This window comes from Mangifera indica, chromosome 4 (assembly GCF_011075055.1).
Source record: "Mangifera indica cultivar Alphonso chromosome 4, CATAS_Mindica_2.1, whole genome shotgun sequence".
In the NCBI taxonomy this organism is placed as follows: Eukaryota; Viridiplantae; Streptophyta; class Magnoliopsida; order Sapindales; family Anacardiaceae; genus Mangifera; species Mangifera indica.
Genome location: NC_058140.1, coordinates 12817929 through 13028275, shown reverse-complemented (window position 1 = coordinate 13028275; position 210347 = coordinate 12817929). Strand labels below are relative to the sequence as shown.

Sequence of the window (210347 nt, the reverse complement as noted above, 5' to 3'; positions counted from 1 at the left end):
AAAGATTTGTCCTTGAATTTTCACCTCCAAACCTTCACAATAAGCATCATAACTTAAATCCTGACCATTTGCCACTGTCACTCTCACTCTAGTGACCTTTTTCAGAGAACATCCTACCTTGCAAGCTGTGTAGGCACTCAAAAAATTATGAGTACTCCCTGAATCAATAAGGATATATAACAACCATTTGCCGTAAATTCCTTTCACTCACATAGTTTTAGATCCTCTAGACTCTTGTAAAGCTTGAAGACTTAACTACATTAACTTTAGGTCTTCAATGACAGCTCCAACATCCTCCACTTCCCCACTATCTTCATCCCCTGTTTGTACCTGCAATTGCAACACAAAAGACTGCTTCTTTTTACACTTGTGCCCCGGAAAATATCTATCATCACACCAAAAACAAAGGCCTTTGACCCTCCTTTTATAAAAAAATTTGCTAGTGGCTACCTTTTGGTTAATAGATGGATTAGGTGGAGGTAAACGAGAAATGTTTGGAGTAGGCAGTAGATCTGAGTTATTGCTTATTTTCGGTGGATAGACAGTATTATTTTGGTAGTAAATCGAAACCTTCGACACTGAAGGAACATAAGAAGTATGAGTTACAGGTTTCGGCTAGCCCTTAATTGCAACCACCGTTATTTCCTGTAATTTTGCTAGCACATAAGCCTCTGATAACATTTTCGGTCGAAACATTCTCACTGGCATTTGCAATGCATCAATTAATCTAGATAGAAACTTAAAGCTTAGTATTCTCTAATGCCAGCTCTAGGGTATAACTCATCAAATTCTTCTAAGTATTGTTGTAAAGAACTGACTTGCCTCAAGTTACGCAAATCGGCCAATGGATCATCACATATGTAATTGCCAAACCGTGCGTGCATTGCTGTCACGTTTTCCTCCTAAGTCACCATTGAATTATCCCTGGTTTTCATGAATCCTTGGTGCCACTGGATGGCGCGATCCTCTAGATGCAACACAACTACCTTTACTCGATCCTTACTCAAGGTTTTATCAACATCAAAATAATATTCGACCTTAGTAATCCAAGTGTCAAAGTTATCGCTAGACCTGGCCACGGGCCAGTTTGGCCTATGAACCGGACCGAAACCAACCCGGATAAAACCAGAATCGAAACCGGTAAACCCGAAATCGGACTGAATCGGAACAGAAACTGAGGTTCTGCAGTTCGATTCCGGTTTACATAAATTTGAACCGTGGAACCACCGGTTCACACCCGGTTTATGAACCGACATGTAAACCGGCGGTTTATTGTGTTGAACAGAAAAAATTTGAATTTTTTTTAATTTTTTTAATTTTTTTTAATTTTATTTAAATAGCCAACGGTTCCCTGCGTAGGGAACCGTTGGCGCTGAAGATTGAAGGGGAAGGGGACTGTTGGTCCCTTGCAATTTTTTAAATCTCAATTCACCCCCCCTATTTTTAATTTTTTTCAAAAAAGTTTTTTTTTCTATATATACCCCTTCAAATTTCATTCTCTCAAATTTCAATCTCTCCACTCTCTCACTCAATCCTTGAAACTCTCATTCTCATTCTTTCAACTCTTAATACTCTATCAATCTTTCAATTCAATCAAATTTTATTAAATTTAATTAAATTCTTTCTTAATTTTTTATTAATTTCAATTTCAATTTCAATTTTTATTATACAATTCATAATTAATTATAGAATTTATTTATATAATTAATTTTATTTATTATCTTTTATAATTAATCATATAATTTATTTATATAATTATTTTTATTTATTATCAAAAAATGACAATTAGTGGAAATTCTTCTGGTAATAGGAGATTTGATCAATATTCACATATATCAAATGTGAATGAAAATCAACTTATAGATGATTTTTCAACACAAGAAAGTGAAAGCCAATATGAAGAGGTGGAGCAACAACAACAACATCAACAACAAATGGAGATGGAACAACACTCTCAAAAAATTCCTACATCCGATATTTTCAAGATTCATTTTAAGAAAATACAAAAATAATATGGTAATTTTGATGTTGCTTGCAATTATTGTAGAAAAATTTATAAATTCAAACGAGGAGGTGGATACGGGACATTCAAAAGACACTTGGAGTCAAAGCATCCAAAAAAAAGGGGCAAAGCCGAGGCCAAACACAAATAACCGGGTATGGTTCTACACACAAATCTTTATTTATGTATAATGATAATAAAAGTAAAGAAGAATTTACAAAAATGGTAGCAATAGATCATTTAGCATTTAGTTTTTGTGAAAATTTAGGTTTTAATAATTATTGTAAAACTGCATTAAATCCTGCACATAAAACTATTCCAAAAAATACATTAAAAAGAATATTATTTAATTTATATAAAAAACAAAAAAAAAGAATTAATTCAATTTTTTACAAATTTTAGTAGGCGTGTATCTCTATGTAGTGATATATGTAGTGACCATTGACAAGTTTACTCTTATATGGGTATAACTTGTCATTGGATAAATGACAATTTTCTATTACAAAAAAGAATTTTATCATTTAGGGTGTTTGATGAACGACATACGACCGATAATATTTATAGAATAATTAAAGGTATATTAGAAGAATATAAATTATGTTATAAAATTTTTTCAATTTCATTTGATAATGCACGTTCAAATACTGCATCAATAAATGATTTAATTAATATTTGTAAACCTAATTTAGGTGGTAGATTTTTTCATATTAGATATGCATGTCATGTATTAAATTTATGTGTACAAGATGGTTTACATTGTCTTAATAATTTTATTAGTCCAATAAAAATAGCAATTTCATTTTTATGGACACATTCCCAAACTATGAAAGAATGAGGTAAATTTTGTAAACAACATAATAAAAGACCAAAAAGATTTTCTAAAGACGTGCCGACTCGTTGGAATTCAACATATGAATTACTTAACGAGTCTTTTGATTATAGAGATTTATTATGCTCATTTATTTCACAACATGTGTCACAAGTTACATTATATCCCCAACATTGGAATATTTGTAAAAAAGTTTTAAATGTATTAAGAAATTTTAATAATGCAACATATACTTTAAGTGGGGTTTATTATCCCACTTCTCATTTGTTTTTAAATGAAGCTGTTAATATTATTGGGGCTTTACAAGAAGCCGAACAAGATATTATTCTACAAGAAGCTATTTTTTAATGAAAACAAAATAGTTAAGTTATTATAAAACAATTCTAGAACTTTTTCTTGTTGCATGTTTTTTTGATCCTAGATTTAAATTAGATGGTGTTACAGATTATTTGATATTATATTATGAATGTTTGCAATTAGATGAAGTTAATATTCCATTAACTATAACTAATATTATGAATTTAATTAAAGAAATTTATGTTGAATATTCATTAATTTATGGTGGTTCTTCTTCCTCTCTACCACCTATTGCCCTATCATCAACTCAAAATATGAATTATGATGATCGTATTATGATGCAAAGGGGCAAAAGACCAAGAGGAACATCAAGCTCCACCTTGGAGCTTGATATTTATTTAACTACTATTTTTGAGTTTGGTGACAGTAATATAAGTAAAGACTTTCTAGTTTTAGAATGGTGGAGTCGACACGCATCAACTTTTCCAATATTAGCAGCTATTGCTAAACAAGTTCTAGTAGCACCAGTATCAACTGTCGCAGTAAAACAAACTTTTAGTCAAGGGGGTAATATATTGGATGAGAGGCGATCAAGTTTGGCTCCCGAATCTATTGAAGCCCAAGTATGCATGGACGATTGGACAAGAGCCGAATTACTCCAACAAGAAATAAAAGTGGACTTCAATGAAGAATTGCTTGATTTAACTACGGATAGTTCGATGACGGAAAATAATACTCAAGATAGTGGAGGTGAATGATAAGGTAAGGGGGTACTGCCAATTATTAGATATGCAAAGGTAAGAGAACTATGTAGGCTTTGATTCTTCTAAACCCCAAGAAGATACGTAGGAAGCTTAATTGAAAAATTAAGTCCAAGCATTTCTTTTAATTTTCAATTATTGTAATTAATAATTTAAAAATTAAATTAAGATCATGTATAAGAATTGACAGTTCAATATTGGTTTCGAACCAAAACTGTCGGTTCCAAACCGGGGCCATGAACCGGAACCGTCGGTTCTGAATCGTGGATGAACCGTCCTATTACGGTTTCGGTTCAGGGTCCTTATGTTTTCGAACCATGAACCGACGGTTTCGAACCGAAACCGGCTGTTCATGAACCGTCACCAGGTCTAGTTATCGCCATTAAACCTAGGAAACTCTAGTCGAGTTACCTTCTCCTATGACATTCTGGCTTCTAAGTTAGTTAACCTTTGAACTACTTCCTTCATCCTTTCTTTTAGATATGCAAAGATAAGAGAACTACGTAGACTTTGATTCTTCTAAACCCCAAGAAGATACGTAAGAAGCTTAATTGAAAAATTAAGTCTAAACCTTTCTTTTAATTTTCAATTATTGTAATTAATAATTTAAAAATTAAATTAAGATCATGCATTAGAATTGACGGTTTAATATCGGTTTCGAATCGAAACCGTCAGTTCCGAACCTGGGCCATGAATTGGAACCGTCGGTTCCGAACCGTCCTATTACGGTTTCGGTTCAGGGTCTTTATGTTTTCGAACCGTGAACCGGCGGTTCATGAACCGTGGCCAGGTCTAGTTATCGCCATTAAACCTAGGAAACTCTAGTCGAGTTACCTTCTCCCATGACATTTTGGCTTCTAAGTTAGTTAACCTTTGAACTACTTCCTTCATCCTTCCGATTAACCAACTGTGACATCACTTTTGTTTGCTGCAAACTTAGTCCTCCAATTATCTTTCTAATTTCCTCTATCGAATCCTTCACGAAATCTTGCTGCCTTTTCTCTTATTCAGATACCAAACCTGCTACCATCTGCATGAGTTCTCATCGTAGCTCCTGTAAACGCGTTCCGTCAGCCATCGCCAGGTCGTGCTCTGATATCAATGATGCAAGCTGTTCCGGAATTATAGTGACAGAGAAGAAAGAAACACACACACACACAAAGAATAAGAAGAACAAAGAGGGAATTCACACAAATATTGTGACTTATTCCTTCAAAGTTTTCCAGTGTTTACATATATCTCCCGCCTAATGAAAATGTTGCTGTATTGATTAATTGTCAAATTACAAAATAGCCATCAAGATTCTTTAAACGACGTCTCAGCTCTTGTTTATTTAACAACCTGATATCATATTGCATAAATTGGAAATCCAACACTACACTAAATTACATAACAGCTTCCATACCAACTCAAACAGTTTACTCTGCATCATTTATGTATTATTGTAATTCCAATAGAAATTAGGTAGATTTTATGAAAAGTATAATAAAAAATATGTTGAGAATTAATAAGAAAGTCATTTTAAAATCTAAATATTGTATGTGGTTTGTAAAATAAGTTTGGAGAATGTTTATGTGGATGCAAATAGCTGAAACCATTTGTTATCTGTTTTTTAGGCAATTTTAAGGATGTTGACTGTTGATGAAATCACAAGCAGAAATGTGACCTGTTAAAGACACTAATGTTAAGGGATATGCTATGATGTTACTTTCTTGCTTATATTATTAGCTGAAATGATCAAATGTTGCAAATATCAACAGTATAATGCCTATTTCACTTTGTGGAAAGATGTTTTCAGAAGAAAATATCTGACTTAACTGGACTTTTGATATGAAAAATGTTTGGTTGGATAGGTGAAAATATCACAGAAAATACATGTTGATGGGGAAGTGAATAGAATACGGTGTATGCCATAGAACCCCAATCTTGTCGGTGCCAAGACTAGCAGTTTTGAGGTGTACTTGTTTGATTATAACTAGCAAGTAGAAAAGAACCAAGATAGTTGTGACCCGGATCTATGGTTGCAGGGTCATGACAAGGAAGGTGATGGATGGTCTCGGAGTCCCTTTAAGGAAGGTCATCTTTGAGTGGTTCTCATGATCATAAGATATGCTTGTGGAATGCGTCCTCTTTTGCTCCAGATAAGGTGTTTGATGCTTTGTATGTTTATGAGATAATATCTGGATTTCCACTTTTGTTGTGCAAAGGAATAGGATTTTTTTTTTGACAATGCTTCATTTGATGTTTGATTACGATGCTTGGTATATTTTCTTTTCCAGGCCTATTAAAGTGTGGTAGAAGATGTTTCTTGACATTTGAAAAATGAAAATCTATTTGGGTCAGCAGGTGATGATTGTCATTTAATGATATGGGACTTGCATAGAAATCAAACCTAGCAGAGCATAAAAGCTCATGAGAAAGAGGTGAAACAATACTAAAGTTTTTGCACTTGTATATTTTTGTTATGTCCATAAATTGTTCAAAGTTTCCTCATTTCTAGAATTTGCTGATTGAAACTTATTTGGTGAATTTGTTTTGTTACCTGGTGCCATTATAAGCATGCCATTTTTCAGCTATGCGTTAAACATAACATTTGCCTCATGCTTCAAAGATGATAGAACACTTCATTATCATTGTTTCAACATCTATATGTAACTTAAAAGAAAAATGAGCATACTGATTAGATAAATTTATACTCAACATGGTTTTTCGCTTGTTTTGGAAGTAACTGACAGTATTAGTGTCTTGTTATTAGGTTTCATTTTGTTATGTAAAAATACAATGGTTGTTCACTACCCGTTTGTCCACATTTATATTATATTTTGTAAATATTTAGTGGTTTATTTCTAATAACAAATTTGACTTTTTGTTTTTCCCTCTTATGTCCCAGGTTAACCATCTCTCATTTAATCCGTACAATGAATGAGTCTTGCTGACAGCTTCTTCAGACATCATTATTTGTTTATTTGATATGCGGAAGCTGACTGTACCATTGCATGTACTTAGCAGCCATACTTATGTCCTTGCTTGTTTGATAGAATTCTATGTGGCCTCTACATGTGATAATGATGTTGATGTCATGACTTGACCTCGAGATTCTGATTTGCCCCAATTAACCCCCTTCTGGTTTTGGGTCAACACATATATATTGTTTAGTGGCCATTTCAGGCTGAATTGATTTACAGTTTTAGCAGCACCTTAAATTCATGCTTATGCTATTTGATTGAGTTACAATATAAATAAATAAATAAATAAATAAATAAATATATATATATATATATATATATATATATATATATATATATATATATATATATATATATATATATATATATATATATATAGGCAGACATGTCTGATAGATAAAATATTTTTGGTGATTAACCTGCTTCAAATACATGTCTAGATATTAGTCTCACCTTTTTGTCTTTTTGGCCTCATGAATTGTTAGTCTGTTATACTCCTGAAGCAATACTGATGTTAATAATTTGATTTTCATTGTCCTGAACAGTGTCTCAGTAAGCTTAGTTTCCCATTCATGGTGCTAATTGTTGAAAGAAAACATTCGCTTTGCTTCATTGATGTTGTAACAGTTAAAGGTTGAATGGTTACTGATTTTGATTTTGATGATATAACATGTATTTCTCACTGATTTTGATGCTACTAGTGTCTTCAATAACAGTTTTTCTTTTCTTCCTCTTACAGCATAAGTTTCTTTTAATGTAATTTTTTATTTCCACTTTATAAATGTTTTACTTGATTGCCATGGAGGTTGAAAAGAGAAAAGGAAATAATTTTTTGTTCAAGGTTGAATGGTTACTGTAAGATACAATATAATTTTTTTTTTTTTAAAATTGAAAAGAGGATTAAGGTTTGTTCTACAATCTGTAACAATACTAAAGATGGCTGAATGAACAATCATCAGAACTTGCGTAACTTGGATTCTTCAGCAGTTATCTCCTGATTGGACCATAAAATATAAAACATTTTGATTATAGCAACCCCTAACCCCATGATGTGGAAGGTGCAAAATTTATGATAGAACAAGTTGCATCAATGAAATTGATGGTTTCTTTTGTCATGGAAGTTAGTTAATGTTTTATTTTATGACTCATGCCTTGGTTACTTATTTGATTACCATTTCTACCAATGGTCTCATGCAATGTGAAGATCTTTAGAAGATTTATCCTTCTTCCTAATGCTGCCATAGCCCTCTGATTTACTTTGAATTCTATGTATGGAATATAAATATTTCCTTCCTGGGAAGTCGAAATTTATCTCATGTAATTGATGGTTCCAGATTGGGGATGAGCAGCTAGAGTTAGATGCTGAAGATGGTCCTCCTGGGCTACTACTTTCTCATGGAGAACACAAGGCGAAAATATCCGATTTCTCATGGAACAAAAATGAGCCATGAGTAATTTCAAGTGTAGCTGATGACAGTACTGTTCAGGTCTGGCAAATAACTGAGATACTTGCAAGCTGCTGAGAACTGGTCAAATATCAGGTCCATGTCTTAGTGGGCAATCTTTTCATATTGTTTATTTTTTACTGGATCAAAATAGTTATATCATTAAAGCAAAGTATATCACAACTTGTCACCTGGGTGCTATCATTTTCTGTGTTTGCTTTTCCATTTGGGAGGTAAGTAAATTAGTGAGCTGATGATTTTTTGGCACAAAAGTAGCGATGATGAGTTTGTGGGTAGGGCTATGTTAAAAGCAGTGACATATTTTGTGGTAGCCTTTTTGAACTTGTTAATCCAGGGAACTTCCATGATGGTCCCTTAGCATTTTTCTCTTCTTTTCATTGGCTCCTTGTATTGAAGTGCCATTTGTTAGCACGCGGAGAGGAATCCGACCATCTGAAATTTGATTGAAAGCAGTCGGTGTAGAATATTCATCCAAAATTTTGGCTTCTTTAGTGTGATGGACCCATATTTTATCAATCCATCATATATTACAAATAATTATGTGTCATAATTGAATGCATTTATATACGTAATACGTAATTGAACCGACATAAAAAAGGAAATTGCTAGTGGCATTCGAGGATTGACCTTATGAACCCAAAGTGGTTATTTTTCAAGATTGGCAACTGGGAAGCAACTTCAGCTGTAAGAGAAGAAAATTCATCTTTGAATTTTCTTTTGGTGGGAAGAGAATAACACAGAACTGAAGTGCTAAGAGTCATTTGCGTGCTCCAGGCAGTGTCAAGATGAGACAGTAACTCTTCAAACCAATGGCAAAGGTAAGCTAGGACATTGGCTGCACATCTATTTAAAAGCTTAGAATCAAATGAGATGGAAGAGGAAATAATCAAAAGCCTAATAAGATGGGATTGGATTGTTTTAACGTTTAAGAATTTAGTTATAACCGGATTAAGTCTTCAAAATTGAAAATCACTTTTTGTTTATCTAAGAAAAACTCTTCACTTAATATAACCACTAGAAAACAGAACTCAGATAAGAATTTTACCAAAAGGAGAAGTTCCCAAAAACAAATTCATGATTTATTCAGTAAGTTTTCCATCTGAAACATTTATTTTGGTTGTTAACCATAATGAAAACAATGGAATGGTATCACAAAATGTAACTCTCCCCCTTAGTGCCCCAATTATGTGAGAAGATCTCATGACTACACGTCAGTTGCAATTGTTCTTCCTTCCAGATAAAAAATGCAGGCATCCTCTAATAAGCAAAATTCTTGAGGGCAAGCTCTGGAGAAATATTTTTAACTTACCTCTTCATGGCTTACACAATGGAAAACATCATTAAAAGGCATCCACCTCCCCTAAGTTCTGTAATTCATCAATCAAGAACTGGTATAGCTTAGAAAGACTAGTAGAAAAGCCCATCCAAACTTGAATGAAGAAAAAGAAGGGAACTAAAAATTCTACATAAGCATCCATCAGAGTCTAAAAAGAATCAGCAGGGCAATACATGAAAAAAGCACATAAAATTGATATTTTACACAGGCTTAGAGAGTAATGAGGATTAGGCTTTATCGAGCCAAGTCTTGTAGAAAATAGAAAGCCAGGAAGTTGGTTTCTGCTGTCAGATTTTTCTACTCCAGATCCATTAGTTTCTCGCTTCACAAAACATTTCTAGACTTGGACCATAAACCAACTAAACAAACAGGAACAGCAGCAAAGCTAGCTAAAGCTGAGCACAATATAAAGAAGCCATGCCAGCTTGTAGAGCCCAACAGAGGGCAAATGAAAATAATAAAAAAAAAGCGTAAAAATAAAGAACACAAAGCAACCTGAGGGAAGCTGATGCTGCAACTTGACAAAATTACTTATTGTAAGAGATGTATCCTTGTGAAAGAGGATAATGCCATCTAACCAGCTCTTTAATCTGTTGCTGCCGCATGAGCCCCTCCTAAAAAGATAAATGCCATAATCATAAGAGATCAGAGCATCAAAAGGATAAAGCAAAGAGTTGAACAAGCCTTAAATCTATTAAAAATAGGGTTGCTTCAGTCAGTATAATATTATTCAATGCTATAGCACAACATAACAGCAACATAGAACAAGGTTTTCAGCCACTTTGCAAGAATCCTTTACAGCTATTATATCAAAATCTCAAGAATCATCTAGAATTACCACAATCTTCATACATGAAAGCTATCTAGTTGGTGAAATTTCAGATTCAAAAATTATGGCTGTCAAAAGTCCAGGACCCAATTACTAATATACAAGTCAACAGCGAGACAAACAAAATATACTAGATCATAAAATGGATAGAAAATGTTAAGCAAATCTTATGACAAAGGACCGTATTAACCAAGTAAGCCACTCTATAGTCATCCTATTAATGAATCAAAAAATGAAAAGGCAATCTAAGTATCACCTTTCCGCTTAGTTCTTCTGGAAGAATTGACATTGGAGGTTATGCTCCCAAGTCCACAAACTGGAAGCTCCTTGAATCCTGAATTCTGATTTGCCACACATTGCAGGCTCTCAAACTCACAACCATTAAAGCCTTGCCCATTCAAAGCCATGCCTTCTGCACTTTTATCCTCCATTCCTGGGTGAAGGCAGTAAACCTGATCATCACACTGCATATTACATGGATTCATCACATATGCACCATTCAAATTAGGATTAGTCATATTCATGTTATTGACTGATTTCTGATAAGGGAAAGATCCAATTTCCCCTTCAATCCTGCCACGAATGTCCACAAGCAAACACTTAAGCCTCGCAATCTCTGCCTCCATTGCAGCCTGACCCTGCAACCTCTTCACTAACTGCTGATTCACAGCCCTTAATCTCACTACCTCATCCTCCAATGATGCTGCTCGTGCCTTTTTCTTCTCCCTATACTTTCTAACAGCTTCACGATTACCCAAAGGACGTTTCTTCGATTTCTTTTCTGATGATTCAGCAGTGTCATCAGTGGACGTCTTGTCCTCACTAGGAGGAGCCACAATTTTAGTATGTACATGAAAACAAGTATGTGTATGGGAGGAATCAGGTCCCGGTGGGTTGCAAGTGTGTGTGTGAGTGCAAGCATGAGTATCCTTCAAAAGTTCATCAAAGAAACTGTCCATTGAGCAACTGCTTGGAAACTCACCCATGTTTGTACTTGGAAACATTTCTTGGTTTGAGAAATCAAGCTCCCCGTCATCCATTTCAGGAACAAAATAAACAAATCTAGCAAAATCACAATAAATTAACGCTCTTGAACTTCAACCACACAATAATTTGAAGCCAAACAGTGAAAAATCTATGATTCTGAAAGTGACCCAGACGATAATATGAGCTCAATTCACGTTGATGATGACTCTTAGCAAATCCCAACGTCAAAACTAGAAACACAAAAAAACGAACTTAAATAAAAAAATTTAAGCAATCAAAACAATAAATCAATCATCAAAACTCAGCTACTAAGCAACTAAACTACAAAACTATACAAAGAAATCAACCAATTCAGTCACAACCCAAGGACATTTCAAATATCGGATCCATTGGTTTCTATCCAACTAAAATTCAGTAAAAAGTACTCAATACTTACAGCAGAAAAGCGGAAATCTTGAAATGACTAGAACTACATGATGCAATTAAGGTCCAAGATAGATAAAAATAACAACGAAATGACCATGTTTGATCTGAAACTGAAGCCCTACACCCCGAGAGACGGGCTTTCACAAAATAATATTTTATATATTGCTATCAGTATAAAAAACCCTAAAAAACTAAAAAGAGTGAAAACAAATGGCAACATTTGATGCTTAAAAACAAAATGGACTTACCATTTGAGTCTGACAGAGCGATTGGATTGGTTCACAGAGATTCCACGGACTTTTCTGCGAAAAAAAAAAGAGTCTATCATTGCTTTCACATTTCAATTTATACGTATTTGAGGGGCTTAGAGTAAAATAAAAAATATTGTTGGAGAATTATAAGGTGCTTCTCATATCGTAGTAATATGGTGCGAATCACCTAAATTGTCGCATCACACATCATCATGATGTCAGTGTCAAGAATTGTATATTGATAAGAGTGATGATGAAGAGAAATGGAATGTAGGAATATTTCTATCCTGTACACGTGAGGTTCGAGTATTTTTTTAATCAAAAAATAAAATATTATTCAATATAAATATAATTAGTTAAAAGTCTTATATTACACTATTTATCTTATGTATTTTTTTAAACATTTTTCATATTAAAAATATACTGAGTTTTTCATAATGTAAAATTTTAAAATTAATTAATAAAAATAATTTTTAAATTGTTATCTTGTTATTAATATATTTTTAAAAATATTTTATATATTATTAAAAATGAGTTTTTTTTTGTTTTAAAAAAATTGAGGGTAAAATTTTTAAAAAATTAAAATTTTCTAATTAATCTTTTAATATCCAAGGTAGAGTCTTTTGCATTACTAACAACATGATCTTGGTAATAGAAGATTATTATATAATTTAAAAATATTTTTCATATTAAAAATATATTGAGAGTTTTTCATAATATCAAATTTTAAAATTAATTGATCAAGTTATTTTTTAAAATTGTTATCTTATTATTAATACATTTTTTAATATATTCTATATATTATTAAAAATGAGTATATTTTTGTTTTAAAAAATTATCGAAAATAAAATTATAATAAAATTAAAATTGTCTGATTAATATTTTAGTTTCTAAGGTGAAATATTTTATATTATCAATAATATCGTATTGTTAATGAAAGATTATTATATTTTATTATTTAACAAACTAAACAAGATAATATGTTTAACGAAAAATAGATTATTGAGTAATCAAATATTTCTTCTAATTAAATGATCCTAAAGGTTTTCAAAAATAGAGATTATAATATTAACCCAATTATGTAGAAGATAATGTGTTTATTTATTAACCTTTGAAATTTTGATCCCTTGTGTTATTAGATTTAAGTAAGGATATAAATATTAAGGGTGAGTAAAAGAATTGAACCGGAATCAGAATTATGAATACTCAGAACTAATCCATCACAAGTAAATTTTGATGTCAATTTTATGAAACCGATCGGTTTTGATTCTATCCTGTAAAAACTGGAGCCAAGATCTAGATATAAAATGAGTTGTAAAATTCAACTGAATAGACAAACCCAAGAAAATAGAATGGAAAAACAAAGAAATTGAAGAAAGCGTTTTCTTTGTTCATTTATATTTATAATTTTTGAAAATATTTGTTAAATTTAAAAGGGGTAAATTTTAATATTTTAAATATATGACCTAGATATATCCCACTAAAAACTTAAATGTATGGATAAATCAACTAATTTTATAAAATATATCATGCCGTTAAAAAGGCCAAAGGACTATTTCCCACCCAAACTATGCTGAAATCTCAAAGTTCCCTTATTATCTATGGAAATACTGTTTACCTACCCATGGTTGGTTAAATTTAATGGAACTCTAACTCCTGAAAATTTAATCTCATTTTCCCCCTAAAAGTTTAAAAACTAACATTTTTTCCCTAAGCTGAGTTTGAAAAGATCGCATTCCCCCCTAGGGTTTAGTTTCCAAACTCTTTCACTTTCTCTAGAGCCATCGCTGGCCATCTCTCCCTCCCGATGATTTCTCTTCCACGGACGACCCCCCTCAACTCCACCCCAACTCATCTGGCGTCGAGAGATGACGTATGGGAAGAGGAATCGTCTTCCCAAGTGAAGACGACTCATCTTCCCAAATGAAGACGATCGTCTTCCTAGATGAAGACGATCATTTTTCTAGATGAAGATGACTCATCTTCTCAAAGGATGACAAGTCGTCTCGTCTTTGTCTGAGAAGACAATCGTCTTCCCAGACGACGAAGACTAGATCGATCAATCTCGTCTTCGTCATTTGGAAAAAACAATTTCTCTTCCCAGACTTCGTCTCTCGGTGTCGGATGAGTTAGGGTGAAGTTGAAAGGGCCATCAGTGGAAGAGAAATTGTCGGGAGGGAGAGACGACCGACGATGGCACTGGAGAAAGTGAAAAAGTTTGGAAACTAAACCCTAGGGGAGAAATATGATCTTTTCAAACTTAGCTTAGAGGAGAAAAGTTAGTTTTTTAAATTTAGGGGGGGAAATGAAATCATATTTAAGTTTATTTTTAATATTAAATATAAAATAACGATTTTACCTTTATTACCGTTAATTTTAATTACTCATAAATGAGTAAACAATATTTCTATAATTAATGAGAAAAACTTTGAGAATTCAACATAGTTTGTGTGGGAAATAATGGTTTGGCCCATTAAAAATAATAATTCACTTCTCTTTATTATTATTCTTATCATAATAATTTATTTTTAATGGAAGCCGTAGCCTGTCAGTGGAGAGTCATAAAATAAATCAATTTTTGTGAGAAAGTATAAAATAAAGGAATTATTGTGAGAAGAATAAGTAGGAGAGAGGAACCGGGGACATGAAATGAAAGAGTTGGCAAGGTGCGTGGCAGGGGTGTTCAAAATTATCTGATAATCAAATTGAATCGATTTTTAAACCAAACCAATTAACCAAACTGAACCATTTTTAAAAAATCGAATAAAAATTTAATAAAATATTAATAGAATATTGAATAAATTTTCAAAAAATTAGAAAAAAAATAAAATATGATAATTTTTTAAAATTCGGTTTAAAAATCAGTTAACCAAAAATTTGATTCAGTTAATTAATATTTTTGGTTCGGTTCAAATCAATTAATCTTTAAATCGGTTCGGTTTTAGTTCATGATTTTTTTAAAACAAAAAATTCGGTTCGATTCAAAAAATACGCAAAACAGTTCAGTTAAATGATTTTGAATACCCTTAGTGCGTGGGTTGTGAACCGAAAAAGGCAAAGATATAAGCTTCTGGATAGGATCAGTTTTGGGTGAGAATCAAATCCTATCCGAAATTTATAAGATCGGTTTTGTATAGAAATTGAACTTATAAGTTTTAGGTTTTGATTTTAATTTTTAAGAATCGATTGATTTTACTTTTAGTTTTAATTTTATAAAATTTTACTGGATACTTAAACTCATACACTTTTAATAAATATATATTTGTTATTATATAATTAAATATTATTTTCTTTGTAATTCAAAATCTCGTTACAAAAAAAAAAAAATTGTTTCTTATATCAGCAAGAAAATTGTGAGCTTCTAAATTATTATACTAACTATTATTATGATCATGATTTTGTATTATAATATGGCAAGGTGCTTGCCATTTCCCTCACCCGAATACGTGCTGAATGGAGTCAGCGGCACCTTGGTTTTTGATTCCATGAAGGTACGTTTTGTGCCTCTTTATATCCTCATTGCTGTTGCTTTAGAGCTTTGCATGCAAATGCTTATGTGGGTATTTATTCTTCTGTCATTTAAAGGCCAGGAGAGAAGAAAGAGCAGCAACCGAGAAGAGAATATAAAAAAAAAAAGAGAAAAGGAGGAGTTCCCTAAACTCTTTTTTTAATCTTTGTAAGCGAGAAAACCTTAGAAAAGTTGGATTATTTCTTTCAGAAATTGATCATACTAAACAAGTAAAATGAGCCCATTTTTGACCTGTAACATTTAATAAAAACATAGCTATTGCATTTTTGTTAGGCCAAATTTTGTATTATTATAAACTTATTTATAGTGTTAACGATCTCCGTAATTATGAATTAGGTACCTCTTAACTTTTACTAGAACTACCGTGAGTCTGACGACTAAAAATGGCTCCTTAAGAGGATGTTTTTCAAGAGTAATAGGTGAAGTGAAATCTCTAGTGCTTCCAATGATGATTTGCCTCAAGTTTGCAAAATATTCACTAAATTCATTTATTTACAAAGGTATGCTCATTACATACTGTTACAACAACATCCTTTGGATCCCAAATTATCCCATTCTTAAATGGATTCCTCATTTTTGAGAGCATATGCCACAAAAATGAGCTCCTGTTGAACTTCAAATTTAATCCCTACATTGTTTCACTTTATTTTAGATTTTCTACCTAACTTTAATCTACAAACCACCTCAACACTGGGTGCTTTTTTATTTATTTTATTTATTTTGGGTCTTTTTCTTTTCTTCTCTATGTACAAAACTACCTATACAAACTTGTCTCACAATTGAAGTTTGGAGCTAAAGTTTGGCTGAAAACAAGTGAAACTTGTGCTTGAAATTGATGTTAATTGAAGCTTGATGATCTGCTCCACCTTCCTTTCAAGTAGTCCTCTAAGGACGGGGTGTTGCTTCTGTCGACACTGCTAAATGATGTTGAATCATAGTCAACATCAAGCAATGCTAGTCCCATATGTAACTCTGCACTTGACTGTGGATAGACTTCATCATCAATGACATTCTGGTTATCCAAATCTTCATTTTCTTCTATGATTGGAGAGTTCATCCACTTATCAGAATCTGCATCCCCTTTCAGCAGCTTTAGAACCTGGAGAAAATGAAAATGCTTAGAAAACGTTTTACCCTGACATTAACTCAAACATTTTCCAAAAGTTCAAGAACAATACACTATTGAGACTCCAATGGAATTACCTCTGTCATTTTGGGGCGGAGTCGAGCTGCCCTGGTGATACAACGAGTAGCTGCAAGAACCATTCTCTGCATTTGGACTTCATTAAATTTTCCTTTCAAATTGGGATCAAGTAGGCTTTTCACTTTCCCACTCTCTATTATTGGCTTAGCCTGAATCCAGAGTACTTGGTGTTAGTATTTCACATAATAAAAAGTTGAATATGATTTATGTTTAGAGAAGGGCACTTGCCCACATAACCAAGCTCTCTTGGCCCTTGGAAGCTTCAGAGCCAATAGGTTTTCTTCCTGACAACAGTTCAAGAAGAACTACACCAAAAGCATAGACATCAATCTTGTCACTGACTTTACCATACATGAAATATTCAGGAGCAAGATACCCAAATGTTCCAACCACGTCGACTTCAGTCAGATAAGATGAACTTGTTGGCCCCCAAATTGCAAGGCCAAAATCAGATAGCTGCCACATTGAAACCATAATAATCATGTAATAAATCTATGATTAAGCTTTCAAATAGAACAATTATAACTATCATCTGCAATGGTCTGGTGTAGTACCTGTGGCTGAAACCTGTCTGATAGAAGAATGTTTGAAGTCTTGACATCGCGATGAATTACGGGCCTTGAACATTCATTGTGCAGGTAATTCAAGGCTTCAGCTATTTCAACCGCTACTTTAAATCTCACTTCCCATGACAATACTTGTTTATCCTTGTTCTTACCTGTACATCAACTCAGATCATTGTGTTCTATAGCAATTTTTATGAACAAAAAAGAAATTATACACCTCATAGAAGCTGTACCGTGTAAATATTCTTCCAAGCTTCCTTTAGACAAGAACTCATAAACAGAAATTAGATCATTATCTTCAATGCAGACCCCCAGCAGAGGAGTGATATTTTGATGCTCCACTGATGAGATGATATCAACTTCATAGGCAAAATCCTTCCAGGCTTCCCTGGATGACTGCATAATCTTCACCGCCACATGCTTGCTATCTGGAAGAATTCCTTTATACACACGGTTACACCCTCCATTTCCAATCATGTTTTCTGTTATTTTTTAAGGAGAAATTAGAAAGAAAGTATGCATACAAGGCATAAAGGAAAAACTTGGAACTGTTAAAGGACAAAATTAGAGGTGGAGTGAAAACCTGAGGAGAACTGAGAAGTAGCAGATTTCAGAACCTCATAAGTGAACCATTTGAAACTAGATGAGCTTGTTTCAAGGAGAACCTTCAAGCCATCTCCTAGTTCATCTAATGAACTGTGCCTAATACTCTCATCCACAATGCAACTTATCTGTCTTTCCAATGGTGCCTTCTCTTCGATAGTCGGAAACCGAGGACTTAGCTGCGGGGAACGATCAGGCAAGTTCATAACCCATTGCACCACTGAGTTCCTCGCAAGCTTTGCCTCCGGTGTTCCTAAACTGGTTCTGGGTTGCAGAGGCCAACCAGGCATATGTTCCATAATATCCTCCGCTAAGAAAGAAGATCTCAAAGACATCCTCTTCCGTTCATGCCCAAAACTTATAATTCTGTACTTGGATTCTGTGTCACTGTCTCTTATTTCATCTTCTGAATTCAAACCCAGTGCAAAACTGGACTTCTCAGTTTCAGCTTCAGAATCACCAAATTCAAAATTGATTTCTCTAGGATTAATAATTCCAGATAAGCAAAGACTTGGTCTTGGATCTCCATTGACACCTGATATATCAGAAAAACAATCAGTGTTTCTGATCAATCTGATTCGTTTAATTATTTGTCACTATTGAGAAAGATACCAAACCTGGTAGTCGGTGATTGTTTTTGCACTTTCCAGACACAATTTTCCCATTGTGGATGACCAAAACATCAGTGGTTGGAGGCAATCTTTTAGTGCAATATCTAGCTGGAGAAGACCAATGACTGAAAATGAAATCTGTTTAGAGTGATCAGAAAAGAATAACAAAATAAGAAAACTATTACAAAACTTTGAGTCTCTATCTGCTCCTACCCAAGTTTACTTCTGGTCATCCCCACAACAATGGCTATAGCAGAATAGTTGTTTGCCTCTCTAACCAAAATTCTTCGAACTGAACTTCCCGACAAGATCTTACCTATAAGGTCTACCTGAAACTCAAATATTTGACACCACAATCAAAATTTTCATCTTTGTCAAACACTTTCAAATGATCATAAAAAGAAGCACAATCACAAACCTTTGTTGCAGAACATAGGCCTTCATATACATCTAAATAAGTATCCATTGACGGCTTCCTCTTCGAAGCTTCATCTGGTCGACACATAAAAATTCCAATAAAGGAACAAGAACCAATCAATCTTAAATGACAAACTACTAATAAAAAAGTTGTAATCACTTACCAGAATTTCGACAAACATGAATGGCAATCACACAATCTCCAGGTTCAGCAACTTTCACAAGTGCCCAACTGAGAAGATCTCTGCTATAGTTATCTATTCGAATGCCAACCAACACATTCCTCTTTTCATCTGCCCTTATCACCTCCTCAACCGGCATTGTTTTTATTCCTTTTTTTTTTTCTCTTCACAAATCACTCACATAACCAAATGTCTATCCTCCAATTTGCAGATAATCTGAACACTTTCCCTTACCAACAATCTCCCCAGTTCTCAAAACGATCATCTCATGCACTGCAACAAGAAGAATTACTAAGAAATCTAAAACTTCACCATTTAGTCCAATTGCCCAACACTTTCAGGCTCAGCCAGCATTTATAATCTTTAAATCAAACTTTAAAAAAAATCCCACAAAATCTTTCCTTTTTGAATTGAACAAAGAAAACAGAAACTCATCAAGAATATTTAATTTTACTTCCGGTCATCAAATACTTTGAATCAAGAAACTTGTGATATCTAGTCAGTTTTACCACCGCTTGTTGCGGGTCGGATGGGACAAGCACCAAGTAAATATTTAATTTAAAAAATAATTAGACTTTATAATTTCATAAATAAAAAAAAATCTTTTGATGGCATGCCTTAATTTTCTATAAAATTTTCATTGTTTGACATCTTTTAAAATTCATATTATATTTTAAATCTTTCTAAAAATAAATTATATATTATTAATTATGATTACATGAATCGAAGTAGGTTAATTAATACAACAGTTTTATAATTTAATTAATTCGATATAATTGATCCTCTCTGATAAACAATCAATTTAGGTAAAAATCTTTGTTATAAAAAAAAGTTAAACGTTAAAAGACAAGTAAATTGTACCAAAGTTCAGATATCATTGTTACTCTCCATTTTTTAAATGAAATTGCCGCCAAACCTCATCACCCTACCTACTGCAACTAATATTTAACAACTGAGAAATTGTATTAAAATTTAGAGAAGGTTAAAGAAATGAGCAATATCATATATTATATATAATTTATATTTGATATATTTATATGATTAAATATTATTTTATTTTTAATTTAAAATTATTTAATTATATAATGATGTATTTTTTATATATTTAAATTATGTATAAAAAATTTGTATATATAATTTTATTGAAAAGAAATTATTTAAAAAATAAAAACATTATGCTTTAATGACGAAAGAAGATTAAAAGGGCAAATGGGTTTACTTAAAAAAAGAAAGGGAATTAGTGGGAAGAAAGTGCCGGCAAAAAAAAAAAATTTTCCATTAAATGTAAGAAGATTTTCTAGTGGGCTGAGGCTTGAGCTTACTTTGTTTCAGACAGTTAAAACACCGGTAAATTTCGCGGGAAACTTGTGATATCCGGTCAGTTTTACTACCGGTTGTTGCGGGTCGGACGAGACAAGCACCAAGTAAATATTTAATTTAAAAAATAATTAGACTTTATAATTTCATAAATAAAAAAAACTTTTGATGCTACCGACTCCTGTATAGTTTGACTCCTTTACCCCACATGTAAACACGTCATCATATTAACAGGCAGTGACACGTGTAAATATCATATTTTGTCTTGTTCCTATTTTGAAAAATCGGTTTTATATGGATTTATTATGTTATTTTCTTTCGTTAATTAACCTAAATTCACGGGTTAATTTATTAAATAATATTATTTATATAAATAATTTATATAATTTTATATATAAATAATAATATATTAATATATGATTAAATAATTTTTAATTATATTATAATATATCTTAATTACGTGTAAAATTATGTAAGCAACCTTTTTATAATTTAATATCTTTGACTGTTTATTTCAAGAATTTTGCATTGAGAAAGTTTTTGATGTTTTGTAAATTGGATGAATGATTAGGATTGGATTTGAATTGAGTTTATTTGAGCTCGAAAATAAATTTGGTTTTAATGAATTTGAAATGAGTTCAAGCAAACTTGAATTTAAACTTAAGCTTGAAAATTAAATATTTTTTGAGTTCAAGTATGAGAGATGTTCAACTTGTCAGCCTAGAAAAATTCGTTAAAAATATATTAAAACAATATCGTTTTGATCAATACATATTAAAATAATTTTATTTTAGTGTATTTTTTTTAGTTATAGTATTAAATCAAACTCAAAACTCGACTTAATTTGAACTCAAGGAGAATTTGACTCCTATCAAGTAGTCTGAGCTCAAATAATTTTAAAGACAGTTTGATGAACTCGAGCTTAACATTTTTCAAACGTAGTTACGTTTGAATTCAGCTCAATTCGGGTCGACCCACAAAAAGCAATTATCTTGACAACTAAACAAGGTAAGAAAAAGCAGGCTGCTGCTGGTCCCAAACACCACCATGCACATGCGTGGCAGTTTAAGTGGTGCTATTCTACAATATGGCAACATGATTTACAAAAACAAAAACGAGAAGACAAAAATGGCAGAGTAATCATGAGGTAAAATGTAAGGCTTGCTGCCCACCTGCTCTTCATAAAATAAATATATCCAGGTGCATCAGCTAGCCTGGAACTATTTGATCAGAATATTTTCATCATATTGAATGATCAACATGGAGACCTGTAAAGTTTGCAGAACCATAAGTAATTAAGTCATTAGTTTGCTTTTCTTATTGCGGAAATCATATGCAATTTGGCTAAGCATATTTGATGTATCAACCACTGCGATTCGGTAGTTGAGCAACAGAGCTAACCGAAAGTGGCAGACTGATGGTGACTCCAGGAAAAATTTTCTGGGTTTTGGATAAGCTTTTTCAATTTCTTCAGTTTCTGGAAAATGAAAAAGGGTCTGCTCCCTGTAAACTCTGAGACGTCGCATAGTTGATATCAAAGAAAGAAAATCAAATAAGGGGTATAGGAGAAAATTTGTTGTTCTTTCCCAGCAAATCAAAGAAAGAACGTGACAGATTTTCTCTTGTTCTTTGATTAATCACGGGATATTATTAAGATATCAGGTTTGAACGATTATTTTTCTTGTATTGATCTATAATCACATAGAATTGTGAGGTTCTAATTAGAGAAATAAATTGGGTATTTCTTAATTATTGATCTCAATTCATAATTTATTTGAAAGTAAATACATCTGGTTTTTCTTGATAATGAATTTAATTCAGAATTTGATATGTTTGTTTTTTCCCTTTACACTAGCAGGTTTTCCACATAAATATTATATTTTTGTTTGCGGTTGCTTTGTCATTTTTTGTAATTGATTGACCTAATTAATTTATCGGAGGACATGATACATGTGTTATGAAGTCGATACTGTTAGATAATTAATTTTCAAGTCTCTAAGCTGAAGGGATTCAAAAGAAAAAGGAAAAGTCCCTGCAGATTTTAAAATATAAATTATGATGCAGAAACTGTGATTTTAGATGGATTTATTTCTATCTAAGTGGTCTGCAGCTTATAAAAATATTGTGGGGATGGCTGAAGCTGTTACACTGTCAAATACAAGATATTGTGGTTGGTATTGCAAAATCAACCTAAACCCAGAAGAAAGGGGCTATTTTGACCTGAAAAAGATAGATGGAATGTCAAAACAGAAGGCATGGAGTCCTGCCAAAGTAAAATGGATTTATTTCTATCTAAGTGGTCTGCAGCTTAGAAAAATATTGTGGGGATGGCTGAAGCTGTTACACTGTCAAATACAAGATATTGTGGTTGGTATTGCAAAATCAACCTAAACCCAGAAGAAAGGGGCTATTTGGACCTGAAAAAGATAGATGGAATGTCAAAACAGAAGGCATGGAGTCCTGCCAAAGTAAAATGGAGGAAGATGGAGTTCTGAATTTCTTGGATGATGGTATATTTTAATAAATTGATGACTTGAGGTGTCCTGAAAGGAATGTTTAGGAAGATTTAATACTTTCATTGACTTACTGATGGGCCACAATAACTAATACAATAATAAATTAACATTAACCTAATTAATAAATTACTTGTTTATAACATACAGGTTAAGAAGGATGTCAATTGCTTGGTTGAAGAGAAGTGCCTCAATTTGACTGAAACTTTTAGCTTAACATGTAGATATAAATTAGCTTACCAGTTTATCAGAATTTGTGAGTGCACAAGTTAAGGAAAATGGGTATTGAAAGATAACAATGAAAAAGTTATCATGATATTTTGAAAAGCAAAGACAAATTCAAGACTTGAATTGAAAAGTCTTGATAAAGAGGTAGGAGTAAATGACATTTTCCAGCCCAAGAATTGGCTTAAATTTTTTTTTTCTAATCCCTAGATAGTATCAATAATGTGTTCCCTCCTAAAATCAAACTTCGCTAAAAAAAAACACTAATGGTTTAAGGGCAAAATAGTAATTTTATTATCTATTAATTAAAAAAATAAAAGAAACAACAATTTTCTGTCATACTCAAATATGAGAATTTAATCTTTAAAATGTTTAAAAAATCACAAATTAATCTTTGAAATTTTTTTAAAATCTCATATATTTTGAAACTACTATATGGTCGCAATAGTTGTAATATAATATTCACATTTATAATTTGTTGCATTATGTTTAATTCTTTGATGATGTAATTGTTATTTTTGAAACAATTAAGAGTAGATTGATATTTCAAAATTTCCTAATAAACCCACAAACTTTTTTATAAATTTTCAATAACCCCCTAAAATTTTCAAAAACCATAATTTATCTTCTAATATACAATTTTATAACAAAGACACATTTATTTATCGGAATCGGAGAAGAAAGAATGAGAATGAAAGGAAATGAAAATAAAAAGATTCTTACATAATTTGAATATTTAAAAGTTTAGTTTGTATTTTTTTTTTAAGCTTTAAATTTAGAACCATATGATAATTTTGAAGAAAAAATAGAGGAGATAAAATAATAATTTTACTTTATAATATTGATGTTTTATTAAAAAAGTTTAATTTTGGGTGAAAATATTATTTATGTTTAATTTTAGATAGAAAAGTATTAATTATATCAATTAGGAATAGAAAAGTGTTTTAAGGCCAAACTTGAGATAGGATAATGTAAATTAGTCAAGAGGAATTTCAAGAGCGAGAGAATCGGGCTATGATTTTGGTTGTAATTTGGATTGAGCATCATCAGAAGCTCAATCTAGATGGGCTTGAGAGTAAATGGTGAAAAGTTAACTTGGAGAAAGCAAAGCACAAGCACAATTCCAGGAATTATCATGTACTGGTTATTTCAGTTAGATTTTCTATGCTTGTAAAAGAGATGTTCAAGATCGAATCTTGTTCAGATTAGAACGGTGATGGGTTTCACACAATTTTCATGCACTGCAGAAGATTTCTAGTCAATTGGAGCCTAAAAATTGCATTGTTTCAGTCATACATTGATCATGAAAACCTGTGAAATAATCAATGATTCCATGCAGGGGAAGACTTTGATGTGTTCTTAGCATATGCTTAGGCACCAAAATGTTAACAGAATCCCAAGTGCCAGAGCCAAGTTTTCTTTTATTTATTCATTCAAGTATCATATTTTTAATTTGAACATCAACATTCGAAGTTCTTAGAAAATGGATTCGATACACCTTTTCAAAATAAGATGATAAATAAATAAATAAGAAATTATTACAAGCGTTTCAGTAATATTATAGTTATTTAAATGCAAACCAAACTTGAAATTTATCAGGATTAAGTACAAAACCAAAGTGGTCAAGCATTTATTCTGAGATGAGACTTTCAGATTACACAAGTCCTGACCTCGGTATACTACTTCATGTAATATAGCAAACTTGAGTCCGATTAATAGCTGAGCAAAATGATGGAAAAACCTACAGACAGAGAAGGAAAGAGTAAAATCTTGGTATATGTCAGGGTTTAAGCTCTAGCCCATGGCATACTTTTGGGTCCAGCTCCGAGCAGCTGATTCATACTTGACTTTGTCACTCTTGCACAAATGAGCAATCTCGGGAACAAGTGGATCATCAGGATTTGGGTCTGTTAGTAGTGAACATATGGACAGCAAAACCTGCAGAAATCACTAGACCATATTTCAGATTTCTAGCAATTAAATACTTTAGTTAACAAGAGAGATGCCAGTATTATAATAAGAAAACATACTCAGGTTATGAGAAACATTAAACATGAATTTCACTTAAGTTTGAACATTGTATAGATTCCACTAACGGGACTAATATGTTAACAAGTGGTATCAGAGCTGGAATATTTCAGGGTTGTCACCTTAGATATGGTGAGTGCAGGGCTCCATTGCTCCTTGAGAATGTCCAAGCAAATGTTCCCATTGCTGTTAATATTTGGATGGAAAACTTTGGTTCTGAAAGCAACCTATAGGCATTCATTTAAGGGCTAAGTGAAAAATCAAAAGCGCTGAAAGAAGAAAGACTTGATTATGCACTCTTTATACCTTTGGGGGTTTGAAAGGATAATCAGGGGGGAAGTGAATTGTCACAAGGAAAACGCCTCCAGCATAGGGACTATCATTTGGACCAATGATGGTTGCTTGCCAGTGGAACATATCCTCAGCCACGGGACCTGAAATAAAGCATTTTAAACAATGTTTGGCCAGTTGTTATAATGAAGCTCAGTCCAAATTTCGCAAGTTTTCCTACCTGCACTGCATGAAGTTGGTGGATCTCTCTGCAGGTCTTTGAGTTCCTTCAAAATTCTCTTTGATGCCATCAAAGCAATAGCAGTGTTAAGATGATCTGAGACTCTAAATTTGGATTATCAAGAGGTAGAATGGCGTTGAAAGAAAGGAACCAAATCTATGCATGCACGGTGAGGCGCATGGAGGTGTATTTAATGGTGAAAATGCAGGTTATGAAGAAGATGAGTCTGAATTGCAGAGGTCCACCAATTCTTTTCAGGCAAGTGGGCATGGTATAAATTCCAGAGAAACAAAAAGGCAACAAGTAAAGAATCATGGAGTTTCATAAATGTTAAAAAAACTCGAAAATTATTTGCTACAGTGTCCGTTAGACCATAGAAACGAAGTCAATTCATTCCCATTCCTGTTCTCTTTTTCTGGGTCAGCCATTTCTTTCCAGGAATATGCATACCATTGAAAAGATGCAAATCAACAATAATAAATACTAAATAAAAATCATATGTAAAGTGATAGTTTGGTAATGAGACGTTAGTCATACGAACACTGGATTCTTAATTTTAATTCTGATTTTAATATCAAGGTTACTTTCATTGAATGGCTGAGGTTCCTGCAACATACCTTCCTGGAAGTCACCATATTGACAGCTGCTTGACAACCAACAATCCGAAAAAGAAAAATATTCGTGCTCAGCTAATTAGCTAGAACAGTTCATTTTTTGAGAATCTTGGAAAGGTATGAAACTGACGGATGTAGAAGGGCATCACAGATTTTTTATTTAAAAACCCTATAAAAAGTAAGTGAATACGATAATCTACCACCAAAAATATTCTACAGACCCATAATATCCTTCCGTCTTTATAATGGCTTTCTCTTTCTCATTCTCCTGCAGCCTCAAGGAAAGGCACATGATAAAAATGCCACTATTTAGCCAAGTAAATTCAACATTAAAGCTTCAAGCCAAAGATAATATATTTAAGTTTCTTAAATCGTACTCAATCAGAATCAGATACTAAAACATCATATTAGACCTAAAGAAGCAAAGAGGTATGCATGTTAACAAACACAATGTGAATTATTAATATACAAACTGAAACACAACCCAGAAAGTGGAAAATACAAGATATGATGCTTCTATGTAGCCCCCTAGTTCAGTCAGTTGAGACTATAAACCTCAGTCGGCTTCTTCCTTCAGGAGGGAAAAGACGAGAAAAACAACGAGGGTGAGAAGAAGGATAAAACAGCTAACTGGTTATGCTTCGTCCATAGAACAATTATTTTGAAGAATCACAATATAGAGCAGGCCTTATGTGCCTTTCTCTTCTTTTTCTTCTTCTGCTTTGGCGGCTGGAGAACCACCTTGATGGCCGCATCAAAGACAGCTTTCACATTCTGTAAACACAAAGGGTAATCAACATAAATCCGGTCAATTATAAGGCAGTCACAAATTATCTCATGATTTATTTTGACATGAATGAAGTGTCTATACCTGTTGTGTTTTTGAACTACACTCGATGTAAACAGGAGCTCCAATCAGCTTTCTCAATTCCTCTCCCTTCGAAATACAGATACAAACAAGATGACAAAAGTCATTATGAAGATTCCAAAAAAATATGGCTTTTAATAAAGGAAGCAACAGCCCATACCTGGGCTGTGGTAATGGGCACTGCACCAGGGTGATCTATAAAGAATTGATTATCTTCCCGAAGATCTACAAAAGAAGTAAATTTGTCTTTTAAGAAAATCGAAACCAATATATGTCATATGAAATGAAAATATAAGCACTATCAACTGCAGAGAAGACAATGAACTAGAAGAAAACATCGATTAGATCTAGTACAGTAACATGTTACTGATATTGATAATTTCCAAGATGATCATAACAGAGAATACGGTTTCCTTCAAAAAGTAAGCATGGAGCCATTATCCCAATAAAATAAAATTGATAATTAGCTAGTAAATCAAGCACATCAATGATTCAAAAGAGTATCTTAAGAAATGCTATGTCATAGATACATATGCAACTAGCATGAAATGCATAAGACAAAAATAAGCAAGCAAAGCTCCAACCTAGAAAAGGGATGTAAAGTCTATTGCTTTCTATGGCTATTAAAGCTACAGACAACTGATACTAGCAACCAGTAACATTATCTTAACATAGAGGAAATCGCAAGTAGTGGTATCTAACCAAGCTTTGTCCCAACAAGAATAACTGGAACACCAGGTGCATAGTGCCTCAATTCAGGAATCCACTACACATTCAAAGACAAAATATAAAGAATCTATCAGCACATCACATTCAGATATCATCATTAAAAGGAAAGGAAAGAAGTCTCTATGGATAAATCCAATCTCACTTTCTTGGCAACATTTTCATAGCTGGCCTTGCTAATGAGAGAAAATGCAAGCAGGAACACATCTGCCCCGCGATAGCTCAAAGGTCTTAATCTATTGTAATCTTCCTGGCCTGTAACACAAATTAAAAACATAAATCCATGATAAGCCATCTCTTATAAAGGAGAAAAACGAACTTACCTGCGGTATCCCATAACCCTAGATTAACAGTGCTTCCATCCACAACCACATTTGCACTAAAATTGTCAAAGACAGTTGGCACATAGTCCTGTTTCTCAACACAAAGAGGAGAGAATTTTCAATGTTATAATCATTATCTGTGATCATATTAAATGTTACAAAAGCAAGTCCAGGAAAGGAAGCAGCAGCAGAGAATCACATCCATAGGCCATAGCAGTCAAAGATAAAACATTAAATTAGTACATCAATAAAACCTTTGCACAGGGAAATCCGAAATCTAGCATTTCCAATTTTACCATATTCTGGGAAGCACTCACAAAATGTAATTATATCATCAGCTAAGAAACCCATCACTGGCAAATATCATGTAATGAGATATTTTCAGCATATCATTAGATAAAATGCACCTACGATAGCTACAAAAGGAACAAAAATATATTCACTTCTTATATAAGATTTTTCAATATATGAGCTTGACCACACAATTTGACTTGACAAAACAAGGCTTAACATTTACTCTTGAACAATAAACTAGACAGAGGGCCAAAAAACCAAACTGAAGAAAGCGCCAGAAAATTAACCCTGAGCAAGCATCATGCTTTCAGGTATGGCTAATCAATCTGCAATAACATGCTAAAGAAAAATAGGCATCACTTAGTTAATTTTAAACAGGAGGTTATCTTCAAAATATAAGCCAAAAATCAATATTCAAATTTCCACACTCGAGAAATCAGAGACCATAGACAGTGTTAATAGGAAAAAAGACTCGATATAATACCTCTTCACCAAAGCAAGATAATAAAAGTCAACACTTTCTGCAACCTAGGCTATAAAAACCCCTTTAATTAACCGATTTAAGAACTAATGAATAGAACTCCAAAAACCGAACTAATGAAAGTTATGATTTTTATGACAAAGGCTATAAAAACCTTCTTCTGCAACAAGGCTTTTAGCAAACCACAGTAAAAAACAAATTTCCCTGTTTGTTTCCCAATAGTATTATGAGTTATGATCAAACTAAAAACTCAAAGATATATATAAATTAAGTTTAAAAACCAAAACCACAACTGAAGCAAGCAAATTGGTCACACAAAGCAAACTTAAGCTAAAATTTTTCTTCCTCATCTTTTTTTCCTTCACATTTTCTCGGGAACCAAACAGAAGCTTTGAATTAGGCAACTAACCGTCGGAAAAGTGTTGCTGGTGTAGGAAATAAGCATGCAAGTCTTGCCAACGGCGCCGTCACCGACTGTCACGCACTTTATGAACCTCGACGCACTCATTTTACGCCACGTGTACAAAGCACAATATCTTTTCACTCTTCTTCCTCCTCCCTCAGTTTGTCTGTTTTGTAGCTTAAAAAACCCTAACAACAGTGCAACATTTTTCTCTACTAGCACACAAAGACAGAAAGGAGTGTTTTGCGTTTTGCTCAAATGTTTCAGCTCTTCTTGTTTTAACTGTTGAAGGTGGGTGGGTACTAGAGTCACAACTCTCGCTAGCTATCAACTGATATCTAACCATCACAGTCATGGCTCCCACAAATTTCTACTCTTTAAACTGGAATTTAAAATATATTATCAGAAATTAAATTAAAGTTTTTAATTATTTCAAGAAAAAATAAATATTTTTTAACATTGATATTTGGTAAGGTTTATGTCTCATTTGAAGGACAATTTCTGAATGCTGCGGATTGATTGGTACAACAGGTTGAATAATTTGCATGTGAACCATAAAAGTCATTTTGGGTCTATTTTCAAATTAGCATTTAGGCTTTTTGAATTTATTGACACAAAAAGACTTTAAGGTTAAAAGGGAAAGAGTCCAAATATTGTTGGGATATAATTGGGAATAGAGGTTTATCTTTGGTGAAACGTGAACATCATTCATGTATTTAACAGGCCGAAGGACTTACTCCTAATCAATGGCTAGTGTATTTTCAAATTTCTATATTTTAAGTTTCAAAAATTTAATTATTTATTCGTCATCCAATTTTTTATAATTTAGTTATTAATGTAAAAAGTAAAAATATTATTTAATAATTTTATGTAAAAATAAACAATTATCTCTTTTTTTTCATATTAATTTTGAAAACTGATAATGTTTTTCTCTAATTTAGTTTTAAAATGTTACTTTTTTCTCACCATTTAAGGTTTTCACCTTTTCTCATTTTAATTGCCCCCAAGACTTTTGAAAAATTCAATTTAACTCACTCTTCAACTTCAGATTACTCAAAAATATGATATTCTCTCCCTCTATCTTTGATATCCTCCTTTACTTGAGACCAAGCTGACGTCGACCTTGTCTTCTCTCTGACCTTCGAGCTATCATCTAGCGATAATGTGACATGATTTCTTTTCTCTCAGGTTCGTCGTGCATCTCCTCTGCACAAAGTCTAAGTTTTCCTCGCTGATTCTCCTATTCAGTGACAACATCTCCCTCTGTTGTCTATGTTTCCAACATCCCTTCCTATCATACTCGAAGTTAGAGAGAGGAGAAATCGTGTTGCGTTGTCACCAGTGGATAGCTTGAGCACCAGAGAGAAGGTAAGGCTGATGTTGGCTCAATCTCAGAAAAAGGAAGATATCAAAGACAAAAGGAGAGTACGCAAAATTTTTGAATAATTTGAAATTGAAGGGAGGTTAAACTAAACTTTTCAAAAGTCCAGAAGGTGACTGCAAATAGAAAAAAGATGGAAACCCTATATAATGGAGGAAAAAGTAACTTTTAAAACCAAGTTAAGAAAAAATTATCAGTTTTTTAAATTAGGGTAAAAAATTGAGATAATTTTTTATTTAAAAAAAAATTATTAAATAATATTTGTACACTTTACACTAATAATAAAATTTAATAAAAATTAGATAATAAATAAATATTTAAATTTTTAAAACTTAATAGATAAGAATTTGAAACAACACTAAACCACGGTTAAAATTGAGTCTCCTGCCTTATTTAACGCAAGAAGAGGAAATCCCACATGTGGGTATAAATTATTTTTTAGAACCCCAATGCCAATGTCCTGATATATTATTAACAATTTCATATATATAATATAAGCCTATTATTAATCTAGTAGATTAGGAGGAATAATCACCAACCAAAACAAAACACTGTTTAAAATTCTTCCAAATAGCGATTAAGCGGGTGATTTTAAAATTTTAAGTCAAGATGGAGTGAGTGACACCACAAACCTCACAACCTTAAAAAATGCATTAAAATTTTCTGTTGGGTAATAAAGAAGATGGGTCCTTTATCAGAAGAGCTGAAGGACATTGAAGCCTTAAATATGGCGAGAAATTGCATAGTAATTTGTGTCGATTTTGATGATGAGAAGGATGGTAATAAAATTTGCCAGAAATAGTGATTCCTACGAGCAGGAGGTGGGTGGGTGGGTGGGTCATGGGTGGGTGAGACAGCCTTCTTCATGAAGCAAAGATAAAGAAGAGTTAATATGTGGGGAGTCATTGGCTTTCAAATTGAGATAATTTAGTTAACATGATCTGGCTTTCTGAGTTATTGCTTGACCCATCACAGTCAAAGAGACTCTTGAACCAGCTATTTTTTATTCTTTGGAAAAAAAAAGTGGTTTGTTGAGTAGTTAAGGGTGGGTTAAATGGAGTCATCAACTTTAGAAATGGCAAATAATGGTTTTTAGGTCCACTACAGCAACAACCCAGATAGCAATTATTGTGAACCCTTCGACCCCTAATAAATAAGATAAAAGGCCTGTAATTACATTCATTCCATGCTTGCAGTAGCCTCAGAAGTCAAACAATTAGTATAACCATCAAAGTTGCTTTCTCAAAATGATCAGCCAATGACCAATCTCACAAACCAAACCAACTACCTAGACAAGACCTTAACAAGCTGCATATATGCAATTAGCCGATAAAAAAATAATGTTATTTGCAACTTTCCCTTCTAGGGAAACAAAGCCTCGGCCCCATATGTGTTTAGTTGAGGAACATGCTCTACTCAATTACTTCATGGACAAGCTGTTTAATTGTTTTTATAAAATAAAAAAAAAAACTCACCAGTGCACTAATTAGGCCAACTAAATACATAACAAAAATGGGATAAAATTTCTACAGCACATGGAGCAGCCTCAACTCCATGTGCATGGATCACCAACCTCACTACTGCTATCTTCTCAACATATCTATTCCTGATTCATTATAAGATGCCATGATCTCTTCCAATCTACCTATCAGCTGCTATGAATTTCAATTTTCAAACAATAATGTAATTCTAATCCGAATATAATAGGCACATAAAACAGATAAAATATTTGTACTCTGGATTCTTTTGCTCCAATGTAAGGTTAAACAATAACATGTTTAAAAATTGGTACCTGCAGAGAGTTAAGCTATACATCTCTATGCCCAGGTTCACATTACCATCATGTACAAGATAATTATCACGTAACTTTCCGAAGAAAAGTCAAATGTAGGTCATGGTATGACTATATCATCATCATTTTTCTCCGTTTTTTCTTTGGGGTTTATAAATCATAAGAGGAAAAGGAGAAGGGTGAGTTCCTGACATTCTTCACATTGTAAAACAGTTCCTGCATACAACACAAGAATGGGAAGACATGCTAAACCTTGTCATTTCTTTATTTTCTCTAAATGAATTTCTTGGGCTGGACAATCATTTGTTTTGAAGGGGTTAAATTAATCTTGAATGACTCTGCAGAGCGCAGTGTCTTCTTAAAAGAAATAGAATGACAGCCAGGATAATCTTCCTCTACTAATCCGTGCTGACCACTGCAGATTACCATCCATAATTTGACATCATAACTAACACCTCCAATCCTGAACTACATCTGCAGTCCTTAAAACTTTGACCAAGAGATTAGCCACCAGTAGATAATTCTTCAAAGTTTTATCTTGACAAGGCATGGTTTTGTACCATAAAAGACAAAAGTCAATTTGTCAAAATTTTACTTCTCTAAAAAAAGTTCATTGATGCAGCAAGGTGGCGAGGATTAACAGCAATGCTCAATTTTCTTCGTCTGAACTGACATAGTTTAATTCAATCATCTTTCCAGTTCCCTGCTTAGTTTTGTCCATCAATGCTTGGTCTACATCAGTTTTCTTTCTTTTGGTATCTGGCTTTTGGTCTACACCAGATGAACTTGTTTTCACGGTTGATGATTTCCTGAGTTATGATAGATAAGAATTCAATTCAATGGAAAGAAACCCACAACTGACAGTCATAACACAACTTTTGGCTAATGCTTAATCCAGTATACGATTTACCTTTTGTCTAAGCTAGTTTTTTGTAGACATGCCATTTTCCCTGAAGCTACAAAGTAATATACGTCAGCTCAAAACAAACACACCCAACTTAAAGCAGTGAGAATTGCATTCTTATACCTGCAACTTCATTAAGAAATCTTATTCCTTGTGAATGTGTATTTGTTGTCACTTTACCTGCATTGCTGATCATTCAACAACATTAATCAAACCCATTCACAATGATTGGAGACAAATTATTATCATTTAAGTGGATATACCCATGCTATCTATGCAAACCTTAAGGCGTTTCTGAGTGCTTCCACTGACAGCACCTTCACTGGCTGTTTGGACTTTGTTGAATTTGATCTGTCAGCTAGAGGGTCAACCATGTAAACACCTTCTGGTTTGTAAGGATCCTTAAATGCTGTTCTTAAGTTACTGCAGGCAAAACAATCACAAACTGAAGGCATTTAGGAGAATTAATTAGTGAGCACTAGTAAACACTAGACAACAAAAGACTCAGATGATGCCAATAATTGATCACCTACCCTCCCTTCAATTCAGTCCGCATGGTGGAGAATTGATCTGATATTTTCTGTTCAAAAATTAGCCATTAGTAAGTTTGCTCTAAAGATATATTGGTCAAACAAGAACAAGGATTTTGACAATAATTCTTACCACTTTATGGTATTTGCAATAGATCCCTTTACGTCTAAAACAACAAAATGACTCATAAGTCAAATCATCAAAAAGACATTTAAGCTAAAGTTACCAGAACAAAAAAAAAAAAAAAAAAACTAAAAGAATGCAGAACCATATGAATTAATTGATTATGAAAATTTGTATCAAGCTGCTTACAGAAAGGTAATTGGCCAACTAGCATTTAGATGACATTAGAGATGAAAGTAAAAAAAAATATAAGAATGTTAGGAAATACTTTCATATTCCTCAACAAATAAAGAACCAATAATTCAGTTGATGGTACATGCAGAGCATCAGTACTTAGATATTGTAAAAGGCCATGAGCTTTACTTGCCAGAACAAAAGACTCAACATCTTGACATCATCTCTCTACTCATCAATTCTTTTAAAGAGACATTGTATATATAGAGTATGCTGTTTTGCAGGCAGAAGCAACAAGTAAAATCTGTAAGAACTAATGGCACACTTATTTACTTAATAATGAGATGATTGTTCTGATGTCCATCAGCCTAACAAAATAATCAACTCAACCTCACTCTATTATAGTTCATTGGCTACATCAAGTTAATTCAGCCTCCATGTTCCATTCAACCAGAAAAGTAGTTAAAGAGCAATGTCATTAACAAGTCATGCCAAGATGGAACTTAGGGTATTGCACCAATCTGTTCAATTCTACTCTGGACAACACAGTGTCATGGACAATCAAATTGGAAGATTACTGAAAGTCATCCTAATTAGACAAAGTACATTGCGTCTGAATTGAAATTGCAAAATACTAACTCATCTCTGATAATCTTGCCCTAAAGATTGGAAATAAATAGATTGTTTTGGAAACATAAAGTCTGCATGACCAAAATCACTTCATACCAAAACAGTATGCAAAGCAACTGCTATGGCATGTCATTCTAAAACAAGATAACTCAAGGAGTGCTTGGAACATACTTATTTATGACAACTGTACATGCCATCCCATCCTTCCTTTTCCCCTTGCAAACTCCATGGTCCACTGAAGTACCCATCTTAAGGGTTTGACTTGGAGAGCTCACACTCAAAGAAAATCCTGGTCCCTGCAATATCAAACATAGATTTTCAATATTTTTGATGAAATATTAACCAACATAAATCATTAATATGAACAAGTTGATACCTTGGTATCTCGGCGTACAGTACAATTAAAGAGTGCAAAAACTGTTCCAGCCTGTGCTTTCAAGTTCTGCTGATAAGCATCACCAAACAAAAATATAGATATGGCATTCTCGTCTAAGCACCCAATTTTCCATATACAATAGTTCTTCCCGATAGAACTAGTCTTTGGATTGCCCCTCTCAATCAAAACTCCAACAGTTGCCCAACAACCTGAAAGAGTGTCTCCTTCCAACAAATTCCTACAAGAATCCAATTTATAAAATTACTATAACATTGAAATTTTAATACAATATTTTCATTCATTGACCAGTTTGGGAGCATTTTTTCATTACTAAAAGCAAAAACCAAAGCATATTCATTTTTGAAATAACAAGATAATAACTAAAAAGAATTTATTAATTAACCATGACAATATATATAAACATAGCAAACGGAAGAAGTACTTTATAGTTGATAATCGAACGAATCGGATATCTGAAAAGCGCTCACTAAGCTCTGCAGGGGTGAGAACTTGGTTCCTGAAATGAATTTAACCTGTTAGAAAATTTTCGGAATTGCTTCCATCTAGTCTTTACAAATTTTAGGTTGCATGGAAATGGACACCGAAAAACAGAAACAAGTTTTCATATTACATTTAGTTTTGCTTTCAACTACATAACTCAATTATTTTCTTTAAAAAAACCAAATCACTGGCAATATTATCAGCTACATACAACCTAAAACAATAAAAGTTCATTAACATTTTTTCTAATTTTTTTCCTCAGCAACAAAGAACAACATGAAACTTCATTGTAAAGAGAATTCTATGATTGTTTCAAGTTGAAGTTGCATCAAATTTACCTAATTCGCAGCCCAGAAAACTTCTCAACCTCGGGATTGTTTAAGTTCTTTGATTGGTTCAATTTTCCAGTTTTATCAACGGGTTTTGGTTCATAATCTAGGCAGTCCTTAACAACATTTCTAAAAGCAGACATGTCCACTTGACCTCTTTGCCTTGGAGATCCGTCATCAGATAGATATCCTACAAATTTAGATACACGTTAAGATGTTACCACATAAAATATATAGACTTCATTCATTGAGATTTAACTTCACTAGGTACAATTTTTTTCTGAAAAAAGGGAATCTATCCGTGACCAAGTCACACCTAGAATAAGATAGACACGATATTGATAAATTTTAAGAAAATAAAATAAAATTCATACATGAATTAAATGAAATAAAAATACTCATGTACACAATAATATTAGAAACAAAACTCCAATGCACTGCAAATTGGGAAGAACCAAGAACTACCCAGATCAAGTAACATGGAAACAAAGAGAAAATGAATTGAAAAATTATAAATTAGATTAAATCAATAAATACCCAGATAGATGCTGTAACATATGAGTAAATCAGATCAATACTACAGCTTAAATAGTACAAAAATGACGAATAAAAACTAAAAGCACAAAAAAACAAATGAAACTACCAGGTGAAGGAGAAGCAGGAGGAGTTTCTAAAACCCGGTCTTGAAGAGAGAGGAGGAGATCGAGATCTTCTTGGTGGCTTGACATGTTTACGAAATAAGGGAAGAACTGGTTTTGTGTTTTGTGTTTTGTTTTCACTTTCCCTCGAGTCTTAATAAAACAAAGATTTTTTGCTTGTGGCGGGAGGGTTTGACACTGCAGTTTGTTTTCGGAGGGAATTAACAAGATTGTCATTGGTATTTTTGGTAAAAATAAGTGGCCATTTTAAAAGATTTCAAAAAGTCCTAGGGTTCAAAGTAGCCCTATGTAATGGGCTCCCTGGTTGGGCCCAAGATCGAGCCCTTGGCTCAAATTACTTATTTAGTCATTTCCTGCTCATATACAACTTTTTTTATTTTCAATCTTAATATAAACTAATAAGGGTTTCTATCATTATTCATACCATCAAACATTTTTATTTTATATATTGCCTTAAACAATCTCTAGTAAGGGTATCACAATTTAATTCCTTCTTCCAACACATAGCATAGTGTGATTGTCTATACACACTTATTTATTATTCATACATATGCACGGACGATAGGCTCCCTAGTCACGACCATGCATTCCTCTTCTAGTTGATGTTCATGTGTCCGTAATGTTTGACAGTCGTGAATCCTTTCCATCCTTCATGACTGTGCACCCTTAATGTTTGCAATTTTTTACTATATAATTGTATGCATAGATATATATATTTTTATATATAATTGTACACCCTTATATATTACTTTATAGTCATGCACCCATACATGACCACATTGTCTTATACCTATCGAATGCACAATCGTTTACCACTAAGTTCTCTGAAAATTTGAAAATTTATCATGAATTTGAGTAAAAAAATATATAATATAAAATAAGCACTCTATAGGGAAATTTAATGAATTAGAGAGACTTGGGAGTAAAAATGTAGTATAAGAAATCACTGTTGGAATAAATTTTTTTTTTCAAATTACTAATAGAAAATAAATTTATAATTTTTATTCATTTTTTCTGTTGAATCTTTAGGACCAATGTAGGCCTGAGATCAACCCTCATACCACAAGGCTCTAGGACTAGATACAGTGGTGGGCATGACGAGCATGATCGCGACATGGCAAGGATTGATGCACGATATTTGGCACTTGAGTTATGTCTCCGTGACCTCTTTCTATAGGTCAATCTATTATATTATATATTTATATAATTTTTTCATTTTCTTTTTTTAATCTGTGGATTATGTTGGATTAGCCCGTGGGCTGGACCAGAAAGCACCTGCCATGATTTACAAAATTTTACCCATGTGTTTTTAATGGGTCAGGTCAACCCACATTTAGCCCAACACCTTATCTGTGATCAATCTCTAAGACCACTCCCAAGACTCGTCATCTATAGGGTTTTAGCCTGAGTCCCCTCCATTGGTCCAACCCGGCCAGGGCTTACCCCTCCAGGCTTTTTGTAGGCCTAGGTGTCATCTGTTATCACTTAACAACCCTTCCATAATATATGCGGTAAATAATACTGTATGCCATAACAGTATGATTTTCATTTAATTAATTCTTATGATCATATATTGGTTACTGTGATATCACATTTCTTGGTGCAATGAAATGAAAATGTGTTGTTACAACAAAAAAAATACAGTAAAATTGATTTGAAATTGAAAAAAAAAAATCTTCATATAAATGTACACCATTGCTAATAGTTTGGTTAAGATTCAACTGAGATTGGTTGAGTTTAAATTCGAATTCAGTCTAAATGAAAGCGAAACAAGTTCAGTTTAATAGAGTTTCGCTCGAGCAATTTGCTAAGGTAGGGATGCTGACGTAACATAGAGAAAGAGGTCTGTTAAGTTACCCGCCAGTTTCGAGCTGTTATTACACTTGTAGAAGCGCAAAAGCCGACTCTTAAGCAGGTCCAGTCCTAATTCAGACTTCCTCCAACTCATTTTTAACTTCCAAGGTTAGTATAAAGACAACCCGGGGTTTTCTCCAAGGCCTTATATTTGCCTTCATCTTCTCCGAAACTGTGTCTTATGAAAGCAAATATTGTTTCTCAGCTTCCGGGTACCTCCATATTCATGCAGGAGGGCCCAGTTTTGGCTCTTTAACTGCTGTCCGTCTGTCTTTATCATCTTATTAATATACTTCGAGGTTCTTCTTTCTAATTGTTTTACTTTGATAACAATGGCGGACGTGAGGTGGGTTGTTTTCTTTACCTTGCTTAGCCTGCTTGCTTCTGGCCATGGCAAGATCATTACAAAGGGTGTAACTTACGATCAAAGGTCATTGATCATTGATGGCAAAAGGGAGCTTCTTTTCTCCGGCTCTATTCATTACACCCGCAGCACCCCTGATGTATGTTAACGTGTGAATGTTAATAAAGCTAAAGACGGATCATAAAAATGGCTAATGATTGTGTTTGTGCTGTGTTTGAATTGTGGTTTCAGATGTGGCCGGATCTTATTCTAAAGGCCAAACGTGGAGGTTTGAATGTGATTCAGACTTACGTTTTCTGGAACATCCATGAGCCAATACAAGGCCAGGTGATATATAAATGACTGGCTAGTTATTTTTGTATAGGAGAAATTGTATTGGAAATGTGATTAATGTGGTAAAATGTTTTGGATTTGCAGTTTAATTTTGAAGGAAGATATGATATAGTGAAATTCATCAAGCTGATTCAGGAGCATGAGATGTATGTAACTCTCCGCGTGGGACCTTTCATCCAAGCTGAATGGAATCATGGGTATAATTCTGAAATTTTCCTTTTTCTTTTCCAGTTTGATTCCTGTTTACGTTTAAGCTTCAGTATGTCTATTCTCATATTTTTGGTTTGTCAATGTAAAACCTCAGCGGATTGCCTTTCTGGCTAAGAGAGGTCCCCAACATCACATTTCGGTCTGATAATGAACCATTCAAGGTAAATTTACCTTTACAATCCAAAACACAGATCCACTGATTCAAATTTTACTCCTGTGACCAAAAACTCTCCCATTTGCAGTTCCATATGCAAAATTATGTTACAATGATCATTGATAAGATGAAAAACGAGAAGTTATTTGCTTCACAAGGAGGTCCTATCATCCTGGCACAGGTTGGTTCCTCTCTATACTTCCAAGAATAACATGTAACATTACTCTTTTGCATAATATGTTCCTCTCTGATTTGAAATTGATTTGTTCATATTCCAGATCGAAAACGAGTATAATACAATTCAGCTTGCATATGGAAGGTTAGGAAATAGCTATGTTCAATGGGCAGGAAACTTAGCTTTGAGTTTGAACGTTGGAGTCCCGTGGGTTATGTGCAAGCAAATTGATGCTCCTGGTCCTGTGGTATGTAATTTTAGGAGGTGTTGAAAGATTATATACACACAGAGAGACAAGTTTGCAGTGTTTTCATGAACACATGGCTTTTCTGTGTAGATTAATACTTGCAATGGAAGGCATTGTGGAGATACTTTTGTTGGCCCCAATAGCCCCAACAAACCTTCTCTGTGGACTGAGAATTGGACTGCTCAGTGAGTTTTCTGTTAAGATGATGGTCAATGACCCAATTCTGAGAAGAGAATGCTGATGGCATTTGTTTTGTTGTTGCAACATATACAGGTTTAGAGTATTTGGAGACCCACCATCCCAAAGAGCAGCAGAAGATATAGCATTCTCAACTGCACGTTTCTTTTCGAAGAACGGAACACTAACTAATTACTACATGGTAGTAAGATACTTCATTCAAAATAGAAAGACTTAATTTCCCTGAAGGGCAATCAGTTTTCTTTATGAGTCACATATATGGTTGTGTTTGCAGTACCATGGTGGTACAAATTTTGGTAGAACCAGTGCCCACTTTGTAACAACACGCTACTATGATGAGGCACCTCTTGATGAATATGGTAACCTATCGAAATGTTTGTCTTCGATAGTTCAGAAAACGAGCTAAGGCTGTCCCATAAGCACCTAAATTTGCTTGCTTTTATGTGTTAACAGGTTTGCCTAGAGAGCCCAAATATGGTCACCTGAGGGACTTACACAGGGCTTTAAACCTAGGGAAGAGGGCTCTCCTTTGGGGAACTCCTAGTGTTGAAAAACCCAGTGAAGATACAGAGGTTAACATGCATAAAATCTAGCTTGAATACAGGTGAAAGAAATTTAACACAACTTCATATTGATTGTCAAGTTACTTAAATGTGCAGTTTCAAGTCTACGAGGGAGATGGATCATGTACTGCTTTCTTGGCAAACAATTCTACTATTAAGGGCGTGGATGTTACATTCAGAGGCAATTCATATTACTTACCAGCTAAATCAATCAGCATCCTTCCTGACTGCAAGACTGTGGTTTTCAACACTCAAAAGGCGAGTCCTAATTCTGTGTGTTACAATTGGTGCCGTGGAAGTTGATATGAAGAAACTAAAGAAGTTGATTATGTTGAACAGATTGTATCACAGCATAATGCCAGAAATTTCATCAAATCGGAGGTTGCAAACCAAAAGCTTGCTGCAAACTGGGAGATGACCAATGAAATTATTCCAACCTTTGAACAACTTCCACACAAGGCCGGGAGTCCATTGGAGCTCTTTGGCCTGACAAAGGATACCACAGATTATGTTTTTTATGCCACCACGTAAGTGTATCATAAACTGCCCAGAATCATAGCATAATTCACAAACTCCTGCCAGTAGATTCAATATGTTGTGTTACATCACTTGCAGCATAGATTTGGGATGGCGTGACCTGCCAATGAAACAAGATGCTTCCCCAGTTCTGTTGATTGCAAGTCTTGGCCATTCTTTACTTGCATTTGTAAATGGAGAATACGCAGGTGAGAACCACGGAATTGCAAATATATAATCTGTTTTATTGTTAGGAATGTTCCATCTTTTGATTGAGGCTATGCCATTTAGGAAGTGGACATGGGAGCCATATCGAAAAGAGCTTCGTCTTCCGCAGGCCAATAAACCTGAAGCCTGGAGTCAACAGTATAGTAATTGTTGGTGGTTTAGTTGGATTCCCAGTAAGGATTCAATAACTTTTATATTACATAATGTAGGCAATGATAAAAATGTTATGTTTGACCTCAAGGGTTGGCTTGAGTGGATGAGCCTTGGAAGTTTGAGACTTGGTGGCGATACCATGTCAAGCCAAACCTTGAATTAGCTGGAAAAAAAAATGATGAAAATGTTTTTGTTATACCAATTTAGGACAGTGGAGTCTATATGGAGAGGAGATATGCTGGCCCTCGTTCTGTTGAGATCCTTGGTTTGAACACAGGAACTCTTGATCTTACAAACAATCACTGGGCCCATCAGGTATATAAAACTCAGTGAAATTTTCTAACTAAAATGATAAACCGGTGCCTTGATGAATTGGTGGGTGTCTGCAGGTTGGTTTGGAAGGAGAAAGACTTAAAGTTTACAGTGAGGAAGGATTAAGCAAGATGACATGGAGAAAGCTTGAGGAAAAAAGACCAGCTCTTTCATGGTTCAAGGTATTGCATAAAATTCGCAAATCTGCTTCAAATCTCGCAATGGTGATCATATTTTCATTGTTGCAGACAACTTTTGATGCTCCTGAAGGTGATAAAACTGTGGCCATTAGGATGAACAAGATGGGCAAAGGCATGATTTGGATCAATGGAGAGAACATTGGCCGCTACTGGGTGTCTTTCTTGTCCCCTCTTGGCCAGCCCACTCAAATCGAGTAAGCATACTATAACCTGTTACCTCATAAGTATACTATGATGTACTTTTCTGTATAAGTGTGAATTTACATTGTTGTTAACCAGGTACCATGTTCCAAGAGCCTTTTTGAAGCCAACAGACAATCTAATGGTTATTCTCGAGGAGGAGGAAGGAGGTAAGCCTGAAGAGATCCTGATTCAATTGGTGGATAGAGATACAATTTGCAGTTACATAACAGAACACCATCCACCGCCTGTGAAGGCATGGGAATACAAGAACAAGCAGCTGCAGCCGGCGCATGGTGTTCCAATACCAGTGGCTGGCTTGCACTGTCCAACCAACAAAATCATCACCCAGGTGGAGTTTGCAAGCTATGGCACTCCAGTTGGTTTCTGTGGAGCCTACAACATCGGAAACTGCACTTCTCCTGTTACCAAGGAAGTCGTCGAAAGGGTAATAATCAAATCACATAATAACATATACCAGTTGTAATAGTTTATGAAGTTTTGATTGCTTCTTGTATTTGCAGCATTGCCTGGGGAAGAATAGGTGTGAAGTGCCATTTGACAAAGATCTATTGACAAATAAGTTGGATCCATGTCCAAATGAGACAAAGCATCTAGCAATCCAAGCGAGGTGCGATTACCAGAAGTGAAAAAAAGAGTTGCAAGGAGTTTGCTAATCATAGTAATGGACATGATTGCAAGCTTAAAGCATGCGAGTTTTGAAGGCCAAATCAAAATTAGAACGAGATCAAAATGACATTCTTGTACAGGAAAATGAAAATCAAGTGGTCAATCTTTTTTCTTCTCAACAATTGTACTCTCAATTTTCTAGTTTTCTTTGTTCATTTATTATATATTGTCAGCGCAATTACTATATAATCATTCATTAATTAGTTGTGAAAAAAAAACCAACAACCCACTTCATATACAAACACCTTATAAATGTTTCATTTTTCTTTCTTTTTCTATGTAGAATATAAATGGAAAATTACTTTGATTCCAACTCATGTTTCACTCTATATCACTCATACGCAAGCAGCCTCACATTCAAGTCAGAAATTTGGAAAACAAAACCAAAGGCCCCTAGTTGTTCGGTTTTCTACAAATCCTAATCATGTAAACTCGGATGAAAATTCAAAGTCATTAAAAGTATAATAATCTTCCTTTTCTAATTAATATAACAAACACTTCAGTCATAAGATAATAAAATTATTTGATAGGACAAATAATTTATAGTTTATCCGTCCAATCAATATAGGCAGAGCTTCTAGTCATCCAAAAAAAAAACAATTCACTTACAAATCAAACACAAAATCAGGATTGGGAACTAAAACACAACGTACTGCAAATTGAAAAAACTTTCGAACCTGAGAAAGGGTATGCAATGGTTTTAAGTCAATTTCACACTTTCCAACAAGGAAAGGTAAGATCGTTTACTCAAGCACAAAATGAGTATAGAAACATATTACCATATTATTCCATAATTTTAAATTAAAAATAAAATAATATTCAATCACATATAGTCATTTGTAAATCCATTTTACGTACATGATGCATTGGCCTAACTCAAAAATGGAATTTCTTATTCTTGAATTTTCTTGGCTCATCTAAACAAATCCCAGATGACAATGAATATCACCCTGTTACTATATATGCAATCAAATTTGCTCCTAACCCTAGCCTTTTACTCCTTTACTAGGAATGAAAAACCCATGTTCAACAAATTCTCACAACATCCACCTTCGAAATATTTACTTGCGTCATTCTGAAAATTTGATGCAATGCCAATGCCAGTATCAATATATGAAACACAAAAAATCAGAAATTGAAAAATATGAAAAATAGAATATCCACTTAAACAAGGCATAACAACATTCCAATTATTTATTTTTCCCTTACATGTATATATATTCTACCAGCCAATTAAAATGTTGAATTCGGACAAAAAGAATTCTAAGTTCCTATTTATATACAATAGCCTAACAGCCCCAAAACAAGAGTTCCACAACTGAGGATTCCCCCCTCTTCACAGCTCTCCTCACAATGTGGCAGCCTGAGGTCTCACCTGAACAAAAATTCCATGGGCACACAAGAATCTCTTTTTTAATCATCAAATATATACATGTATATATAAATATATAAATCCTATCAATCTGTGACCTGTACCAACAGAAGGAAAAATAGGAACTAACCGTTTTAATGATGCAAACATATTCGCAGTGAAGAGAAGCCATTGTTTGACCAAATAGGATTTCTACTTTCCAAGATGAATAATCCCCAGGAATGAAAATTGACCCTGACACTTTTGTGATGTTTATTATACACAACTCTCAATTTGTTAGTTTCAAAAACTCATGATAAATCAAAAGATCCCTGCCCTTCGCTGATTGCATAAAGCAGTTTGTTGTACATAATTTCCTGTTCCAGAGGAAAGCAATTAAAGAAGTTCAATTAGTAGATGGACAAGGTTGCCGTCTGATATGATGTAACTATTTTATTCATTCACCAAATGCTGTACCTTGCTAGAATACGGGGGAAGCTTCAGGTAATTGGCACAAGTCATTACACTAGGCAAATCATCATCTGCTGATTCTGATGCCCCAGTTGCATTTGTTGCTGCACTACTTGCAGTTGAAGAATGCTGCATCGATACATGCAAGGGGGTACATATTCAAGATAGGGTGGGCACGAAATGATTGAATAAGACATTATGTATAAACAAAATATTTAAACATCTAAAAGATGTGACTGTAAAACTAAAAAACCTACCTTTCTCACTATAGTCAGCTTTGGATTAAGCACCGCCAAGCCACCTGGTGGAAGCCTAGGTGCACCAGTAACAAACTGGCAGAAGGCCCGTTGCTGCTCCGGTGTAAACTCACCCATGATCTCTAGTAACTGAAGAAATAAAAAAAAACAGTACGTCATATGGCTGTATCAAAATCTGAGTTATTGTTTCAATAAACAAAATATTTACATGGGAAAGAAGCATACATTTACAATTGCAGGGCTCCTGGCAGTGTAACCATGATCAAATTTTATATGCTCAGCAAGTGTCTCGGCCTGCGCAATTTTAAAGTCAATTTATAACCATTATTTTTTCATAAAGATACACTCAAATATATGTAATTTGTGGCAGCATCATAATTTATAACAAGTACCTCCCACAACTCTCTGCGGCCACAAACCAGATGGTCCAACTCATGAGGCGTGAATATTTGCAGTGATGAGATGTCAAAGACCTGCTTGTTCCATGTAGCAGGTTAGTAAACTCTGTAGCTGGTACAGAGCATAACGAGACAAGTATATCATTTCAATTAAGAGAGAGATGATTCCTCACTTAATACAAACAAGAATTTGATACCGTGTTTTTGAGAATATCGATCAAGTAAAAAATGTCACAATATTGGCACATATCAATACCAAGACTAAAGATTTGAAATATTAAACAACGCTGATAGTTGTAGTTAGAAGTACATGAAGCAATAATAACTCATAAAGTACAATTGAAAAGTAGGAAGTTTCAAGAGAACAACAAATCAAGCAGCTTTAACATGATTACAAAATACATAAAAAAGGAAATCAAGGAGAGACCTGATTGAAGCCTGCTCTAAATGCTTCCATTTGCCGCATAATTCCAGTCTTCACAGTTGCATCAACCACCAGGGATATATACTCTTCTAAGTTATTGATGTCAACCTAAAGTATTTTTGCAAATGTCAGAAACAAATACAGAATTAAATGACAAAAATGGCATAAAAAAATAAAGATACAGTACGTTTTCATCTCCTGGTTTCAAAATGTAATCCGGGTAACCAGGAACAGTAAAATCAAAGCAGAGATCCTCAATTTGGGCCCCACGGAATCGTAAGTCAGAAATTGCATCACAATTATCACAACTGGCTGACTCTAAATACTGTTTCCGGCAAACAGTGAGATGCAGCTCTTGCAAAATCTTCCCAAATCCAGAATCAAAAGAAAGAATATCATGCAAATCAAGGTCCTGCGATGGATCAGAATTTGAAGTTTCATCAGAAAGAGACCTATGAATACATATAGCTTATCACTGAGACAGGTCAACAAAATCGCACACTGAGTCAGCTTCATGAAAACTTACTTGACCAAGAACAAGTTTATAGAATGCTGTTGACAATGGCAGATCTAAAAGCCTCCCGTCTTGAAGAGCTTTAGCCATCACACGCCCAACCAGTCGGAAGTACTCAATGACTTTAGAAAACTGGCTAGCTTCAGAAGTATCAGCATTTGGGGGCCAAGGTCGAGGGAACAACCCAAGTGGAGCTTGAATTAGATCTCCTGTTACATTATTTGATTTACCTTTTTCTTCTTCACCACCATTAGTTTCCATAGACGATTTCTCTGATGAAGAATTTGATCTCCACATTTCAAGTCCAACTTTCTGTAGGTCACGACTTAGAAGTGTATAAAATTCAAGGGTGGGACCCAAACCTGTGCCAACTTCGCCAAAATATTCTACTTCAAGGACAGCCTTCTGGCTAGAATACATCTCCATTACTTTTGCAGCAGAATCCAAAATACGGTTCCGAGAGACACGAACTTTCTGGCGCTCTAATCTCCCAACTCTCACCTCTCTTTCATTTACTGATCCATGACCATCAGCACCCTGCTGCTGCTGAAGACGATATAAAGCACGAGATAACCCAAAAGCAGTTGAATAAAAATACTGACGCCTGGTCTCAAAAGGAAACAAGAATGGGCATGCTTTCGTCAACTGATAACACCATGAGGGAAGACTACCACTGCACAAAGCCAGGGCATCTTGAATTTGTCGAGCTAATTTAGGAGTGAGTTTACTGTTTACAAAATCCTCTAAAGGTACCCTAGCACCCGTTGCACTCTGTTCATCTAGACTTGATATTTTCCCCTCAGCATAACTATCAGAAATCATCTCGGCTCTCAAGCGAGGTGCAAGCTGATTCAAACCCTCTAGTACACGCAACAGGGCTAGTATACTATATGTAGGATTAGATTTTTCCAAATCACAAGGAAGTTCCCCTTGCAAGATGCTGTCTAAAAGTGACATTCGATGGGATTGCGCATCAGAGTTGGAATTGGAAGCAGAACCAGATTTTGTAGATTTTGATGGACCTGTAGAACTTGATCCTCCAATGGGCACCCTATCAGCTTGGCTGTCTGCCCTCTGGTATGTTATAGTGTAAATATCACTCCACAGTCTGCTCCCATCACTCGATATGAAGTCACTGCCACCATACCTCTCATCATCGTCCTCATCCAGCACAAGCTGTCGTTGAATGGCCTGATAAATAGTCAAATGCCTGTTAAGCTGTTTACCACCAGCAGTGAATATCAACTTTGGAGGCTCATTGGAACTGCCAAACAGAGGCCGTCCATGTCGATCTCTGCCTCCCCTTACACCTCTTCCGTTAGCAGAACCAAGCCCAGCCATAGCAGCAGCAGCAAATGACATCGCTCCCCTTGAACCATAAGAATTGCCACTCCTAAAGTCAGCAGAATCAGAACCCCTGACTATAGCAGCTCTGCCACTAGATCCAGATGCTGGGTTAGTCTGACTATCACTAGCTGCTGAAGCAATTGCACTATCCTCAGCCGAATCACCCAATTTTACGTCATGTACTTTCTCAGGTATGCAAAGAGGAAGAGAATCATCTCTCAACACCTGAGATAAAACAATGTCCCCATTAGGAAATTAAATCATATACTTAAAACATGTGGAAATACATCCACCACAAACCCAAAATATACTACTGAATTTCAATTAATGTCAAATTCTATTCTCCTTTAGTTTCAATATTTCCACAAAGTTAGAGCAATCTCATGGATCATCATTTGGGTAACTTCTTCAGAAGATCTGAAAGGCTTTAATGCTGCAGCCACCTTCAGAGAAGTCCAAACTCACCATCCGAAAGACTTTGCTCATAATCCTCATTTTTCCCACTTCAAATGTATAATTAGACCCATTCCTGAGTCAGGATTAATTTAAAATAGGTGGAAAATTCACCCACAAATATGGATCTGCCTTGCTTTACCAATATCATTGCAGGTTTAATTACTTCTCTCTACTCCATCTATTCCTTTATAGGTCAATCATATCGAAAAATTGAAACACTTAAAAAATATAATAAAACAAAAATCACTAATCAGAAGGGAAAAGAAATTAACAGTTTCAAGAAGTCAAGGGAATAATGAAATCAAATTGCTTACTTCTTCATGATCTTCATCATCATCATCATCAGAGATATCATCATCTTCAATCACCAATGCTTCATCAATCTCCACTGGAGATATATCCAATTCCTCATCCTAGAAAGAAAATGTTATTCATAAGATTGGTGAAATTGAAAAGCAGCATAAAATAATAAAACAATGGTCGGATTAGAGAAGGACACATGCATATTTAATGCTTATTGCCCAATTAAAATGGATGTCCATTAACAACAGTAACAGGGGTTCAAATCTAGATAACAAAAATAACTCGCACTTACATTTAAGGATAACAGAATTTTTACCAGCACTTTATGAATCAATATAAGGAAAAGAAACATTAAGCTTTCAGCACCTTCTTATATGATAACACGAAAAAAAAATCACCACAAAATATATTACTGTTATAATGAAATGAAAACACAAACTATAGGTCACATTACAAGCTTGCCCCTTACACCAGGAGTGAAAATCACAACTATTATTATTATGCTTTTCTGGATTATGAGAATTAAACCACAAACACTGAAGTATACAGCTTACCTCAGAACTTGTATCTGCATTCACTTGCTTCATTTGTGCATCTTTGTCTAGAGCTGCTCTTCTACGAGCAGCATTTCTTGTTTGAGGTCCTCTTGCCTCCTCCTGAGCAGACTTCAAAACAGCTTTACCCTTCCCCTTGGATGAGCTTGAGCCCTTCTCTTGGGAAGGTTCCTTTTTAGTGGCATCTCCAATATTAACAGATAATCTGGATCTTGAAGAATGACGACGAGCTGCAGAAGTAGGAGTTGAGGTAGAAGGAGACGAAGCACCAGCTCCAGAGGGTGTGGTCCCAGACTCTGAATTCCCTACAGATGCCATAGGCTTTTGGCCAGACTCACCTCGCTGAACTCGAGGCCAAAGAAATTCTTCAACAGCTGCTAAACTTGCTAATGGATCAATCAGCACAACATTAGAAGAATAATCACGGAGAGATTTTTCCCCTTGAGCTCGACAGAGGCGCAACTTAAAAGGCTGAGATAATGCACTCAGTCCAGAAGAGAGACGAGCACTTCCACCAGATGACCTAGATGAATGGCTCAGCACGACAGGAAAACGCTCTAGTGAGGACAAAGCATTTTGAAGCTTCTGAACTAAGACGGTCAAAGGAGCCACATTTCCTGCATCCACACTTGATGGGAGTGAAATAGAAAGAAATGACTTATATCTTTTAAGAGCTTGTTGGCGAAGCTTGAGCAAATTGACTTCTGAAATTTTTTCCTTAGAGAAATAACCACAAGAAAAATAATTTAACAAAGCTGCAACAACACCACTGCCAATAAACTCAAAAGTGGATACACCGTCCCCTTTGCTTAGTTCAGTTAACATCTCAGATACCACACCAATCAAATACTCTTCCTTACTAGCAGATATATCAGCTATGTGAGACCCAGAGGCTTTAGATTTTCCCTTTGCTTTAGTCCTTTGGTCATCAACACCAACATTCAACTTCAAACAAAGATTCTTTAGAAGTAAAAGATGATCTGTAACTCCAGCTTCAGCAGCCCCAGGATCTGAAGGAAAGTACTTGTCCTTAAATGCTTTAGCACTTGCACTGACTGTGGTTCGGAGATTAGAATTCACTGTTGGAATTTCTACTGAACTTGGAGGTGAACCAACATTTAGTGAAACAGGATTCTTTGATTCTTCCGAATAATTTCCTTCAGGATTTGAGTTACCAGTGCGTCGTCTATAACGCCGCGAACGTAATGATGTACCAGATCCAGAATCATTGTCCTTATCACCAGGAGATGCTTGGGCAGGAACAGTATTTGGATTACCAACTAAAATAAGTTGATCTACAGCATGAACAACACCTTCTCTGACAAACATCTTAGAGAATGTAGCAGGAAGCTTTTCCATTAGAATCTCAGCAATTTGGAGAGCAGGAACCAAGACATGTGGATCTTTCCATGCCAAAACACCAGCTAAAAAGCTATAGGTTCATACAAATAAATAGATATGAGTTCACCTCAAGTGAGCATCTCAACCAATTGTATTGAAATGAACAGTTGATACCTCGATATGTTTGTCACACTTAATAGAGACTGAATCATCTCTGCACTGCTGAAGAACATCAACTTCCCAATAACAGAAAGACATTTGTGGCGAACTGGACTGTTGACACTGGAACCATAGATCTGCTCAACATGTAAACACGCATGCTGAATATACAAATCAAAATAAGTAAAAGACGTAGAGAGCAATTCCCACAGAATAAATTACCTGTATTAGAACAGGAAGAAGATCCATTCCGAACTGCTGCAGGAGTTCAGGCTGATCATTTAATAATTTCTCTCGAGCAGAAACCTCAGGAGCACTTACATCTGTATCAACCTGTTTCCCAGAACTACTGGCAGGAGACTTCCTCACCAGAGGACCTTTCATAAATATATTGGAGCTGGCTGGGAGGGTGATAGTTCCTTGTGGTAGTGGGGGGAGGAGCTCATTTGCCAGGTTGACTATCTCGAAAATCTACACAGTGAAATAGAAGTTCAACTTATTGAAAGTGCACATAAAAAGAAGTGCACACCATGGGGATTTACTAATGATGTCCGTCAGGTGCCCCCAACAGTGTATATGAGGTTCAGTGGCATTGGAATAAAATTGAAAAGCATGGCCACTGCACATGTTTGAGTGTCTTTCAATGGAAGCAGAGGCTATTGGAGTATATAAAACAAGAACATCGAATATATATCACGTTTTTTTAGATCTATACCAGTGCTGTGTTTGAATGGAATGCTTCTTCCATCCTTTCCTCATATTAATTATACAAAAGAATTAGAAAAGTGGGGGCATTTTGTTTTGTTTTCTAAGGGCATCCTGTCAATGAGGGTTGCATTCCCTGATCATTTTTAAAGCATGCTATGGCACATTTTGAAAAAAATAGTAATGCTCTTCAAATTCTTGACCATATCAAGTACCAGTTTCCATGAATACCGCAACCTAATTGTGTTTTAAAGATGAATTTATTACACATCCTGAAACCTATAAACAAGAAAATCTACTACTGTTTTCAAGCAACAAAACAAATTCAAATCTAGTTGTCTATGTACAGCCCAATCAAACAAGAAATAAACTGATATTTTTCATAAGCAACAAGAAAAAGAATCTCAACCAAGGCCCACATAACTACACAATAAATGAGACCTTGCTCCTGTGAGACCCACAACTTATATATTATGCAGCTACAAACTTACAGGTAAGAAAAACATACAGAAGAAGTTCATAATTTGGATTTTGTTGAAACTGAACATCTAGAAAATAAACAATAAACTGGCACAAAAATAAATTTTGACAATATAAATCAAATAAACGTGCAAAAAATTAGTATTCTGCTACAACTGCTTTCATCTTTTGGGGAAATCACATAACATACTCAGAAAAAATTAAAAACTCAGAAACTTGAAATAGTTACATCTACCAAGACAGAATAAGCATGCTATATTGTTCATATAGATAGGAACCGGTCAAAGAAATAGCAACTACCTGCTCTGATGGCCTACTCAACGAGGGTGGAACAGATGTATTAGCAGAAACACCAGACCCTGATAGTATATCTTTCAGAATTCCACTGATCCCAAGGAGGAGCAAAGTTTTGGCACAAAGAGGCGATCCACTAGCACAAGTGGACAGCAATCGAATTAAACCCTGTATTCCTAAAAATTAGAACCACATCTTTGATTTATTGCATAGAATCAAGATATCACATCAGAATTTGAATTTACCGTATAGGTAGGTGTGCTGAGAGATGCCTGCCCACCTCCAGGGTTACTGGTTGAAATGAGAGAGGCAGCCTGTGTAACCAGTCCATGATTACATAGTTCATCTAACTTGTCTGGAGATGATGCGAATGCTTCAGCAATTCGAGTCAAACAAACAGAAGCATGTTCCAGCACCTAAAAACACAACAAATCACACATGATGAATATGGGGAAACTGAAGTCTGAAATTGAATGGGAAATTGGTGGCTCTAAATGACTTTACCTTTGAATCATGGTACTGAAGAAGGTTTGTCAACAGAGGAACAGCTTCCATCACAAAGTCGGCAGCATCAGAAGGGAGTTTCTTGCACATATTTGCAGCAGTGGACAATGCTACCCTCTGAAATGTAAACATCATATAGAAAAAACTAAACTGTAGGTATCAAGGACAGTGTCACAGAATCCTCTCTCCATCAACAATTTAAAAGGCAAATCTCACTAACTTATTTACCTGAACTCCTGTGGAGAAAAAATCCAGATACGAAAGAACTGCCATTAGAGCACCAGCTCTCAAACAGGCAGTTGGGTGCTCCTGCGATATCTTCTTTAAAGCTTGCAGAGACTGCAAACACCACAACCACCATCAATAAATATCAAGATCCAACATTAAAACAAATGCTTAAAAACTTCAAAGTGGAAGGAGAAAAAAAAGAAACCAAAATACAATAATATCCAACAAACACAAGTTGACACAGCTACAAGTAAAACAACAACATCGCATAGTCAACATTTGTTCCCATTCCAAAAATTTGCTTATTTCTACTCATTGAATTACATAAAAATGCATAGCAATAAGTAAAACAAGAATAACAAAAGCAGCCCATTATCTAACGCAAGCAATATAACATTCTAATAAACTAACCTGTTCAGCCAGATCCATGTACTCAATTGTTAGCAACCGCGCTACAAAACAGGTAACCGCCCCATAGTGCACAACAGCAGCACAAGATGACGGCAAAACATCACACAAATGTGTGAGAGCCCTAGCCGCAAGCAACATAATATCGGGATTACTTTCATGATTCAGCAACCCAACCAGCACAGGCGCAAATGAATCTACTGAGAAAGTACTCAAACTCTCCTCTGTCCCAATGGACAACATCTCACAAAGCTGGGTCAACGCCTCTACTTGCTTCCCCTCCTCACCGTCTGCCCTCAGCCCAGCTAAAATCTTCTTCAATCTCCCGCTCTGATGAGATGACGAAGTCGACCCCATGGCTGGGGACGGTAAAAGATCATCCAATCCAGCGCCGAGCTTCCTCAATAGTCCTTGCAAGGCACTGCTAGCTGAGGTCAGATTCTGATGCAAAATTCCAACTCCACCCTCGCTGTCATTGTCATCGTCATCCATGCCCGTATCCATATTCAACCCAAGTGCCCGACCCGTGTTGGCCAAATCCGAATTGTTATTGTTGTTATTACTATTGTGTTCTTTTTCTTTACCTTTGTCGGCGGAATTGTCGGCGTTGGATGAGGAGATTTTGGCGCGGCGAGTGTGTCGAGAACTGGAGGATTCAGTGGTAGGGTCCATGGAGAGGGCGCGTGACTGACGTGAGCGTGTGGTGGCGGAAGAGGAGGAAGCGGGGGCGGTTGTTGTGTTCGAGGTGGCGGGAGCTACACGCGGTCGTTTATTGCCGTAAGAACGAGTGGTGGGCCCAGACGAAGATGATGAAATCGATGGGGCAGCTGAGGAGGCCTCCGCCCGCTTCCGGCTCCGAGTTTCCATACAAAAACTACTCCAAAATCGGAACGGCTTCGCTCGCTCGAAACCACGAGCGAAGCGATTAGACGATGTCCGATCCAATTCCCACCTGCATCTCACCGCACCAGATCAAAACCCTATATTCAGACTGAGAAAAAATTGTACAAAAATTGGCGAAATTGAGTGAAGGAACAGGGAATTGAAAAAGATTGATTAGAGAAATGATAGATTGGACTGTGAATTTTGCTGAAAGAGAGAAAGAAAGGAGAACAGAATAAAGAGAAACCCTAGAGAGTGAGGGGCGATGAAGGAAGGGAATAAAGAGGTGAAAGTGAATGAATTTTGATATTATAAGAAATAGCGGTGATGAAATAAAAAAGAGGGAGGAAAGAACATTAGAAAGTATGGTGAGCCTGCATGACGGTGAAATACTGCTCAGTTTGGGATATGACTCGGTGCCTCTCTCTCTCTCAAAAAAATATATTTTAATCTTGTTCTCATGCACGTTTTGAAAAGAAACCTTTAATTTTTAACGCAAGAGTAGCGTACGTAGGTCTAATAAATAAATAAATAAAAATGAGTACTAAATCAACTTGTTAATTCCATAATGTTATCATATTACTAACCAAAATTTCAAAAAAAAAATTTACGGATGGTAATTTGGTTTTTTTACAGCTACAAATTAATAAAAATAAAAAAATCTTTAAATATTTACCACAATCTTATTTTTTATTTTCTTTAACCATTCATTTCATTCTGTAGACCAATCTTTTTTGTCATATTTATGACCCTTTTTCATCTCAAATGGAGTTGTCATTGACAACTCCTCTCGATCAAATCATTAACAATAACTTTATTTGTAACAAGAGAGGGTGGTAAGAGCCTATATACATGATGAAGGTGAAATATAATAGTGGCAAAAGAGCCAGTGTCAACCGGAGAAAGGGTTGGGACTATTGGGTTGTGTTGTTGGAAAAAAGGAATGGTAGGGGCTAAAAGGTTTCTATTTGTTACAGAGACTAAAACATAAATTTACAAACCTGTGAAAATGAATAAACTATTATGTTTTAAATATTTAGATAAGATCTACGAAAATGTTTTTTTTGAAGAGTAAATTACATTTTTGAACCAAAGTTTTGCCCCAAAACACTTTTTCACCCTTTGACAATATAAATATTATTTTTCATCCAAAATCAAATTATATTAATAAAAAAAATAATAGTATAACAGTAAATTAGTTTTTTATATCTACAAAAATTTTGAAATAAAATTTTAAGAAAACCATTTTACATATCAAACCCACAGGATTCAAACACTATTTTACCCATTTAAGTTTGACAACTTGTATTTACACCCAAAGAATCTTAGCTATCATTTGATTGTAATTTTACCATCACTAGTGATAAAGTCGACGTCAAATGAAGTAAAAAATGTTGATATTGATGGGATAAATTATCAAAAATTACAATCAACACTGGAATGAATAGGAAAAGAGGAGATTGATGTATGAAGGAAATTGTCGAATTTCATTGATGTGAAATAAGGTGGAAACAATGATATCGCCACAGGAATGAACTAAAAATGGATAGATCATCGTCGAAAAAATTTATAAAAGTCAAATTAACATCGAAAATGAATCTTTAAAAGTGAGATTATCAATTAACTTCCAAGTAAGATAAGGTGTGGGGGAAAGAAAATGAGGAAAAGAGGGTATGAGTAAATTTAATATTTAAAAGGTTGTTTAATTTTTATAAATTTAAGGTGATGTGGTAATTTTGAAAATTAAATAATTAGTGATGATATGATAATTTTATATCTTAATAAAATTATTTTTTGTTAACAAATTTGGATTATAGATGGAAAAATATTATTTTGATCAAGAGAGAGAAAGTGTTTTTAGGCTAAACAATGGGAAATTTACTCTTTTTCAAATTAACTTGATAGTAAATTTACTATTTTATTCCTACAGTATTTAAAACAAAACTGTATTTTAGACAGAAAAATGTTATATATGTTATAAAAAAGTAGAAAAGTGTACTCAAACCAAACTTTGGGTGGAAATGTGTAATTTAGTTAAGAAGAAAGGTGGGGTTGAGAAAGTACATGGAAGGAGGGAGGGTGGATTGTATGTACTTTTGTTTTGGAAAGGCCCAATCTAATCCAATGTTATGTATCAACTCTATCGATGGAATTAGATTAGAAAATTGACATTTTAATACCTATTTTTATTTATTTATTTTTTTGGTTTCATTACATTTTTACCTAACAAAAAAGGAAACAAACCCAATTCGATTTGGTATCGATTGACATCGAAGCCTAGGCTTGGAAAATAGGACCGGCTTACTTGAGCAAAACTTGGGTTTTGATAGTTCTATTGTCATATTTCGATAATTTTATTTAACTATCAACAAAACTATATGTACAGATTTTTTGCATATAGATAATATGTCGTCATGTGATTAAAGAATTTTTAAATTAAAAATAAAATAACACTTAATCACATAATGATATATTATATGTATATTTAAATTATATATAAAAAATTACCATATACATTGCTCATAAAACTATATCAATAGAGTAAAATTTTATAGAAATTCACAGTCATTACCTTCTATGAATTAAAATAACAAATACCCCAGTTAAAGATGACCCAACCCATTATATATAGGTCTGGATATGATTTGAGTCTATTCGGTCTTAAAAGTTGATTCAGCTTTACTCAAATTTGAATCAAACTTGAGTCAAAAGATTTAACTCATTTTTAAATTTGATCCAAACTCGAGTCAATGAATATTCGATTCGAATCCAGCTTGAATTCAGGCTTGAAATCAATAGTTTGAATTTATAACTCGAATAAAAAAATTTGAATATTTTTTAGGTAAAATGATATTATTTTATTAATAAACTACGAACTCGAACCACTAATTCAAACTATTAATACAAGTTAAATAGAGCTACAAATTTAAATTATTAATTCGAGTTACGAAATTGAACTAAATTTGAATCAAATTAAGCTGAACCATTTTTTATTCAAATCGAATCAAATCATTTTTATTTGAATTAAACTCAAATCAAAAGTTATTTGGACTTAGTTCGGCCTAAATTCACCCTTAATTATATATGAGTTATAAATTTAAAAAACTCATTATTATTTTACCAAACCACAACTTAAAAACTCCAACTAGCCCTGTCATAGAGATGGTTGAAGTCATTACAAGTTTGCCTAATAGATGCTATAACACTAATATGAAAATCTTAAATTATTTTTTTAATAATAAGAGATTTAACATGTGTTAGTTAGAGAGATGATTCTGAGGTATAATAACTTCAACTTAGATTTTTTTTGTTTAAGTTTGAATAGTTTATCAATTTTGATAACCCTATTTAATTATCAATAAAATTATGTGTATAAATTTTTGGTATATAGATAATGTATTATTATATAATTAAAAAATTTTAAATTAAAAATAAAATAACACTCCATCACATAATAATATATTATCTGTATATTTAAATTGTGTATAAAAAATACACACATATCATTATTCATAAAACTATATCAACACAGTAAAATTTTATAGAAATCCACAGTCGTTACCTACAATGAATTAAAATAACAAATACCCCGGTGAAAGATGACTCAATCCATTATATAGAGGTATGATACGATCTGAGCCTATTTGGTCTTAAAAGTTGATTCGGTTTGACTCAAATTTGAATCAAACTTGAGTCAAAAGATTTAACTCATTTTTTAATTTGAGCCAAACTTGAGTTAAAAGATATTCGATTCAAATCCAGCTTGAATTTGGGGCTAAAATCAATAGTTCGAATGCATGACTCAAATAAAAAATTTTGAATATTATTTAGGTAAAATGATATTGTTTTGTCAATAAACTACGAACTTGAGCAACGAATCCGAACCATACATTCAAACCATTAATTCAAATTGAACAGAGCTACGAATTCAAACTATTGATTTAAGCTACGAAATTGAGTCAAACTTGAATTAAACCAAACTGAGCCATTTTTTATTCAAATCGAACTTAATTTTAACTAGATAAACTCAAATCAAATCTTTTTTTATTCGAACCAAACTTAAACCAAAGGTTATTTGCGTTCAATTCAGCCCAAATCTACCCCTAATTATATATGAGTTATAAATTTAAAAAACCCATTATTATTTTTACCAAGCCACCACTTAAAAACTCCAACTAGCCCCGTCAATGGAATGGTTGAAGTCATTACATTACAAGTATGCCAAATATATACTATAACACCAATATGAAAATCTTAAACTATTTTTCTAATAATAAAAATCTCATATGGGTTAGCTAAAAGCAAGGTTTTCAAAACTGGACGGTCAGACCAGCTTGACCATGAATCGGTACTGTAGTCGGTTACTGTTTAACATAAAATCGTTATAATGTTAATTTCAGGTTGGACCGTGGTCGAACCACCGGTTGCGTCTAAACCGCGGTCCAACCGATCAAGGCGGTTCCCAATTCAGAAGTTGTGTGTAAAAGCAACAGTTTTATTTCTTTCCTGTTGTACCCTGTTCCTTGCATTGCACGCAGACGCAGAAGGGTTTTGTTGCAGCCGACAAATTTCTCCGACTGCACATATTAATAAACCGTCGTTGATTCATCTCTTGCCAACGACGGTTTAAAGACACCCGCCGACAACGACGACGTTGCCGAGGAGTGGTGGTTTGCAGGCTCACAAGACAACAATTTCACGACAATACTGCAACCTTTCACGACGACTTCTCAGGCTAAGACGGCGGCTAATGACGACGAGGTTCCGTTGCTGTTGACCGGTGACTTTTCAGACAACGACGGGAAGCTGGTGTGTATCCTAGGCTTTGTAAACTATTTGAAAAACCAATGTTTTTGTTTGTTTGAATTTACTGTGTTTGTAAACCGTTGCTGTTTAAATTTACCGGTTCAGAAGCTATTTGAAAAACCAATGTTTTATCAATCCTTGATGAAAAGTATGCAAAATATAAAATTTACTGTGTAAAACATATGTAATTACTAATTAAACATAGTTTTTTTAGGTTTTTATATAAAACTGTAATTCCGATCTAACCGACTAGTCCAAACGGTTCGACCGGTCTGACCGAAATCAGTACTTAAAACGGTTTTTATCCCGGTTCGGTTTTAAAAACCTTGGCTAAAAGGATAAACCTGAAATATAATAATTTAAATTTAAATTTTTTCTTAAAAATTTTAATAATTTTAAAAATAAAAAATTAGATATTTCAAACTATTTTATTTAAGAGAAAATGATATAAAGAACGATATTTAGTTTTGTAACTATATATTTGCACTATTTTATTTAGTTGTGATTTGTAATTTATACGTCCTTTTTTTTTTAATCATTTAACCCTAAATTAATAATATTTATACAATACAAAGTTACAACTTGTTTACATATGGTATATTTTTTGTAGGGTTATTAATTTGAATTATAGTTTATATTAAAACTATTTTATACTTTACAATATTAATTAAGTTATACTTTGTACTAATGTACTCTTATTTAAAGTTTTGAAAACATTTAATCATATTGTTTAAGGAATAGGTGTAAGGATTTTATGTTAAAGTAATTTTTTTTTTAGTATATTCAATGAATTAAGTGTAAGAATTATACTTTAATAGAGTTAAATAAAATAATAAAACTATGTGTATATATTTCTGATAAATAATTTATATATACAGATGATGTATGATTATATAATTAGATAATTATGAATTAAAGAGAAAGTAACACTCAATCATATAATAACATATTATTTATATATTTAAATTATATATAAATATATATATATGCGTAATATTACTCTAAATAAAATACCCAAAAAAAATGGGCACAGCCCAAAGTGGAATAACTGTATATTCATCCTGTGATAACTTACATTCTTCCCTTTATTACATAATCCATCAATTCATATGCTCAAGAAAATAAACAAAATTTATGAATATGTAACAAGAATAACTCCTTTGAGTACTTCTTTTAGATGGAAATAAACTATATAATACAATTTTCAAAGTCAGATATGGTGTCTGATTTGATGGGAGGGTGATTTAGTCTAATTGACAATTCAACTAATGAATTATTTATATAAAATAATTTTATATAATTATTTATTAAACGTATAGTCTGAATTATTTTTATATATAAATAAAAAAAAACTCTAAGGGCACAAACACATTATATTAATGAATAAAATATTGGATTTAAGTTATAATAATTACAATTTTTTTTATTTTTTTAATTAACAAAGAATTTTTATTTGAGTCGAATAATTTTTTTAATTGAATTAATCATATTAAATAAATAAAATTTTAAATTTAACGAGGAATTAAATATAGGAATTAGGGGTTGGTTGGTTTTAAGTTAATAAAAATTATCTTGATAATATATATTTTATTATTTACATTACCTTATTTAGTTTATCAATAATAAAATATTAAAATAAATTTTTATTACTAATGATAATGTGATATGTAATATAGGTAGTAATTTGAATATTATTTTCACTTTGGGTAATAAATGATTTTTATAGTGATATTGGTTTTATTATAATTGTATTTTTATTTATTATTTTTATAATAAAAATAATTTTATTTTGGATTAATTTAATAAGTAATATAAAAAATATTTTAAACTAATTATATTTATCAGTATTATTTTATTATTTATAATCAAACATAATAATTATTTATATTTCTTAATTTTTATCAAATATAATAATTATATTAAATTATATTTTTTAATTTTAATAATAAAATATTATCCAAATAAAAAAAAACTCCCTTTAAAAGTGATAATTTGTTGGTTTACCTTAAGTAGATGAATTATTCACCTTTTTTTAAATTAACCATATTAGATCGCTTGAGTTGTACAACTCTTCTACCTTTAATCAAATTCAACGGATACTTTTTTGTTATTTAGTTTTATTATTTCTGCACACGTGCCTACTTTAAGAAATGAAATCTCACACGAGTCCATTTTCTGTCGGGCCAGATGGGACCAAATCGGTGGGGGACCCGACACAAAAATCACAACAATACCGTGTGCTGTCCGACAAAAGGAAAAAATATCTCTTGAATAAAACGCTATGTTTTTTGCCATGTACTTTTCCATCCACGTCAGTTATAGTTTTCGTTCTCTCTGCGTCACAAACCATTAATATACCTCCTTCGCCTAATCAAGTTAATCTTCTGAACGTAATTTTCTGTCCACCAGATTGGCAAGGGACATTTGTGCCATTTCACATTCTCACCATGTATGATCTATCCATGCTTTTCTAGATGTAATTACTTTCCTCGTTTAAAAAATTTGCCCGATGAACAGTGGCTAAGGGAGACTAAAGTTGTGAGGGCTGTTTGGTTGTCGAGAAAAGTTAAGAGAGAAAGCGAAGGATGGGAATTATAAGTACAGTGTTAGGTTTTTGCGGCTTCGGCGTCGGCGTTTCTGCTGGACTTGTGATTGGTTACTTCCTTTTTATTTACTTTCAGCCAACCGATGTCAAGGTATTGAGTTTAAAATTTTTTATTTGTCGATGAAAATGTGCGTTTATTTGTGTAAGTTTTGTAGTTCAAACTTTAGATTTAGTTTCTCTAGGACTTTTCAGTTACCGAGTAGACTGTAGGGCGATAATTGAAGTTTTAATGGAGGATTTTTGGCTTCTTAGAGAATAAATGTTGCGTACATGTGTCAGTGTTTTATTTGGTCATGTATGTACCTTATTAGTGGATTGCGTAGTTATGAATCCAACATTTAATGGTTTTTCGTGTTGATCTGATTCTGTTATGTCCGGAATATCTGACAAATGTGTTGAAAGTTAAACCTGCTGGTTCGAGTATTTTTAGGAAATCTCTTGTGATTTTTTTTCCTCAAAATTCTCTAGAAGGCTTGGTAGTTTTATTTCTAAATTTTATAGGCTTTTAAATTTTGGTAGAGTCGTTTCTAAATTTTTTAATTTTTTTTTTGGTAGATTCATTTATGAATTTTATGAAGTTTATCAAAAACCCTTGTAATTAGGTTGCACCTATGGAAATGTGAAAGAAATTTCAGGATATGTATTTGAGGAACAGGTGAAAAATCACAATGCTAATAATGGACTTATTCTTCCAAAGTTGAAGAAGTGAAAGTTGAGTATTAAGAGTTTTGACCATGGTAGTGAATTGTGTATCGAAAATCTGATTTTTTGTATCATGTATCGAGTATTGTATTGTATGATATGGTTTTAATAAAATAATAAAAATTCTAATTAACATGTTATCATTTTGAAAAATATCACAAACACTACTTAAAATTTAAAATTTCTCATATATACCTTTACTACATTATCATTTTCTCTAAAAAAGTGTATCGATCTGTATTGGTAATATATATTGTATCATATTGTATGATACATATCACTATAGTATTGTATTATTTTGATACATCTTATAATATGTATCGCTTTTCATCTATATCGTATTGTAGGATATGTATTATATATCGTAAAATATTGATAATCATGGTTTTGACTTATATGGAGGTTAACGTAGACTAGATTCAAGCTGAGTTTGTTCAAACTCGACAATAAGCTTGACTTGAACAAACTCGAAACAAGTTCGGCTCAAATGAACTCGAGCTCAATCAAGGGGTTTAAATATTTTTGAGCTCGAACTTGAGTTTGAGCTTGATCTTGATCTTAAGGGGTGATCGGCTTGCCAGACTTGCGAGTCTTAAAAAATCGATACAAATAGACTAAAATGATATCGTTATGACCAATATGTATTAAAATAATATCATTTTAATCTTTTTTTGTTTGACTACAGTACCAAAAGGTTGGCTTGAATTTGAGCTTAACTCCCCTCACGTGAGCTGAGTTCGAACAACTTTGAGGGAATCTTGAACTCGAGCTTAGCACCCCTCAAGCTAGCTCAAATCCAGCCCTAGGTTAATGTACAAACTCAGACATATTGCTCTATCCATGCATTTTGCACTGCCACCTCTTTGTGGTTCTCAACTTTTGAGTTTTGAGGTTCATGTTTTAAGATGTTAAAATATGTGTTTAAACAGGGTGGCAGTGAGGTGTAAGGTAAAGTGACTAGAAACCGAGGATTATGGCAGTTCACAGAAACAATGAGTTTCTGTATTTTGGATGGTTAATGCTTACAAATATAGATTGAAAGAAATTGGATTGAGTAGTAAATGTTATGATCATATACTGGTGGCTTTCATCCGCCTTTGCTGAAGTTTATTTGGTTATCTTTCACTTGTTCAGAATCCTCAGATTCGCCCATTGGTTGAGCAAGATACAGAATCCTTGCAGCGGATGCTTCCAGAGATACCACTTTGGGTGAAAAATCCAGACTATGATCGTGTATGTATCAATGCCATGACTTCTTTCTATGTTATGTTATGATTTGGGTGTTGCATTTGTTCTGACATGCGATTCTGATTTTTTTTTTTTTTTGAAGGTTGATTGGCTAAATAAGTTCCTTGAATATATGTGGTCTTATCTTGACAAGGTTTGATTTCTCTGTCTTGCAGTGCATGCTCTTATCAGTTTATTGCTTCCTCCCCCTTCTTCTTATTGGGCATGTATGACTCTTTCTTTTCTTCTGACATAGGCCATTTGCAAGACTGCGAAGAATATTGCAATGCCCATAATTGCAGAGCAAATTCCTAAATATAAAATTGACTCTGTTGAATTTGAAACACTTACACTAGGGTCTCTACCGCCAACTTTTCACGGTTAGTAGACCTGATATATGTTTATAATTTTGTATTTTTAGGGGCTTTTCATTTTTTGCATTAAGAAAAATGGAAAAAAAAAACCAAATTGATAACTTCTTATGTAGATGTCTGCGATTACTGGATTAGATTTGAAGATGCTTCTTAGTGGGCTTACATTTACAGTAAAGACACTTGTGCTGTAATATGTAGAAGATAAGGAAAATGCATAAGAATTGCCCTGTATAATGTATATTGAGAAAGAGTTATTCTCTTAGGGAAATATAAGATTTGGTTTAATGTTAGAGATGTCAAAATCCTTATCTAAGAGAAATAAATGCTAGTCTTCTCATCACTAGTTATTTGGGGAATGAATGTTATGCACTTATTTTTCCCTTTTAGAATGAAGTATAATGAACATTTGGAACTGACTCAAATGGTTAACCTTGAGGTTCCTGTTGTTGTCGTTATTTATTCTTTTGGAATAGTTTTGAGTTGAAATTAGGCAGTTCTCATCACTTGTTTGGCTTGTTTTGGTTATGAATCTATTATTAAGCACAAAGGCCTGAAAATTTTGATAGGTTAACAAAATCTTCTCCACTTGTTTTCTGGTGGTGAATCAGTATCGTGTTCCAAGGATTTTAACTTGTTCCTCATTGTGTTCAATCTGGTACTTATAGTAGGATATTGCAAGCATGGTTGCAGTTTATACTTTTTTTTTTTTTTTGGTTGGAAGATGCTTTAGGTGAAGCTGTTACTTCATGCTTTTGTTCTTGTATCTTGATTTATGTGGTTAATGGTTATCACTCATTGGAAGACCTTGATGATTTTTTCCCTTTTGATTGACTGTATTTTAAATGCTGAATTAATCTATAATTTATAATGTGTTTGCAAACTTATGAGCTCATTTTTATTTTTGCTTTTGGAAATCTTAAATTTGTTCCAGGAATGAAAGTTTATCTCACCGATGAGAAGGAATTGATTATGGAACCATGTATAAAATGGGCTGGAAACCCCAACGTCACTGCCGCTGTTAAAGCATTTGGTTTAAAGGCAACAGTGCAGGTGTGTTGTTGTGCTGACTGAAAAAAAATGTTTCATGTCCAGTAAGGCAATAACGTATTTGATGGTGAGAGGGGGAGAAACATCCCTCTTTCCCCTGTGCTCCTTGTTAATACCATGTGCTCTTAATATTTTTAGGTGGTGGATTTACAAGTTTTTGTTGCTCCACGCATCACTCTGAAGCCCTTGGTTCCTTCTTTTCCTTGTTTTGCTAAAATCTATGTTTCTCTCATGGAGAAGGTTCGTAATGATGGTTAATATTACGTTTTGATTGGATCAAATTACTTATAATCTATGCAAAATTTTCTCATCTGACATGACAGTTTTTTTCTTGAGGGTTCTTTTGAATATTTTCAATGTTTACTCATTTATTTCTTAGGCATGTTAAAAGTCAGGTAGAGTTGCTTGATATGCCTATCTCAATTAAAGCAAAGGCAGTCTTTAGTAATTTCTCCATCACATCAATTTTCAAACACGGTTGGTTAGTACAGGGGTTTCCGACAACGTTGAAAAGCTTCAAGTTCTTGTAGAGAGTGTAGGAGTTGTTTAATTGAATTGCCTTTTATTTTTCCTTCTGAATGGTTTTATTGTTTGAAATGTTGAGGGGATGGGGGAATTGTCTTGATTCTGCTTTACTGTTGTGTAATTTTGTGGATGTTGGCAACTAATGGTCAGTGGTTACTGACTTACTGCACTTATTTTTCTGCTGGTAGTGTCATTTTTATGATACTGTTGAAAACCATTACATAATAGCTTTCTTTTACCCCCAATTTAAGCTATCCATTTGAGAAAGTGAAACAATGCTAAAAAATGATTGGACCTTGGATCTATTGTTGTGGTTGCTGTTATACGTAGTCTCATAGATAATGGTTAGGCTGGAATTAGGTGATACAGTTATATGTTCTTTGGATTGCTATATATTCCTAGATGTATAAGATCTTAAATGCAGTGTATTCAATATGTAGAATTGTTATAAAACATGTATCCTTATTCCTCATAGGTGTTATTCTGCCCACTTGATTATTCATCTTTTGATATGCAGCCTCATGTTGACTTTGGACTAAAGCTTATAGGGGCTGATCTAATGGCTATACCTGGTCTTTACAGGTTTATCCAGGTACAAAGCAAGTAATGTCCTGAGTTTTTGTCAAAATTTTACCCTAATATGGGATACACTAGACTGCATAGGAAAAATAATATTGTACATATCTTAAATTAATTGATGCATGTTTATACATTGTACCTACTTTGTAGTTCAATCTAACAGTAATTATAATTACTTGTTGTTTTCGTATGATCTGGAAAAGTTGTGATTTTGCATGTTTGCCTACTTGTGGTTCAATCTAACCGAACTAAGTACTTGCTGTTTTCATATGATCTGGAAAAGTTGTGATTTTGCATGGATTTTTGATGACTTGATCTCTTATTCAAGTTGTTGGAAAAGGCATTCTTAATGTTTCTTGTGCAGCATATTCATTTGTCAACTTGTATTATTTTGTGGTGCTTCATCTGTGATGGCAGTTTAATTTTTTGCTCAAGTTCATGCAAAGTTGGCTTGTTTCATCTTGCATACTGTATCAACTTTCCTGCATAAATGATTGAAGATTGTTTCATCTTGCATAGCTAGATTAAATTATTTATTTTTCACCGATGATTGGTTTTAAAAGTGCCAGACCTATTTTCCCAGGAGCTTATTAAAGATCAGGTTGCCAACATGTATCTGTGGCCGAAAACGTTAGAAGTTCCAATCTTGGATCCAGCTAAGTATGTTTCTACTGAACTCCAGAATTCTCTTAGGACTTATAATCTCATTCTAGCTATCACTTATGTTTTGGCTGAATGAATTAATTACCATTTGCAGAGCCTACAGGAGACCTGTTGGAATTCTTCATGTGAAGCTTAATAAGGCAATGAATCTGAAGAAGAAAGATCTTTTGGGTGCATCAGACCCTTATGTGAAACTAAAGCTCACTGAGGATAAGCTTCAATCAAAGAAATCCACTGTGAAGCACAAGAACTTGAACCCTGAATGGAATGAGGAATATAGTTTTGTCGTTAAAGATCCAGAGTCTCAGGCTTTGGAGCTCGTTGTGTATGATTGGGAGCAGGTATATTATTTCAGATCACTTGTCGGAGGTTGCATATTGTTTCTGTGTTGTTTAAGCTGTTTTTCTTCCTTTCTTAGGTTGGCAAACATGAAAAGATGGGTATGAATATTGTTCCTCTGAAAGAACTTACTCCTGAAGAACCAAAAGTTATGACTCTAGATCTTCTCAAAAACATGAATTTAAATGATGTTCAAAATGAGAAGTCACGTGGACAGCTTGTAGTGGAATTGACATATAAACCCTTTAAAGAAGAGGAAATGCCAACAAGTTTTGAAGAATCACATACAGTGCAAAAGGCTCCGGATAATACTCCTCCTGGCGGAGGTTTGCTTGTGGTTATAGTCCATGAAGCTCAAGATGTTGAAGGAAAGTACCATACTAATCCTTATGTACGACTTCTTTTTAGAGGGTTGGAGAGAAAAACTAAGGTATACTAAATTTAGCATTCAGTTATTTTAGCCAGGCAACTTGTATAGTAATCTTATTTTTTATGCTTTCATCTACGGTTAATGGTATGTTTAATGGATGATTATGGTTTTGTTCGGATACAGTATGTGAAGAAGAACAGAGATCCAAGGTGGGAAGAAGAGTTCACATTCATGCTAGAGGAGGCACCAGCTAACGATAGACTACATGTGGAAGTTGTCAGCATCTCATCAAGGATTGGACTGCTGCATCCTAAGGTATTGATTTCAAATCCTTTTTCATCTTGTATGCAAAATGAAGCTTATGATTGGAGTACTGTTGGAGGGAGAAGCTTGTCCTGTTTGGTTGTCGATTGAATACCTCTAAATTGCCCCCGTTACACTCCATCTTATTTATAGTTTTTAAAGTTTGTTTCATATAAACCCTGATCATAGAAAAAAGACATAGGCATGTTAGAGTCCTGGTTGGTATGAGTAAATTTATGTCGTGACTTTTTGTTTTAGAAAGTTTGAAAATAATGAGACAGGGATTGCAATTAAACTGTAAAAATCCGCTCGTCATGACTTTTATTTGTGCAACCAGGAAACTCTGGGTTATGTGGACATCAATCTTTCAGATGTTGTTAGCAACAAACGAATCAATGAGAAGTATCATCTTATTGACTCAAAGAACGGGCAAGTCCAGATCGAGATGCAATGGAGAACAGCTTCATAAAAGACCAATTTGCTACTGCTATGAAAGACCAATTTGTATGTTGACTTTGTACATGCTGTTGTTATTATAATACCAGTTACACAGAACCTTCTGTGATTTTAAGCTTTGTTCTACTTTGCATTTCTGTTTTCGCTTTGGTTTGCTCATCTCTGGCAAACAAAGACGTGTTTGTGATTATAACTTACAATTCTCCTCTTCCTTCCCGGTGCCCTTCTGAATGGTTTATTCTTTCTCTTCCCTTTTTATTTATTTATTTATTGTGAATTTCTTCCTTTCAAAAATAAAAATTTGATATTTATTTATATATAACTATCTTTTTAGAGCAATGTATATTTACTTATTTTGAATACACAAATAAGATAGGTATATCATCGTATGATTAAATGATATTTTTAACATTGATTTAAATTGATTTATTCATACAGTAATATATATGAAGTATATATTCATTTGTGTATTTGAAAAGATATGCATAGGTTTATGTGTTTCAATAAAATTATGTGTACATATTTTTATATATAGATAATATGTTATCGTATGATTAAATGATTTTGAATTAAAGATAAAGTAACATCTAATCATATGATGATATATCATATATATATCTAAATTGTATATTAAAAATATGTATACATATTATTCTTTATATCTTCAGGACGTATTAGTTTATAATTTGTTATGGAAACAATTATCTATATTAATAAAATTTTGTGTATATATTTTTTATATATAATTTGGGTATATAGATATATTATTATATGATTGATAAGACCAAAAAACTATTCCCACCCAAGGTATAGTGAATTCTCAAATTTCTACCCACCAACTTTTAAAAATCCAAACACCCACCTATGGTTTGGAAAACTAACTCCTACTCTCTAAAATTAAGATAAAATTAAGGATAAAATCGTTATTTAACAATAATATTTAACATTTATATCATTTTACCCATTTAATTTGAAAAACTAACAATTTTACCCAAAATTAAGTTTTGAAAAGTGACATTTTCCCCCCTTACCTAGGGTTTCCAATTTCACCGACGAATTTTCAGCAAACGATGGCTGATTTTTCTCCCTCATGATGTAGTCACTCCCTTTGATATTCAATATTAGATCGATGATGTCTGGATTCGATAAAATCCAGACGAAGAGTCGAAACTCTTCGTCTGGATCTTTGTCGTCCAGACAAAGTCGGCTTCGTCTAGATGACGACGACAATCCAGATAAGGAGATTGGTCTCTTTTGGACCGTCGTTATCATCTAGACAAAGTATACTTTGTCTGGATAATAAAGATCCAGACGAAAAGTTTCGACCTTCATCTAGATTCCTTCGAATTTAGACATCGTCTGTCTAATATTGAACACCGAAGGGAGAGACAACATCGGGAGGGAGAGAGATCGACCATCGTTGGCTAGAAATTCGTCGACGAAATTGGAAACCTTAGGTAGGGGGTAAAATGTCACTTTTTAAAACGTAATTTTGGGTAAAATTGTTAATTTTTCAAATTAAGGGGTAAAATGATATAAATGTTTAATATTATTGTTAAATGATGATTTTATCCTTAATTTTATCTTAATTTTAGAGGGTAGATGTTAGTTTTTTAAACTATAAGTGGGTGTTTAAGTTTTTGAAAGTTGATGGATAAGAATTTGAAAATTTACTATACCTTGGGTGTGAATAAGTCTTTTGATCGATTGAATAATTTTAAATTAAAAATAAAATAATATCTGATATGTTTTTTATATTTCTCAATTATATTAAAAATATGTATAAATAGCATTGAAGAGGAAAAAGTTAGGCATGCATCATCTTTGGCATAATCTCTATGCTTATGGCCAATGAATATCTGTCACGTATTGATCGCAATCTTAAAATTTGCGTTTGGTTGCGTGTGATAATAACTCGTTCTGTTCACCTGATCCATTTCCAAAGGAAAGGTCTCTCTTCACTGGTCATTTATTTCTTCTTCAAAACCAAAAGTCGCCTTCTTAACTGTTGACGGTTACTGTTACCGTGAGCTGACATGGCGTTACCGGTGGTTGACACAGAGTACCTGAAGGAGATCGACAAGGCTCGCCGCGATCTTCGCGCTTTAATTGCTTACAAGAACTGCGCTCCTATCATGCTCCGTTTAGCGTACACACTCTCTCTTCTCTCTATGATTTCCTGTTTCTTTCCAGAGTAAACGCGAGAAAGTTTAAGGCAAAGTCATTAGTTGTGGTCTGGTTATTATTATTTCTATGGTTTTTTTTTTTTTTTTTTTTGTTTAAAGGTGGCATGACGCGGGAACGTATGACGTGAAAACGAAGACCGGTGGACCAAATGGCTCAATCAGGAACCAAGAGGAGTACTCTCACGGTGCCAATAATGGCTTGAAAATTGCACTTGATTTCTGCGGTGAGCTTTCTTGTCTGACTGCTAAATTAACTGATAGGCCTTACCATAATTATTTGAGATTTATAATGACAATATTTTTGCTAATGAAAGTACATATGCGAATTAATTAGTCAGTTAAGACCTTATTCTTAATGTGAGAAAGTTAAAAATCCGGCATGTTAGTGTGTGCTACGCGAGAGAAGCATGAAATTCATGTGATGTATGACTATATAAAGTTTGAGCTTTTAGCTTTTGGATTATGAGGTGCCTGTTGCAGGTAATTGAGGGTGAAGGCTATTTAATAGAACAGTTGCTATCATTGTCGAAGTAGGTGTATTTCAGTCACATGCTCAAGTTTTATAGGCGGGCACTGGTTTAGTGGCTTTGTAGGTTTTCTCTGTTTATGGGATTGACTTAAGTTGCAAACGAGGTTTTATGCTTTATATTGAAAGCATTACATTCCCCATTGCTATTGAACTTGATTAAGAAGAGCTATAAGCAGTTATTTATGTGCTAACCTCTTTAGCATTAGGTTATAAGAAAGGTTGTCCCGAGTTTTTATTGCTAACTGTAGGAATGATAGTATATTAAAGAGAAATTTATAATAATGATGTTTTACATATGCCTTCCTGCTGACATATTTGCATATGATATTACGTCTAGAAGAATGTTTGTATTTGATATCTCAACTATGTCAGTGAACTTTGTAGATTGAATTAGGAGTACCCCCGTCTCTAGGAGTAAGATTGTCTTAGAAAATGTCCATTTCATTCTATGCTCTGTATCATATAGTGTACTGATTTTTAAATCTACACTATGGTACTGCAAGATTACTTTCATTTATAATTTTGCTCAAAAAAATTTGTTTTAATTGACAGAATATCATTGTTTAATTCATCTGTATGATTTTAGTATGATATATATTAAGATAATTATATAGGAGAAGAATTAAACAGTATAACTTTGTTTAATTTATCTGTATGACATATTATTGTATATGATATTATGTCTAGAAGAATGTTTGTATTTGATATATCAACTATGTCAGTGAACTTTGTTGATTGAATTAGTGGTACTAGTACCCCCACTGCAGGAGTAAGATTGTTTTAGAAAATGTCCGATTTATTCTATGCTGAGGATCATATATTATACTGATTTTTAAATCTATACTATGCTACTACAAGATTACTTTCATTTGTTATTTTGCTCAAAAAAATTGTTTTAATTAACAGTATAACATTGTTTAATTCATCTGTATGATTTTAGTATGATATCTATTAAGATAATTATATGTGAGAACTGTAAAACAATTTGTTATGCATACTTGTTGCATTGATTGTGCTTTTCTTTCATTTTCCAGAGGAAGTCAAGGCTAAACATCCGAAGATAACATATGCAGATCTATACCAGGTGAGGATTGAATTGAAGTGGTTGTTTGGCAATTATTTGAATATTTGTATTTCCATGTTTCTATTTATTTCCACGGATTCTTTTTCTCTTAATGTTTTGGTGTGGGCTCTGAAATGGTGAATAGTTTCACTTTAATTTATGAATAAAGGGATGTATATCTTGACACTAACTGTTGTGAATAGTATTCCATTTATGAAGAATATAAAATTTTCTGTTTATTTCTGAGTATTCCTTGGGTCTATCCTTGTATAAATTCTGTGTATTGGTGGTATCCCCTTTGATTGTTGTTAGTATTTTTTACTTAATGTGGTCTGTCTACATTGGTGATGCTATGTATGGATTCAAGTATTATGGTTAGTTCTTGCAATGTGTTCTGTATGGCCAATCTTTGCAAGCATTCTATTTTAGTTGTGGAGGTACAAAGGATTGGTTTTCATCATTTCATTACAGTGCAGAGTGGCTTTAATACTGTTTACTATAGATTTGATAGTAAGGATTGGACCCATATTGAAAGTTGAAGGGATGTTCTGAGGCATGTTGGGAATAACATGGTATGATATAGTTTAACAAACCAGTGCAACTCTGGAGGGATATCTAAAAAATGCCACTGACCAGATAATGCCAGATGCACTTTTAGAAGGATTTTCTTTTCCATTTTCTATATCCTACACATCGTAGTTAATATTAGAGTGAATTATCCATTGCCCTCATTCAGAATTCATTTTTCCTTGTTTGGTCACTGAGCTTAATGCTTATGCTGTATTCATGTCTCACAATTTTCAAGCATAAATTTGAGTTATGCAAATTTGAAACTTTTTATATGATTGATTATTTTATTTAATTTTAGCTTGCGGGTGTTGTGGCGGTTGAGGTTACTGGAGGTCCTACTGTTGATTTTGTCCCTGGTAGAAAGGTATGTTATTGTGGCTTCTTGAAAACCTGCCTCGTTTCATAACTTTCTCTCAATTTATTACTTGTCCATTTTCCTTAGGATTCCAAAATTTCTCCCAAGGAAGGGCGTCTTCCAGATGCCAAAAAAGGTACCTTTATCAATTCAGTTAATGATAACTTTGTAAAATCATGAAGCTGTTTATGAATGTATCAATGACAGTTTTTGATGATTTGGTTTGTTTGATGCTACATTACGCATGACTTGTAACCCTCAAGCAATGGTCACCTGGAAGTTTTCTTGTGAATATTTTATAAAATTTGACTTGATTGTTGGTGCTGTTATCTAATTATGATATGCTGTGATTGGCGCAAGTTGACAGAGAAGAATGATATGAGAACATTTGAAATCTTACATTCTTCATTCTGATGGATAAAGTTTATGTGGTCCTTTAAATTCTACTTTTTTATTTTTTATTGTTTGGGTTCCCTTTCTTGCATCTTAATGCCGTTCTTTTAGTGATGCTTTTTTTGGCTTGGTGGTTTAAGATTGGCCTCAATGTAACATAAGTTAATTTCATAAAGCAGAATGCCTTCGGATGGCACATAACTCGGGTTTAACCATATTGAGGAAAATCTATTGTTGAAAATAATGTCCATGATACATTTGGTCCAATAGCTGCTTTATTTGAAATCCCATCAGCACAAGGGTTCAGTTTTCTTTAGTTTTTATATTTTGCTGAGAAATATTCAAGTTACTGTACACATTATCATTTGAAGTGTTTATGTATGACACTTCTTGGGTGGTAAGTTCAACTTGACCTCTTATTTGGGTGGTAGGTCCACCTCATCTAAGGGATATCTTCTACCGGATGGGTCTGTCTGACAAGGATATAGTAGCACTTTCAGGGGGCCATACTCTGGTAACTCAACTTTCTTGTACCTATTCCTAATAATTTGCATAGTGGAGAGATGAGTTAAATGTATTGGTTCACTGTTGTGGTGTAGGGACGAGCCCATCCAGAAAGATCAGGTTTTGATGGTCCTTGGACCAGGGAACCTCTGAAGTTTGATAACTCATACTTTGTGTAAGGCTTAAACTGAGCTTGGAAAAATGTACTTTTTTAACTTTTATGTAGTGTTTATTTCAACCATTTGTTCACAACAGTTATTGAATTTAGGGAACTGCTGAATGGGGAATCAGAAGGGTTATTACAACTTCCATCTGACAAGGCTTTAGTTGAAGACCCAGAGTTTTGTTGTTATGTTGAGTTGTATGCAAAGGTATCATACACTTCTCTTGACTAAATGATCCCATGTCAACTGGGCTTAATGTGGTAATGAAATATTATTGATTTTAGCAGACAATCACATCTGTTGATGTTTTCTTATGTGCTAAATATGCATTGTTAATGCCTGAGTAATTTGATATAGTTTTTTGATTGCACTGACAACCCATAGAATTGAATTTACATTTACATACTATTTGACAAGACACAAGTATGCACCTGTAGAGATTGCCGACTCTGAGCCAGCAATTTGCATGCTAACCTATTTATCAAATGAATCACCTAACCTGAGTTCAACCTCTCTACGAATAGATTAGATTTGGATTAAGACTCGGATTTTGGCCGACCTGAAAACTGGTCAATGATATTACATATAATTCTAACCAATGTTATGGTATGTTTATACTTTTAAATGTTTCTGTGGTGACCATTTAGGTATTGGATTAAACCTAACTTATTTCCAATATAATGCAGCAGCTATTAGGACCCCATAAGGTTGGTATGACCACCTTGGAGGTTGGAAATAGGATATTTTGTCTGAATAAAGTTGTTCCTGTCAAATACCTAACTGCTACCCAATTCCTGAGGACCAGACTGCTGGAGTTTGAATAAATTAGTTAGGTCTTGGATCAGAAGCTCATAGCTGGTTTGATTGAACTTGATGAGTTGACTTGCGTCAATTTGTGATCCTTTTGCACCAAGTTTCCTAGAATTAGCTTTTACCCAAAGCAACATCTTTCTGCCTCCCTAGATAATTATAATTATTATTTGTTATTTGATCTTGTCGTGACTCCTCTCCCTAACTTATGTTATTTTCATGAGTATGATGATTGCCTATTTATTCTACCCAATTTTCTGCCCTATGGCAGGATGAGGATGTATTCTTCAAAGATTATGCAGCATCACATAAGAAACTTTCAGAACTAGGGTTTTCTTCGAGTTCCTCGAAAGTGATTCAAAAAGACTGTAGCATATTGGCTCAAAGTGCAGTCGGAGTTGCTGTCGCTGCTGCAGTGGTGATCCTAAGCTACGCATACGAAGTTCGGAAAAGGATGAAGTGAACAAGATAGTTCTAATATTGAAATGTTAAGATGTACCATCTACCACCTTGTTGAACCCTCCAGTTTACTCGTAACAATTCTTATGCATAGAATTTGACAACAATAATAACGAGTGGACCATTCTATTATAGAAACAATTTCATGGTGGTTTCTTGTTCAAGTATTCAACTCTCAACTTTATAGGCCAATTTGATTGTACAGATCTTATCTCTCTGTTTATTTAAAAAAAAAAAACAAGGAAATTCTGAATCTCAAGTAGGTATGCGCAAGTGAAATTGAGATATTTACCATGTAAGTGACGTTACTAAAACCTTAAAATAATTGACTGAAGAAAAACTCTATCCTTAAGTGGGTCACTGAAACAGAGACAACGCTAATTTGAAGCGTCCCACATGGAGGGGCAGCCGAAAAGGGTAGGTATGGATAAGGTTAACAAGGACAAAAGTTTTGGTGGAATGCAGAGCACCAACAAATTATCATCATCCCTTTTTATTTAAATTTTGTTAATTTTTAAATCTTAATTAAATGTGAGTTTTGGTCTTACATAGGTATTAGAGGAATACCTAAGCACATGATAAGGACGTGGTTGATGTGGTGGCTGTCACCACACAAAGCACGTTGAATCTCATAATTGTTAATCTTGATCCAATCACATAATTATAATAATAAAAAATAATAAAATTATATATATATATATATATTATTATATAATTAAATAATTTTAAATTAAAAATAAAATAATATCTAATAATATAATAATATATGTAAATATATATATATATTTATATACTTAGAATAAATATGAGTAATATTGCTCGTACAAAATATATATATGTTTTTATTTTGTTTTAGGGGGATCATGTGGGTTGTGCCCTGTGTTTAATTGTAGAGAGACTACATATACGACCCAACTGGATTTCTGATATGATGAGCACCGTCTGATTGCAACATCACATAAATCACAAAAAACATCCGTCTTTAATCAATTAATGAAGGTTGGTATATGTTGGATCAATCAGACATTTATTTATTTATTTATTTATATGAAGAAGCATAATGTTGTCTTTCCTACTAGGTTAGAGTACAGAATTGATAGCTTAAAAATCGGTATTTTGCAACTTGTGAAATAAGTGAAGGAAGAGGAAAAATACACATACATATAATATCATATAATATATGGGCATATATAGGTGGGTATAGTGAGAGTAGATAGTAAGGAATGAATAAATGGAAGAGAAAGAGATAGTTCAACTTAGGGAGAGTAAGAAAGAAAGAAAGGCAGGGTCAAAAAGTAGGTGAAATGAAATGAAAATATGGGCATGGAGATAATTATCACAACTGGCATATCTTTTAAAACTAGTTGTGGCCATCATCTTTTAACTCTTACTGCCACCCACTTCAAATTGATGGTGATAATTCTGATTATTACGAGAGAAAGAGAGAAAGGGGGGGTCCTTTTGTTGTGGTGGGTAACAAATAATACAATGCAAATTGGGGGAGATTGAGAATTTGAGATAACAACAAAAAGGTGAATCCCCAACTCAATCAAACTCAACTTAACCCCATTTGTTTGTTGTCTAAACTTGCACCACAAGGATTGGGGAAATAAAGGAAAAAGTGGAAGGTAAACCAAAGCCCACATACAACCACAACCACACTTATATCTTCATCATCATCATCATCCTTTCTTCTTTCTTTTAACCCAACCTCCAACTCTTCTAGAAACCAATCTCTATCTCTCATGCATCATTGTGTATCAATAGAATAAAGAATCACAACTACCATGTCCATACTAGTACATAAGAATTGCCAATCCACTTGTTACATTTCTTTTCCAAATCCCCACTACAACTAACTCAACTCCTCTCCTTAAAAATCTTCTTAGTAACCTTAATCAATCATTGATCTCACTATTGAGTACTCTACTTGCATATGAAGTCTTAAAAGAGTGACAATATCTTTGTACTTAGACTGATCAATAATGAAAATCTATCCCTTTGATTCAACGTGCCCACTTGCCCTACATCAAGACTAAATAGAAATAGAGATTTGGGGAAGTTAAAATCATTAAATTAGAGAGAGTTTTTAAAGTTAAGATCACACATTTTCTTATGTCTATACTTTATTAAGACCTTACTTTAAGTTTATACCTACCTGAAGTTTACCTGTAGTTAATGTCACTTCTAACTTATTATATGCTGATATCTATCAAATAAAAGAGAGAAAGCCAGCCCACCACCACCACCAGCCAATCCCTCAACCCTTTCTCACCAACTCACTTCTAGAAGCAATTACCTTCACTACTCTCTCTCTCTTTTTCCATTAGTCAACAGCTTATATAACTACTTCCTTGAGACCTCTTAAGGGCCGGCCTTAATGCTTCAGCAACATAGAAAACAAGAAGAAGAAGCTCTAGCCCTCTTCATTATTTTCTGATTCTGCTTCTAAAATTAAAAATTTATATTTCTGCTACTGTTACTAGTTGCTGTTATTACTACTACTTGTGTTGGTTGTTTTTATTATTGGTGTCAATGGGAAGGTCTCCTTGCTGTGAAAAGGCTCACACAAACAAAGGTGCATGGACCAAGGAAGAAGATGATCGCCTTATTGCTTATATTAGAGCTCATGGTGAAGGCTGCTGGCGCTCACTTCCTAAAGCTGCTGGCCTTCTTCGATGTGGGAAAAGTTGCAGACTTCGTTGGATCAACTACTTGAGGCCTGACCTTAAACGTGGGAATTTTACTGAAGAAGAAGATGAACTTATTATTAAACTCCATAGCCTTCTTGGTAACAAGTAAGCTCCTTTCTTTCTTTCTTTTTAATTAACATATATACCATTACAAACAAACGGTCAGAAGATTGTTCAGATTTGATGGGTTATCTTCTTGTTTTCTTGCAGATGGTCTCTTATAGCTGGGAGATTACCAGGAAGAACAGATAATGAGATAAAAAACTACTGGAATACACATATAAGGAGGAAGCTTTTGAACAGGGGAATTGATCCTGCAACTCACCGGCCACTCAATGAACCACCTCAAGATGTCACAACAACAGCAACAGCAACAACAATATCTTTCTCTGCACCCAAAGAAGAGATTATTATTAACAGCAATAGTGCTAAAGAGAAAAAAAATTCCAGTGGGGGATTTGTTTGCAAAGAGGAGAGTAAACATCATCATCAGGTTCAAGAAAGGTGTCCAGACTTGAATCTTGAGCTGAGAATCAGCCCTCCATCATCACAACAAAACCAAACTGAGCCATTGACAAATGGAGTGAGAAGTAGCAGTCTTTGTTTCACTTGCAGTTCTGGGTTAAAAAATAGTAAAGATTGCAGCTGCATGACTAGTGTTGGAATTGGAATTGGAAGCAGCAGCACCAGCAACACATGCTATGATTTCTTAGGACTGAAAGGTGGAGTTTTGGATTACAGAAGCTTGGAGATGAAATAAACAACTACACAATTGAGTTTGAAATTGAATCATGTAGCTGATGTGATGATGATGATCACCAGAATGGAGAGAACTGAATATGAGATTAATATGAATTAGTTTCAAATCTCTCCACTTTTTCTCTTTTCCTTTCTTTTGATTTCTCTCTAATTTGTATGTTTATTATTAATCAGTGATTAGTGGTATAGTGCTAGTACAGATGATCAATCTTATTGGTGAACATTTTGCATTGGTTGGAGTATATTTAGTATATATAAACTGTTTCTTTTTTTCTCTTTTATCTCCATATAGCAAAAGTCCTCTTCTTTCTCAGTACTTCCCACTCTTTTCCAAGATAAAACTGATACAAATTATGGTTTGTCAGATTCCCACCCACCAGAACTTCAAAAGGATATGATTGTTTTTTGCTACTACAACTTCATAAATATAAAACTTAATCATGCATACTAAACTTCTCAGTTAGTCATCAGTTTGATCTCTTTTTTGTTTTCAAAATATTTTCCAATGTTTTGTTGTTTATTATATCAGATTGTTTGAAGGGTTTGTCCATTACAGAAAAAGTTGGATTTTCACAGACAATAGAAGGATAAGCAGTGAGAGGAGGAGAAACGACGAAGAAGATGGAGTGGTCGGTAACCCATCTCTTCCAGTTCCACCAGATGGATTAATTAGAAAAATAAAAGGACCAAAACTGGCCTAGCCTGGCCATAGTACCGTCCTTGTACCAACCAAACATAAATTATGAACCAACCCCACGACACAACCAAATTTATTATCACTATCACTACCTCCTTCTTGTTGTTGGATTAGGTTTATGTCATGTTTATATTTTTGTTTTTGGTAACAACAATCTGTGGCCCCCCTTCTTCTGATTACTCATAAATCTAGTACTGATTTTCATTGATGTGCAGGGATGATCCTTTATTTCTTCTCTCTTCTTCGATAACTATTTCATAGGGTTGCCTGCAAACCAATGAACCCAAACACCCTAATCATTAAATAAGATAAGTTAAAATTTTAATCTTAAAATATCAAAAATTTAAACAATTATTTTCAGACTTAAAACTCTACTCTTTTACCATTAAAGTAACTTTCTAAGATAGAGTTAAGACGTTTTAAAATATAATATTTCCATATGAATGCCGATTTAGGTACATCCTCTTATTGTAGTGATTATCAAGAAAGAAGAAACAGGTACCATTTCAGCTCTATCAGGAAACAGAAAGAAGGATATACCCTCTAACAATAACAAAGGTTGTGTAGAATTTAGGGTTTTGAGATTAGAATATTATCAAAACGAGAAATATTTCCCTAATTAACAAACCTGTAATTGATAAAGTCATTCTCTTAATATTATTTACATATTCCACATGCGCTAAGGAGGCGTTGCTGACTCAATGTTATAAGAAATTGATTAATTAGTATAAATCAGTAATTAATTACTAAACTAATGGATCAAGAAAGCATCCACCATATAATATTATAGTTGTCACTATCTGACGATATACGATACTTATTTTACAATACAATATAATATATATAAAAAATAATATATATTATGAAATATATTAAATTAATACGATATAATGAATGCATTTCATAATATGATAAATATCTTATATAAGATATATCTTATTAATACAAATCGATATATTTTTTTAAAGAAAATGATGATATAGTATGAATGTATATGAGAAATCTTAAATTTTTAAGAGTATTAGCGATATATTTTTTAAAAAAAATTATATGTCAATTAAAAGTTTTTATTATTTTATTTTTTAAAAATCGAATCTAATATAATATAATACTTAATATATAATTTAAAAAAAATAAAATTTTAATATATAATATGACACCTAATTTCATTGCTATGTATATTATCATAAATATAATTGAAAGTAAATAGAAATCAAAAGAGGTCATTTATATTATAAATAAAATATTATTAATTGTGGTAGCTGAATTTATTAAGTGGAAATTGACCCCAAAATTAAATGCAAAAAATAGCAGGTGCATTAACTCAGGGGTGGGTCCAATGAATTTGATCTCACTCACCTCACCTCACTAAATTTTTTAATAAGTAAAAATAAAAAAAAAATATTTTATATATATAATTTTTTATATAAATAATAATATATTATTATATAATTAAACATTATCTTATCATTATTTTTTAATTATTTAATTATATGATAATATGTTATTATTTATATATAAAAATTATGTATATAATATTACTTAAAATAAAAAAATGGGTGTTATGTTAAATTATACCAACCTTATATTAAAATAAAATATAATGATGAATGTATAAATAATATATATATATTTTAGAGTATAATCACCGGAAGAAGAAAGGCGATTGAGTTAGTAAGTAATAATAATATTTTATGTAGTTTGATAGGAAGATCCAAAATAGTAAAAGCTACTCACTTTTCAACCGGTCACCCTTTTATTATTATTATTTTTTTTTCTTTTTCAAAGGCGTTAGGTGGAGACATTAGAAGCTTCCATAAGATATTTATGCAATTTCCTCCTCCTCTCTCTTGTCCATAATTGTAGTTTAATTAACTTATATCTTAATTAATTATGTTTATTTCACCTCAATCCTTCTCCTCCCAACCTTCTTCAAGTGGGTCCTTATTTTACCTAATATCACCCAATAATGTATTATAAAAGTTTGTTTATGACCGAAGAATCTCATATCTTTCAGTATTTTTTTCTTTTTACAATTAAATTATATATATAATTTATATAATTTAAATACATATATATATAATATTATCATGTAATTAAATATTATTTTATTTTTAATTTAAAATTATCTAATTATATAATAATATATTACTTATGTATTTAAAAGATAATTGACACTTATGCTCTAAAACGATGGTACCATTTTCACCTTCCTTTCTATCTTACTATCGAAAGCAAATTTGAATTACAAATAAACCCTTAGCCCTTTTTTTTTTTTTGGAAGAGTGAAGGTAGAAATAGTGTTTTTAAAACCAAATCGAATTGATTAGTTTGATCGGTTAAACTATAAACCAATCTACAATAGAGTTTGGTTTATAGATAAATATTTACTTGTTTAAAATTCAGTTAAACTTGGTAACTCGTTGAATTAGAAAAACTATATAAAACTAACAAAACCGGATTTATATAATATTGCACAATTTTTGTCTTATTAAAACTTAAAAGAGTTACAATTTGTAGGATCTTAATTGAATTAATGATAAAATTTGTAATTAGTTTTTTTAATAAAACTATATATACCTATTCTTGATACATAAATGTGTACACACTTATATGTGTCATCACTTGATTACATAATTTTGAATTAATAAAAAAAAAACCTAATCGTTTGATGATGTTTATAAGATGTACATAATCATATGCCTAAGATGAGTATACATGATATTGTTGTTTTTCTTTATCTATACGATGAAGTATTAATTGTTCAATTAATATATTTAAAATTATGTTTAAAAAATATGATAAATATTTAATATTATTAAAAAATATATAATAATTTTAATAATATATTGAACTGATTGATTGTTTACTTAAACTATCCAACTGGGAATAAGTAAGATAACTGGGCAGAGGTGTAATTAATGTAGGAAAGAAAGGGCAAAAAAGAATTAAAGGTTGTAAACTTGTGCATCCCATCCCAAGCCCAATGTCCACTCTTTTTGGGTGGTAGTTGGAAGCCATCCGACGTAGGGTTCATGTGCGCGGTTGCGGCGGTGGGTCCATGGGCGGTCGCTCTCCTACTTTCATTCCTGAATTAGAGAAAACTATTGGGCCCCCACCACCTTATTATAATTGATTTCAGATCCAACTTCTTTTTTGTTTTCACTTCTATAATCGGGGTACCATAATTAATTATTACAATTTTTTAAATAATATTTTTTTATTTTAATAATTTTGTTGAATTTAAAAAATATTAATAAAAAATACTTTTAAACAATTTTATATATAAATAACACTATGTTATTATGTGATTGAGTATTATTTTAAAATTATGTATATAATATATTATTATTTTTAAATTTTAACTATCAAATTATATGATATCTTTCGTTATTTGTATATAAAATTATATATATAATAATATTTTATAAAATATATATTAAATATTATTTTATTTTTAATTTAAAATTATTTAATTATATAATAATATATTATTTATATAATTAATTATATATTAAAATATATATGTATATATGTATATATAATTTTATGATTAAAAAATAATGATGTATTAATTGTTGCCTAATCAACTCTTGAATTATAAGGTTAAAAAAATAATAGAAGCCCATCACATCACATGGCTAATGTAGAGAAAGTCAAGCACGTGCCTATTCACATCATTTAAAAAATATTATTCCTAAAGTAAAAACTATTGGATGATGTAATCTAATATAAATAAATAATAATATATAATATATTTAATTAATATGATATAATAAATATATTATATGATTTGATATATTTTATTAGTATGAATTAATATATCTTTTTAAAAAATTAATATAATAGTTCATATATAAAAATTTTAAAATATTTATGATATTTTAAAAAAATGATAATATGTTTATCGTAATTTTTTTTATTATTTTATTTTTTAAAAATATATTAGTAATATGATATAATATATAATATATTATATAAAAAATTAAGTTTTTAATATATAATATACTATATGATTTGACAATCATGGTAAAAGTTTGAATTAGGATAAAATTTTTGATTCCTTTGCTAAGAAAATACGTGTAAGCGTATAAAATACGCAAAATAATACATTTAGGAAGATATTAATCTATGTAATTATTAGTTTAAAAAAAAAGCGGAAAAAGGGGTGCGCATGTCACACAGCAGTGCAAGATAGCAAAATCTAGGAGGTGGAAAAGTGAAGATATAGTTTGGATAGAAAGAAGAATGCGTGTGGCTGAGACAGAGGCATGGGTTAGGTGGTGGCCGATGGATCCCGATTTCTAGCTTCATCATTCAAATGTCACATTCACTATATATATATATATATATATTATAAAGAAAAAAATTTTAATTTAATTTAATTAAATTAAACTTCATTAATAACAAAGAAATTAATGAGCAAGTCTTTAATTCAGAATTTCTAATACAAGTTAAAATGCATAAATATTATTATATGAAAAAAATTAAATTAAATTAAATTAAATGTTGTGTATTTACACAATTTAAGGGCACCCAATGATATCCAATTAGGTATGTATGAGATTTCATTTTGATGAAAGATGGCTCCACATGCTGTCAATGATGATGACACACCCATATATTTATTCCAGCTCTTGCTTTTGCATGCTCTTTTCCATCTATCTGTTTTATCAACTCTTCAATTATTGAGTGAGACATTTTTTTCTCATAAGAAAATTATCATTTTTTTTATAATCTTCCCAGAGATGATCCTCATTAGACGAAAATGGCCATAAACATCCCAAAATTGGTGCGAGAAAAAGATGATAAAAAAACTTATCATTAAATAAAATGAAACTGGTTATCTAAAAAAGAGAAAAAATTTTAAAAGAGAAAATATAACTTTTAAAACATTAGATAGAGAAAAAATTGTTAATTTTTTAATTAAAAAGAGAAAAAAATGTGATAAAATTTTGATTTTTTATTAAATAACGTTTTTATTCTTTACACTAATGATAAAATTTAATAAAAATTAGATGATAAATAAGTATTTGAGTTTTCAAAATTTAACGAGCAAAAATTTGGGTATTCACTCAACCTTAGTGGGAATAAGTCTTTTGGCCAAATAACTATGGCTTGAAAATCCAAGCCATTACATTCAACATCCTTAACTAAATTAGTTTATAATTTAAGTATTTCCCTTTTATATAAATAACATTTAATATCTTAAAAGTAAATTATGCAAATTTTTTGAAAAACGAACAAGACATCTAATATTATAATTGTCTAAAGTTTATAAAAAATATTATAGGGTCATGAATCTAGACAAATAATATCTATTTGACTGAACTTTTGAAAAATAATTTCTCGATGGAAAGATTAGAAAATCTAACGTTGGGAAATTCAAAGTAGTGCATAGTGTTGTAGCATTACATCAAAGTTTGCCCACTTGGTCCATTTGCATGGACATTTTCCACATCTTCCAATAGGTCAAAAATAGAAAATACATGTAAAAGAAAATCCCTTTTGAAAGAAAATCTATGACAAGCCATGATGAATCACAAGACTGACTAATTGTAACTCAAAGTCACTTTACAATGACAAAAGTTTTGTGGACCTTTTCAATTATAAATCAGCACAGCAAATTGCCCTACCTATCCTTGATATTTAAGTTTAATTGGCTTGAAAAGGTTTGAGCTTGTAATTTGATCCAAATCCCAATTGGTTCATGTTTTGAATGATAGATTAGTTAGTGCTAATCAATTAATTTCACATTTCACATGCATGGTTTAGAGAATGTTGTCTTCTCATCACCATCATCACCATCATCATCATCACAAATTTGATTGATTATTTCTCCATCACGCAACACATGGGGGCATTACAATTTCCAAGTTCCAATCAATTATTTCCACAGTATCAAGATGGTGTTTTGGTCATTATGCAGCAGTCAGTGCTTCAATTTTCTGAGAGTTGTTGAGGGATCAATGTTCGATACCATCAATTTCTCACAAAGTTTTACTTTTACTGACAGCTGAATTCTCCATTCTTTTCTTTCAACTTTCAAACACCCTTTATAATAATACATTTACATTGAAATTTTTCATGCCATCTCATAATTTTGAATCATAATGCTTCTATGTATTTCATATTTAGAGCATTTGGGATTTTGGATCTTTGCCTTTTCCAGAAGGGTATTTACCTAACGTGCTAGGAACACCAATATTTCTCACTTTATTGTATCTTTTTTTTTGTTTTTATACATCCTCAAGACTAAAATCCTTTCTCTTAAATTGTTAACAAAGGACCCATGTTTTTTTTTGTTTTTAATCTTTCAGAATTGACAAAGTTTCTTCCCTTGTACTGAAGGCCCTTTGAGACTCCTTAAATTCAATAAAAATGTCAAATTTCTACTTTATATTCTCGATCATGCAAGTTCCTTACCAATAATTGATGCGATTCAGAGAAAAAATTGTGAAGCATTCATCCATGTGTGTGTGTTTTTTTTTTTTTATCAGGTATGAAGTGACAAAAAGGACAAGTTGCCTACTTTTCTTAATTTGGGTAACACAGAAGTACTGTCAGCAAATCATAAAGAGCCCACTTGCAAAAACTAACAACCCACTTGCAAAAACTAACAAGCAACTTTCTTGCAAGTGGCAAATTTAACCCTGTTCAACATCCATCCTAATGGCCATCCAAATCATATTGGCACATCAAGATGAGAAAATAGTATATTTTTTTCATTCAATAAAGCGAGGTTGCTCTAGGAGGGGCCTTTTTTGCAGCCTCGTCTGCTGCTTTTTCTGCTTCAATCTCAGAGACAATGGCATCAATTTCCGCTTCTTCGAGCTGCCGCAGGCCATGCTCTTTCATCATCACGGCTTTGTTCTTACCCCCAGTCTCAACAACCTAAAGAGTATATAAGCAACACAAAGTGTTAAGTTAATGCAGCTGAAAAATGAGCCTGCGATAATCCGGCATGACACAAAATGATTCACCATGAGAACTTAGACTAAATAGCCAGGAGACATGCTAAATGCAAGACAGCTCCAAAATCCTTAATAGTGCAAATTTATGCCCTATTATATAGATAAACAGAAGAATGAAATTTGCTTAGCAGAAACCATTATATACAAATATACAATTATCCCAACTTCCCAAGTTAAAAGCATGTCATAATTCTTCAAATACTTGGTCATCAGATTTGCACCAAAGTGAAACTTACCTAGCAATAATCCTTATCATAGGAAATGCAATTAGTTAACTGTTACATATTGTCAAAAGTGAATCAATCAAACTACTTTGAAGTATGAGGCAAGGTACATGTAGGTTTTGCGTACACTACTTGAAAAGAATCTCAAATCTAATAATTTTGAATACCCCAGAAAAAAGAATCTCACATCTAAGTACTGAAAGCAAAGACATTAATGAAGATGGTTGCATAAGAAAATAGAAGTCAAAGATGAGATATAAAAGTAGGACCATGTAAATGTAGGTTTTAACAACCCGATTTTATAAAGCCCTATATATACTGACTGAAAATTCAAACAATAATGAAGAATAGTAGCATACTAAAATTAAGAAGCTGAGGATAAGACACAAAATTAAGGCCAGGTAAATATAGGTTTGAAAACTTCTTCTTGACAAGAATATTGTATATACAAACTAAATATCTAGACATTAATAAAGAAAAGTTTCACACTAAAATTATGAAAAGTCAAAGACGAGATACAAGTATACCTAGATGACTAATTTTTCATTTAATTTTTTCGGCTTTTGACATGTATCTCTTGAAAGATTTGCAGTTTTCATAGAAGCCTCATGTTATTACTTATTATTAACATTGTGTTTCCCTGATTATTTTTGAGGAATTTTTTGTTATTATCAGTATCAATGAGTTTTTAATAATTGCAAGCCTCTCAGGGTCCTTAAAGATAAACTTGTTCGTTATATAAGTCTGGATTTGTAACTTACTTCCAGCAGAGCACGAATTGCTAACTTCACAGTTTTCTTGCCCAGAAGTTTCCCTATAATTTTTCTCAAGAAACTCTCACAGTGAATTTGAATTCCTACCAGTTGCGTTGGCTTTCCATGCAGAAAATGTTCCTGAAGGATCAGCCTGATAAAGAGATGGATTTACAGAGTATGGGTCCTTAAAGAGATGGAATATTTAAGAACGGTAAAGTTACAATTTCAAATAACATAACCAGTTGACAACACTTAAAAAACTTATAATAAACTCAGAGCAAACACTAATTTCACTAAAAAACCGAGGAAATCATTTTATGTATATAAAATACCAGGAGTCTTGCAGCTTAGCGGTGGATTTCTTCTCGAAATATCGGTGCCACGTACTCCAATGGCGGCGTTTCCTTCGGACGGCTTCTAGAGCGTATTCCACCAGGAAGAAGTGCCCGTCCGGAGAAAACACCGTGATTGCGCGATTGTATCGAGCCATTTCTGTTTCCCTTGTTTCATGTGTCTTTCGTTTGAGTTTGGGTTAGCTTGCGCTCTGGTTTTTGAACAGTGAACAAAATGAACTTCTCGGGACAAGACAACATGAAACAAAACGACGCAGTTTCATCTGTAACTGAACGACGTCGTTTAATGGAATTAGAATTAACTATTAATCATGTCCACGTGGAACGGACTATGGATGATTTGTGTTGTACTCCTTTATGAGTTCTCCGGGTCAGCTGCTTCGTCCTCCGTCCACCGTCCAATAAATCTGACTGCCAAACTGCCTCTTTTTATTTTATTTTATTTTTATATCCAAATGTTTTCAAAATTATTCTATAGATCCGAGTTTGAAATCGGAATGATTTGAACTTTATAATAGTTTTTTTTTTTGAGTAAATTATATTTTCACACCTAATGTTAGACGTTCGAACTTCTTTTCATTATCGATAATATAAATAACATTTTTCAACTAAAGTTAAACTCTGTCATTAAAAAAAAAACCTTTATAAAATGAAATTACTATTTTATTTATATTATATTGTTTTTAAAATTATCATATGACTTTAAATTTAAAATTTAATTTTTTAAATATATAAATTATATACAAAATTATTTATTTTTATTTCCTTTTACTAATAATAATGATAATAATTATACTAGTAGTAATGAGTGAACTTTCTATTTTTATGAATGAATATAAAAATGATTTTTTGATAGTTTGCGATGATATGATACATGTGATATCATGTGAGCCTATTGTGAAAGAGTTTAAATCTTGTATGATAAGGAAATTTGAAATGTCGGATTTGTATTTATTACATTATTTTCTTGGTCGTTAAGGTAAAACGAGCTAAAAATAAAATTTTTATCTCATAAAGAAAATATGCAACAGAACTTTTGAAAAGATTTAATATAATGAAGTACAAAATGGTAGCTACACCCATAAATAAATAAGAATGAAAAGTTGAATGTTGATGATAGTACTTAAACAACTAGTGTAAATTACTTTAGAAGACTTATTGATGGTTTAAATTATTTATGCCTTACAAGGCCATACAATACTCTTCTTGTTGGGTAGTGCCTAGAATTAAGCACAATCCAATCAAATACCATCTTAGGATTGGCAAGAGAATATTGAGATATGCTGCAGACACAGTTGAGGCTGGAATTTGGCATTTATCAGATTTCAGATAAACTAGTTTTACTGATAATGATTGGACATATTTTAATGATTTTCAACCTTGGTTTTGGAGCAATTTCTTGGAGTTCAAAGAAACAAGAAATTGTAACATTATCAATTCAGATTTAGTAATATTTTAATTTATAAGATGAAGATGTTAATCAAATTATCACCTATATTATTTGTTATATAATCATTAATAATATAAAATAATAATTTTTTAATTCTTAAGATGATTGTAGTAATCAGATTATCACATATATTATCTGTCACATAATTATTAGTAATATAAAATTATTATAATATTTTATTATTAAAAAACTAAATAAGATAATATAAGTAATAAAAACTAGATTATTAAGATAATTTTCTTATATCACAAACCAAACTGCTGCGAAAAGGTCAAAAAGGAAAAACCTTTCTTAATGAATACTAGCAGAAATCTTAAACCATTCTTGCTGTCATAAACAATGGTAAACAAAGGGTAGCCCCTATTACTTCTGTTGTTTTTCTTTCAATTCGGCATATTTTGATTTTGCGGCAGCTTTTGCAAGGGTTGTGGGTTTGAATGCGCTTGCGGGATTGAGTGCCTTTCTTACCTTGAAAACAGCCCAAGCAGCGCCAATTACATGTCCTGCTGCATCTAGCCCTTCATTGGTTGCCTTTGCCGCTTCCTCCCCATACCTGAAATGAGAAACAATATGATCAAACTTGCCCATGAAAAATAGCTTACATGAAAAATTATGAAAACTAGACCCAGAAAATATATTTGTTCAAATATTTGGCATCCCAATCTACATCACTCTCTGCTTTGACATTATAGGATATGAAATTGGCTTCCTCTTTGAGGCTAAGCATAAACACGAGGATTAAATTAGAAAACTGTATTCAAGGTCAGGTCTGGACAGATTCCTTCAAGTGAAAAAACCATCTTAACAGAAACTTCATCTCAAAGCAACAGAACCAGTAATAAGGCAGAACATGACACCACAAACTTCAAGAGTTCAATGCCTCCTTCCAATAATGATTGATTATTCAAACAAGCTCCTAGTGATAGTAGCAACAATCAAAGTGGTGATGATGTAATGAAGCATCAATTAAATAACTAGATGGAGATTTGAGATATACCTCTCTGAAACAAGCCCAGTTGTCACAACTGATGTAGTCAACATGACATTTTTTCCGGCAAGTTCAACTGCATCACAGACCTTATCTGCATATGCACACATAACGAACAATTACATGAGCATCAGGTACAAAGCATGATAAATGTTACATCTACACAATCTTGAGAGGAGCTGTGGAAACAATAAACTATCTCCCTACAAGCTGGACTGGTTGTGAACAGTTATTTCTGCTACTTTACAGGCCATTTTTTAGCATTATGTAACTTGTAGCCCCAACCTCACCGTTCATATTTCTAGCCTTAAATTTGAACATTACGCAACACTTATAGCACATTCAACCTTTAGAGCTACTGTTTACACTGGGTAATAATAAGACAACACCAGAAGAAGCATGGACAATTATGGTTTCTAAACTGCTAAACAATGAGAAGATTCAATTTATAACAATCTGCTAAAGAAGGTACATGTAAAGAGGTCTTCACTCAAAAAGTGAAAAATATGTTAGTCATCTAACTACCAATTAGTCATGGCTTACTGGTTGGCACCTAACACAACGATAACAAGTACAACACAAAATATTCCATGCGTCCAATTTAATTGGGTCAAAGAACAGCATAACAAGTTAATTTACTCTTCTGTGTATGCTCTTTTTGTATCTAGAACCTATCTTTAAAATATATTGACAACAGAACCTCTGGTAAGATATACTGTAAACATTTTACTAATAATTCAGATCACAAAATGGCACACAATGACCACAATAGAACTTTAATTAATGGATATAGAAGGACCATATACTTAAAAACAAAGGATATGCATGCCAAGGCACATACAAAAACATTGAGTTCGAGAAGAACAACTCACTAAATCCGTCCAAGGTAGCAAGGACAAGTTCTCCTGGCAGAAGGCTAAAAAATTTCTTGCCGACTTTAGAGTTCACAATTGAACTTGTGAAGAATCCGGACACTTTGACAACCCCAGAAAGAATTCCATTGGTCACTTTCTCCGACATCTTTGTCAACTGCTTAACCCTGCGTAGGTCCAGAACAGAGATTAGGGGCTAAAATCCCCAGTATTCTACATTCCACTAATAGACCCACTAGAACAGCTATCAAGCAACAGGCAGACAGAAAAATTGGCACCAACAAATGGGAAAAATTCCTTTCAAGGGAACTCAAAATTTTAACAAATGAATAAAAAAATAAACTAAGAAACTATTCAAAGACAAGGCTGAAGAAAACAGAACCATCAAGCATGATCTAAACAAAATAAATAAATAAATAAACCTTTTAATCCTGTTGATTGTGGCAGGACTGATCTCAGATTTTGAAACCGGTCCCATCCTTTTCCTCAAAAACTCATTCCCCCAATTCAACCTATCCACAGTCAAATCGCCACACCACAAAATACCCTTAATCAAATGCCCGGAGCCTGCCGCAATCATCCTCGCAAAAGTCCCACTATAGTCCTCAACATTCGGAGCCAAAGTAGTCCAATAAGCTGCCGAGTTTTTCTCCATATACTCCTTATTATTTTCTGAATTCAACTCCTCTGGTGACATCTCCCTTGCCACCACCTCCCAACTCTCCATGTTCCTCACTTTCTGAACCGAAAAACAACTGTAAGTCTCTAAAACTCGATCCAACTCTTTCAATAAGTGAGCTTGCCCTTTGGTGGCAATCGTTAACCCGTAATTCAACAACTCATAATTGTCTTGATCGGGTACACGAAGAGTGAAGAAATAGTGAGACTCATCAAGCTTCACTGCAGGCTCATCTTTTGCCAAAGGCCATTGAATTTCATCCCCTATACGTGCAAAAACAGCCAAAACATTATCACCTTGCGAAAGACTGACTATGCTGAGTTCACCAGAAGCCAGTTCAACACTCTGCTCTCTTTCAATAAGATGAACTATGGCCCCAGGTATATTGACAAGAAGATTCTCAGACGGTTGAACGTTTGTAGTTTGCGAAACGGCGTCGTTCTCTGGGAAGAGCTTCTCCGCTACGTCTGTCATGTCAACTGATGGGTACAAAGAAGATGAAGCAGGAGTTGCGATAGAGGCAGAAGCAGAAGCAGCTTCCGGGTTTGAAAGAATCACTTCTGGGTAGAGAGAATTTGAAGTAGAATTTGGAGAAGACATATCAATCTGACGATTTTGTTATTTTTCTTTTCTAAGAAGACAATTTAGAATAAAAGCACAAAGGGATAAATAAGGTGGTAGCTATCTTTGCTTGAAGGAAATGGAGGATGAAAACCGTGTCGGTGTCGTTGAAGAGAAGCGTTATTTATTGAATTTCGTGTAGAAATAACGATTTATTATATAATTAAATAATTAAAAATAAAATAATTACGTGACAGGAGAAGAAGTTGCCGCGTAACACTTGGTGGTTTTCCATCTTAATTTCTGAGAAAAGCAAACCTGAATTTCTAACTAGAAATTTAATTCTATTCTAAACTTAGCATAAAAGAAATCTACTTTTTCTTTTGAATTTACTTTTTTTCCAAATACGCATATTCCCATCGTGTATTTGACCAAACCCTCTAGTTCCAAGGACTTCTCCAATGCCCCTATGCATTATAAACTTGTCAAATTCACCATCGCTCTATCACATCCATCATCCGCTATCAACATCTCATACACTCTCTAAGACGTTAGCTTCTATGTTTAAAAGCGTAATTAGATTTTGTAATTCATTTTAATTTTACAATTCTAATGTTTCTTGCATCAATCGATATAACTCTAAAATCATAGCATTTTTCATGCTTTTAGAAGAAAACACGAAATTTAAAGTTCAACAAAGATACTTTAAGTAGATTCCATCCAATACTCTTCATCAGGATTGGACATGTGATGACTTAACACTCCAATGGCTTGGGCAATATTTAGTTGCATGCAAACTATAGACAAACGTTAAGACTCTCGACAACACTAGCATATGGAACGTGCATTATTTCTTCAATTTCTTATTTAGATTTAGTTTACACATAAGATCTTTCTTTTCTTTGAAAATTATTAGATATATGTCCACCCATATTGAATCGATCTGATCCGATTTACTTAATTGTCAAAGAGTAATGGGTATGATAACAATTAGATTCTTATTTAAATATTCAAACTGTGTCTTCAAAAAAAATAATGTGTTTTATTGTTTATGGAGAAGATTTTGCTCTTCTTCTCTCATAACCATACACATAAAACCAAATGTATAATAGTTTCTCTTTTTCAAAGATTATAGTACTTGGATAAATGAAATAGTAAAAATGACTTACGTCAATATCTCATACCGTATTCAGATGGTTTCATCATAAATGCAACGTTAAATACACTATACTTAATATTTATAGGATATACGTAATTCGATTTGGCATGTTAAATGTTTCCTTCACAAATAAACCTCATACGTTGACTCATGTAAATTTCTTCCTCCAAGTCAACATGCAAGAAAGCTGTCTTTACAAGCCTTGTTTGCTTTGGTGGAAAAATGGCGTGCACGCAGGGGTGGACTTGGAAAAATTGGGGAAAAAAAAAATGGAAATTTCTCAAATAGGCCGAACCTCAATTTTTTTAAATTGCTGTTTAGTCCAAGTATTTCCCAAATTCCCCCAAAATCTTTACTCCATGTAATACTTCACTTTTCCCTTCCAAATTTATACTGTTGCATCTTGAAAGTGGACATTATGTTAAATTGAAAAACTTTACCTATACCATTATAAATTGTTTTTATTTTTGAATAATTAATATTCAAATATTTAAATTTTCAAATTTAACATTTTAACTTTTTTTTTCTTAAATCAGTAAATAAAGAAAGAATGAGAAAGAACACATTAGCTCTCAAAGAAAGAAAGAAGGAAGAAGTCACAACTCAAGTGGCTTGCCTTTCAAAGTTTGAGTACATGGGCATTTATACACCGAGATAGATCATTCCAGACTCAAATTGATATGAATTCTTGAGCGTTTGGCTTTTCTAAAATTCCAGAAAACGTAAATACATCGCATATTAAGAGGAAGTAAGTATCAAAAGGCACACTTTTGGCAATTTTCAGGTAAACTGAACAGTGTATAATAAAAAGGCAGTAACTTTCTACAGAAAACTCCAATCAGTAAAAAGTTTGGACCACTAGAAACTAGACAGGCAGGGCTTTGATTTGATATATAAAAGCCTACATTGGATAACTTTAAGCCCTTCAAATGGAATTGTGTGCATACATCTACAATTATTGCCAACTTAAAGGCAAAAGCCCAACCATTAAAGAAAGATAAAAACCAGAGAAATGAATCCGAATAAAATCTTTAAACCACTCTTGCTATCAGACAAAGGCACATAAAGGGCAACCCAATATAGAAATATATCAGCTGCTATTACTCTTGTTGTTTTGCCTTCAATTCTACATAATTTGCTTTTCCAGTAGCTTTTGCAATGATTGTGGGTTTTAACATGGTCATCGGATCGACTGCCTTTTTTATCTTGAAAATAGTCCAAGCAGAGCCAATTACATCTCCTGCAGCATGTAGCCCTTCACTGGTTGCCTTTGCTGCTTCCTCTCCATACCTATAATCAGAAACAATATGATCAAACTAGGTTCACAGAAATATTTGTTCAAAATTTGGCATCAAAAACTACATCCTAGCTTGTTTACACATTGTAAGATTAGAGATGTACTTCTCTGAAACAAGTCCAGTTGTTACTTCTGATGTAGTCGACATAACATTCTTTCCAGCAACTTCAACTGCATTAATGACCTTGTCTGCACAAGCAAAAATGATTGAACAACAACATCAGCAGCAACTACAAAGCATAATTAATCTTAAAGGTCACACAATGGCATCATATACAAGCCAAGGCATAATGAAAAAATTTGAGTTTGAAAATAACTCACCGAATCCGTCCAAAGTAGCGAGGACAAATTCTCCAGGCAGAAGGCTAAAGAATTTCTTTCCAACTTTAGAGTTGACAATTGAATTCGTCATGAATCCGGTCACTTTGACGACCCCAGAAAGAATTCTAGTGGTGGCCTTCTTGGACATTTTTGTTATCTTCTTAACCCTGCATAGGTACATAACTAACACTAGAAGCCAAAGACTGTATTCTACATTGCACTGACACACAAATTGGTACCAGCAAATTGGAATCGAATGAAACAAAAGTAACATCAAGCAGGATGTTAAAAATATATAAGCCAAACCTTTTAATCCTCTTGATAGTAGAAGGGCTAATCTCAGATTTTGAACCTGGTTTCATCCTCTTCCTCAAGAACTCATTTCCCCAATTCAACCTATCCACTGTCAAATCGCCACACCACATAATGCCCTTAATCAACTTCCCTGATCCTGCTGCAATCATCCTTGCAAAAGTCCCACTATAGTCCTCAACATTCGGAGCCAAAGTAGTCCAATAAGCTGCCGAGTTTTTCTCCATATACTCCTTATTATCTTCTGACTTCAACTCCTCTGGTGACATCTCACTTGCCACCACCTCCCAGCTCTCCATATCCCTAACTTTCTCAACCGAAAAACAACTGTAAGTTTCTAAAACACTATCCAATTCTTTCAACAAATCACCTTGTCCTTTGGTGGCAATTGTTAAACCATAATTCAACAACTCATAATGGTCTTGATCAGGTACACGAAGAGTGAAGAAATAGTGAGACTCGTCAAGCTTCACTGCAGGCTCATGTTTTGCTAAAGGCCAATGAATTTCATCCCCTATACGTGCAAAAACAGCCAAAACATTATCACCTTGTGAAAGACTCACAATGCTGAGCTCACCGGAAGCCAGTTCAACGCTGTGCTCTCTTTCAATAAGATGAACTATGGCACCTGGTATCCTGACAAGAAGATTCTCAGAAGGTGGAATGTTTATTGTTTGTGAACAGGCGTCGTCCTCCGGGATGTGCTTCTCCGCTACATGTGCCATGTCAATTGAAGGGTACAAAGAAAATGAAGAAGTAGATACAAAAACAGCTTCTAAGTTTGATAGAATTACTCGTGGTTAAAGATAATTTGAGGGAGCTTTTGAAGACGACATATTTATAAATCAAAATGAAGATTTGTTATTAGTTTCTAGCAAGACAATGAAGAACAGAAATCCAGAGGGTAGTTTTCTTGTTATTTAACTTGAGGGAAGTAAAAGCGGGGGATCAAGTTTAACAGCCCAGCGATTGGTTGTTTTGAAGAACTGTTGTCAGTCTTTGGTTGAACCGAGATTGTATTTTCTGTGAAGCGTAAGAGTTAACAAATTTCCAAACCAAATAACAAAAATCTTTTGGAGAGAATTTTATAATAGAGCAAAATTTAACTGTTCATTAACGATACTTGAATTTTTGTTATTAAATTAAGGCCAAATGAATATTTCCCACCAAGGTTTGATTGAAGCACAACTTTTCATCTTAAAATTATTAAAAATTTAACTATTTATCTATCCATTAAATTTTATTATTATTGTAAATGATAAAATTATTATTTAATAAAATTATTTTTAAAAATTATAAATTCATCACACCACCCAAAGGTTACAGATAAACAATTCTCCCCCTCCCCCCCCCCCTCCACACCTTCCCTTATCCAAGGTTTTCTCTCCTCTCTAACAATAATTGGTCATCAGTCATTCGCTCTCTCATTGACCATCATATAATAGTATAACAAAGAGATCTTGATCTTATTGTGTATTGGCCAATGAGAGAGAAAACAATTGATAACGATAAAAAATAAAACGTGATTAAGAGAGAAATTAAGAGGGAGAAAAAATGTCATTGTATCTTACTACCGATAATGTGTTAAAAAAACTTTAAAAGAGAAATATGATAAATTTTTAGTTTTATTAAATATTTTAATAAATAATAATTTTATCTTTGTTTTATTAAATATTTTAATAAATAATTAAATATTTAAATTTTTGATAATTAACACACCTTATGATTTTGGCATGAGAAGTAAACAGATTTTGTTTGACATGTTAGCAGCGGCTACATGCATGTGAGTATTACCGATGACTTCATAAAGTGAAATCATCTAAAGGAATTTGTAGGCAACCTGACCTACCAAACAACAAGCCATTCGGACAAAACTGCGAAAAGAGCCTTAAGAGGAACTCAATGTGATGAAGACGACATTTGGAGGGTCATACATTAGAGGAGACTCCAGACATGTCCAAGATCAATATGCCTATGAGGCAAGATCTGAGTCTCATTTCAATTACCTTTCTCGAGCATTATCCAACTAAGCGTTCAAGAACAAAAGGTAAAGTTATAAGTTCTTACAAAAGAAATGATCTTTGATTATAGTCAACAACGACTATGCTATCAACATCTTATTAATGCAGGTAGCGTTCCAAAAATGGGGCTCTTTGATGTGCACCAGCCAACAATACATTTTCACTCGGATTATATCTTTTTCTGAGGAGTAATCTCACTGTCTATCACCTATAGTGAAACAAATGATGAAAATATGATGTAATTGCTTACTAATTAACAAGAATTGATCAAGAAAAAGAAGAATGAATCAGATATCATAAAGAGAGAGAGAGAGAATACAAGAACAAGAATGTGAAATGAGAATTCTGCTCAACAAAAACATAACTGTCATTCTTTCCAAGTTTTACATTTGTATACTCCTCCTAGCATTAACGATGTCTTACAAATTGTATGCTAAACGACAACGCTTTACATCATTTGTTTAATCTACAAAACGACAGCGTCCGTACTTCCTCAACATCTACAAAACGACCTTCATGTGTGTTCCACTTCAATTCAATTACCTTGTGCTTCTTTGCGTCATCCTTCTGTCTTAACAGTTTGTATCAAATACTCCCCCCTCGATTTCCTTATCCTCAAGGGAAAAAGAAGGGAATTGGTTACGGATGGTATCAGCAAACTCCCAAGTAGCAGTTTCAGGTGTTTCATTTTGCCATTGGATTAATAGCTTAACAGTTGGAGTGTTGTGCCTACGAACCATTTTCCTATCAAGAATGCACTGAGGCCAGCGTTGCGGGGTAAACTGTGGAGGTAAGGTAAGAGAAACAACAACTCGAGAGTAAGCAGGTCATAAGAGGGAAACATGGAAAACATCATGAATCACTGCATTAATCGGTAGTTGTAGTCAATATACTATTGCACCCACTTTGTCTAAGATAGTGAATGGACTAAAGTATCGTAGTTGGAACTTTTGATTGCCTGAATGCATAGTGACTTGTCTATACAGTTGTAGCTTCACATAGACTTGATCTCTAATTTTAAATTGCCTTTCTGAACGTTTACGATTTGTCATCATCTTCATTTTGTGTTGCGCCTTTAATAAATGTCGCTGGAGTACTTGTATGGTATCCTCACGAGAGCGTAATAAGGTATCCATTGCAGTTACTTCAGAGTCTTTAGGGAAGTAGGGATTATGTATGGGTGGAGAGTAGCCATAGAGAGTTTCAAAAGGTGCCATCTGGATGCTAGAATGATAATTGGTGTTATACCAATATTCAGCTAAGGGTAACCAATGCAGCCACGTGTTTGGAAGCTCCCCTACCATGCAACGTAGATATCGTTCAAGACAGCGATTCACGACTTCCGTTTGGCCATCCGTCTGAGGATAGTAAGCTGTGGAAAACTTAAGTGTTACTCCTTGCAGTTTAAATATTTCTTGCCAAAATTTACTCAAGAAAACAGTCCCTCTGTCACTGATTATGCTTGTAGGATTCCCATGCAATTTGTAGACTTGGTCCAGGAAACGTTGAGCAACTTGGTGAACTGAGAAAGGATGTGTTAAGGCCATGAAATAAGCATATTTCGTTAGTCAATCCACTACCACCAAAATTACTAATTTTTCCCGTGATTTAGGTAGACCTTCGATAAAATCCATGGAAATCTCATAGAATACTCCAGTTGGCAAGGGCAGAGGTTGCAAGAGTCTTGGTGTGGGTATGTTTTCATATTTGTACTTTTGGAAAACGGGGCAGCCTCTTATGTAATTCCTCACAGCTTTCCACATGTCTTTCCAGTATGCTATCAAGGCCAACTTCTTCATAGTGACTATGACACCCGAATGTCCTCCCAAGGGTGAGTCATGAAATAAAGATAGTAGCTGGTGCTGCAAACCTGAATCTGAAGCTATTACTAATTTTCCATTTCTCTTTAATTGTCCATTGAGCCACTCATATTTGGAAAAAGCATTTGCATTATGTTCTTTAGCAGTTATTATCTGTTGCAAGTGGGAATTTTGTTGCCATGCTACTTCAATCTTAGACAACAGCTCTTGAGGTATGATCACAACAGTCACCTGATGAAATTCTTCGCTGCAGATTTGAGAAAGAGAGTCAGTTGCAATATTTTCTTTTCCCTTCTTGTAATAAATCTCATAATCATATTGCATAAGCTTGGCTAGCCAAACTTGTTTTGGTGTAGTCATCTTTTGCTCCAACAAATACTTCAAGCTTTGGTGATTTGTTTTGATCACAAAATGTTATCCTCTCAAATAATGTTCCCATTTTTTTTAAGCAAAGAGAATGGCAAGCATTTCCCTCTCATAAACTGAAAGTAATTGGTTCTGTGGAGATAGTGTCTTGCTAATATAAGCAATTGGGTGACCTTACTGCATGAGAACAGCTCCTCTACCCCCATGGAAGCATCAGTTTCAACTTGGAAGGTTTGTGTCATATCAGGGAGTGCAAGAACTTGAACTGTGCACAGGTGATGTTTCAAGGTATCAAAAGAGTCCTGAGCAGAATTAGACCATGCAAAACCATCCTTCTTTAATAGTTCAGTGAGGGGACCAGCCAATACTCCATAATTTTTGATAAACCTACAGTAGTAACCTGCCAATCCCAAGAATCCTCTTAATTGCTTTTGTGTTTTGGGCACTGGTCATTCTTTAATAGCATGGACCTTTTGTGGATCAGTTGTTACTCCTTCTCCCGTGATGATGTAACCTAGATACTCCACCTTCAAGGCTCCAAAGATGCACTTAGTTCTCTTTGCATAAAGCTGATTTTCTTGGAGCAGCTGAAGTACTTTTGCCAAATGCTTTAAGTGGTCTGTTTTGTCCCTACTGTAAATCAGTATATCATCAAAGAAGACAAGAACAAATTTTCTCAGGTAAGGTTTGAAGATTGTATTCAAGACATTTTGAAAGGTGGAGAGGGTATTGGTTAAGCCGAAAGGCATAACCATGAACTCATAGTGATCTTCATGTGTTTTAAAAGTTGTTTTGTCTATTGAACCAGCCTCCATTCTTATTTGCTAGTAACCTGCAAGCAAGTCAATTTTTGAGAAGATTGTTGCCCCTCATAACTCATCCAAAAGCTCCTCTATCAAGGGTATTGGGTACCTATCTTTGATTGTTACTTGATTCAGAGCCCTATAGTCTATACACATCCTTCAAGTGCCATCTTTTTTCTTCACTAATACCACTGGACTTGAGTATGGGTTGTAACTATTCCTTATCACTCTTGCCTCCAACATTTCCTTGATCATTTTCTCAATAATATCCTTCTGTAGGCTGTCATATCTATAAGGTCTCAAATTGATTGGTTGTACTCTTTCCTTCAATATAATTTTGTGGTCTTGAACTCTGGAGGGTGGTAATTGCCTTGGTTTTTCAAAAACCCTGTTATACTGATCCAATAATATTGTCAACTCTGGTCATTCTTCTTGAGTTGCTGAACCAGAAACTTGTACTTCATACAGATGGTTCGTTACTTCGATTGGTTGGGGCCATAACAGCTGAATTGATGCTAATTGATGTTCTTTCTAAAACAGCTTACACAAGCGATTTTCCTCAATCACAGTGAGGCCTTTATTTCCTTCCCCTTGCAAAAAATATAAATGGCCATCATTCACAAATCTCATTGTCAGCTGCTCGAAATTCCAAGTAATATCACCAAGTTTTGCTAATCACTGAGCTCCCAGGATTAAATCATAATTCTCAAGCGGTAATGTATAAGTGTCCACCGAAAGGAGCTGTCCTTGCACCGTGAACTTAAGTCCTTTGCACCATCCCTTACACTGAAGCTCTTGGCCATTGGCCACTGTCACCTGAACTTCTTTAACCTGCTGTATTGAACACCCTAGCTTGTGAGCAGTCTGTTCACTCAGAAAATTGTGTGTGCTTCCTGAGTCCACTAATATGTACAACCTTCTTTTACCCTGCATTCCACTTAATCTCATAGTTCTTGCTCTTGGTGAACCATGCAATGCGTGCAATAACAGTTGCATCAATCCATATCCTTTTAACAACTCTCCTTCCCTTAGCTCTTCAACCCCCTCAATTCCTTCATTGCCTTTTGTCTCCACTTGTAGTTCGATCATATATGCATGTTTCTTCCTACATTTATGATTTAGTGTATATCTTTTATCACACTAGAAGCAAAGGCCTTTGGCTCTTTTCTCATCAAAGGTTTTGTTAGTAGTTGCCTTTGTAGAGTACGTATGTGGTAGTTGAGGCCCACTGGGGGTTGGTAATAACCCTGAAGACGTAGTCTGTTTAGGTATTGGATTACTGGTGACTGAATTAGGTACTATAGGTTTTTGGTTCATCGACATTTGAGGGGTTCTTGTTAGAGGTTTAGGTCGGTTGCTAAGTGTTGATACTGTAATTTCTTGAAGCTTAGCAAGGGAGTAAGCTTTAGTTAAAGTCTTGGGTCTAAACATCCTCACAGGCATCTGCAGAGGATCAATTAAACCAGATAAAAAGAAGCTGAGGGCCTGGTCTTCTCTAATGCCAGCCCTTGGATACAACTCTTTAAAAGTGTCTAAGTATTGTTGGAGAGTACCTACTTGTTTCAGGTTACGTAAATCGGCTAAAGGGTCGTCATACCCATAGCTTCCGAATCTTGCTCTCATTGCTTCCACGTATTCTTCCCAAACTACCGCCAACCCATTTCTAGACTTCATGAAACTTTGGTGCCACTGAATTGCTCTTCCCTCCAGATGCAAGGTTGTTATCTTGACACGGTTAGCTGTTGACGTTCCATCCACCTCAAAGAAACACTCCACTTTTATAATCCAATTCTCAAAATCATCTCCAAAAAATCGCGGAAAATCTAAACGTGCATGTCTTTCCCATTGTTGTCTCGGTTCTTGGACGTTTCTTGGATGCCCTTCATCCCTTCGATTGGTCGCTTGGTTCATAACCTCTGCATGTTGAATACTCAGGCCACTAACAATGTTCTTAAGATCCTCCATCGATTGTTGCAGTCTGTCTTGCGTTTCTTGTAACCGACCTTGTTGTCGAATTTTCGCAAAAACGACTACTTGGGCTATCATCTAAGTAATCTCCCTTTTAAGCTCTTGATTGCGTGTCTCTGCCATGGTCAGCGAGGGTCTGATACCACTGATACAATTGCTTACTAATTAACAAGAATTGATCAAGCAGAAGAAGAATGAATCAGATATCATAGAGAGAGAGAGAATACAAGAACAAGAATGTGAAATGAGAATTCTGCTCAACAAAAACGTAACTGTCATTCCCTCAAAGTTTTACATTTTTATACTCCTCCTAGCATTAACAACATCTTACAAATTGTATATTAAACGACAACACTTTACATCATTTGCTTAATCTACAAAATGACAGTGTCCGTACTTCCTTAACATCTACAAAACGGCCTTCATGTGCGTTCCACTTCAATTCAATTACCCTGTGCGTCTTTGCGTCATCCTTCTGTCTTAACAGTTTGTATCAAAATAGTAGCCAAAGGACAGCAACCTTTACAGTCAATGGCCATAAATCGCCACGCTTCTCCATAATAGAAGAGACTATGGACTTGTGCGCCCAAGAAGAAAAAGGCCATCAGCAGACCCATTAAAAAATTGAAAGAGGTCCGAATAATGGAGTAGAACTTACCCGCATATTAACAATCAGGAGCCATCTCAGTGGCTAGCTAGTAATTCAGATGGTCAGTGGGAGAGAAATCAAGTGATTAAGAAACCCCTATGGTTTATATATCTGAAATTAAAAGCCTCTAGTTCCAAAGATATTCTCCGACACTCTGTTCGTTATAAAGATATCGAATTTACCCGTAGTCTGACATCCATCACCTGCCGGCAACAATTCATACACTCTCCAATACTTTTGAGTTTCTATGTTTATAAGCAAAATTAGGAAAACCCGTGTGAATTTTCTCCAATTCGGTAGATTCTGTACTTCTTTAGGCAAACCTGATGTGCCTTGTGTCAATCGATATAACTCCTCAAAACTGTTGAGCTCTTATTTTAAATGTGGAAGGGTTAAAGATGCAGAGGACATATTCGATGAAATCCCTGAGAAGAGTGTAGTTTCATGGTCCATTGCGATTCATGGGTATGCAGTAAATGGGTTGTACCATAAATCCATGAAATCATTTTCCCAAATGATGCTTTTGGGTTTTCTGCCCAATTCTTTCACTATGGTTGGTGCTCTTGTTAGCACTGCAGGCTTGCTAAAGTTGGAACTTGCGAAATCTATTCATGGGCTAGTAGTAAAATATGGACTTGAAACTGATTTAATAGTTGGTACTGCAATGTTTGATGCATATGCAAAATGTGGAGATATATTTTATTCTTATAAAGTATTTGAAGGACTGAAGAACCCAAGTTTGGTTTCTTGCAATGCAATCATTGCTGGGTTTATATACAATGAACTTTTTGAAGAGGCCATTTTGTTGTTTAACAGATTCTGGAGGTTCCATTTGGTGCCTAATGCTGTGACAATATTGACAATTATTCGAGGATGTGGTGCTTTAGGATCAAGAAAACTTTGTGAATCCATCCATGGTCTAGTAGTTAAGTTGGGACTTATTTTTGATATATCTGTTAATAACTCATTACTTGACATGTATTCACGTTTGATGGATTTAGATGCTGCTACAAAAATTTTCAGAGGGATGGAAAGTAAAGATATTATCAGTTGGACGTCGATGATAGGCTTTTTGGTAGACCTTGAATATCCTTGTGATGCTCTGAAAATTTTTTGTGAAATGAGGGAGAGTAGGATCATGTGTGATGTGGTAGTTATTATGAATTTGATTTCAGCTAGTGCAGTTTTGGGAGATTTGAAGAGAGGAAGACAAATCCATGCACAGGCTGTTGTCTGTGGTTTTGAATCGGAGCTTCGTCTTACAAACTCTATCGTCGACATGTATTCAAAGTGCGGAGATTTAGATTCTTCAAGAGCCATGTTTAATCATGCAAACGAGAAGAGTTTGGTTTCCTGGACAGCAATGGTTTCAGGATATGTCCAGAATGGATGTGCAGTAGAGGCTTTGAATCTCCTGATTAAGATGAGACAAGAAAAGAACTATTCCATTGATTCAATAATGTTAGTCACTGCTCTCATAGCCTCCAGTGAGCTTGCTGCTTTAGAGCTCTGCCAGCAGCTCCATTGTTATGCTTTTGAAGCTGGCTTTTTGCGAGACAGTGCAGTTCAAAATAGTCTCATATCAACATACTCAAAGTGTGGAAATGTGGACCTTGCCCATATTGTTTTCAAGGATATGGGTTTTCTTCAAGATGTAGTCTCCTGGAATGCCATTATAAGTGGGTATGGGATCAATGGCAAGGGAGATACTGCTCTCACTCTCTACCATGAGATGAAGAAGAGCGGGAAAGATCCTAACAGTGCAACCTACTTGTGTGTTTTGAGTGCCTGTAGTCATGCAGGCCTAATAAGTGATGGCTTGGTTATTTTTAATCAAATGGCGGAAGAAAATAAAGTAAAGCCCAGCCAAGAACATTATGGGTGTGTAGTTGACTTGCTTGCTCGAGCAGGCCGCTTGTCAGACGCAAGTGGGCTTGCTGGAAAACTTTTGGAGGGGATAGGTCCAAATATTTGGAGGGCTTTGCTTAGTGGATGTGTGATTCATGGTAATATCGAGCTGGCAGAATTTGCTGCAGGTAAAGTGTTTGAGCTGGACCCAGGGGATTCTGGTCCAGTTGTACTCCTTTCAAAAGTTTATGCTTCCGTTGGAAGGTTTCAGGATGCAGTAGCATTGAGATCGAGTATACAGAAGAAAGGATTAATTAAGAATCCAGGGATTACTTTTCTCAATAATAATTCTTGTCACTTTGGTTAATTATTCTTCCATGCTAAATGTAGAGAAGAATTAATTGGATCTTATAGCATCCACCCAACTGTTGAATGTTTTTCTTAGTTGTGATCATCACCATCTAGCAGTTTTCTTCATGAAATTTTGTAAATTTTGACTAGTTCTGATTTTTCTAAGTGAAGAATAGGAAAGAAAACAGTCTGGATAAATAGCAGGGATGCTATTTGTTGTCTCATCAACGTGTATCTTCAGACTAAAAGAGTTGGAAAGGCTGCTCCCTTAAGCGGCAGTCAACTTGATGAACGAAGTGAAGGTGAATTGATTACAGCAACTACCCTGCATTGTATACGGTCAGAGAGATATTGGGCTCACATATATGACAATTCCGTAGTCAAAGAACAGGAGTTCTGCCGCAGGTTATGAAGTCCAAAACACAGGTTGGCATTCCAAGCTAAATGTATGGATCTGACTTTGTTCTGATAAAGATAAATATAATGTAACAATGTGTCTTCTTAACATAAAAGATTTAATTTCTTGTGAAACAGAATCATATATACATAGTTTTCCACTTAGTGGACCATATTAAGGAGAAAACTTGTATGGAGTGTCAGGACAATGAATTATGAAAAGTGATTGTATTTCTTCTGTTTTAGTGTTTGACGAATATGGCATTGTTGAATGCATGTATTCTGAAATCATTGGCAGAATAGCTTCTTCGCTTTCTCTTTTGACCCTTTCTTTTAAAAGAATGTTATTGATTTCTTCTACAGAGTTTTTTTAACTTTTTACTTTCCAACAAATTATGATTAGACACTTTCTTATTTACGTGGACGTTTGTTTCATCACCTATCTTATACCAATTACACAGATCAATTAACCTAAACGAAGAGATCTGGCTTCATCTCTTGGTTGCAGGTCAACAGGACTCCATTGGATTCCTTCATCTGCATTTATTTGGTGTACGAAGAAAGTGTCAGAATGATGGTTCAGTTGACCAAATTTGTTGGATGAATTTGAGGATTGAATGACAGAGCAAAAAGCATCCAAGAATTACTTTGCTTGCTTGTTATTACATTTGATTCTTCTGATGACAAAACATTTTATCCCTATTGGTCCAGTGTAGCACAGGATATGCTGCTATAAATGCACAGGTAACCAATGGAAAGTGAGGAATTTAATCACCCTTGCCCGAACCCATTCTAGCATATATTTTTTAAGGAGCTATCTCATAGCTGAGTTCTCAACTTAATTTCCTTCCAGATTTCACGAAGATGATTACAAGTTTATAACCTGGTCATATTTTGCATTTACTTCAGGAATTGACAACAGCAGGCAAGCCAAAACACTGAGATAAGGATGACAGTGAAGTGACCTACGGGTACTAACAAATTGAGTATTGCAGAAACACAATAGAGGTCCCAGAGCCAAAAGAGCAGAAGCAAACGGATAAGAAGAATCTTTTTTTACAATTATTTTTTTCCATCACCTCAATTATTTGTGGTTACCTTTCATGGGTCTACAATTGCTATCTACAGTAATAAAAATACTTACAGTGTTCTATGACTTTATTGCGCTTCTCTCTCAGTAGTTTTTTTTTTTTTTTCAATTAATTAAAGTGTGTGTGTACATATATATATATAAAAGAAACAAGGGTCCAACAAAAACGACCCAAGAAACCACCTAAAGTCACCCTGCAGCACAGAAGGGTAGCAAACAAACAAATCCGGCCAGTCCTGCAACACAAATCAAACGACCACCAAACTCTCCTGTTGAAGATCAAGAGAAGGGCATAAAAGCCAATGGGAATATCTGTTTCTCTTTCAATGTACTGTTAATTATGCCTCTTGTTTATCTCCTTGATATTTCTAAAATGGGTATCAGAAAGATACTCCTATATCTAATTACGAATTAACAACTTTGTGAATCATATTCTCCTATAAGATAAGCCTGTACATTCTGTGTCTTTTTATTCTGCCTGCAGTTTCTGCTTTCTTTCTACTATTGCTGCACTGCCCACTGATATTGTAGCAACACGTTAAATCCAACTTCAGTTAAATTTAGAGTTGGATTCAAGAGCTCGGTTCAATTTGTGTGAAATTCAGTTTAAGCTTGTTTCAAAGGTCTTCAAATTAAGCTCATTTCAAAACAATCAAGCTTGCATTCAAGTTTTAAGCTTGACTCGGTACTAAAATAATATCGTTTTAGTACATATTAGTTAAATCAATATCGTTTTGTATCAAATTTTTTAACCTCACAAGTTTGATAAGTTAAATATTCCTAAAATTCGAATTCAAAAATATTAAAATTCTTATACTCAAACTCAAACTTAAACTTATCTTACACTTTTTTAAGTCAAGCTTGGACTTAAATTTGAATAAACTTGACTTAAATGAAACCCTAATTACATAACATAAAAACATTCAAAGAAAGCATTTCCATTTTCACAAGTTTTAGAAGTATCAAATTGGCTTTGACAAATATATGACAAATGAAAATTTCCCACCTAGATTTGGCCACTCTTTCATCGTAAATCTTTTTTTTTTAATTCAAAATCAAATTCTATATTTAAAAAATAATAACAATATAAAAGCAAATTAGTAATTTCATTATTCCAAAAATTGAAAAGAATTAAAAAAAAAAAACCCTTTTGCATATTTAACATAAACATTTTAAATGTAATAGTTGAGTTATTTACAAGTTAAAAAACCTTCAATTCACTCATTAAAAAAGTTTGAAAACCCTAATTCTAGTCATTGATTAGAATCTGGTGAATAATTCAACATCATCCCCTCCACCTTGCAAGAAGTTAGCGAAGAAGTTGACATCATCAGCTTTTGTCAACAACTTGGTACCATCAAATTTCGTCAACCTTACCATGGTATCAAGTCCTAGACAAAATTCATAAGTTTTCAATGCAGATTTCATCTACCCCACCCACAACAATGCCAAGTTGTCGGCAAGATTTGTGAGTGATATGATAATTTTGAAAAGTGATATAAACAAAGAAAAGATAATAATTTAACTTTTTGACCATGTATTATGATACTTTTAAAAAGCTTAATGCCTCTATAAAACCTCAGATCCAATCAAATAGAAATATTGTCGAAACAGGGGAACCTTAACAATATATAAAAACTAAATCAAACAGCCGAATTGGCTTCCACTCTACATGTGAACTTTACGTTGCTTTTAAAAATGAGTCCAAATTACATAAAGTCACTACCCATTTTGATAATAATCAACCTCATAGCTGTTAAAGCTAAAAGCCAGCAAACACCACATTTGCTTTGTTTTTATTTCTTTTACTTCATGTCCAAAGCAACACTCATCACTCCACCTTCTGCTTTCAATCTCGCCAACTCAAAACTCTAATTGGGTCCAGCGCTCAAACATATAATCTCCTTTCACATAATAAGTCTAAACTCACATATAAATATCATCATTAAACACTATTATATTTGTTAATGTTACATTACATTTTTTTTAATAGAGTTTTATATATTTGTTGTCGTTCAAATGAAGATGAAGAAGAATTGTCTTCGTCTAGATAATTCATCTTTTGGATAGTGTCTACTGGGAATCATGGATGGATGGGAAAGGCCAAAATGAAAAGATGGGTGAGAATGGCTGGTTGTTGGTCAGAATGGAACTAATCGGAGAAGAAAAGAAAATCTTATAAAGAAAATGTTAAATTTTTAAATTTTGAGTGAGAAAAATTGTTATATTTTTAAAGTAAGGAAGAAAAATATAATAAATTTTTAATTTTTAATATTTTTATAAATAACATTAAATTTAGCTGAGAATTTTAATAAAAGAGTAAATATATATTTTTTAAAAATTTTACAGGTGTGAATTTAAAAGTACACTAAACTTGATTAGAATAAGACTTTTGGGTTTTTTTTGAGAAATTATAACAAATGCCTAAAACTAAGGGGTGTTAAGCGAAATTACCTAAAACTTTAAGGATTAAGCAAAAATGCCCTCAATTTGTGAAATGACCAAACTGTCTTTATATATAAACCCCACATTTCCCACAGATTTACTATTAAAATTTAGAGAAAATTCGGATCTCCCACGAGCGTAGTAGGTTTTTATTTTTTCCATCGACTTTTCATATTTTTCGACAACCGAAAATAACAAATAAGAATAGTGCATCATCTCACTTCTTGTTTAAATCAATTTATTGTTAGAAATATTTAGATTTGAGGGAGATTTTGATGTTTGAATTTTTAGGGTTCCTATTTTGAACAATGCATAAATTGTTTTGATTCTTGGTTGTTTTGCTTGAATTGCTGGAGGGGTTTTGTATTATTAGATGTGTAGATTTGATTTGTGTTAAAATTTGATGCTGAAATTATGATTTTTGGTAGAAAAATGGGTTAGATCTGTTGACGCTACGTTAATCACCCATGGGCACCCGTGGGGTTGGGGAAAATTTAGCATTTTCAAAATTTTAGGAGGGGGAATAGGGGGAGATCCACGGGGGTTCGTGGGAAATTTTACACTGAATTGTGAGATAGTCCATGAAAACTATGAGTTGGGTGGAATTTGATTTTTTTAAAACTATATGGCCTGTAGGAGATTAGAAAATTATAAGGAGGAAAAATATTGGACTTGTTAAGAGTGGAAAATTTATAAGAGGGTAAATTGATATTTTTCACACCTAGGGTTTTTCAACGTGTAGTTTTTTAATTTCATATTCGTTTTTCTTGTTTTAGGGTTTTTTGATATATAGTTTTCAAATTTGACATCCGTCTTTTTATTTTTGTGTTTTTTTAGACATGTTTTACGATGTAATTATGAAATTTCAAATCAATTTTTCGGTTTTCTCGTTCCTAAACTATTTGAATATGTATTTTTCAAAATTCAGATCCGTTTTTTCATATTTTCAAGAGATTTTTTTATTATTGATATTCTCGAGTATTTTAATGTATAGAATTCGAATTTTAGTTTTGATTTTTTTATTTTTGTCATTTTAAGATATATCGACTCGTACTTTTCAAATTTTTGAGTGATTTTTCGATTGTTGATATTTTAGGGTTTTTCAACTAATAGAATTCGAATTTCAGTTTCGTTTTTTTGATTTTTATCATATTAGGATATATTGACTCGTACTTTTCAGATTTTCGAGCAAATTTTTGATTGTTAACATTCTATGGTATTTCAATATATACAATTCGAATTTCAGTTTCGTTTTTTCAATTTCTACCATTTTAAGGTTTTTGGATGTGTAGTCTTCAAAATTTTGAACAATTTTTCGATTCTTATTATTCTAGTATATTTCAACTTGTTCTTTTCATATTTTTCAATGATTTTTGGTTTTTCACATTCTAGGTTATTTTTACGTGTAGATTTCAAATTTCATTTCAGTTTTTCAATATTTATCAGTTTATGATATGTCGACTCGTATTTTTTCATTTAACCCCCTATAATCACTAACATTTTATTTAATACTCTTGTATGTTGTCTCATATCAAAATGCATTTATCTATTCTTAACATTTCATTTAAAATGTTTTTACAATGTTTAATATCAAAATACTATCATATTTTTATTTAACACTTCATTTAACACTCTTGTATATTGTTTTGTATCAAAATATATCTATTTATTCTTAACATGTTATTTAAATCTTTTATATATTGTGTAATCTCAAAATACCCCTCATATTTTTCTAACATTTCATTTAACTTCTAAATTATTATCAAATATCCAAATACCCCGTTTACATGACATACAAATTAGATTTAACAAATAAAATTAAGTTTTGAGTTAAGATTCATATAAATACTTTTTTTCACGAATTGATTTTTTCGATTTGAATTCAAAAATACAAATTTCTTTCTTCTGAACGAACTCGTAGTAATTGATATTAAATAAAAATGAAAGTGAGAGCGAGTGTTTAAGTGATATGAGAAGTGTATATAATGAGAGTGAGAATGAAAGTGAAAGGGTTTATATAGATGTGGTAAAGAGTAATTTTGATATTTTAAAAAAACTTGAGATATTTTTACTTAAGAATAAAAAAAAAATATATTTTTGCTTAATAAAAAGGTAAAATAATTATTTAATTTAACCTCCCCTTTTTTTTTTTTTTTCCAATAGGGCTTATGTGACTTGCAAGAAAAGTTTCACGTGATGTTGAATTAATAAATAAAATATATACAATCATACTAAATTAAAGAAAATCATTTCACTTGTGTGTTAGATATGTTACTTTGCCCATGTGAGTCCAAATATGGTATGAAGGCATTTCCTAATAATGGCTGTCCCCTAAGGTCAAATAATGGGTACCAAATTTTAGGTACAAGAAGATGACCCACAAGTTATAATGTGTCTTTTTTTTCCCTGGACCCTCATAAAATAGTAATGGAGGGAGATGTGTAAAAGCTTTATATTGATAAGATTAAATAAAAATTCCCACGGAAAGAGGAGAGGTGACAGAAATTAGGTTAAAAGCACATGGAATTGGTACTTTTGCGGGGTCTAATATCTTTAATCATTCAAGGGTGCTTTATTTCACACTGGCCCTGCTGAATCCCATGGACAGGACAAAACAACTTACTCATAATAATGTAAAAAAAGTGTTGCCCTAATTTCTTGCTTTTTCTTTAGGCCAAACGACTATTTATCACTCAAAATAATCTCAAAAGTATATTTATTATAAATAAAAAATTTATATATTAATTTGTAAACTAATTTTTATTAAAATTTTATATTAGAGAAAAGAGTAAAATTTTATTTTACTCTTAAACTATAAAATCTTAAAAATTTATAAAATTTCTCTCACTTTGTTTGAAAACTAACAATTTTCTTCAAAAATTAAATTTTGAAAAATTCATTTTTCTTCCAGGATTTCGATTTTCTAACAAAACCTCTCCCTCTTTGGTAATCGACATTGTCTGACCCTCCCTCTCCCTTCTTTTGGACCACCTATCTTTCGTCTGATGCTCAGAGGCACCGATCTTGGCCAACGTCTCTCCATATTTCGCATGAATTGTCTCCCCCTCTTTCACCCGATTCGTCTCTCTAACGTCATCCGAGCGTTTGTCGTTGTCATCTCAACGTCTCTCATAGTTGTCCAGTATCATCTTGTGGTCATGGTGGCTAAATTGAGTATCATGGTTGAGATCGATGAATCACACGATATCACCTGAGTATCGTCTGAATGTGATAAATGAGTGGTCATTCAAGTGTCGAATGAAAGATGGGTGCTCACCCTTCCTTCTTCTTCGGTCGTCAACAAAAGATAGGTGGGAAAAGCCAACTCTAGTTACTGGGGAAAAAAAAACCCTTAAATTCCAAACCCTACGAAGGCAATTATGACTTTTCAAAGTTAATATATGAGAGTGAAATGTTAATTTTTAAATTTTAAAATAAAAATAAAATAAAATAATATATTTTTTAATAATATTATTAAAATTATAATTTTATCTTTATTTTTAACAAAAATTAGTTTATAAATAAGTATTTAAATTTTTAAATCACCGTGAGCATGCATTTAAGAGTGAGCTAAAACTTAATGAAAAATATTTCTTTGGCCTTTTCTTTAATATTAATTTGGGCATTGAAATTGTTGATGAGTTGATCGAAAGGCGGAAGGAAAATAAAAAAACATATGCATTTTCCTTGCGTGGGAACGTCTCGAAACAGAAAAATGAAATATTTTATACTATCCCACTCTACTTAAAAAGAATAGTATTATATATAAATAATAATATATTATTATATAATAAATAATTTAAAATTAAAAATATAATATAATATAATTATTATTTATATATATAAAATAATGTACGAAAATTCTGTACATAATTTTATTAATGTTAAAACGTGCGAGTTGTTGAAATAGAACAAAAGAGAAGTTGGAATTGAAACGGCTAGTAAATCTCTTTATTTATATATTTAAAAGATAAATCAAGAGGATCCCAACACATTAAAAATGGAGTTGGTAATTTTATCATACATATATCAGAAGCAGAATTTTGGTATTAGCGCCATTTTCGCGGTACTGCCCAAAATACAACATTTATTATTACAACTTGCCGATAAGGTTAGAAAAGTATACTCTGTCTGTCGGCTCAAGGTTGGTGAGCTGTGACAAACATGACTTGATAGATATGTGCATGTATTGGAGACGCTTCAATTACGGACGGGACATTAGACGAATTAAAGAAAGACTAGACTATTCTTATACAAACCGATCGAAAACTAAAGTCGATCTTATGAGTCGTCCAAAGTTAAGACAAATCTAATGACGGCAGGCAAACCATAAAGTAATTTGCATATTTGTTGCTGAAATGGAGGGTAGACTGGTAGCTAGCTGATTTAGCAGGACTGAGAACAGAAAGGACAGTGAAGTTCAATTTTTCCAACTTCAGTGATAACATCGCTGCTAAGGAACAAAGACATAAACGATATTTTTTTCCAGATTTGAGTATATAAACTTCTTCGGTTGATACATACAAGATAACTTAAAAGGGATACTTTGCATAAGGAAAAAGAAAAGAACAAATTACAAGCTAAAATTCACTCTCAAAAACCAGTTTTTATGCCCCCTCCTCTTCCCTAATCCTATGATCCTGCAAAAGTAGATAACACACACACACACATAAGAAGATTTGACTCATACACGGAGCAGATTCTAAAACTATATATCTATTACCATATTTGCCATATTAATAGATCAAGAGCATATGATCCAACTCCGGCTTCGAGTTTATAATGGTTCCAATTGAGTGACCACAACTGGACTCCTCACTGCATGTTTCCCGTCCGACCAAGAAATTGCGCCAAACATAGCACCCGAATCACCCAACACCAAGTTGTTGCTATCCGCTGTTACTGTCACCACGAAGCTTCTCTTCTTGACAGCAGCTGTGAACGCCAATGAGGCCGGTTTGACGCTCACGGTAACCCCCTTTCCTGGATTCTCAATTTTCACTCTGTAAACAGCATTCATCTGACCCACATTCGTCACTGTCCTGATAAACCTCTTGCTTGAAACTCCTTTTAGAGACGTTGAGAACAATGCGGCAATTGAAGGGTAGTTAAGATTTTCAGGCAATGGCTTTCTCACTGGACATTGAACCGGTGATCTTGTGATCACCTGAATTATCTTTGGACCGTAACCAATTCCACACAAAAACTTTACATAATCATCGTTTGTTATATCATAAACCAATCCTGGATCCATTGCTCGATCAAGAGTAACATGACCAGCACCAAAATCATACGGTGTGGAAGCTTTCCCGGTCGACTCATCAGTCATGGGTTGAAGCCTATTATCAATTATACTAGCAGTAGTCATCATCGCCGACCTGATCATAGCCGGACTCCAATCCGGATGTGCGGATTTAAGCAAGGCCGCGGCGCCGCTTACATGTGGACATGCCATTGAAGTTCCTGACAAGATATTAAATTCCGTTTTCCTCGGATCAGAATCCAATCCGGTTGGACCAACAGCATCAGTCCAAGCGGCAAGAATGTTAACCCCAGGAGCAATCAAATCTGGCTTTAGAATCTCAGGGTTTAACCCATTGGGTCCCCTGCCTGAAAAAGAAGCCACCACCGGTGCCGGTTTAATGCCAAGGATCGTACCCTTGAAATCAAGGGTGGCCGTCGGATTGGCACCGGATGAAAGATAGGCTTTAACGGCGTCACCTTCAGTTGAACCAAGAGCACAAGCTGGTAAAAGATGGGCATCGCCGACAAGACCTTCACCATTTGATATTCCATTAGCCAAAATCATGCCCACACCTCCGGCTTTCTTCACAACTAAACCTTTAGCCACTCTCGGACTGCTTCCTCTATCGCAAATTACGATTTTGCCATTCACCAAACTAGGATCCAACGAATTTTCCATGCACAGAGAAGCTGATAAAACCCCTGATTTACCAGGATAAACCAACGGATACATTTTACCACTTAACGGTGCACCAGCGTACAGTGAAACTCCAGAGATTCTCCGACCGTCACCGAGAATCACTTCCGCCGGGAAGTTACGATCAATCGTGCCGGCTCCGACTGTGGCGAGCCATGGGGCAAGATTAGTCACTGACATTCCATTAGGACCGTCGTTACCAGCCGATGACGAAACGAACACACCTCTAGTAACGGCGCCGTACGAACCAATGGCAATTGGATCGAGATAATAAGGCGACGAAATTCCGTCACCGCCTCCGATTGAAATTGATATAACGTCAACTCCGTCGTTGACAGCAGCGTCAAAGGCGGCGAGGATATCGGAATCGAAACATCCGGAATTCTTCCAGCAAACCTTGTAAACCGCCAGTCTGGATTTCGGCGCCACGCCTTTAGCGATTCCTGAAGCGTAGCCCGCCATGCTGGCACGGAAAGAATAACGGCCGGCAGCAGTTGAGGCGGTATGGGTGCCATGGCCATCAGCGTCACGCGGAGACATGAACTCAACCGTGTCATTGAACGATCCGCTTATAGGACCAGGCGATCTCGCAGCAGCTTCGTGGCCCTTGGCGAAGAATCTGGCGCCGATAATTTTTTTATTACAGTTACTTTGACTAAATTTGACTCCGGTTTGGCACACGCCTTTCCATTTCGAAGGAACGGGCCCAATGTTCAAATCAGAAAAACTACGTCGTTCTGGCCAAATACCGGTGTCGAAGACGCCAATGATGACGTCGGATCCGTAGTTGGAGTCGGACCAGAGTCCGCGTTGGTTACGGAGTCCGAGGAACTGAGGTGAGCGCGTGGTGTGGAGTTGGCGGCGCTTGTCTTCAAAGACAGCAAGTACGGCGGGGTGGTCGCTGAGAGAGGCGACTTGTTGTGGAGAGAGAATTGCGGAGAAGCCATGGAAAACAGTGTCGTATGTGTGGAGTATTTGAAGCGGAGTGGCGAACTCGGAGGTGTACCAGTGGTAATGAGTGGGGAAAATGGAAGGTTTGGATTGAGAATCAATACGGAAGATGAAGGTTTTGAGGGTTTGATCGGTGGCGAGGGATAGAGTTCTGAGAATGGAACCAGGGAGAATGAAGAGGAGGAGGAGGCAACTCAAGAGAAAAGTAGCCATGATAGACGATTGGCAGTGAGAGTGAAGTGAAGTGAAGTGAGTGTGTCTTGGTTACCGAGAAATCAGGGCGTGATATAAGAAAAATATCCTGCCATTCTAGACCATGGCTGAAAACGACTTCGTTTCAACACAACCAATCTATCTAATAATCTTTTTTTTTTTTTTTTTTTTTTTTAGGCTAACTATTATTTTCATTCAAATTTTAACCCACTCTCAAAAATATATTTATATTAGATAAAAAAATCTAAATACTCATTTATAATTTAATTATTATTACAATTTTTAATTAAAAATAAAGATAAAATCATTATTTTATCACTAAACCCTAAATTTTTAAATATTATATCATTTCCTTCGTATTTTAAAAATTAACATTTCATCTCTATTTTCAAAGTTTGAAAAATTTAGATTTCACCTTTAAGGTTTGTTTAACTTCTCCTATTATCACCATTTTGACCATCAGCTAGATCTTTCTATCCATCTTCCAAATCCTACGATGGTCATTTTTCATCATCTGGATGACCTGATAAAGGACAACAAAGTGTTATCCTTTATCGTGTCTTTCAAACGAGACAACGACGCTCTTGGTGGTTAGGTGGTTGTCATTGGTCATCAGATCTAGAAGATGAGTGAAAAATATTAATTGATAACCAAAATAGTGGTCATCAGAAAAACTAAATAAACTCTATGAGTAAAATCTAAAATTTATAAATTTTGAGAATACGGTAAAATGTTAATTTTTAAAATTTAAGAAAAAATGATATTAATTTTTAAAAATTTAAAATTTAATAGTGAAACGAAAATTTTATTTTTATTTTTACCTTAAAAATTATGATAATAACTAGCTTATAAATAAATATATAGATTTTTTATTTGTTATAAATCTTTTTTTAAAATTGCACTACAAACCGACTAAGAAATAGTGCATTGGCCTTTAAAAAATAAACAAATGGTTCAAGTAAAAAGAAAAAGAAGAAGTATTTTTATTTAAAAAAAGTAGCGGTGCTTGAAATGATGAATCCAATAAAAGAATTATTGTGTGGGACATGGAGTACGTTTTTACAACGTGACAAATTTGTTAATCACCGCTAATCAGAAGATAAAATAGAATAATTGTGATTGCCTATAAAGTGTTAGCGGCCTCTTGATCCTTGAGCAAATTAAAGTAAGCTAAATTTGAGAATTATATTTTAATTAATTAGTTTTTGAAGTCGCCTTCAAATCTTAAATTCCATTATCACTACAGAGTAGACACGTGGCTTGATGATCAATTAATTTTAGAAAATCTATATTATAAATTACATAAAATAGGTAATTATTATATTTTGGAAAATGCAATTCATTCAATCCTCACATTCAAAAGATGTACCTAACTAGAATTTAATTCATGCAATTTTTGACTTCCAACTAACAAAATTGACAAAGAATATTTGGTGTGGAAAAAAATTTATAATTATTATGAAAAATTAATACACAATAAATTTTGAAATAAAAATTATTATTAATAAAATTATCATGCTTGTATTGACATGGCATAAAATATATCTGGCTGCTTCACTCAAGTCATGTGAAAATAGAATTCACAAACTTTAAATACAAGTTTTATGCTTGTATAATTAATTTCCAAAATTCCCAAATCCAAAATAAATAAATAAATTAGTGTAATTTTATAATAAAAATTATTAAATATATTTTTGAATTCAATCAATATGTTATATTAGACTCCAGGAAAGGGAAGTAGCGGCGGGGTGGGCATATACATATCCACATTCTTGATTGCGAAGATAATTTTCATCTTCAACACCGTTATATCTTCATTTTTATTTATTGAAAAATGCCCTCTTTGACACGGCAGGGGGCCCTAAAATGGGGCTAAAATTGCAGTCCCTACATTTAGATAGCGTGGACGGTGAGGATGCAAGGAGAATGTTGCGTGGCGGACATGAGATTATCCTGTTCCATTCCCAATGGGTCCCGCATCACCTGATTTTCTGACATTTCCAGATCAGGAAAAAAGCATTCACTACTTCGAGGCTCACTGACAATTGAATGTAACCCCGCCTTAGGAAGCCGGAAGCGTGAATCAATATCCAGGCAGTGATGAATGAAAAACGACGTCGTGAAATTGCTCTCGTTGAGAGTCGAACTCAAGACCTCCCGCTTACTAAACGGGTGCTCTAACCAACTGAGCTACGAGAGCGAGACACCCCTAGTTCTCGATTAAGTCTATTTATTAATTGTAATAAAATTATTTATAAAATATATTTTTGATGAATTTCAGGAATAATTGAAATCAATATTAATTTTTTTAGTGCTGAAAAAATAATTGTTTAGTGGAAGATTACTTTTGGAAGCAACCAAAGGCCTTTCTAATAATAAATATATTAAAAGGAAATAGTGTCATTTTATTCAGGTAATTATGAAACCTTTCTGGGTGTTGGCAAGATTTTGTAAGGAGTGGTGTTATTTTATTCGAAAAATGATTAGCGCTTAACAACTTGATCAGTAGTCACTAATAATCACTATCTTTTTATATTCTTGTAAATTTCTATTTTATATTCTTGTAAATTTTAATTCTATATCTAAATTCTGTTCTTAAAAAATAAAATAATTCAGGGGATGGGTTTGAGGCGGTTAGTGGAGAAGTACCAGTGCCCCCCCATGTAACAGGGCTTTTTGGTGGGCATAGTGATTAGCTTGAATTGGGCTAATTTAACCCCCATAATATTTTGCTATTGAACCCCATCATCAATTCTTAAGAGGCTAGAAATGTAATTTTATATATAAATATTTTTTTATAATTATATGCATAATTCAAAATTTTATACAAGTTAAATTACAATAACAATATTGAAAATCTGATAATAAATTTTAATATATCCATAATAATGTAAGATAAATGAAGTGTGAAAGAAATAAGAGCATAATGAAAAAGTTTTAGATGCAACAAAATTTGGCAATCTTAAATGGAGGGATATGATTTGAAAATATTATAAAAAAAGACAAATGCGAAATGATTTTATTTTACTCCCAAAACGTACGAGCATAATGGCAGTAGTTAGAGAGCATCAGAAGCAAGTGAAAGCAGAAACTGAAATGGGTAATTTGAAGTGGATAATCATGAAAGAAGAAGGTTGACATTTCTCTGCAATCAATCCTAATAACTTTAATAAGTGTTACGTTTAGTTTGAATAATATTTTATTATTAAAATTAAAAAATTATATTAAAAATAAAGTATTTAAAAAATTATTGAATATAGATGATTATTATGTTTCATATAATTTGATAGATATAAATAATTATTATATTTGATTAGAGATAATAAAATAATATTAATATATTATTTTATTTAAATATTAATAAATAATAATATAATTATAATAAAATTAAGATTATTTCGATAATATTTTAATACTCCCTAAGCGTAAGGTTAATTAACTTGAAGATTAGAATCATGATTGCAAATTAATCCTTACTACTCTTTTGGCCTTCATATATTAAAATGAGCTATTATTGTGGAGTCCTGAAAAATCATTAGATAAACATTGAATCAATCAAGGTCTATGTGCAGACCAAGAGCAGAGAGAAAAACCAATTTTGGGGTTGAAATGAAATTTTTAACATATAAGAGGGGTTTAGAAAATTCAAAAAAGAAAAAAAGATTTATAAAAAATTCATTTTTGATATATTTATATTTATAATACTTTTTTTCATTCATATGGAGTCTTATTTATATATATATTTTAAGTTAGGGTTGAATTTGAACAAGTTTGTTTAAACTTGATTTGAATGAGTTTAAAACAAGTTTGAGTAAAAAATTTAATATTTCGAGTTTAAATTTTAGAGGTATTCAGCTCGTCAAAATCATGAACTTGAAAAATTCAATACTATCGAATCAAACTTAAAGTTCAATTCTTGCTTGAACTCTAGCTGAGCTTGGCTCATTTAAAATGAGCTGAATTTGAGCCTCTTACAAGTGAACTCGAACTTGATTTTATACAAATCAAATTGAGTTTAAATTTAATTCGATTTGATTATAATCCTAATTTAAGTGCAATAAATTAAAGATTTTCACACAAAGGCCATTATTATTATTATTATTATTATTATTATAAATACATGAGATTAGTGGAAAGTTAACAAGAAATTAAAAAGCACTTCTGGTGGAAGTTATTGATTAAAGACAAAGCAAGTGGCATAATGATTACATTAATAAATAATTTAATTCTATTTAGCCCGGTCCTGGATCACATCAAAGCCCATTTCAGTTGGGTCAGTGGCCTGGACTTCATAATGGATCCCATCAAGGACTCTTCTCAGCCCATCTTTGGAGGTTGCGTATAGCATTTTTGCTCTAATTCTTGATGCTGTTGGGGACCTGAAAAATACAAACAAATAATGTTAAATATGATTTGCTATCTGCTTGATTTGATGTGCACACCAATCAATGGCTGTGATCTGCACTTCTATCATGATTAGAAAAAAACATAATCTGTGGGGTATCAATGATTCTACTATGCTTATGAAATGACCAAACTTTGATCTTTTACCTAAATTGCAAGCACTTTTCGATTAGGTTGGACCGAAATTCGATCTTGAAAATTGATTCAAATTTATTTTATTTGAATTTAATTTAAAATATTTAATTTATATTTTAAATCGAATTTAACTTAAATTAAAAGGATTCAATTTAATTTAATTTAAATTTAATATAAATTTATGATTAGAATTTATGATTCAATTTAAATTTATAATTTAAATAAATAGTTTTATCTATTATTTAGATAAAATAATATTATTTTATTAATAAACTATAAACTCGAGTGATAAATCTAAATTTTAAATTCAAACTATCGATTCAAATTATAAATTCAAATCGTTTTTTTAATTGAACTCAAACTATATTTAATTTTGATTTAATGAAATCAAACTAAACTTAAATCATTTTTAATTTTGATTTAATAAACTTAAATTAAAAGTATTTTTTATTTAAATCGGATTTAAACTAGTAGATGTTCGAACGTGTTTGAGCCAAGTAATAATTCAATTGAACAAACATAAACAGCTAAGAATAAGATATTAAACCATATTATATAAGATAAAAGAATATAGCCAAAATAGATAAATAAATAAAGGGGACGAACCATGCAATGAAGAAGATCTTGCTTTTCCGGCAATTATCAACCGTGACGAAATCAAAATCAAACACAGCATATCGGCAGTCGTCGTCCGGCAACGATGCGGCAAGATCATTGTAACCCTCACCGGGGCCGCCGACTTTGTCAACGGTCACCAATCTGGACTTCTCATCAATCTTGAACACTATATACCTATGCACCTTCTTCCATTTCATCTCCATGAACGAATTCTTGCACTCATCAGTCACCCACATCCCAGTCGTCGCCTGCAAAAACAAAAAATGAAGGAAAAAAAAAATCACAACCCATCAGCCAAAACAAATCAAATAACATTTTTACAGTAAAAAGCTTGAAAGAAGTCAAGAAAGAAGGAAGAAAAGAGGCTAATTACTTACCATCTTGAAAGCCATAGCCATTGTTGGTGGATGAAGTAAATTGGTGAGGTGTAGTGTTAAAATGATTTGGAATTTGGTCGGTAAATGATGGACTGGCCGCTGGAGTTATTTATAAAAAGATGGCGGTGTTGAAAGGCCATTGAAGTTGAGGAACATTTACAAGTTTGGCTTGTAGTGGATGATGTATGTTTGAGTTATGACTTCTTTTTCTTTTTTTTTTAATTTTTCATTTAAATTTACAAGACCAATTTGGTTTTGTTTGTCTTTCTGTTCTTAAATGCCTCCCTTTATGGGTGGATTGCCCTTTTTGTCCCTAGGGTGTTAAAAAATATCCATTAACCCAAATGGATAAATTTTCAAATTGAGAAATATATCAAAAAATAAGTTATTTGAAAAATCGGTTATTCATTGAAGAATTAAAAAAAAAAAGGTTTTCCGGTTTAGTTACCGGTTAATCAAATCGAACTGGATTTTAACAAATCAAATAAGAAATAAATAAAATATTGAATTAATTTTCAACAAAATGGAAAAAATAATAAAATAGGATAATCATTTGAAATTCAGTTCAAAATCGGTTAACTAAAAATTTAGTTTGATTAATTAATTATTTTTTGTTTGTCTTAAAATTGGTTAACTTTTAAATCAGTTTAATTTTTATTTATGATTTTTTTAAATTAAAAATTTAGGTTGATTCAAAAAATTACCAAACCAATTCGATTAATTGATTTTGAACGCCCCTCTATTTTATAAAATATTTTTTAATTTACAAAAAGTTCTTTGTTGAAAAGGATGGATGCATTCACGCATGCATGTCAAAAGATACATACATAATCATATTGAACATAACAACATGCATATATGTTCATATATAATCATGAGACATATCACATTATGGATATCAGCACACAAATAGTAGAACAAGAAAAAGTTAGGCTAATTGATAGGTTTGTTAAATCTTGGATAGCTAGCTAATTATTTAATTGGATTAAATTTCTTTCAATTGTCAAAGGTTTAATCTTTATTATTAGATCTTATATTTTTATGGTCTTAGTCCAAACTCTTAATTTATTTAGTTGAGTAGTTATATGATTAATAATTAGATTTAATATTTATCCTTTTCGATATAATTGATTTGATCTTAATATAATGATCCAATGTAAATGCGAAGAAGTTCATTATCAAATGTTTTGTAAAATAAACAGGTGCCAAAAAGATTTGGAGAAGGGAAGAATGTCAAAAAACAGATAATGCTGAAATGAGTTGGACCTAGTTTTGTCCTTGAATAGGTAAAATGCTTCTCTTTAATTTACCCAATTTCCTGTTCTTCTCCCTCTTCCTCTTCTTCACAAGTAAGAAAGCAACCAATTTACCTGAGCTTAGCCACCTGGCAAAACAGTAATGCTCTGCCCTGCCGCTGCCGACCATTTAAATAATGTATAAGAACATTGCACCCCACGTTCTTATCTTTTTTATTTTCTGAAGATTTGCGGATTAACTATAATATTAAGCTGCAATTTGCAAAGGTGTTTGATAAAAGTCGTAACACTCAGTGGTCCAATCTCGGATCACACACCCACATCCCCCATATCTTTTATCTTTGTATTGCTAAATAGAAGTCTTTGCGTGGAAGCAAAGGAGCAAGAGGAAGAATGGTACAAGAGAAATAAACAGAGACCGTGGGCTCAAGCTCAAAAAATGGTAAAACTTTCTTGGCATTAATGAAATTACTGTTCAGTTTCTCTGCTAACACAATTAGTTAATCAGCTCTTAGTTTTCGGTCTATATGTAATTTCAGGACTTCATATCCCTATGCTCGAAATTTCCCACAACTCTGATCTAGACAAAGGGGGCAATACCCTCATAATAATCCGATAAAATAATGAGCATCATACATATAGGCTGCGAGTATTTGACTTTACCCTAAAGGGCACCTAATAATGAATGAGTACCAGTGAGTGTGTTGGAGAGAAAGCAAGCACTAAAATCCTACCCAAGTTGCATGCAAACAACAGAAGAGTGAGCCTGCAAAGGGAGACATCATGTACTCGTGGGTGGATCTCTACTTGTGGAAAACGGAGTCACACACTGATACCCACAACAATTGTTCAGAGCATACCATGGCATGGCTTATTTGTTCCTGTCCAAGCCTCTAGTACATAGTATACCATATGAATGGTGGGAGAGCAAATTGTGGGTAAGCAAAGGTGGGTTGGTTTGATTTGACCCCACGAATCATGTCTGCTAGTTCTCACCTTATTCTTGATGGAAGTTACCGATTTGGTGGAGCAGTTTAATCCGCCTAAAAGAAGATGGAAAATTCATATCTGGGATGCATGATTTGCAAGCTCTGTTCACAGACAGACTGGCCCATTCTGACCACAAAGTCTTCGGACTTTTTATGTGCTGCCACATTTAGAATATATTATCTGGCAGCAAAATGCTTGTTTTCGGAATCGAATCATCAACTGCAGAGGCCAAATTTGACAATGCCCATGTACTAGTTCAATGAATGCTGGACCAGGACCCCAGACAGCCAAAGATTTATACATTTTAACTAGGCCAAAGGATTATTTCCCACTCAAACTATGTTGAAATCTCAAAACTCCCCCTGTTAATTTTAAAAATCTCATTTACTCACCCATAAACCGTTAAACTTAACTAACTCTTCTTCAATTCGATGAAGACACGTCTTCATCGATGACGACCCCTAAAAGTGTTGATAGTCATACGATCGGAAGGAAGGGCCATCGAGGAGGGAGAGTAGGTGCTTGAAGAGCACCAATCGTTGTCAAAAAAATTGAATCTAAAGTTTGAAAACCCTAAAAAGAAAAAATAATTTTTGAAAATTTGGATTGAAGAAAAAGTATTAGTTTGTAGGGTTTAGAGGTAAAAAATAAATTAAATTTAAGTTTATTTTTAATATTATAGATTAAATAACAATTTTGCCCCTGAATCCCTCAATCTATCTTTTTTTTTAACAATCCATGGGTAGTTAAATGCGCTTTTCAAAGTTAACGGATGAGAATTTACAGAAAAAGCATACCTTGGTGGGAAATAGTCTTTTGGCCTTTTAACTAACCAGAAATCCTAGTTTGCTATCCACATAGAGAAAGCCAGTAAACAGATTTCATGTGGAGCCTAAAAGCTCTCCACATGGGATAAGGCATTATTGCAATAGCTTGCTTTCTTTATCTCCTTGTCTTTCATACCTCGGTTTCATCTGGAAGGGAACCCGTGAGAGCAATAAAACAAAAAATAAAAGTAATATGATCTAATATCGAAAGTGACGCCCAACAAATATTACTGTTGAAATCATCTAGTTCATGATGATGGGTTTAACACTGCTCAATTGAACAAACCGTAAATCAAAATGCATGGTTTGGGTAAGTAATTTCCATCTTGTAAAAGCGTTTCAAAGCAGTTTTAAAGATATAACGACAAGAATACAGTCATATCACTCCAACCTTGGGGAAAACAAACAATGGTTCAAACAATAGATCAATAGGGTTCTTTCCAAGTCTCCAGAAGCTCTTCTTGCATTTCTCCCGTTTTAACCTCTCAGGAGAAACTTAGGAGTTTTCTCCTGAGTTTCCTGGATACAAGGCAATCAAGGAGTGATCTCAGTTAACAAAGTCTTGAAGATTCAGCAGGACATTAACAGCATCTTCACTTATCAGCATTTGGTGGCTGATCTTCATCTTTCTTCTGTTGGGATGACTAAAAATTAAAAAGGCAGACGATACTACAATAAGTTGCAACATACATGATGTATACTTCTGATATCCATAAAAACAAATAATAAGGCAAACATAGATATTAATGTTATAACATAGATATAAAATCAAAATAATGTAAAATCAGTCATCCATTCAAATTTTACAGAAAGTTCTAATTGGCAAACCTCAGGCTGGGCTTGCAGAGATGCAATCAGATCTTTCACTGAAGGATCATTTGGATCAACTCCTGGAAGCTGTGAAGCAATAGGTCAGGATATAGGTTTATATGCTGCCATTTAGTATAAAGTTCATTTATACTGATGAAATTACACTTACTGATGTAAGGATAGATGAGACAAAAGACTGATCCCCCAACACCTTGTTTATATCTGATGGGTTTGATGAATCTTTTGTATCTTCTTGCATAGACATTTGAAGAGCTGCTTGCAGTGAAATAAGTCAATGGAAAGCAAAATGTTAATTCTTCAAAAACTAGAACTTTGTCAGCATTTTACATCTTTGCAAATCTCCATATAACATGCCAGTCAGGAAAAATTGCAGTATATCTTAAATTGTTTAATAATACCTTAAGTAATAACAAGAGTTTAACCCAGGAATTCCAATAGAAAGGAAGACATGCCACTAGCAAAAGCCACTATGATTTCAAATTAAGACTGCATGTATTAGTGTCAGTTTGCATTCTAGAAACAGAATGCATCTTACCCTACATACTAGACAATTTAGGAGTCCAACATTTTTTAAAAAGTTCAAGAAAAACCAAAGCAGCCCATACATGAAACAGTACCAAAATAGACCATGCAATTGCTTAATAAATTCATATTTAGTTGCAGGTACGCTGAAATTACCCTAAACAAAGTAAAATCTAACCTACTCATTTTATGATTGTTCTGAAGTAAAAAAGGAGTACAAATAAACCAAATATCATCAACATGGAAACCCAATTTTGGAATGTATTATTTGGACTTCATTTTGGTTGATTGAGTTCCAAATCAGCGGGAAGTGTCCATGACAAATTTAATACACGGGGAAAAAAATGACGGCAAAAGTAATGCAGATTAATGGCTTGTACATTCTACGTAACTTAAGATGCATGCTATGACAGAAAAGAACCTACCCAATGCCAACTCCTTGTCTTCATTAGTTGCATCTGACATATCAGCATCAACCACGGAAACATCAGATCCGGGAATATTCATGGACATAGCAAAAGCCTGCTCCAGTAATGCATTCTCCTCATCCTATCACAACAAGCATTCTCAAAACCAAATTCAAATGACATTAAAGAAATATTTCACAGGAATAATCTAAAATGGTTCTCCATTTATTAACCCTCAAACAACACACATGCATGCCCAACCATGTACGAAAGTAAAAAGAGACACCAACCATCGGTTCAGCAGTTTTCTCTGTTGCTTCAGTAGCTGCATTAACATTCTCAGTCATGGTAGCATCCTGAGAATTGGCAGAGGGCTCCTCCACTTTTCCTTGTCTAGCAGCTTCATCAGCAGCCCTCTTGGCAGCAGCTTCTTGCCTTGCTCTCTCCTCCTCCATAGAAACTCTGAGGGCCAGAGCTAGCTCGGGATCAATATTAGGATCCACACCAAATTCAAAGTCAGAAACACCACCAGCTGCCGCAGCTGCAGCAGCAGCAGCAAAGCCACTTCCTCCTTCACCATCTACATTGAATATGGGTGTGCTGCAAAAAAATAAATAAATAAATAAAACAAAACAAATCATTAGTTCAGTGATATGCATAGGAGTTAACTATTTTGTGGTTTCACCTACTTTCAAAAAGCAAGTAAGCGACATGTTAATCTCATATTCCTGATTGCTTATAATCTCAACAACTGTTACTATAAGCTCTTGCTTTATTACAAACAACAATTTATGCAGTACTAAGTTCAAAATAACTGAAACATGTAAGCTGTTTCCCATTTAGATGTCATACTTGTTCATTCACCATTTTATATACATGCTAACTCAAATTTCTTGTAAAGTCACAGTAAACTTATCAATTTTTAGATTTGCAACCATAACTGAAACTAAGGCCACAAAGCAAACAGGAAAAAAAATCATACCTTATGAGTACATCAGAAAGAGCATTAGGACCAGGAGGAATATGAACTATATGACTGCTTTCATTGTTACTTACAGCAGCAAGTAAAACCTCCAACTTCTCTCGCTTCCCATCGTCTTCTTCACCAAAATTAACAATGTCAAGTGCTACACTATTCTTTTTCAATTTCTTTCCTATCATCTCCATGACCTTCTTATCGTGTTTGATTGGACTGCAAGCATAGAGCATTAAAGATAATTATATCAATAAAAATGAAAAATAAAAAACCTTTAGATACCTTCCGGCAAAAACTATGATCCTCTGGCGTTGGTTTTTGTTTTGGCGATGCTTAAGAGCAAGTTGAGCAACCTGGATGCCAGCTGCTAAGTTCATCTCACCCCCCATTTCAAGTTCTACACCAGAAGCAAGAAATTGGAGAGGGAGAGAAAGAATTTTAAGTCATAGATTATTTCATTGACTTCATGAATGTGTGAAATATAGACCAGCAGAATATCTACTAACAAGGTCACACTTCAGAAAACGTCAAAAATTGTTTAAGCAACTGACTAGAACAGACTTCTTTCTACTAAGTGAACAAATGAAAATGTACTTGACACTCAACAAAAGGTTGCAGCAATATGTTTCTTTGTGACAAAAAGCAGTCAGATTACAAAAAGAAGTGCCAAGCCATATCATGACATCCTTACAAGCTTGCATACAGTAGCAACCATATCAAATATCCATTCACCATATGATCCATCAATTTAGGAAACCCCTTTTCACAGTAATACAGAATTCAAACATTAATTTGCAATTTAAATTCTAAGTAGTTTCATATTCTTGCTTGGTGGTTTAACATCCAAAACCCTTGCCTAAATCAGATGTATCCTTATCTCTTTCCACAATAAATAGTTCTGTTTTAGTTCTAGCCATAAATAACTAACATTGCTGACAAACTTTTCACCGATTCAAACTCAAAAGCAACCTTTAACAACCCTTAATAATCATACTAACGAGCAAGTACAAGCTTTTCACAACTATTTCAACCACCCTTAGATTCAACAAACCAACTCCTATCACACCACAATCATATAAACAAAATGTATATGAATTTATCTGATTTCTATCATCATAGTAACACGTCAAAGCTTTCCATTACCATTTCAACAACTCTTAAAATCAATACGCAAACTCCTATTGTATGCAAAATTTTGTAATTCTTACCATACCCTGCATTCTTTAACACGAAAATCTTGTTGAATAAACGTACCTAACTTAAATCCAAAGAAAATCATCAAAATTAAAATGCATACCATGCAGACAAGCCAATATTTTGCCAAGATCGGTTGTAGGCGTAGTTAAAACACGAACCCCTTTTCCGGCCATCGTCAAAATCCCCACAGTATTCTCCGGATTAGACTATTCGACATCAAAACACAGACAAAACTATAATCATCACATCTAATGAACAAACTTAAAATTTAGAAGAAAAAGAACAAGGAGACAGTCATTTTAACAAAATTACTTGTGTTTTGGCTCCGCAAATAAGACTAACGGCGTCGGATTGAGCTCGTAATCGAGAAGGAGAGTAATCCCCATTTCGCATCCATTCTGAATTGTCGATGCATATCATAGTCGCCTGATTTCATAGATTTTGGAGAGATTAGATTGTAATTAATCATAATGTTAGATAGAATAAGGTTATTACTGACCTCGAGAACCATCGTTACAGTTGGATTTTATGCTAATGCTCCCTCTCGGCTTGCAGCGGAGGTTTTGCTCGGTTTCTAATTTCTATACAGTTTTTGGATCTTACCGGAGCTTTCCGTATATCTTATACGATGCCGTTTAATCTTCACTTTAACGAAAATGGATGCTTCCTGTAATATTATGATGGCCAAAGTACACCCAAATTTTAGTTGAGTTTGGAAAATTAAAACCTAGAGGGAAAATTGTAGTTTTTCAAAGTTTTATTATCGAGAAAATTATTAGTTTTTTAAATTAAAAAATTTATATAAATTTTTAAGATTTTAGATTTACTAGTAAAAAAATAATTTTACCCTTAACTCTAACAAAAGTTAGTCTATTAGTGGGTACTAGAAATTTTAAATTATCATGGGTGTGTTTTTGATATTCAACTAAAACTTGAGTGGGAATAATATACCCCTAGTTAGTAAATATGAGAACATTAAAAAAAATGAAACAAAAATTATACAAGTATAATATAGTAAATGATGAAAAATACATTTATAAAAAAAGGTTGTAAAATTCGGATACAAAAAAAATGAAATATGTATATATCAATTTAATACAACATATTGTCAATAAAATATTTACAAAAATACAGCAATATAAAACATAATTTTAACAATTTTTATAAATATTTCAATTAACAATTTAAATGTATAGTATCTAATTTATTATTAAATCTAATATAATATAATATATAATGAAGGTTCAATCATTAAAAAAAATTATCGAAAGATATTAAAGATTTAGATGATAAAAATTGAGTTTTTTGTCTTATATAATTATAACATTATGATAATTAATTAAAAATATAAGAGATATTTTCGTACTTTAAAAAATTCATTAAAAAAGAAAAACGTAAAAAAGAAAAAAATAGGTATTTAATACAGAAAATACATAAAATATATATTTAATATGTTTGAGGTTCAAAAATTAAGAATATTATGTTTAAAACACGAATTAAATATGAATGCAAATTAAACACAAATAATTCACATTTTTATTAATTAAGAATATACCTATCTATCTTTAAGCATTATTTATAATTTTTTTAATATTATGAGATTATCGAAAAGTGCATTTGATTCAAAGATATATATATATATATAATTTTAATAATTTATCTTTTATTATCATGATTCTCAAATAATAAAAAATTTTGACATTCGATTATCATAATAAAATAAAAATACTAGTATCTTTAATTAATATGATAAATAAAATAAAAAAACAATTTATATTATATTAAAAATATTTAAATAAAATTATATTTTAATATTTTTTTTATATGGCTAATGAAAAAGGAAAAAAAACTAGCCGCTACAAGTGGGAACATAAATATCATATATTTGACAAAAATAATGTTATATCTGTAATTTTATATATAAATAATAATATATTATCATGTAATTAAATAATTAAAAATTAAAGATAAAATAATATCTAATCATATGATTATACGTTATTATTTATGTATAAAGTTATATATAAAATTATATTCATAATATTATTGATTTGGTAATTTAGAAAAACATACGTATTTCTGCAGAGGAATGATGTAATTTTATACAAGTTTTATGAGCAAACCTCTGGTTGACCTTGCAGGGTTGCAATCAGACCTTTCACTGAAGGATCATTCGGTTGACCTCGGCCTGTAATCGAGATGGGGAGTAATCCCCATTTTCGCATCCATTCTGAATTGTCAATGCATATCATAGTTGCCTGATTTCATCGCTTTTGGTCAATCTAGGTTGCAATCAAAAGGGGCTTCAAATAATCATAATAATAAAGCAAATTGAATAGATTACTGACCTCGAGAACGATGGTTTTGTTAGGGCTTTTGTGCAGGAAAAAGAGGAAAGTTTGGGAAAGCCTACTATGTCCCTGCGAATTGAGAGTTCCTCGGAGCAGAAGCTTTTGCTCAGGTTTTTTATATACACTACGCTTTAGTTTTCAATAATATGCATTCTTTCATATTTGTTATTTTTGTATATTACCTTTTTATTGAACAAGCCACAAAATTGAACCAGCGACTTCAATACCTAGTATGGCACAATGCATAGAGAAACATCTACAAACCCACAAGCCTTGGTTAAAATGTAATGCATTAAAAAAATCTGGTTCAGTAATTAACTAGCTCTGCAAATAGTGTAATACCCTGACTTGTCTGAAACTTTTACCTCTTTATTGAACAAACCTCAAAATTGTACAATGTGGCAACTTAAAGTATGCACATTTTGCCCAGGGGCAGTTCTACCTTATACAAAGAACAAATGATGAATAACAACACATGAATGGAGTCCCAAGCACACAAATGAACTGAAGTAAGTTTATACACCAGTTGTCGGTGCAAAAGTGATTCTCTGGTTCCTACTGACAGGTAAATGGACGTAAACCTCGTGCACCTCTGGTTTGAAGACCTCTCCCCTGTCTCTGTCTATTGCATAGCAGATGTAAACTGTCTCAACAACATTATCCAAGACATGGACAAAGAAACCCAACACCACAATTAGCAACACCCATGCAAGAAATCCCACAAAGTAAGCTTCAGCACCAAGCTTGCTTGCACCCTTTAAGATAGCACAGGCCTGTTTATGCACGTCCAAAATCAGATGAACATTGAAACAACAAAACAAAATAGTCAAAACGAAGAAGGCAGATAGAAATATAAGCAATACATAGATAGCTAGTGAACCCTTGGTCGGTGAAGTGACCTCAGGTCAGTTGTTCAAGCAGCCCCATTTTATACCTTAGTGAATACCTATATTAACTAAACTTACTCAACCGATGGATACATCAGTTAATCTATTCCCTAAATATGCAAATATAAAAGCTAATATGAAAGCATACAGAATTCAATTATCAAATGCTTAGACCCAACCAGCTAGCCTGGCTACTACTATTGTCCAATGTATGTCACAAACAACTGGAATTCATAAGGAGCCTATCCTAGGAAAGTATAATTAAATCACCGTCATGATGAAGGCTTGTAAATCATGAAAGAATTGCCTAACTATAAAAGTTCACTAAAGGGCTACTATTCTCCAATAAGAGAAGAGAAGATCTATCCAGGTCACACCACATGCCAAACACTGTAGTGACCTCCCAGCACTATCCATTCATGAAAATTTAAATATTGTAGATTTTGAATAATCTGCTCACCGCTATTGTATATATTGCTGAAACAACAAATACAATCCCAGCTAACAATCGAGTGGAGACAGTCTCCACAAAAACAGCGGAGAGAAGGTTGCGCTTTAGAAGTTCATAAGTCATTCTAGCTGATGTGCAGTAAGCTTCACCCGTTATTGCTGCAAAGGTGATGGTGAACTTGTTGAGAAAATCTACAGCTGACAGTAAGCCATTTACACAGCATCGCAGAATAAGGTTCACAAATCCAGGAACATCTTCTTGTCTTGCACCATCAACAGCAGCACGGACTACACGTACTGCACATATTAGTAGTCCAGATAGGCAAACAGTGCCAGAGGAGGGACCAAACGCATTCCTGCAAATATCACAGACACAACATGAGAAATATCATAACCTGATTTTCCTCCTCATAATATACTGACAGGTACTCATGATGGGGATTACAAATGAGTAAGAGATGGTAGGTCTGCTACTGCTATTACTTTACAAAGATGGTAAAGAAATTAAACAGAGCAATAACTGCCAGGGCCACTCACAAGTCAACAAATTTTACTATTAATAACAAAGCCAGCCCTCAGGAAATACATTCAAAAAAGTGGTGATGAAAATTTCAAATTCCGACTGCCAAGACCACTGCCACATGAAAAAGCTCAACATATAAATCTAAGTTAGTTTCCTTGAATGATACCCTGAGGATAGTTATGACTATCCTAATTTAGGATAGATAATAAAGGCATTGCATGAGCACTAAGATAGCTCAGTTGATAGTCAGTAGCCTTGGAGCAATCTCTCTCTACCCTAATTTCTCTAACAGTGGTTTATTTTAATGTGGGCCAATGCAAATATTGCCGCAGCCAGCAGTTAATCTAATCTCTTTCTTTTATCTTTTATAAATATCAAATAAAGAAATCTTCATTACTTTCTTGAATGCACTAGATTCCATCAGGAAAACATAACCTACTCAATGATCCAAGAAATTATCTAAATGGCATATCAATCTGAAAATTAAAATATTAAATAACATTATGAATCATGTTTTGCAGATTAACATTGTTTAACAATTCCACAACTATAGAAAGGGCCCAGCATATAATTTCAAAAAAGTTGAACATCTGAAAATTAACTCTAAGCATACTCCGCAAAAGTTCAAACACATAAAAATAAGCAAAATCGTCTGCAAGATCAATTCTTTAAAAAAAAAAAACCTGATAGTTTAGCTGAAAATTGATAAAGGTATAAAGAATGCACCTCAAAGAAGTTCTTATACTTCGCCTAGGTTTTGAATCCTCCTTCGAGAAATACCATTGTGCAATAGTCCCACTTATCACATAAGCTTGTGCTTCCACCATTGCACTCAAAGACCACAACATGGTAAGGATTGCCACTGCAAAGTAGGCAGGCACCCAACTATCTTGTTTCCACACACATTCATACTCTCCGTTTGATTCTTTGGCCACAATTTTCCCATTAAATCTTGCAAACACCAAGAACACAATAATCGGAGCATAATAGATAATCAATCCTAGAGTCAACAACGGTAAGGCCACAAACAAGCCCAAATTCTGAGACAAAGCATCAGAAGCAACGCCAATGATCTGAATAGTTAACTCAATTCTAGCCCAATTAGCGACAAATATCCAAACAATAACTCCAATTATCAAGAACAAAAACACAAGCACTAAAATTCTATACACCAAAGGGAATGCATCACTACAGGAGGAACTAACAGTACAGGCAACAAACCAATACACATTTATAAAAATGGGCACAATAACAAAGAACGGAAGCGAAACGTACACAATCTGTTTGGTATAATGTTTGAGAAGCAAAAGGAGAAAAAAAGAAATGGGCACGCTTAAAATTAAAGTCAAAACAAGGGTCCATGTCAAATCTTCGAAATAACTAGAACTCGATGATAATAAGGCAAAATTGACAGAACCCCAGTTGCTATAAACTGAAGCTGACTCTTTAACACAGGAACCTGAAGTTGAATTATAAACATAAGAAGAGACACTGGTAAAGCTAGAATTTTTATTACAAAGTGAGAATATACCCCAGGCAAAAGTTGCGATAACAAAAATAGCGAAAAGGATGAGAAAAAGGAGGTCTTTGAAAGGTCTGGGACCATAATTATAAGAGATCTGAAGGAACTGGGTAGGGTCGGGTTCCGAGGGATCGGGCTGGGAGGCGACTGAAGAGGGTTCTTCAATCGAGGATTTAGAAAGAAGAGGCTGAGATGGCGAAGAAGGTTCGTAAAGGGATAGGGGCTTGTTAGGGTCTTCTTCAGTAGTGCCCATTGAAGTCATTCGTGAGTTTTGTCAGCAGTTTGATTGAATTGGTGGGCTGAGATTGAGCTGGAGATGAGAGGAAGAAGACGCAGTGGCCAAATTGTTAAAGTTAGTGGATTAAAATAATTAAGAGAAATTAATTAATTGTTGTTTGGCGGTTTTGTTGATCCTGAGTTGAAATAGGAAACGGTGAAAGACAGAGATAGACAAGTGGAAATGGAACATGGTTTTGAAACATGGACTGATAGGTATAGTTCTAAACCTTTTCACAGAGAAATATTTATAATAATAAATAAATTTAATTATGAATAGGCCAAAACACTTATTCCCCCTAAATTTTAGTTTATTTTCAAAGTTATATACGTAATATTTTAAAATTTTAAATATTCACTTACTATTTCAACTCTGTTAAAAATTTATATTATATATAAGGGTTAACTTGTCATTTTAATAATATTATTAAAAAAATTTAATTTAATTTTATATCTATCTAATTTTTGAAAAATGATTATTTCTCTCTCTCACACCTAGGTTTCTTTTTTTGTTCTCCTCTCTAACCGTTGCTCCTTTTATGGCGACCTTCTCTTTCCATCCAAACTGTTAGTCGGCTCTCTCTTGTAATCAAGAGACGAAGAGATGATGAACTGATGAAGACAAACTCTCCATTTCTTCATCTACCAACAAAGAGAGACGAATTGTGCTCGTCTTCATTGACAAAAGACAATTTTAGATGATGTTTTGACGACTCAAGACAAATTAGACAATTTATCTATTAGATTTTAGATGCACTTTTGTCATCCCAGTGTTGGTGCTTTTGTCATCAATTAATCATTCTGATTGCTTTCGTTGCCATCTAGATCTGCTTTCATTACCATCATAGATTTCAGGTTTTGAAACCCTATGGTTTGAGTTTAACGGGGAAATATGAATTTTTCAAAATTTAATCTTTAGAGAAATTGTTAGTTTTCTTTAAAATAGTTTAATAATATTTAATAATAAAATGATGATTTTCTTTTTATTTTTAACAAAAATTATTTTATAGACAGATTTTTGGATTTTTGAAAACCTTATAAATATGTATTTATTTTACATTAAAACTTAGGTGGGAAATAGTCCTTTGGCCTTTATGAATACTACTTGGGATAATTAGAAGTTAATTAATTAATTAAAGGCCAAATCAATAATGCTCTGGCTGTGCTAGCATGAGACCATTAGTTTATGTTGTTAATATTGAAGCATTAAATTTATATTCTCCAACCAACGGTCCATCCCTAGATTGATTAGCTCAAATCAAAGACATTCCTCACTAATTAGAAGCTAGGGTTGAAAGTAATTTACTTAATTTAATTAATACCCACTAATTACATTTTGATGTGCCTTTTGACCATGCAATAATAATTGTCAAATGGGTTTGAATCAACAAGTTGCATAGACATGATCCAGTTCAAATATAAGTTTACAATTACACAATGCGTTGCATGTTAGAAATTTTGTTCTGACGTGGCAAATATTGATGTTGTTTTTAATTTCATAAAATTTGAATAAATATATAATCCAATGAATTATATTCTTTAATATTATCCCGGAATGTGCTAAATGGGATTTAATTTAAAATAGGTCAAAATATTTATTCTCATCTAAGCTAAGGTATAGTAAAAATTCAAAGTAACCCTTACCTATCTATGAGTAAAATTTTGTTTAAAAGCTCAATTAAATTTAAGGATAAAACCGTTATTTAATAAAAAAATTTCAAAAATATAAAATTCATTATATTTTTCTTCTTAGATTTTAAAAACTAACAATTTCACTCTTGTCTAAAGTTTTCAAACTTTGAAAAAATAGTATTTCCCTCATTAAACTGAAGGATTTCTTCCTCCCCACTCTAGCCACCATCTTCGACGAACAACAGTAGGTTTTTCTTCTTTCCAGCGATACCTCTCGGTCCAAAGTCCCCAAACAATATCTAAATAAAAAAATCAGGATGTTTGAATTTCATTGAGGAGGAGAGAGCTTCAAACTGATAGGTATTATTAAAAGAAGATGCATTGCCAAGAGAAAGAAAGACTGACCATCGTTTGCTAGAGATAGTAGCTGAAGTGGAGAGGAAGAAAACCCTAAATTTGAGGAGAAAATGTTACTTTTTAAAGTTTGAAAACTTTAGATCAGGATAAAGTTGTTAATTTTTAAAACTTAAAAGGGAAAATATAATAAATTTTATATTTTAAAATTTTTTTTTGTTGAATAACAATTTTATCTTTAACTTTAATTGAGTTTTTTAATAAAATTTTACTCATGAATGAATGTTTAAATTTTTATAAATTAAAAAAAATTATTTTAAGTTTTTACTATATCTCGTGTGAGAGCAAGTCTTTTTGGCTTTTAAAATATTATGTGAAAATTCTTAAAAGAAAAACCGAACCAATACATATCTATGAAAAAGTAAACCAATACATATCTTAAAAGATAATATAAAATATATGCTAGCTTGCCTAATCAATATGGATGGTCATGATCATGAAATAAGGCCAAACCAATCATTTTACCTTAAATTTTTTTTCTTTAAAAAAAAAAAAAAGATGATAATATTAAATATATGCTAGCTTTTGCCTAATCAAATGCCTTCCCTGTTGATTCCTGTAGAAGTTGTTTCCCGGATTTAACAATAAAGTCAGCTTGGGGCGTTTGAAAACAGTAAAGAAATGGGCATGTCTGAGTTTCAAATAAGAATTAAGAACAATATCAATTCCTTTTCATTGCCTAATAATAAACATATTTGAATCTATAACGGTTGCTGGATACAGAAAGCCCACAAAGCACATACAATTTTTCCAAGCGGTACCTATGTCTAGATTTAATTAAATTTCATGAACATAATACAATGAGAAACAAAAGTGAATCAATTACCTAAAAACATTAGCAAACTCAAAACTGAGGAACTTCTTGTTTATGAACAAAGGAGCCTCATCATTCCTCATCCCACTTGCTCTTGGGTATCTCTCCAGAGTCGGCAATTGTGACCTTTTTTCTAGGCTTTCCACTGTAGGTTCCGGCTCCGCCTTCAATTGCATACAAGGTGTCCATGCCTTGAACAACCTTGCCAAATACAACATGTTCCCCGTCCAACCTGCAGAAATTATATAAATGAATAAGATATTCGGCGTTTATCAGGGGCTTCATACAGAAACCAGCCTGCATCCCGACATTACATCCTCAGCTCAGAGTTAAGCTTTAACTTACAAAACCCAATCACTCAATGAGCAGTTCATTTTCAGTAACAGAACTGGAACTAAGATAAATCAACAATGCTAGCAAATGACCCTATAAATTTACTAAGTATGACATCCTCCTATTTAACAACTCAGTTTTCAAATCCACAAAACAACAAAAATCAACAAAAGAAATGGCAAAGAAAAACGACAGAAACAAGATAATGATTCCTCATGCTCCAAAAATGAATCAACAGAACAGGTTATCAGTACACCTTTACCATGTAGCTAAAAAAAGGGAAGACGTAACTGTAAGTATGTCCAGTTAATCATGATGCTTGTTACAAGTTCAAAGTTTAACATCCCGCACAAAATTCATAGATAGAGAAGTGGCTACAATACATTAAAACTAACCCAGATATATGAAAAATCTTTCAAAACAAATAAACCAGATGAAGACTAAAACCATATTAGCATCCAAGCCGCTGAGGTCCATGATGATTGCATTATATGGATAAGAAAAGCCAGTGTTCTGAATTTGTTAACTTTTTGGGCCAAAACCTTCCAACAATGTGTATATACAACAATTCCATAATTGCATCTTAATTTTCCATCATATCACCAAAGAATATCTTACCAACCGGCCTTGACTGTGGTGATGAAGAATTGTGAACCATTGGAATCAGGTCCTGAATTCACCATGGAAACAACACCTAAAAAGAGAGTTTAAATAACCTGTGAGAAACAATGACAGAAGCCAGAAAGACATAGCTGCCAAAATTAGGGAAACTAATATAAAATAAAATAAAACAATCAGGAAAATTAGTACATATTAGATCACCTGGATGTGAGTGCTTAATCTTAAAATTCTCATCAGGAAAGGTGCCACCATAGATAGACTCACTTCCCTTTCCATCACCATGAACAATATCTCCACCTTGAATAACAAACCCGGATATGATACGATGAAATGGTGTTCCCTTGTAGTGAAGACGTTTCCCACTAGCCCCCTTCCCTTTTTCCCCTGCAATTGCAGAGAATAATATATACTAAGCACATTGCCAATGAAAATAGCCTCTATCAATATAATTTTGAACTAAAAGATAAGAACCCAAGTACCTGTGCATAATGCCCTGAAATTTTCTGCAAACAAAAGAACTCAAGATTAAGAAAATTAAGGGGAATGCTAACCAAAACAATCTTTAAACACTTGTTTGTGGATTAACTTCATATTTCTAGACTGCCCATTACAAAAATATCAACAAGCCATGCTGAAATGTATTATACAGAGTAAGTTCCTATAGTACACCCCGAAAAATTAGGCAGTCACTTAGACTTGCAACAAATATCCACATAGATCAACAAATTAGTGGAAAGCCAGAAAAACAATATATCCCTAGAAAGCAGGGTCCTGGAAGAGGTGTATGCATAAAGTGATATTCCAATGCATTTCACAAGAACTGGCCACTGACAAGACCCCAATGAACCGCAATTCTCAGATCAACACCTATACTGTTGCCCCAATTAATGTCATACAGCCTTGGTACACATTAAGCTAAAGCCAAAGATTTCTAAAAGCAAGTGTACCCTAATAGTTCACTAGCTTATAAATTCAAAGCTTGAATTTCTTGAACTACATATGAACCAACAAAGTAAGAAAATTGACTTTCAGAGTGCCAAAACCAAGCTTCCAAGATTGTGATAAAAAAGTAATCACACAGAAGATTGACAACATACCAACAGTTTTAGGAACAACCTGTCCATACAATCCAATAACGATCCTACCTGCAAAATCAAGAAGAGAATTGGAAATAAATAAGATGAGACAAAAAGAAAAAGACACAATTAAGTACTGCAACACTGTCTTATAATAAAATTCATGTAAAAGTTGAACTACACACATTTGATGAATATCAATATTGCATTACTTTTGTAATTGCTCTAACATTTATATTAAAAGACAAAACATTTTGCAGTCATATCACTGTCAAAGAGCAGTGTGGATGAGAAAGAAGTACCTAAACGCTGTTCATCAATATCAACATCCAAGTACACTCTGTGCGTAATTTCATACACCTCTTCCACCTTATTTTCCTCCTAAGCGTCAGAATAAAAGGAATAGAACTGTACTTTAGTCATTACCAGACAATTAACTAATATTAAAAACAGTATTAGCCAAATGAATTTGAAGTGATGAAAAAGTATGCCACAACTTATCAGCAGTTTCATGACACGATGAACAATACATTTCCCATTTTTGGATTCCATTTCTGCACAGCTTAAAGCAACACAAAAAACAAACAGAACCGATATTTTAACGGGGAGTGCATTGCTCTCCAAATTGAAGGACAAACTATTTATGGATAACTATGAATATTTTACATGTAGTAAGACAGCCACAATTGCATACCGCGATAGTCATCAAATTCTAAGAAAGTTTTTCCCTTCTCCTACTTAAGCACCATAATAAACATTACTCCTCCACCCACCAAGCTATTCACTAAAAAAAACCAGTATCGGTAAACTAGTTACAGAGCTAAAATTACAAAACATATACCGGGAAGAAACCCCTAATCACCTTCTTCAAAAAATGATAAGAGAAGTGACCACCACCGTTAAAGTAGAAACAATTTAAAGTTATAAACAGATCAGGTAATAGTCTAATACCAGACCTTAACAATGGCACAACAATTTAGCCCTAAATAATATTAAACTTCGCCAATAAAATTTTTCGCCAGTGATCTCACGTCAAAATTCACAATCAAACAACATTAAAAAGGAAAATTAAAACTCAATTAAAAAAAAAAAAAGCTACATTGGCACTCTGAACAAAGAATAAAAAAATAAAATAAAAAACCGTCAAACCACTTGAGTATTACTCAAACACAGATAATCAGTTTCCGATAAAAAAGAAAAAGAAAAATTAGATTCAACAGAAAATACATATACAGATAAAACGCACCGGTTTGGTATGTATAGTAAAGGCGTAAACGAGGAAAATAAAGATGAGAATCAAAACAAGAAGACTTCGTGGCTGAACCATAAGCGAGATCTCTCTCCGCATCTTTGGTTCGGTTTTCTTCTCTTTCTCTTCTGGACTCAGCAATAAGCAGCTTTATTTGCTTGATTCTCCATCAATAAACAACTTCATTAAGGCAACCACTGGTTGCAGAGAAAACGAATACAGTACAGCGATTAAGAGAGAGAGAAAGCGACAGTGTCAGTGGCTTTCTAAGGCCAAAAGAGTTCGTCGCACCCAAGGTTTAATTCATGCCATCCCTAAGATTTTAAAAAGTAAAATATTCACTCATTTTCTATTTTTCTGTAAAAAATTATATTATATATAAAAGTAAAACCATTATTTTTTTTTGCTAAGTAGAAAAATTATTATTTTAATAGTAATAATAAAAAATATATAATTTATCTCATCTTTAATTTTAAAAATTAATAATTTTATTATTATCTAAACTTTTTTATATTTAAAAAATGAGTATTTTTTTCACACACTTAGGGTTTTTTTTTCTCTCTTTGGTCATCACTCTGTCTTTAATGACCTTTTCTTCTCACCTTAAATGTTAGTTAACTCTCTCTTTCCCTCTTAATAGATGAAGAAACATTGACAAATAAATGAAGACGGTTTATCTCTTCGTTTTCGTTTATTTGTCGACATCCTTTTATCTGTCAATATAGAGAGAGAGAGAGAGAGTCGGTTAATGGTTAAGGTGGGAAAAAGAGATCACTAAAGACAAAGTGAAGGTCAAAAAGAAAAAGAAAAACTAAGTGTTGGGAAAAATAATCTTTTTTTTTTTAATTTGAAAAGAATAAGTAATAATGAAGTTATTAATTTTTAAAATATAAGAGAAAAAATTAAATAAAATTATATATATTTTAATATTTTTATTAAAATAATAATTTTATATTTATAAATGATAAATAATTTCAATAGAAATTAGATATTAGGTGATTATTTAAATTTAGGATTACTGAACCTTGGGTGGAAATAAGGCTCTTGGCCGGATTTCTGATTGCAGTTGCTGGGTATCCCTGTGCAGACGCTGGAGAGCGGAGAGTTTGTGTCCAAATCTAAGAAATAATTAATTAAGAGTACACCCACCAAAGCCCGAAAAATTTGAACAGGTTTATGTATTTTGGGCTCACATAGAACAAAAGCCATTCAAGCTCAAAGCCAGATTAGGCCCAAAGATCATTAATAGAAATACAAATTTTAAAAAGAAATATTTTCTCCTTTAAGATTTATTTTTTATTTTTCGATCACTCCCTCCAATAGTCTTTCCCTTTCAATACTTTTCTGATAGTCTCTCTCTCTCTCCAGTCAATTATTCAAACTCAAGAGATGAAAAATCTTTATTATGAGACGAGATCTCATCTTCGTCTCTTGAGTTTGGATGGATGGTCGACCGGAGAGAGAGATCACCAGAGATGACATCGAAGGGAGTGGTTAGAGAATGAAAAATAAATCTTACGAGGACCATATTACTTTTTAAAATTTGGTATGGAGAAAAATTGTTAGTTTTTAGGGTCTATGAGATAAAATTAAATACAATTTTAGTTCTTTTAATATTACTAATTAAATAATAATTTTATCTTTAAAATTAATAGACGTAAAACTAATGAATGAATATTTGAGGTTTTAAAAATAATAGCGGAAAATTTAGGGAAGGAGTAAACCATTGGTGGGAAAAAGTCCTCTGGCCATTGTTTATTGAGCGAAGAGGTCATAGAAAATGGAGAAATTTCTGAAAAAAATATATAAATATAAAACTCACACTACATTCGAAATAAATAATGTATAAGTTTGTGACGTTCTATATTATAGTTCATATAGCTTATCACATGTTAGCCACCAAAGAAATTATTTATTTAATAAGCAACTTGATTAATATTTTTAATCATTCAACCTACTCTGAAACAGACTCCATTACTTTTTGTATTTTTAGGTCGAAAGACTATTTAAAAATTTGATGTATTTTTAAAGTCATAGTTATAAAGTTTAAAAAATTCGAAGTCTTATTCATAATTCAATTAGAGTTAATTTTTTTTGTTAGAGATAAGGGTGAAAATATTATTTTACTAATAATATTAAAAAATATAAAATTTATTATATTTTTTTCTTTAAATTTTAAAAACTAACAATTTCATCTCGATCTAAAGTTTTTTAACTTTGAAAAGTAATATTTTCTCTTCTCAAAACTAAAAGTTTATTTTCTTACCCTTTGTAGCCATCGATGACGATGCTTTTGCCTAAGGACACACCAATCACTATCTCTCACCCTCTCCGGCGTGCAAAGAAGACGAATCGATGAAGTATTGTCGCTTCGTCAATTCCAGACGAATAAATGAAAACAAGTCTTCGTTGATTCCAAACAACTCTAGATGATAATCAGTGTGTGGATTCAAGAATTGTCATCGGTGGTTAGAGAAGGTAAGAAAATAAACCCTAGGTTTTGGGAGGGGAGGAATGTTACTTTTCAAAAGTTCAAAAACTTTAAACATGAGTGAAGTTGTTAGTTTTTTAAAATATAGGAGAAAAACTTAATTAAATTTATATTTTTTAATATTATAGGTAAAATAATGATTTTACCTTTGTTTTTAACAGAAAATTTTAATAGAAGTTAGTTTATAAGTGAAACTTTAAGTTTTTAAAGCCTCATGGATACGCATTTGTAAGGACACACCAACCACTATCTCCCACCCTCTCCGGCATGCAACGAAGATGAATCAATGAAGTATTGTCGCTTCGTCAATTCCAAATGAATAGATTAAAACAAGTCTTCGTTGATTCCAAACAACTCTTCTTCAAGCTAAAGAGATAATAATCCGTGTGTGGGTTCAAGAATTATCATCGATGGTTGGAGAGGGTAAGAAAATAAATCTTAGGTTTTGGGAGGGGAGGAATGTTACCTTTCAAAAGTTCAAAAACTTTAAACATAAGTGAAGTTGTTAGTTTTTTAAAATATAAGAGGAAAACTTAATTAAATTTATATTTTTTAATATTATCGGTAAAATAATGATTTTACCTTTATTTTAACAGAGAATTTTAATAAAAATTAGCTTATAAGTGAAACTTTAAGTTTTTAAAACCCCGTGGATATGCGTTTGTCTTGACATTAAAACTTAGGTGGAAAATAGTCCTTTGGCCTATTTTTTATTTAGAATTTGCTTGCGTGTGCGATGAAAATATTTGTATCATACTAAGTATCAAATTAATTATTAATATTAATGTGTATTGATTATTTTAAACAATAGTGTTATATATATAAATAATACATATAATTTTATATATAAATAGTGATATGTTATTATATGATTATATAATTTTAAATTAGAGATAAAATAATATTTAATCACATAATAACATGTCATTATTTATATTTAAAATTGTACATATTATTTATACATAAAGTTTTATTGTATTTAAAATTAAAAATAAATGATATTAAATCATATAATGATACATTATTATTTACATAATATTATGTGTACATACTTTTGATATACAATTTAGATATAAAAATAATGTATCATTATATAATTAAATATTATTTTATTTTTAATTTAAAATTATTTAACCACATGATGATACATTATCTGTATACTTAAATTATATATAAAAATTTATACATAAAAATTTATTGTTATTATTTATATTAAATTAATAATTATTATAAATATTAATAACATTGTCGGTCTAATTAGTAAATACGGAAATGACAAAAAAATGATAGGAAAATTATACAAGTATAATATGGTAAATAGTAAAAAATATATTTATAAAAAAATTCATAAAATTTAGATACAGAAAATATACGAAAAATATATATACGAGTTTAATATAGTATATCGTCAATATTAGGTTTCTAAAAATATGATAATATCAAATATAATTTTAACATTTTTTATAAATCTTCTAGTGAACAATTTAAATGTAAAATATCTAATTGACTATTAAACATAATATAATATAATATATAATTAAAATTCAATCATCTAAAAAAATTAATATAAGAGATTAGAGATTTTGATAATAAAAAATTAATTTTTTTATTTTATATAATTATGATATTATGGTAATTAATTAAAAATTAGGAGATATTTTTATACTTTAAAACATTCATGAAAAATAAAAATATATATTTAATGTGTTTTAAATTTAAAAATTCAAAATATAAATTAAATACAAATAATTTGTGTTAATCCTAGCTAAGATTGCTGGTATGTTTATAGCACATTCCCTAGTCTAATATGTTAGGACATTCTTTACATAAGGGGTTATATTTCAATTGGAATGACTGACTGACTTTCGCAGAAGGGTATTTTTGGGACATGAATAATTATTATTTGACGTAGTTCAACTTCTAGAAAGATGGTTAATTTTGTTTTATCCAACTCGCTGAATGTGTAAGTTGTCAAATGTGTGGCTTCGCCTTCGGCAAAATAAAATATTATTATAATAATTTATATTTGAGGAATTAAAAGATTGCGAAAAATAATTTTAATTTTTTTATAATTTTATTTTAATTTAATAAATTTAGTTTAATATATTAAAGGTGTTTGATTAAATTTATTTTATAGTATTTTCCTTTTTTATTGATATTAGGGCGTGTTTAGTAAAATTACATTTTAAAAGTTAGTTAGTTTATATAATATTTTATTATTAAAATTAAAAAATTATTTTAAAATATATTATTTAGAAGATTATTAGATATAAATAATTATTATATTTATTAAAATTTGATAGGTATAAGATTACCTTGAAGTGGACGTTTGGTTATCTAACTCAGTTAATTTATATTTTATAATTTTTATTATTTTGTTTGGTTTATAAATAATAAATGATTACTGTAATATTTTATTATTGATTATGATATGACATATAATATAAAAAATAATTTTATTATCACATCATCATATGTATTAAAATATTATTAAGATAATCTTAGTTTTATTATAATTTTATTATAATTTATTAATTTTTCAATGTAAAAGTAATTTTTATTTTTAATTGATATAATAAATAACATAAAAAATATTTTAGAATAATTATACCTTAAGACATTTAAGTAAAATAATATATTATTATTCTTTTATTACATCTAATCAAATATAATAATTATTTGTATCTGCTAAATTGTATTAAATTTTATCAAATATAATAATAATTTATATCTAATAATCTTTTAAATAATTTATCTTTAAAGTAATCTTTCAATTTCGGTACTAAAACATCACTTAAAGTAAATGTCCTTTAAAAGTAATTCATCTTTCTAATAATCTTTCATTTTTTTTATAGTAAAAGATTATCTCAACAAAACGCATCCCATAATTTTTTATTATAAAAAAGTAAAAATTATCACAAATATAGATTATTTTGAAAATTATTGGGTTTAAACTATTTTTATTTTTAATAAAAATTGGTATTAAAATATTATCAAAACAAAAAACGCTCCGTAAAGGTAATTCATTTTTTGGTAATATTTCATTTTTAATAATAAAAAATTACATCAACCAAATGCATCATGTAAAAGATTATTTAAAAGATTATTGAATTTAAACTATTTCTATGCTTGTTAAAATTTGATAAATATAAATGGTTGGATAATCTTTATTACAAAAAAATGAAAAATTACCACAAAAATGAAAGATTATTATATATAAATTATTATTATACAGAAAAAATTGAAAAAACATAAATAATTATTGTTTTTAATTTGATGTAATAAAAAAGTATTAGAATATTATTTTAGTATGAATTTGATACATTATTAAATAAGACTTAAACTTATGTTTTTTATATATAAAATATTTTTTTATTATTTAAATTACCCTAAGGGGTTTTTCGTCTTTCAAACCTATTCAATTAAAATAATATTTTATTATTTATTTATTATTATCAATCAATCAGTATAATATTTTATGAGTAATTATATTATTAAATATAATAATAATAATAAATATAAATAAAAAAGCTTTAATTTTTAATAATAAAAAATTATTCGAACAATTATCACTTTAATTCCATTCACATAAAAACATATTTTGAGATATTTTTTAATAAGAATAATATTATGTGTACATATATTAAAATAAAAATTATTTTATTTTTAATTTAAAATGATTAAATTATATAATAATATAATATTTATATATTTAAAAATATATATAATTTTATTGATTTGAAACTCTATATACACAAAATATAATATAAATAATAAAATTATGTGTACATATAATGTTAGTAAATTTTTATATAAAAAATTGATATATAGTTAATAATTAGATGATTTTAGATGATAAATAAAATAATATTTATTATAAAATAATAATAATATTATTTATATATATTATTTATTTATGTAAAACTGCTTTGCTTAAAAAATAAAGAAAACCTGTGTGCTGAGATCCAACCGCTGTAGAGTACAACTGTATTAGATCACGAGGTTCACTTGGATTTATGATTGAACGGCGGCTGATTATTTTATCGTTAAATATATAGATAATAATTATAATTATTTTATTTTTAATTTAAAATTATTAAATTATATAATAATATATTATTTATTTATTAAATTATATATTTAAAAAGTGAGTATATATAATTTTATTGATTTAAAATTTTATATCAAATATGCACAAAATATAATAGAAATAATTAAACTATGTAGGTATATAATGTTAATAAATTTATATATAAAAAAATGATATATAATTAATAATCAGATGATTTTAGATGATAAATAAAATAATATTTATTATAAAATAATAATAATATTATTTATATATATTATTTATTTATGTACCACTGCTTTGCTTAAAAAATAAAGAAAACCTGTGCTGAGATCCAACGGCTGCAGAGTACAACTGTATTAGATCACGAGGTTCACTTGGATTTATGATCGTACGGCGATTGATTACATTTGAGACGCCACGTGGAAACTCACCTCACCGCTTCAAGCAACTGTCTCGCCGTACGCTTGACTAAACTGCAACGTTGTAACGACTTGTAAACGTGCCATCACGGTCACGTGTCAAAAGAAAACTATATTTGGCGCCACCTCACCAATTTGTCACAACTTTTTCAGAAAGTACAATTACTTTATTTTTTAAAAATATTTTTTATTTTCTTGCAAATTAAAATCGAAAGGCTATTTAAATTTCAGTTTTTTTTAATTTTATTAGAAAGTAATTTTAAGGAAAAATTAAATTAAATATCTAAATTTATATATTAAAAACAAAAATATCTAACATTATTTATACAAAGCAAAAATCCCAATTATACTGTTTAGTTGATGAATTATTCGCTCAAGGCACTGTTTATGATTTATTTTTTATATAAATTTTATTATTTTCTTTAAATATACATATAATTACTTTTAAATTAACTACCTAAAAATAATAATATGAACATTTAATTTAATATATAAATACCATTATAATATATGATTATAATGGTAATAATACTTGTCGAGTATGAACATTTTTCTTTTTAGTATATAAATTTAGATCATTTAATTTAATTAATTATTTATTTTTAAAAACATGTTTTAAAGACATATTTAGTTTAGATAATATATTATTTGCAAAAATAAAATTATAATAAAACTAAAATTAATTTAATAACTTTTTAATATTTAATAAATATTATAATTATACTATTTTTATATTTATATAATATCTCCAAATCCCAGGCCCTTTTATTGTCCTGTATAGGGAAACAATACCATGTTTTAATTAGTTTCAAAACAAAAATTTTATTTTAAATAAATAAAATTATATCTATTTATTTTTAATATATAAATAATATATTATTATATAATTAAATAATTAAATAATTTTAAATTAAAAATAAAATAAAAGTGACTTATATAATAATGCTTGTAACATCATTTTAAATACTGCACCGTCCAAACTCTCCAATGCACGCTGCTTCTTTTAACACAACATATTTAGTACGTGATGAGGTTTGAAGCTTCGTACACCGCAACCGCAGGCAAATGGCTGGCCTTTGTGACCGCCGTTTGGGTCCAAGCGATCTCCGGCAACAACTACACTTTCTCAAACTACTCAGACGCTCTCAAAACCCTAATGAACCTCACGCAACTCCAACTCAACAACTTGTCTGTCGCTAAAGACGCTGGAAAAGCCTTTGGTATCCTCGCCGGCCTAGCTTCCGACCGAATCCCGACTCCTGTTATTCTTCTCATCGGTTCCATCGAAGGCCTGGTTGGTTACGGTGCCCAATGGCTTGTCGTCAGTGAAAAAATCAAACCTCTGTCTTACTGGCAGATGTGTATTTTCCTCTGCATGGGAGGCAACAGTACCACGTGGATGAACACAGCCGTTCTCGTCACTTGTATAAGGAATTTCAGGCGGAACCGCGGACCCGTTTCTGGTATTTTAAAAGGTTATGTGGGCCTTAGTACGGCGATTTTTACCGACCTTTGTACTGCACTTTTTAACAATAATTCCTCCTCGTTTCTCATCATGCTCGCGACTGTCCCGTTCGCCGTTTGTCTCATTGCAGTTCTTTTCCTCCGCGAGACTCCCCCGGCTACTACCGCGGCGGAGGAGGAGGAAGAAACCAAGTACTTCAACATTTTCAACATTTTAGCCGTTGTTGTTGCGCTTTATTTACTCGGTTACGATTTTTTCCCGATTAAGAATAAAGCTTTTTCGTTGACTTTCTCAACTGTTTTAATAGTTCTGCTAGCATCTCCGTTAGCTATCCCGGTTTACTCTTTCGTAAAGAGCTGGAATTCGAACCGGTTGAAAGCCGAACCGGACGTGGAAGAACAGATCGTCGAGCCGTTATTAGTGAGGCAGGATTTCCCTGCGGAGGATAAGGAGGAGGAAGCGGCGGTGGAGTGGGCGGTCGTCGAGGCGCAGGTTAAGCAAAAGCCGGTTTTAGGGGAGGAGCACACTGTATTTGAGGCGGTGAAAACATTCGATTTTTGGATCCTCTTCGTGTCGTTTTTGTGTGGAGTAGGGACAGGCTTGGCGGTGATGAACAACATGGGGCAGATTGGTTTGGCTCTTGGATACACCGACGTTTCGATCTTTGTTTCCTTGACCAGTATTTGGGGATTTTTTGGGCGGATTATTTCAGGCACCGTTTCAGAGTACCTTATTAGGTAAGTTAAAAAGTCGTCATTTAATTTAAATTAGTTAAATTATTAAGGATATAATCATATAATTAAGTTTTTGAACTGGTATTACCATGTTGTTTTTTGATAGTCTTGTTTGTGTTGCTTTTGCTTTCGACCTGGCTTCACATATAAAGATTAATTCCATGTGCAATTTTATTTTTCGTTTTGGGTTTAGTTTTTAGTGTGGAAACCGTGTAAGATTCGTCAAGGAATTGACTAATTTATATATAATCTACATAATTTTCTTCTACATTAAGCTTTCGTTCTCATTAGTCTAAGGTCTTTATCTCCTTTTTCCAGCATGGAAATCTGCCCAGTTGAATCCTTACGCTTTATATTCAAGACTTCTACGCTACAATTCGAAATGAAACGTTGAACCTTTGAATTGTTAGTTGGCTAGTTGTGATAGGGAATTTGGGGGAAATTTAATTGTTAGGTGTGATTTAGATGAGGACAATTTGAGGTCAAATTTAACCTCTGTATTGATAACCATATCTGATTTTTGTTACCAAGTTTCTTTATTGAATGGAGGGATTTCACGTATAAGAAAGATTGAAGTAGGATTGATACTTTGATTGGGGGTTTTGCTTGGTACCAAAAATAAGTTTTCTTTTCAAGAAACTCTTTGTAGTCGTTTGCACACATTCCTATTCATCGGGATGGATAGCAAAAATACGGTGTTGCTTTTTCTTGTTTTCTGCATAATCAATTTATAGCATCTGAACGCAAATTTTTGTGGGGTAGAGGCATTCAATAGGTGTATTCAGGGCGGTCCATCTCTGATAGATACGTTAGTTTTAAGTCTTTTATCCTTCTGTCTTGTTCAACCAATTAACAGATAGTTTCTTCTTTATCTTAGTAATTTTGCGGCTTATATAGTGTTCAGTTTCATCCAACACTCGCGAAACCTTCTCAGCTTTATTACTTGATTGTGGCTGAATAGATTTTGCTATAGATGGACTGCAGTTGTTCTTTGCTAATAAAGCTTTTGGAGTCGTGAATATGATTTAAAAAATTAAAAGGGTTGCGAGTGGGTTAAGTAGATTAGCTGAAAATGAGATCATGTCATTTCTTCATTGTGATTAGACGCTTTAAGCCTTTCTTTTATTATATATTAGGTAGGTCTGATTCATATTTCCCCTTGGAATTACTACCTTTAGATATTGAGAGATTGTTGACCATGTTTAGGAATTCATTTTGCTAATGTTGTCCATGTTTTTCAGGAAAGCTGGAATTCAGAGACCTCTTTGGAATGCAGCTTCTCAGATTGTAATGGCAGTTGGTTACATTCTGATGGCATTAGCAGTGCCTGGTTGTCTGTACATTGGATCCATTGTGGTTGGGGTATGCTATGGTGTCCGACTAGCTATCTCAGTCCCCATTGCCTCTGAACTATTTGGTCTCAAATATTATGGTCTAATGTACAACATTTTAGTACTCAACCTCCCCCTCGGTTCCTTCCTCTTCTCTGGCCTGCTTGCCGGATATCTATACGACGCACAAGCTACACCAACACCAGGAGGTGGTAACACTTGTGTCGGAGCCCATTGTTACAGGCTTGTGTTCATCATCATGTCAATAGCATGCCTTCTTGGATTTGGTTTGGACATAATACTTTCAGTAAGAACCCGGAACATCTATACCAAGATTTACCGGAGCAGGAAGTCAAAGAAACTGATGTCAGAATCTGGTAATCAATGACATCAATGAATTGCAATGGCAACTAGGATTGATGGGCGGTTGCTCCCTGTAATATTTTTTTATTAGATGTTGTTCATTTATTTTAAGGACGCCTTAGTTTTGATGACCCTCTCCAACGTAGGATTGGTGTTTATGCTCATAGTTGTTCACGAATTTACTATTATTTGATTTGATGACATGGGTTACTAGAGCTGGTGTTATTTTTTATCCTCTAATTTGAAATAAAAGAACTACTGCTCTTTCGGCTTGTCTGTATTATAAAATAGGCCACAGGACTATTTTCAACTCATGGTTTGGTGAAAGGTAATTTTTTATCTATTATATATAATTTTATATCTAATTAATAATATAATATTATATAATTAGATAAGTAAAAAATTTAAAATAAGATAATATTTAATTATATAATAATATATTATTATTTATATATAATAATATGTTATAATTAAATTTTTTTTATTAAAATTAAAGTAACAAAATATTTGCTAGTTAATAAAAAGTCATTCGCGACCAGACTACTAAATCCCCATCCGAAATCCTCCTCCCTCGGTTGCATCTCCTTAACCCCAATGCACTCCTTTCGCCACACAAAGACAACTCCACCACCACTAAATAACCATCGAAAGCTAAGCCTCCGCTTACATTTCCACATCCAGCCATTGCAAAAGATAAGAGAAAAGGAAAGAAGGAAAAGAGGAAGAGAATAAGAAATAGAGGAGGAAAAGAGAAGCAGAAGAAAAATTTGAAGATCTTAAAAATGGAGATTAGCAGGGCGGTGGCCGGTGGATTAATAGGAAATGGAAAAGAAAAAAAGGAATAGAAAAAAGGGGGAGAATCAGAAGGGAAGCAAAGCGAAGAGATTCAATTTCAGAGGTTTAATTGATTTTAATTCTATAATAAAATTTTGCAAACTAAATTTAAACTTTTAACTTGAAGCGTGGGAAAGCGTACTGAAGACAAATCTTGAACGGGAAAATATTCTCTCCTGACAAGCTTGCAAATACAAGGAAAAAAAAGGTACGGTTTATGAAAAAATTATAAAATTTGGATACGAAAATGATACAAAATATATGTACAGGAGTTTAATAAACATATGATTAATAATATGTTTTTAAAAATATAATAATTTTAATAATTTTTTATAATTTTAGTACTTTGATAAGAATATGATAATATAACTGTTTAAATATAAAATATTTAATTAATTATTAAATTTAATATAATATAATATATAATAAAGGTTTAATCATTATCAAAAAAATATCATTTTATGAATTTTTTATCAAATATAAAATATTTAATCGACTATTAAATAATTTTTAAATTATTATTTGATAAATTTTTTATCAAATCATCATCAAAATTAAATTTTTTGTTTTATATAATTATAGTATTATAGTAATTAATTAAGAATATAAGAGATATTTTTATATTTTATAAGTTTATAAAAAATAAAAAATATTTAAAATAATAAAAATGTTTTTTTATTACAAAAAATATATAAAAAAATATATGTTTAATATATTTTAAATTTAAAAATTTAAAATAATATGTTTAATATACAAATTAAACGAGAATATTACTAACCAAAGCTCAAGAGTAAATTGTAAACGTTTTACCTTTTAGAACAGAACCTCGTGCCCTTACACATTCTTTTTTATTATATAGACAACCTCCATGAATGTTTCGTAAAGGCTAAAGTTTGCTTTCATTTTCATCTTCCACTAGTTTCCGAAATTGTACAGTAGTGGAAGTATGAATGGAGAAGCAAGCACGTGAATGGCTGGTCCCCTGTAAGGATGAGGCCATGTCTCCGTGCAAGTCCAAAACTCCATCTGCTTCACGGGGAGGACTGCCACAGAAGCCACGGTGGAGCTGCAAGAGTGAGACTTCTTCGAACAAACAAGTACTTTCTTTCACGCCCACCTCAATAATATTCATTTTGTTTCCTTCTACTCCGAAATTGCTCTTCATTTCGCCTAATTTGCCTGCTAACATCACTGACTGTTTCGTTGCATTACTTAATTCTTTAAATAATCTTACTGATTGCCGGCCTTCTGTCATATGTAAATTAAATACAATATCATGAGTTTACTGAATTAGTTAGCGAATGAAGATTCCAGCACCAGAACCAGACAAATTGAAGAGTTCCCAAGTGAAGAATGGCAGATGCTGTATCTCAAATAACCCACTTTAAACATTCCCATCAACATAACACGTACAGACTGAAGATTAGGCCAGCCTCCATCGATAATGCCAAAGCAAGAAACAATATCTATACTTGTACGCAATAACTATACGCGCTGAATGGACAGTCTGCAGACACTATATAAATGCTGCATTTAATTGGGTTTCTTGTTCATATTAAGTTCACATGATGATCATTATTCATCATGCTCTCCAAGCTTTGCATGTGATCAAGCGCGACACTCCTTACAGACCGTCCACTGTTCCCCTTGTGATCCACCTACTTTTTAAGCCTTAAGTACCCTCCCTATCTGTTTGGTAAACTCCATTATATTGGGGAGTCAACTTCAACAACTCTACTCAAACATGAAGCTTTCTTCTTTCTCTTCCAAGGTCTTGCTCTTTATTATTCTTGCAGGCATTTCATCGGCAGCTTCTTATGGTTTCTTCCTTTCTCCTTATGCTACTTTCTTTTTCCTTTTTCAGAGTAGGTGGGGCTTTGTTATGTGTAGTTTAATTTATAGACGGTTTTTTTTTTCCCCAGAGGGACCCTTGTACGATTTTACTGCTTACACTAAGGTAAAGTCTGTAGATAATACATAATTCACATTGGTTTGCTTTGAGTTGCAAAGTTTGATGTGCTCAATATTTGTGCATAGCAGTGTAAAGAGGTACCAGAGAAGCCACTTTATAATGGTGGAATTCTCAAAGATGAGTACCTGGAGAACTTGAATTCAGCTGCTAATTCTGCAACAATTGCTTATAGTACACCTGCTTTTATACTGCACAATCTCTCCGAGGGAACCATCTACTGTTTCTCTGGTATCATTGTTTTTTAATTCTTGACTCTTTTATTTATCATTCTAGCCATTCATAGTGGATGTTATATTGGCTTATTTCTATGGTAATCCACAGTTTGGATCAAGATTCAAGGGGTTTATTCGACACACATTCGGGCGAGCCTCAAGACAGAAAATACAACATATAATTGTATTGGAACAGTTTTGGCCAAGAGTGGATGCTGGTCATTTCTTAAAGGTGGATTCACTCTTGACTCTCCTTCTAACTTATCTCTACTATTCTTTCAGGTAATTTTGATCTCTAAAAACAATCACATTACATATGATATTTGTTCAGGTCGAACTGAAAAGACTGAATATATTTGTTCTGACCTTTTTACTTCTGTTTGGATATCTCAGAATGCTGACTGTGACGGGGACATCGATATAGAAATTGCTAACGCTTCGTTGCAGCCTTTTACTGAAGAGCAATGGAGGACCAACCAGCAATACATAATTAACACTGTAATTACTGGTAACACAATGGTATTACTAGAAAATTGTTAGATATATGACATCAACCATTGGCCTGTCTGCTAGAGCATTAACAATGGCACTGCTACAATGGAGCTTGGAATGAAATCATCAAATGGTTTCAAGCATAGGCTGGTTTATTGTATACATGACTGTGTATTTTATCAAAATACTGAAACAAAATGTCCTAATGTATCCAGGAAAGAAAACGCGCCGTGACAATACATGTCTCTGATGAACATGGAGATAGAATAGAAGAAGCAGCAATCAATATAGAACAAGTCTCCAGGGATTTTCCATTTGGTTCTGCAATAGCAAGTACTATTCTTGGAAATCCACCCTATCAGGTAAACTAGATTGTTTGATCCTCAATCTTTGGCAACATTATATTTAGGTATGCTATGAACATTCATCAACACATCACAAGCTTAGATAATTCCAAGTCCTTCAATTTTCCCAGAAATGGTTTGTTGAGCGATTCAATGCAGCAGTGTTTGAAAATGAATTAAAGTGGTATGCAACAGAACCAGAACAGGGGAAGCTAAACTACACCTTAGCAGACCAGATGTTGGAATTTGTTAGAGCTAATAAAATTATTACCAGAGGCCATAATATATTCTGGGAAGACCCTAAATATACACCAGCCTGGGTTTGCAATCTTACAGGTGACAATCTTCAATTAGCGGTCAACTCGCACATACAAAGCCTAATGAGCAGATATAGAGAAGAGTTCATACATTGGGATGTCAGTAATGAGATGCTTCATTTTGACTTCTATGAGCAAAACCTTGGCCCCAATGCAACCTTGCATTTCTATGAGACAGCACACCAAGCAGACCCTTTAGCAACCCTTTTCATGAATGAATTTAATGTAGTGGAGACTTGCAGTGATGTGAATTCAACAGTTGATACTTACATTTCAAGATTAGAGGAACTCAGACGCTGCAGGGTGTCAATGAATGGCATAGGCCTAGAGAGTCACTTTACCATACCAAACCTGCCTCTAATGAGAGCTATCCTAGACAAGCTGGCCACACTAGAACTTCCCATTTGGCTCACAGAAGTCGATATCAGTCGTACACTTGATAAGCAAACACAGGTGAGCAAGTACAAATGTTATCGATCTTTAAAAGAATTCATATAGCTGCTTCACTAATTCCCACCATAATTTTTGTAAATTTGACAGGCTATTTATCTAGAACAAGTGTTGAGAGAAGGCTTTTCACATCCATCCGTAAATGGCATAATTCTTTGGACTGCACTGCATGCCAAAGGGTGTTACCAAATGTGCCTGACTGATAATAATTTACAAAACCTCCCAGCTGGTGATGTGGTGGACAAGCTCTTGAAAGAATGGCAAACTGGGGAGGTAAATGGTCATTCAGATGACCATGGTTCATATAACTTTTATGGTTTCTTAGGTGAATACAAAGTGAGTGTTACTTATGGTAACAGAACTGCAAATTCTACTTTCTCACTCCGTAGAGGTGATGAAACTAAACATGTAGGCATTGTATTGTAATTTTTATTGGCATTTTGTTCTTACATAACGTTGGAGACTCAAATAAAAAGAAAAAAAAAGAGTTTCATATCTAATGAATAGAAGTGGATTGATATATAAGTGTGTGGATTAGACTTTAATATAAGTCAATTGGTTGTATAACATGAGTTTCTATCTTCACATTTGTAAGTCTAATATATATTTTTTACATGGTATTAAAGCACGAGCCAAATGGTAGGTTTAACAGCCTAAAATGTTCCTGGATATAAGTGACAATGCACCCAGCCGTTTTGTGTAACATGGGTTTTTGACACGTATATATTTCCGACGCATAACAGCCAAATGTTACAACTTCACACCGCATTGCAAATTTATAAAATGCAAAAATCACAGTGGTTCAGAAACTTCTTATGCTGATTTCCTTACCGTGCCAACATAATGCTAATGCGCTTTGTTGTAAAGTAGAAGTTTCAAAGTGCAACAAAATGGCTTGAAGTGATGTCTAAAGTTGTTAATTATTGATAACTTGAAAGAATTTCCCTGGGTGTTTCTGATTACTTTGTCGAATTGATTACATTGATGGATTGGCAGTGTGTGATGCAGAGAATTTCTTTAAAAGAATTACAAAAGCATTCGCATTCTTGTCTTCTACGTGAAGGCAAATCTTGCTTATTATTTTAACCATATTACAGGAATAATGCTCCTCTGGGAATTGAATGAGCACTACATCACAAATATCCTTTTGCAGAGAGCTTCTGTCATGCATATCTGCCTCTTTAACTCACTTTTTTATTGTTTTTTTTTTAATGACAAGGAATCCTACTTGTGTCGGAATTCTTCTTTGAGGCTGAACTAATTACGTCAAATAAATGAAACCTTAGGCACCACAATTACCACATTAGATAAGTCAAAAGATATGATTTTCATATGACGTCAACCAATTTCAAAGGCAAACTCTATTATTTAAGAATCTCACATGCTTTGTCACTTAAACTACTCCTAGACCACTTTTTTATTGTTGCTCCAACTTGTTTCAGCTCTACTCATAAAATTTCCCATTGCAAAGTTAATCAGAAATACGTATATCATCTATATATTAGATAATCTCTTATTTTGCTTGTGATGTATGTATTTTAACTTACATGTGATCTAAATCTATTCATTAATTATCAATCACAAACATGTATATGCTCAAGTAAAATCTAAATCAAGAAGGTTTGAGAAAAAAGTTCACCACTGTATCATCCCTTTATCCAGAACTTCCTCTTATTAAACAAGAAGACAAGACTTACCCTTCCATATATGTACTTTTAATCCACTGAGGATTCTGCAATTAGCTTCTTCATGAACTGCCTCTTCTTCACCCAAATATACTCTAATTACACTACTAAATTATAATCAGAAGATATAACCCAGTCCAGCAAAAGGACCAAATCATAATATTATCTTGAGGGAATTCTTTTCCGGGACTATCGAATAAGTTCAGTAATGGGACATAATGAAGATGACTAGTTGGTAGGACCTGCAACATCTATAGTGAACTGTCCTAACTTAGTTTTATGATTAAATGAGGCTCCAACTTGAGATGATCTTGAAATTATACATAATTATTGTTAATCGTTTTATTCTATCCAAAACCCACCACTATAATTCATATTATTGAAAACCCGAACTCAGGCAGAATCCTGCTCAATAATCCATTTTCCCATATATTTCTCAGAATATTTATACAAAGAAAATCTTCAAGAAAAATATCCCAAAAGTGTTTTTTCATTTTTAAATAAAGAATCACATTTACAATATTAAGTTTAATTTTGCACATAAAGTGCTTGAAAACATGTTTTTGCTTCTTTATAGTTTTTTACATGTATTAAATGGGCATATTTTAAGCCTGATTACAATGCTTTCTTTGTAATGTGAACCAGCTGAATTTCAGCTGTAAACTAAAATAATCATGCTGGAGACCAAATCCTCTTTTATAGAGTATTTTCTGCAGAAAAAGTTCAAGAGTAATAATCACACCAGCAGCCAGAAGCCAGCTGCTTTTGTTATATTATCAGAGAATATTGATCCCACTTCATGACTTTATTATTCCTTCTTATTTGAATTTTAGTAACATTACTAGGGCATTACCCACCATTGAATGAATTGTCAAAGGTGATTTGACCATGCATCAATGGTCCATATTCCCTTTCAATTTTTTATTTGCGGAATAGTGTTTGGTCCACAAATAATGTTGAATCAAGCTTTCTTTAGTTTCAACATCAATGATTCACGGCAATGACACATCAAAAGAAATTCTGATTCCATGGCAGACAAAAGCAAAAGCGCCAAAATCTTGCAGTTTCAGCATTCACATTACATAAATAAAATTACTATAATTTCTTCCTCTACAAGCAGAGTGTTGAAACAAGCAACACCAAAATTTGCCAAAACACTACTAGTTTTTTGCTTAATCTGCATAAAAATCATCCAATAACCCCAAAAAATTATGCAGGAACAAGCATTTTTTAATATCTAACATTCAAAATTCCTGAAATCCTGAAATGGGTTGGTGAGTGGATTACAATCTGGAATAACGATCTAGTCAGCTTTCTTACCAATGGCTGAAAACATAAAAAGAATTCACATACAAAAAGACCATAAATTATATTGAAAGAGTGGGACTACTATGAGTAGAAGAAACATGAGCACATTAGAGAAAGAGATGTAAAGGCCACAACTGCAAATTGAAGAGCACTAAGTGAAGCTGTTCTTGGTGAATCTCCCATGGCCAAACCAGCTAAATATGACCCATCTGCCAACATATTGCTTCCTCCGGATCCCGTACCAGCAGCGGAATCAGGAGTATACTCCGATCCATATTCATTACCCGAATACTCTAGCCCGGATCCTGAACCTTGTTGCTGCTCTGATGTTGATCCTGTAGTTGGTGTTGCATAACTTGAAGATTTCTGACTGCAAAAAAGACAATGAAACCAAATAATAAATTTTTCTTCCAGGACACATAATAAAGAGAAAATTTGTTATTTCCAGTGGGCCACCTTCTAAGTTAATTACATTCTTAAGAAACCCATATAATACAAAAGCAACAAACAAAAAACAAGCATCATCAGGACTGAATACAGGAAAAGTTCACCAAGAGAGCGATTAATAAATTAATGACGGACTAAAAATGGATACTTGTGACTAATTTCTGACTGAGGGAAAAATCATACCTAGGAGAAGAAGACGGGCAAAAAGTCACCGTATAATCAGCTTCGCTGCATGTGAACGTGCTAGTGGCATCATCGTATGCGTAGCTGTAAGATTTTGGACAAGCGGACTTGAACATCTCCGAGTACACAGACGGTTTGCAGCTGGCGGGTGTATTAAACGCGCCACTGCAACAATACTCAGGACTCCCAAACGCCTCACACGCGCTCTTGCAGGCGTCTCCCTCACCGACCCTCAACTCCGCCGGACATTGCTGGTTCAGGTCCGTAGAGCAGCCCGTCGAAGCGCATAGACCCGACCCACCCGATGTCTCCACAAGCATGGGCACGTTGTACCCGTCGACGAGGCTGACGTCATAAAAGTCCTGGCCACCCGACCCCAGAGTGAACTCCGCCAGAGTGGCGGGAGGAGCGGCTCCAAGTCCATTACACTCAACTTGACCGGACCCACAGTCTCCGGTGGAACAGGACCCGGCTCCGGATCCGCCGAAGTTACAGCCGGTTCGGGCCCAGAAGCGGCCCGACCAGCCTGAAGGAGCAAGAAACGAGCGGGAAGAATCTTTAGGGAGCTCGAATCCGGTGCTGTCAAGTCTAGGACTACCTGCATTAGCGAGAATGCCAGGCCATATAGTGTAGTCGCATCTGTTAACAAATGTGAAGGTGGCAGCTGAAACACCTGGGAGAATGAAGCAAAACAGGTTAGTAAAGTTGGCATTTTTTGTGAAAAAACGAGACCAAGCTTATATTTTTGTCTTGATTTTTATTCTTTTTACCTCTGGAAGTAGCAAGAAGAAGAATGAGAGTTAAAGCGGGGAGGTAGAGAGCCATAATGGAGAAGACAATGCAGGGGTTCCTGGGTGCTTGTGAGTGAGAGGGAAAAGGGTTTCTTGGATTGGGAGCAGACAAGGGTCTGGAGATGTCCAAAATTTGTCCATAAAAACAGTAATAAAATAGTTTTGTTCAGAGATTGCTCGTCTCTCTCATGTCGATTCACAATTGCAATTGTTACTTCTTTATTTGTTAGGACATTTCGAGTAATATTGTATATATGTAAATCTAGTTCAGAGAGAGAGAGAGTGAGTGGACATTTTAAGCAAGGTTTTCAAAATCGGACCGAAATAAAAGCCGTTTTAAGTACCGGTTTCAGTCAGACCGGTTGAACCGTTTGGACCGGTCGATTGGATCGTTTGGACCGGTTTTATGTAAAAACCTAAAAAATAATATTTTATTATTAATTACAAAACTTTCCAGGCATTCAAAAAATAGTAATTCAAAAAATAAACTTTTTTCCAGGCATTCCAAACTTGCAATATATACTGTTTCAATCAAGCATGGTTTATATATGTAAATACTTTTTCAATACTGTTTCAAAGCATTGGAAGGAATCACACCAGCTTCCCGTCGTTGCCTGAGAAGTCGCCGGTCACAACAGCAACGGAACTCCTCGTCGTCGGCCACCGTCTGAGACTGAGAAGTCGCCGTGAAAGCTTGCAATTTAGCCGTGAAGCTGCTGTCTTGTGAGCCTGCAAACCAACAGCCCTCGGCAGTTTCGTCGTCGTCGGCAGGCGTCTTTAAACGGTCGTCGGCAACAGATGAATCGACGACCGTCTCAACTTGTGACGTCGGAGCAAGTCGTCGGCTGCAGCAAATCCCTTTGCGTCTGCGTGCACTGCAAGTAACAGGAGGAAAGTTTTATATAAACTGCGTCTGCATGCACAGCAAATTCCTTTTGAACCAGTGGACCGCCCTAACCGGGTTGGACCGCGGTTCAGATGCGAACCGGCGGTTCGACCGCGGTCCAATCTGATTTTAATCATAAAACGGTTCTGAGCTTAAAAACAGCCGGCTACAGTGCCGGTTCACGGTCCGGCCGGTCCAACCGTTCGGTCCGGTCCGGTTTTTAAACCCTTGATTTTAAGATTAAATTATTAATTTATTTATGTAAAATTTTATTAGTGTTAGTTCGGCTGATGAAATGATTTAACTCCAATATGATTTTTTTGGTAAAAATATATATATATATATATATAAAAGAGAAATACTTTTTGTCCCTTAATTTTAGCTTAAGTACTTTTTAGCCATATAATTTTAAAATAACGTTTTCCCCTCTACTAATTTTAGCTATTTCATGTCGGTATGTTTCGCAAACAAAATATTACAAAAAATTCCAAAACAATAAAAAAAATTTTATATGACTAAAGTTGCTTACGGAAAACTTAAGAAACGTTAATGGGATTTTAATTTCTAAAATTTATCAAATTATTTAATCAATGATATATATATAGAGGTTGTTTTGAAATTTATGGCCAGGGATTTGGGGGGAGTCCGTGTGATTATCGTGACAGCATGATCATGTTTTTGCAAAAATAATCTCACTCGATCAACGTACGATGATTGCCAATTGCAAACCCACGCACCGGAGGAAGAAAGCCAAATTCTGGTACGTGAATATCCAGATTATAAAAACTAGTCGCACACCGTGATTTTCTCAAACCGATCAAAGTCAAACAAGAGAGCGAACTTTGAGAACAAGATGGCCCACCAATTACACCTTTTCATCACGCGCTACATTGGGGAAGGTGCTGACACTATTCCATGTCACTCTTATAAGGCTGAGCTGGACACTTTTATATGGGGCCTCCTATCCACGGGTAGCTAGCTAATTAGCCACGTCAGATGAAATGACCGTTTTATAGAAATACACGTGGCTTAATGGGTATGGGCCCTCGCTGGCTTAGGGCAATAATGGGAAAAAGCATCTATGTTTCTCTTCTTTCCATGTTCATTGATCTCCTCCCGCCCCATATATTATCACTTTGGAATCCAAAAATTTTGACTATTTATATCAGTGTGAAACAAAGAATTAAATAAATTATTGAAGAGTCACGTCATGGCATTAAAATTAAAAATTATGTAAATAATAATTATTCATTTTCTAATACTATGATTTATAAAATTGTAATTAAAGATTCAACACATTTCAAATATACTCAAAACGACATGGAAATGGAATGATTAAGATTTTTGTTTTGAAATATGATTTCGCAGAGACCATTCAACACACATTATTATTATTAATACAAAAAGTGAAGAGATCCAATTTAAAAGGTCGTGAAACTTTGCTTTGGTCATTTCAATGTAAAAGATAAATAATATTTTTACTGTTAAAATTTGAAAAATTTATTTACTTATTCGTCATTCATTTTTATTAATAAAATTCATTCTATTTCTTCCCAAAACTCTCTATTTTCTCAATTTGGATATTTTCACTTAATTTTAGATGTCATGTTCACCCTTATCGCCACTATTGTTGTTCTCGCTTCTGCTAATTTCTTTTTCTCCATCTTCATAATTATTGTTGAAACTATAATAATCTTTTTTACAACAACTTCAATGGTTAAAGAGAAAAAAAATGATAACGATGATGGTGCCAAAGGGGGGATCAAGGTTTGGTTCTTTGAATTCGAGATCGTAGAAGAGGTTTTTGTGGTTAGAGGGGTTGTTGTTGATGATGAATGACAAGACAAGGAAGGAGAATTCATTGTGTAGATCATGAAGGTTGGAGCTTAGGCTTGCTGTGGAGCCCTTGAGAGTAGAAAAAATGATAATGGAGTAAGGGTTTGGTGTTTTTGTGGAGGTAAAAAACAAAAAATTATTAAATGGTCATTTAAGTGAGTAATGCCTTCTTAGATATTTATTAGCGTTGAAACTAAGTTTGACTATAAATTAACAATGGCTATGGAGATATCCACCATAGAGAAAAGTGTTGGATTCTCTTTAGGATATATATAAAAAGGAGAATGGAGTTCGGAATGCTGAATAATATCTATTATCGATTTCACTTGACCCAATAATATTAATTTTAGATATGTTTTAGTGTCAAAGTTATTGAATAGGTAAATAGTCAATCTCTAAAATAGAATATGTAATGTACTTTGTTAGTTGAAATATAAGCGGGGCATTTGACCAAAGGTTTATATTACATCAATATACTTGTATGATTTTTTTCGAAACATATACTTAAAGGGGGTGTAAGAGTAGAAAAATTCAAAGCGCACTCCCCGTTCATAAGATATAGAAGTTCACCAAGATTTCCTGAGCTATTATCGAACTTAAGCCAAATCTAAGGTCTAAAATTGAATCAATATACTGGTTTTGAAAAGAAATTAAAGGGTTTCGGGGGCAAAATAATTTTTGGCCTTTCCACGTGATGGCTTTCACTCTTCATCGCCAAAAGTGAATGATTTGGAAATTTATTTCCTAAAATTTTGGGTGGGAAATAGTGATTCGGCCAACTTTGTACTGTCAATAGTTGTTTGTTTCAGGGATCTCTGAGTGGTTGTGGCCTTAACCCGTTTTTCAATCTTAAATATTTGCATTCAACTCTATTCTGTTGCAAGGATCCAAGATAACAATTTTTTTTTTTTTTAACCTCTAAGACTTATAAGCTAACTTAATTGCCAAAATTAGATACCCAATTTATAATCTGACCCATCTTTTCACCTATTATTACAAGATAAGAGAAACTTTTCACTTTATAAACTCTGTTCTCTACTACAATTAGTTGAAAATATAGTTAATAGTACTTACAATACACGATATATATATATATATAAGAAATACTAAATTTTCAATAATATTTATAATATTTTCTAAAATAATGATGTGTTAATTAAAATTTTTTATTATTTTTTTAAAAACCTATACGATACGATACGATATTTAATACACGATATAATAAATTAGATTTTTAATACTTAATACAATACATAATTCGACTACATGGTTGAAATTATATTTTTACTCCATCATAATACTCTAAACTCTTTGAGTAAATATATTTTGCTTTTAAATTTCGTATTAATGTTCACACTTTTATGGATTTTGTTTTTGGGTATCATGCAATCTTTTTTTTTAAACTCATATTTTTAAGAGGGAATTGATAGTTGATATTATATGTCACGTGGGTTGAGCAACTCATCATGCATGCAACAGTGTAAAGGAACGGTTCTCCCGAAACATGACATGAAGAATCTTAACCTCCACAATAATTGACACAATAGCTTCAAAGGTACAGACAAAAGAAATCAGAAATACTTCGTCTGCTTGTATCTCCAAATGGGGTCATCAAATCGAAGCTATCGTTTTCCCCCTTGGACTTTAATGGGTGTTGGTTGGTTTGCATCAAACAAAGCCCTTGTAATTAATTGTCACATGCAACACTGTCAAATCTGATCTCTCATGGACGAACCCACATGCTTGTTCAATTTCATCTGGGGCTCCAATCTTTTCAGGAAATAGCTCCTCGACCAACTAAATACAACTCACAAGAACATAATAATTCTTTTATTTTTTGAACTAGACGAACATTCCAAATTGCCAGCTCTAAAGATCAATATTAATCTCCATTATACTACTGTTTAATCTTTACAAGTCCGTGATAGATCTCTATCATGTACGTCCAAGCCATTGTTGACCTTGGTAAAAATCTCTTCAGTAAAGAACAGTTTTCCTATGATGAAATACAAGCATAAAAATAATGTTATATATTTTTAATTTTATGTATTTAATTAGATATTTAAATCATTTAATAATATAATAATTATATAAATATCTAATTGAATAATTAAAATTAGCTACGTTATATTGTTAGTTCAAAGCATGGTTTATCCATCATTGGAAAGAGAGCCGGAGAGGAGCCGCAAGACGAAAAGGAAAAAAGGAGGATCATATTTGCGGTGGAAAAGTGGGTGAAAATGTGGGTGGTTCAATGAATGATAATTCTACTTTAGGGACTTTTTGGAGAAGCAAGCAATCAAACAATTGCTTGATATGTTTCTTTTGATTATTATAGTGCATCTTTCTTTGACAAAATGCAAACCCAGAATCGATGTTATAAGATCATCTAGACAACTGTATTGTGGTTGTTGTTGTTGTTGTTGAGACTTAGAAGCAAGCTTTGAAGAACATATACATCATATCTTCTTCCATTGGATTCCTTTTTTCATGCTTGATCAAGTTTCTTTCTTAATTAATGTTTTTGTCCTCTTGCATTTGTGGCCGCAGATTGAAAAAGAATCTAATTCCGTGTCTGCAAGAAAGTTAACCGAAAGAATATATTGTTTTATTGATAAGGTTTAACATGAGTTTGATTGCAAGAAGAATTGTAGAGTAGGCCATTATTATTAGCAAGGGATTTTTCCATGCCTCTTAAAATGAGTAACAGAGGAGTAATGAAGATCCTTATTGGAACAGCCATGTCCTTTAATGAGTTATGTGTTGAGCCACTTTAAGCCATGCATTTAAGAAACTTGAGCCCATACCCATGTGGAGATTCTTCACTTAAAGGAAGCTTGACCCTAATGGCAGATGATGAATTGCTTCTGGTCATGGATTTATATTGAGAACCTATGTTTAAATTCCCATTTTGATAGAGATGAAAATGAAATAAATTGTGGAATCTAAGATCTTTAGTTGGGTAGTTACAGAAAGAATCCAAGAATTAGTGGGATATATGTGGTCCTCTTCAATATGTAAAGCTAGTGAGGATCCATTTCAGAGGAGTGATATGGTCGGCTGCTTGTGTAAATGCATCAACCAAATTAGATATTGACGTTCACTACATCAAAGATTCTGCCCCATCAGTTTTCATAAGCTGATAAAGCTCCTCTCCTTCATGTTATTTTCCTGTTGGGCCAAAAAATAGCCCATTGGATCAGACATTGAGCTGCTCAACAACGTTGTCACATACAATTTACAGCTTCTCTGCATGCATTCCAAGTTGATCCACAACATCAATATATAGAATAACAAATGGGATTTCTTGCAGCCAATTAGGAGTTAACATCCCACCTTCAATTAAGTATTAGAGGGGGTTCAATACAGAGACTCTTCTAAATCTTGCTAAGTTGACATGAAACAACTCAACCACAACAGATCAGGACATTTTGTGAGGGAACAGACAATTCTTCTGGTATCTGGAATTCCTTATAATGCAAAAATTTCACTGGATAGAATTCAGTGTAAATCATACCATATTGATCGAGAAGCTCAATATATCTTAATGAACTATATGAACAAAAACATGTACAAGATTTTCCATGGAATTTCAAAGTCCCACAAGAGTTGACTAATCTGAACTTCAACTCCACTGGTGCAGCAACATTGAAGATGGCACCTTCTCAGCTGGAATTTGAGATACTATCTGCCTGGAGATATCCAGGCGAAGCCAATGTTAGTCATAAGGGCAATATAAGCGGCCAAGAAAGCAAAAAAGCTGATAGTATAGAGGCAGAAGAGGCAGTAAAATGTCTTTGGTCCAGACCTGAGGATAAAGCACCACTTGAATGATGTGTTGCAATGTACATTGTAGTCTTGTTCACAAGTGGTAAAAGTGCACCATCTTTTCGTGCTTCCACCAATTTTTGACTGCATATTTTTTGTTCAAGAAACAGATCATTGTTTATGAGATAATCATAGTGTATAACTAAAAGAAACAATGGGCAGAACACAAACAGGGAACAACATGAACAAAATACCATTATCATGCATTGAAAGTCTGCAGAAAAGAAAGGAGCAGCAACAGAAAGAAATAAGGCTGTTTGTAACTAGTGTTCACAGTCTTTATTTACTTATACTGATACATTAGCCCTTCTACCACCTGAAATTAGTTTCCTACTATGCTATTACCAGAGAGTCAGACAGCCAAAAGAAAATGAATAACTGAAATTTTAATCATACGAGAATTTAATAAATTTCTGGCTGTCATATTTTTCCATCAAGAAACACAATCAAAATTGGATCATATATGCATCGCTTCTCTCAATGAGCAGTAAAAAAGTTATCTCAACCATCAGGCAGTATACTACAATTCATCTTCAGGTTAATTGAAGTGCTAATAACCATACCTCTCTTTAGCATACAGTGACTCTGACTAGACTAGAACCCATTCTAGTTCAAAATTGACTATGGTAAGCAAAAGAACATGCATGCAAAAAAATCAGGCACACAAGCAAAAAACACCCTCAGGGTTATATTAACTTTCTTATTGATTGATCTTTCTAGAAACGTAACATCTTGACTCAGTACAATGGACAAATAAAGGTTAGACATGTCAAGATATTAAATGAGAACCTATGCTTCATTTGCATTCCATAAATTGTTGAACATTTGCCTAGGGTTTAAAAGGTGCACCGGGGGCTAGGTAAATAATCTTTACAGGTATCGCGCATGTAACATTACCACAGAATTCATGTTCCGTGTATATCTGCAATCAGCTACAGGTTTGAAATAATTCAAATCATATAAGAGATGCACCAGCAAACTGACAACTTATAACTAGTAATAATTCTTCAAATCTTAGGGTCATTATAGCAAAATACTTGTTAAGCGAAGCCAATTTATCTGCAGCAAGGGCCATGGTCAAGCAATGGCAAATTACAATGCCATGTCATCCATAACCACATTAAAAAAGAACGATTCAGTTAGCACTATAGCAAGGTTGCCATGGCAGAGGTGCAAAAATGTCCATGTCAAGTTTTTAGTACAAGACCATCTTGTGGCTTCACAACAACTACCGGTTAATATCACCTACAAATTGACAACCTCATTAATAACTTGAAAGAACTTCCTCACAGTTTAGCTCCATTATTGAGTGGAGCCCATAATGACAATTTCACCTTTGTTCTGCGAAACCAAATTTTAGATCAATTATACAGTGAAGCTGAAATAAATAAAACATTTTTGAAACTGGGTTTTGACTCTATTGCATAAAAAAAACGCTTAAATAGGTAAAAATGTTTTCACCAAGATCAAGAAAAAAAATATTAATCCAGATATCAGTGCTTCCCATCGATAACCCACTTTCCAAACAACCCCTGAACTCAATTATTAGTTTGATTTAGTTTGCCACTTCATCCATTGGAGCTGGCGAAACTTCTGGAAAGGGCCAGCGTGGTCAATTATGTGAAAATATGAAATGACATAACTACACTCGCATGTTCATAACATTAAAGTAATAAGGGAAAGATCCCATGAAGAAAAATAGTAAATTCACCTGGTATATGGTGGCGGGCAAAATATGATGACATAGTCAGCGGAGGCGCACGTGTACGTGCTCGTCTTATCATCGTACGCATAGCTATACGCGCGTGGGCAAGCATGCTTGAAGAAGAGAGAATACACTGAAGGTCCACAGGTATCAGGCGTATTGTACGCCTCGCTACAACAATATCTAGGATCACCAAAAGCCTCACATGCGCTCTTACACGCTACGCTTGGCCCTTGTGTCCCACGCGCCACTCTCAAATCCGCTGGACACGCACCGTTGAGATCAACTAGACACCCAGTAGCACTACAGCCGCCACCGGAACCGCCCTTGGGCAAGATTAGCATAGGGAGGTTATAGCCATCAACCAAACTTACGTCGTAAAAGTCCAGCCCACTGGCGCCGTTGAGGGTGAATTCCGCAAGGGTAGCAGGTGGGGCAGCTCCTGCGCCGGCGCATTCGACCTTACCAGAGCCACAGTCTCCGGTAACGCAAGAGAATGTTTGGTTGCTGTGATGTGCACAGAGGGTTCGGGCCCAGAGCCGGCCCGACCAAGACTTAGGGATGGTTAACGTTCTCGACTTTCCGGTCCTGAGCTCGAAGCCGGTTGAGGAAAGCGGTGGAGAGTTGGCGCCGGAGAGAAAACCGGGCCAGATGGTGCGGCGGCACCTGTTGATGAGCTTGAAAGAAGCTGAATGAATTTCTGCGAGGACAAAAATTGAAGAATTTAAAATGATCGGCGTAAAACTAAAAATTAAAAAAAATAAAACTTCAGAAGAAGTGATCGTTGTTACCTGGGGTAAGAGTCAGGGAGAGGAGAGAGACGAAGGTGGCGGAGATGAGGAGACGTTGATCCATTGCTACTTAATAGTGTTTCGATGTTACAGATGAAGAATTGGCTTTCCAGAGAATGTTAAAGATCGAATAAAAGAAGAAGCTTCTGGTTCTTGTTTGTTGTCTTCATTTGCCAAAGAACTTTAGTTTTCTTGTTGGTAGAGGATGGATCTTGTTTGAAGGGCTTGTTAGTCATTTCGTACTCGTTTCCCTCCTTTTTTTATAATATCTTTTGTAAAGCGAATTTTGATGATTACTTTATTTCCGAGGCCAAATCACTATTTCCTACCCAAGGTTTGGTAAATTGCAAATTGTCAAAACGTTAAAGATTAAAAAGTTTAATTTTTCACCCATCATTAACTTCTATTAAAATATTTTGTTTAATAAATTTATGCATATAATAATATATTATTATATAATTAAATAATTTTAATTAAAAATAAAATAATATCATCACATGATAATATATCATTTATATATTTAAATTAAATATAAAAAATATACATATATAATATTACTTTATTTTGTTGCATAAAAAGATAAAAAAGTCATTTTAATACAACTAAAATGTAATTAAAGAAATATTTAAATTATATAATTTTCTCATATTCATAATATTTACATATTTACCTTTTTATTTTCTTATTATTATTTCTTCATTTTTTTCTTCTACTCATTTATTTTTTATAAATATCAATTTTTTTCCTATATTTCTTTCAATAAATGTAAAACTATCTATTCCTCTTATTCCTTTATCTCACTTTTTCTCATTAAATATCACTCTATCTCTTTCTCTTCTTTCACCCCATTTTTTTTTCCAATAAATGCTAATCTATTTTCTCATCTTCATTCTTTTACTTAATTTTTTTTAATAAATATCAATCTATCTATTCATTTTTTTCTCTCTATTTATTTATTAAGTAATTCTAAATATAGAATTAGTAGAAGATTTTCTAAGGAAATTAAAAAATAAAAGAACAATAATGAAAACGATCGAAAGGAATAATAACAAGTGATGAAGATAACTAGAAGAGAATGATGACCAACAGTGATGTTGTTAGTAAAGATGAAGAGAGGATAAAAATGATAGTTGACACTTAACGATTGATAATGAAGAAGTAAAGATGACAAGGGAAAAGAAATTTAAAAAAATGTTTTTTGGAAATGAAAAATAATAAACTATAATTATAATTATTGTATAATAGATTTGTCAATAAAAGTTCTGTATTTATATATTTATAATTTTAATAAAATTAAAAATAAGTTAGATAATAGAATTTTGTATTAAATGAAATTCTTTTCATCGTTATATTTATGAAGAATAATACAATTATATATCCTAAAACTAAACAAATTTTATTAAGGAAGTGGATGGAAACTGAGAAATTAGAATTTTCAAATTTAAAAAGTGACAGTTATTTCAGCAAACCCTTGGGTGGGAAATGTCATTTGGCTATAGAACTTGGAAGAATCATGAAAAATAGTCATAGACCTATTGACGTCCACTCAAGAGGCCTAGTATAACAGTCAGCAGTATAGTTAATCTCTATTAATATTGAGACTATACTAAGAGGGGGGAATATTTTTTATTATTTTTATTTAATTTATAAATAAAAATAAAAAAATTATAATAATAATTTATTATTAATAATAATATAACAGATAATATAATAAATAATTTGATTATTATATTTATTTTATATATTAAAAAATTATCAAAATAATTTTGATTTTATTATAACTATATTTTTATTTATTAATTTTTTTAAAAAAAATTACTTTTAATTAATATAAAAATATTTTAAAATAATATATCAAAAAAATTTGAATAAAATAATATATTAATATTTTTTATTATCGTTAATCAAACATAATAATTATTATACTTATTCAATTTTTAAGATAATTTTTTAATTTTAATAATATATCACTGTTCAATTAAACACCCTTTTGAAAGTGATATTGATCAGGGTTAAAAAAGTCAAATCAACTATATATTAAAATGAGGTTGTCATTGACAAAAATAGAAGAGTTACACTGAAAAGAGAGTGACAAGGACAATGCCAAGAGAGACACTTGATCTCTTGCACCATCATTTGGTCTCTCAAAAGCTTTGGAAGAACAATCTAGCCTCAATAAGGGTTGAACCAACTTTTGTTGATGTGAAGAGGCAAGATCTAGCTTTAAAGTGTTGTAAACATCTTTATAGATCGTATCGATGTTGTTGTAGACCATATCTTACCTCAGAAAATAGATTAAGGTCTGAGTCCGGCCAGACATGGGAAACAAATTGAGGCCAATACCGGTGGCAAGAAGTATATCCGTATGATTTTTGCAAGATTCCCGGATTATCTCACAATCCGATATGGTAGGAAAAACAACCAGAACCACCCTTGAATTACAGGTGTTACATGACTATTGGCCTCTTGAATCTTAATCATCAATATGTATCCGAAGCTATCAGAATAAGAGGTTTCTCGATTTCCTGCAACTCAAGGTAAGTATTTAAGATAATTCCAATTTCAAAAGCAAAAGCAGATTCTGATACGATTTTAGGCAACATTTAGTGGCACTGACATAATTCCAAAAAAGTATAACTACTATAGGATGATTCTCTTTCAATAGACTAAAGGTAAATTCAAGAGTCTCAACACAGAGAACAATGGCTGTTTTGACTTAAAAAATGGGATACACAATCTCACAATAAACAAATTAAACTTTCAAAGGTATACAAAATGAAATTAACCATGGAAAGTTACAACACTCCTGTATAAAATTGTATCCCCGGTTCCGAAAATTTTGTGAGAAGGGTAAAGAGGGTGTGATCAAATATGTATATTTCATTACTGTGCTTACCATAGAGACCTCAACCAGATTAGCCGTCTGGGTCCTTTAATGGTCATGAATGCGATTGCATTCTTATCGTCTTTGAGAACATGCACAGCTTTTGCAAACTCAATGCCATCCAACTCTTCCAATTTCTGCAAATCCTCCAGACATTTCTGATACAATGTTTTCTCCCTCAATGAATTCCTCTGGGCTGCTTTAAATGTGGCTGCTGAGAACATCTCATACAAAGCATTCTCTATCGTCTCACTTATGTTATAGTAAGCTTTTCTCTTCCGACCGGATGCCGCTGGACCTACAGATTTTCGCTTCTTTGGCAGTGTGTCATTTACCCGCATCATTGAATCGGAATCAACAGTGCCATCAACTATTTGTGTAGGTACATTAGTAGGTTCTGATGATCTCACAGTCTCTGTGTTACTATGTCCCTCTTCAGTCACCAAAGGTACTCCACTTGGAATGCATTTACCAGTAGCTCTTTCTCCTGCAATGGAAGCATCCAAAATTGCTTGAGGAAACACAAAATTCAACTCAATTATATTAGGAAAATCATAGTAGAATATACCTTCAAATATGACGGACATTTGCTTATACAGGGGAAAGCTTTTACGTCTGAAAGGCCTCGCTTCACTTCGCACCTACAACAATATGTCATCAGCTTTTTGGAGTAAACTCCAAAACAATTTGTAAACCAATGCAGCATAGTTCATACCGAAATATAGGTATCCCAAACTTTATCATCAGCAACAACCATTTGTCGGGTTTCATCCCAACCAAACCCGGTATGAGTAAGTAGAGTTTTAACAACACCATAATCCTTCTTCATCACATTGTACCGGTTCTTTATCTGATTCTCTTCTAAATTCATGCTAAACTTGTTGTTAAAATCGCGTGTCACAGATTTAATGACTTCATTCTTAAATTCATTGTAGGCAGTTCTTCCACAATTATGCTGCTCAATCAAAAGCTCAACCAAATAAGCATCGCGAGACGGTGTCCATTCTGCCTTGGGTCGACCTAGGATCCCATCTTGTGCACCAGACATTCCAGCAAACTTTGTCTAAACAAGGGAAAATTATCAATCAATTATTCAACAATACTATACCCTGAAAATTACTTCAAATTATCAACCAACTAATACTCCTGAAATTGTCACAAATTGATAATATCCAACAAAGGTGGCACTTGGAATCAAGCTAAAAGGCTTTAATTTACAAATTATGCTCTTCATATAATCACTTATGTAATTCATTACATAAAATATAATATGATTATGTGTAAAGTCACATAAATTTCTAGAACAAACCATCATTAACACAAGTTGTGATTAAAAATTGCATATTGTAATTAAGTAATAAAAAACTCGTAAAAACTGAAATTTCTGAGATTCATTTAGGCATAAAACTAATGATTTCTACACTGACAGTAGGGTACCTGACAGCCCAATCAAAGACCCACGCCTACGACTGTCATAAACTCCGGTTACCGGGGACAGCGGAAGCCTCGGGACTAACGTACTCCACAGGTTGTTAGGCGTGCGCAGATTAAGAATAAGAATGGCGTGTCTTAATTCTGATTTCCGCGGGAAGTGAAGTGAAGTGCGTGAATGAAATTGTTGAGCGGGAGTAAAACGGTATTTATGGAGTCGGTATTGCCAGTCAATCAACGCTTGCCACGTCACTCCTCTGTCGCGTGATTTACTTGCAAAGGGAAAAATGTGTTTAAGAACTAGACATTTAAACTTTGGGCTTAGCCAAACTCCACCCGCCTGGTTCAGGGTTGGGCCTTTCCTCTAGCCCAATTAAATATTCCTGAATTTAATTAGGTTTAATAATTTCGTTCATCCTTTTATTTATCTTTTTTTTTCACTTCAAAATCACTCAATCAAATACTACCAAATTAAGTTATATGCATTTAAACATGATAAATATATATTATTATATAACTCATATTTATATTCATCGTTAATTCATAAAATATTATTGATTAATATTTGAATTCGTATTTATACCTATTTTCCCAGTTTCATCTTTTCCTGTATGGCCAAAGGGAGCAAGGCCAGTTCAAATGCCAAGAAAGAGCAAATGAGACATATTGGAGAAACTTTATTGTGCTTTGAAATGACCCAACTTTAGTGGTGAAACAAAAATGGCACAAAGGTAGATTGACAAAGTTTTATTTTCACTGTAGGATTCTTTTTGCTGCTAAACTTTGCTTCCAATTTGGAGGCCATAAAGAGAATTTTTGCATCATGGTGTTTCTTCGATCGTTATTGGGCGTTTAAATAAATTATATAGCCTCATTAAAATTCTTTTTGATAATGGAGTGGAGTGGACCACTCTTGAGTCAATTTCCATATCTCAAGTCAAAGCACAGGCTCCATTTTCATCTCTTTTAAGTACCAAAAAGCAAAACTTGGCTTAAACAATTTGACCCATTTGACAATACCCTTTGTCATATTATGACGAGAAAATCTTGTTTCTTTAAAAAATAATTCGACCCATTTGAATTCCGGGTTGACCTGATGATGATGATGATGTTGTTGTTGATAATCTTTCTTTAGAAAAGAGAAACAAAACTATTAAAGCTAGTGTTGATAAAGGGAGATTGATCTTGCAATCCATGATGGGAAATTTCCAATAATTGTTTGTAAGTGAATTATTGTTCATCATATTTTGACATAGCGTGATGGACTATTGTTGCAGTGGATCCACCATTCTCAGCAGGCTAAGTTCTCGTGCCATGCTACAAAATTATTTGGGTACATTATGAGAATGAATGAAATGCAAAGGATTAATTTTGATGTTTCTCAATACAAATCAATCATATTGAATACGCTTTGTCTAATGATTTTCTCTATAGTTTGGTAGACATAATGTAGGAGAATTTGCATGCCATGTCTAGTTTCATTCAATAACTTTATATCATTTTCAAAAAAATTCAAATGTTCTTCAAGATTTCTTCTTTCTGTAGTCCGAATTTGTAACATTAATATAACATATTTCTGAATTGATTCGAGTTATGGATTTATATCTGAATTTAGATTTCTAATAAGATTTTAAATGTGATGGAAATTTTGAAAAATGTGTTAGATATTCAGTGGGTTGTTTTTTCTTAAATAAATAAACAAGGCCAGTGAAAGAGTCGGAAGGAATAAGAACACAAACATTGGATGGGTCAAATGACTAGTCTCCGCCCAAGATTTGATGGACTATCCGATGTTGATCTTTAAGTTTGAAAAAGTTAAATTTCCACCTTTTATCTTCTTCACCTTCTTTCAAGGTGAAAGAATATTATTCTTTATATTGTTTAAGATTAAATGATTTTGCTTTATTAGTGTAAATTACTCTAGAACCAAAGTTTAATGAGCAAACTCATTTTAATATATATTAAAATGAAATCGTTTTAATATATATTGATCAAAACGACGTCGTTTTGTATTAAAATTTTTAATTTATAAATTTTGATGAGCAAACTCAAGCTCAAGTTTGCTTATGATTGACTCGTTTCAAGCTTAAACGGGTTCAATTTGAATCTAATCCTAGTTATCCCATCATTTTCTATGTTTACAAATGTATATGTGATGTATATATAATAAATGTAAGGCATATACATTATAGGTTAAACATAATAATCTCCCTAAATAAAAACAAATATCAAAGCCTTCTATTACGAGACAATTGATCCTTTAGCATAAAGTTAGAAATCCCAAGACTTCAATTTTGTGAGGGATACTAATTTTATTTTATGGAATTAGTTGTTCTTGTTCTTTAATGAAAATTCTATGTTATGCCCAAGAATTCTATTATACGAGGGTGTAATGAAAATCTATTGTCAAAAAGCATAATAATTGTAATTTAACTAGTTAAGGGAACAAAAAAATCTATTATATAAGATATTTGAAGCTACAAGCAAGGAATCGAATCAAACTATATATAGAGAGATTAAAAAAATAGTTTCATATTTATTAAATTTGATGGATAAAAAAATCTATAATGTGGGGTTTAATAAAAATTTGATTTCCGTCTAGAAATTTATTCCAACAAAAATTTCTAGATAGTTATTTAGGGAGTTTGGGATTCAAATAAAATAATAAAAACTAATTAGATTAACATGAGATATTTAAATTACAAGACATTAGTACAAATTAATTTCTTTCTTAGGTTCCTATTAGTGGTAAATTGTTAAAATGAATCATCTTTTTTACTGCAAATAATGTAATTCATTAACGGAAGTGAATAATGGGTAGCAATTTGATTTTTTGAAACTTAATGGTGGGAATTTGTCATTTCAACAAACCTTTGGGAAAACAATCTTTTGGCCCATTGGATGTGTACCTCATAATTACATGAAAGAAACAGGGTTAAGTGGAAAATTTAAATGAAAATATTGTCTGTAATAAGATGAATGTCGGTGGGGAATTCATAGGTGTTAATTGCTTCAAAACATGCGCAGAAGGCTGCATCAGCAATGGTCAGAAAACCCTCACTCATTCACACACTTGGGAGGAATCTTATGAATATTCACTTTTTGATACGTAATTTATATATATAAATAATATATTATTATATAAATAATATTATTTTATTTTTAATTTAAAATTATTTAATTATATAATTACACATTTATTTTGAATTGATATCTCCTACCAATTCATCAAATAAATTGTGTTGAGAGAGGAGAGCATGCAGAAATGTGATACTTTGTGAGAACACTAAATTGGGTCAAGGAGACACAAAGCACTGGCAATTGTTTTCAGGTGATGTGATTGTGATGAAAATGTTTCCCTGCAACTACCCATTTGCTTTTGTTTTTAATCATAAGAGAGATGAGATGGGTTTTCTCTCTAATTTATTGAGATCAAGACAAAATCATCATGGGTTGAAGAATAATCAACAATAATCTCTCTAGCTCAAAAAGTTCATAATTTACTATGATATAAAAATTACTTTGTTTATGAGATCAATTAAAATCAAATTTATTTATGATTATTGGTGCACAAAGATTTCTCTTACTATATTTGACTTAGGTTTGGATATGATTCGAGCTTACTCGCTCTTGAAAGTTGATTTGATTTAATTTAGTTTGATTTGAATTCAAGCTAAAAGATTTGACTCATTTTTTAAATTGAGTCAAATTTAAGCTACAAAGTGTTTGGTTTGAGTTTGACTTGAATCATTAGTTCTAGTTCATGACTCAATTTAATTCAAATTTATGACATGAATCAACCCAAATTCATAATTTGAATTTGTAGCTCAGTTTGACTTGAATTTGTGGTTCGAATTAGTAATTTTTAATATCATTTAAGTAAAATGACGTCATTTTATTAATGAACTATGAACTCGAGTTACAAATCCGAGTTATATATTTGAATAATCAATTTGAGCCAAACTAAGCTATTTGAACTATTGATTCGAGCTATGAAATTGAGTTAAACTTGAACCGAACTTAATTAAATTATTTTTCATTTGAATCAAACTTGAGTCAGACTTAATTTTAAATCAATAAATTTGAATCAGATTATTTTTTATTCAAATTGAATTTAAGTCAAGGGATATTCAGACTCAATCCTATTCATATCCACCCGAGTATAGTGGGTGTACGTAGATTTAATCAATGACATATCAATATTTTTTTATCATGAATAATGTTCTTTGGGTATCTATGCCATTTGTGAGGGTAAATAGGGTCTATAATATTAGAAATTATAAAATAAGAAGAGGTAATTCATAGATTCTAGGAGAACATAATACCCACCAAGGAGATGGTCTATTAAGGTCTACATTTATCCTTTTATATATTTTATCAAACCCACAATTACCATGGAAAATAAAAATGGAATAAAGTTTGAATGCAAGCAATTATTCCTATGGAAGATAGAGAGATATTCACTTTTGTTGTGTAAAGAGAGAATATCAGATTTGGCTGTCAAAAGAGGAGAAGTAGGGAATATCAATAATGAAGTAAGCAATAAATAGAAAAGAAATAAAATTAGAAAAGAGTACAATATTCTAAAGGCCAAAGTACTATTTCCTACCCCACATTTTAAAAAAGACATATGTGATAACTCAAAATTCCAAATACTCGCTCATAGTCAAACTTCTATTATAATTTTCTCTTAGAGATAAAGACAAAATTATCATTTTACCATTAAACTTTAAAAATTTATATCATTTACCTTTCTTAGTTTAGAAAATTTACAATTTTTTTCATAATTAAAATTTTAAAAGTTGTATTTCTTTTTTAGGGCTTCAATTTTTCAAGTGGTCCATCGAAATCTGGCTGCTGCAGAGAAGAAACGTCGATGAAGTTCGACGAAGAAGAAACATCCTTTTTCGAAGCTTCTAGCCAATGCATCGTCATCCAAATTTGGATGACGATGCATTGCCTAGAAGCATTGACCAAAGACACTTCTTCTCCATTGAACTTCGTCGACGCTTATTCTCTATGGCGGTTAGATTTTGATGGATCATTTGAAAAATTGAAACCTTAAAGGGGAAATGCAACTTTTCAAAATTTATTCATGCGAAAAAATTATTAGTTTTTTAAACTAAGGGAGAAAAATTATGTAAATTTTTAGAGTTTAATAATAAAATAATGATTTTATCCTTACTTCTAACAGAAGTTAACTCATAGGTAAATACGCGGGTTTTTGAACTATCTAAGTGTATTTTTGAAATTGGATTTAAACTTGGGTGGGAGATAGTCCTTTGACTTATTCTAAATCCCATTTTGGCCCTACAGAATATATGGGCATGATGCAAAAAATATAATAATAATAATAATAATAATTATTATTATTATTTAAAGGGAAAAGGACTATTTCCCACCCAAATTTTAACCCAATCTCAAACCCACACCCGTGGGAGATGAAAAACCCTAACTCCCATCCATAGCTAAATTTCTGTTAATTTTTTCTGTTAAATGGAGGGGTAAAATAGTTATTTTATTGTTAATATTAAAAAGTTATAAAGGTTATTACTCCCAGCTCTCCTAGGTTTTAGAAATTAACATTTCACCTTTACTTAACGTTTTCAAATTTTGAAAAGTAATATTTTCACCCCCAAACGTAGGGTTTCTATTTTTTTAAAACTCAGTCGTCCCCATTACTTTCAAAAATAAAAATTTCACCCCCACTCTTCAATATCATCTTCCGACATTGTCTCCGACCTCCTCCTTCTCCTGGTGCAACGAAGAACAATGAAGCGTCATCCTTCATCTATTCTTCCAGATATAGACAACAAATCTAGGAGACGAAGAGTCGTCCTTCGTCATCCTCTATAGTCGGAGATGGGAGATCGATGGAAAGCGTCAGTCGTCGATGGTGGCTAGAGAAGGAAGCAAACCTTAAGGGTGAAATCTAAATTTTTTAAACTTTGAGAATAGATTGAGGTGTTAGTTTTTAAAACCTGAAGGAGAAAAATAATAAAATTTTAAAGTTTATAAGTATTTTACCTCTGTTTCTAACTGAAAATTTAGATAATAGTTTGACCATGAGTGAAAGTTTAAATTTTTTATCTCTCGTATGTGTGAGTTTGAAAGTGGACTAAAATTTGAGTGGGAAATAGTTATTTTCTCTAATTTAAAAATCTAGCCTATTCCAAATGCACAAGAAATAAGACATTGGAGTTAAAAATGGGATTGGGTATTGGGCATGTGAACAAAGCAGCTTTTTGATGGTTGTTATGAAGAGACCACGCCCGTTTGGCTGCAATCATGCGGTCTACTTTGTTATAATTTCCTTCACTTCTTCCATTCCATTTGTCTTCCCCTATGTTCCTTGTTCATCTACACTGCTGCTCCATTTTTACTATATTACCCTTTACCACGTTAACGTTATTTTCAGTTTAAACACGTTGTAAATTCTAAAATTGCAAAATGGCATGTTAGAGATTAGTGGAAAGGATTAAGGATTGATTAGGGAGAATGATAATTGTGATTATCAGCTCGGGAACCGGGGAGACCCCCTCGTGCGGACAAGCCTCTCACGCTCCCAACACTATTACTATAAAAAAGAGTAAATTACATTGGTCCACCGAAGGTTTGGTCAAAAAAACTTATTCACCCCTAGTTTATATAAATAATATTTTTTTTACCTAAATTCAAAATCTATTAAAAAACTAATTGTGTAAAAGTAAAATAGTAATTCTACTCTCTATTAATTCTAAAAATAAAAAAACAATAATTTTCTATTATATTCAAATGTTTTAAACATAACAATTTAACCCTTAAAAATACTATTGCATGCTATTTAATTATTTGAAGATGTAATTCTCATTTTTGAAACTATTAGAGGGAAAAGTTATATTTCAAAAACTTTTAAAAACCCTTAAATTTTTTTAAATTCCAAATAACCCCCTAAAAATTTTATAAAGACCTCTAATATTTTTAAAAATAATAATTTATCTCTTAATATACAATAAAAATATCACTATCTATAAGAATATAAGAAGAAGAGATGAGAGTGAAAAAAAATAAACTAAGTGACTTTTTATATAATTTATACTTTTAAAATATTACTTTTAATTTTTGTTAATTTAGGTTTATATGATAATTTTGAAAAATAAAATAGTAGAGATAAGATAGTAATATCACTCTTAAATACTATTGTTTCTTACCCAAGTTTAATTTTGGATGGAAAATTGTTATATATGCTTAATTTTTGGGGTGGGGAAATTTTATTGATATCAATGAGGGTGAAAATTTTAATAGGTAAACTTTGGGTAGGAAAATGTTAGTCACTCCCATTAAAATCTTAATCACTCTGACCTAACAACAAACCTTTCCTATTACTAAAAAGGACACATAATTACGAATAATTCATCAAACCCCCCAGGAGAAAAAAAAAAAACTAACGAAACTTTACGCGCTCCCTAAAGAGGATTTACTCGCTTCCCAAAAACCGCAGTTTGAATTACCTTTCAAACACTGCCTTTCTCACCCTTCAAGAGCAAAGAAACAGCTGTGCGGTATTGTATATATATATCTCTATATCTATATGCTCTTCTTCACCTCCATTGTAGCACAGAATTAAAAACAAACAAACCAAGTCATCAATAGAGAGATAGAGTGAGTGAGTGCGGTATTGTAGAACTCACTGAGTACTAAGAAAGAGATAAGAGTGAGTGAGAGAGAAATGGCAGCCGATAAGGTTGTGGAGACAGTGATTGTCGGGAATTATGTAGAGATGGAGACTGAAGGGAAGCCACAGGATATCAAATCAAAGCTCTCTAAGTTCTTCTGGCATGGCGGTTCTGTTTATGACGCTTGGTTTAGCTGTGCTTCTAATCAGGTTAACTTTCTTTACTTTCTTCATATGAAACAGTAGCTACGACTTCTTTAAGTTAAAAGTTTGTATTAATGTTGATTTCATGTTGTTTTGTTTCAGGTGGCTCAAGTGTTGCTTACACTTCCATACTCGTTTTCTCAGCTGGGGATGCTCTCAGGCATTCTATTTCAACTCTTTTATGGGCTGATGGGGAGCTGGACGGCTTATCTTATTAGCATACTCTATGTAGAATATAGAACAAGGAAAGAAAGAGAAAAAGTTGATTTCAGAAACCATGTTATTCAGGTTCATACTACAAAGAACTTAACCCTAAAAGACAACATTCACTCATTCATTCTATAATATTATGAGCTATTATATTAATGTAGATCCTCTCTGTTGTTGAATTATTTTAATTAGTGGTTCGAAGTTCTTGATGGGCTCCTTGGAAAGCACTGGAGGAACGTGGGTTTGGCTTTTAACTGCACTTTTCTTCTGTTTGGATCCGTGATTCAACTCATAGCTTGTGCAAGGTATCTCTACTGATTAATCTCTTACTCTTATTTTATCTGTAAACAAAAAATCACTTCTGTCTCTGATCCGTTTCTGCAACTGGGTTTATAGTTGTTCTTAATTTTTCTGTTCGTTAATTTCAGCAATATATATTACATAAATGACAATCTTGACAAGAGGACCTGGACTTACATCTTCGGGGCTTGTTGCGCAACCACAGTCTTTATCCCTTCATTTCACAACTACAGAATTTGGTCTTTTATTGGCCTCGTGATGACAACTTACACAGCTTGGTATCTCACCATTGCTTCTCTCATCCATGGCCAGGTAATCTAAATTTACAGTCATTAAGCTTGTTAATGAGCTGTCTACATAATTTTAATTTTAACGGTTCAATGAAAATAGGTGGAAGGAGTGAAACATTCAGGTCCAACCAAGTTGGTGTTATACTTTACAGGAGCCACAAACATTCTCTACACATTTGGGGGACATGCCGTTACTGTGTAAGACAAATCCGTGTATTTTAACTATTTCTATTTGTCTGTCTTTAAGCTGTTCATTGGAGGATTTTTATTTACAAAAAAGATAAATGCATGTGGGAGAAAAACCAGAGGCTTAACGTCATTACTGAAAGAGACTGAAACTTCACTTCTTTAGGCATGATCTAGCCATGTGATCTATTGACCAATCTCTTTTTTATCAGTATATAAACTATTGCTGCATACATTTTCATACCCAGATTGCCCTTCATGAGCGTGGGAGGCAAAAAGTCTGGTTTTCTTGGGAAACCCCCTTAAGTTTCCTTTTCAATGTAAAAAAGCCAATCATCTTTCTCGTTCCTTTTGCTTTTATCATGAAACAGGGCCAAGATTGGTCCAGCTTCATCAATGAATCCTAGGCCATTAATGAAGCTTATTATTGTTTGATCAATTAATAACAATGAAATTAATTGAAAATCTTGTGGGGCTACAGGGAGATAATGCACGCTATGTGGAAGCCTCAAAAGTTCAAGGCCATATACTTATTGGCGACTCTGTATGTATTGACACTGACACTGCCCTCCGCATCAGCTGTTTACTGGGCATTTGGAGACATGCTTCTTAGTCACTCCAACGCCTTTGCCCTTCTCCCCAAATCCCCCTTCCGAGACATGGCTGTCATTTTAATGCTCATCCACCAGGCAAGCAAATAAATATGTCTGCAAATTAATGAATATGTAATAGTAGTGTATTGATTTGTTTTGACTGGTGTTTGATTATTCATTATTTATGCAGTTTATTACATTTGGATTTGCCTGCACGCCATTGTATTTTGTATGGGAGAAAGCCATAGGGTTGCATGAGTGCAAGAGTTTATGCAAAAGAGCAGCAGCCAGATTGCCTGTGGTCATCCCCATTTGGTTCTTGGCTATCATCTTCCCATTTTTTGGCCCCATAAACTCGACCGTTGGATCACTTCTGGTCAGCTTCACTGTCTACATTATCCCTGCCTTAGCCCACGTCTTCACCTTCAAATCAGCGGCTGCCCGAGAGGTAATTAATATCAATAATAAAAGTAGACACCCGAAATATCATATCAAGGAAAAACTAATCAACTTTTGTCAGCCTATATTATTAGTGTCTAATCTTGACTGAACAGTGTTAATCAAGCTTATATTTAATTTAATAATTTAATTATTAGGTGGGGTTATAAATAAGTAGAGTAAAGAACAAGAAACTGATCAGACAACAGCGTCTTGTCACAGTCAAGCAGACCAGCTCCTGGTCATTCTCCCAAGTTGATAATATTTGGGATTTAATATTATTGATCATCTTTCTGTTACCTTTGTTACATATATAAATATAAAGAAACTTGATGTTCTTTATCTTTGATTTGCCTATATTCGGCCTCATGAGCTGCAAAAAGCACAAGATTCTTGCTGCGACAATCTGGCAGAATTTTTTCTGGATAGCTCCTTTTTTCTATTATTTCAAAAACTGATTCATTAATTAGCAATAAAAGATTGTATTATTTTAATATGACACTGATGGACGACTGTGATGTGATGCAGAATGCGGTTGAGCAGCCACCAAGGTTCGTTGGGCGATGGATTGGCACATATACAATCAATGTGTTTATAGTGGTGTGGGTGCTGGTGGTTGGGTTTGGGTTCGGAGGGTGGGCAAGCATGATCAATTTTATTCACCAAATTGACACATTTGGGCTGTTCACTAAATGTTACCAGTGTCCACCACAAGCACTGCCGCCACCACCTCCTCATACTCTCAACACCACTGCCCCACCACCTCTCCATCACCCCACCATGAATCACACTCATCACAGCCTTTGATTAGGCACCCAAAACAGTACTAGCTAACACCAAGTGTTCCCACCAATTGCAACCATAATGTTAGCTTCACGCACTCTTAGCTGTTTAGACTGTAGACAGAGAAATTAAAGCCATCAATATAAAATGTATTTGGCTAGTTATGAAGTCGTGACTATCCATACCCATACGCAGCCTTAATTCTCTGTCTCCTTTGTTTAGATTACTGAGTTTGTTATGCCTTTCTAGGATAAGAAAAATTTGTACCCAAAACTGGAAATTTGTGCTCTCTAGTTATGTGTTTTAAAATGCTTATTTCTCACTCTCTCTCTCTCTCTCACTTTCTAAGATGATACAATTTTATGAGTTAATGACTAAAATAAATACAGAGGTGAAGAACATTAACATTGCATCAAAACATAATTAGAGAAATGGAAATTAAGAAGCTTATCATATGAAAGAATTCACAAGATAATTGATCCTGTTCTCTCCAGTTTGGCTGGTTATTTGAACTGTAAAGTAACTGATACCAACTGCAGATTGATGAGAAAAAGAAAGAAGATGAAAGACAAATCTAACACCGATAGTGCCACACTACAGAACCCCAGGAACCCACAAAAATACATCAATGAAAAAACAAACCATATTGCATTATCAAGTTTCTTCTTTGACCATACTCCTGTCAAAAATACGTAAAACAAATGGCTATAGGCATTGGCCAAGCTGATATAGAAACATCTCATCAATTATCAGTTTGAATGTTTTGAAGCCAATCCCCCTATTCTCCCGCTTTCACACAGATTAAAGACATAGGGTGCCAGGACCTGGAAGACGATTTTACATTAAATAAAGCTAATTGCATGCAGAAGGGTAATTTGTAGAAGCCTGAAAGAAAAAGCACCCTTTGCTCCTTGTGAATAACTTTTCATAATGAGTTACAGATAAAAGTTGAAGAAGACAAACACTAATAATTAAAGAAGAGTAGAAAAGGGTTTGAGAATGTTGCTTAAATTTGATAGAAAAGCTGCATTGTTGGATACACAAATATTTAGAAATGAGTTTCGGAATCTAACAATAATGTTGTATCCATGAAAAGCTAACATCAGAGAGTGACAAAGTTGGGTAAAGTTCATCTTTTATGAGAGACCACAGTGGCTTTTGTAAGAGCTATAGCATGCGACCCTGGAAAAGATAGAGCTTCATGTCTTTTCAGATGAAGCCCCCATTGATGAATTTCTTTTGCGCACATTGTTCCCTTCTTTATTCTCTAGACAACAAGACAATGATGGCAAGTTGGGAGACATGGCTGCCTCTGTGCGTTGTGATTTGGGATAAAAGGTCACTTGGTTTTAGCACATTTTAGATGCTTAAGAAAAACTATTTGTTCTGGTAATTTGTATGTGAGTAATTCTAATGATCTATCGTTGCTAATGGTGAAGGTTGACGAACAAGGGCTTCTTCTTCTTCTTCTTCAAAGCATCAAGTATTTGTCTTTTGACTCCACTCGAGACATAAGCGACTCTAATATAACATATATCCAACGATTGCCTAATATTTTTAACTCCTCAAAATTACTTAGTTTTTTTCTTTTTTTCATTTGAAGAAGAAAGATTTAGCGGTTCTAAGAATCATGAACAGGAAGTCATAAGCAACCTCTTTTGAAGTTGAAATACAGTGCTTATTTTCTGAGTGGGGTGACATTTGTATTTCTTGCTTTCCCAATATACCCATTTTTCACCACAAGGATAGACCGGGTATAAGTCCCAAAGGACAGCTTGAATGCTAATTAAAAGATTTATATATAAAAAAGTATAAATTTAAACCTTTTGATGGTTGTGAGTCTAATAATTGAGTGTAAAATTTTACTTGTTTAATATAATTAATTCGATCTGTAAATGTTGTAACTCCTGTGAGAACACAAACATAAAAAGCAAACAGACAAGTATTTTTTGAGAATTTAATAAAGCTTTAGAGTCTAAAAACAGGACATTGATTGCTTCTATATGAATTTTATTGATGTTTGCTACAAAATTGTTCCATTTTATTTGGTTGTGTTCAATTCGAAAGAAAAAAGTAGTTATAAGACAAATATCAAATCCAGTGACTAACTCTAATATCACTGAATAAAGTAAATTAAAAATCTGATTTTGATATATAAAAAAAGGAGATTTAAACTTTTACTATTTTATATATGAAATTTTCTCCTTTAATACATAAACTATTATTTAGGGATAGGCCAAACGACTATTTCCCACCCAAGGTTTGATGTATTCTCAAAAGTCCCCCCTTTAACTATGGAAACACCAAATACCCATCCATAGCCGGTTAGATTTAACCAAACCCTAATGCTTGAAAATTTTATCTCCTTTTGCCCCCCTAAACTTTAAAAACTGAAATTTTCCCCCGCCTAAGTTTTTAAAAATTATAGTTTCACCCTAGGGTTTGGTTTTGAAATCTCCGGCTCCGTCTTCATCTGGGAAGACGAAGAACTTCGTCTTCCCGACGAAGTTTTTCGTCTCCCACAGCGTCTCCGGGCGTCGATCAGACCTCCAAATGGGAGGAAAGAGATTGCCGGAAGGAGAGGTTGCTTCGGGAGGGAGCGGCCGTTGGCAACGGAGCCGGAGAGGTCGTCGGAGATTTCAAAACCAAACCCTAGGGTGAAACTGTAATTTTTTAAAACTTACGCGGGGGAAAATTTCAGTTTTTAAAGTTTAGGGGGGCAAAATTAGATTCTATTTTAGTTTATTTTTAATATTATAGCAAAAATGACGATTTTACCCCTATCACCGTTAGGGTTTGGTTAAATCTAACCGGCCATGGGTGGGTGTTTGGTGTTTCCATAGTTAAAGGGGGAACTTTTGAGAAAACGCTAAACTTTGGGTGGGAAATAGTCGTTTGGCCTTAGGGATAAGCAAAACAAAACTTTACCCAAACTCCAAATGAGCAAGGCACATACAGCGATGTTGGTGTTGGGCATGAACAACACTACTTTATATAAATTTTTTTGGGGTAACGAGAGTTACAATAATAATAGTAGTAGTCATATTTTGGATTCCCTTTTGCACGTTTTCTCCAAACTCTGTAGCTAATATGTCCAGTCCATTTTGGGCGGTGCATGTACCTGCAATTAAACAGAGATGGCTCATCCAACAATTTCTTTTTGACTCTTATGGATATATGAAACCTGTGTGACAATATCAGATTTAATCTTTATTGACCTTAAATCTGTGTGATATCACACTCACCCAAACCGATGGATTGTGAGTACTATATTTCCTTGTTTAACGGCATTTCTTTATCAGCCCTATGGGTTCCCCTCGAGCCCAACCCATCAAGAAAATGGACCTAAACTTTGCCGTTTATCCATGATCCTTGAGTCCAATACAGATTTCGTAAAATATTGAGCACACACTTAAACTACCATCCCTTGGTTTACTCGCAGCATTATAAGGGCAGGCACATTAAACATTTCTTCACTGTATTAAACAACAGAATCAGTATGTTCTATAGAGTAATAATGGAGGAGCATCAGTTCCTCCTCTGCTTTATTCGGGTCATAAGAATAAAGGCCAAAAGATTTGTTCCCACCAAGGTTGGGTGTAATCCCAAACTTTTACTCTTAAGCATTCAAAACTCAAAATCCCACAAAATTATTTTAAAATTCTTAATTAAAGTTAAGGGCAAAATAGTTATTTAACAAAATAATTTTACAAACTAAAGTTTTATCACATTTTTTCTCTTTATTGAAAATATAATATTTTCTCTCACCCAAAGTTTAAAAAGTAATAATTTTACTCCTAAGGTTTTGAAACCATTGCTAGAGACGGCAAAATTCACCCTTTCCGATCACGTTTGTTCTCCCACTTGAAATATTTCTCCCTATCGACTTGTTTCCACTCATAGATTAAAGTAATTCACTTTGACGAAAATGAAATCGTTTTTGTCGAAGTGTCTTCATTTGAAACATCAAACGAAAACACTTCGACAAAGACAAATATCATTATCGTCGATAGATGGAAACAAGTCGCTAGGAAAGAGAGGCCTTAAGAGTGACATTGCTATTTTTCAAATTTTAGGTAAGAGAAAATTATTAGATTTTTAAGCCGAGAACTAAAAATGCAATAAAATTTTATTTAAAATTTTTTTTTGGTTAAAAAATGATTTTAACTTTAACATTAAGATAGTTTTTTAATATAATTTTGCTTATAAGTAGAAGTTTTTAAAAGTTAGAAGATATAAGTTTGGAATTACACTTAAACCTTGGTTGGAAACAAGTCTTTTGGCCTAGAATAAAAACCCCAATAACAAAAATAATGTAGAGTAGCTCATTAAAAGGCTTGATTCCCGGAAAGTGTTCTCCACAAAGATCATAAAGTTTATTAAGGTTGAAGCTAAAGCGCATTCTGTGTTGCTAAACCATACAGAAAGGTGAAATATAGATCAAAGTGGCCCAATCCAACCTTGGAGACCAAATATGGTGACAATTCAGATGCTTTTATAAGCCAATAGGTTAACCTTTTCAATAAAGAGAAAAAGAACGCCATTTCTCATCCGCAAAACGTCCATCCACACAAGTTCAAAAAATTGGGGAAAAACTAGAAACAGAAAAAAATAAAAAATAATAGAACATAAACCAATTCTGTCACCATCATGACCAAGTCTCAAGGCTGTTTTTCACTAAAGTGACTTATATTTTCAAGGTCTTTTCTTTTTCCTTCTTCATTAAATATGACATTTCAAATCAAATCAATTGATAAAACAAAAGAATTGAACCAAACCAGCTTGTATTGATATATATTTCGTATAAACAGTGAGAGTTAACACCGATTTCACCATCGCCTTCTCACATTCTCTCCACTGACTTTCGTCTTCTTCATCACAACACTGAATTTGATTTTAGTAATAAGAACCCATAAAACAGAGAGTCGCCATGACCCATCAAAAGATCAGAGATCTATAACAAACCCACCCAACCAAAACCAAGCTTAATTGAAAAAAGAAAAGAGAAACCGAAATTATCACATGAGTTATCAAACCAAAAACCCAACAAAACAGAGCCTAAATTAATGGCTAAAGAGCTAGAATATTATGTAAAAAGATCAATTTTTACACTTAGACTCAACTCAACGGCCACCGTTAGGGCAGTCCCTTGCGAAGTGGCCCGACCCTCCACAGTTGTAGCAATTCAAACCACCTCCACCGCCACCGCCACCGCCGCCGCCGCCTCCATACCTCCCTCCACCACCGCCGCCTCCTTGGGGACAATCCCTAGCCAGATGCCCAGCCTGTCCACAGTTGTAACAAGCCCCTCCGCCGCCATAACCGCCCCTTCCTCTTCCTCCTCCATAACCTCCACCCCCGCCGCCGTAGCCTCCACCACCGTAACCACCATCTCCGTAACGCCCACTACGGCCTCCGCCGCCCCTTCCGCCGCCTCCACGGCTACCTCCGCCTCCTCCACCTTGAACAGGAGCGCCATCAGGGCCAGTCACATCAGCCGCCTTGGTGCGGGCCCCATCAGATTCGATCACGAACTCGACCTCCTCGCCCTCTCCAAGGCTGCGAAAACCCTCGGATCGAATAGATGATTGATGGACGAAGACGTCCTCGCCGCCATCATCAGGGGTGATGAAGCCAAACCCCTTCTGGTCACTGAACCACTTGACCTTCCCAGTAACCCTTTCAGCAGACATGATTTTCTACCAAGAAATAAAGAGGGAAAACCCTAGAGATGCCTTTGTTTTTTAGATTTCGCTCTCCCTAGGAAGCTGTGGCTCCTTGCGGCTGCTGAACGCGAATACTTATAGTGAAAAAACCCGGTAATTGTGTTCGTGCCACGTGGGCTTAATTAATCACTGTCCTTTTGTGCTAATCCTAGCGACGAACGGCCTGCCTATTTCTACTGTTTCATCACACGGCTGGGGATTCTTCTTCACGTTTCTTTTACCGTTGGATCATAATTTGGTTGCTCCGTGTTTAAGGATGTGTTTGGCCTTCGTTCTTTCACTAGTAAAGCAAAGATTGGAGTTCCAGCGAGTTCTAAATACCTCCTTCAGGATTGGTGAACATTCACCCAATATTTTTATGGAGTAACAAATTTCGCCCAAATTTCAATAAAATATACAGAAAAATAAGTTTCTGACAAACAATCCTATATAAATACCACTTTACCCTTACATGTAGCATAAAATCATGAATGAAATAAAAATTTAATGAATTAAAAAGGCCAAATTACTACTACCCACCCAAACTATGTCCACCCCTTAAGTTTAAAAAGACCATTTAACCACACATCATCTATTTTATTAATAAATTTTGTCTGATATAGTGTAAATTACTATTTTATCATTTTTAGTGTCATGATAAAAAATGTCTTCACAATCTAATACATATGTCAATTACCAATATATCCTTAATTTTACTAAAATTATATAAATACCTTTTTTTTTCTTTTCTTATACCCTCTTTATCACCATCACCACTTAGACTATTTGACGCCGCAACTACCAACTTTTTATACTTGATAAATAAAACTAAATGCTCTTAAAATTTTATTATCTAAAAACATATCTAAAAATTCCATTACCAAGAAGAAGAGAGGGACACAAATTTAAGTTATAGATGGTCTTATCAATGTTGATTATCAATTCAACTTTAATAGGGCTCCTCCTTCCCACCCTAGAAAAGAAGAAAAACTCCTCCATTTGTCATTAGTTCTATCTCGAATGAGCTTTCATCAAAGATTAAAGAGGTAAGTCAAACATTCAATGAGGTAGTAAGATGTCTTAAAGAACCTCGTCCAGATGGCAAGGATAATCAACCTTTAATGGTACCTTAAAGAGAAAGGATAAGGATGAGTAGTAGGCTACAAGGGGGTCAAATTCTATGTAATACTTAAGTATGATCAATCATCAACTTTGGTAAGCAGAATCAGAAGTTTCAAAAAAGGATTAGTGTGTCTAATGTCATTACTAAAAATTTGATTAGTTAGAGGGATTTTCTCTTTTGTCAGAGCTTTGGTCGAATGTCCCTCTTGCACAACTCTATGATATATCTTTATCAAAATTTCCCACAACTTAGGTATATTTGTATTTAATAAGATATTGAGATTGAGACTGAAATTATTTGAAAGAAAAAGGTTGATCAAAAAATAGTTTCTCATAGATACATACAAAGTCTTCATTTAAACTTATTCGAAGATTCGTTGTATCTTGCATTAATCTTGACTTGTATACTAATCCTTAATCTATTTCAAATTTGCACTTTATTAACCTAAGTTTTCCCTTTCACATTAGCCAACAGTCAAAAAAAGTTAACACATTGAAAAAAATCCCTGCTTCCATTCCATGACAAGACCTTTCTCCAGATATTGGGTTTTTTAAAACAAATTGACATTTGGGAGCAAAAACAAGTTGTGGATGAGTTTTAAAAAATATGGTAATAGTTGAAATGGTAATGATGATTTCCTATGAACAAACCAATAATCAACATACCATAATACATATTATGTGCTCCTATAAATGACCGAGAGTAGAATTATGTTCATAATTTATGTGTATAATTTTATGTATAAATAATGACATGTCATCATATGATTAGATAATTTTAAATTAAAATGGTTAAAAATTTGTTATATTATACATTTACTGTTAGAAATTTCATATTGACAAAATATAATATAAAATATTCAAAATAAAACGTACAAATGTGCAAGTTACTTTTTGAATCAAGATTATGAAATAAAATACATAGAACATCCAAAATTGAGAGGTGTATTTTGCAATGAGCAATACTATATGTACATATTTTCAATACATAATAAAGATACACAAATAATATGTTATCATATGATTAGGTATTATTTTATTTTTAATTTAAAATTATTTAATTATATAATATATATTATCTGTATACTTAAATTATATATCAAAAGTGTGTACGTATAATTTTATTGTTTTGCAATTACAATTAAAAAATCAATATCTAAAAAAGGAAGATGATAAGGAAAAAAGAAAAATTAAAATTGTTAACATGAAAAAATTTGTTTGTGTTGTTGGGGGTGTAATTGATATTAACCTTATTATATATAGTATAAAGTGAAAAAAGTATTCTATGTGTAACTTTGATAAATGAGTAAAAAAATAAAATTTTCAAAAGATAAAAAATGTATACATATTAATTTTGATATATAAATATATATATTTATATATGATATTATATAATTAAATATTATTTTATTATTAATTTAAATTTATTTAATTATATAATAATATATATAAATATATATATGTTTATAGACTAAAAATAAATACCCGTAACTTTATTTTATTGTTATTATTTCATCAAAGTCTGGTCAAAATTTTTATTTGGCCTTGAAAAAGAAAGCGAGTCACTTTTTCCCATCTAAAGTTTGATCCAAAAAAAATGAGTCATTAAGTGTATAAATCACCTTCTTTTTTTTTTTCTTCCCCTTTCTTAGCCGTTTATTTTCCTTTCTTTTTTATCTTTCTTCTTTTCTCTTATGTCATTGGGTGTCTGTGTAATTTTACTAAACCTAAGGGACGTGTTGGAATTCCCTCCTAAAGAACGTGTGCCAAAAAAAAGCACTTTCTGAAAAGGACTTTGGGAAAATAAGAGTTTCAAACGCGGCAGCATAATAATACCCTTTACTGTGTAATGAAAATATCTTCCCAGCAATCAGGGGCAATTTGGGGAGATCAGCGTCGAGACCTTTTAATTTAACGAATAAAAAAATCCTATGAAGACATGTGTGTATGAGGACTGGCAATCGGGCCCCCCTATAGAAAAGAAAAAGCTGACAAAAAGACTCACCTGTCCAGTCTGCAAGAAGGCGTTTCCTTTCTGAGGAAATCAACAGGTTTAAGAAAAATAGGTAAAATTAAAAATGAAAAGTTTGGTAGACCGGTCAAACAAAGTATTATATAATAATAATAATAATTAAAAAAAAACCGTATCGAAAGTCTTAAGGTCTGATTTCTAGGTCAGCTCGGCAGGACATAAAAAAATAATAAAAAATTAAAAAATATATATAAAATGATTGGTGGACTTGCAAAAATACAAATAATTGAAAAGTTCTTGAGCTATGCCATAGGCCTTGTCATGTCTGTGGGTTGATATAACCCATCAATTGATGAGTCATGACATAACATGGTCCATAAACACAATAAATTGCATTAAATTTGACCCACATGATCACTATTGTGTCTAGTTAGAGGAGCCTTGACATTACCCTATCCTTTCATCCTAAATCTAAATCAAATTTAATTAATATGAGGCCAGATAAGTTTTTATTTATTAAGTTTCAATTAATGAATTTAGTTTGATTTTATTAGAAATAATTGTTTTGCCTTTTTATACCTAATACACATACACATATATATAATTATCAATGATAACTCTATCCGATATTAAAATATTATATTTTGATCAATGACAATAAATATTGATAGATCAGTCACAATTTTAAATGATACGTGAAAATTAATTACATTTAGATGATATTGTTTCTCGTATGTTTGATACTATTAATTTATTTCATTACCATATTTAGAAGGCACTTTAGGTGAAAACGTTTTCTCTTAGTTCAAATACCGAATCATCTGTATATGAAAATAACTTAATCTCATACACATTCACAAAATCATTCTCATCAATATCATGGCGAGTATTTATGGTCTTAAAGCATTTCATTGATGGTATTTTTTTGATCCAATGGTTATATGGATATGATTCCGTCTATAGTTGATATATAGACATTTACTTAATAATAAAACTATATGTATAATTTTATATATAAATAATGATATGTCACTATATGATTGTATAGTTTTAAATTATATAATTATATATCATTGAATATACATATTATATATATTTATAATATTGCTCTTCACTTAATAATCTGATCGATCCCTTGTACAATATTTTTGGTTAGATTTTCATCATATTTTATATATACTGTCAACATAATTTATTAAGTTACCTTCCATTCTCATCTATTGTTGTTCATATCCAACCAGAACAACAATATATATAATTTATAAATAAATTATTTAAGATAAAAAATATATTTAATTATATATTGTAAAATTTCAAAATACCCCATAGATGGAATTTCATTTTAAATTAAAGTTTGGTTGAAAGATTAAAGGTGAGGGTATGTTTATAAGAAATCTAGGTTTGGTTAATGTCATATGATCCCTATAATAGTACCTAATTTTTTTAAACCCCCTCCAATAGGACTATTTTTAGTTATTTACCCCTGTAATTAACTAACAGTTTTGAGGTGAAAAATAATTCCCGATGAAGATAAAGTTGATGGATCAGATTGAGTGTCTCCATCACTGGTTGTAAAGTGAGAGGTCGAATTTAATTTACAGAGCAAAAAAAGAAAGATAGAAATTATTTTCATTTGAGCAAACGCTTAACTGGGCAGTCAACACTTCATTTCAGTAAAGATTCTTTCTTTTACACCAAGTTGTTGATTTAATTGCCCTTGCCTTTGCCTTTTCCTTTTCCTGTTTCAAACAATATTATGTATATTCATTTTTGAATATATATAAGATGTGTTATTATATGATTGAATATTATTTTATCTTTAATTCAAAATCATTTAATTATTTAATGATATATATCAAATATATATCTATTTATATATTTAAAATAACTACGTATAGTTTTGTTATACTGTTTCTCCCTTTAGATATAAATAAATAATCTTCTAGTAATTTTCACCTTCTTCAAGTGCCACTGCCCCCACGCCCGAAATGGAAATACTTACATTCAAAATTTCCTTTTTTGGTAACTGAAACCTTCTCAAAAGAATTATTTTTTTAAATTGCATGATGATTTTGAAATGGTGGTTTTGAAAAGAAAAGCACCTTGCTGTAGCTACCAGAATGCCAAGATTGGTGTATCATTAATGGAATTGGGGAAGGCACAAATCGGAAAAGCTATTGGCCCACTCTAGGCCCACACCAACAAGTTACGCATTGATAAATCTGAATTGGGCCCTATAATCTGAATTCCGGGTCATGCTAACTTGGTCCCCGGCCGAAAGTCTAATGTAAAAATCAATCAATCCTTTTCAAGATTTACTAGTTATCATTAGGGCAATTTCTTTACCGATTTACAACTTTAAGTATACGATTGAATATATAAATAATATATTATCTTATAACTTTGATAACTTATATTCTGCCTAAATCCATCATCTATGGTGGTTTTGACTGACGAGGAATGACATAGTTTATACTAACGTTGACCTAAACATCTTCAATTTTAGCACAACTCATGAGAGAAAGGTAGTCGCATAGATGCCTTACAAAGTCTTATTTTGGCTGAAAAACGACCTTGAATGCCAAATTGAACGCTCTGGGCTGAAATTCATTCTTGAAAACACTAGATTAAGGGTTTTTGAACTTTTATTTTAGAGTTTAATTAGTTATTTAGGAATCTTAATTTCAAAATTGAATTAAACCCTAATACCCTAAATTTGAATTTTCAATTCCAAAATGCTAGATTCCATAATCTAATCTGATACGACATGTAAGATAATTTTACAAAGAAAAATTATACTCTATATAATTTGTATGATCTATGTACATAGTATAAAATACAATATTAAAAATTCATACGGTTATAAGAATACTTGATATGCCATGTTTTATGAATTTTTCAGTTTTCTAAAATTTACCTGTATTAAAGTAATCGGTATTTTATTTTAAAAACCTCTTGGAATAACAACTTTTACTTTCAATAGATAAAATTTAGTGTTAGAGTTTTAGTAAAGAACCTATTTAATATATAGTAAATTATTAGTTACTTTATCAAATGTCTAATAAATTTTAAATTTTAAATTTTACACTGATACTATCGATAAATTGTGATTGAACTATTCAATTATTTGATTTTAATAAACCATAATTATTATTAATGATAACCCAAATGACAAAAAATTCCAACACTTGCTTAATCATATAATTGTCATTGAAGAATCTGCTTCTTGTCTCCATCAAAATATACCATGAATATATATTTTACAATTTCTGGATAGTACCTCAAAATTTGCTTTCCAGATTCACAGACTAATAGATTGGATAATAAGCTGGAGAACTAATAAACCAGGTTAGAAATCTTACTGATGGAAGAAGACAGTGATTGTCACCGCAACAATGTTACATTTATATACATCTTATGGGAGTGGAGAAAACGAACTAGCAGTACAAAAATTGTTTGTATGAATCATAATGATGTATTGTTACAGGGCCTATTCAATGGAACCCTCTTGTTCCCCTGGATTGATAGAGTTTCAGCCGACTATTTGCTTCCGGTAATAGGTATTCTAGTGAGGGTTCTGCAATCAAATGTGCCTGCTTTAACGACCACTCAAGTACTATTAGCACCTCTTCTTCTGCAAGTGTCTCGCTATCAGGAACGTTTATTGCAACATAGCATAGAAGCATCAATGCAGGAATTTGAACCATTTGTTCTCCGAAGTAAACCAATTGAATCAAATGCTTGGCGCCTCCTGCACTGATAACGGTTTTCGAGTGAACATCACAGAGGTAATTCTGAGTTGTTGTAAACTTGTTAAGAGCTATTGAGGCCTCCATTGCAACCTCAGGTTCACTTTCATCAAGCAGCTTCACCAATGGTTTGATAACCCTTGTCTCTGAGGCTCGAAAGGTCCTCGCGAGGCTCCCAATGGACTTAATGCAAGGAATCAGGAGGTCTGAATCGGCCTTTTCTATTACGTGCAACAATTTTTCAACAACAGCTTTAGCAGCTGGATAGGTGGGCTTGAAAGCTGTGCGTCTCAAGTCAGGATGCTTCTCAGCTACAGCTGTGATTTCCACCAATGCCATAGCTGAATATGATTGAATATCTTCATGACCATTCTCTAACAACAGTGCAAAACATAAAAGGGCTCTTGATTCTGTTAAGCTACGGCATATATTAAGACTTTCCTTTGAGAGCTGCCAAAGGGCTCTGGCAGCCATTGCCTTCATCTCTGCTTTAAGAGCGGGACTTTCGCTTTCTCTTGTAACTGCTAATGAAACTTGTCCTTGGTGTTGATGATTACGCTTCGTTGTGCTGCTATTTCTCCTGCCATCATTAGTTTGTTGGCGTTGATTTGGTGGATGCGGTGGTTGTTGAAGTTTGCCTCTTTGAGCCATGTTGTCAACCATATTGGCCATTGCATTAGGAGCTTGGTTCCCCAGAGGATGAGCTACCTTGCTACTACTTTCTTCGCTATATTGTGCCGTCCTCTGATCGTTCGGATTTGGGCTAGTATTACTAGCTATCAAAACTGAATGAATCGATGACATTTGTTGTTTTTTAGTTGCAATGCTGTACTTACTATGTTCTTGAACAGTCTCAAACGCCAGATGACTAACAAGAAATCGAACAATATTATTCTGCGCAAAATGTTCTTGACATTTTCGATGATTTCCAACCAATTCTGACACCGCCCAAGCCACCACAGATTGAACCTTCATGTGACCGTCTTTGAGGATTTTCGCAAACACTGCGCACACACCAGCATTCACAATGTGTTCGACGCTTTCAGCGTCACGTCCCAGCAAGCCTATTGCCCTTACAGCATTCTCTTGACCCTCTTTGCCTCCTTCTTTAGCTAGTTTCAATAAAGGAGGTACTCCACCTTCCTCTATAATCAACTTCCCATATCGATCATTGTCGCGAGCCAACGAAACCAATGAAGCGGCACCATCAGATTTTTCTTCCAAGGAACCCGTATGAAGAATGGAAATTTGTTCCCATATGAGACACAGGATTGGTTCATTGGCTGCAATTGGAGGAAGACCAAGATACTCATCATCTTGATCCTCTTCTGATGCCGATACTCGGCATAGCCACGACACGTCTCCTAGACAATTCTCAAGCTGCATTGATGATTTTTGAAATGCTGCAGCTGGGATAATAGTGAAAATCCTTTTCAAGATTCCATTTGCGTGACACTTTACAACTAAAGCTAAGGTTTTCTCAAGAACTTGTTCCGTTTCATGAGCTATTCTCAACGTTGGACGCTGGTAAGGCACGTTGCTTGTGCGTGCAACTTGGCGTAAAAGGGCCGCCAGCTTCTCGGCCTTGCACCTTAGCTCTTGACAATCTTGTTTAAAGGAATATGCCTCATTTGCCGCCTTCACAATAAGGTCTGCCAACTGAATTGGCACGGCCAATTCTTTCACAAGGTCCGCCATGGCCCAATGCGGACTAAGATTAAAAATAAACCAAAAAGAGAGACGGGCTTGGCTGCAAATGATGAATATGTCCTCTTCGTTCGTAGATTCAGGCGGCAAAACTTTTAATGTTTAAGGGGTCGTATGGGATTTAAATTGTGTTTTCATAACACTTAGCTGGTGTGCAAAGGTGTTGCGGTGCGGTGGCTGGCGGCTCCGGCAGTGAAATGAGAGAGAAAGGGGTGAAGATTAGTTTTGCAAGAGTTTAAGGGTGGAACGATAGTTTCTGCAATTTTCATGCGTACCATGACTACCATTCTTCTTTATGTTATATATAGGCAGTGAAATGTTTGGTCCTAAAATCAAGAGCGTTTCTATTACAATAAAACTTAAAAAAACAAAAATAAAAAGACCTAAACGCCTTAATTTTCCGATTGGGTTACATAGAAGTGTCAGAAGAGGCCAGGTCACGAGCTCTGAACATTTGGTACGGCCCTCACTGGTTAAAAAAATAAAATATTAATTAAAAAATTATAATTTAATGAATCGAGACGTTGGGAAGCTCTGGTCATGTCTCAGATGTTGAGTTTTGGTTGAATTAGCCTGATATGAAGGTTGTCAAATAACATTTCTCAACTCGACCTGATACGTAGGTTCGATGGACTACCCAAGATCAGTCTGACCCATTGTCATCTCTAGAGTTTCACTTGCCAACTAATTGCAATTATAAATATTTTTATGTAGGTAAAACTGTTAAAGGAATAAAACATGTACTGTTGGTTGGCTATACATTTGACAATAAATAATATTCACATTATTGGTATGATTATTGTATAATTACGATTATCTTACCCTGGTAATTAGTCTGATTGTGATGTGTTCTTATACTCCTTGTTATTAGGTGACCAGTCTAATTGCAGTATATTATTATACTCCTTGTTAGGTTATTAGTCTTATGGTACTTCTGGAGAGGTTACAAAAATTTAAAAGTAAAATTATGATAGATTATGTGTATATTTTGATAATATGTTAAACTACGTTGAAGGACTATTTCTCGCTTAAGTTTTAATGCAAAAACGATTATATATCTGTAAAAGATAAAAAACCTAAATACTTACCTGTAAACTCATTTTTATTAGAAATAAAAGTAAAATTATTATTTTATCACTAAAACCTAAAAATTTATATTATTTTATCCCCTTAATTTAAAAAAAAAAATAACAATTTCTCCTCAGGATTATGTTTTGAAAAATTCGCTTTTTCCTCTAAGTTTTTTTTTTTTTTTTTTCTAGAGATCAGAGAATGTTTTTGTTAGAATATGTTCTAAAAACCAATCGCTTTGTTAGTTTCAAAGGTTGTATATCTTGCATATACATTATTAATAATACTTCACATATTTTCTGTGTCACTTTTATATCTATGTTGTAATTGTATATTACATCCATGTTAGCTACATGCATACGACATGTGAAAAGTCCCGATGAGTTTTAATAAACGTTATCAAATCGTTCCCAGCATAGACAATCTGTTTGGGCAATAGTATTGCATAGTGGGTGTGTGCTATATCACCACAGTATATCAATGAATGATATTAGATATGATGGATATACACATGGGCAAACAATTGAACCATTTGATGGTTAGAGAACTGATCAAAGGTTATTATATTATATTGTTTATCAAATGTGACCACTGAACGATGATCACATGAGCATTAATATGTAGTCAATGATACATCGTAAATCATACTAGTGTATAAATCCTTTGACTTGAGATATCACGGTCGTGTTTCGTTTTGGAACATATGGTTCATATGGTGTATACCACGAGGCTAATCATGTTTCGTTCAAAAGCCACTTTGATCATATGTTGCTTGAGCGAGAGGACAAGTGATGATCATACAGGGATCCGTCAGCTCGACTGCTCCCGAGTTCCCATACGAATATCGAAAAACATGAAAATCTAGGACATTGGCTGGTGTAGATAAAAATCCACATGAAAAGAGTTTCGATGTGACACATTCTGAGGTATAACTTGATATTCGAAAAGATTAAATATTAGATTTTGACATTCCATAAATCTAAGTTTAATCAGAATGTAATGACGGAGAGATTGAACTACATGGTAAGTGTGAGTAAGAAATGTTCATTTGACATTATGTGAAACTTGTACTTCATTGTGATGTAGGGGTCATGGGACATTGCTAGATGACACCACATGATCAGTGGGAACTTCGTTTTATAGCGGAAAATGAAGTATATCGGTTAACGACAATTTTGAGTTATACAATGATATAATGAAACGTATCGTCCGAGATGAGACCCTCGACTATGTCACTATGAACCTTGAAGGTCACACCCATATTTTAAGGAAGAAAATGGTGTTATGAAGCTGAAAATATTTATCCATGATTGGCTAGCACTTTTCGCGAATAAAAATAGTATTTTTCGAATAAGATTCGAAAAGGGGGTGAAATTGTCATTTTACACTTTTAAATTGTTTAGAAAGTTAGAATGAATAATTTTGGGCACAAATTATTCAACATGTGTTAAATTCTAATTTAGTCTTAATTATCAACCAATGAGAATTGAACACATGTTTTAACTTGATAAATATCAAGTTTTAGTTTAATAAAAGAGAGAGAAATGTAGAAAAATATTATAATTTTCTCTTCTTATTCTTCTTTTGCCGGGAAAGCATCCATTTTTCTCCATTTTTTTTTCTTGAAGGGTGCAAGTCAAGAGATCACTTATTTTAGTGATTCAAGCTTCAAAACTTCAAGTCAAATTACAAGGTATAAGGTAGTTTACATGTTTCTATGTTTTATTTCTTGAAATAACATGTAAATTTTACATTACTATTGTTACATATGATGTGAATATAAATTAAAAATTTTAATTTTCTTGCCAAAGTCTTACAGTTTTCGCCATGCCAAAGTCTTACAGTTTTCGCCACACCTAGCCATCTCACCATGACCTTCTCTCATCGTCGACCTTTCAATCATGAAAGCATCATTGGATAAAGATAAACCCTCTTCGTTTGATGGAGAGACGAAGACGATTCGTCATCTTTGTCTCTTCTACTGGATAAAGACAATTCATCATTGTTCGACCGATCGATCAACATCAGAAGAATCTTTTTCCCATCAGAAGAATCTTTTTCCAATACTTATACCACAAATTGAACCACTTTACAAGAGTGACAGTGAGAGCGTCAATTTAAGATAAGTCTTCTTTTTCCTATGTACTTGTTAGATTTAAGCTTTCATAAATGCTTCTAGTTAGATCACTGGGCTTGGGTTGGGCTGACTTCTAATCAAGTCCAAAACTTCAGCCAGGGTCCACCATGGCCCCATTTAAGCATGTACAGGCCAGAGGCCTTGTTGTCACCATTTTATTAAGTTATATTAGTATTTATTTTCTATATAACTAAATTCATACTATATACTATTTATTTAATTATAATCTTATTAAAAAGTCGGTTATTTTCTTATGTCTTTATAAGAACACTAGTCATTATTAAACAACTCTTTAGACTTTAGCCATCACCACCATCAAGATCAACTACTAAATTATCATAATAGAGTTGACCTTATGAAAAAAAAAATCACAAAAATTATTTTTCTGATTCTAGAAGAACCCATGAATCCAACTTTTAAAAAAAAAAAAATTCATTTTCTTCTTGATTCCCATAATTCCAGTCTATTATTTTAATTTTGTAATATTAACTTTTTTCCCTTTTTTATTTTGAGTTTTATCATCCTTTAAAAACAGTTTTATAAAAGATATAAATATTTAAAATTGATTCTTCAAGTAAATTTTTTGACTGATAACAAATAATTGAAATCTGTTATTACATTTTTTTCGCTATTAAGACTTTTTTATTGTGGATAAGATGCCTAATTTTTTGGAAGAAGAATGATAATTGTGAGCAAATAAGTGATAGGTATATATTTAAAAAAATTAATATCTATAAACTTATGCACTACTATTAGAAAAAAATAAATAAATAATTTGAGAATCTTTAAAAAGGGGCTAACCTTTTAGTGAGTGGTAGGGCAATACAACCACTTGATTCCAAATGAAGAATAAATTATATATAAAAAAAAATCCATGCAACTCTTGCGATTTTATTTATATCTAACTAGAGTCATACTCTATACTATTTAATTATAATCACATCGTGAAAGAAAGTGTTATTTCATTATTATTTAGAATTTTGGAGTTCAAAGAACTTCTTTGTATAGACACAATGAACAATTAGTTGACATTATCTAATAACAAAATGTGTTCAATTTTATAAGAACATTACCCACTATTAAGAACAATAGGAACCACTAGATTATCATAACAAATGTTGATACGATTTTTTATAATCAATTAATGTGTGTAATTTAAAATTTTGTTTAATATAGATTAAGATAGAAATGATTGGAATATAAAAAAATAATGGTGTGTCTACTATTATATGATATGGATATTAATAAAAATAAATTTCAGAAAATAAAAGAAATAAGAGATAAAGTTTTAATGTAATTTAGTTTGATAATCAAAATATCTATATCTACACTATAGCGATTAACTAAATGATAGTTAGGAAATTGATCGAAATTGAAAATCTCCTCCGATTAATATTATTACTTTCTGTTGAAAGTAGAAGTTTCATAATTAATGGTGGTTTATATTTAATATCATCTTTTATGTTCGTATAAACTTTCTAATGATCATCCCTCTTTAGATGTATTTTGGCCCCTTTTGAATAGACACCGTATCTTCCAAGATATCATATTTAGTAGTGTCCCCTTGGTGTGAATTGATGGCCCTTTGGTGTTAGTCTTTAGCCTTCGTCAGCTACTATTAATACATTCTGAAAATAATGTTATAATCGGTTGACCCAATTAAAAAAAAATATTTTGAAAATTAATTTCATAAATATTAATTCATTCTTGAAAGAACCCAGGAAACAATCTTGCTTTTTAAGCCAGTTGTTGTAAATTTACTTGCTTTAACGTGGCCGAATGTTGCCGGCGTGTCGACCAATCGTCATCTTCATTGTGGCATTTAGTTGAACACCTTGGGATCTTTGCATCAACAAGTGTCACCTGACAACACCGCCTGCGGTTTCAAGTTTCAACCAACAGTTTCATGAAAACCATCAAATTTATATGTCAGAAAATTCACTGTGGCCCAATGAATTATCATTATCAATGATTTGTTTTGTTCTTACAACGGAGGATGATTTTTTGGTTATTAAAGAATTCAACTAACGCATATTATTATTCATCAAAATTCCGCTCTGAGTCCGGCATTGGCTGCTTCTCTGTAAAGAATCTTGCAACTCAAACAACAGAATCGACTTGCAAGAGAATGAGACACTTTGAAAAATAGCTCACCGCCAATGACATTGGAATATAAATTTGCAACAACTCCCCGAAATTTTAGCTATGTCCATGTGGAGTTCCCCAATTGACTTCCCCCTTTCAAATGATAATAATTTTTTTTTCTATTGGCAGTTTTTTTAAATGTCTTTTTCAAACACAATTTTACAAGATATTTTGGTTTCTTCATTCATGAGAAAATAAACTGTATCTAAAATCTCTCAAAATAACTCCTTTAGTAATTCTCAATTTTTAGTCCTATGATGGGCTATTCTGAGTCGGTTCCAGCTTGACATGGCTCCACCAATACCAGCAGTACTATTTTGTTTTACTTGGCATCGGCTGTTCGCCGCTGCAAACGTTTGAAATTTGTCCCCTTGTTTATCTTTTCAGACAAGGCCGGATAAAACGACATTTCCCTGCTTTGATGAGTTGTATTTTGAACGATGATTGATAGCTTAAACAAATGACCACATCGCAGAATATATAGAAAACAGGACTTATCCACTCATAAAGAAGAGAAAAAAGATGGTACAAAGGACATGAAGATTGAAAATAACTTGTCCATGAACATCCCTGCAACTCTTAACACAAGCCCGAGCAAAAATATGGCTGAAGATACTAAATTGACTACATAATTAACAAGTTACAGGAACTACATTTATAGATTAATCTACCAGCACTGGTCAGTCTCCCAATTTCCCTTGTAATTGTAACCACCGGAAAAGCTAGAGATGGACGCCATTGCAGCTGAAGAAAGGGCGGAAGAAAACCCAACAGGGTGTCTCCGCTGGAAGAGGTCTCTGTCATAGTTGGCTCTTTTATCAGGGTCAGATAAAGTAGAATAAGCAGCATGGATTTTCATAAACTCCGTTGTAGACATTTCCTTTTGGTTCATGGCCACCACGTCGGGGTGACACATTCTGGCCAGCCTCCTGTACGCAGCCTTGATTTCGTGGCCACTTGCGCTCATTGAGATACCCAGAACCTCGTACAAAGAAGAAGAAGAGGAAGCCATTAGCAGTTGATTGAAGAGACAGATATTGTCGAGGGATTAATAGGGAGCTTTTGAGATGGCTAAGAAGAGGGGCATATGAGTAAGTTTATATAGGGAGAATATCTAAATATGTGAGTGGAAATGCTCATCCAGATTTGATCTGTCTGAATTGATGGGGTCTGGAGCTGAGTCAGCGTGTTGTTACAATATGGATAGGCTTTTTGTGTTGTTTATTTCATTCACTCCCATTAAGGCAGGACTTTTGGAGGGATTGTGATGAGTGGTTTTTCTCCATTTGTTCATTGCTTGATTTAATAATAAAATACCTTATGCTGATGCATCCCACCTTTAACTTTAAGTACAAACATTCTAATAGTTGTATATTTTTAAACAATTTTATATATACTCATTTTGAATATATAACTGTATACATATTTATATGTGTTATCAAATGATTGAGTGTTATTTTATTCTTAATTCAAAATCACCAAATTATATAATAATATATATGAGTGTATGCATATTTATATACCTAAAATGGGTACACATAATTTTATTATATTTTTAAATGGTTGAAGGAACTTAAGTAATTACACTTTCCCATTGCGAGATCTCATTGCAAGTCGCAAACGACTTGGTCTCAATCTTAGAATAGTAATCTCAAATTGTAGGCACATGGCCTTTGTTTCCACAATTCTCATTTTTCTATTCAATGGCTGAAACAATAAATCACAAGGTTTTATGGGTGCCTATAAGACTCTTGTAAGCCACTAAAAGGAGGTCACACTCCTCTAGAGTGAGCTCGTCAAATTTATCAGTAGAGTTGGAAACTTTTTTCATGAACTCGACCATCCCCTCGTAATGCTCGACTTGCTCAGCAAGCTTGGCCGTGTAAATGTTTTCCTAGCAAGTCATATGAGTGGGACTATATAGGGAGAATATCTAAATATGTGAGTGGAAGTGCTCATCCAGATTTGATCTGTGTGAATTGATGGGGTCTGGAGCTGCGTCAGCGTCTTGTTACAATATGGATAGGCTTTTTGTGTTGTTTATTTCATTCACTCCATTGGGCAGGACTTTTGGAGGGATTGTGATAAGTGGTTTTTCTCCATTTGTTCATTGCTTGATTTAATAATAAAATGCCTTATGCTGATGCATCCCACCTTTTAACTTTATGTTAAGTACAAATATTCTAATACTTGTATATTTTTAAACAATCCTATATATACTCATTTTGGATATACAATTGTATACACATTTATATGTGTTATCAAATGATTGAGTGTTATTTTATTTTTAATTCAAAATCACCTAATTATGTAATGATATATATAAGTGTATACATATTTATATATCTAAAGTGGGTACATATAATTTTATTATATTTTTAAATGGGTGAAGGAACTTAAGTAATCACACTTTCTCACCACAAGATCTCATTGCAAGTTGCAAAAGACTCAATCTTAGAATAGTAATCTCAAATTGTAGGCACATGGCCTTTGTTTCCACAATTCTCATTTTTCTATTCAATGGTTGAAACAATAAATCACAAGGTTTTATGGGTGCCTATAAGGCTCTTGTAGGCCACTAAAAGGAGGTTACGCTCCTCTAGAGTAAGCTCGTCAAATTTATCAGTGGAGTTGAAAACTTTTTTTATGAACTCGACCATCCCCTCGTAATGCTTGACTTGCTCAGCAAGCTTGGCCGTGTAAATGTTTTCCTAGCAAGTCAAATGAATGACAACCATTATTAGTTTCTAGAAAATAATGTTTTTGAAGAAAGGGAAATCATTTAAGAAAGAGTTGTAGATATGACGAAGATAAGAAAAATGACCTTCTCCCTTCTAAGGAGAGGTCAATTTCTTTTGGAGATAACCCCTTTCCAACCTTTGATGGATGAAGGCAAGAAAACCCAATCTTAGTTATTAAGAGCAAATCTATTTGGAGGCATATATTATAGTGAATATGATTCTATTGACGTCTTATAAGGATCAAATGACATTATTTGAATATATGTTGAGTACTTTGATTAGTTTTATTATGATTTTGATTTGGGGGTTCATTGGTTTGAGGATGATGATGGAAATTATGCTGTTTTATGCTTATTAGATTGTGTTGTTTAAATGTAATTGATGTAAGCGTATGAATGGTAGAAAGTGATGTAGGTGTGATTAATCGACCATTAGGTAAATATTATAGTACAAAGTTTGTGATTAGATTCGTAGGAAAAGAGAAATGATATATACATATAAACAATTGCAAAAAAAAAAAAACCCATTTTAAGGATAAAAACGATTGTACTAAATGATATTTAGGTATGTAGATATTGCATTAGAACACTTGTTTTAAGGACAAGAACAATTGTTTATCAATGTAGACCAGATTACAAAGGAACACCCATTTCAAAGACATAAATGGTCATTCATATTAATATAGACAAATTAGATTTTAGGAGGAATGGTCGTTTCAAAGATTTGAATGTCTATTCCATTTAGTAATTCCAAAGGAGGAATCCTTGTTTTAGGAGGATTTATTTATGTGTTATAGATACCCGTGAGGATGGTCAAGCCAAAAACATTGGTTGAAGCATACTAACTGGCCAAGTTATAAGAGAACATCATAGCTACTATAAAACGATAACTCAAACCTATACCTAATGTACCTTACACAAGCCATTTTCACAAACAGAGACTCATTCTCACCCTGGTTCAACCAACACTTACAATCTAATAAACAAAACAATCATAACTAATAAATTAGGGTGTCCCCTTAAGTCAGTGGATGGTACTAAGGTGGTAGTGGCCAATGGACAAGAACTTCAATGCAAGTTTAGGTGTGAGAAGTTTGCATGGAAGACACATGGACAAACTTTTACTAGTAATGTGTACATATTTCCTTTAGACAATTATGGCCTTATTCGAGGGGCTCAATGCTTACACGCTTCATTTATTAAGTTGTTCATGTTGATTGAAAGAGTTGTATGGTTTTGATTAGTTCTAGTTGGCACGTCTCTTTGAATTATAATCTCTTCAGAGAATGTGCATTTGGAGGGGGTGTTTCACTTACACCATAACTAATTATCAAAGGCCAACATTCAGAAACAAGTTTTGGCATGAACTTTTTAAATTACAAGGAGTGGTTTTGTAGCTTTCAATAGCTTACCATCCTTAAATCAATGGCTAGAGATAAGTAGTCAATAGGTGTCTCAAGAATTACCTAAGTTGAATGGCTGAAGATATGTCACATACTTGGTTCCACTAGCTATCGTTTGCAAAGTTCTTCTATAACACTTCATTCCACTCAAGCATTCAAGTGTCCCTATTTGAGGCATTCTATGGTTATGTTTCCCTTTTCCATGTGTTGTATTTTTCTAATGACTTCAAGGCAGAAGTAGTAAACACCTTCCTCCATACTCATAGGGCAATGTTATAACTTTTGAAGCAGCATTTGTTGAAGGCACAAAATAGGATAAAGTCATTCACATACAAGAGGAAAATAGAGAGAAAGTTTCAAATTGGAAAATGGGTGTATATAAAATTACAACCTCACTAATAGACATCCATGCATCAAGGGAACTTAAAACTATAGGCCAAATATTTTGGCCATTTCCAAATTGTTGACACCACAAACTATAGCTTTTGGATGATATTGAGATACATAATGTATTTCATGTATCTTAGTTAAAGCTAGTGCATGTTTCCATTTGGGTGTCAATGACCATTCCTCGAACATTCATCACTTCAGACCATGCTTTGGTAGCTATACTGCATAAGCGAATGGTGAAGAGACAAAACATCGTAGTTGCACAACTCTTAATCCAATGGCAAGACATGTAGCTAGAGGAAGCAACCTGGGAATTTGTAGAGGAATTGAGGTGTTATCCTTGTTTTCCCCTCAAGGACAAGGTCTTCAAAGGAAAGGATATTGATGGGAATACGAATTGACAAGGTGAAGATGAAATGACAATTAATGTTTTGTAACAGTCAACGACACCAAAATGATTTATTTCATTTTTAGTTGCATAAGGAGATGACACTGTTGTTTTTTAGATGTTAATGAAATAATGAAATCACAAGTGTAATGGGCATGATGTTAGTTATGCCACATAGGACGAATATTTCAAAAATAGGCGTAACAAGATAATTCGTTTGATAAAAATGAATGTTATTTTAATGTTCTTTCTTAGTCTTTGAACTCAAATCTTTCTCTCTCTAACTGCTTTTTCTCTCTCTCAATTTGCAATTCTTTTATAAGTTTGTTTAGATCGTATCATTTCATCTGTTAATGGACGATACTATAATGTTTTATGTCAAATGATTTGAGATGATACATGAATTTAAAGGGTAATCCTTATGTTTAATTCTTTCTTGCTAGTTTCATCGCATTTAATGTGTTTGTTCAAAGGCAACTTATAAGAAAATTGAGCTTCCCAATCAAGTTAAGTATCATCTGTCTGAAAATTTATCATTGAAGCCATCGTATGACATGGTAGTAAAGTGAACAACTAATCCCTCGATGATACATTGAGTGTCTAGGCCTATGGTGTTTCTCACAACGCATGTGTGAGGTTCTGTTCCTCTGGGCCAACCGCAAGGCATCAGGGAAACGCTATTTGTTTGGAACAAGACCGCCCATGTTTGCTTGATTGGCATTACTTGGACAAGCTCTATTTTGTTCTGGGCCCATGTTTACATTAAACCTTTAACATTAACGGAATACTGAAACAAGA

At 33.2% G+C, this 210347-nt stretch overlaps 27 protein-coding genes, 1 long non-coding RNA gene, 1 other non-coding gene and 1 pseudogene across 43 annotated transcripts; 9 read left to right on the top strand and 21 right to left on the bottom strand.

Moving 5' to 3' along the window:
* The first annotated feature begins 5759 nt into the window (after positions 1-5759).
* LOC123214578 lies at positions 5760-8683 on the top strand. The gene is made up of 3 exons (XR_006501854.1): positions 5760-6035; positions 6169-6312; positions 8190-8683. It is a non-coding gene; the product is annotated as an uncharacterized LOC123214578 (long non-coding RNA).
* A 695-nt stretch (positions 8684-9378) lies between these two features.
* On the bottom strand, positions 9379-12282 carry LOC123214577 (basic leucine zipper 23-like). Of its 5 annotated transcripts, XR_006501853.1 has the most exons (4): positions 11910-12099; positions 10743-11703; positions 10153-10271; positions 9379-9688 (listed from the first exon to the last, which is right to left on the bottom strand). XR_006501853.1 is itself a non-coding variant. In XM_044634435.1 (3 exons), the coding sequence occupies exons 2-3, from the start codon at positions 11524-11526 to the stop codon at positions 10243-10245; spliced, it is 813 nt and encodes a 270-aa protein (XP_044490370.1). In that variant the 5' UTR covers positions 11527-11703; positions 12148-12282; the 3' UTR covers positions 9832-10242. The 5 variants fall into 5 exon arrangements, 4 of the variants coding, with proteins under 4 accessions (XP_044490370.1, XP_044490372.1, XP_044490368.1 ...); XM_044634435.1 differs by lacking the exons at positions 9379-9688; positions 11910-12099 and adding an exon at positions 12148-12282 and having other exon boundaries at positions 9832-10271; XM_044634437.1 differs by lacking the exons at positions 9379-9688; positions 11910-12099 and adding an exon at positions 12148-12265 and having other exon boundaries at positions 9832-10271; positions 10743-11548.
* A 3849-nt stretch (positions 12283-16131) lies between these two features.
* LOC123214576 (proline-rich receptor-like protein kinase PERK13) lies at positions 16132-19715 on the bottom strand. Its single transcript, XM_044634432.1, has 10 exons — positions 19245-19715; positions 19082-19155; positions 18877-18992; positions 18670-18788; positions 18033-18587; positions 17683-17931; positions 17438-17601; positions 17112-17339; positions 16883-17032; positions 16132-16778 (listed from the first exon to the last, which is right to left on the bottom strand). The coding sequence occupies exons 1-10, from the start codon at positions 19399-19401 to the stop codon at positions 16518-16520; spliced, it is 2073 nt and encodes a 690-aa protein (XP_044490367.1). The 5' UTR covers positions 19402-19715; the 3' UTR covers positions 16132-16517.
* A 5166-nt stretch (positions 19716-24881) lies between these two features.
* On the bottom strand, positions 24882-26138 carry LOC123214575 (ubiquitin-conjugating enzyme E2 28-like). Its single transcript, XM_044634431.1, has 4 exons — positions 25857-26138; positions 25652-25779; positions 25468-25572; positions 24882-25255 (listed from the first exon to the last, which is right to left on the bottom strand). The coding sequence occupies exons 1-4, from the start codon at positions 25924-25926 to the stop codon at positions 25112-25114; spliced, it is 447 nt and encodes a 148-aa protein (XP_044490366.1). The 5' UTR covers positions 25927-26138; the 3' UTR covers positions 24882-25111.
* A 668-nt stretch (positions 26139-26806) lies between these two features.
* LOC123214573 (rac-like GTP-binding protein 5) lies at positions 26807-29916 on the bottom strand. The gene is made up of 7 exons (XM_044634430.1): positions 29572-29916; positions 28388-28475; positions 28210-28319; positions 28041-28104; positions 27499-27563; positions 27342-27407; positions 26807-27244 (listed from the first exon to the last, which is right to left on the bottom strand). The coding sequence occupies exons 1-7, from the start codon at positions 29668-29670 to the stop codon at positions 27140-27142; spliced, it is 597 nt and encodes a 198-aa protein (XP_044490365.1). The 5' UTR covers positions 29671-29916; the 3' UTR covers positions 26807-27139.
* Positions 29917-32650: 2734 nt separating this feature from the next.
* On the bottom strand, positions 32651-37113 carry LOC123214572 (protein MCM10 homolog). 4 transcript variants are annotated; one of them, XM_044634428.1, is made up of 11 exons: positions 36950-37113; positions 36316-36496; positions 35919-35993; positions 35477-35714; positions 35272-35396; positions 34306-34339; positions 34176-34222; positions 33925-34065; positions 33766-33830; positions 33649-33694; positions 32651-33547 (listed from the first exon to the last, which is right to left on the bottom strand). In XM_044634428.1, exons 1-11 carry the CDS (start codon positions 37032-37034, stop codon positions 33388-33390), a joined length of 1197 nt encoding a protein of 398 aa, XP_044490363.1. In that variant the 5' UTR covers positions 37035-37113; the 3' UTR covers positions 32651-33387. The 4 variants fall into 4 exon arrangements, 2 of the variants coding, with proteins under 2 accessions (XP_044490363.1, XP_044490364.1); XM_044634429.1 differs by having other exon boundaries at positions 33649-33688; XR_006501851.1 differs by having other exon boundaries at positions 33485-33547; positions 33766-33822.
* Positions 37114-39414: 2301 nt separating this feature from the next.
* LOC123213486 (beta-galactosidase 13-like) lies at positions 39415-43506 on the top strand. The gene is made up of 18 exons (XM_044632925.1): positions 39415-39510; positions 39601-39713; positions 39821-39887; positions 39969-40061; positions 40159-40302; positions 40393-40487; positions 40576-40681; positions 40775-40859; positions 40954-41072; positions 41160-41321; positions 41403-41590; positions 41679-41788; positions 41871-41980; positions 42168-42275; positions 42350-42454; positions 42521-42666; positions 42752-43100; positions 43177-43506. Exons 1-18 carry the CDS (start codon positions 39415-39417, stop codon positions 43300-43302), a joined length of 2322 nt encoding a protein of 773 aa, XP_044488860.1. The 3' UTR covers positions 43303-43506.
* A 971-nt stretch (positions 43507-44477) lies between these two features.
* Positions 44478-54809, bottom strand: LOC123212992 (E3 ubiquitin-protein ligase UPL3-like). The gene is made up of 18 exons (XM_044632288.1): positions 53540-54809; positions 53129-53239; positions 52901-53017; positions 52642-52812; positions 52403-52564; positions 51140-51388; positions 50933-51054; positions 49418-50849; positions 48875-48973; positions 46770-48329; positions 46431-46655; positions 46247-46351; positions 45814-45894; positions 45647-45715; positions 45422-45550; positions 45171-45293; positions 44845-45070; positions 44478-44717 (listed from the first exon to the last, which is right to left on the bottom strand). The coding sequence occupies exons 1-17, from the start codon at positions 54401-54403 to the stop codon at positions 45005-45007; spliced, it is 5685 nt and encodes a 1894-aa protein (XP_044488223.1). The 5' UTR covers positions 54404-54809; the 3' UTR covers positions 44478-44717; positions 44845-45004.
* Positions 54810-61552: 6743 nt separating this feature from the next.
* On the top strand, positions 61553-68625 carry LOC123212918 (synaptotagmin-1-like). The gene is made up of 12 exons (XM_044632160.1): positions 61553-61920; positions 63666-63764; positions 63862-63912; positions 64015-64138; positions 65064-65182; positions 65318-65419; positions 66222-66296; positions 66867-66943; positions 67041-67287; positions 67365-67715; positions 67839-67970; positions 68296-68625. The coding sequence occupies exons 1-12, from the start codon at positions 61810-61812 to the stop codon at positions 68425-68427; spliced, it is 1620 nt and encodes a 539-aa protein (XP_044488095.1). The 5' UTR covers positions 61553-61809; the 3' UTR covers positions 68428-68625.
* Positions 68626-70354: 1729 nt separating this feature from the next.
* On the top strand, positions 70355-75611 carry LOC123214773 (L-ascorbate peroxidase 3-like). Its single transcript, XM_044634751.1, has 9 exons — positions 70355-70563; positions 70700-70824; positions 72164-72213; positions 73061-73126; positions 73205-73253; positions 73942-74024; positions 74110-74189; positions 74283-74385; positions 75260-75611. The coding sequence occupies exons 1-9, from the start codon at positions 70451-70453 to the stop codon at positions 75449-75451; spliced, it is 861 nt and encodes a 286-aa protein (XP_044490686.1). The 5' UTR covers positions 70355-70450; the 3' UTR covers positions 75452-75611.
* Positions 75612-77698: 2087 nt separating this feature from the next.
* Positions 77699-79180, top strand: LOC123213000 (myb-related protein 308). The gene is made up of 2 exons (XM_044632301.1): positions 77699-78245; positions 78351-79180. The coding sequence occupies exons 1-2, from the start codon at positions 77983-77985 to the stop codon at positions 78898-78900; spliced, it is 813 nt and encodes a 270-aa protein (XP_044488236.1). The 5' UTR covers positions 77699-77982; the 3' UTR covers positions 78901-79180.
* A 6924-nt stretch (positions 79181-86104) lies between these two features.
* Positions 86105-88180, bottom strand: LOC123213372 (proteasome subunit alpha type-7-like). Its single transcript, XM_044632799.1, has 3 exons — positions 87882-88180; positions 87556-87700; positions 86105-86490 (listed from the first exon to the last, which is right to left on the bottom strand). The coding sequence occupies exons 1-3, from the start codon at positions 88037-88039 to the stop codon at positions 86326-86328; spliced, it is 468 nt and encodes a 155-aa protein (XP_044488734.1). The 5' UTR covers positions 88040-88180; the 3' UTR covers positions 86105-86325.
* Positions 88181-89557: 1377 nt separating this feature from the next.
* On the bottom strand, positions 89558-92619 carry LOC123214694 (protein EARLY-RESPONSIVE TO DEHYDRATION 7, chloroplastic-like). The gene is made up of 4 exons (XM_044634634.1): positions 91635-92619; positions 91213-91379; positions 90350-90434; positions 89558-89905 (listed from the first exon to the last, which is right to left on the bottom strand). Exons 1-4 carry the CDS (start codon positions 92489-92491, stop codon positions 89716-89718), a joined length of 1299 nt encoding a protein of 432 aa, XP_044490569.1. The 5' UTR covers positions 92492-92619; the 3' UTR covers positions 89558-89715.
* A 2013-nt stretch (positions 92620-94632) lies between these two features.
* On the bottom strand, positions 94633-96377 carry LOC123212712 (annotated as a pseudogene).
* A 6734-nt stretch (positions 96378-103111) lies between these two features.
* LOC123213398 (pentatricopeptide repeat-containing protein At4g39530-like) lies at positions 103112-107283 on the top strand. Its single transcript, XM_044632830.1, has 3 exons — positions 103112-105793; positions 106272-106507; positions 106673-107283. Exon 1 carries the CDS (start codon positions 103416-103418, stop codon positions 105381-105383), a length of 1968 nt encoding a protein of 655 aa, XP_044488765.1. The 5' UTR covers positions 103112-103415; the 3' UTR covers positions 105384-105793; positions 106272-106507; positions 106673-107283.
* A 6543-nt stretch (positions 107284-113826) lies between these two features.
* Positions 113827-116463, bottom strand: LOC123214128 (subtilisin-like protease SBT1.6). Its single transcript, XM_044633865.1, has one exon. The coding sequence runs from the start codon at positions 116401-116403 to the stop codon at positions 114076-114078; it is 2328 nt and encodes a 775-aa protein (XP_044489800.1). The 5' UTR covers positions 116404-116463; the 3' UTR covers positions 113827-114075.
* Positions 116464-118529: 2066 nt separating this feature from the next.
* TRNAT-AGU lies at positions 118530-118603 on the bottom strand. The gene has a single exon. It is a non-coding gene; the product is annotated as a tRNA-Thr (tRNA).
* A 1885-nt stretch (positions 118604-120488) lies between these two features.
* On the bottom strand, positions 120489-122098 carry LOC123213250 (actin-depolymerizing factor 5). The gene is made up of 3 exons (XM_044632643.1): positions 121938-122098; positions 121549-121808; positions 120489-120782 (listed from the first exon to the last, which is right to left on the bottom strand). Exons 1-3 carry the CDS (start codon positions 121956-121958, stop codon positions 120632-120634), a joined length of 432 nt encoding a protein of 143 aa, XP_044488578.1. The 5' UTR covers positions 121959-122098; the 3' UTR covers positions 120489-120631.
* A 3111-nt stretch (positions 122099-125209) lies between these two features.
* On the bottom strand, positions 125210-129601 carry LOC123213565 (26S proteasome non-ATPase regulatory subunit 4 homolog). 2 transcript variants are annotated; one of them, XM_044633024.1, is made up of 10 exons: positions 129443-129601; positions 129256-129369; positions 129044-129149; positions 128029-128143; positions 127753-127962; positions 127061-127370; positions 126789-126912; positions 125990-126093; positions 125839-125907; positions 125210-125654 (listed from the first exon to the last, which is right to left on the bottom strand). In XM_044633024.1, exons 1-10 carry the CDS (start codon positions 129452-129454, stop codon positions 125604-125606), a joined length of 1215 nt encoding a protein of 404 aa, XP_044488959.1. In that variant the 5' UTR covers positions 129455-129601; the 3' UTR covers positions 125210-125603. The 2 variants fall into 2 exon arrangements, with proteins under 2 accessions (XP_044488959.1, XP_044488960.1); XM_044633025.1 differs by having other exon boundaries at positions 125210-125642.
* Positions 129602-131642: 2041 nt separating this feature from the next.
* Positions 131643-135156, bottom strand: LOC123213564 (CTL-like protein DDB_G0288717). The gene is made up of 3 exons (XM_044633023.1): positions 133881-135156; positions 132642-132987; positions 131643-132067 (listed from the first exon to the last, which is right to left on the bottom strand). The coding sequence occupies exons 1-3, from the start codon at positions 134936-134938 to the stop codon at positions 131810-131812; spliced, it is 1662 nt and encodes a 553-aa protein (XP_044488958.1). The 5' UTR covers positions 134939-135156; the 3' UTR covers positions 131643-131809.
* Positions 135157-137647: 2491 nt separating this feature from the next.
* On the bottom strand, positions 137648-141394 carry LOC123215066 (peptidyl-prolyl cis-trans isomerase CYP21-1-like). The gene is made up of 7 exons (XM_044635120.1): positions 141089-141394; positions 140145-140223; positions 139864-139911; positions 139246-139269; positions 138968-139150; positions 138764-138839; positions 137648-138044 (listed from the first exon to the last, which is right to left on the bottom strand). The coding sequence occupies exons 1-7, from the start codon at positions 141188-141190 to the stop codon at positions 137885-137887; spliced, it is 672 nt and encodes a 223-aa protein (XP_044491055.1). The 5' UTR covers positions 141191-141394; the 3' UTR covers positions 137648-137884.
* Positions 141395-149038: 7644 nt separating this feature from the next.
* Positions 149039-152238, top strand: LOC123213302 (protein NUCLEAR FUSION DEFECTIVE 4-like). Its single transcript, XM_044632703.1, has 2 exons — positions 149039-150275; positions 151514-152238. The coding sequence occupies exons 1-2, from the start codon at positions 149101-149103 to the stop codon at positions 151989-151991; spliced, it is 1653 nt and encodes a 550-aa protein (XP_044488638.1). The 5' UTR covers positions 149039-149100; the 3' UTR covers positions 151992-152238.
* Positions 152239-153732: 1494 nt separating this feature from the next.
* Positions 153733-157150, top strand: LOC123213187 (endo-1,4-beta-xylanase 5). 2 transcript variants are annotated; one of them, XM_044632565.1, is made up of 9 exons: positions 153733-153897; positions 154108-154571; positions 154665-154757; positions 154841-155000; positions 155094-155266; positions 155378-155482; positions 155692-155838; positions 155952-156590; positions 156678-157150. In XM_044632565.1, the coding sequence occupies exons 2-9, from the start codon at positions 154545-154547 to the stop codon at positions 157011-157013; spliced, it is 1680 nt and encodes a 559-aa protein (XP_044488500.1). In that variant the 5' UTR covers positions 153733-153897; positions 154108-154544; the 3' UTR covers positions 157014-157150. The 2 variants fall into 2 exon arrangements, with proteins under 2 accessions (XP_044488500.1, XP_044488501.1); XM_044632566.1 differs by having other exon boundaries at positions 153734-154620; positions 154723-154757.
* A 2331-nt stretch (positions 157151-159481) lies between these two features.
* On the bottom strand, positions 159482-161234 carry LOC123213165 (thaumatin-like protein 1). The gene is made up of 3 exons (XM_044632543.1): positions 160981-161234; positions 160211-160883; positions 159482-159950 (listed from the first exon to the last, which is right to left on the bottom strand). Exons 1-3 carry the CDS (start codon positions 161033-161035, stop codon positions 159662-159664), a joined length of 1017 nt encoding a protein of 338 aa, XP_044488478.1. The 5' UTR covers positions 161036-161234; the 3' UTR covers positions 159482-159661.
* Positions 161235-167007: 5773 nt separating this feature from the next.
* LOC123212750 (thaumatin-like protein 1b) lies at positions 167008-170287 on the bottom strand. 5 transcript variants are annotated; one of them, XM_044631931.1, is made up of 5 exons: positions 170048-170287; positions 169263-169956; positions 168842-168892; positions 167532-167635; positions 167008-167415 (listed from the first exon to the last, which is right to left on the bottom strand). In XM_044631931.1, the coding sequence occupies exons 1-5, from the start codon at positions 170109-170111 to the stop codon at positions 167408-167410; spliced, it is 921 nt and encodes a 306-aa protein (XP_044487866.1). In that variant the 5' UTR covers positions 170112-170287; the 3' UTR covers positions 167008-167407. The 5 variants fall into 5 exon arrangements, with proteins under 5 accessions (XP_044487866.1, XP_044487864.1, XP_044487867.1 ...); XM_044631929.1 differs by having other exon boundaries at positions 167008-167635; XM_044631932.1 differs by lacking the exon at positions 168842-168892 and having other exon boundaries at positions 170048-170282.
* A 1769-nt stretch (positions 170288-172056) lies between these two features.
* Positions 172057-174536, bottom strand: LOC123214846 (uncharacterized protein At2g29880-like). 2 transcript variants are annotated; one of them, XM_044634850.1, is made up of 5 exons: positions 174369-174536; positions 173647-173994; positions 173500-173572; positions 172944-173418; positions 172057-172572 (listed from the first exon to the last, which is right to left on the bottom strand). In XM_044634850.1, exons 2-5 carry the CDS (start codon positions 173977-173979, stop codon positions 172548-172550), a joined length of 906 nt encoding a protein of 301 aa, XP_044490785.1. In that variant the 5' UTR covers positions 173980-173994; positions 174369-174536; the 3' UTR covers positions 172057-172547. The 2 variants fall into 2 exon arrangements, with proteins under 2 accessions (XP_044490785.1, XP_044490786.1); XM_044634851.1 differs by lacking the exon at positions 172057-172572 and having other exon boundaries at positions 172688-173418.
* A 7354-nt stretch (positions 174537-181890) lies between these two features.
* Positions 181891-185342, top strand: LOC123213285 (auxin transporter-like protein 5). Its single transcript, XM_044632681.1, has 8 exons — positions 181891-182226; positions 182323-182508; positions 182623-182735; positions 182859-183042; positions 183121-183218; positions 183688-183895; positions 183990-184247; positions 184766-185342. Exons 1-8 carry the CDS (start codon positions 182071-182073, stop codon positions 185042-185044), a joined length of 1482 nt encoding a protein of 493 aa, XP_044488616.1. The 5' UTR covers positions 181891-182070; the 3' UTR covers positions 185045-185342.
* Positions 185343-189787: 4445 nt separating this feature from the next.
* Positions 189788-191037, bottom strand: LOC123212774 (glycine-rich protein 2). Its single transcript, XM_044631965.1, has one exon. The coding sequence runs from the start codon at positions 190711-190713 to the stop codon at positions 190144-190146; it is 570 nt and encodes a 189-aa protein (XP_044487900.1). The 5' UTR covers positions 190714-191037; the 3' UTR covers positions 189788-190143.
* A 6160-nt stretch (positions 191038-197197) lies between these two features.
* LOC123215079 lies at positions 197198-199500 on the bottom strand. The gene has a single exon (XM_044635137.1). The coding sequence runs from the start codon at positions 199264-199266 to the stop codon at positions 197314-197316; it is 1953 nt and encodes a 650-aa protein (XP_044491072.1). The 5' UTR covers positions 199267-199500; the 3' UTR covers positions 197198-197313.
* Positions 199501-205107: 5607 nt separating this feature from the next.
* On the bottom strand, positions 205108-205718 carry LOC123213456 (chaperone protein dnaJ 11, chloroplastic-like). The gene has a single exon (XM_044632892.1). It carries the CDS (start codon positions 205638-205640, stop codon positions 205296-205298), a length of 345 nt encoding a protein of 114 aa, XP_044488827.1. The 5' UTR covers positions 205641-205718; the 3' UTR covers positions 205108-205295.
* Positions 205719-210347: the final 4629 nt, after the last annotated feature.

What these genes read in the sequence shown, in the direction of transcription:
- LOC123213372 (XM_044632799.1), bottom strand. Translation starts at nt 88,039, where the DNA reads ATGGCTCGATACAATCGCGCAATCACGGTGTTTTCTCCGGACGGGCAC. An exon ending in GCTAAGCTGCAAGACTCCTG is followed by an intron (nt 87,701 to 87,881) that starts GTATTTTATATA and finishes TCTCTTTATCAG; the next exon opens with GCTGATCCTTCAGGAACATT. An exon ending in CAATTCGTGCTCTGCTGGAA is followed by an intron (nt 86,491 to 87,555) that starts GTAAGTTACAAA and finishes TATACTCTTTAG; the next exon opens with GTTGTTGAGACTGGGGGTAA.
- LOC123213285 (XM_044632681.1), top strand. Translation starts at nt 182,071, where the DNA reads ATGGCAGCCGATAAGGTTGTGGAGACAGTGATTGTCGGGAATTATGTA. An exon ending in CTTCTCTCATCCATGGCCAG is followed by an intron (nt 183,043 to 183,120) that starts GTAATCTAAATT and finishes CAATGAAAATAG; the next exon opens with GTGGAAGGAGTGAAACATTC. An exon ending in TTTTAATGCTCATCCACCAG is followed by an intron (nt 183,896 to 183,989) that starts GCAAGCAAATAA and finishes TTATTTATGCAG; the next exon opens with TTTATTACATTTGGATTTGC.
- LOC123212918 (XM_044632160.1), top strand. Translation starts at nt 61,810, where the DNA reads ATGGGAATTATAAGTACAGTGTTAGGTTTTTGCGGCTTCGGCGTCGGC. An exon ending in TTCAGCCAACCGATGTCAAG is followed by an intron (nt 61,921 to 63,665) that starts GTATTGAGTTTA and finishes TCACTTGTTCAG; the next exon opens with AATCCTCAGATTCGCCCATT. An exon ending in AAAATCCAGACTATGATCGT is followed by an intron (nt 63,765 to 63,861) that starts GTATGTATCAAT and finishes TTTTTTTTGAAG; the next exon opens with GTTGATTGGCTAAATAAGTT.
- LOC123214573 (XM_044634430.1), bottom strand. Translation starts at nt 29,670, where the DNA reads ATGAGTGCGTCGAGGTTCATAAAGTGCGTGACAGTCGGTGACGGCGCC. An exon ending in AGGGTTATGGGATACCGCAG is followed by an intron (nt 28,320 to 28,387) that starts GTAAGTTCGTTT and finishes TTTGTGTTACAG; the next exon opens with GCCAGGAAGATTACAATAGA. An exon ending in TGCCCATTACCACAGCCCAG is followed by an intron (nt 27,408 to 27,498) that starts GTATGGGCTGTT and finishes TGTATTTCGAAG; the next exon opens with GGAGAGGAATTGAGAAAGCT.
- LOC123214694 (XM_044634634.1), bottom strand. Translation starts at nt 92,491, where the DNA reads ATGTCTTCTCCAAATTCTACTTCAAATTCTCTCTACCCAGAAGTGATT. An exon ending in ACAATCAACAGGATTAAAAG is followed by an intron (nt 91,380 to 91,634) that starts GTTTATTTATTT and finishes GGACCTACGCAG; the next exon opens with GGTTAAGCAGTTGACAAAGA. An exon ending in ACTGGGCTTGTTTCAGAGAG is followed by an intron (nt 89,906 to 90,349) that starts GTATATCTCAAA and finishes TTCTCATTTCAG; the next exon opens with GTATGGGGAGGAAGCGGCAA.
- LOC123215066 (XM_044635120.1), bottom strand. Translation starts at nt 141,190, where the DNA reads ATGCGGAGAGAGATCTCGCTTATGGTTCAGCCACGAAGTCTTCTTGTT. An exon ending in GGTTGTTCCTAAAACTGTTG is followed by an intron (nt 139,270 to 139,863) that starts GTATGTTGTCAA and finishes TTTTGTTTGCAG; the next exon opens with AAAATTTCAGGGCATTATGC. An exon ending in TTTCAGGGCATTATGCACAG is followed by an intron (nt 139,151 to 139,245) that starts GTACTTGGGTTC and finishes CTGCAATTGCAG; the next exon opens with GGGAAAAAGGGAAGGGGGCT.
- LOC123213165 (XM_044632543.1), bottom strand. Translation starts at nt 161,035, where the DNA reads ATGGCTCTCTACCTCCCCGCTTTAACTCTCATTCTTCTTCTTGCTACT. An exon ending in TCTTCTTGCTACTTCCAGAG is followed by an intron (nt 160,884 to 160,980) that starts GTAAAAAGAATA and finishes TCATTCTCCCAG; the next exon opens with GTGTTTCAGCTGCCACCTTC. An exon ending in TGCCCGTCTTCTTCTCCTAG is followed by an intron (nt 159,951 to 160,210) that starts GTATGATTTTTC and finishes TCTTTTTTGCAG; the next exon opens with TCAGAAATCTTCAAGTTATG.
- LOC123213486 (XM_044632925.1), top strand. Translation starts at nt 39,415, where the DNA reads ATGTGGCCGGATCTTATTCTAAAGGCCAAACGTGGAGGTTTGAATGTG. An exon ending in CTGATAATGAACCATTCAAG is followed by an intron (nt 39,888 to 39,968) that starts GTAAATTTACCT and finishes TCCCATTTGCAG; the next exon opens with TTCCATATGCAAAATTATGT. An exon ending in CCAAGGAAGTCGTCGAAAGG is followed by an intron (nt 43,101 to 43,176) that starts GTAATAATCAAA and finishes TTGTATTTGCAG; the next exon opens with CATTGCCTGGGGAAGAATAG.
- LOC123214128 (XM_044633865.1), bottom strand. Translation starts at nt 116,403, where the DNA reads ATGGCTACTTTTCTCTTGAGTTGCCTCCTCCTCCTCTTCATTCTCCCT.
- LOC123213398 (XM_044632830.1), top strand. Translation starts at nt 103,416, where the DNA reads ATGTTTATAAGCAAAATTAGGAAAACCCGTGTGAATTTTCTCCAATTC.
- LOC123213565 (XM_044633024.1), bottom strand. An exon ending in TCTCATCTATCCTTACATCA is followed by an intron (nt 125,908 to 125,989) that starts GTAAGTGTAATT and finishes ATTGCTTCACAG; the next exon opens with CTTCCAGGAGTTGATCCAAA. An exon ending in CTCTGCAAGCCCAGCCTGAG is followed by an intron (nt 125,655 to 125,838) that starts GTTTGCCAATTA and finishes TTTAATTTTTAG; the next exon opens with TCATCCCAACAGAAGAAAGA.
- LOC123213250 (XM_044632643.1), bottom strand. Translation starts at nt 121,958, where the DNA reads ATGGCTATGGCTTTCAAGATG. An exon ending in TGGCTATGGCTTTCAAGATG is followed by an intron (nt 121,809 to 121,937) that starts GTAAGTAATTAG and finishes TTGTTTTTGCAG; the next exon opens with GCGACGACTGGGATGTGGGT. An exon ending in AAGATCTTCTTCATTGCATG is followed by an intron (nt 120,783 to 121,548) that starts GTTCGTCCCCTT and finishes TGTATTTTTCAG; the next exon opens with GTCCCCAACAGCATCAAGAA.
- LOC123214846 (XM_044634850.1), bottom strand. Translation starts at nt 173,979, where the DNA reads ATGTCTGGTGCACAAGATGGGATCCTAGGTCGACCCAAGGCAGAATGG. An exon ending in TTTGGGATACCTATATTTCG is followed by an intron (nt 173,573 to 173,646) that starts GTATGAACTATG and finishes ATATTGTTGTAG; the next exon opens with GTGCGAAGTGAAGCGAGGCC. An exon ending in AATGTCCGTCATATTTGAAG is followed by an intron (nt 173,419 to 173,499) that starts GTATATTCTACT and finishes CTTCCATTGCAG; the next exon opens with GAGAAAGAGCTACTGGTAAA.
- LOC123213000 (XM_044632301.1), top strand. Translation starts at nt 77,983, where the DNA reads ATGGGAAGGTCTCCTTGCTGTGAAAAGGCTCACACAAACAAAGGTGCA. An exon ending in CATAGCCTTCTTGGTAACAA is followed by an intron (nt 78,246 to 78,350) that starts GTAAGCTCCTTT and finishes GTTTTCTTGCAG; the next exon opens with ATGGTCTCTTATAGCTGGGA.
- LOC123212774 (XM_044631965.1), bottom strand. Translation starts at nt 190,713, where the DNA reads ATGTCTGCTGAAAGGGTTACTGGGAAGGTCAAGTGGTTCAGTGACCAG.
- LOC123213187 (XM_044632565.1), top strand. Translation starts at nt 154,545, where the DNA reads ATGAAGCTTTCTTCTTTCTCTTCCAAG. An exon ending in TATCTCTACTATTCTTTCAG is followed by an intron (nt 155,267 to 155,377) that starts GTAATTTTGATC and finishes TGGATATCTCAG; the next exon opens with AATGCTGACTGTGACGGGGA. An exon ending in TTGGAAATCCACCCTATCAG is followed by an intron (nt 155,839 to 155,951) that starts GTAAACTAGATT and finishes CAATTTTCCCAG; the next exon opens with AAATGGTTTGTTGAGCGATT.
- LOC123214576 (XM_044634432.1), bottom strand. Translation starts at nt 19,401, where the DNA reads ATGCCGGTTGAGGAGGTGATAAGGGCAGATGAAAAGAGGAATGTGTTG. An exon ending in AAACAATCACCGACTACCAG is followed by an intron (nt 18,588 to 18,669) that starts GTTTGGTATCTT and finishes CTGATATATCAG; the next exon opens with GTGTCAATGGAGATCCAAGA. An exon ending in CAGACAGGTTTCAGCCACAG is followed by an intron (nt 17,340 to 17,437) that starts GTACTACACCAG and finishes TCAATGTGGCAG; the next exon opens with CTATCTGATTTTGGCCTTGC.
- LOC123215079 (XM_044635137.1), bottom strand. Translation starts at nt 199,266, where the DNA reads ATGGCGGACCTTGTGAAAGAATTGGCCGTGCCAATTCAGTTGGCAGAC.
- LOC123212750 (XM_044631929.1), bottom strand. Translation starts at nt 170,111, where the DNA reads ATGGATCAACGTCTCCTCATCTCCGCCACCTTCGTCTCTCTCCTCTCC. An exon ending in CTCCCTGACTCTTACCCCAG is followed by an intron (nt 169,957 to 170,047) that starts GTAACAACGATC and finishes TTGTCCTCGCAG; the next exon opens with AAATTCATTCAGCTTCTTTC. An exon ending in TGCCCGCCACCATATACCAG is followed by an intron (nt 168,893 to 169,262) that starts GTGAATTTACTA and finishes TTGGTTTCGCAG; the next exon opens with AACAAAGGTGAAATTGTCAT.
- LOC123212992 (XM_044632288.1), bottom strand. Translation starts at nt 54,403, where the DNA reads ATGGAAACTCGGAGCCGGAAGCGGGCGGAGGCCTCCTCAGCTGCCCCA. An exon ending in TTTTCTCCACAGGAGTTCAG is followed by an intron (nt 53,018 to 53,128) that starts GTAAATAAGTTA and finishes TTTACATTTCAG; the next exon opens with AGGGTAGCATTGTCCACTGC. An exon ending in TTCTTCCTGTTCTAATACAG is followed by an intron (nt 51,055 to 51,139) that starts GTAATTTATTCT and finishes CATGTTGAGCAG; the next exon opens with ATCTATGGTTCCAGTGTCAA.
- LOC123214575 (XM_044634431.1), bottom strand. Translation starts at nt 25,926, where the DNA reads ATGGCATCAAAGAGAATTTTGAAGGAACTCAAAGACCTGCAGAGAGAT. An exon ending in ACCAACTTCATGCAGTGCAG is followed by an intron (nt 25,780 to 25,856) that starts GTAGGAAAACTT and finishes GCTTTATTTCAG; the next exon opens with GTCCCGTGGCTGAGGATATG. An exon ending in CTGCACTCACCATATCTAAG is followed by an intron (nt 25,256 to 25,467) that starts GTGACAACCCTG and finishes TGATTTCTGCAG; the next exon opens with GTTTTGCTGTCCATATGTTC.
- LOC123213564 (XM_044633023.1), bottom strand. Translation starts at nt 134,938, where the DNA reads ATGACTTCAATGGGCACTACTGAAGAAGACCCTAACAAGCCCCTATCC. An exon ending in AGTATAAGAACTTCTTTGAG is followed by an intron (nt 132,988 to 133,880) that starts GTGCATTCTTTA and finishes TGATATTTGCAG; the next exon opens with GAATGCGTTTGGTCCCTCCT. An exon ending in CAGCAATATATACAATAGCG is followed by an intron (nt 132,068 to 132,641) that starts GTGAGCAGATTA and finishes GTGCATAAACAG; the next exon opens with GCCTGTGCTATCTTAAAGGG.
- LOC123213302 (XM_044632703.1), top strand. Translation starts at nt 149,101, where the DNA reads ATGAGGTTTGAAGCTTCGTACACCGCAACCGCAGGCAAATGGCTGGCC. An exon ending in GTTTCAGAGTACCTTATTAG is followed by an intron (nt 150,276 to 151,513) that starts GTAAGTTAAAAA and finishes CATGTTTTTCAG; the next exon opens with GAAAGCTGGAATTCAGAGAC.
- LOC123213456 (XM_044632892.1), bottom strand. Translation starts at nt 205,640, where the DNA reads ATGGCTTCCTCTTCTTCTTCTTTGTACGAGGTTCTGGGTATCTCAATG.
- LOC123214577 (XM_044634435.1), bottom strand. Translation starts at nt 11,526, where the DNA reads ATGGATGACGGGGAGCTTGATTTCTCAAACCAAGAAATGTTTCCAAGT. An exon ending in CAGAAGAACTAAGCGGAAAG is followed by an intron (nt 10,272 to 10,742) that starts GTGATACTTAGA and finishes TTATCTTTTTAG; the next exon opens with GAGGGGCTCATGCGGCAGCA.
- LOC123214572 (XM_044634428.1), bottom strand. Translation starts at nt 37,034, where the DNA reads ATGTCAAGCCACCAAGAAGATCTCGATCTCCTCCTCTCTCTTCAAGAC. An exon ending in GCACTCAGAAACGCCTTAAG is followed by an intron (nt 33,831 to 33,924) that starts GTTTGCATAGAT and finishes TTGAATGATCAG; the next exon opens with CAATGCAGGTAAAGTGACAA. An exon ending in AAAACTAGCTTAGACAAAAG is followed by an intron (nt 33,548 to 33,648) that starts GTAAATCGTATA and finishes ATCATAACTCAG; the next exon opens with GAAATCATCAACCGTGAAAA.
- LOC123214773 (XM_044634751.1), top strand. Translation starts at nt 70,451, where the DNA reads ATGGCGTTACCGGTGGTTGACACAGAGTACCTGAAGGAGATCGACAAG. An exon ending in AATTGCACTTGATTTCTGCG is followed by an intron (nt 70,825 to 72,163) that starts GTGAGCTTTCTT and finishes TTCATTTTCCAG; the next exon opens with AGGAAGTCAAGGCTAAACAT. An exon ending in TTTCAGGGGGCCATACTCTG is followed by an intron (nt 74,025 to 74,109) that starts GTAACTCAACTT and finishes GTTGTGGTGTAG; the next exon opens with GGACGAGCCCATCCAGAAAG.